At 48.2% G+C, this 288,358-nt stretch overlaps 2 protein-coding genes and 1 long non-coding RNA gene across 11 annotated transcripts; 1 reads left to right on the plus strand and 2 right to left on the minus strand.

Moving 5' to 3' along the window:
• Positions 1–37,814: 37,814 nt before the first annotated feature.
• On the minus strand, positions 37,815–146,407 carry KCNB1 (potassium voltage-gated channel subfamily B member 1). Its single transcript, XM_069548802.1, has 3 exons — positions 146,051–146,407; positions 144,094–144,825; positions 37,815–40,905 (listed from the first exon to the last, which is right to left on the minus strand). The coding sequence occupies exons 2-3, from the start codon at positions 144,658–144,660 to the stop codon at positions 38,896–38,898; spliced, it is 2,577 nt and encodes an 858-aa protein (XP_069404903.1). The 5' UTR covers positions 144,661–144,825; positions 146,051–146,407; the 3' UTR covers positions 37,815–38,895.
• LOC138417805 (uncharacterized) lies at positions 78,203–89,655 on the plus strand. Of its 6 annotated transcripts, XR_011248290.1 has the most exons (9): positions 78,203–78,373; positions 78,874–79,200; positions 80,036–80,196; positions 84,538–84,700; positions 85,083–85,240; positions 86,773–86,916; positions 87,082–87,370; positions 88,147–88,963; positions 89,392–89,655. It is a non-coding gene; the product is annotated as an uncharacterized lncRNA (long non-coding RNA). The 6 variants fall into 6 exon arrangements; XR_011248288.1 differs by lacking the exon at positions 78,203–78,373 and having other exon boundaries at positions 78,575–79,200; XR_011248291.1 differs by lacking the exon at positions 78,203–78,373 and having other exon boundaries at positions 78,575–79,200; positions 89,442–89,655.
• Positions 146,408–158,174: 11,767 nt separating the features above from the next.
• Positions 158,175–221,995, minus strand: PTGIS (prostaglandin I2 synthase). Of its 4 annotated transcripts, XM_069548805.1 has the most exons (12): positions 221,399–221,731; positions 219,520–220,779; positions 195,275–195,398; positions 193,217–193,395; positions 190,323–190,466; positions 184,897–185,048; positions 175,003–175,184; positions 166,585–166,753; positions 165,445–165,626; positions 164,104–164,255; positions 161,428–161,508; positions 158,175–161,129 (listed from the first exon to the last, which is right to left on the minus strand). In XM_069548805.1, the coding sequence occupies exons 2-12, from the start codon at positions 220,203–220,205 to the stop codon at positions 161,102–161,104; spliced, it is 2,079 nt and encodes a 692-aa protein (XP_069404906.1). In that variant the 5' UTR covers positions 220,206–220,779; positions 221,399–221,731; the 3' UTR covers positions 158,175–161,101. The 4 variants fall into 4 exon arrangements, with proteins under 4 accessions (XP_069404906.1, XP_069404908.1, XP_069404907.1 ...); XM_069548807.1 differs by lacking the exon at positions 158,175–161,129 and having other exon boundaries at positions 161,268–161,508; positions 220,676–220,779; positions 221,399–221,454; XM_069548806.1 differs by lacking the exons at positions 158,175–161,129; positions 219,520–220,779; positions 221,399–221,731 and adding an exon at positions 221,868–221,995 and having other exon boundaries at positions 161,268–161,508.
• Positions 221,996–288,358: the final 66,363 nt, after the last annotated feature.

Raw genomic sequence — 288,358 nt, forward strand, 5'->3', positions numbered from 1 at the left:
TCCTTACGCTGACACTGAAAATAGCTTTGTGTTTCCAGTGGGTGCCCGCTGAGTCACAGCCTTACTGCCATCTCTCTCTGGTTCAGGGGTTCCCAAACTTCTTCTCCTAAATACGCTCTTCTCAAGGTTGCCCTATTTTCCTTACCCATACCCCCCATTTTTTTTGACTCTCCATTTCATCTCTTTCTTTACTTAAATAAATTTATTTTAAAAGGAAGCTTATACTTACATGCGTGTGTTATTCAGTCGTGTCTGACACTAAGTGACTGTGTGGACTGTAGCCCGCTGGGCTCCTCTGTCCATGAGATTCTCCAGGCAAGAATACTAGAGTGGGTTGCCATTCCCTTTTCCAGGGGATCTTCCCGACTCAGGGGTGAATCTGGACCTCTTGCACTGCAGGCAGGCTCTTTACTCTGAGCCACCAGGGAGGCCCTATACTTACATACTGTGTATAAAGAGGAATTTTTTTTAAAAATTGCAACTAGAAATGAAAATAGATAATAATTGCAAACATTTATTAAGTACCTACAGTATCCCACGCACTGTCCCGGCCTTTTACACATACTAACTCATTGTATCCTGAGTTAGATGCAGTTATTACCCCCATTTTGCATGTGGGGGAACTGAGGCACAGAGAGGTTAAGTTACTTGCCCCAGGACACACAGCCAATGAATGGCAGAGCGGGGATTTGAAACCCATGAGCTACACCAGCTGCTCAGATTTTCTGCCCTAGCAGGACATCAGCTCCACGAGGGCAAGGGTTTTGGTCTTCTCCCCTGCTGTGTCCGCTGTGGCTAGAATAGCGTCTGTCACACCATAACGCTTAATCCATGTTTACCGAATAAATGAACAGGTGAACAATCAGCTGCCATAATTAGAAGGCAATCAGAAAAACAAACACAACGGAAAGCAAACAAGTCTGGCGAGGCACTGCTCTTCCAGGAGCCGAACGGGAAGCCTGCTGTCTCCTTGTCCAAACGAGACACTAGCATGTGTGTGAGAGGAAGTGAGGGGGCCATGCGTTCCAGTGGAGACGAGGTCCTTGCCTAGTCTCCATTAGAGGAATCACAAGGGACTTGAAAGGGAGCAGTTTTTCTCCCCTTGGGAGTCAATTGTTATTAATATGTCCTTTAACACCTTTGCTGAGCTAGAATTCACATTATGCCATTCACTCAAAGTGTATAATTCAGTCTTTGTCGTATATTCAGACAATCGTCTAACTTGATCTAATTGTAGAACCCTTTTCATCCCCACAGAAGCCTCATACCCATCATCAGTTACCCTTCATTCATCAGGCCCTCCAGCCCTAAGCAACCACGAGTCTACTTTCTATTTCCGTGGATTTGCCTGTTCTGGACATTTCATATAAATGGAATCATACAAATGGCCTTTCGTGGCCGGCTTCTTTCACATAGCAGAATGTTTTCAAAGTTCATCCATCTTCTAGTCAATTATTTCCTGCCCTGTCCTGCGTTTGTGTAAAACCATCTCTGACGAATCCCTTACTTCAGGTGCATAAAGAACTGTGGATGAGTCCTGGCCTCCTGCTCCTCCTCTAGCAAGGGTGCTGGCTTGGTTCTCCCAGCGTTTAGACCCAGGAGCTCCGAGGATGGAGTTGGGGGAGGGGTGTATCTTTCCACTGCCCTCTGGTCTGGGCAGGGACTGGCCCACATGTTCCTGCTACTCAACCCTCTTTCCTAAATCAGGACTCTGGGCACTCCTGGGAATCACTGTCTGCCCCCACCAGCTCTGGGAGTGTCAGTGAGTCACTGACAAGCATTTCAGCAGCACCTGTGTGTGTCCGTCTGGGGTGAGGAGCCAGGGTGATGGAGGGGAAAGAGATGCTGACCGGTCAGGCAGTTCACACTGAGGTCAGGTTCCCTAATAGCAGGCTTTCTCTGCCTCTGCCCCTACGCTTGTTTGGGCCACGGGAGGTCGTTTTATTTGGAAATTATCTTTTGTGTGTTTGTTGTTGTTCAGCCGCTCATTCGACCCCATGGACTGCAGCACGCCAGGCCTCCCTGGCCTTCATCATCTCCCAGAGTTTGCTCAAACTCATGTCCATCCAGTTGGTGATGCCATCCAGCCATTTCATCCTCTGTTGTCCCCTTCTCCTGCCCTCAGTCTTTCCCAGCATCAGGGTCCTTTCCAATTAGTTGGCTCTTTGTATCAGGTGACCAAAGTATTGAAGCTTCAGCTTTAGCATCAGTCCTTCCCATGAATATTCAGAGTTGATTTCCTTTGAAATTGACTCGTTTGATCCCCTTGCAGTCCAAGGGACTCTCAGGAGTCTTCTCCAGCACCACAGTTCGAAATCATCAATTCTTTGGCCCTCAGCCTTCTTTATAGTTCAACTCTCACATCCATACATGACTTCTGGAAAAACCAGAGCTTTGCCTATATGGACATTTGTTGGCAAAGTAATGTCTCTGCTTTTTAATATGCTGTGTAGGTTTGTCATAGCTTTTCTTCCAAGGAGCGTCTTTTAATTTCGTGGCTGCAGTGTTTAGCTGCTGTCTTCCTGAGCAGGCTCAGTGTCTGAGATGCCTGGGCTCCGTAGTATAAATGTTCTGGAGTCCTTCATAGATACTGCTGAAAAACCAACCCTTAAGTAGTGATACCTCTTTTAACTTTCTGGGATTCTGGGAGGTGGATGGTCTTTCTTCCTTTTATAGAAGGGGAAACTGAGGCTCAGGAAAGTCAGGTGACCTGTACAAGGCCTCATTGTTAGGAAAAGTTGGAGCTGGAGTTTGAACTGGATGCCAAAGCCTGTGCTCTTGACTGAACAAGAAGTTAGAGGCTGTGGTGGGGACACTGGGGGACAGGTGCTGTGAAAGGGGATGTTTCCCTTGGGCACACCTTTGGAGTAGGTGCCCATGTCACTGAACTAGCTTCGTTTTGCCCACACACAGCAGGCCACGATGCTGAGACATCTAAGCGTGCACGAAGCACAAAGACGACGCCAGCCTCAGATCTGCCTCCTGCAAGGCCAGGAGCTTTGGAGTATTTATGGGATAAAGAATAAAGTGGGAGGGGGCTCTGAGCATGGGGAGGGTGGGGAAGGGAGATTGGAAAAAGGTGCCATCATTGTTCTGTGCAGGTGCAGCCAAGCTCCGGGCCTCTGTATGCTGAAAGATGAAGCTGCTTAGCACCATCTGAGGGTGGAGTTTTTGACCCTCTAGAATCAAAGGGTCACCAAGGGAACACTCACACATGTCCAGTTGGAGGGTCGGTGGTCCCATCTTGTTCCGTCTTAAGAGGCTCAGCGTGAGCTAGACACAGCTGACTCCAAGTTCCTGGAAAACAATGGAGTCCAGCTTCTTATGTCTTAGGCTGCTTGCTGCTTGGAGGGCACGCAAAGCCTTGATCAGTGAAGGCAGATGAAATGGATTTGACTCATTACCCCTAGTTTCAGCAGGAGTTTGTACAGAGTCAGGGACTCTGCCAGAGGAGGGGGAAGTATCTCCATCCAACCAATACCAAAAAAATTAAGAATAAAATAAAAGGACTTCCCTTGTGGTCCAGTGGTTAAGACTCTGCACTTCCAGGGCAGGGGGCATGGTTTTGATTCCTGGTTGGGGAACTAAGATCCTACATGCCATGTGGCTATGCCAATAAGAGAAAAAAAGCTTAAAAAATCAGAAATGATTTGGAGATGAAGGTGGGAAGCCTGTAGTGTGATGTTCATGGAGCCTTGCCCTACACCTAAGCACTTTGAGTCAAGGCCCTTTGTGTGTGTGTGTGGCGGGGGGTGGGGGTGGGGGGTGGGTTGATGAGTGACAGAACTCAGTCAACTTTGGCAAAAATGGAAATTTATCTACACATGTAATTAAAATATTCAGGATAGATTTCCCTTCAGGTGTGGCTAGATCCAGGGCCTGCGAGGTTGGAGCTGTCTGATCGCTACCCTTTGGCCCTCCTCTCCTCTGTTCGGCTCTTTCCTTAGGCAGGCACCTTGGGGTGGGAGATGGATACCATCATCTCTTGGGTTTCTTCCTTCCAGTTTAGTATTGCCGAGTGGAAGAGAACTTCTCATTTCCAGTAGCCGTAGCTCCGGCTAAACTCCTGGCGTCACTTGCTTATGGACCTGGCTCGTCTTACATGCCCATCCCTGAACTGGTAGGGCAGTGGGCTCTGATTGGCTGGGACTGGCCAATAGGTGCATCCTAGGGCTAGAGAGGGATCAGTCCTAATTGAACCACATGGACCAAGGGGGAAAAGGATAGTTCCCCTAGGAAAACTCAGGATGCTGTTATAAGAAGCAGCAGGAAGGGGACTGGACAGGTCCAAGTCAATAGACTTCTTCCTCATGGGGAGTGGTGGAAGACACCATCCAGCTATCTGGCTTCACTGCCTACTAGCTATGTGAACTTGAGGTGACGCATCCCACCCCCGCTCTCCCCCTTAGTTTTTAAAAAATATATTTTGGCTGCGTGGGCATGTGGGATTTTAGTTCCTTGGCCAGGGATTGAACCCACGCCCCCTGCAGGGGAAGCTCAGAGTCTTAGTCACTGGACCACCGGGGAAGTCCCGGTTCCCCTTTTCTGAGCCCCAGTTTGCCCATCTTTTATAGCGATGATCTCCTCGAACTCACCCAGCTCTGAACTTCTGACCGAAAGATTTCATTTAGCCAGAAGCCCAGCATCCTAGCTTGACAGATCCAAGCTGCGGCTTAGGAATGCTTGGCCTTCGCACACCCTGAGGTTGAACTTGGAACCGGACATCCAGCCTCCTGTTCCTGCTCATGCCGGCAGGGTACAGCCTGTGTTAGTGGGAGGAGGCTTCTTTGTACATCCCCAGTGTTCTCCTTCTATAATTGGCTCCGAATGAAATGATCTCATCCCTGAACACTGAGGAAGATGGGTGGGGGTGGGGGTGGGGAAAAGAACTCCCTGGCAGCATCTGACACTGTTTGTAACTCAATCGTTTGTGAGAGAGAGAGAGAAAGAGAGAGAGAAAGCGAGTCCGCTGTCTTGAAGACGACATAAAAGTTTGGGGAAAAGAAAACAAAAAACAAAAATACAACAGTCTTGGTAATAGATGGAGGAAGGCTCCAGCTCTCTGGGCTTTGCGAGGCCTGAGGCAGTTCTTCATTCTGTCCAAACTATGTACCTTCTGACTGTGGCTCACGAGTCAACGTGATCACTTGTTCCATCTACCCCTGGCCCTTCAGGAGGTTGAGCATGGCCACGCAGTCAAGCCGGTTGTCATGTATGGATTCTTGATGGAATTTTGTGGCTGGCTGCAGCTCGTTTAAATGCCCATACATTAATTGTGAAAGATGAGCTCCCGATCAACTTTTAAAAAGCTTGTCATAGCACCATCTGTTTGGTGTTTGTCACTATTGCATTACATAAGAGGAAAGACATTTTTAAAGAATGCGGCTGGATTTAGTAATTGGATCGCCGGAGAGAAGCCAAGCTGGGGCGGATGGCACTGTGATCTGGGGTGCGACGGCCTCCCCAAATTCCAGGCGGTCTTGGCAGAGACCTGAGAGCAGCCCAGCTTGGGAGACAGGCCCTTGGTGTCTTCTCTTCCTGTCTCTCTCTTGCTTTTCCTGCCCCCATCTTTGTTCTTCCTCGCCCCTGCCAGTCTGATCAATTCTGTCAAGTATTAACGGTAACCAAAATATTTCACCTGTCTAAGCTCCAGTTTCCTCATCTGAAAGCGAGAATAGCTACTGTGAGGTTTAAATGCATTGATACACACAGTGCTTGGCACATGGTGAGTTCTTGTGAGGTATTACATGGAGCTGCGTCTGATACACTGGGGGGTTCTTTGGTGGCTCCATGGTAAAGAATCCGTCTGCAATGCAGGAGATGCAGGAGACACAGGTTCAATCCCTGGGTCGGGAAGATCCCCTGGAGGAGGGCATGGCAACCCTCTCCAGTATTCTTGCCTGGAGAATCCCATGGACAGAGAAGCCTGGTGGGCTTCAGTCCATAGGGTTGCAAAGGGTTGGACGCAACTGAAGTGACTGAGCGCGCACATACACTGATACATTGAGGGACCAGATGCCTGTCTGTTTTCCTTCCTTTCCCTCTGACTTCCTTTTTTTTAAAAAAATAAGTCAATTAATTTCTTTGTTTGGCTTCACTGGGTCTTCGTTGCTGCGCGCTTTCTCTGGCTACAGTGAGCGGGATCTACTCGCTGTTGTGCTGGGGCTTCTCATTGCAGTGGCCTCTCTTGTTGAAGAGCACGGGTTCTAGGGTACTTAGGCTTTGGTAGCAGGAGCACACTGGCTCCGAAATTGCAGCTCCGGGGCTCCTAGAGCACAGGCTCAGTAGTCGTGGCACACGGCCTGAGTTGTTCCGTGGGCAGCGTGTGGGATTTTCCTGGATCAGGGATTGAACCTGTGTCTCCTGCTTTGGCAGGCAGATTCTTTACCCCAAAACCACCAGGGAAGCCCTTCCTCTGCCTTCCATTTGATTCAGTAAGTATTGAGGAAGTGCCTACCTGAGAGGCCGGGCTGGCTTCACAGATGTGCAACTCGGGCGATTATTCAAAGGCCTGTGCTCCAAAGGGAGGGCCCCCCAGGGATTACTGCTCTGTCCTTGCTGTGTTTTTCCGAATCATTTCTGAACAAGAGATGCTGCACTATCACTTTGCACTGGTCCCCGCTGGTCCCACCTGGATGTCTAAACAACTCGTTTTATTGGGCTGCTCGATATTGAAAAGAAAGAACCCGGTCCGCATTTTAGCATTTGGAGAGTTCACATAAGAACGTGCTGTATTTTGGAAGATTGGAAACTCTTGCCACAGAGAGTCGATATGCCCACATGCCTCCAAAGATGGGCTGGTCATGGGCGGTGGTGCCCTCTGCAAAGGTCACGGGCTTCAGTTCGCCAATGTCCGCACCTCTTTTGGAGGCTTTGAACCGAGTCCCTTTGTTCATTTACAGAGCATCTGGGATGGTGGCTGGGGCCATGGGCTTTGCAGCCAAGTATGTTTTCAGCTTTGCTAGTCAACAGCCGTTGACCTTGGGCAAGCAGCTCTTTGCCTTAGCTTTCCGTCTGTAAAATGGAGATAATGAGAACAATAAATTCTCCCTTAGGGATGTGAAGCATAGACTAATTAACACATGGAAAGCTTCTAGAACATGTTGTATTAGTATCGCTGCTCTTTTACCTGCTGCAGAGGCTCAGACGTTGAGTCTGAGGGGTGCCCCCAGGAGCTGGAAGCTGCATGCCCAGCAGCTGGCTATGATGTCACTTTCCTCCTGCCAGCTTGAGCAGCCTTGTCAAGGCTCACTTTCTCTGTGCCTTCAGAGTCTAGTTTGTACTTGGAAGCTGCCCTCCGAAAGTTATAAGCATCATTTTGAGGGAAGGGCCTTCTGTTCCTTAAACAGACCAGTTCATCCCTGCCTCAGGGCCTTTGTAAATGCTGCAGTTTCTTTCTGGAATACTCTTTCCCTGTATATTTGCATGGCTCTCTGCTTATTCTGGTTTAGCTCAAGTGAGAAAGCCATTCCTCGACCACCCTAAGTAGTGTCTGCCCTGATCCCTCCACTCATTTGCATTCAGTTACATTATCTCCTTCCCAGAACTTGTTTGTTGTCTGTCTCCCAGACAACCTGGTCTGTCTTAGTCATTGCTGTATCCCCAGCACCTAGACCATTGCCTGGCACATGGCAGGAGCTCAGTAATAATTTGTGGAATGAATGAACCACTGAACTCATTAACTCTTCGTGGCCATCTGTAAAGCAGGGTTAGGAGGAGATGTGATAGCTCAAGGTCACATAGCCAAGGAGGCCAGGAAGGTAGGCGGGGACCAGGTGCCTTGCTTCTGATCCTCCTGCCCCCAGGTGGGAACAGGAGAGACAAGCGAAGCTTTGGGCGCACCCAGCTACCCAGAAGGGGTCAGGTACGGAGCAAGGCCACGGAACAGCCTCTAAGCTCGGTAAGAGTGAGCCAGCCCGGCAGCCAGGAGGCGGGACTGTTGATAAGAGCTGGAGACCATCGCCATGACAACTGGACAGCTTACAGCTTCCCGCAGCAACAGCAAGGACGCCAGGGATGCAGATTTGCATTTGGCTGGGGTGCAATGAGGGCAGTGAGGGGTGGGGACTCCAGACACCCAGTCTGGGGGAAGGAGGTTTCTTTTCTGAGAGTTGCCTAAAAACTGAAAGGACCAGGTGACACTATAGAGTGTGTGTGTGTGTGTGTGTGTGTGTGTGTGTGTGTAGGAGTGTGGACTGGGTGGAGCCAAGATGCTGGGTTTGAATCTCAGCTTTACCATTTCCACACGTCTTGTCTAAGTGATTTAACCGCTCAGTGCCTTGATTCCCTCCAGGTAAACTGGGGATAGACAATGGTACCTTACACATGGTTCCCAACCTTCTTGGTGCTGGGGACCGGTTTCATGGGGGTCAGCTTTTCCATGGACAGAGGTCAGGGAGGGGGATGGTTTTGGGATGATTCAAGTGTATTGCATTTATTGAGCACTTAATTTCCATTATTATTACATCAGCTCCACCTCATATCATCAGGCATTAGATGCTGGACACTGGGAACCCCAGCCTAACAGGGCTGCTGTGATGATTAAAGGAGATAATACGCTCACATCACTTAGCATGTATCTTACATTGCTACTAAGTTCTAGAACCCAACTTTCATCTGACTTTTGATTGCCTTTCTGCTGAGATAATGGGAAATTTGGTCTAAGTCATGCTCAGGGATCCCCTCTTTCTTGGCTTTTTTCATTCATTTAACTAATACTTATTGAGCACCTACTCTGTGTGAGGCAACGCTCTAAAGATGGGAAACGTGGCAGTGAACAAAGCAGACAAAAATCCTTGCCTTTGTAGAGCTGATATTTTAGTGGTGAGAGTGTTAGTTTCTCAGTCGTGTTCAGCTCTTTGTGATTCCGTGGACAGTGGCCTACCAGGCTCCTCTGTCCATGGAATTCTCCAGGCAAGAGTACTGGAGCGGGTAGCCATTCCTTTCTCTAGGGGATCTTCTCAACCAAGGGATCAAAACTAGGTCTCCTGCATTGCAGGTAGATTCTTTGCTGTCTGAGCCACCAGAGAATCCCTGACAATTTTAGCAGGGTAGACAGTCAATAGGATAGAAAGGAAAATACGTTATGTATGTGTGTGATCAGTTGATAAGCTGTGTCCTACTCTTTGTGATCCCATGGACTGCAGCCCGCCAGGCTCATCTCTCCATGGGGTTTTCCGGGCAAGAATACTGGAGTGGGTTGCCATTTCTTCCTCCAGGGAATCTTCCTGACCAAGGGGTTGAAGCTACATCTCTTGCACTGGCAGGCAGATTCTTTACCACTGAGCCACCTGGGGAGCCACATATTATGTCAGATGGTCTTAAATGTTAAGGAGAAAAATAAAGCAAGTTTTGAGGGGATATGGACTGTGGGTGAGGGTTTGCAATTTTAGACAATGGTAGGTTGTGGAGGTGTTAGAGCCCTCCTGACAAAGTCACCTTCGAGGATGTAGGAGGCAAGAGAGGGAGCTACATGGTTATATGGCAAGAACATCCCAGGTAGAGCAAACAGCAAGTGCAGAAGCCCTGGGGCAAGAAAGTCAGCACACGTGAAACCAAATCGTGCAGTTCCATGTTTGGCATGTTACGTGGCACCACTTAGTGCTGGATGGGTGGCTGTGAGCTTTCTCATGGATGGAGATGCGCTTACCCGTTTGTTCACACACAGGACTGCTGTGTTCAGCCAGAGGTGCTGTTCCTGCACAGCGCAGGGGATGCCATCTATGCAGATTACAATGGAATGGGACCCCTTGGGGTTGTGCCATGCAGTGGCCCTGTGCAGATTTTATGAGGAAATACACAAAGATATGTCTGTGAAAATGTCCATATGTGCATATGTCTGGATATTTGCACAGAAGTGATATGTAAATGTGTACATATGGATATGTCTATTTAAAATGTTAATATTTTGAATATCATGGATTTTTGTACTATCGATTTTTTAAAATATTATTGCTTTTTCAGTGTCCCTGAAATACATTTTTTTTTCTAATTACATTTTTCTAAATACAATTTTAAAAGATTTTTTTTTGATGTGGACCATGTTTTAAGTCTTTTTTGAATTTGTTACAATATTGTTTCTGTTTTATGTTTTGCCTTTTTGGTTGTGAGGCATGTGGAATCTTAGCTCCCCAACCAGGGATCGAACCCCCACCCCCTGCATTGGAAGGTGAAGCCCTAACCATTGGACAACCAGGGAAGCCCCTGTCCCCTTACATTTTACGCCGCAGCAAGAGCCTCACTTTCTTTACCTGAGTCCTGGTCCTGTTCTGTCTGCAGGATGTAAAATGAATTTGGGGGAGGACTTCCCTGGTGGCTCAGAGGGTAAAGCCTCTGTCTACAATGTGAGAGAGCTGGGTTTGATCCCTGGGTTGGGAAGATTCTCTGGAGAAGGAAATGGCAACCCACTCCAGTACTCTTGCCTTGAAAATCCCATGGGCAGAGGAGCTTGGGGCAGGCTACCGTCCATGGGGTCGCAAAGAGTCGGGCACGACGGGGGGCACGACTGAGCGACTTCACTTTCACTTTCCTGGCTGAGGTGAGGGAGGCATTTTCTTCCAGTTTTTTTCCAGCATCTGTGCTCATCAGCATGTGACCAGAATCTAAACTCAATCTGAGCACCTCTTATTTCTCTAAGACAAGATTTATGGAGTGCTGATATGTGCCAGGGAGTCATATACATTATTTCACTTTATCCTTACAACCAACCTCAGGGGTAGAAATTTTTTTGTTCAATTGCACATGTATTTATTTATGGCCTACTATGTGCCAGGATCACCATCTGGTATTCCTGCTGGCCCAGCATATATTCTTTATTTTTCTGGTAAGAGCACCCAGGTTTTTGGGAGGAGGCTAGCCTCTCCCCCTCACAGTCCAAATGGCTCAGCCCTGGTTTTCTGCACCCCTCCCCGTAGCTCCAGGAGTGTGTGGCCTGGGTGGCCCAATCAGCATTGTCCATCTCTCTGGCCATAAAGATTGGTGATGGGATGATCATGTGACCCAACTTGGTCCAATCAGAGTTAATACCAGGACTTCTGCTGCGCTGTTTGAAAAAAACTCTCTTTCAACCAAGATTTCTAGCTGTAAGAAATCTGATGTAATCTTGGAGCTCCTAGGGAGGGCCCACTACACGGAGAAAAAGAAAAAACTGTGCCCTTGGCATCCTTAGAGCCCCTGGATCCAACTGTACCTGAAGCTATTGCCCAAAGACTTTTCAGTTCTAAGAGTTTGCCATTGGTTTTTAAAATTAGTTTGAGAAGGCATCTGAAATCCTGTGTTGCCATCTTTATACATTATCTTCTTTAATTCAGGGATGAACTCAATGGGGAAGGGGCAAAAATTATAAAGGAACTGAGTTGCTGGAAAGTAAGCAGCTTGTTCAAGGTCATATAGCAGGTCAGTAGTTGAAGCTTGGATTCGAATCCGAATCTCTCTGCCTCCTGAGCCTTCCTTCCATTCCACATTGTCTGAGCTCTGGACTAGAGGAACTGTGGAGATGATAGACAAAAGACTCGAGTCCCATTTGTGCCACTGTTTTGCTCTGTGTCCTTGATCAGGTCACAACCTGAGCCTCAGTTTTCCCATCTGTAAAATGGGGAACATAGTGGTGCCTATACCATCTCTTTGTCATGAAGGTTGAACGAAATAACCCATGTAAGTAAAGTGTTTAGAACAGGGCTGGGCAGGTGAACAGGAGCAGTGAACATGAGCTATTATTATCATGGCTGCTTTTTGGAGCAAAAGAAGGGGGTCTGGGGGCTTCATCTTTGCCTATAGCCAGGATGCTCCCTGCCTCCCTGCTGGTCGCAGGTTCCCAGGAGACCTAGGGTGGCATCTTCATCCATCTCCTGCCAGATCTGACTCACTTACCCAGGAAGTAGGCACTTAAAGAGCCGCTTCCCCAGTTTCTCTTTTAATTTTCATTACATAAATTTCTCATTTCCTGGAATAGAGATCTTGAACGGCTGGGCTCATTTGGAAATCAAAGTCAGCAAAGACCTCATTTATATTAATGGGGATGCTAGCCTGGCTTGCAGCGAGGCTGAGACGAGGATGGATGGTAGTGACTCTGGCTGCGCTGCTCCAGGCTGAGCTGCTCCAGGCTGAGCTCTTGGACACTGCCTTGGAGGAGCAGATTCTTCTAGGTTCATCTGGGACTGTCTTCATTATGTGAGATGCTCCTGGATGCAAGCTTCCCTGATGGCTCAGACGGTGAAAAGTCTCCCTGCAATGCACGAGACCCAAATTTGATCCCTGGGTCAGGAAGATCCCCTGGAGAAGGAAATGGTAACCCACTCCAGTATTCTTGCCTGGAAATCCCATGGACAGAGGAACCTGGTGGTCTATAGTCCATGGGATCACAAGATTCGGACACGACTTAGTGACTAAACTACCACCATCACCTAGATGCCAGGACTGTGTTGGTCCCTGCCTTAAACGTCCCCATGGCTGCTCTGAGAGTGACCCTGCTTAACAAGGTGCTGTGTGATGGAGCCCTGTTGACCTCTCTCACATCCTACCTATCATTCTTAATCATCCCGCTCCAGCCAAGCTGGTCTCCTGAGAGTGTTCCTACCTCCGTGCCTTTGCACTTTCTGTGCTTTCTGTCTGAAAAGCTCTCCTAATAGCTCTCCTGGTGGCTAGCTGCTTCTGTCGATTAGATCTTGTCTCACAATCACCACCTCTGTGTGGTCTTCCCTGACTGCCCAGTCACCCTAGATCACCTCCTGCTTCGTTTTCTCCATAGCGCTGAGCAATACTTTGTATCTTCTTGTTTACTAATTTGCCTATTGATTTATTGGCCATCTCCTCTATGAGAATGTAAACCCCATGAGAACACAGACCACATCCATGTCATTGGCCTTTGTTTCCCTAGGACTTGGTGCAGAGAAGGGGTCAATGAATACTTATGGACTGAATACCTGGATTCATTTAGCAAACTTCTTTTGAGTGCCTTCCCTGTGCCAGGCTCTGTGCTGGTGCTTGGAACAGAGATAAGACAAGATCTTTGCCTGCATGGGGTTTGCAGTCTGGTGCAGAGAGGGCTGAGCCGCAGTAACTAACATTTATTGATTGTGACAAGCACATTACAAGAGACAACATGCTCGGTCCTCATCATCGCCCTGGAAACTAGCTGCTGGTGCAAGTTCATAAAGCACAGAGAGGCAAAATAAATTGCCCGAGGTCACACAACTAGAAAGGAAAGGAGCTAGGATTTGAACCCGGACTCCCTGGCTTTCACATTTGCTGGGTTAACGAGCTCAGTGAAGTCAGAGGAAGTTAGAGCCTGGTGTCATAAAGACTGTGATGGGGCAGGCTTGGGAGGCTGCAGGAGCCCAGAAAAAAATGTCCTATGCTGCCTTCGCTAGGAGATGCAGTGCCTTAGCTGTGTCTAGAATTTCTTTCTTTTTAACTTTATAGCTTAAGAAGTTTTAATATCTCTACACTGTCCACAGTTAAAATTTTAAGTAATGCATGTTATTCCTGTGAGAGGCAGTGCTGCTCATCATTGTTGTTGAGTTGTATTGGGCAGGTGTATGCTTGCAATTTTGATACTCTCCCGAATGTCACAAGGACTGACTCCCTGAACTTAGTGGAGGGATGAAGGACTTAAGAATTCAGGATCCAGAGCCGGGTTCAAATCCCAGCTCCTCCCCTTGGCTCCAAGGGCTCTCCCTGCATGAGGCAAGTGGGCATCTCCAAACTCACCAAGGCAGCTGGATAATCAATAGCTAGAAGGACCTGCCCCAACCCTTCCTCTTCCATGTCTCAATGGCAGGTGAGACCCAGGCTCCTCAGCTTCAAGAGGGACTGAGGAAGGAGAAATGGGGAGGTATTTTTTACCGGGTACGGAGCTGCGGTTTTGCAAGATAAAAACCTGCTGGAGATGGATGGTGGTGATGGCTGTACAACAATATGAATGTACTTGATATCACTGAGAATTGTATACTTCAAAATGGCTAGAGTTTATAAAGTTTATGTTACATGTGTTCTTTTTCACAATAAAAAAAATTAGAGCAAAAAGAAATTCCAGCTTCTCCCTTTCTCTTGGATCACTCACTCTGGGAGAAGCCCTCAGCCATATTGTAAGGATACTGAAAACACCTTATGGAGAGACTTGTGTGGTGAAGGACCTTCTGCGGTTGAGGCCTTCCGCCAAAGCCCCAACACCAACTTGTCAGGCGCCTGCGGGAGCTATCTTGGAAGTGGGTCCTCCAGCCTAGCCAGGCTTTCAGAGAACTACAGCCCTGGCCAACATCTTGACCACAGCCTCATCAGAGCATCTGCCCTGGAGCCACACAGCTAAGCAGTCCCCAAATCCCTGAGCCACAGAAATCGTGAGATAATAAGTGTTTACTGTTGTTCTAAGCTGCTAAGTGTTGGGGTAATTTGTTATACAGCAGTTGGTAACTAACCCAGTTCCTCATTTGTAAAATGAGGGTGATGATAGTTTCACGGAATTGTTGTTGATGATAATTTTATAATACTCATGATGATAATTTCATAGGTTGATTTTTAGAGTCATTGCTAAGAATTAATTAGCAAATAAATGCATGTGAAGTGCTCAGAACCGTGCCTGGCATACAGTAAATGCTCAATAAATCTTAACTAGCAGGATTTTATGTTCTCCGTGATTTCTGGCATTGTGAGGAGCTCAGCCTGAACAACAGATCTCCACTAAGGAACAGATATAGGCCCCAGGCTATGGGACAAATAACATTTATGGTAACAAAGAGAGCTGGCTATTATTGAGTACTTATGCATGCCAAGCCTAGGGCTAAGCATTTAACATCTTTTTGTTAAAGCTTTCCAGTAGTCTTTCAAAGTAAACACTGTTATTTTCCCATTTTATAGACTGAAAAAATAAGGATCCACAGAGGGAAAACTACTTGCCATACATAGGTCACACAGCAAAACAACAGTGTAGGCAGAATTTGAACTCAGATGCTTCAGTTCAGTTTAGTTCAGTTCAGTCGCTTAGTCGTGTCTGACTTTTTGCGACCCCAGGAATCACAGCACTCCAGGCCTCCCTGTCCATCACCAACTCCTGGAGTCTACCCAAACTCATGTCCATCGAGTCGGTGATGCCATCCAGCCATCTCATCCTCTGTCGTCCCCTTCTCCTCCTGCCCCCAATCCCTCCCAGGGTCAGGGTCTTTTCCAATGAGTCAACTCTTTGCATGAGGTGGCCAAAGTATGATGCTTCAGACTCCAGCGTTTCCCTTCTGAACCACTAGATCGAGCTGCAGCTTTAAATCCCCCCTCCTTCCACCTCCGCCCGACAAAGCCCATCTTTCCCCTTTAGCTATTTCCTGTTTATTAGCACAGGGTTAATTGCCAGCACATCTGACAAGTGAATAATTTGTTTCCTCAGCTCCCATCTGCTGAGAGTCAGACCCCCTTCCCCTTGGGAAACCAGAGAGTCGATTCCCTTAGAAGTTTTGTTTTTCCGATTCCAATATCCTCTCCCAGGCTCTCACCTTTTTAAAGAAAACTTACTGACTGCTCCAGGTCTTAGTTGTGGCATGTGGGAGCAAGTTTCCTGTCCAGGGATTGAACCCAGGTCCCCTGCACTGGGAGCATGGAATCTTAGCCACTGGACCCCCAGGGAAGTCCCCAGACTTTCACCTTTGCTACTGAGGTTGGGCAAAAAAGAACACACACACATTCAGGAAAAAGCACCTAAGTATCTGCCCAGCCTTCGCTCCCTATAGCGGCTCATCAGAGGCTGTTTAATTGGCCCTAAACCTTTGGAGCCCGGCACTTCCAGACATGCTGCCAGCTGGCTCTTCACAAACAGCTTGCCTAATATTTGCCTAATATGTGCATGTAGCCATCAGGAGGGGCATGTCCCCAGACAGGCGATGAGCTCAGGACATGGGCATCGCCACACCTGCTCCTCTCCCTGAGGATGGGGGAAACAGCTGTGTAGCCACTGACAGCAGAGCGTTTTCTGAGCTTGGGTCTTGTGTGTAGGCACAAGGGCAGACAAGGACCAAGCCAAGGCCAGTGGGGGCCCGGAGCGGGGGACAAGGAAGTTTGGCCCTGCAGTGGGGCCACGGCCATGATGGATCTGCCCTCCCTCGAGCCACTGCTTCTCAGATATTTCTGACCGTTAATTAATTTCGTTTTTGGCTGTGCTGGGTCTTCGCTGCTGCGTGTGGTCTTCCTCTAGTCGTGGTGAGAGTGGCTATTCTCTAGTTGCAGTGCTCAGGTTTCTCTTTGCAGTGGCTTCTCCTGTTTCGGAGCGCGGGATCTAGGGCATGCAGGCTCAGTAGCTGCTGCACTTGCCCTTCGTCGCCCCACGGCACGTGGGATCTTTCTGAACTAGGAGTTGAACCCATGCATTGAACCCATCTGCATTGCAAGGCAGATTCTTAACCACTGCACCACCACGGAAGCCCAAGAAGTATTTTCACATTGTGAACTGTCACACACACACACACACACACACACACACACACACACACCCCACCACCACCACCACCACCACCACACACAAGTAAAATGAAAGTTTCATGAATCTGAATTCATTTTATTGTGAGCAATGCATGCCGATCTATTATATCCTGTTATTATATTCTATTATAATCTGGTCTGGTCTATATTAGTATTTCATCAAAAAAGTGCTAGTTATGACCCATGAAATAGATTTCAAAGGCCCCTTAATGCAGGGATTTGTAAGCTGGGTCCATGAACTTTAATGGGACAATACTCGATAGTTTTATTTTCACTGACCTCTAGCTGAAATGTAGCACTTCCTTCAGTTATAGAGGCAGAAAATCTTAGTAATATAAGCAGTGTTTGTGACATTGTCACTAACAAACACTATATGACTTGCATCTCCATTATGCTGTTGCAGACGCCTTGAAGCAGCCCAGAAATGCTTTGTGTGTGTTAGTCGCTCAGTTGTGTCTGACTCTTTGTGACTCCATGGACTGTAGCCCACCAGGCTCCTCTGTCCATGGAATTCTCCTGGCAAGAATATTGGAGTGGGTGGGTTGCCATTCCCGTCTGCATCAGATCTTTCTGACCCAGGGGATTGAACCCTGGACTCCTGCATTACAGACAGATTCTTTACCATCTGAGGCACCAAGGAAGCCCAAGAAATGCTTTACTTCCTGGAAAGAAAAGAAATGCTTTACTTCCTTGAAATTATGGTAGTTACTAGACCTGATCTCAGGTGGCCTCTGCCTGGAATGGTTTGGAGTGGGGCTTGGGTTCCCAGCTGGAGATTGAGGCTGGGTCATGGCGGTGAGGGCTGCAGATCCTAGCCACTAGACCATGGCCAATGACAAGGGTCCTGGATCCTTGGCTTTGCAGAAAAGAACTTCCAGAAAGACAGAAAGTGCTGAAGCAAGCATTTATCAGGAGGAAAAGATACAGTGTGTGTGGATAGACTCAGAAGGAGAGTCCCTCATGGTAGTTTGAATTATTTATACGGGGCATTTCTTTTGGGCTTCCTTTGGCCAATCATTTTGATTTGCCTGGTTCACAGTGCACCTTTGGCATATATCGGGGTCCTCCCATGTGTGTGCATGCATCTCTTAGCCAAGATGGATTTTACCGAAAAGGCGTATGGGTAGAACATCCCTTGGCATCAACCTCCTTCTGACCTCCAAGGAGGCTTTCTGCACATGTGTGATCAGGGAGATCTCCTAACTTGGAGAATGAGAAATATGTGGTCAGAGCCGTGCCCAGCTGCCTTCCTTGATTGTACAGCTATTCTCTTGGAGTTTCAGTCCACAGGGAATGAATCTCCAATTGCTTTACCCCGGGGGAGTGGGAGGCGTCATCTACCTCCTGCCTCAAACCCACTGCTAGGTCGTGTTATTTAATTTGCTAAGAAGCCCATGTATTACTATACTATGTATTTTAAAATATTTTGATAATTCCGTGTCAACAGATTTCTTCTGTAAACCTATGTATTTTATTTTATGCACTTAAAATTATTATCTGAGGAGGGGTGTGTGGGCTTCACTGGACTGCCTGAGGGTCCACAAAAAGGTTAAGAATCCTGGCACCAGTGGAGCTCAGCTCCCAGTTTATGAAACAAACACTGCCCCAGCAAGCTGCAGGAGAGCAGAGCCCTGCAGTCTCTGTAATGTGCCCCCAGAGCCAACACTGAAGTCACATTAATGGCCAGTGTCTGCAGAGCACTTTAGCAGGTGCCCACCTTTATACTAGGTGCTTTATATGAATTATTTATTTTAATCTCTATACCAACCTTGTGAGATGGGTTCTATTTTTTTTGCCTCATGCCTCTCTCTTTCCCCAACTTTGTTTTTCTTCTTAGCTTCAGATACGCCATACATTTAAACTCCGTTGATTGGCAGCCTTCCCCTCTAGGATGTGCATCTCTTTAAGGTAGGAATTTGCTTTGCTCAAGGCTGAGTCAGAGAAGGCAATGGCACCCCACTCCAGTACTCTTGCCTGGAAAATCCCATGGATGGAGGACCCTGGTAGGCTGCAGTCCATGGGGTCGCTAAGAGTCAGACACGACTGAGTGACTTCATTTTGACTTTTCCCTATCATGCACTGGAGAAGGAAATGGCAACCCACTCCAGTGTTCTTGCCTGGAGAATCCCAGGGATGGGGGAGCCTGGTGGGCTGCTGTCTATGGGGTCACACAGAGTCGGACACAACTGAAGTGACTTAGCAGTAGCAGCAGCAGAGTCCCCCAAGGGCAGGGATGGGACCAAGATGAGGTGAAATTTCTCAAGTGAGGCACTCATTTCTCAAGAGATTTAAGGGTGTGTCCCAAACTTGGCAATCTAGGTAAAACATATTAAAAAATTAATGCCAAAAAGCTATGATGAACAAAATATCAACATTTCAGATAATGACAGAATCCAACTCTTCACTGGTACAATTCTGCCTCGGTCACCTCATCCTATTCTTGGCCCCGAGGGGTTTAATATATAACTGTTGCTTAAGGAAACAAGCCTTTTTCTATAGATGGAAACTCTGAGACAAAGCAGGTAGAGAACCCCCTGATGCCATATAACCACTAAGTGGAGGAGTCAGGATTTTGAACCCGGGCAGTCCAGCTGCCGCCTGCCGTGCTGCAGTCCATGGGGTCACAAAGAGTTGGGAACAACTGAACGACTGAATTGAGTCTGGCTCCAGACCAGACCTGTCACAAACCGCACAGTTTCATCTACTAAATTATTATGTTCGATTCTTTTACCAGGTAATTGTGGTACTGGAGAAGACTCTCGAGAGTCCCTTGGACTGCAAGGAGATCAAACCAGTCAGTCTTAAAGGAAATCAACCCTGAATATTCATTGGAAGGACTGATGCTGAGCTGAAGTTCCAATACTTTGGGGACCTGATACAAAAAGCGACTCACTGTAAAAGACCTTGATGCTGGAAAAGATTGAAGGCAGGAGGAGAAGGGGGCAACAGAGGATGAGAGCTGGATGGCATCACCAACTCAGTGGATATGAATTTGAGCAAACTCCAGGAGGTAGTGAAGGACACGGAAGCCTGGGGTGCTGCAGTTCATGGGGTCGCAAAGTGTCAGACACGACTGAACAACAGCCTCGTAAAGGGGCTTCCCAGGTGGCGCTAGTGGTAAAATAAAGAATCCACTTACCAACACAGGAGACTTCAGAGATGCAGGCATGATCCCTAGGTCGGAAAGATACCCTGGAGGAGGAAACGGCAACAATCTCCAGTATTCTTGACTGGGAAATCCCATGGACAGAGGAGCCTGGCGGGCTATAGTCCATAGGGTTACAAAGTGTCAGACATGACTTAAGCGACTTAGCGTGCACACAACCTAGTAAAATTGGACAGGCTTGGCTTAAAATCTTGGTTGTGCCTGTTCGTAGCTAGACGACCTTGGACAAGTCACCTTACTGTGTTTTGCTTCAGCCTCCTTGGCTGCCAAATGCAGATAATGATGTTTTCCTAGTAGTGTTTCATGAGGACTGGGGGAGATGGCACATGGAAAGGGGTCAGCAAAGCTCCTGGAACACAGGAGATCTTGGGTCACAGCACATTTCTTGCAGGCACCCGTGATCTATGTGTGTGTATGTGTGATTTCTTCGAGGCCCCCTTCACCTTTTCCAGTCCTGTGGCCACGGCTGAGTTTTCCAAATTTGCTGGCATATTGTGTGCAGCACTTTAACAGCATCATCTTTTAGGATTTTAAATAGCTCAACTGGAATTCCGTCACCACCACTTGCTTTGTTCTTAGTAATACTTCTTAAGGCCCACTTGATTTCACACTCCAGGATGTCCTGCTCTAGGTAAGTGACTGCACCATTGTGGACACTAGGGCCATTAAGACCTTTTTTGTACATGTCTGCTGTGTATTCTTGCCACCTCTTCTTAGTCTCTTCTGCTTCTGTTAGGTCCTTACCGTTTTTGTCCTTTATTGTGCACATCCTTTGTTCTTTTTTAAAATTTGGATCTTATACATATCTGTTGGATTTATACCTGTTTCAGTTTTTTGGTTGATACTGTAAATGGTATTGTGTTTTTTAAATTTCAGATTCTACTTGTTTATTGCTGGTTTGCAGGAAAGTGATTGACTTTTGCATACTGAACTTGTATTCTCTGACTTTGCTATGGTCATTTGTTAGTTCAGGAATTTTTTTATGTCAGTTCTTTTGGATTTTCTACTTAGATAATCATGTCATCTGTGAACGAAACCAGTTTCATGTCTTCCTTCCTAACATGTACACCTTTTACTTATTTATTCAAGTCTTATCTCTTTTTCTCCCCCTTAGCCTAGCTGAAGGTTTGTCAGTTTTATCTTTAAAAAAATAGTTCTTGATTTTAATGTTGCTTTTCTGGTCTTGATTTCATTTACTTCTTTTCTGATCATCTTCATTTTCTTCCTTTTGCTGACGCTGGGCTTAGTTTTGTCTTCTTTTTTCTGGTTTCTTGAGGTGTAAAGTTAGGTTGTTTTTTAAGACTTTTTTTTTTTTTTTGCTGATGTACAGGTTTATAGCTATAAACTTCCCTCTTAGAACTGTTTTTGCTGTATTCCGTAAGTTTTAGAATATTGCATTTCCATTATTGCTTCTTTCAAGATACTTTTCGATTTCCTCTTTGACTCAATGGTTGTTCAGGAAGGTGTTATTTCATTTTCACACAAAAATTTTCCATTTTTCTTGTTATTGGTTTCTAGTTTCATAGCACTGTGTTCAGAAAAGATATTTGCTAAGGTAGAAATTTTCTTATATGTGTTAAAACGTATTTTGTGACCTAATATAATCTATCTTTGGAGGAGGAAATGGCAACCCACTCCATTACTCTTGCCTGGAAAATCCTGCAGACAAAGGAGCCTGGCGGGCTACAGTCCATGGGGCCGCAAAGGGTCGGGTAAGACTGCATGACTGAGCGTGCATCCATGATCTATCCTGGACGTTGTTCTTGGTGAGTTTGGGGGTTTTGGGATGGAATGTTCTATATATGTCTGTGAGGGCCATTTGGTGTAAAGTATCGTTCAAGTCTAGCGTTTCTGCATCGATTTTCTATCTGGGTGACCTATCCATAGTTGAAAGCGGCACTTTAATCCACTCAAATCCCTACTTAGATTTCCCACTACGACTGTATTGCTATCTATTTCTCCCTTCAGCTCTGTTGGTATTTATTTAATACATGTTAGGTGCCTATATATTTACCACTGTCATAGCTCCCTGATGAGCTGACCCTTTTATCATTATATAAAGCCTTTGTCTCTTACAGTGTTTGTCTTAAAGTCTGTCTTGTCTTTTATAAGTACAGTTATCTTTGCTCTCTTTTGGTTTCATGTGCATGGGATATCTTTCCCATCCTTTCTTTTTTTATATTTTATTTTTATTTACTTGTGTATTTGGCTGCACTGGGTCTTAGTTGTGGTCGTGGAATCTTTTTTTAAGTTGCGGCCTATGAGATCTTTTACTTCCAGCATGTGAACTCTTAGTTTCAGTATGTGGGATCTAGTTCCCTGATCAGGGATTGACCCGGGCCCCTTGCATTGAGAGCACAGACTCTTAGGCTCTGGAGAATCTCATGGACAGAGGAGCCCAGCAGGCTACAGTCCATAAGGTGGCAAAGAGTCGGGCACGACTGAAGAGTCTTAGCACACACAAGCACACATATGTATACAGGTATATGTACGTATATACATTTCACTATATGTAAGTGAAGTCCTATTCTAAAAACAGAGAAGTCCTATTATACTTAAAAAAAAAAAACAAGCAAAGCTTTTTTAGTGGTTTCCCTGGAACTTGCAATATACATTTACAACTAATACAAATTCACTTTCAAATAACACTGTAAAACTTGGCACATAGTTTGAGTACCTTATAGTAACTAATCCAAATTTCTCCTTCCTGTCTCTTGTATCATTACTGTTATTCAATTCACATATATATATTGAAGTGTGTATATATATACATGTACCTGTATACACATGTGTGCTTGTGTGTGCTAAGTCTCTTCAGTTGTGTCCGACTCTTTGCCACCTTATGCACTGTAGCCTGCTGGGCTCCTCTGTCCATGAGATTCTCCAGGCAAGAGTACTGGAATGGGTTGTCATGCCCTTCTCCAGGAGATCTTCCCAACTCAGGGATCAAATCTGCCTCTCTTACGTCTCCTGTATTTTTATATGTGTGTACATATATAAGCATACTAATGGAATACATTATTGCTGTTGTTCAGTTGCTCAGTTGTGTCCAACTCTTTGTGACCGCATGGACTGCAGCATGCCAGGCTTCCTTGCCCTTTACTATTTCCCAGAGTTTGCTCAAACTAAAGTCCATTGAGTCAGTGATGCCATCCAACCATCTCATCCTCTGTTGTCCCCTTCTCCTGCCCTCAATCTTTCTCAGCATCAGTGTCTTTTTTCAATGAATTGGCTTTCGCATCAGGTGGCCAAAATATTGGAACTTCAGCTTCAGCATCAGCCCTTCCAGTGAATATTCAAGGTTGATTTCCTTTAGGATGGACTGGTTGGATCTCCTTGCAGTCCGAGGGACTCTCGAGAGTCTTCTCCAGCACCATAGTTCAAAAGCAGCAATTCTTTGCTTCTCAGTCTTTTTTATTGTCCAGTTCCGTATGTGACTACCGGAAAAACCAGAGCTTTGACTATACAGACCTCTGTCAACAAAGTTATGTCTCTACTTTTTAATACTCTGTCTAGGTTTGTCATAGCTTTTCTTCCAAGGAGCAAGTGTCTTTTAATTTCATGGCTGCAGTCACTGTCCGCAGTGATTTTGGAGCCCAAGAAAATTAAGTCTGTCACTGTTTTCATTGTTTCCCCATCTACTTGCCATGAAGTGATGGGGCCGGGTGACATGATCATAGTTTTTTGAATGTTGAGTTTTAAGCCAGCTTTTACACTCTCCTCTTTCATTTTCATCAAGAAGCTCTTTAATTCCATTTTGCTTTCTGTGTTAGGGTGGTGTCATCTGCGTATCTGAAGTTATTGATATTTCTCTCAGCAATTTTGATTCCAGCTTGTACTTTATCCATCCTGGCATTTCACGTGATGTACTCTACATAGAAGTTAAATAAGCAGGGTGACAGCATGCAGCCTTGATGTACTCCTTTCCCAATTTGGAACCAGTCCATTGTTCCATGTCCAGTTCTAACTGTTTCTTCTTGACCTGTATACAGGTTTCGCAGGAGGCAGATAAGGTGGTCTGGTACTCCCCCACTTTAGGAATTTTCCACTTTGTTGTGATCCACACAGTCAAAGGTTTTAGTACAGTCAGTGAAACAGAAGGAGAATTTTTTTTCTGAAATTCTCTAGCTTTCGCTATGATCCAACAGATGTTGGCAATTTGATCTTTGGTTCCTCTGCCTTTTCTAAATTCAATTTGTATGTCTGAAAGTTCTTGGTTCACATACTATTGAAGCCTAGCTTGAAGGATTTTGAGCATTACCTTGCTAGCATATGAAATGAGTTCAATTGTGCGGTAGTTTGAACATTCTTTGGCATTGCCCTTCTTTGGGATTGGAATGAAAACTGACCTTTTCCAGTTCTTGGGCCCCTGCTGAGTTTTCCAAACTCACTGGTATTTCAAGGGAAGCACTTTAACAGCATCATCTTTTAGATTTGAAATAGCTCAGCTGGAATTCCGACACCTCCATTAGCTTTGTTTGGTAATGCTGCCTAAGGCCCACTTACACTCTGAGATGTCTGGCTGTTAAGTGAGTGATCACATCATTGTGGTTACCTGGATCATTAAGATCTTTTTTTGTATAGTTCTGTGTATTCTTGCCACCTCTTCTTTTTTTTCTTTTAAATTAATTTCTTAATTTTAATGGAGGCTAATTACTTTACAATATTGTGGTGGTTTTTGCCATACATTGGCATGAATCAGCCACGGGTGTACATGTGTTCCCCCATCCTGAACCCTCCTCCCCATCCCTCTGGGCCACCTCTTCTTAATATCTTTTGCTTCTATTAGGTCCATACCATTTCTGTCTTGAGTGGGCCCATCTTTGTTATTTATTAGATCAATTAATAATAAGAAGTTAATATTATTTTCTGTTATATGCAGAGTACATCATGCAAAATGCCAGGCTGGATGAAGTGCAAGCTGGAATCAACATTGCTGGGAAAAACATCAAGAACCTCAGGTATGCAGATGACACTACCCTTATGGCAGAAAGTGAAAAAGAGAGTGAAAGATGGTGACTGCAGCCATGAAATTAAAAGACACTTGCTCCATGGAAAAAAAGCTATGACCAAGCTAGACAGTATATTAAAAAGCAGAGACATTACTTTGCCAACAAAGGTCTGTCTAGTCAAAGTTATGGTTTTTCCAGTAGTCATGTATGGATGTGAGAGTTGGACTATAACAAAGCTGAGCTCCAGAGAATTGATGCTTTTGAGCTGTGTTGTTGGAGAAGACTCTTGAGAGTCCCTTGGACTGCAAGGAGATCCAACCAATCCATCCTAAAGGAAATCAGTCCTGAATATTCATTGGAAGGACTGATGCTGAAGCTCTAATACTTTGGCCACCTGGTGCGAAGAATTGACTCATTTGAAAAAGACCCTGATTCTGGGAAAGATTGAAGGTGGGAGGTGAAGGGGACAATGGAGGATGAAATGGTTGGATGGCATCACCGACTCAATGGATGTGAGTTTGAGCAAGCTCTGGGAGTTGGTGATGGACAGGGAAGCCTCACTTGCTGCAGTCCATGGGGTCGCAAAGAGTCGGACACAACTGAGTGACTGAACTGAACTGAACTGATAATAAGAAAATTAAAGTTTTATTTTGTCTTCGCTTATATCTTTGATGATTGTTCCTTATACAAACAGATATCTTTCTGTTTTTCTTTTTTTGGGCACTTTGGGGCTTGTGGGATCTCAGTTTCCCCAATGGCAACAGGTATCTTTCTTTCTTTTTCTTTTCTTTTTTTTTCCACCCTGAGGTTTTCAGGATCTCAGCTCCCCGACCAGGGATTGAACCTGAACCACGGCAGTGAAAGCTGGAATCTTAACCACTTGGCCACCAGGGAACTCCCACATCGTTATGAAGTTCTGAGTTTATAAGTTCTATCTTTTTCCATCACTCTAAATAACTTTTAGAAAACATTTCATGCAAGACAGGGCTACAGGCAACAAATTCCTTCAGTTTTTGTTTGTCTGAGAAAAAAAATCACAATTTCTCCCCTCCTGAAGAATAATTTTGCATGGTCCAGAATTCTAGGCTGGTAGTGTTTGCTTTTTTTCAATACTTTAAATTTTGCATTCCAGTCTCTTCTTGCTGGTCAGATGTAATCCTTCTCTTTGTTCCTCCAGAGATGAGATGATTTTTTCCTTAGGCTTCTTTTAGGATTTTTTTTGGGGGGGGGCATGTTGCTAAGTTCAGTTTAACAGGCATTCTGAGGCAGAAAATGGGTGAAGGAATACATGGAATTTAAGGAATTTGTCTTGGAGTGTGGGGGGTAGTGGTGTCAGCTCCTCCAGCCGGGTTCAGAAGTTTTCCTGTTAATGACCATGGGGAGTAAAATGTCCCCAATGCACGTGGGGTACAGTGAGGGCTTGGGGGCATTTGGGTTCATCGGGATAATAGCAGAGCCTAATGCCATGTCTAGCATTTGCATCTAAACCAACATCACCCTGCAAAACAGCCGCCACCCTGGCAGGCACAGGTGAGACCTGAGACCTGAGAAAGGGACTTGCCCAAGGTCCCGTGGGAGGCGGGCCTCACCCTGCTGCGCCTCCTCTCAGCTGCACAAAGTCAACCCCCTTGGCTGAGGTTGAGATGCCCCAGGGCAGGGAAACTCCTACCACACGCACTTCCTGGTGAATATAGAGACTGGCAGGGGTTCAGCCTCTTCAGACTTTACTATCATGGACACTGGTGTTCATCTGCACCCACTGCAGCCCAGGACATCCTTCTGAGGGTCCAGAGGTGAAAGGCCCGGTGCAAGAAGTGAACCATGGCAATCTCGCCCTTCCCGCAGTGAGACAGCAGCTGCTAGATGTCCTGCCTGGGTGTAGGTTTTTGTTTGTTTGCATTTATCCTACTTGGTGTTCGCTGAGCTTTCTGGATCTGTGGTTTGGTGTCTGACATTACTTATACAGAAATTTTCAATCAATGTATTTTTTTTCTAATATGTCTTTTGTCCCTTTCTCCCATTACACACATGTCAAACCTTTTGTAGTTACCCCACCATCCTTGAATTTTGTTGTTCCTTGTTCTGTCCAACTCTCTGTCATCCCATGGACTGCAGCACGTCACACTTCCCTTTCCCTTCACTATTTCCTGGAGTTTGCTCAGACTCAAGCCCACTGAGTCTGTCCTCGTATATTCTCTTCTTTTCAGTCTTTGTTCTCTTTGCTTTTCTGCTTTTGAGTTTCTGCTCTGCTGGAGGGAAGGAATTTACGTTCCACTGGAAGGAGTAAACAATAAAATAAACAAATAAAATATAGTATGTCAGAAGATGGTAATCGACTATGGAGAATAATAAAGCAGAGAAGGGGATGGACTGGGAGATGTATGCTTGTGAGGGAGGTGGTGTGGGGTATTGCTGCTATAAATAGGAAGTGAGCCACATGACTCGCCTGGAGAAGATGTTCCTGGTGGGAGAGGGGGGCGGGGAGCCAGGGCAAAGGCCCTAGGGTGGAAGTGTGCTTGACGTCTTGGAAAGTTGGCTGGGGCCTAATGTCTGTGAGGTGGGTGGTGAAGGAGGAAGAAATAAGAAAGGAGATCAGAGGGTGGAAGGATCTGGGAGGGGGCTAGAAAGGAGCTGCATCACTGGGTGAGCCAGTGGTGGGCATGTTTGAGGGGCAGCAGGGAGGCCAGTGACGATGGAGCAGGACGCCATCCGGGGAGAGCAGACAGAGACGAACTCAGAGCAGCAGACAGAGACGAACTCAGAGTGGCAGGCAGCGACTGGGGGACGTATGGCCTTGTAGCCTATGCCAAGGACTTTGGATTCTATTCAAAACGTGATGGGGAGCCTTTGGAAGGTTTTGACAGCGAAGTGATGTGATCAGACTGACAGTTTGACAGGATCCCTCTGGCCACTGTGTTGAGAAGAGCCTGAAAGGGACCAAGGGCAGAGCCAGGGAGCCTGATCTGGAGGTTGCTGCAATCGTTAGGCCGCAGACAGTGATGAGGTGGCCTGGAGCTGTAGCAGCGGAGGGGTGAGAAGTGCAGATTCCTGATCTATTTTGAAGGCAGAGCCCACAGGAACCACTCTGCTGACAGGCCGTTCATTTCAGCACTGTTTGTTACAGCAAAAGTTTGGAAGCGTCCTCAATGCTCAGCTCTGGGAGACTAACAATTACTGTGCACAATAGAACAGGACACAGGCTTGCAAAAGAATGAGGAAGCTTTTTGTGTTTTCACACAGAATGACTTTCAAGATACTTTAAATGAAAAAAGCAAAGTGCAAATGTTACTGTTTGTGGGGGTGGGGTGGGGGGAACAAAACAAAACAAAGCACACACACCTGTACACACACACACTTGTACGTGTGTGTTTGTTAAGAATGTCGGTGGAAAGATACATAAAGACCTGGTAGCAGTAATTGCCTCTGGGGACAGGGAGCCTGGGGTCTAGAGGTGTGAGGGAAATTTCACTTTTCACGGTACCTTTTGGACTTTGAACTTGGTACCTCCTCCAGGGGTGCTCAACTGAGGGGATTTTGTCCCTCAGGAGACATCTGGCCATGTCTAGAGACATCTTTTGGCTGTCACAGCTGAGGAGAGGGTGTCCTTGGAATCTAGTGGGTGGAGGCCAGGGACGCTGCTAAGTATCCTGTGGTGTGCAGGGCAGCCCCCACCTCAAAGAATAATCCAGCCCCGGACGTCAGTAGGGCTGAGGCCGGGAAACCCTGACCTATGGAAGAAAACAAACATTGTTTTTTTTAAAGATAGTCTTTTATTCTGAGATTATATTTTTGGAGGAAGACATGAAATCTTTCGTTTCACTAGGAAATAGTGATAGTACACGGTCGTTACTTTTCAACATCTTTACTTGACAAAATAGAGTGCTGGCAAGGCTTTTGTACTTTCCCAAACTGAACAGGCAATTATATTGGCCTATGAAATTCTAAAGTTGGAAACTACTCTTTCCAGTAAATGAAATTTAGTGGCTTTAAAATATGTTCACAAATTCCTTGATATATCTCTATGTATGAGGTGCAATCCCTCTTTTCTTTTTTTGCCATTCCTCTTGAGTATGAGCTAACGAATAGAACTTGGTAGAAATGATGCTGTCTGATTTCTGCGACTAGGTCACAAAAGGCCTTGCACTTCCTCCTTGCTTTTTCTTTCTTGGATCACTTACTCTGGGGGAAGCCAGCTGTCCACACTGTCAAAACGTTGACGAAGTCCTATGGAGTGGTCCATGTGGTGAGGAAATGAGACCTCCTCCCAACAGCCAGCAGGGACCCAAGGCCTCCTGAACTACATCAGAATCAGATCTTCCAGCCTCAGTCAAGCCTCCAGATGACTGCAGCTGGTATCTTGTTTGAACCTCATGATATATACTGCCCCCACCCCAGCAAGAACTATCCAGCTAAAGACCCTCTTGAACTCCTAACCCAGAAAAACATTTGGGAGTGAGAATAATAAATGTCTGGGTGAGATAATAAACTTGGGGGTAATTTGTTACACAGCAGTAGATAACTAATATAGAAATCATCAAATCCTGTCAATCAAGGTGGAGATCACAGAAGGGCAACATGTGAGCCGGGGTGGCCTGCCTACACCTATTTTCATTCGGCTAATACAGGATCAAAGGTAAAAAATAGAATTAGTTGTTAACACTAAAAAGGTGAGATATTTCCCATAAAAATCAAGATTTCTCACTTCTCTGAAAAGGTCTGAAGATCTGGCATTGCTGGGCCTGCATTTCTATTTGGTGACAACCAGCTGCAGATGAATAGAGTACACCCTTTTATTTATTTTAAAAAATTATTTATTTATTTTTGCGGCACTGCATAACATGTGGGATCTTAGTTTCCCTGATCAGGGATTGAACTCGAGTCCCCTGCATTAGAAGCACAGAAAGTTTGAACCACTGGGCCTCCAGGGAAGTCCCAAGTTCACCCTTTTAGACAGGAAATGTGATTTTCCGTTTGCCACACTCACCACCATTCCCTTATGTCTCTTACCTGGGTCGCTTTACTCATTTATGTTACCTGCTTGACTCCTATGGGCATTTGAGCTTGTAACTTGTACTAGGAGAATTTTTATGAGGTATCAAGATCAGGAATACCCAGGCATGGTTGACAGGAGTGTCAAATGACCAGAACAGGAGTTCCATGGACACAGCATGGGTTGGGTTACCACTGCTTGCATATTGGGATGGCAAGTCAGCTAGATTCTCATGCTTCTTCTCTTTCGGATGAAGAGTAACAGTTAGCGCTGCTCCTCTAGGTCCCCAGGCTCTCCAATTCAGCCTCCCTTACGGATCTTCACATCCTCACGCCCCTGTCCCCTCCAGAAAATAAACCACCACGCCTATTTTCTCCATACCTTTTTATTGAATTCTGCAGACTCATTAAGGGACCATTTGCTTAGAAATTCTTAAACATTTGGACGTATTTTACAAGACAGGACAGCAGCTGGAGGTCACAATTTCATCTCATCACATGCATAAAAAGACACTGGGTTTTTTGTTGTTTGGTTTCCGTGTGTGTGTGTGTGTGTGTGTGTGTGTGTGTGTGTGTGTGTGTGTGATGCTTGTTTTTCACCTTTACAGGAAGGACTAGAGACAGCAACTGACCAGAGATGAACAGAACCCATGAACGTGACTCCAAGAAAAGAGTGGCTAAGGACATTGGTCGTTTATGGCTAATGTGATTGGCTTGGCCCCTGTTATGGGCGGGGCGATCAGAATGGCTTTGCTGGCAGAAAAGCCTCAACCTCACCCCATGGTTCCTGGGAGAGACAGAGGGTCATAGCTGGCAGGATCAGGAAGCATGCTACCATGGGGGGCACTGGGCTCAGAAAAAAAGGAAGACCCTTGGCTCTGAAAACTGGAGAACAGGTTGGCCTTGCTTTCCAGCTCAACTGCCATGGCTCAGGGAATGCAGTCCAGTTTCCAGATATCAGCTCCCACATTGCTGCCCCCAGCAAGTCCCAGCCCAGGGGAAGCCGTGACCTCGGACCCTTGGCTTAGCCTACTGGAAAACCACCTTGTGCTATGGGCTAGGGTGAGCTAAAGTAGGGTCTGAGGGTGAAAATGCAGGGCAGGAGAGCCAAAAAGAGACTGGGGCTGCCCTCATGGGCCCCTGGAAGTGTAGCTCTGAGAAGACCCTCAGGGCAGAAAATTTGACTGTCATCTTGGCCCCCAGTTGAGTCAAAGAACACATGGCAATGCTGGGGGTTACAGGCTTCAATGGGAGGGGTTCCCCATTTCTCCCTCTTTCCCAGAATGAACTCCACTCTCCACTCACCCATTTACTCATCCATTCATTCACTGGGAAGTCAATCATTTTCACATTTACTCACTCATTCAAAAAAAAAAAACACCAAAACAAAACCAAAACCTACAGGTTGGATGCCAAAGTCATATGTTAGGGGCTAACCCTGAGTTCCTTGACCTTGGATTGAAGCCAGGACAGCAAAGGGGCCATACAGCCTGACCCCTGCTGGTCTTCCTCATCCCCACCCCCAGGCACTCTGAGCTCAGATGTCAAGCTCATCGGAGAGAGACCCCCAAAGTCCTAGTGAAGACGAGGGGGCCTGAGCCACACTGAGAAGTCCAGATCCTGTGGGCATCTTCTCCCATGCTTCTTTCCTTGTTTTCCAAGCCTGGATGAGCTTAGGGAGGCAGGAAGTGGGTGGCAATCCATGCAGGACTCCGGAGGGCATCCCAGTGGGACAGAATTGGGAGTTCTCTTCATTTTCCAGAACGCTCATGTCATGGGAGCCAGCCACTTGCACTGCTTCTGCAGGACAGGGCCTCAAGGGGGGTCTTGGAAACTGGGCTTTTGTTTAATTTTGGTTTGGGAGGAAGGCAGTTGCTCAGACTATCCAGCCAAACCTCTGTCTCATCCTATGATGAAGCAACCTGAGACTTCCTGGATGTGGGGTCACCCTGAGGACGAAGTCCCTGCTCCTCCAGGCCCACCATCCACAATTAGGAGGAAATTTAAAACCTCTTTTGTCAAATGCTGTCCTTGGATGTGGACGTTCCACCTGCAGGCCGCCGTAGCCAAAGCCTCGTTTTGTAGTAAAACTAGATTGCAGCTGTCTCTCTCTTTTGGCCCTTCTGGACTTCCTTCATTGGGTGGGGACTTTCAAGGGTCTGGAATGGGATTTCTTGTTTTATTTGTTGAAAAAAAAAAAAAGCCCTTTGGGGATGATGCCGTTTGCCATTGCCTGGCCAGTCGGTTCCTTAGGCAGCTGGCGAGTGGGTAAAAGTTAACTGTGTCTCTTGTACAGAAAGCCTGAGGCCCACGAGGGTGCAGGACCTGGGCAGAAGGCTGAAGCACCGTGAGCAGGCCAGCCAGAGAAGGGGGGGTTCACTCCGTGGCTGGCCTGTGGGAGGGGAGCAGGAGCCTCATCCCAACACAGTGTGGTCCCTGTCAGGGCACTGGGGATGGACAGGCAACCAGCGGTGCCACAATAATCGTCCAAGACAGGGAGCAGAGAAGATCGGGGTGTCCTGCTGCCGCTTCCCTCCCTGATACCCTCTCAGAAAGCTCCACACTCTAGAATCTGAGCTTCTGCTAACTGCGCCCTCTGCCTTTGCCCCCGTGGCTTAAGCCTGTGCTCAGATGTTCAGACCACAGACACACACACACACGTGCGCACACAGGCATACACTGGAAGGGGGTGGGGAGGGGGTGGTAGAGAGAGACTTTCCCTGGATATTCAGTCCGGTATGCAGTTGGTATGCAGTACTAGGCGCCCTCAGCAACATCCATTTCGTACATCAAATAGCCTCTTTTAAAACACCTGTGATGTCAGAGATCTCATGACCCAACATGGCACCAAGTTCCATGGGGAGGCAGCCCTGCTTAGTAGAAGGACTTTCTTAATCTGAGCTGAAATTGACTGCCAGGTCCCTTTCATACAGGAGAAACTTGCAGAGCCATCCTGTGGTTAGGTGGTCCCTTCTTCAGGTGAATGGTCCCACTCCATCCCATCCCCCTCCAGCCTTTAGATATTTCCAGGATCCCCTCAAGAAGGAATGGAGAGTTAAGAGTTAGCAGCGAAGATGAGGGGCTACTTGACAAACAGACTCCCTTCCACATCCATTTCTTCAAGCTGGCATTTGGGGGAGTTCAGGAGAAATTCCAGGTTCAGACAATATCAGGGGCAGTGGATGGAAACCCCAGAGACACAACGTTTTCCTAGATGAACCACCCACAGACACCCACAGGCAAGGGTGTTTGCTTTTCTGACCATCAAGCCTAGCAAACTGCTGGGAGACAGTTTTGTTGTTGTTCTTGTGCAAAAGAATTTTTTCTTTTTCTTTTTTTTTAATCTTGTCTATTTTATTTGGCTTTGTTTCAAACCAGATTACTGGGAATTGGGGAGGTGGGAAAACTCTGATTAGAGCCTTAGCCCAGAATGTAGTTCAAATGGTAAAGAATCAGGGTTCGATCCCTGGGTCAGGAAGATCCTCTGGTGGAAGGAATGGCAATCCACTCCAGTAATCTTGCCTGGAGAATCTCATGGACAGAGTAGCCTGGCAGGCTACAGTTCTTTGGGTTGCAAAGAGTTGGACACGTCTGAGTGATGAACACACACACCAGAATGATACGTTCGTTGTTCTGTCGGCTTCCCCTTGGGGTTGATGACTCAGTGGGCGATGGTTCACTGCCATCTAGGGGGTCCTGACTTGGCTCAGATCTCTGACCTGGGCAGAGGCCAGAGCTCTGCCCAGCAAGGCAGGTGGGATATGACAGTCTACAGATGCCCGCTGGAGATGATCTGGGCTTTCTTTCTCTTCTCGCACGAACTGACGGATGGAGAATTATCTTCTGGTGAAGATGCTGCTTCACAAGATGTTGCCAGCCTACCCGAGGCCTGGAAACCGCCTGGTGGAATGAATTATCCGTACAGTCCAGACACTGCCTGATAGGTGGAAGCTGGAAAAACACTACCATCCTTGCCATGAATCTCTGGCTCTGTGGAGTCAGGTAGCTGGAGGGGGAAGGGGAGATGAGATGGCAGATTCTGGGGACAGTCCCTTCTCAGGATTTGGCTGCAAGCTTGTCTGGCCGAGGGTGGTGGTGAGGCTGTTGGACGCGGGTTGAAATGCAGAACTGATTAAAAGTGGATGATATCTGAGGCCCAGGATTTTCTCTGGGTTTTGAGAACCTGAAAGTGCTCTGATCTTCAGACCCAATCGATGTCACAGGCAGCAGGGTGCCAGATGCAGTGACAGGCCAGCCAGGAGGGGTTTCGGTGTCCTCTGAATCTCAGAAATGCCAGAGGGAGGCTTTCTTGCATGAGATTTTAGACTCCAAGATCTCTGGGAAGAAGAAAACTCAGTCCCTTTAAAACCCCAGAAGGGTGTGGGGGATGAGCTAAACCTGCCCACATCCCATCCTGCTCCCCCTGGTCTCACTCTTGTATCTGTGCTCTGGATTCTTGAGAACAATAAACAAGAACAGACAGAATGAGGAAAGTAACAGGTCAACAGATTCTAGGCCTTGTGTTAGAAAATGCCTGCATGAGGCAGTCAGAACCCCAAAGTCTTTCCCCACCTCCAGAAAATCAGAATAAAAAAGAAGAAGAAAAAAAAAAACAGTCCAAGGAACAATGGGAGGAAATGAAAGAGATCAGAAGACATCAGCTGCAATAATGACCAACAATAGAACTCCCAAGCTGTTACTGTGTATTACAAAAGAAGAAAGTAGACTCAATGGCCCAATTATAAATTTGCTAAAAATACATATATATATATATATTATATATATTTTATTTGAACAGAAAAATAGACTACTCTGAGATGCGTGGACATCCTATGATGTAGTCACGCATCAGATATTTCTAGAGCCAGAAAAATGGCAACAGAAAACGCAGAGGTAACTCTTATTTCTGGATGTAGCCAGCGCTGGTTTGGGTCGCCCGGGGTTGAGTAAAAGCATTTGGATGCTGTCATGTAAGCAGTGGGAGGTGAGGAAATTTCAGCTCAGGGCTGGAGGTTCTCCACTGTCCTGCTGGGGGAGTCACGGGAGGACTCTTTCAAGTCCTGCCAACTTCATGGTGGTAGAAAAAGTCCTTTCTCAAAGGATCATGTGCTAGAGGCTTTTCGCCTCCCTCGCAGAGGATTCAAAGTTACTTGACTGGAGGCTGAGGCTTGGGGTCATGTTACTTGAGACTAGTTAGTTGGCAGAGAAATGAGGAAAGGAGAGAGGGAGAGAGAGAGAGACCAGGCTTTAGTGAGCCTTGTCTGGTAAATTTTAAATTCCCCCCGTGCCCATGGACTACACACTCCAGCCAAGACTTGGAGCAAGACAGAAATATACAATAGTTACAAACATCAACAATACATTACAGTTTTACAGAAGAGAATACTGTTCTGTTTTTTTTTCTCGTTAGAAATGTGGGTCTTATTAGGAGAAAGGGCAAGGATGAGGCTTACAGATACCAAGACACGGTGGAGGAGAGGCTGGGTAATCAGTCTGAAAAAGTCTGTGTCACCAGCAATTCTCAGGGGCGAGCCAGGTGGGTTGAAAGGAAATGGCCTCCTCAGGATTTTGCTGTTTCACCAACGTCACATTCTTCCTTCTCGATCCCCGATGCCTTGAGAGAAAGGGGCTTTCTGGGAATGAATGTTCTTTCCTCTTTTTTCTCTCCCCATTGAGTGTGCTTAAGATAAAACTCCTAAAGAAGGCACTGAGAAATCTACTGCACGGAAGTCCTATTGTTTTCTTTACCCCAAGATAAAAAGGTGAGTAAATGGACTCCTCCAGAGCTTGCCCACCTCTCTCTGCTGGTCGGCGACGGCCCCCTGGGTGATCAGGGTGCACAGCTACCTGGTCCCTTGTTTTTGTTGTCCCATGTAGCCTGTGTCTTGAAACACACACTCAGCTGTGTCCGGACCTGGTCCCTAGCCCTTTTTGATAATGGTGGAAGTTTGCTGGGGTTCTTGATGAGTTTTACTGAATGTGCCGAAGGGGCCAGGCATCCGTCCACCTCCAGCCCCTAGATTCATTTCTTTGGGATGAAATAACATTTCTTGTTTGTTTATTTTTTTTTTCTCCCACTTTCATTGGTTCAGGAATGGGTGGGACCACCAGGTTAAAGCAGTATTTGCCTCCAAACCATTGCTTTTCTCTCCTCCATCAATACCAGTCTGTCAAGGTTAGCTTCTCAGTGGAGACTCTTAGGTAGATTTCCCAGTGCACGTACACAGTACATGTACAAGTATGGTGTACACATCTTTAAAAATCTGGGCATGTTTCTTTTTGGCGGGTGGGGGCCTGGGAAACCTTAAAATACTCTATTTTGAATCGGCACAGGGTAAAAACTATATTCCTACGATAACATCCACACGTAAAAGGAAAACCCAAAACAAAATGCAATACTTTCTAAGCATAGTATATGCTGAGTTTCAGTTATTCTGTTTCTATAAGAACTCTATAGGACTCTGGCTATTAAGCCTGAACAGGTAGGTTCTTCATGATACTTCTGAATTCATCCTTCAAAAGTGACTCAATAAAATGCTACTTTAAGTTCAGACAAAATACATGAGGAAGGAAAGGGATAGGTCCTGCATGACCACGCAAGGCAGATAGGGCCTTTGGTTACAAGGAGAGTTGCACCAATTGGTTATTAGTTTTTTTTAAAAAAAAAAGAAAAAAGAAATCATTTCTAATCTGTACACTTCTCGACTGCTTCAACCAGCAAATGAAATGCCTCGATTTGAAGAAGGGGTGATAAGTTCCTTCTCACTATATATGGCTATATTTAAACATGTTCACTTTCCTGATATGTAAAATAGACTATATTATTATTATTATTAATTTTTACAGATAGCATCAGCTCTAAAAATATCTGAATCGGAAATCACAACTATTTACTTTTATCAAAAAGCATTTGTTTGTTTTCCCTGAATTTTCACGTTTGTGCTGATGGCAGATGTGAATGGTGACAGAAACAAAGAGACGCGAGAGATGGCCCTGGGAAGACGGTCTTGCAGCCACTCCTCCACCGGCCCCCAGCCTGTACTGTGTGCTCAGCAAAGCACCTGGGGGGCCCTGCGCTTCCTCTTTCCGGTGAGCCACCAGCCCAGGATAACCTTGTACTCCCTGCCCCTTAAATCCCTTAGGATTTGATGCAAGAGTACTCTGGTACTTCCGGAGTCAAGACACTGTGTTAACGCAGCAGAAAACAGGACTGCGCCCTCTTGGAGGGATCTACAGTCCTTGGAGATGCTGAGAAGCAGTACGAACCGGGTGCGTATGCAGCAGAGGATACAACATTTTCAAGGGCAGTGGAATGACCCCGTGTCATCATACCTGCGACAGTCGGCCCAATCTCATGCCACTGTGCAGAGGGCAGACAGAACGATTCTGTGATGCTTGTGTACTGACAGGTGGATTGTGCCATTGTACTAACAGGCAGATCAGCAACAGATTCTATGAAGGACAGGCAAACCACATTTTGTTCCATCAGGAAGACGAATGCCTGGCACTATATTGAGGATCGGCAGGGCTACACTATTGTACTTGGGACACCATCCATCAACATTGTGTTAGGAGAACGACATTGCCCCATTGTACTGAAGACAAGGAGATCAATAACGTGTCATTTTCACTAACAGATGGGCCAACAGCATGGCATCGTGCTAACCAGTGGCTCCACCCAGTGTTCCTGAACTGGGGAATGGCCAGCACCACCACGCTGTCGAGCTAAAATCAGGCAGGTCAACGCCAGGTTATCAAACTAAGACAGGAAGACCAACACCGAGAGAGAGCGACCAGAACTGCTCACAATGCACACAAATACTTATTGCTTTTGTCTGTACTGGCTGCACTGATGGCTGCAGAAAGGAGAGCTGAGCTGTTAGTACAGACAGTGACACTGAAAACACACCCACACCTGGTGGACAAGAAAGAGAACAGACTACAACACCCAATGCCCAACCATCTACATCCTTATTCTGAGATGCTCGTGTTTCCTGTACACATGACTTAAGCACAGGACCCCACACAAGGGCCAAGTACCCTTTCTGATGCAAGAGGGTTAAGGGGAAGCTTGAGGGGGACAAGGAAGGAGCCCACAGACTTTGACAGCAATACCAGCACAGTATCACCCACTGTGGCCAGACATACGCCTGGAGCAAAAACTCAGCTGTAGTCCCAATGAAGTGGCCCACGGGAAATCATGCTCGTTTTAAAGTGCGAGATGTTGACACTGTCCCTGGTAAAACCTATTTTTTTTTTTTTGTAAAACATAAAGTGTTTTTTATTTTAACTTTTTTCTTAAAACTTAAATACCACAGGAAACAAAAAAGAAATTCTATTATAATAAGTACTTTCCCTGCCTCAGCAGGAAGGATTCAAAAGTCTGAACTGGGCATTTCGACTGGGGATTTTTTTTTTTTCCTTTTGTTTTTTTCAGATTAAAAAAAAAAAACCAGATTTTATTCTGTTCTTCAGTAACATACAGTCACTTTGAAGAAGCTATTCTTTTGCATATTTGACACTTGCATATCTTTTGAGTCTACCCTAGCGATGTACAGAAAGCATTTTCCTTCTCCACCCTAAAGCAATGCTCAGAGTTCATACTGTTGCCTGAGCACCCGCCTTCTGAACCCTTTCCAGATTGCCAGGGGGCAATTAGAATTGAGTACAAGTGGTGCAACTCACCCTGATGATATCTCAAAATAAAATCTCAGGTACTATGGAATACTGAAGTCAATGAAGACATTTGAGGAAGGGTTTTGCGCTGGGATCCTGGCTTACGGTGCAGCTTTCCCCAGGATATGAGCATGCCCGGTAGCCTTCTAACAGTGGGATCCATCCAGCAGGTGACGGACAGAAGTTCCTAGAGGTGGCCAGGCAACGCCCCAAAACAAAATGGTCAACCCACTCTTCAAACACCGGCCACCTGTTCCAGCATCCTTCTTCAGCAGAAGCCAGGAGGGATGAAGATGTTGCCCTCGGAGGCTGTGATGGAGAGCCATGAGAACAGAATGAGGAGTAGGTGGCCTCGGTGGCGTCTGGAACGTGGTAGTGGCGGCTGCGAGTTCTGTTCTTGTCATCTTCCAAAGAGGGCAGTAGAGTTGTTACAAGGAGGCGCCATACCCCATGGCTTGGCCGACTTTGCTTCTGATGGACCCGTTAACAGCTCTCAAGGTTTTAAGGGAGTGTCCTCTGGAGTCTCTCTTCTTTCTGGGGATTTTGCAGAGCCTTTCTGTTTCAGAGTTCATGCAGAAAACCTCCGCGGCAGGTAAGCTGAACAGCACCCCTCTTTGGACCCTGCCAGAAGTCTCTTCTCAGTGTAGGGGTGGTTCAGATGCTCTGATCCCGTGAGCTTCCGTGGGCTCCGCCCCCCGGCAACACGCGGACGTCCGGGGAGATGTGGTTCTCAAGTTTGCACTTTTCCGGACCACTGGGAGCTTTTCCAGTCAATGCTTCTGTAGAGTAAATACAGTTCTGCCTTAAGAACTTAGGGGAGGTGGGTAAGGGGGAGCTTTCAAAGTGGTTCTTCTCTGACCTCGTCCCGACACTGAACTTGGGACTCGTGTTCCCAGGGAGGCTTTTGGGAGGGCTGGAGTCCACACTGTAGAGGACTTGCCCTTCATCATCTGTGTCCGCGTCAATGTACTGGTGGATACCTGCTTCGAAGTTGAATGCTATTGCTGTGTGTTTCTCGGGCGACCGGGGGGGTGTCCGAGCACTTGCCGTGGTGTAGATGGAGGACTCTGGACTCAGCACAGGCCTGTCCAAGAGGGTGGCACACTCCAGTCCCGCCACAGCTGCTGCAGCACCCCCCCGGTTCCTAAGAGGGTCATGGTACATCCCCAGAATGGGGACTAATGGACTGGGATCACCCTCCATGAAGTTGACTTTAAGAGCTCGAAGCTTCAAGGGGTTGGTGGTCTTCATGGAACTCTTGGGGCTCTCAATGAAGAAAGTGGAGTGATGGCTGGCATCAGGGGTGGAGTTGGCCTCCACAAACCTACCACCAGTGGCACCCAGAGCTCCCCGCCAGCCAACCTCTGGAGCCATGCCACCTCCAGTTTTGCTGGGAAGTGATGCCAAAGGGCTGTGGGAGAATCTGGTGGCTTCAGGGAAGTCTGTGGCACAGCTAATGAAGCTATCAATGCTTGACATGCTTCGCATGTCAATGACCCCTTCTGTACGAGTAGGCAGAGGGGCCACGGGGCTGGGGATGCTCTCCATTTCAAGTTCTTCTTTTGGTTTGCTCTGGGTGGCTGACTCCTTAGTATTGAGAATGGGTTGAGATTGGGTCTTGGCCATCTTGTTGTACATGTCTTCCAACTGCTGGACGTTCAGGTGCTGAGGACTAGAAGATGATCTGGCTTTCTCAGGGGATCCCTGCTCCTTGGTTTCAAAGGATTTGCTTGAGCTGGTTTCAGACAGTGTCCTCTTGGTCCATTTCCATTTGCTGGGAGACAAGTGATTATCTTGCACTTTGTCTTTCTGACCCACATTCTCTCCATTTTTCTCAACCACAATGTCCATCATCTCGATGCTCCGGGGGAATGCATCCTTCATATTCATGGATACGATGCTGCCGTTCCTCTTGGCTCTCTCCAGAGCCTCTCTCCGCTTGATGGCTTTCTCCTGCCTCTTTTGCTCTTTGTAAAACTCGGAGAAGTTATTGACAATGATGGGGATGGGAAGAGCAATCACCAGGACCCCTGCGATGCAGCAGAGACCCCCCACAATTTTCCCCAGGAGAGTCTTGGGGTAGATGTCTCCATACCCAACGGTCGTCATGGTGATGGTGGCCCACCAGAAAGAGGCCGGGATGCTTTTGAACTTGGTGTCATCCTCATCCTTCTCGGCAAAGAAGACAAGGCTGGAGAAGATCATGATGCCCATGGCGAGGAAGAGGATGAGCAAGCCCAGCTCATTGTAGCTCCTCCGCAGGGTGAAGCCCAAGGACTGGAGGCCAGTGGAGTGACGTGCCAACTTAAGGATGCGGAGAATACGCATGATCCGAAAGATCTGGACCACGCGGCGGACGTTCTGGAACTGCAGCACGCTCTTGTTGGATTCAGTGAGGAAGATGGTGACGTAATATGGCAGAATGGCCAGTAAGTCAATGGCGTTGAGTGGGCCCTTGAAGAACTTCCACTTTTTTGGGGAGGAGAGGAACCTCAATAGGTACTCCATGGTGAACCATGCGATGCACACGGCCTCCACGTGGGCCAGCTGGGGGTTGTCTGTGGTCTGGCCGAACTCGTCAAGGCTCTGCAGCTCGGGCAGGGTGTTGAGAGACAGGGCAATGGTGGAGAGGACGATGAACATGATGGAAATTATGGCAAGGATCTGTGAGGAGAAGAGAGTGGGATTTAGTTAACAACCAGCAATGGGATGGTCATCCTAATACTCTGGCTCTGCAGGACATTCCTGAACTCTCAAGAGCATTTTCATATCTCGTGAATTAGCTAATGGCTGGATGTTTGAGATAAAAATATTTATTTAAATCCATTTATCAGATAGACTTGGAAGTGAAGTGAAGTCACTCAGTTGTGTCCGACTCTTTGTGACCCCATGGACTGTAGCCCACCAGGCTCCTCCATCCATGGGATTCTCCAGCCAAGAATACTAGAGTGGGTTGCCATTTCCTTCTCCAGGGAATCTTCCCGACCCAGGGATCAAACCCAGGTCTCCCGCATTGCAGGCAGATGCTTTAACCTCTGAGCCACCAGGGAAGCCCTAGACTTGGAAACTGATGTCCAGATAATTGAAATGGTTTAAAGCTAATCATCAAGCCCAAGGGTCAAGGGCAAGATAGTAAATATTTAAAACCTTGAAGCCCATGAATTCTTGGTTACCACCACTTAACTCTGCAGCTGTAGCACGAAAATTAATGAACATAGTTGTTTCAATAAAACTGGCAGTGGATTGAATTTAACCTGCAAGTTATAATTTGTTGTCTTGTGATCTATACCAGTGGTTCATAATATTATGGAGTGGGGTACCGCTTTCCTGACATGATACTAATGATAATAAGTTACCCTTTACTGAGTGTTCATTGTATGCTAGGCACTGTGCTAATCACTTTCCAAGAAGCTCCTAATTTCATTCCCTTTTTAAAAGAATATTTATTTAGTTGGCTGTTCCAGGCCTTTGTTGTGGCATGTAGGACCTAGTTCCCTGACCAGGGATCAAACCTGGATCCCCTGCTTTGGGACCACCAGGGAAGTCCCCTTATTTCACTCTTACAACAATCCCATTATCGTATTGTACCTCCAGAGAAGAGATGAGGAAACCTAGGCTTCCAAAGCTAGTCAGCTTCAGAGCCAGGGTATTTACCTGGGTTTGTCTGCCCCCAGTACATGAGCTCTTAAGGTTATGTTAGAAATGAGATAAAAACTACAGACCTTTTTGCTAAACACTCAAGATTTTGCAGGTGATTTTCAGGGAGGCATAGACATCCTGGTCTCATGTTAGTAATTCCAGAGTATGACTATGAGTTTTTGAGGCTAAGGATCACAGTTTAACTACTTTTGAGTTCCTGGAATCAAGAAGAGGATCTGGGGGCTTCCCTGGTGGCTCAGTGGTAGAGAGTCTGCCTGCCGATAGTGAAGACATGGGTTTGATCCTTGGTCCAGGAGGATCCCACATGATGCAGAGAAGCTGGGCTGGAGCGCTCTGGAGTCCAGGAACCCCAACTGATGAGCCCACTCGCTGCAACTGTTGAGGCTTGAGAGCTCTGGAGCCCATGCTCTGCAATAAGAGAAGCCTCTGCAATGAGAAGCCAGCATACCACAACTAGAGAGCAGGCTCTGCCCTCTGCAACCAGAGAAGAGTCTGCACAACAACCAAGACCCAGCACAGCCAAAAATAAAAGGAATAAATAATTTTTTTTTAAAAAAAGAGAAAAGGGTCTACTCTAGATATTTGGGCTCACTGGATGTTTATCGAAATTAATAGAACCTAGGCTAGACCACAGCTTAGGCAGAAATGCAAGCAGATGTAATACATTGCTCTAGGGTCTTTTTTTTTTTTCTTCAAAAATACAAATCCAATCACATCACTCTCCTGCTTAATAAATTTCCAGGCCTCTTCAGGAGAAAGTCGAAACTTCTAAACTTATCTATCAGCCCTCCTCACTTCTCCCCCAAACTGTCCTCTTCTCATAGGCTTGCCCCTCTCTTTCTTCTGCCTCTGCTGAAGAGCTGGGGGTGCGGGTGAGGGCTCCAAGCCTGTATTAGTCGATCCTGACTACCGCTGAATGACTCAGGGGTGGATAGAAAATCCAGGCTGGGCCGAACCAGTCCACCATGGGAGATTTGAGTTCAGGGATCCAGGTGAGGGTAGGTTACAGGGATGGTGAGCCTCTGAATTAAATGGTCGAGTACCACCTAGGCCTGAACGAGCTTCATGGTAAGCCAAAGCCCCAAGCAACTTATTCCCAAGTTGTAGGGGATCAGAAAAGACATTTTAAAAAAAGAATCAGGGAAAGCTGAACCTTTGAGAGAAGCCAGGGGTTAAAGGGAAGAGGCAGAGAAAAAGGGGCAGAGAGGACACAGAGGATTTGAAAAAGGGTGGAGAGGGCTGCAGTTAAGAGCTTGGGCTCTGCTGTCAGGCTGTTTCGGGTTCACGGCTCAGAGCTTCCACTTTCTTACCTTGAGCCAGGCATGTAACCTCTCTAAGCCTCAGTTTCTTCATCTGCAAAATGAGATGATAATAACAGTATCTACCTCAGAGTGCTGCTGTGAAACTATATGGGTTAGCACACACAGAGCACTCAGGACAGCTTCCAGCAACACCTAGTGAATGTCTAATAAATGCCAGCTGTCATTACAGGGGAAATAGCTCAGCACAGGCCACCCTGTCAGCCCAGACCACCCGGCATCTGAGCCACTGGCTAGGCTTTGCTTCTCACCCTTGACCTGAAACTGCCTGCCGTATCCTGAAAGGAAACACCAGTGCTGTTTGGGTGAGCATGAGTGGGTTCAGGCCCCTGCAGTGACTGCCATCAGGACGCGTGGTTGGCAAGTCCCTCTAGATTGAACTCTGACTCCTCTCTTTGGTCTCTCCTACCACAGGTACCACACTATTGTTGGTCAGTTCTGCAGGTTTGTGCCTCTTCCTCTCTGTCCAGTGAATTCCAATCTATCTTTTAAAATCCAGCCCACATGGCCTCTCCCTGCAGGGGTTGTCCCTAGAGGGGCCAACCACTCCATCCATGGGGGCCCCCTCATCATTTTGCCAAGGCTTGGGGGCACTTAGCACACACAGCCTATGACGGGTGTGTGTGTGTGTGTGTGTGTGTGTGTGCACACTACCGCCCAGAACCTGTGAGCTTTGGAGGGGACAGGGATGGGTTCTGAGATTCATCTCTACACCCCCAGCGCCTAGGACAGCTGGTTCCCATGGTGTTTCTTGGCTGGGGCTCAAGTTCTCGGAGCACCCATGGAAAGGTCAGGATCAGAGTCAGTTTTCAATTTGGTCTACTGTTTGTTAACCATCTTCGACGACTGAGGCGTGTTGAAAGGCGCTGGGGGTACCACAGGTAGCAGGAGGGCTCTAGCGTCTTTCCAGGCCAGCTCAGAAGATGAAAGGGCATGTCGTGCCACGCAGAACTTCCACAGCCTGTTATTCCACCACCTTCTTGTTTTGGGTTTTTGGTTTCTTTTGCTTTAGCTGCCTGGAGGAGGCCATGGCAACCCACTCCAGTATTCTTGCCTGGAGAATCTCATGGACAGAGGAGCCTGGCCGGCTACAGCCCATAGGGTTGCACAAAGCTGGACACGACTGAAGTGACTTAGCACTCATGCATAGCTGTCTGACATGTTCCGTATCGTAAAAAGAAAACTTTTGTGTTTTAATTTCTTGATTAGCACTCACTGAAAAAGTAAAATTATACATGCATAATTGAATCACTTTGCTGTATACTGGAATGACATTGTAAATCAGCTATATTTCAATAAAAATAAATTAAAAAAAATAAAATTCTGTAGTAACCTTCTAAAGTGACATATCTGACACATACAAAAGTAGACCTAATTTATGTACTTTTATGAACCGTATTCAAACCAACACCCAAAACACAGGGCAAGGAGCAATAACACTGACACTTCGGGTGTGTCCTTCTCCAAGCCTGAGATAATCAGAACTTTTATCCAAGTCCCTTTTCTGTATAGTTTTTAATACAAATGTATGTATCCCTAAACAAATTATTACTTTTTCATTGATTTTTTATTGGCGTCTAGCTGCTTTACAATGTTGGGTTAGTTTTTACTGTACTTCAAAATGAGTCAGTCACACATAAACACATATTCCCTCTGTTTTGGACTTCCTTCCCATTCAGGTCACCACAGAGCATTAAATAGAGCTCTCTGTGCTATCTGCTTGCTCGCTTAGTCGCTCCGTCATGTCTGACTCGTTGCAGCGCTTTGAACCAGGCTCCAGTCCATGGTATTTTTCAGGCAAGAATACTGGTGTGGGACCCAGGGATTGAACCCATATCTCTTACATCTCCTGCACTGGCAGGCAGGTTCTTTACCACTAGTGCTACCTGGGAAGCCACCACCAGTTGTACTACACTTCCCTTAAGAATAAAAAACAACAAACACTACTTACTTGGTTTTATTTTAGCCTTGTCCTAAGAAATAATCTGCAAAACTGCTGATTTTGCATAGCTAAGGATATACGTATTAAATATTAATTAAAATATATAGGTGATCATTGGAATAAGCATGTGGAACTCTCGCATTGAGGTTAGCAATGTGGACCTGGGGGAAGTCCTTGGCAGTCCCCTGGTTAGGTGTCCTCAGGCCCGGGGCTTGGGTTCAATCCCTGGTCGGGGAACTGAGATTCTGCAAGCCAGGCAGTGTGGTCAAAAAAAAAAAAAAACACGAAAAAGATGTGGGCCCTGGAGTTGGAATTCAGCTCTGCCATTTTTTGGTCAAGAGGCCTTGGACAGTGCAACTTTTCTTGCTTCAGTTTTCTTCTTTGTAAAATGAGGGTCTTCCAGTGGTTCTTAACTAGGTATGCCCCAGCCCCATCCTGGGAGACATTTGGCAAATTCTGCAGAAATTTTTGGTTGTCACGACTTGGAGGAGGAGTGTTACTGGCAGCTGGTGGGTGGAAACAAGGATGCTGTTAAATATCCTATAATGCACGGAACAGCCCCCGCCACAGAGAACGATCAGGTCCCAGATGTTAATAGTCCCGAGGTTGAGAAACTCTGGGATATACAGCAGTCAGCTTCTCAGAAGCCAGAGAATGAGGGAAAAGACTTGTTAACCCAGAGCTGGGCATAGAGGGTCCGACCTTCCAGGGTGGCCTGCCGGGGACCTTGGGCTGAGTCCTCCCTCCACGGGGAGGCACTGCTGTCTCTGACTTCTGGCCCCAAGGGCCGAGGGCGGCTGCAGGGGACGGAGCAGATTCCTGGAGAGTCTGCCGCTTTAAGAACTGAGAGGTCTGGTTTCCCCCAGAGGCTGGCAAGGGAAGCCTGCTCCAGTTTCTAACCCCCAGACAACTCCAGGGGAGGCCCACATAATTGATGTCGGCTGACAGTTGCATGAATTATGCACCCACCTATTGTACAGTCCTTGGCGCTGTTGTTCCAGGGCGGCTCCCCCTACTTTGTACCTAAGAATGTGCTCTTCGCTCCCCTCCTCTCAGCCTGAGATGCTTAGGGCAGAGGCTCACCCCATCCTGGAGAGGGGCTGAGGCTTGGGTTGGGAGGGTCAGAGCATGCCCCGCCTCCTGCCTTGGTGCACGCATGCATCAAGTATCCTGAGTGCTAACACAGTAAGACCCACTCTCCTCGGCTTGCCCACGAGACTGCTTTCTCTTCCAGACCTGCTGAAACCCTTAGGGTCAGGGTTAGACTTCCTGACTGGGGAGCTTTTCAATGTAAGTTGAACCCTCTGCGCCTCGGTTTCCTCATCTGTAAGAATGGGAGGGTGGCCACTGCAAGGTGGCAAAGAGAATGCAATGAATTCATTAGGCCTTTGGCTCAACTTTGATTGCTTTTATCATTTCACAGCATCTTCTTTATAAGCTGGTTGAACTTGGCTTTGAGCACTAGTGTTATTCCCCACTGGCTGTGTGGCCTTGGACAAGTCACTCCCCCTCTCTGAGACTCCATTTCTTTATCTCTAAAGTGGAGAAGAAAGTAATTAACCACCTACCACAAGCTCTGGTAATTGGCGATGGACAGGGAAGTCTGGAGAGTTGCAGTCTATGGGGTCGCATAGTCAGACATGACTGAGCAACTAAACTGAACTGAACCACAAAACAGTCACTTAATATATGTTTTATGTTATTAAATTATTATTTGGGTAATTTATTGTCCCCCCTTCTCCCAGCCTCTGGACTGGGGGCTTCTGAAAGTCCAGGACTAGGTATGTGGACCCCAGTGCCTGGCTAAGGCAACAAGCATCCTCTAAACAGTCTTAAACCCAGATGAACAGCGTTTGTTTGTTTGTTTTTTGTTGTTGTTGTTATTGTTGTTTGTTTTTATTTTTTTAAGCTGTTTTTTTTTTCCCTCAGTTCTCAGTCGTTCTTTTTGCTTTTAATTTTTTTCAAGCTGTGTGATTCTGTTTTATTTTTTGGCTGTACTGAATGACATGTAGGATCTTAGTTCCCTGACCAGGGATCAAACCTGTGTCCCCTGCATTGGAAGCATGGATTCTAAACCACTGGACCAGCAGGAAAGTTCCCCAATGGACAGTGCTGATCTGATCTCTGGGATGGGCCCCAGGGACTGGAGAGCAGCTTGTGCCCAGTCCTTCTGACCCCAGCTCAAACTCCTGACCAGGCCTCTGCATCTCCAGCCTTGCTTTCCTGGGATCTGAGCCCAATCAGGTTTGGGCAGGACTCCAGGAACCCAGGGAGCAGGGAGGCAGGAACCAGGACCAGAATTTGCAGACTGTCCCCAAATTCCCTCCCTGCGAAGAGATTCTGAATCCTGCAGCCCACCTGTCTGCACCAAATGTGGCAGGGAGCTTTGGTCCTCTGAGAGAAGAGATTAGCAGGTCAGAGCGCCCAGGGAGGGACTCAGAGGTGTTGGACCCAGGCCTCTGGCATCCTAAAAAGAATTTCTTTTTGCCTCTGGTGGTTGACCATGGGATGACTACCTTTGGCTCCAGCAATAAACAGGCTGTTTATTGTTTGCTTTGAACACTCCCCTGGTCTTCCATGAATATGGACAAAGCACAGAATGTCTGTGCAAAAAAGGGCCCAGGCTCCTCTCTGGGAAGATGAAGGGACTCAAGCAGAGGGGAGGGGACTAGCTGATGGTCACACAGCTCATTGGGGTCAAGTCTGTACAGTGACACAAGAAACTCTGAAGGGCTGAGGGCTGTACCGAGTGTTCAGGTCCTGCAAACTGTTTTCATATACCTCCACCTTCACGGGAGCATTATTTGTAAGAGGCAAAAAAGGAAATCAATCAAAATGTCCATCAGCTGATGGAGAAACAAACTGTGATCTCTCTATACAATGGAATACTGATACATGATAAAATATGGATAAGTCTTGAGAACATTATGCTGAGTAGAAGTCAGACACAAAAGGCCACATAGTGTATGATTCCATGTATATGAATTGCCCAGAAAAAGTGCATCTATAGAGACAGAAGGCAGGTTAGCTGTTGCTGGGGTAGGGACAAGGGGTAACAGTCAATGGGCATGAAGGATCTCATTGGGATGATGAACACATTCTAAAACTGATTGAGGATGATGGTTGTACAACTTGGCAAATTTACTGAAAAGTCATTGAATTGCTTACTGGAAAAGGGTGAATTCTGTGCTATGTAAAATAAGCCTCAAATAAGTTAAATAAAAGGCTGCTTTCCATAAAGACTGTCCCATTGCTTCTAATCCTCACGATCACATTGATGGGTTACAGGAGAGAAGCAGAAATCGGAGCGAGCCACAGCCCTGCTGTCAACCCTGCAACAGCTCCCTGTTAAGTTCCTATCTCTGGCATTTATTAGGCATGTATTTACCGAGCACTTACTAAGTGCTATGCTCTTTGCTGGAGATGCAGCGTGGATAAGAAAGACAATTTCCCTGGCCTTAAATAACTGGTAGGTAAAGGCAGGCCAAAAAACCCATAAACCAATAAAGGAGCAAAATGATGTCAGATAGTATTATGCGCTACATGTTACTGAGAAAAACTAACCAAGAAGCAGAGAAGCACTAGTGGCGTCCACATGAGGTTGGGTGGTCAGGGCAGGCCTTTCATGGGAGATGTCCTGGTTCTGAGACTTGAAGGTGAGGAGTGTGTCATTCAAAAATCTGAACATTCCAGGTAGGAGCACAGCATGTGCAAAGGCCCTGGGGTGGGAATGAGCTTGGCATACCAAGCAACAGAAAGTAGCGTGGGTGGGGCTGCATGAGCTAGGTGGAGGGTGGGAGCAGATGAGGTCAGAGAGGCAGGAGGCGCAATAGGAGATCTGGATTTTGTCTTAAGACCACCTTCCTTCTCTCTCCAGACCATTTTCTTCATTTCCCATTGCATATTCCATAATGAATCCCAGCAAAACCTCGTACAATTCTCAAGTCTCAAGCCGCTCTGCCATGGTTGCTCACACCTCCAGATACTTGCCTCTGCCTGGAGTACCCTTTCTCTCCCCTACTCTTTTTAAAAAATATTTAATTAGTTACATTTATTTATTTACTTGGCTGCTTCATGTCTTAGTTATGTCACGAGGGTTTAGTTTCTCCGAGGCATATGGGATCTTAGTTCCCCGACTAGGCATCGAACCTGTATCCACTGCATTGGAAGATGAATTCTTAACCACTGGACCAACATGGAAGTCCCTCTCCTCCACTTCTCCTGGCTGATTCTACTGCCCATTGAAACCCCAGTGAACCTTCTCTGACCCTGATGTGTAGGTTGAGAATATCTGCCCTCGGGACTCTCACAGCCCCTGAATTTCTCCTTTCACAGCATTGATCTTGCTGTGCTGGGATTTTCCCCTTTGTGTCCTGAAATAGAATGTCAGCTGCAAGAGGGCCCAGGCTTGTCTGGTACTGTTGTATTTCCAGTTACTGAAATGGTGCCGGGCACAGAGCAGGTGCTCGCTAAATAGTTAAGGAAATGAACAAGCAAATGAATGAAAAGGAGATTCAGAGAATGAAGTGACTTTTCTAGGGCCACACAGCTTGCAAAGATTAGATCTGGGACTCCCAGCTCAGGTCTGTGTTTCTCCCCAAGACATTTTCAAGGACGTAGGAGGTAGCAGTTTCCGGACCATCGAGCCTTGCTCTCCTATTATGGTGTTTCCGCTTCCCCAGCTTTAAAAGGGGATTTACAGATGGGGAGTTTTAATCAGAAGGGTCACTGGCGAAGATCCGATTAAGGGGATTGGGAGCAGGCTGATGGTTTTGACTGTCTTCTCTAGAGGTAGGGGCCTCTGGTGGGGGTCTGGTGGGAAAATGGAGTCAGGAGCCTGCAGGAGGCGCTCATGGGCACAAGAGACAGGAATGTGGGGATGGGAGAGGATGAGAGCCTGAGGCTGAGCCAGGCAACAGAGGGCTTCACCGTGAGAAGGCAACCAAGTCACAAAGGTGTAAGCAGGGTGCAGTGGCATTGCTGGGGGGTGTCCCAGGCATCATAAGCCAGAGGCCTTGGGGCTGAGAAATTTGTTTTTACTTATTTGCCCAAGTGTCCAAATTCGGAGGCTTCACATAAATCTCTAGATGTTCAGACTGCCCTTGGAACATCGGATGCTGAGCCTCCACACTCAGCCTGCCTTCCCTATGGCAGCCACTTGCTGGCGCTAAGGAGCAAGTGCCCCTTTAGACAGGGCACGTGCTCCCCAGGGTCCACAGGCCCCTCTACCTGTTTCATTATTTTGTCAGGTCTCTGCTAGGTGTTGGGTTTGCCATCCTGGTCTCACTGAAGACAGTGACACTTAGCTGACCTGCTACCATATACAAAGAACTTTCCAGACAAGACCTGCATCTAATTGCACAAACCAGGGACTTAGGGGTCACATTTGCCTCATCCAACTCTATCCTTTGCCTCCATATCCAAACCACCGTCAAGTGTTCATTTGGGCTCACAAACATCTTAGATCTGTTCCATTCTCCCCACCTGCTAAGCCATGACCTTGTCCCAAGTCAGCATCACCTCCCATTGGACCACTGCAAACAGACCTCTTTCTGGTGTCCCCAAAGCCACTCTGGCCCACTGTGGCAAAGACCACTAGATATCCTCAATAGCTATCTTTCCCTTCATTCACTGTAAGAGTTTTAGCAGGACAAAAGGCTACCCAGAATGAAGACTACATTTCCCAGCTTCCCCTGTAGTTAGAAACGGCCATATGACTAAGCTTGTCCTGTGGAATGTGAGCAAAAATGATGCTTGCCCTCTCTCCTCCTCCTTCTTGCTGGAGGGGAGGCAGATGTGATGGGCAGAGCTGGAGCAGCTATCTTGGATCTGAGATGGAAGCTAATTCCAGCCATAGAACGGCCCTTTACTGGAAAAGTTTGCTAACTCCTGCTAACATCCATCTTGTTGAAGCCACTGTGCTTTTGGGTCTCATAGTTACAGTCGCTTAGCCTGTACCCTGCCTAACTCTCCAGCCTCGGCTTGTTCCATGTTCCCCTTTGGTTTCTCATCTCAGACACATTACCCTTTCTTTGGTCTCTCGTAGTCTCCGTGATCCTTCTTACTATGAGGACTTTGCCCTCGCTGTTCCTTCTGCCTGGAATGTTTTTCCCTCCTCTCTGCCTGGTTAACTCCACATCCTCTTTCTTAGCTCAGGCACCACCTCCTCAGGGAAGCCATCCCAGACCAAGTCAAATCCCTCATCACCAGCTCTTATAGTACCACGTCCTTCTCATGATGCTGTCCAAGTGGCAATCTTACAATAACGTTCTCCTCTGTAGTATGTAAGCAACCGGAGGACAGGGCTTGCGTCTGATTTTTCTCAAACTTGAATCTTCAGAGTACACCATAGGTGCTCAATACATTATGAAATAAAGGATGTCATTTTCACCCCCCAAACAACCTGCAGGGTGTGCTGTGACCCCTCTCTCCATTTTACAGTTGGGAAAACTGAGGCTTAGAAAGACAGTATCCAAAGTGACAGGAAAGGGGCAGAGGCAGGTTAAACATTTACTAGACTTTGAAGCGTCCCCCCTTTTCTTTAGAAACCAAGGACCACTCCTACCATCTTATGCTACCATCATGCGGTCTGGGTTATGTTTTTAAATACATGCCCTCACTTAAACCATCTCCCCTAGATGACCTCTCTCTTCCCAACAAGCTCTGGGTTGAGTCTTCCTAACATGTCATCTAAGTTCCCACGAGCTTTGCCAAAGCAGGAATTCTAGAAGCTGGTGATGTTACAACGTCCTGCCCATCTGAGGACAATGCCTCAGATGGGGGAGGCAACTTGACTCGGATCCTGGTAGGAGGAGGAGGTGATGGGTAAAAATGCGGGGCAATGTCCTTCCTGCCTGAGTGATCGCCAAGTCCTGATATCTGCTGAGGGAGGAGGAGCTGAAGAAGGGACTGTCAGTCTTAACAGTGATGAATGGCATCAGTCTATCTCTGCTGCAGAGAGCAGTGTTTGGAATGAAAAAAAAAGGCGCGTACGAGATGTTAAACCAGGACAGTGTCCACAGGCTCTGCTGAGCCCCAAACCTGTCCCCTTGCTCGCTGAGTCTGGCAGGATTGGGGTGGGAAGGATCATGTCTGAGAGCTTGGCCGAGGTGGCTGGGTTGCTAGAAAAAGCTAAATATGTCAGTCTGGAAGCTGAGATTTTGGGTACTACTCTGGCTAATGTCAGAATGATGGTCCATAGTGGTCATTCTTGACAATAGCCAGGTTTGCTGGTTAATGGCCAATGTATTTTTTCTTTTACTCTTTTTTTTTTTTTTTTTTGGCTGTGCTGCATGGCTTGTGGCATCTCAGCTTCCCAACCAGGAACTGAATCTGGACCCTGGGCAGCGAAAGCATGGAGTCTTAACCACTAGACTGCCAGGGAGTTCCTCTAATACACATCTAGAAAGGGGCATTTGGGCGGCTTGTCAATAGCTCCTTTTCATGTAGCGTTTTAGTCTTTCTAGAGATTCACATTGAAGTAAAATGGATGTGTGGATGGTCGAGAGGCCTACTTTTAATTCTGGCTGGGCATTCTTAGGGCTTCCCGGGTGGCGCTGGTGCTAAAGAACCCGCCTGCCAATGCAGCACACTTAACAGACGCAGGTTCAATCCCTGGGTCGGGAAGATCCCCTGGAGAAGGGAATGGCAACCCTCTCCAGTATTCTTGCCTGGAGAATCCCGTGGACAGAGGAGCCTGGCGGGCTACGGTCCCTGGGGTTGCAAAGAGGCGGACAGGACTGAAGCGACTTAGCACAGGCATTCTCAAGTGAAGTGTCTTCACATTTCTGATCTGTCTCACACAATATCCACTGAGGATCTGTTGCTGCAGAAACGGAGGTCTCATGTGGAGAGGATGGAGCTACTGGGTTCCCAAGTCACTCAGAAGAGAGCTGTGCGGGATTGTTACTGGTTCATTGGTGGAAATGGCACAAGTCAGGAATAAACTTTGACGGAGAGTCATGAGACTGTGTGTGTGTGTGTGTGTGTGTGTGTGTGTGTGTGCGCTGCAGCATAATCTCGGGTATCCGAGTCCACCTGGTGGAGCTGAACTGCAGATTCTTTACTCTGTGCCCTGTGTGCTTAGTCGCTCCAGCCCGCCAGGCTCCTCTGTCCGTGGGATTCTCCAGGCCAGAATACTGGAGTGGGTTGCCCTGCCCTCCTCCAGGGGGTCTTCCCCACCCAGGGACCGAATCCTCTTCTCTTACGTCTACCTGCATTGGCAGACGGGTTCTTTACCACTAGCACCACCTGGGAAGTCCTCTCTATACTCTGGTGTTAACCAAACTATTCCTTGAAGACAAAGATAAGAGTGAAAATGAAAGTAGCTCAGTCGTGTCTGGCTCTTTGCAACCCCATGGGATTCTCCAGGCAAGAATACTGGAGTGGGTAGGCTTTCCCTTCTCCAGGGGATCTTCCCAACCCAGAGATAGAACCCAGGTCTCCCGCATTGCAGGTGGATTGTTTACCAGCTGAGCCACCAGGGAAGACCACAGACAAAGATGAATGGCTTACAAAGATCCTCGCAAAGAAACAACCGCTTGGAGATAGTATTAATAATGCAAGCTCAGGTGATCAGCAAGACAAACGCTAAACTGATGCTTCTCCTCCAGCTGTGAGTCTTTCAATAGTACTGTGAGGTTAAAAACAATGATGATCTTGGCAGGTCGTCATTGTCGAGGAGACTCTGTAATATGGATTTTCATCCACTTTCTTTACCAGTGAGCCTGGCTTCATTCATTCGTCGCATATAAGCAGAAAGTGGGGTAAGTGAGTTTAAAAACAGTGAATGAATGAACTAGGTCCAGTGAGATGGAGGTACTAGAATGTACTGGTTAAGAACTAGACCTGCATTTTAATCCCAGCTTCTTGATTTTTCCAGCTGTGAGGTCTTGGACAAGTTTCTTAACCTCTCGGAGCCTCACAATTTCTTCATCTCTGCAATGGGGATAAGCAGTTCCTACTTCACTGAAGATTCACTGAGATAATGACTGGCACACAGTAAGGGTTCAGTGAACGTTAGTGGCTCATTAAAAAAAAACAACTGAGAGGAAGACTTCAGCTCAATATAAGAGTATTCTTTTTTTCGCTACCCCATGTACATGCAGGATCTTAGTTCCCCAGCTTGGGACTGAACTTGGGGTCCCTGCAGTGGAAGCATAGTCTTAACCACTGGACCACCAGGGAAATCCCAACATAAAACTATTCTAAGGTGGGACTGTTACAGTTAGCTATTGCTGTTGTTCATTGGAGGGAGGCCAAAGAGTTTGTATCCCTCACACAGCTGTGAAAACTTACACAAGGAACTTCACCTCTCTGAGGCTCAGTTTCCCCATCTGTAAAAAGGGAATAATAATATCAACATGGTGAGGTTTTTAAGATTGACCTCATTCATTTGTTCAATGATGCCAGGTACCATTTTAACCTCTAGGGATATAGCAGTGAACAAACCGGGCAAAAATCCCAGCTTGTGCAGAGCTGATCATCTTGTAGAGGGAAGGGACATGCAGTGAACAGTAGCAAGCCAACAGGATAATTTTGGGTGGTGACAGTTGCTAGGGAAAAATGGAGCAGGTTATTGGGAAAGAAGATGCCCATGAGATGAGTTTACTGCAGCTGCAGGGGTCAGGGAGGGCCTCTGTGGGGAGGTGACATTGGAGCGGAGACTTGAATGATAAGGAGGAGGTGCCATGTGACCATCAGCAGGAAGAGCATTCCAGGCAGAGGGAACAGCGTGTGCAAAGGCCCTGAGGTGGGAATGTGTTGGCCAGTGTGGTTGAAGCAGGGTGAGTGAAAGGGAGAGGGAGAGGAGACTAGGTGAGAGAGGTCATGAAGGCAGATGGGAAAGGATCTCTGGGCCTCACACACTAAGGGCAGGACAGATCGTGATTAGCATTTAGTATTAGTAGCAGGAATTTTACTCTGACTCGCTTCTTCCTGCCCCACCAAGGATCTGCTTTGGAAAGGAGTCCCTCAGATATTCAGCCAAGGATCCTGTCAGGTCAGTTTGGCTAGAATCCCCCCTTTTACAAAAAACATCTATTTTTATTTATCTTTTAATTTATTTGGCTGTGCTGTGTCTTAGTTACAGCCGAGGGATCTTTTTTTTTTTTTTTAAAGTTGCAGCTGTGGGACCTAGTTCCCTGACCAGGGATTGAACTCAGTCCCCCTGCACTGGGAGTGTGGGGTCCTAGCCTCTGGACCACGAGGGAAGTCCGCAGAGTCCCCCTTTTCCGCTGGTATTTCCTCTTAGTGATCTTCCGTCCACTGAGCCCACCCTGCTTGTTGGCTATAACTCCCACTGGCTCTGGCCGTGCCCCGAGCTGACCCCCGTCTCTCTCCTTCTGTAAAACCCCATCCATTACAGTGGTCCCCACGCTGGTCTCAGGGGTCCCGAATAAAGTCGGCTTCCCCGTCTTAACAAGTGTCATTGATTTTTTTCTTTGACGCCTTCCTCCTCTGGATCCCAGCAGCCTCTCATTTTCCTGTCTTAAAGGGGTCAGCGGACCCCTCGGCATGTTCTCATTTGCTGCCCCTGGGCTGGAGCGCCCTTTCCCCCTCCCTCTCCCTCACACAGCTTTGCTTCCTGACTTCTTTCAGGACCCAGCTGAAATGTCACTTCCTCAAAAAAGCATTTTCAACTTTCCCCGGACTGAATTAAATGCCCTTCTGATGTGTGGCTCAACTCTTACTGTCCCTGTCATAGCAGCCTTTTTAAGGTTAGGCCTTGTCCTTCCCCTTCTTATAGCTGCCCCCTCCACCCCACCCCCCAGCGGCTTCCTATTGCATTCAAAATAAGGTCCTGTCTCTTGTGGGGCTTACAAGACCCTGCCTGATCTGATCCACGTGGGCCTCTCAGATTTCTTCTCCTCTGCTTTCTCCCACACGATCCCTCTCTCCTATCATACTGGCGTCCAGCTGCCCCTTAACATACCAGGATCATTCCTGCCTCAGGACCTTTGCACTTGCTATTTGCTCTCCCTCGAATGCCCTCGCTCCAGATTTCTCTGTGGCTGGCTCCTTCTTATTCCTCACATTTCTTCCTCAGAGAGGGTGCCGCTGACAACCTGATCCAGAGTAAACTCCTCCCTACTCACTCAGTCTCACCACACACTCTTTCACTTTGTTGGGGATGAGCCAAAGTCTGCAGTTATCTTGTTTATTCGTTTGCCCACTCATTTATTTTTCCTTGCCCACCCACCCAGATTAGCACTGTGAGGGCAGCAACTGTGTCTCTCTCGCCAGGCTGGATCTCTATTGCCCATCACAGAGCTTGGTAAGGAGTTTGTAACGCTCAAAAATATTGGTGCAATAAATGAACAAATGAATGGACAGATGAGTGGATGGTTGTTGGATGGATGGATGAGTGGGTGGGTTCAGAAACGGTGGCCCCAACTAGACCACCCAAAAGCAGCAAGTTTATTGAGTCATCACCCTGCGTGAGGCATTATGGGGAAACACAAGCTGGAATTAGCAGCTAAACATCTAATAACAATGATATAATAATAACAGCTAGTGTTTATTGATTACTCATGCTAGGTAGAGTGCCAACTGCTTTCCACCGGCAGTTCCATCTTATTAACTCCTTAAGTCAACCCTAAGATGAAAACACTCTCATTCTGATTTTGCAGTTGGGAAAAACCAAGGCACAGAGAGGGAAGCCCTCCTTATCAGGAGGACTCATCTGAACTTAAGGACTTGAGATGGATTCCAGCAGGTAGAGAAGGAAGGAGGAGGTGTTTCAGGTGGAGGTTACCGCAGGTACAAAGGTTTGGAGGTAGGGATTGAGAGTCAGTCCAGTCTGGCTGGGGCAGGTGTGTACAGAGAGGGAAGGCTGGAAGAGTGGAAGCGGCCACCTGTTGAACACCTACTGCATACCGTTTACTCACTCTAGGCTTTTACTCACAACCATCCCAGGAGGTAAGTTTTATCACTTCCACTTTTCAGAGGACCAATCTGAGGCTTGGAGCAGCTAAATAACGTGCCCAAATTCACACAGGAGAATTAGGATTGAACTTGAACCCAGCCTTGCCTAACTCTAGGGTGGGCATGCTGAGTCAAGGGTATAGTCAGGGGTTCAGGAAAGAGAAGACAAAGGCAAGTTATTAACCGAGCAGGTACTAAGAGCCAAGCCCAGCATATTATCTCTTCTAATTCTCACAAGTACCTAGGAGGTAGAAACTTTCGTTTTTTTTTTTTTTCTCTGCACTGCACAGACAGCTTGTGGGATTTTAGTTCCCCACCCAGGGATTGAATCCAGGCCCTTGGCAGTGAGAGCGCTGAGTCCTGACTACTGCACCTTCGGGGAGGTCCCATGTCATTTTTGATGTTTAAGACTTCAGCGTTTAGGGAGGAAATCAACCCTCCTCCACTCTTTTGATTGAGTGAAGGTGACTGTAGTCCTCAGTCCCAGGGAGGGTAGGAACGAGATCCAAGTTTACCAGCTGTTGTTGTTGTTCAGTTGCTCAGTCGCGTCCGTCTCTTTGTGACCCGGTGGACTGTAGCACACTAGGATTCCCTGTCCTTCACCATCTCTCAGAGCTTGTGCAAACTCATGTCCAGTTGAGGCGGTGATGCCGTCCAACCATCTCATCTTCTACCATCCTCTTCTTCTCCTGCCTTCAATCTTTCCCAGCATCAGGGTCTTTTCCAATGAGTCGACTCTTCCAGTGAGTGGCCAAAGTATTGGAGCTTCAGTTTCAGCATCAGTCCTTCCAATGAATATTCAGGGTTGATTTCCTTTAGGATTGACTGATTGGATCTCTTTGCTTGTCCAAGGGACTCTCAAGAGTCTTCTCCAACGCCACAGTTCATCTATTCCCCCTGGACACAATGATTGGTTTAGCAGTGTGGGCCTGTCTCAGACTGGCTAATCAAGTTTTGTTCTGGGATTGCTTCTGAAAATATTGGGAAACAATTTCATCAGAGACTGCTGAGTTGACAGGATATCTACCTATGGGGGCCAGAGAGTAATTTTTGGCCCTCTGGAAAGAATCTGCCCAAGAATACAGCCAGTGTAGAGGGAGTCCATGCTAAGAGACAAAGGCAGGTTTCTGATGACACTAGCTGAGCAGCTGGATACAGCCATTCCTGAAATCACTTCCTGGACTTTGAAATAATATGAATGCATCAGTGCCCTTTTTTTGATTTGGGTTTCTGATTCTTTCAAATAAACAGTGACCTGGCTAACAAAATTTTTCTCTTCATTTAACCTGCAAGAAAATTAAGATTCATGGAGGAAAAGTGACTCGCCCAGGGACACACAGCCAGAAAGTGACAGAGCCACACTGAGATACGACACAGAAGCTGTCTGGCATCCAGTAAGTCCTCAGTAAATGCCAGTTCCCTTCCCCCACAAACCACAGGGTGGTGGATGGAGGACTGGAAGAGACACACCATGCGGAGCTCCAAGCTGCTGTTCAGGTTCCAGATTCCATCTGGAAACCTCCAAACTGTGTTGGGGTCTGGTAGGAGTGGGAACCAAGGCTTAGGAGTTGGCAAATAAAATGAATCAGCTGCCAGGATGTCAGTGTTTCAACAAAACTCCTGAGATTTCCAGTCCCTCCAAAAAATGCCATCTGAGGGTCCTGGCTGCAACCCAGGGTTTCCAGGGAAGGGCCCAGGGTCCTAGCACTTAGAAACTTAACTCTTACTAGATGTGTACACAGGTGACGGTTTCAGCATTGTCAAGGATTCTGTGGCCGTTTGATTCTGTGGCTCTTTTCAGAGCTGCTTTTCTTTGGAGCGGGACAGATAATAAAGGGTTTAATCTGCAGGCTCTGACACTGGGCAGAAGTTGGGCTGTAATCCTGGCTCTTGCCAGCCGGGTGACCTCTGGGACACCTCTCTGAGCCTCAGTTTCCTGTTGTATGAAGGGGACAGGAATGGAGGAAGAAATCAGGCAAATTGGGCGAAACCTTTTAGTTCAGAGTTTAGAATCTCTTTAGCATCGGGGCCACATGAGTGAGTGCCATGTAGAGGCTGAGCCCTGGCATGGACAATCACACCTCTCTCTGAACCTCACTTTTCTCATCTGTAACGTGGGGTTCAGGATAGTCGCCACCACACGGGTGTTTGGGAGGCAGGGATGAAACCATGGGGGAAGCATGCACACCCCAGACTGCCACTTGGTACCGGTGAAGGGTGAGTGGCCATGCCAAGTACGAACTGAGACCACCCTCCAACTGGAGGGCTCCACCTGCCTATGGATGGGTAATTTGAGCCCACACAGTAATTATCTGCCAACATTTATTTCGCTATGAACCCAGCTTTCCAACTTCTAAAAAAAAAAAAAAATGACGCTCTGGCTCCTCTGGGCCCATGTTCCTCTGTGAACCCCAGGCTGGGGCTGAGCGCCAGCTCGTCCAAGCCTGAGCTTTTAAAGTCTTACAGGCGGCCCACGCAAGCTGTTTATGAGGCCTGCTTGGCCTCTGCAGGATCTCGGTCTGTGAGCCTAGGAATAAATCATTAGAAGTGTGGCCAGCAATGAGGGAAAGGATCAAGCAGTGCCAAGGAAGCAGTCACGGGCCCCTTAAGGACGCTGGGTCTGCAGCTGGGCCCATAGGGCACTCCGGATCAGGGGTGTGGGGCTGGAGTCCTCCCCGGTCTAGCCCCCCACCGCTCTGTGCTACGGCCTGCTCTTCCTGGTTGTGCTGTGCCTTCCTCAGTTGTTCAGTCGCTCAGGCGTGTCTGACTCTTTGTGACCCCGTGGACTGCAGCACGCCAGGCTTCCTTGTCCTTCATTATCTCCTGGAGTTTGCTCAAACTCATGTCCATTGAGTCGATGATGCCATCCAACCATCTCATCCTATGTTGCCCCCTTCTCCTCCTGCCCTTAGACCCATCTTTGCATTTTCTTCCATTTCCAGACCTCCCTGAAGCCCTCCCCACCACCATTCTCCACTCCTCATCCTGCCAATAGAACAAAGTAATGGGATTTAAAAAAAATAGGGAGGGGAGGAGTGACTACTTTAGTACGAGTGGCCAGGGAGGACCTCTCTGAGGGGCTGACATTTGGGGGCAGATCTGAGGGATGCAAAGGAGCCGGGCATGGGAAGACGTGCAGACAAGGTGTCCCAGGGAGAGATAACAGGAAGTGCAAAGGCCCTGAGGCAGGGAACAGATTTTAAGAGGAAGAGAAAGGCGAGCTATGCACCCAGAGCTGGGAGGAAGACAAGGGGTGTCGGAGATGAGGTCCTAGAGAGAAGTGAAGAAAGCCTTGAAGACTTGATAGGATGTTTAGATTCTGAGAACCACATAAGCCGCAGAGGGCTTCTCAGCAGACTAGTGGCACGGCGTCACGCAGGGCTTTAAGACCCTCCAGCTGCATTTGGTAAACGGCCTGTGGGGAGACTGACACGGGAGCAAGGATCTAAGTGACAGGACCTGGCAGGTGTCCGAGTGAGAGACAGCGGTGGCTGTTGAGAATCCAGAAAAGAGATTCAAGGCATATTTTGAAGGTGAAACGAACCAAACTGCCTACGGCTCAGATGCGTGAGGTGAGGGAAAGAAGAGTCAAGGAGGAATCTGGGTTCTGTCCTGAGCCACCAGCAGGCCGGTGGCAGCCACTTCTGAGATGGCGAGAACAGGGAGGAACACGCCGGTGAGGCCAGAGGAGGACCGGGGGCCGTGAAGACTGGCTGCGGGGCCTGCAGGGGACGCTGCAGGCAACGGGGAGCCATGGAGGGCTTTTGAGCAACAGCAGAATAGTCACTCAGTCATTCAGCCAACGTTTATGGGACAATGATCCACATTCAGGCTTCCCTGGTGGCTCAGACGGTAAAGAATCTGCCTGCAATGCAGGAGACTCGGGTCCGATCCCTGGGTCGGGAAGATCCCTTGCAGGAAGGAGTGGGCAACCCACTCCGGGATTCTTGCCTGGAGAATTCCACAGGCAGAGGGGCACATTTAACTCTCTTCCAGACAACGATGCTCCTCCCAACCAACAAAGGATTTCGGGGCACAAATCACCTTCCTGAGACCAGAGCAAGGATAAGGGAGGTCTCACCCGCTGACCCATGGCTTCCCTTCCCCTCCTCCATCCCCTGCTTTAGGAGCTGAAGTGCATTTAAAAACAATCTTCATTTCCTCACTGACTGTCTGTCCTGCCTTCTAAAAGCTCCAAGAATATAGCAACCACCTTTCTCACTTCTGTGTCCCCAGTGCCAAGACCTGTACCAGGCACACAGTAGGTGTTCCATGACTATTGAGGAACCACATTTTTTTTTAAAGCCATCTTTTTTTTTAAAAAAATTCATTTTTTGGCTGCATGGCATGTAGGATCTTACTTCTCTGACCAGGGATTGAACCCGTGCCCCCTGGAATGGAAGCGAGAATTCCTAACCATGGGATCACCAGGGAAGTTCCCCCACCCAGTCTGCCATCTCGAAGGACCAAATGAGAAACCATCAAGTGCTGGGTTCAGGTCTGGAACATAGGAGATGTTTAGCAAATGGCAATGAAGATGCTCGGAAAATACAGGCATGCTGTCTGCCAGCCCCTGCCCAGTGTCTGCTGGGTCAGACAGGATGGGCCTGAAAGGTGGGGACACAGAGGTAGCCTATGACCCACCCTCCTGGGCCCCTGTCTCGGTCCTGGACAGGACAGGTAGGCATGGTGTCTGCACTAATCCCCGCTAAGCAGCCGGACATGTAAGGATGTGTAATCCGAGCGTTCTAGCCTCCCGGCTTTAGCCTGACCTTGGCTGGGCTGACCCAAGTCAAGGTGGACACCCTGGCCCGACGAGGCCCCCCAGAGCTGCGACCCTGCACACAGCCAAGCAGAGGGTGACAGGCTCATCCAGGCCCCCCCCCCCATCCCCCCGGCCACCGCTCCACCCCTGCCATTGTGGGGAGTGAGGCTCTGCACCTCTCGCCCATGCCCGCATCTCTATCCCAGAGTCCTTCCTGATGTGGGAGGCACCGTACAAAGACATTGTGTCAGGGGGGAAAAAGAGGAATCCATTCATTCATCCAGCAAATGTTTTTTTTAGATTTTTTCTTTCTTTTTTTGATGTGGGCCATTTTTAAAGTCTTTATTGAATTTGATACAATATTGTTTCTGTTTTATGGTTTGATTTTTTTGGCTGAGAGGCATGGGGGAATCTTAGCTCCCCGACCAGGGACTGAACCCACACCCTCTGCACTGGCAGGCGAAGTCTCAACCACTGGACCACCAGGGAAGTCCCCTCAGCAAACATTTATGGAGCCAAAGCTATGTGCCTGGCCCTGTTTGAGATTCTCAGGACACAGCAGTGACCAACACAGACTTTGTCTTCAAGTCTCTGACAGTTGGGTGTGGGGAACAGATATTAAATGAGAAAACATAAATTAACAAGGTCGCTTCAGATACTACAAAGAAAACGGGTGAATGGAATAGAGAGTGACCGGGTGTGGGGAGGGTATTATTAGCTGTGGTGGTCAGGGAGGGCTTCCTGAAGGAGGTGACATCTGAACTGAGACCTGAAGGAGAAGGATACAGCTGTAGGAAGATCTAGGAGACAAGTGTCCAGTCAGAGAGAAGAGATTTTAACCCCCATAAGTTATATAAATTGGCAACATTACTTCTATTTATTCAGTACTTACTATGTGCCAGGCCCTGCTCTAAGCAATAAGTTGTTTAACGCTCAAAGTAACTCATTTTTGTCATCTCATTTTATGGATGAGAAAATTGAGCCACAGAGAAGTTAAGTACTTTGCCCAAGGTCACACAGCTAGCATATAGCAGAGCCAGGATGTGAACCCAGCTCTGCTCTGTCATCCAACTTAAGAGTTGTTCCCTATCCCCGGAGTACAGGGAGGATAAAAGTTAATTGCTGAGCACCTACCAAGCACCAGGCCCTTTGACCTCTGGCACCTGCCGGCCCTGCCTCTGAAGGCCACCCACTGGTTTCCTGCCATGTACATCTCTCTCCTCCTTCCCTGTTGTCACCTATCCACCTCCAGTTCTAGGAGTGGCCATACGACCTGGGCTGATGCAGTCAGCATATTCTGACCCTCCTAGACACAGTGATTGGCTGCGTGATGGACATGTGATAGAAAATGGGCCAATGAGAACAAACTCTGGGACTTTGGGTGCATCCTGGGACTGGAGAGGAGCAGCTTTCTTTCAAAGGGGAATGTCTAGCTGGGAGATGGGAGGCCAGGAAACCCAGAGAGCTTGCCTGAGAATGAAGCTTACCCAGGGGAAGGCAGAGACCAAAGATGGAGAGAGACTAAGTTGCAGTGACAAGTCCTCACAATATGGTTCGAGGGCCTGTTTATCTGGGCTAGAAGCCAGAGCTACTTCTGGATTTTCCAGTTGCTTGAGCCAATAAATCATCCCTCCCTTTCTTTTCGAGCATAAGCCAGTTTGAATTGGATTTCTGTCACTTGCAACTGAACTCAGAATATTTTTTTTCCTCCTAGAACGTCCTCCCTTCCCGTTTCCCCAGCTACTGATAGTTTTGTTCTTCCTATCACCAAGAAAATAACCATCACTGTTATCATCAATAAAATCGCTGCTTTCATTAACACTTCTATTACCACCGCCAGTAATAACACCATCATCACCACCACCAACGTAATCACTTCTGGGGCCATTATTGCTCCCATGATAGGTGCTAATGTTACTACTATTGCCTCTATTAATGTCACACTTTCCATCTATAAACCTCTCCCTAGTTTACAAAGCATTTTCCTTCTAAAAATATTTATTTATTCATTTATATGGCTGCATCGGATCTCAGTTGCAGTTCACAGGATCTTTGACCTTCCTCCCAGCATGTGAACTCTTAGTTGCTGCATGTGGGATCTAGTTCCCTGACCAGGGATCGAACCCAGACCCCCTGCACTGGGGAGCTTGGAGTCTTACCCACTGGCCCACCAGGGAAATCCCACAAAGCTCTTTCATAATCCATGGCAGGGGCAAGGGCACTGAGGTTTGCAAAGGTGATGGAGTCTGCCTCCTGCCATAGGACTGCTAGGCTTCCATTCATTCATTCCCTCACCTACTCATTCATTTATGGAAGAAACGCCGTTGACTGCGTTCTCTGTGAGGATGGGCTCCACTAGATGCCAGGGTGCAGCGGTGAGCACAGACGTGGTTCCTGCCCTCACCAAGCTGCCAGTCAGGGAGACATTTCAGCAAGCTTCCTCGCAGCCCACACAAGAAGCCTGGCCAGGATCTTCCATTCCTACTCAGGGTTCTGAGACTGCAGTGGAGGAGCCCGGTTTGCAGGCTGACTTGATGGACTGCTGTGGATTGTAGCTGTTATCTGAGCCGTCTTAGCCAACGGACCTAGCCTCTGAATATTTCTCCCCAACTGGACGGTGAATTCCTTGTGTGTGGGAGAGAGGGTTCTGAAATACAGAAGTGAGGTGGGGAAGGAGCCTGACTTTATTTCTCTGTCTGTACAGTGCCTAGAATGGGGCTAGGCACACAGTGGGGGCTCAATAAATGCTTATCAGTGGATTGTTTTTCAGAGGCAGACCTCAGCCTCCTTTCTTCCATCCTTTCATCTATCCACTCAATTTTCTACCCATTCATTCATCTACCGTCCATCAGTTCCTTCCTTTCACCTACTCTCCATCCTTACATTCAGCCAGCCAGCCAGCCACTTGCCAGTTTACATTTATGGGTCCACTCCTCTATCCATCCATCCATCCAGCTAGATACGGTCCATCTTCCTCCCTCTCACTGCCCTACTGCCTACCTGTTCATTCATCCACCCAGTTTTCCACCTGGCAGTTCTACTTTCCTCTTCTGTCTTCCTTATCTTCCCTCCCTCCCTTCATTCTTTCCACCTTCCACTCATTCTGCGTTTTAAAATTCATCCATCTTCTATCCACTTATGCAGCATCCAATATCCTTTAGTCTTCTACCATCCATCCATCCATCCATCCTTTCCTCTCTCATTCCCTATCTTCGTCTTTGTCTCCATCTTTCTTTTCATCAGTTATTCACGCATCTCTCGAGCATGTCAGGCCCTGTGGCAGCTGCCATGGGTAAGGTACTCACCACTCGATTCCCTCCTCAGAGAGATCACAGTTGAGCCGGATCAGTGGTTGCTCAGGACCAGGCTCCCTTACCCCGTCCCTACAGTCTGTCTCCTGAGCCCTCAGCCCTCCAAGGACCCCAGCTCTCATCTAACATTTTTTTTTTTTTGGTCTTGCCTGTGTTTGGAATCTTCCCTAGAGTTCCAGCCCACAGCCCAGGCAGAGATTATAAACACAGCTACTTTCTCCGGCTGTTCCTAGAGCTGTTAAGTCCTGCCTTCAGAGAATACAGCCCTGAATGGGGCCAAATTGCCACACAGCTCCATGCACCTGTGTGGAAAAACAGTCCAATGCTGCTTAAGCACCTACTGTGTACTGGGATGATGATGAGTGTAATGAAGAAGATGACCTCAAATTTCAGAGCCTGAAGGCCCCTCCTTGGTTCAATGCTTCCCTTTTACTCATTCTAAAGTAAGAGTCTAAGATCAGCCCAAAGAGGGGAGTGACTGACCAAGGTCTCCAGGCCAATTGGCTGCAGGGCAGGACTAAATCAGGGGTCTCCTGACCTGGTGCTCCATCCCTATCTGATTGGTCCCAGCCTCTGCCCACTTTCCTTGGGCAATTTAGGAAGATTCCAGCATCCAGGTTTTTGCTCTCGCTATGCCTCTTCTCAGCCTCCATCCCTAGAATGTTAACATTTTCCTGGCTCTTAGCAATTTGCGATGAGCTTGCAAGATTGAGCAAATAAAACCTGATTCTCTCAGCCACTTTTGAGGCACTCCGAATTCCGCCAGGGCTTCTTATCTTCCCTGACAACCCTCTCCCTCGCTTCTCTTAGAACCCTTCCTTCCAGTTTCCTAAGGAGTGCTCCATCACTCCCCCTCCCTCACAGCCAGCCAGGGGTTGCAAACGGGGTGGCCACCGAGACCCAGGCAGGAAGTGCAAACAGCTCCAGCCAGCCGGCTGGATGTAAAATTCCCAGAGTGGGAAGGGATGCTCAGGCCCCTCTCACCAGCTCCTGGAGGGAAAAGAGGTGGTCCAAAGGCAGCCTCATTTTCCGACTTCTTAAGAGAAGCAAACAAAAAAACAAGTCTAGTTTTTCCCCATGAAATCTTCCAAATTGTTAATGCTGGCAGCTAATTAAAATATGTAAATACAGTTCAATTCAAACAATACACATTAGCAGGCTAGATATGCTTCTTCCTTCACAACTTCATCTGGTAGCTGGTTCCTTCCTCCCCCACAAACTGCCACAAGAGAGCTTTGCTCCAAAAAGAGCTTACTGCTTTGAATACAAATGACATAATCATAACAGCAGCAACTACCACAAATTGGATAGTCAAACACTCAAATCACCCCTATGAGATACTGGTGTCATTTTGCAAATGAAGGGAAAAAAAAAAAAACAACGAGAGGCTCAGAGAGGTTAAGGAATTTGCCCAAGGTCACATAGCTAAATGACAACCTGGATTTGAGCCCAGGTCTGTGTGACTCCAAGACAGTAACCTAGCCTAGTGGTGGTGGCACTGTCCTCTGGGAGGCATTGGGAAAACTGCAGGTGGGCAGGCATTTCTGATTGTCACATGTGGGGTTGGTATTCAGTGGGTGGGAGCAAGGGACAGGAGAAGCCCTGTGATGCACAGTCTTGCGTTGAAGTCTCATCCCACCCCCAATGCCAATGCCAGTTTCTCTCTTCCCCCACACTGGCAGCTATTATTGTGTGCCAGCTGTATGCCAGGGATTGAGATCCAGCCACACAGTGAGGTAGGTCCTATTAGTAACACCACTTTATAGGTGGGAAAACTGCAGCTTGGAGGTGAGTGGGTGGTAACTTGACAAAGGTTATATGGAGTGGCACCAGGGCCAAGACTAGAGTGAAAAAATTTAAGGGTGCAAAACTGAAGTCTCCCAAAACTCAGAAATCAAGATACATAATATTTTAGGGCACTATTTTAGAAAATCATACTTAATGCAAAAAAAAAGCATGACGAACAAAATATCTATATCTTATATAAAGACAGGATCTGCCATGTTGAGCCATCTTGGAGTCTGAAAGAAAAGGAAAAATCAATAATATTGATTCTGGACTTTTGTACCTTGCCGGCCTCACCTGAGCCCCACCCCTGAGCAGCCTAGTCAGGGTTTGAACCCAAGGCAATATTAATGGTAACCTGTCTCTCTATCACTAGCCTCAGTAAGACAGGGAGTAGAGAGGCCAGTCTTCTACTCGCAACTCTCTGGGGCTTGATTGCAACTGGTTAAATTATAGGCCCCAGAAAGCCGAGATTTGTAAGCCGAAGACAGACAGGCCTTTAATTAGAGCCAGGCGGGTGGGTGGCTGGTTAATACTAAGTTCCGTAATAAGAGCTGTATTTTTGAATTCCCTGGCTTGATCACACACATTCTGGAGGCCTCATGGAAACCTGTTCATAGAAAATAGGGTAAACAGCTATTTCTACCCTGGGAGAAGGAAAAGGACTCTGCAGCGGGGTGACTGTAACAAGGGTGGGCTCTGAGAACAGTGGATCTGGGGTGAACTCCGGCTTTGCAGTGGACCTGTTGTGTGACCCTGGGTGAGTCACAGCCCTCTCTGAACTTCTGTTTCCTCATCAGCAACATGGGGATGAGAAAGGTCTATCCTGGAGGTGGTGAGGATGAGTAGAATAACGCACAGTAGGTCTGCATGCCTCATGGGTTTGGTTCCAAGGATAATTATATAAGATGAATCATGAATCATCATCCTTTACTCTTAAAAGATTCCTAGCTTTCAATCGGGAGGACTTAAAATCTGGACATTCTAAAGGCAAGAAGAGAAGTACTTTATTTCGGAAAAGATCGCCCTCTTGGAGACCAGGAGGTGCATGTCTAATTGTGGTGGGTGGCGGGGCTTGTTAGGGAAAGGTGAAAGGATGAAGGAGGAAATAAAAGAAATTTTCTTTTCCTGTCTCTTCCTTCTCAAGGGAGAGAAAGCCAGCTATGCATTGGCTGCTTGGGTAAGGAAGTCTGTTGAGTTAAGTCTTTGGCTCATAAGGACTTCCCCGGTGGTCCGGTGGCTATGACTCAGCACTCCCAATGCAGGGCTCGATCCCTGATGAGCTAGCTAGATCCCACCTGCCGCAACGAGAGATCCCACATGCTTCAATGAAGACTGAAAATCTCACATACCACAGCTAAGACCCAGCACAGCCAAAAAAAAAAATCAACAAAATTATTTTTTTAAAAAAAGGCTTTAGCTCATAGAAGCACTCACTATGGTTCTGGTTCTAAAAAACAACTGCAGGGATACCAGACCTCATGAGCTGCCATTTCTGCTTGTGAGCACACAGTGGAGCTGGTTAATGTCCACAGGGCTGGTCTGGAGCAGCTGAGAATTCACAGTGGAGTCAGCCAGGGGCTGCTGACTTCTTGGGAACAAGGCTGGTTCAGATCGGTCAGGAGGAAATTTCTGCTGATATTGTCTCCTTTACTTAGAAGGCTAATTGCCTAGGACGTGCACAGATTGGAAAAAAAAAAAGGCTACTGTCGGCAGCGTGCCAGGCCCCTGATAATGTAAATAAAGCGTAAACAAGCCATTAGGTTGAGAATAGAAGGACCAACAGATAACAGAGTGGCCTTCTGTTTGGACACTGGGTGTGAGCTGGAGGCTGTCTCCAGTGATTCTGCCCAGAAGGCCTGGAAAAGTGTGAGGCTGTCCCGAGGATAGGGGGGGACACTCGGGCACCCAGCGGGCAGAGGCTGGTATGCTGGGCGACCTGAACCGCACAAAACAGGGCTGCTTACGATTTCTCGAACCTAGACTCTGACTCCATTTTACATCTAAACACATCAAATATCTTCCACCAGTGCCAAGGTTTAACATATCCCGAATTTTCCAGAAATGCAACCACTGACTGAAACAGCTGTAGAACTGTACTTTCATCTGTTCAGAACTTTACTGAGAGTTACTCACCACATTGGAAAAACCACGTGACTGATGGCAGTGCCACTCATGGTATCTGGGCTGCCAACACACCTGTGGCTCTGTTTTCCACTCCGTCACACTTGCAGCGCTTCTATGTATAGGGTACGCACCTGACGCTTCATCGTGTTTTCTGGAGTCACTGTCGTGACCAGGCATTTGTATATTGAAATGCATAGAAGTTTCATATAAATTATTTTCCTTGTAATTCTTTCTGCTAAATTTAGGGCATTACGTGTATTGATTTGGCTGGGGGATGAATAGGCAAAGTCTATTATCTACCTCTTTTCTTTCTTTTGACTGTGCAGCGTGTGGGATCTTAGTTCCCCAACCAAAGATCAAACCCTTGGGAGTGCCCCCTGCAATGGAAATGCGGAGTCTTAACCACTGGACTGCCAGGGAAAAGTGAAGTTGCTCAGTCACTCAGTCATGTTCGACTCTTTGACCCCAGGTACTGTAGCCTGCCAGGCTCCTCAGTCCAGGGGATTTTCCAGGCAAGAATACTGGAATGGGTTGCCATTTCCTTCTCCAAGGGATCTTCCTGACCAAGTCAAGTATATTATCTATGACTTTCATTTAGTGGTGAGGCGTTCACAGAATATTTGTCATATAAAAGGGGCTTGGATTGGTTAGGGAGTGGAGAACCATTACCCTGAGTGATGTGTGTGTTTATACATCTTCCCTTCTCAGGGCTGCCTTCCATGACCCTCTCCTGCCTCCCTGATAAGGGCACGTCTCTCTGCTCATGCTTTCAGGGCCAGGCTGAGGAGGGGGCATGCACTGTACCACCTCAAGAGTGAACATCTTAAATTTTACACCCTGGGCGCCTCTCTCTCTTCCTGGCCACGCCAACGTGAGTTGGAATGTTTGCAGGATGAGGTGCAATGCGCATCTCCACCGCTCTGCGAGGAGCACTGTGCAGTGGAGCCCAGTCTACCGTGTTCATTGTGTCCATCGCCAAACCTGCAGCTCCTAGCACTGTGGTGCCTGATGCGCGGGGGTCGCCCGTTGAATGAATGAAGGCCTGGTATACTGCATATACACCTAAATAAAAATGCATACATTTTAACTAAAGGAGATCAACTCTGGGCCAGACACCAGGTCTGCAAGAGCAAGTAAGACCCAACCCTCCTTCCTGTCTAGTAGCAGAGGGGCAGACACAACTTATTGCAAAGCAGAGTGAGAGGGTCCAGGGGAGAAGGGGAGAGCCCACTGCCTGGGAGAAACCGAGTCCATCTGGGAGCAGGAGGGAAGACTTCCTACAGGAGGCACCACTTGAGGCCTGGGAGAGAACAGTTGCCAGGCCCCCCATCCCATCCAGTCTAACCCATTTTATGGCTGGGGAAACTGAGTCTGGTTCTAGGTCCAGCTCTGCCATGTGTGACCTCAGCAAGTCTTTCCCCATCTTTGGGCCTCACCCTCCCCATATGTACAATGAATGACCTTCAGAGTCAGCCTAATTTTGTGACTGGGAATAAAACTGGGAGCGTGGCCTGCCTCTCCTGCTCACTCCTTGACTTCTCTGGTTCAAACCCTGAGGCAGAGGTCAGTGGCTAAGACTCTGTACTTTCAATTCAGAGGGCCCAGGTTTGATCCCTGGTCAGGGAACTAGATCCCACAGGCAGCAACTAAGAGTTCTCATGCTGCAACTAAGACGCACCGCAGCCAAATAAATATTTCACCTCTCTTTGCCTTTCTGGGGAAAACTGAGCCCGAAATTTGCATGTGAAACAGAAAGCTGCCTCTCTCCTGGCTTTGAGTTAGATTGCAGAGGGACTTTCTGACAGTGGCACGTAGGGGAGTATGCAGAAGTGGCATGGATGGTGGGGTTGAGTGGCAGGCAACACAGGGGCCGAGAAGAGAGGCTTTAGAGAGAGGGCTGAGTTCCAGTGTTTGCGTTTCACCCTGGACCCAGGACAAATTCCTTTCCCTCTCCAAATCTGTTTCTCCATCTGTGAAATGGGCGCAGGGATCCTTCGTCACTTGTTGAGTGGTGAGGATCTGACGGGAGCGTGCCTGTGGAGGGCTGGTCCAGGGCTTGTTCGGTAAAGGGAGCTGGGGTAGCTCCCGGGTTTGTGGAGGCAGGAAGATGACTGGAGAATTCCAGAAGGCAACAGCATGTCTTCCTCTCCAGGGGATAAGAGGAAGGAAAAGGCTCTTTCAGCTGCCTTGTTTTCTCTTTCAGGAATTCTCCCCAACTTTTTTTTTTTTCTTTTAATGTTTATCTGGCCTCACTGGGTCTCAGTTGCGGCATGAGAGATCCAGTTCCCCGATAGGGGATGGAACCTGGGCCCCGGCATTGGGAGTGTGGAATCTTAGCCACTGGACCACCAGGGAAGGCCCTCTCCACCCACTTTCATGCCACAGAGGTCTCATCTCAAACCTTAGCCGGCCGCCCCCTGGGTGCTGAATACTTTGCCAGGAGAAGAGCTTAGAAGTTTGGCTCAGCCCTTCTTTGGGGCATGTTCCACATTTTTCGTTCATTCAGTCACCAGGTACTGAATAATTTCTGAGTTCTAGGCACTGTGCTGGGCTCTGGGGGGCACAGCCGTGAAGGAAGCAGGAAGTCATTTTTCAGGAGAGAGGTGCGAGTGTACTCAGTCGCTCAGTTGTGTCTGACTCTGTGAACCCACGGACCATAGCCCGCAGGCTCCTCTGTCCATGGGATTCTTCTGGCAAGAATACTGGAGTGGGTTGCCATTTTTATCCTCCAGGGGAACTTCCTGACCTGGGGATCGAACCCGCCTCTCCTGCATTGGCAGTCAGATTCTTCACCACTGAACTGTCTGGGAAGCCCTAGGAGAGAGGAGGAGCCAATAAACAGATACATAACAGCAGGGATGCGGTTGTGGGGAGAGAGATCTGTGAGGGAGAAGGCAGCTGGTCAGTAAAGGCCCCTGGGAGGTGGCTGTTGAGCTGAAGTCTGAGGATGAGCAAGATGGAAGAAGCAGAAAGTACAAAGGTCCTGAGGCAGGAAGGAGGTATATTTCGGGACCAGAGAGGAGACCAGGGTGAAAGAAGCGAGGAAAGGAAGGTCAGAGGTGATGACAGAAAGGCAGGCGGGAAGCAGATCGCGCGGGGTTTTGGAGGCTGGAGTGAGGTGCTTCCAGTTTCTTCTTAAAATCCCAGAGGAAAGGAAGATCTTCCCGGGTAGGAGAGCTGCCTTTCTCCCCGGAGTTCCAGGGCTCGCAGAGACCAGCCTCAATACTGCCTCCTCGATTCCACGCAGGCAGGCTTCCCTGCCTGGGTCACCCCTTGCTTTCCGCTCACCTGTCCAACTCCTCCTCAGCTCACCCTTCCTCAGGAAGCTCCCCACCCCCACCAGCTGCAGCCTGTGGGGACTCCTCCGGCCGACCACCCCTGAAATCCTCTGGGGACTCTTGCTGACGGAGCATCCCGGGTCCTCCCCACAGAGGCGGATTCAGGAGGTCTGCAGTAGGACTCAGGGATTGCCTTTGTTTTTTTTTTTTTTTTAAAAGGATTTATTTGGCTGTATCAGGTCTTAGTTGCAGCAGGTGGGATCAAACCCAGACCTTCTGCCTTGAGAGTGCGGAGTCTTGGCCACTGGACCAGCAGGGAAATCCCAGGAACTTGCATTTTCAGCAAACTCTTCCAGATGATTCCATTGCCAGGCCTTGGAGACACAGTGGCTGGCATTTTTGCAGAGCCATCTCAGGCAGTGGGTGTGTACATGGAGGGGAAGGGAAGGGGGCAGTCAGTGGAACCGGAAGACACTGTGTTTAAATCTCAGCTCTGCTACTCACCCAGCTGGGTGATCTCGGGCAAGCGCCAACACCTCTTTGAGCCTCAGTTTCTTCATCTATAAAATGGACATAGTCACACCTAACTCCAAGTGCTGAGATGAGATTTGTCCACATAATGTTTCTAGCCCAGGGCGCAGCCCACAATTGAAACCCAATCTGGCCCCTGCACCATAGCAGCTTCCCAAGGGCCTCAGTGAGTAACACCATCTGAGGTTTGCTGTGTACCAGGCAACGCTCTCTAGACGAGGCTTCGGCAGACTTTCTCTGTAAAGGGCCAGACATTGTGGGTCACACAATCTGTCACAATCACTGCACTCTGCACTTGGCACAAGTGAAAGTGTTAATCGCTCGTCGTGTCTGACTCTTTGCGACCCCGTGGACTGTAGCCCCCCCAGGCTCCTCCATCCATGGGATTTCCCAGGCAAGAACACTGGAGTGGGTTGCCATTTCCTTCTCCAGGGGATCCTTCCAACCCAGGGACCAAACCCAGGTAGGTCTCCTGCATTGCAGGCAGATTCTTTACCATCTGAGCCCCCAGGGAAGCAGCGTCTTTTGCATGAGGGCAGCCAGAAACAAATGAGCTGTGTTCCAATAAAACTTTATGGGACAGTACAGTTTGAATTTCATATAATTTTCATATTCTCTGAATTGAGATTTCTTCTTTGATATTTTTCAGTGAGTGAAACATGTAAGAACCACTTGTAGTTTGCAGGCCATACAAAAACAGGTGGTGGGCTAGACTTGGCCAGTAGGCCTTGGCTTGCTGACCCCTGCTCTGGACATTTTGTGTGTATCCATTCCTGGGATCGTTATGAAATAGGATGTTATTAACAACTGAATTTTCAGATCGGAAATGCAAGCTCAGAGAGGCTAAGATCCTTGTGCCAGGTCCACCTGACCTCAGTCGTGGGAGGTGGTGGTGAGATTTGGATTCAGGCAGAGCTGGGTTCAGAGCCCTCTCTCAACCACTGCACCTGCCCGCTTTGTGGGGGCCTCACACACCTCAGATGTATATACTGCATTTCAAGAACCAGTGACCTCTCCTTACTGAGAAAGAGAAGAAACATATTTGATATTGCATAAGTCACGTCTATTTGGGTCTCTACCACAGCAGCCAAATCTGTATTGTCCCAAAGTAATTCTTAGAATAGTTGGGGGGCTGCTGAGCAAGGTGGCTGATAACGGCCTTTCTAAGAGGAAATGTTTGAGCTAAGATCTGACTGTGAGAAAGAGCAGTAAGTACAAAGGCCCTGGGGTCAGAAAACCTTTCAGAGCTGAGATGATGCTTGCATGCTCAGTTCTGTTTGACTCTGCCACCCCATGGACTGTAGCCCGCCAGGCTCCTCTGTCTGTGGGATTTTCCAGGCAAGAATTCTGGAGTGGGTTGCCATTTCCTACTCCAGGGGATCTTTCCAACCCAGATATCGAACCCATGTCCCCAGCATTGGCAGGCAGATTCTTTACCTCTGTGCCACCTTGGAATTACTGTAGCTTCCGATTCACATCCCACCAGCAGACAGTGCTATGATCATCCATAGGGGTCTCTCTCCTGTGATAAGTGGTTTGATTTCTCATCTGAGAAATAAGAATAGTACTCTCTTCATAGGGCTTTTGTGAGGATTGATTAATGCACATAAGATTCTTAGGATGGTGCCTGATCCATAATGGGTGCTGAATACATGGCGGATCTGTTTCCTATCTTCTTTGAAAAGAGTTGGCCTCTGAACTGCTTGATCCTTGAGGTCAGAAGGGAGCATCACCAATGACTTAATGTGTAAGAACAGCTTTCTCATGTGGAAATTGTCTCTCTCTCACACCTTTCTTGTCTTTTTCTACGCCATCCACCTCACCCGTCCTTCCTTCCTTCCATCTACCCATCTATGTGCTTATCCACCATCCATCCATCATTTAGCCACTTGTCCATCTATAATTCATCTACCCACCCATCCACAAATCCACCCACCCATCTACTAGGTATCCATCCATCTATCTTCCTACGTATCCACCTATCTATCCAGCCAGCCAGCCAGCCAGCCAGCCAGCATGTATGGAGGGCTTGTGCCAGATTCTGGGGATGCAAAAACTAAATAAACTCAATCTATGCCCTTGAGGAGCCCAGAGTCCCTTAGGCACAGAAGTACCTAAGCTGCTCTGGAAAACATGACAGTGTAGTTTGAATTTCTGCCACCCCTGCCGCTTTCCTCACATGACCTCAAGATCGTGACTTCACCTCCTTCAGCCCTAACCTGCTCATCAGTAAAACAGAAGCAGTCATCTCTATCTCCAAAGATTAGATGAGACCAGCAAGATAAATTACTTTTTACAGAGCCTGGCACTTAATAGGCATTTAAAATATGGTACCTATTATTCTAAGTGGAAAGCCAGGAAGGTTTCTTGGCGGCTTCTGGGCTTGACATAAAGGGATGGAGAGAATATGTGAGAGCTGAGAGGGGAAGTAGGGTGGAGGGACTTCCCCGGAGGCCCAGGAGTTAAGACTCCACCTTCCAGTGCAGCGGGCACCGGTTCCATCCCTGGCTGGGGAACCAAGGTCCCACATGCTGTGGGGTGTGGCCAAAAATTAAAAAAAAGAAGAAGAAGAAGAAGAAGAAGAAGAAGAAAAGGAGGGGAAAGGAGATTTTAGGCAGAGGGTACAACAAGAGCAGAGACAGGGGGATCCAGGTCTCACAGATGGGCCAGGGGAACCGCAACGCTCTGGGTTCCCTCCATCAGTGATCCTGGGGCTGCAGGGTCCAGAGAACTGAGAACGCCAGAGAGGGGAGGGTAGGTGTGGGACAAGCTCTGCGGGCAAGGCCCTGCAGTCCAGGTGACCCACATAGCCACCGGCAGACAGAACTGGGTCATGGGAATTAATCTCTGCCGCAAGGCGGGCTCCCCTCCACATGCCATCTGGGCAGGCAGGGCCGGGCTGGGTGGCAGGAGGTTGGCTTTGACACTTAGATGTCCCACTGGTGTCTCCAACTTCATGAAGCCAAGCCAAGCCCCTACTTGCTCTGTACTGGCTCTCCCCTGTTGTGGCAGAGGGCATTCCCGTCTTCCCAGAGCCTCAGGCCACCAACCTGGGAGCCCTCCCTGACTGCTCTCTCCACCTTCAAAATGGACCCAGAGTCTGACCGCTTGTCCCCGCATCCCCCACCACCACCCTGCTCCACGTTCCTGAGTCCTGCAAGGACAACGTTAGTGGTCCCCTTATTGGTGTCCCCCCTCACCCCTGCAACCCATTCTCCACTCAGAAGCATCTTTTAAAAACACGATGATTCTGTGACTGCCCTGCTCAAAAGCCCCTAGGGTGCCCCGGTGCACTGGGAACAAAAGCTGATCAAAGGCCTCAAGGCCCTGCCTGATCTGGCTTTGGCTGCCTCTCCCATCTCACCCATCTCTTCCTCACCCTGGCCTCTTGGCCCTTCAGCCTCAGGGCCTTGGCACTTGCGGTCCACTATCCTGAGGTCTCCCTAGGTCTCTTTCCTCCTCCCCCTTCAGGTTTCAGCTCAGATGTTACCTCCACAGAGAAGCTTCCTGACCGTCTTGGTAAAGCAGCCTGCCCTGACCCTCACTTGTTATCCCAAGACCCTCTTCCAGGGATTTGAAAGCACTCGGTCATTTCTTTCTTGGCTTGTTGTCTCATGCACTAGAATGAGGGGCAGGGACTGGGTCTGCCTTGATCCCCCATGTGTCCCCAGCTCCCTGTACACAGGAGGTGCTCAGCAAATGTTTGTTGGATGAATAACTACACGAGGCCTTCCCCACTGGGGAAGTTGAGGAGATTTCTCAGAATCAGAATTGCAGGCTCATGGGAGGGTTTTTGAGACATCTGAGTGGTGAGTTTCCTAAAGGGCCTGCGAGCCAACATGCCCATTGTACAGGTGTGGAATCTGAGGCCCAGAGAGGGGAAGGAACTGGCCCTCAGGCGCACAACCCTGCTGGGGAAGAATTACGCCTGGGACCCAGGTTTCCCGCCTCTCAGCTGAGGGCCTGTTTTCTGTTGTGACCTCATAGTGGACCCCTCCCCTCCTCCCTTCTCTCCCTTCCTCTCCCCTCCCCTCCCACCCCCCACCCCTGCCTTTCCACAGCCTGCAGACCCTGCCAGACTGGCTGCCCCTCCTCACAGCCCTGCACAAGCCACTGCGTCTTCCTTTGCTCCCCTTGGGAATTTCCCCTAGACTTGCTGGCTTTTGGAAAGTCCAGAAAGAAGCAGAAAAACGACAGCCTTCTCCCCTCTGACATGGGGGTGGGGTACTAGAGAGGCAAGATAACTGGATTGGGGTTTGTGCTGCCTCTGGGGTCACAGCCAAGGGTAGCCCCAGCCCCAGAAGCCCCTGCCCAGACAGACCGAGTCCTGCCAGGCCGGAGTTCTCATTAGCAGTCAGAGGATTACCCCTCCACCTCCTGCAGATCTGGGGCTTCCCAGGTGGAGCTGGTGGTAAAGTACCCACCTGCCAATGCAGGAGACTTTAGAGATACAGATTTGATCCCTGGAGGAGGGTATGGCAATCCACTCCAATACTCTTGCCTGGAGAATCATACGGACATAGGAGCCCGGTAGGCTACAGTCCATGGGGTCACAAAGAGTCGGACATGACTGAAATGACTTAGCACGCATGCGTGCCTGCAGACCTAGATGGGGGAGGGTAGGCAGTACTCAGGCCTGGTCAGGCCAGGGTTTGCAGCTCTGCTTGGTCCGCTGCCATGAGACAGCCTCTTCTTTCTCTGAGACTCAGTTTTCCTGTGTGTAAGGTGGGGTGAAACTACTGCTACTGTAGAGAAGAAAACAGGAAGTCTTTTCTTGCTACCCACAAGAAAACATCAGCCACCACAGTTTGAGTGTCTACTGTATGAACTTTGTTGAGTATTTTAATTGTACTTTCAAGCCTTCTAGAAGGGCCGCCTGAGGAAGAGAGACATTTTCAAAACAAACCAGAGAGCATTCCTGCTCTGAAATAAAGGCTCCTCACACAACATGGATTCTTAGTGATGACATATTCTGGCATTTTTGTTTGTTTGTTGTTGATGTTCTTGGGTTTTCAGTGGTGGTTGTGACCCACTAAATTGATTTTATGACCCTCAGGTTGAAAAGTACTGTGTTAACTCAATTAAACCTTTCAAAACCCTATGAAAGAAGAATTATTAATACCTCATTTTATAGCCCAGGAGGGAGCTTGCCCGAGGAAGTGATGGGGCTTTGAGGCCAAGCCAGACCTCAATCCCTAGCCGCCACGCCCAGCTGCCCCTTTAAGAGCCGGGCCCCTTCCCGGGACCGGGCGTTGGAAACCTTCCCACAATGCCCGGCGGCTTCCCAGTCCTGGCCCCGGGCAGATCCTCTTTTGGTTTCCCTAAGCAAGATGTCAGGCTAGTAAAACAGATCCCAGAGTTTAATTAAAATAATGAGCTCTGCCAAAGGAAGGGCGCCAGGGCCAGCCAGCGTGGGGAAGATGAATTAGAGTTCTGTTCAGGGAAGCGGCGGGAGGGAGGGAGAGATGAAGCCGGCGGGAGAGGGGAAGGTGAGTGAGTACGAGAGAGACACGATGGTAGGAGAGAAGAGACAAGGAGGAAACAGGGAAGGGAGGAGTGGGAGAGACAGAGAATAAAAAGAGGGGGAAGGGGGACAGAGGAGCGGGACAGACGGACAGACACACCCGAGAAGGCAGTCATGGTTTGAGTCGGCGCTGCCCACTCTCTTGCCTCCTCTAACCCCTCCTCCCGGAGAACCCCAAGATCAGACTTGTCTGCGGGATCTGAACCCTCACCCCTCTGCTTTGGAACTTCCTATGGCTCCCCGGTACCTTGGGAATGAACTCAGACCCCAGAGCTGTGGCTCTCAAGGCCCTGCAGGGTCTGGCTCCTGCCCCCCTCCCCCTCTGGTCAGCATGTCTCTCCTCACTGCCCCACAGCCCGTGGCCCCCCTCCCCTTTCCCCACTGGGCTGCCTCCAGGGTCCACACACGGGCTCTGCTCTCCCCCCACCCTTCCTGCCCCAGATAACTCTAGACTTCTCCTCCAAGGTCTCTTTAAATACCACCTGGGTTCAAGGGCTGAACCCTTCCTGAGCTCACGGTTCAGAACAGGAGCCCGATGACACACATTCAATGAATGAAAGGAGATGAGATTTAAGGCCCTGGGTGGAAAAGCAATGCCTGACCTTCTGAGCACTCTCTGTGCCAGACCCTGCTCAGAATACTTTATGGGCATTTGTAGCATCTCGCTCCAGCCCTGAAAGGTGGGGGCCAGTACTGCCTTCAACCCTATGAGCAGTGAAACCAGGCTGCTCACAGCTTGTCTGGGGAGAGTGGGGCTGTGAAACCACCAGGCTTCTCCGTGGCTCCAAACCGGTGAGGAGATGGGAGCAAGCTGGGTAGGTGGGTGGGGACCGGGGGAGGGAGGTAATGGATCATTTGTGGCCTAAGAAGGTGAGCTGCTCAGAGAGAGATGGGCTGGCCATGCAAAGATGGATGAGAGTGTTTTAGGGGGGCCGAAGCAGTGGGATATTCTGGGCTCTGCCCACTTTAGCACCCATGAGTTCCCATCATTTAAAAAACCTGTGAGATTTCCCTGGTGGTTAACTTCCCTGGTTTTGGTGGTTAAGACTCTGTGCTTCCAATGCCAGGGGCATGGGTTTGACTCCTGGTGCAGAACCAAGATCCCACATGCCACGTAACACAGCCAAAAAATAAATAAAATAACAATAAAAATAATGAACAAAAGTGCTTGCCCCATGCCACGCAACACAGCCAAAAAATAAATAAAATAACAATAAAAATAATGAACAAAAGTGCTTGCCCCATGCCACGCAACACAGCCAAAAAATAAATAAAATAACAATAAAAATAATGAACAAAAGTGCTTGCCCCATGCCAGTTTGGCACTGGGAGAGGCCAGAACCCAGCTGACTGAAGACATAGCGGGTTCCAGCCCCGTGGCGGGTCACTGGGCTCCTTCCTCTCTGTGGGTGACCTTGGGGAAAGCTCTAGCGGACCCAAGGCGGGCGGCCACCAATCTTCCCAGAGGTCAGGGGAGGGCCATGCCTGTCTCTTGGAATGTGATGTCTTCGGTTGTCACTGAATGAATGTCAGTGAATGGCTTCATTCATTCATCAGCTCCCTCCTGCCTCACCTCACCATGGCTCAATTACCCGCTGAAGTCCTCTCTAACCTCTCCCCCTCACAGGTTCCACACCACCCACAATGGCCTGTTTGCCATTTCTGAATAAATTGAGCTCATTTCTGCACAAGGGCCTTTGGATTGCAGTCCCCTCTGCCTGAAATGTTCTCCGTCCATTTTGTGATGCTGTCCTTAATCAAGCTTCAGCTTCCAGGAAGGGGTTGAAGGTATGTAAAAAAGGAGCCATTCCTCCCAGACCTCATAATCCCTAAGGGTCTTCAACAAGTTTTCATGATGTAAGCATAAAGTTACTGCATTGTTGTTTATTAGTTTAGAAAGTTCTGAAACAACCTCAGTGTCCATCAACAATGCAAGTTAAATCAACAATGAGTCAGCCATGCAATGGAATACTATGCAGCTGTAAAGAAGGGGCAGGATGGCTCAATATGTGCAGAGAATAATCCCTGAGGAATAATGTTAGCAAACAGAGCAAGATGAGAACAATGTGTGTAGCCAGCCCCATTTCAATAAAGCAAAGAAAAAGGATCTGTGCACACGTGAATTAGGATGAGCTTGTATATGGTTAAATTGTTTTTGGAAGGAATCAGAAGAAATTAGTAATTGTGGCTGCCTCTGGGGAGGAGGGCTGGGGACAGGGGTGGGAGAAGGACTTTTCACTGTGTGCCTTTTTTTAACACTAACTTTCACATCAAGAAAATATATCACCTATTTAAAATACTGACGTCCCAATATTTTTAGAATTTTGACCTTAACTCTAAATGGGTAACATACCCAAACAGGGACACAAGTGATGATGATGAGAAAAGACTTCTTTCGCCAGACCTCACCACTCTTGCATCCCATTGCTGGCTCAGGGTACGAGAACAGCATGAATTTAAAATATAAATATGTAAGCACATAAAACAAATCCTGTGGTTTTCTTGTGAACCTCACACATACACTGTGTTGTAATTTTGTGCAGGTAGGTCAAAAGCAGGAATTTGTTCAATTTAATATTTTAAATGTTATGCAAATTTTGGGAGGTCTTCATTTGGGGGGTTTAAGAAAATAAATTCATATTCCAGGAATCTCAAAAAATAGAAGTCTTAAAGTCTTCGATACTTTGGCTACCTGGGGCGAAGAGCTAACTCATTGGAAAAGATCCTGATGCTAGGAAAGATTGAAGGCAGGAGGAGAAGGGGATGACAGAAGATGAGATGGTTGGATGGCATCACTGAGTCGATGGACATGAGTTTGAGTAAGCTCTGGGAGTTGGTAATGGACAAGGAAGCCTGGCGTGCTGCAGTCCATGGGGTTGCAAAGAGTCAGACACAACTGAGCGACTGAACTGGATTGAGGTTTCTCTTGGCCCAAAGGACCCAGTTCTAAGGGAGAGACCAGGGAAGCTTAGAGAAGAGGAACAGTAAGCCCACGATCCACATTTAGCCACTCCCAGGGGACAGTGACAAATTCACCAGGATGCAGCCGCGGGGCCTGGCTCCCCTCTGGGAACCTTGAGTGAGAGAGGGCATGAGGGAATACCAGGCTGGAAGGCTGGTCTGCCTATGAACTGAGGGGATCGTTGGGGTTTTTTTAGCTGACTTTCCAGAAACTGAGTTAGAAGCTCCACCCAGTTCTGTCCGACCCCACATGCAGCCCAGGCTGTTTAGCCACAACATTGAAGTAAAAGATGTATTTATTTTCACTTATAAATCTAAGAAAATGAAATAAATGAATCAATATAATAAAATAGAAACAGACTCACAGATACAGAGAATGGACTCAGGGCTAGCAGTGGGGAGAGAGGCAAGATCGAGTAGCAGATTAAGAGAGATAAATTACTAGGTATAAAATAAATAAGATACAAAGATTTAATATGCAGCACAGGGTAGCTCAGATGGTAAGGAATCTGCCTGCTATGCAGGAGACCTTGGTTCGATCCCTGGGTCAGAAAGATCCTCTGGAGAAGGTGATGGCAATCCACTCCAGTATTCTTGCCTGGAGAATCCCATGGATAGAGGAGCCTGGTGGGCTACAGTTCATGGGGTCGCAAAGAGACGGACACGACTGAGCGACTAACACACACACCAACGCTACAGGGAATATAGACAGTCTTTTCTGATAACTTTAAATGGAGTGTCATCTGTGAGAATATAGAACCACTAGGTTGTACACCTGAAACTAATATTGCAAATAAACTATACTTCAATAAAAAAGTGAGATGTGTTCATTTAGCATAGCTGTGGCCTGACCTGAACCAAGGTCAAAGTTCCCCAGCAGCCCGCAGGACAGCAGAAATGACCAAACATCACTACTGATAACGTGGTTGAGTTTAACCCCTTTGTGAACATGGCCCTTTATTGTCCTCGGAACTCATGCCCAGCCTGCATCTGACTTCGCACGGCCACCCCAGGAGGAAGTAGGGTTGGTTTCAAAATTCCCACTTCACAGATAGGCAAGCTGAGGTTCAGCATGGGGAAGGGGACTTGTCTAAGGTCACGCAGTGGTGGGGTGTCACCCATGGTAAGGTAAGGCTCTTCAGTCCAGAACTCTTTCTGAGACACCACCTGGGAGAAGCCAGGGAGGCCCTTGCCCAGTGCCTGGGTCCCCAGGGCATGGGTGGACAAGGCTGCCGTCTCCCCAGGTGGGCAGAGCCCAGCTGAGCCGGTCTGGATTGTGCTGCTGAGTCTGCTGATGGGGGAGCAGGTGGAGGCACCAGTGACAGGGAATCTCAGAAGAGCTAATGCATCAGCAAGACCTGTCACATCTACTTTCAAGGGGTTTGGGGGGAATTTCCCTGGCGGTCTAGTGGTTAAGATTCTGGGCTTCCACAGAAGGGGGCGTGGGTTCGATCCCTAGTCGGGGAACAAAGATCCCATGTCTCACAGTGTGGACCAAAAAATAAAAAGAGGTATCCTGAATGTACCCGCCTTCCCCTGCCCTCACTGATGCCCTGGGCCAGGCCACTATCCTCTTCTGCTTGGTCTGTGGCAGGTGCCTCCTCACTATCTTTCTGCTTCTGTCCTTGTGCCTAAAATTTTCCACATTCATTTGAGGGGTCCCAGAACCTAAGCTGGCTCATTTCTCTCTTCTTGGCTCAAAACCCTACTGTCTCCCAGTGCACTCAGAACAAAGGCTGACGTCCTTACGAGGCCTGCAAGGCCCTGCGTGGTGGGCCCTTCTTCCCTCTCTGGCCTGCCTCTCTCCGCTCCTCCCCTTGCTCACTCTGCTCCGCCACACTGGCCTTGTTGCTGCTCCTGGAGCACACCAGGCACTTCCAGCCTCAGGGCCTTTGCACTAGCTACTCCCTCTGCCTACAACACTCCACCCCCTGCTCCCCACCCCAACACTCGTCTCTTCACTTATTTCGCATCTCTGCTTAAATGTCACATCCCCAGAACGGCTTACCCTGACCTCCTTCAAATGCCACCAACTTTCCCTCAAAATCTGTGTGCTTCCTTATTACATCTGTGGATTTATTGTTGTTTAGTTGCTAAGTCATGGCCAACTCTTTTGTGACCCTATGGACTATAGCCCACTGGGTTCCTCTGCCCATGGGATTTTCCAGGCCGGAACACTGGAGTGGGTTGCCATTTCCTCCTCCAGAGAATCTTCCTGACCCAGAGATCAAACCTGTGTCTCCTGCATTGGCAGGTGGATTCTTTACCACTGAGCCTCCAGGGAAGTGCATCTGTGGACAGATATTATATATTCCATGGTGTCCTGTTTTTTGTTCCTCTCTCCCTTCTAGACTGTAAGCTTCATGAGCTCTGGGGCCTTGGCTCTTTTCCTTCATCACTGTAGGCTCGGAGACTAGCAAGAGGCTGGTGTACAGTAGACACTACAGAGAGATTTGTTGGAGAACAAACAAGGGAATCCAGACTTCTTAGTACTCCAACTGGACGAAGGAGCTCTGAAATGCCCTGTGGATTTTTCCTTCCAAGAAATGCAGATCTGAGTTCCCATTGGGGTTGCCAGTTTTTCTGCTGGCCACCTGCCCACATCACTGCAGTAACAATACCTGTTGTGTGTGTTTGATTGGAGGCAAAGCAAGCTAGTCAAGAAACACAATGAGAACTTTTTTGGGCTCAAGGTAATATTTGTATAGTAACATACTACTCCAAATGCATGGCTACTAAGGAACTAGGAAATGTTCCTTTGTAAACAACAAATGAAATATTTTTTAAAATAAAATATTATTTATTTCTTTAGTTGGCTGTACTGGGTCTTAGCTGTGATACTCGGGATCTTTGATCTTCATTGTGGCATGTGGACTCTAGTTCCCCAACCAGGGTTTGAACCCGGGGCCCCCTGCTTTGGAAAGTAGAGTCTTAACCACTAGACCCCCAGGGAAGTCCCAGCAAATGAGATCTTACGCAAAACTGGCTTTTCTTGGAATTGGCTCCCCTTTCCAAAAGACCATTATTAGGCAGAAAATGATCATTCATCATAACGATAGTTACGATTAACTGAGCAGCTATTATGGGGCAAAGCACTGTATGGAGTATAATAGGTACACTGTCTACTTCATTCTCACACTATCTGGGAATGGTATTTCTGCCTACCAGAAAAGGAAACGGAGACTCAGAGAAGTGAAGTCACTTGCCTGATGACCCACAGCCACTAACAGTGGAAGACAGCATCCAAAACCTGGTCTTGTCCCCTCCTATCCAAGAAGAGATCCTCTAAGCACACTGGTGTTAGCAGTTTGCTGCTCAGACAGCCATGCAGGTAAGCACAGGCCTGCTGCCCAGTGTCTGAAGAAAAAGGATTCTAGAAAATCCAGATGACAAGGGTGTCTAATCATGTGGTACCCTGAGTTCAGGGGGGTTACGCTTCACTGCTGACGTGTTCCCGGGAGAAGCTGGAGAGCTCTAGCTATTTTCCCTAAAAGCTCTGATGAAAGGTGTGTCTGGAGAGGTTTTTCTGGATTCCATTAAAGCAGGGGCTTAGGGACCTGGCGCAGGCACCTGTGTGTTGCCAGACCAACTCACTAGTGGGTCTCCCCATTCTTTTTTTTTTTCTTTTTAAAGATTTTTTTTTTTTTTTGCTATGGACCATTTTTAAAGTCTTTATTGAAGTTGTTACAACATCATTTCTGTTTTTTGGCCAGGAAGCATGTGGGATTTTAGTTCCCTGACCAGAGATGGGACCCACATGCTCTGCATTGGAAGGCTTAACCACTGGACTGCCAGGAAATTCCCTGGGTTTCCCTACTTGTGAGAGGATGTTGTGGGCCAAGACTGAGCAAGAAGGCCTGGATTTCCAAAGGCAAGACACTGATCTGGGCGAGTAGAACTGGCAGGGTGGGGTCCTGCTTTACGTTTGGCCCATGGGACAAAATGAAATTTGGCTGAAACCAACTTTGGCCAGGGGCTTTCCAGGTGGCTCAGTGGTAAATAATTTACCTGCTAATGCAGGAGACGCAGGTTTGATCTTTGAGTTGGGAAAATCCCCTGGAGAAGGAAATGGCAACCCACTCTAGTACTCTTGCCTGGAAAATCCCATGGACAGCAGAGCCTGGGGGGCTACATTCCAAGGGGTCACAAAGAGTCAGACACAACTGAGTGATTGAGCAGGTATGCCATGTTGGCCAACACGAGGCAGTTGGGGGGTCTTGTTCTAGGTTTGATTGTCCCATCACAACTTCCTCCAAAACCCCCTGACCTACTGACGTGCCATGAACTTGCTAGCCATGTGAGTCTTAAAACTTCACGTTCAGGGCCTTCCCTGGTGATCCAGTGGCAGGGGGGGTGGGTTTAATTCCTGGTCTGGAAACTAAGATCCCACACGCTGCACAGCACGGCCAAAACAAAACACTGCCATCACAATCTTTGCCTCTCATTTGTCACGAGGGGCGGCTGATGTTCCTTCCTCCTGAATTTGGGCTCTGCAATCGCTTGTTCAATAGAGTGTGGTTGAAATGATGTGCTGGCAGTTTCAGGACCCAAGCCGTGAGAAACGGCCACCTATCACTTCCAGTTTCTTGGTGTGATCACGCTTGGAGCCCAGTTACGTGCTGTGAGGAGATGCTCCATGCAGAGGAAGGACTCCTAGGCTGGGCTGTGTGAGGGAGCCCCGGCTGAGGTGTCACAGTGGGCATCGCGTGCCCTGTAGAAATGAACTAGCCCCACCCATCCCTGTACCCATTGCAGATTCATGAACAAGTCAATGATTTTGTTTCAAGCCACTAAGTCTTGGGGGTGGCTTGTTACACAGCAATAGGTAACCAGAACACCTCCCCAACACACTCCCCAACTTGGAAGGCATTTCCTACATCTTGCAGGAACCCTAAATCCAGATGTAGGATGTGAATAACAACGGAGAAGCCTGGCTATTTGAGGAAAGGAGGAAGTGAAGTCGCTCAGTCGTGTCCGACTCTTCGAGACCCCGTGGACTGTAGCCTGCCAGGCTCCTCCATCCATGGGATTCTCCAGACAAGCGTACTGGAGTGCATTGCCACTTCCTCCTCCGGGGGATCTTCCCGACCCAGGGATCGACCCCAAGTCTCCCACATTGCAGGCAGACTCTTTACTGTCTGAGCCATCAGGGAATCCTGATTCCTGGTTATTTGAAGGAAGGTCAATAAATCAGGCCAGAAAACTTCACCTGCTGACTTTTCCCCCGTCTCTCTCCAGCTCATCAACTAGAATAGCTAAGAATAGTCGTGGACTCTTCCTTTTTTGAGACAGAATCCTTTATTAACCAAACACACCCCCAGAGCCTCCATAGTCAGGGGTGAAGGTGGCAGAGGTGGAGAACAGCTGTTTTCCTTTAATTCCGCATTGCACATATTTTTCAAGGAACATGAAATTATCTGGGAGTTCTTGTCCTGTTTGGAATGTCTAAGGAGATAAGGCCATTGGATAGGAAAGCACCAGAAACCTCTCCTGCTCTTCCCTTTGGACGATCGTGTGGGACTGCCGTGGAGATGGAGCTGGGAAGAGGTAGGGGAATTTGGCCTGTAAAATCTTCATGAATGCCTCTTTCTCCAGGGCTTGGACTGGCTCCATGGAAGTGGGTTTGCTTGCTTTTCATGGAAGTAGATGTGCCATGTGGTTTTAAAAGTCTCTAAAACTCCATCTGCCAAACTGCTCCTCTCTTATTTTCAGCTCGCCAGGACTCCCCAAAGGGCCGAGATGACAGGATAAGGCCTAAGGAGTGCCAACAGCAGGATCCCAGCTGGGACAGTCAATGCCCGTGCTGGAAATGGCAGCATCCCAAAAGCTCTCATCAGGAACCTAGGGAAGGTTATTGGATACAAAGTGTGGACTGGACAAAGAATGTAACACTACTCAGCTATGAAAAAGGAATGAAGTGCTGATGCATGCGACGCTGCAGACAAACCTCTAAAACACTATGTTCAACAGAAGAAGCCAGACGCAAAAGGCCACATATTGTGTGAGTCTGTTTCTATGAAATGTCCAAAAGGGGCAGATCCAGAGAGACAGAAAGCAGATGTGTGGTTTCCTGGGCCTGTGGGTGGGAATGGGGAGTGAATGCAAGTAGGCGGGAAGTTTTTTCTTGGGGAAATGTTCTGAAATCGGGTCATAGCACAGCTCTGTACATTTACTAAAAACTATTGCATTGTACTCTTTAGAATGAAGGAATGTTATGGTATATACATTATTTCTCCAAGAAAGCCATTAAAAACAAAGAACCCAGAGAAGTCAGAGGGAGGAGCCGGGGTGTGGACTAGGGGCTGTTAAAGCTTTGAGGAGCCCAGGAGATAGGTGGGTATGTCCTAGTGAGAAAGGATAGAAGCTGGGATTTTCTTAGTCACCTAACTGGGAAACCACAGAGCAGAAGGCCTCTGACTTCCTACTAAAGAGAGATTATATTATGAAGGGAGTTCCCTGGTGGTTGAGGGGTAAAGAATCCGTCTGCCAATTTAGGAGATGTGGATTTGATCCCTGGGTCAGGAAGATCCGCTGGAGAAGGAAATGGCAACTCCTTGCAGTCCAGGCAAGCGTTCTTGCCTGGAAAATCTCATGGACAGAGGAACCTGCTGGGCTACAGTCCATGGGGTCACAAAAGAGTCAGACACGACCTAGTGACTAAACAACAGCAAAAGCTGAGAGTCATATGGTAACTGCTGACATTATTAAGTGCTTATTCTTTGCCAGGTGGTTGAGTGAAGCAGTTTACATGTATGAACTCTTTTGCTCTCCCAACAGCCCTACAGACTGATGCAGGAGACGATTCTCCATGGGTCACTCCATGTCTGCCTGTCTTCTGAGCAAGAGACAATGAGAGCCTTGTTCTGGACTCTCTTCTCAAGGCTGTCTAGCCAGCAGCCTTGGAAGATAGAAATAGTACAGTGAGAGTTGTTTCCCCATCAGTATAATAAAGATGAGGTCTCCTACCAGGGCAAAGGCTGAGCCGCTTTGCCAGCAGCTTTCTTATAAAATTGGGGGTTTCCTAAGACCAGGGATCCTCAGCTGTGACAAGTCCAGGTGGTGCAGCAGCCATGTGGGACACCTTGCAGGGCTCCCACGGAACCTGGGGGCAAAGAGGGCTGATGGGAACATGAAGTTCATGCTGCCTGCTGGGCTGTAATAGTCCTTTGTCTCCGACACAGCCAGCTGATGTCTCCTGCCAGTATCCACTCAACTGTGGCAGGCTCACTTGTTAGCTTGCAAGCCAAGTGAAAGCTCAGACCCTCCACAGTTCTTGACCATCGGTGTTCACATCACCCCCATTTTACAGATAAGGACTTTGAGACCCAGAGAAGGAAAGCTTGTCCAAGGTCACCCGGCTAGCAAGTGAATGGAGTTGGGACTGAAACCCAGACAGACTGGGAAAGGCAGGAGATCTGGACAGGGGATTGGTAAAGGTACCGCCCAGGAGAGACAGGAGCCGAAGTCTCTGAAGACGCTCAGGAGGTCGTGCCTCTCAGCCTCCCAACCCTACACGCCCCCAGATGCTGCCTGTCCCCACATCCGGCTGCCAGGGCTAAGCTGCCAATTTGGGACGGCCTCGATATATTTAACGGTGAGTCACGCTCTCCCCCAGCAATCAGCAGTGGCAGGCTCGGGGAGGATGCAGGGAGCATCTCTGGGAATCCATGCCCGAGGGTCGCCATGGCAACCCCACCAGACTCGCTTGCCAGCAGCTGGGACGCCAGTGCCTGAGTCAAGGCAGAAAATAGTCTCATAGGCCGAGTGCGGCCAAGGACAGGAGCTGGTCTGCCACATGCTATCACCAGTGGGTTAACCAGGGGTGGCTGCATGAGTCCTGAGGACTTGGTGATCAGAAGTCTCATGGGCACGCTGGGGAGCTCAGAGTCCCCCAGTGGAGGCCGGGTGTCCCTGGCCTGCTGGGATGAGGGTGCTAGACGGGCACTCTGGTGAGCCCCATCTCTTTCTGCCTGGTTCCTCTCCATTTGTCTGTCTTTCTCATACATACCCACCCTCATGAAGACCCCTCTCCATCTGAGGCTTCTAATCAAGCACCATTAAAACACCTCCAGACTGATGGCAACCTGGCGATGTTAACCACAGACCAACATCTTCCAGCATAATTCTGAAGACTTCAGACCCTAAGACAAAGCAGCCACACCCACACTCCCACAGCAAATATGGATATTCCGGTGAGCAGTTTGGAACCCATTCATTCATCCACTCATCCATTCGTTGTCTTCACTGTTCATTCTGAATTAAATTCAGGCTCCCACGGGCCCTGTATAGATGTGGACCTGGTTATTACTCCTCATCCCCTTCCCCTCGCCTCCTGTTCTACTCTGCCCCAGCCTACAGTCTTGCTGCTATGCCTCAGACACACCAGGCTCTTTCCTGTCTCAGGGCCTCTGCGTTTGCAGTTCTGACTTCCTGGAAAGTTCTTCCTCCAGATTAACCACAACCTGACTCCCTCACTCCCTTTAGGTCTTTGCACAAATCTCATCTCCTCAGAGAGATACTGTCAAGACCACCCTAGGAGAGAGCACCCAACCCAGCCTCAAGGATAAGGCCAAATATGTCTGTATCACTTATAACAGGGGTCCCCAACCTCTGGAATTGAATGCCTGATGATCTGAGGTGGAGCTTACGTAATAATAACAGAAATAAAGTGCATAATAAACGTAATGCACTTGAATCATCCCCAAACCATCTCCCCATTCCCCTCGTCCGTGGAAAAATTGTCTTTCACAAAACCAGCCCCTGGTGCCTAAAAGGTTGGAGACTGTTGACATATAACACACTGTGACTTAGCTTCTTCTGTTTGTAACAAGGAAAGGGAAATTGACAATTGGTGGCCTGTAAATTGGATCTGGCCCATAGATACATTTTGTTTGGTCTAAACAGTGTTTCCAAAACATTGAATTAGTTGCTAACATTCATAAAATTGAGGAGATTTCATTTTATAACCCCAATTTTCACCTTCTCTTGCAAAACTGGAGGATCAAGCTACATGTTCCTGCATCTCAGCAACTGGGGAGGTCTGAGAAGCATCCACTCCGTTACACTGAGCTTGAGAATTTCTGTCTGCTGGGCACCCCACTTGGTCACCTTCATTCATTTACCTGACCACATGCTGTCTCTGGGGAGTTTTATACTCTCAAGCCAGGTCTCTAGGCTGAGGTCACTAAGCTTGGTTTGGGAGGGAGGGAGTGGAACATAGACTTTTTTTTTGCTTTTATTAGATAGAATTGAGTTGATGGACTAATCTAGGGGTTCCAGGTGGGTAAGCAAAGGCATGAAAATGTAGGGCAAGTTCTAGGACTGCCAAGAAGTGGCCTGGAGTGGGAAGAGGCCAGCAAAGTCACTTGGGACAAGAACCTGGAGGGCCCTGAATGCCTTGTTAAGCCCTGCAGCTTCTCCTGAGGGTAGTGGGGAGCCACAGAAGATTGTGGAGCAAGGCAAGGGACACGGTCAGAGCCAGCAGGGGTGTGGGGAAGCAGGAGTGAGAATCACCCTTGGTATCAAGTCTGGCTCAGCGTTCTCTTGGGGCCAAACTCCAGTCTGGAGAGCATACAGGGGTGATTAGGGGGGTGTCTTCCAACAGCCCCTCCTGGCTGCTTTCTCTCCCTGTCTTATAATAACAGTGTTTTCAGTACAGACGTTCTGGGTTCCCTGCCGTGGCTCGCTCAGCCACCCTTCCAGAGAGAAAACAAAAAGCAGTGTTTTTCCGCATCTATTTTAGACTGCTGCCTACATCTCTGTTCTTTGTGAGGAACACACACTCCCAGAGGGCCCCTTTCTCAGTTGTGGCCAGCAAGCAGGTCTGGACCACCAGGCTGGGTTCCACTACAGGAAAGAGCCAGCAGATGTAGCAGAATCATGCCTGTTCGGCTGGGAGCTGCCTGGGGATAGTGGTGTCACCAAGTCCCCAAGATGCAGAAGAGAGGGGGAAGGAAGCTTGTTCTAGTCCACACACCTTTCCTGGATGGACCATCTTAAACTATTCTGAATGTCTAGGAAGAGCCCACTCTCCTTTTTCCTAAAGATGATCCCTGCAGTTTGGGAGTTTGTGTCCGTGCAGTATGGTTCATTTGTGCCCAGTATGGTTCATTTACTGATGGACTGCACCTGGATGTATCCAGCACACCCCTTTAACAGGTGGTAAAACTGAGGCCTGAAAAGGAAGCATGGTTTGCTCAAGATTATAGAATGGCTGGCCACAAGACCAGAATGTAAAATCTCAGAAGGCGTGCATTTTATTTGCCTTGGTCACAGGTCCATATCCATCACATAACATAGTATCTGGCAAATAATAGGCTCTTGATAAATATCTGTTGAATGAATAAATAACATCTCTGCTAGTGTGCTGTAGTCCATGTGGTCGCAAAGAGTTGGACACGGCATAGCAGCTGCACAGTAACACACAGCTGTCTTTAGCTTTTACAAATACTTCTTTCACACGTGTCCTCATTTTGACTGTCATAATTATCTCTCAAGCTAGGAATGGCATCTTTCCTTATTTTGCAGGGAAGGAAATGGAGGTTAGAGAGGTTTAGTCACCTACCCGAGATCGCACAACCTTGAAGAAGCAGACCTGAATCCCAAATGTCTTACTGTGGGATCCCTTTAGAATGTTCAAGTAGAGGAAGAAAGCTTGGTAACATCCAACTACGAGGTGAAAGCCTTGGCCCACAAGAGCAGCTCTGACCTGAATTCTGCTCCACAGTCTGCGGGGAGAGAGACCCAGAGAGCAGTTCCTCAAGCTGTTAAACGGAGGTGCCCTACGGGCCAGCAGTTCCACTCCTGGGTATAGATCCAAGAGAACCGAAAACCTCTTTCCACACGAAAGCATGTACACGAATGTTCATAGCAGCCTTAGTCATAAAAGCCAGGAGGCAGAAAAAACCCAAATGCCTAAACTGACGAAGGATGCGCCAAATGTGGCATATCCGTACGATGGGATATTATTCATCCATAAAAAGGAATGGAGCGCTGATACCTGCTACAACAGGGATGAGCCTTGAACACACGATGCTAAGTGAAAGGAGCCAGACGCAAAAGGCCACCGGTGTAGGATCCATTTATAGGGAGTGTCCAGAAGAGGCAATTCTAGATGGACAGAGAGCAGGTTACTGGTTGCCAGGGGCAGGGGGAACCCATGAATGGAGCGTGACTGCTCATGGGTATGGGGTTTCTTTGGGGGATGATGTAAATGTTCTAGAATTAGACTGAGGTGATGGCTGCGCAAACTCTGCAAATACACTAAAAACTACTGAGTCATACCTTTTAAAAAATATATAGGTTCACAGGGTTTTATTTTATTTATGTATTTTTTGGCCGCACTTTGAGGCATGTGGGATCTTAGTTCCCTGACCAAGGATTAAACCAATGCCCCTTGCAGTGGCAGCTCACATCTTAACCACTGGACTGCCAGGGAAACCCCTGAGCTATACTTTTTAAATGGGTAAATTTTATGCCATGAATTACATCCCAACCAAACCGTTAAAAAAAAAATTACCAAGAGAAGCATTTCCATGACAACAGAGTTTTAGTTAGAAAGGGAAACATACAAATAAGAAAATATCCCCAGTTCAGGCAGCCCTATGCTGTCTTTCTGGATGTCTCAAGAAGGCTTTCAAGACAGAATTCCAATCCCAAGCCCCAACGTTTCACCTGTGGGCTTGTTTCTTGATGCCTTGCTGAAGCCACCCACCTTGCTTAGTTTGAGAGAACCTCGCCACCCCGATTATCCCGGCAAAGAGATGGAAGCTCAGAGAAAGGGAATGACTTACCCAAGGTCACACAGGGTGTGATGCTTTCAGCTATAGCACAATACAAGCAACTAGCCAGGTGACTTGGGGCCACTTGCTGGGGAATGCCAGTCAAGTTCCACAAAATCCCAGCTCACTGCCCCCTTCACTGTCCAGGTGGGTGATTCAGCTAGAACACTCCTCACTACCTCTGATAGAATGATTCTCCACATTTCATCAGATTTCACTTGAACAAAGCCAGCTTTCCTCAGACCTCCACCCACCCAGGGATTTTAGGCTAAATCTGTGCTGTTTTTCTCGACTGTGTCCTTCCACTGCCTGGCAAGCTGCTCTGCACTGTGGCGGCCTCTGTAGCCACTTCTCAAATAACCCTGATGTCTAGGTTCAAGGAAGACAAGGTTGTTGTCTTGTGAAGCATTTGCATAATGTGATTTCACAGGCGTGCTTTCTTTGGAGCTGAATGAGATGCTTTTCAGGGGCCCTCCCTTTACTTTTGAAGTTCTAGGTTCAGCTGTGGGGTTTGCAGACCTCAGAAGACTTCCCCACCAAAGTGTACAGGCACAGCTTCAAACACACACCTTTTCATATCTCTATCCATATGCCCACCCATTTCCCCATTCATTATTTCAACAAAAATATATCGAGGGTCTCCTACGTGTCAGGCACTGTGTTAGTCACTGGGTATGGTGGAAAGAAAAGATAAAACAGGTTCTTTGTCCTCATGGAGCTCACAGACTAGTAGAGGAAGATAAGTCTTAACAGATGCACGAAATATTAACACAAACTGGATGAAAGCCACCAGAGGAAAGTTCAGAATAATAAGGGCAACCTAATTTCTACCAGGGAGCAAAGGAGATCTCTGTGAGGAAGTTGACATGTGAGATAAGGTCTAAAGCATGATTTATCAGTGAGAAATGCTCTTGGTTCATGAAATAGAAAATTCTGACTAAGAAAGGGTCAAACAAGCAGCAGATTTATAGCTTCACATAACAAAATGTCCCGAGACAGACTTACGCCATCACTGAGGTTCACAACAATATTATCAGAGATCCAAGTTCTCTACCATCTGCTCTACCAGCCTCAGAGGATTGGCTCTTTTCCCAGGCTCACTCACCTCATGGACCCAAAGTGGCTGCCATCATTTGACCATCATGTGAAGACATGACCACTACCAAGAACAGGAAAAAAGTCCTTCTCATCCTCCTATAATTTTCTGAAATAGATGACAACCCTTCCAGAAATGTCCCAGCTGATCTGATGGGTGGCATCACATCCACATCTAAGCCATCACTGGCAAAAGGAATGGGGCCACTGTAATGGTCTCAAACCAGCAGTTTTTACCCAAGGTGATTTTTTCCCCTCCACAGGACATTTTTGGTGCAATAATTGTGTGTGTGTGTGTGTGTGTGTGTGTGTGTGTGTGTGTGTGAGGGCATATCCGGGATGCTACTGGCATCTAGTAGGTAGAGGTATGTGATACTATTAAACATACTATAGTGTACAGGACAGTCCCCACTACAGAATTATCCAGATGTCAACAGTGCAGAAGTTGAAAAATCAGAGGCAAATCCTGGGGACTCATGGGGCGGCAGGTGGAAGAGGAGTGGGGAAATTGGTGAGGGAAGGTTTCCTGGAGGCTGTAAGAGCTCAGCTGAGTCTGAAAAGGCAGGACATTGTCCAAACCAATCCAGGTAATGAGTCTGAGGCTAGCATCTCACCAGTGTCTGAGCAGAAATGCAGATGACCCTTCCATTTTCCCTGCCTCTACCAGCAGGAGCTGAGCTCATGTGGGCAGGGATCTTGCCTATCCTCCTCAGCGCTCCATCCCCATTCCCAGTAAAGCCAGGGTCACAGAGGCTGTTCGACAGGTCACTGGTAATGAGGATGTGAACAGACGGAGGCAACAGTCTTTTGACTGTGGAATCTCTGGAAATTTCTGGGCATCACTCAGAGTGGACATCATGTCACACAGAGTACATGAGCATAGCAGGGGCAGTCCGTGAGCAGTAGCCAGACCCTCCGAAATGATCCAGCCCCATCGTGGTACAGATGGATGGGGAGACCCTGGCAGGGCGGAGCGTTCAAATGCACTCGGCAAGCTGGGGGCAGACGCAGGCCACGCGCCCCTCTGTGAGCCCAGGTTCAACACCAACAGGGACTCGCCCGGTAGAGCAGTGGCCAAGAATCTGCCTGCCAGTGTCTCCTCACAAAGCGGTTATCCTGGATTCACTGACCTCGCGACCCCAAAAGCGCGGATGATGCTGCTCCGCTCTGGTCGCGGAACTGGCCAGACAAAATGGCTGGCCCACGCACGTGTTTTGTTTGGCCCGCGCTGTTCTTAAAATTTTTACGATGTGCCATCTTTGCCAACAATAAAAGTAATTGGGAGAGTGAGCCTATAAACCAAGCTTCTCATTTAGATAATCGGGAGGTTTGGCAGTACTTTGTGCCCATTTTCTGGCACGGTTGCCATTTTCCGGAGCTCGACTGTGGCCTCAGTCGGGATACCAGCGCTCCATCCCAGCTCAGGGGCACCTCACTCGCCTGCAGCTCCAGAAAGGCGTTCTGAGATGAGTCCAGCCCCAGCAGAGGGAACCCATACGGGAGAGGGCGAGGCCGTCCGGGGACCCCCAGGCAGGCCACTCCCCACCCTCCCTCAGAAGGAAGCGCCTTAGTCACCATGGCAACAGGCTGCCAATTGCAACGTATCTTCCATTCGCAACGGAGAAATGAAAGGACCCCCCTCTTAGCGCCGGCAACATCAGCTCCCAGTACCCCCCAAATCTGAGAGCCAGAGGAGGAGTGTGATCTGTCCTCTCCAATCTGAGCCCCCAAACACCCCCATTTGTCCAACCAACCCAGAGATGGGGTGTTGGGAGGGGTTGATTAGATTCCACCTTATATAAAAAAACCAGAAAGTGTTTGATTAGAGATAGAGGAAGGCGTGGGTGTCTGAGACGGGGCTCTGTTTCTGGGCAAATGTACACGTTCCCTGCTGTCTCCCTCCCTCTCCCCTTCCTCCGGGCAGAAGCATTGCCTCTCCTGGCAGCTCAGCGCAGCCATCTTCCGCTCAGCCGCGACCTCAGCCCTTCGTCAGTATCCCGGAGCCCCCAGTGCATCCGGCGTGTTTCTAGACTGCTTACAGGATCAGAAGGAAATGAGGGAATGGAATGAGAGAACCATCCAGAAATAAGAAAATGCCTCACGCGATATTTCCCTTTGAAACGAAGAAGCTGAAACCCAGAACACTGGAAATCGGCAGCCGCATTGAGAAAAAAAGGAAAGGGAAGAGTGCCAGTTAGCGCCCAAATCCCCTCCTGGGACTGAAAACCATACATATTAATGGCCGTAACCATCTGGTATTAGTCATAATGCCTGATAAATTTTCCCGAGAGTAAAGAGCCGTGTTGATGGCAGCAAAAGGTGACAGTGCTGTTGGCTGTGTGACTGGTTGGCCCGCCAAGGTGATGACATAAATCAGAAGACCCAGGTCCAGTCTGGGAAGCGGGGTAGTGGCTTCTAGAACAGGTGGGCTGGGGGTCCTGGGACAGGGCTGATCTAGATGTAGCTTCAACAGGTGCAGGCTGGGAAGATAACGCTTCCAGAGATGGGACTTCCCTGGTGGTCTAGTGGTTAAGACCCTGCCCTTCCACTGCAGGGAACGTGGGCTTGATCCCCAGTCTGGGAATGAAGATCCCACATCTAATGCAGTGTGATAATATAAATAAATAAATTAAAGAAAAAAAAAGAGAGTTTCCAGAGGAGGTGAGTCCATGTGGTCAGGGAGAGGGGGAGTATCAGGGGAAGCGAGTCCCAGGGTGCAAATGCTCCGGCAGAGAGCAGAGATTCTGGCTGCCGCCAGTCCTGTTTCTTTGCAGTTGCGGTGTTTCTTCTTCCTCTGCCTTCTCCCTGCTCCTCTCTTCTCTTTTTTCTCTGTCTTTACACCTGCCAGCGCCAACTTCTCTATGAAACGCCAGAGGGACAGAGCGTGGGGCTCACGTGGATTCTAGGGACCTCTCCCCAGTGTTCTCACTACGTTATAACTAGAAGGAAGACCATGAATTTTTAATTTTTTTGGTTGTGCTGCATGGCTTGAGGGATCTTAGGTCACCGACCAGGGATCAGACCTAGGCCCTTGGCAGTGAAAAGCAAGGAGTCCTAACTGCCGAACCACCAGGGAAATCCCCGGAAGACGACGGACTTTTAGACTGCAGAAGGTGTTTTCATATGTAATCTTACTCTGTTCACCTTTGTATCAATGCAGCCATCAACTGTAACGTTTAGTAGTTTTCGGGGAGCAAGGCCAAAGTTCTCAGGGCCTGTGAAATGGGTAACATGGTCCTGCTTTCTGCCACGCCCCGCTGCTCCATCTGCCTCCCCTGCTCCCACGAGCCAGGGGATCTTAAGCAACAGCATTGCCTTGTGGAGTCTCAGCTTCATCCTGTGCAAAACGGACTTATAATAATAACAATGATGATGGTTCGGTGAAATAACAATAGGCAAAGCTCTGGGCACAAGGTGGTGCTGACAAGTGGTGTTTCCCTTTCCTTCCAGGAGGTTCTGGGGTCCTGGGAGTCAGAGGTGTGATTTATAGAAAAACCTCAGGGGACAAAGTCCCTGATAATCAGCACCCCGCCCCCATCTTTTTTTGTTGCTGTTGTTTAGTCGCTAAGTCATATCCAACTCTTTGCAGCCCCCACCTCCTCCCTATTAGAGCATTGAGCGGCCCTCTCTCTCCCTGTTTCCTGGGCTCTCTGGTTTGTCTTTTAGAGGAAACTCACAAGCCGCTTGATGAGAGAGATCAAATAATGTCTCCAGGTCCCAACGGAAAGCAAGCATCCATTTGGCTGGCTCTGGCAAGGAAAGGGGGGCCTTCTAGCTCAGCTCCGTGTCAGCCAGGGCTGGATGCCTGATATACAGAACCCAGTGCCAAGTGAAAATGCAGGGCCCCTTGTTCAGAAATTATTATGATTTTCCAGACAGTGACAGCAGAGCATAAACAAAGTGTGGGGCCCTTCCAAGCGTGGAGCCCAGCGCTACTGCAGGAGTTGGGAGCTCGAGACAGTGCCTGTGGTCGGTTTGGAGCTGCTGGCCTGAGGATGGGGGTGGCAGTGGGAGGGGGAGGTGTCCGCAGTGATGCTAACTCTGGTTCTACATCCCCACTCCACTTATGCCTAGCCACAGGCCTGGCACATCATAGGTACCCTGCAAACTTCTTTAAAAAAATTTCTTTTTATGTGGACTACATTTTTAAAAATCTGTATTTAATTTTTTACAGTATTGTTTCTGTTTTATTTTAATTTTTTTGGTCATGAGGCAAGTAAACTTTTAACTCCCCCGACCAGGGATCAAACCTGCAACCCCCACATTGGAAGGGGATGTCTTAACCACTGGACCACCAGGGGAGTGCCCTTGAGAGTTCTTCCTGACTCACAGATCACTCACTTATCCTCTTAGCACTGGGCCTACAATGTCAGGTGAGACCCCTCCTGGGGGTCTGTGCCCTGGACCCTCCCCCTCCTCCCTCTGCCCCAGATCCCTGGCTCCAAGTTATGCCGACCAGAAGCACCCCCACCCCTGCCCATCACACACAGTATAGGGCAGGAGTAAAAAAAAAAAATGAAAAAGCAGTTGAAATAATAAAAGCCAGATTTGTTAAGCATTTACAAGGTGCCAGTCTAAGCACTGGGTCTATCTCACCCTACTTTTTTAAAGCTTCACTTGAATGTGTTTTTTTTTTTAAATACATGTATGTATTTGGCTGCATCGGGTCTTCGTTGCGGCACTCGGAATCTTCCCTGCGTCATGGGGGGTCTTTTTGTTGCAGTGCATGGACTCTCCAGTTGTGGTGCTTCGGCTCCAGAGCTCGAGGGCTCAGCAGTTGCGTCGTGGCATGTGACATCTGAGTTCCCCGACCTGGGATCGAACCCGCATCCCCTGCACTGCTAGGTGGCTTCTTAACCACTGGACCTCCAGGGAAGTTGCGATCTCAGCCTGTGTTAATTCTCACACAGACCTTCTGAGGTGAGATCTCCATTTGGCAGAGGAGGAACCTGAGGCCCAGAAAGGTCAGGTCCCTTGGCCAAGGCCACGCAGTCGGGAAGTGGCGGACCTGGGCTCCAGTGAAGGCTGATGCTGGGCCCCAACAGGGCTGGGAGAAGAGGGTCACGTTGTGTCCTCCCAGCCACTGGGCAGGAGAGCTACAGACGCCCACGAGATGCCTTCTCTTGGGAGTGGAGAAGAGAGCAAGTGTGACAGAGAAGAGTGTGTGGCCCCCGAGAGAGCCCTGAGCTACAGGTCCTGAGAGCCAGGTTCAAATCTGGGTTCTCTCTAGAGGTCTCCCTGCGAGGTCACTTACCCTGATCTGCACCTCCTCTCAAGCTGCTGACCTCACCTCCTGCTCCCTCCCTTCCCTTCCACACCTGCACACTGGCCTCCCTACTAGTCCTAGAAACTACTAAATGCATTTCCACCCCAGGACATTTGTACTTGCTGCTTTCACTTCTGGAGTGCCCTCATGCTGCAATTCACATGGCTCCTTATTTTTTCTGGCTTAAAGTCAATGCCCATGAAGTGTGTGTTTGTGTGTGTGTTGCAGGGGTGGGGCAGTCCTCTCAGCATCAGGCTTCAGCCCTGCCCTAATCTGGAGAGCAGTTGAGTTGGCTGAGCCATGTAGATTTTGTCATTGAATTCACTCTTTCAAGTAATGTTCATGATTAGCCATCAGGGAAAGGCAAATCAGAAACACTGGGAAGGGACTTCCCTGGTGATCCCATGGCTAAAACTCCACACTCCCAATGCAGGGGGCTTGGGTTCAGTCCCTGGTCAGGGAACTAGATCTCACATTCTGCAGTTAAGGGTTTGCATGCTGCAACTAAGACCCAGAGCAGTCAAATAAAAAAAATTTTTTAAATTATATAAAAAAACCAATGGGAAATTCCACTTCATGCCCATTAGGATGGCTAGAATTAAAACACACACACACACACACACAAAACAGACAGTAAGACGTGTAGATCAAGATGGTGTACTCACTCACCTAGAGCCGGACATCCTGGAATGTGAAGTCAAGTAGGCCTTAGAAAGCATCACTACGAACAAAGCTAGCGGAGGTGATGGAAGTCCAGTTGAGCTCTTTCAAATCCTGAAAGATGATGCTGTGAAAGTGCTGCAATCAATATGCCAGCAAATTTGGAAAACTCAGCAGTGGCCACAGGACTGGAAAAGGTCCGTTTTCATTCCAATCCCAAAGAAAGGCAATGCCAAAGAATGCTCAAACTACCACACAATTGCATTCATCTCACATGCTAGTAAAGTAATGCTCAAAATTCTCCAAGCCAGGCTTCAGCAATACGTGAACCGTGAACTTCCAGATGTTCAAGCTGGTTTGAGAAAAGGCAGAGGAACCAGAGATCAAATTGCCAACATCCGCTAGATCATGGAAAAAGCAAGAGAGTTCCAGAGAAACATCTATTTCTGCTTTATTGACTATGCTAAAGCCTTTGACTGTGTGGATCACAATAAACTGTGGAAAATTCTGAAGGAGATGGGAATACCAGACCACCTGACCTGCCTCTTGAGAAACCTATATGCAGGTCAGGAAGCAACAGTTAGAAGTGGACCTGGAACAACAGACTGGTTCCAAATAGGAAAAGGAGTACGTCAAGGCTGTATACTGTCACCCTGCTTACTTAACTTCTATGCAGAGTACATCATGAGAAACGCTGGGCTGGAGGAAGCACAAGCTGGAATCAAGGTTGCCAGGAAAAACATCAATAACCTCAGATATGCAGATGACACCACCCTTATGGCAGAAAGTGAAGAAGAACTAAAGAGCCTCTTGATGAAAGTGAAAGAGGAGAGTGAAACAGTTGGCCTAAAGCTCAACATTCAGAAAACGAAGATCATGGCATCCGGTCCCATCACTTCATGGGAAATAGATGGGGAAACAGTGGACACAGTGGCTGACTTTATTTTTCTGGGCTCCAAAATCACTGCAGATGGTGACTGCAGCCATGAAATTAAAAGACACTTGCTCCTTGGAAGGAAAGTTTTGACCAACCTAGACAGCATATTAAAAAGCAGAGACATTACTTTGCCAACAAAGGTCCATCTAGTCAAGGCTATGGTTTTTCCAGTGGTCATGTATGGATGTGAGAGTTGGACTATAAAGAAAGCTGAGTGCTGAAGAATTGATGCTTTTGAACTGTGGTGTTGGAGAAGACTCTTGAGAATCCCTTGGACTGCAAGGAGATCCAACCAGTCCATTCTTAAGGTGATCAGTCCTGGGTGTTCATCGGAGGGACTGATATTGAAGCTGAAACTCCAATTCTTTGGCCACCTGATGAGAAGAGCTGACTCATTTGAAAATACCCTGATGCTGGGAAAGATTGAAAGCAAGCAGAGGAGGGGATGACAGAGGATGAGATGGTTGGATGACATCACCGACTCGATGGACATGGGATTGGGTGGACTCTGGGAGTTGGTGATGGACAGGGAGGCCTGGTGTGCTGCGGTTCATGGGGTCGCAAAGAGTCGGACATGACTGAGCGACTGAACTGAACTGATCTGAACAAGTGTAGAGGAACTGGAACTCTCAGATATTGCTGGTGGGGATGCAAGAAGGCACAGCCACTTTGGGAAACAGTCTGGCAGCTCCTCAGAAGGTTAAACATAGAGTTACCAAATGATCCGGCAATCCCACTCCTGAGCATATACCCAAGAGAAATGACAACCTATGTCCACGTAAGAACTTGTTTACAAATGTTCACAGCAGCATTATTTATCATAGCCATTATTTAGCCAAAGGAAGAAACAACCTGAATATCCATCAGCTGTTGAAGGATAAGCAAAATGCGGCATCTTCCATACAACGGAATGTTACTCAGCCATAGAAATGAATGAGCTACTGATATATGTTACGTGAAAGAACTTTGAGAACATTATGCACCTGAAAGAAGCCAGACACAGAAGGCTGCATGTTGCATGACCCCACTTGTGTGAAATGTCCAGAAGAAGCAAGCCACAGAGACAGGAAGTAGATCAGTGGTCACCGAGGACTGGAAGGGGGAAATAGAGAGTGATTTAGTGATTTAGTGAATAGCTGTTCCAGTGGTTAAGACTCCGTGCTCCCACTGCAGGGGGTTTGGGTTCGATCCCTGGTCAGGGAACTAAGATCCCACATGCTGTGTGGTTCGGCCAAAAAAATAAAATGATAGAGCATTTATGTGAGCAAGGTTCTCTTCTTATCAAACAAAACTATTTTTTAAATGCTTTAAAATTGATTATGGTGATGGCTCTGTATATACTAAAAATGATTGAATTGTACATTTTAAATGGGTGAATGGCACATCTCAATATCTCAACAGAGCTGTTATATGTATGTGGACGTGTATGCAGACAGATAGAGATATTTATGAGCTGAGTGAGCAAAACAAAGTGCCTGGCCTCTCAGGAAGCTAACAAGAGGAGACAAGGGAACAAGCAAAAGTGTCATTTGACTTGTGGAGATAAGAAAAATAAAGCAGGAAGGGAAGACAGGGATAGGTGGCAGGGGTGAGGCACTGAGGTTCAGGGAGACCACTCTGAGGAGGTGACTTTTGAACCTGAGTAAAGAGATGGAGGGAGTCACTGATATCTGGTGCGACAGCACCTGGAGAAACAGCAAGTGCAAAGGCACTGAGGCAGGAGCAATAATCCAGTGGGGCTGGGGACTTCCCTGGTGGCCCAGTGGCTAAGACTCCACACTCCCAATGCAGGAGGTCTGGGTTCAATTCCTGGTCAGGGAACTAGATCCCACATGCTGCAACTAAAGATCACATGCAGCTCCCCTCTCCCCTCACCAAAAAGAAGTTTAAAAAAAAATCCAGTGGGGCTGGAATGTAAGGAGTCAGGGGGAGGGTAGCAAGAAGTGACACCAGAGAATTGATGGGGGCTGGATCATGGAGGGGCTGGTAGGCCGTGCTGAGAATGGTAGCTTTATTCTGAGCGAGGTGGGAGCGTGAGGCAGTTGAGAGTAGAGGGGGGATGGGTTCTGACTCAGGTGTTTGGACGCCCTTTGGCTGGGGATGGAGAATGGACTCGGGGGTGGAAGTCGGCAGGAGGGAAGGACTCGGGGGTGGAAGTCGGCAGGAGGGAAGCTGGGAAACCAGGGAGGAGGCTACCATGACAGACCAAGGCGAGAGATGATGGGGGCCTGGCCTGGAGGCTGAAAGAGGAGGTGTGGGAAGTGCTCAGGGGCTGGTGTGGAGTGCACTGTCCCATCCCTGGACTTGCCTGCACCTCCCTACAGCCCTGACATTTGCAGGGACTTTTAGAGAGGGGGCTTCCTACCTAATGAACAGTCTGAATTCCTCGCACTGTCCAAGGTCAACACCAAATCCACAGACCCTACCCAGAACCCTGAAATCTCCTGTGAAAGCACAGACTCAGGATCCTTGCTGCGTCCCTCTCCTGTGACCAAGTGTCCCTGTCCCTGCCTGGGCCCTGGCTCAGCCTCCACTACCAATTTCCATGAGAAACCCAACTCCATCCAGGGCTGCCATTCTGGCAGACTTAAGTGTAGACTCAGTTTCTTTTTTCTTTTTTGCCAGACCACATGGCATGCAGGAGCCTGGTTTCCCCACCAGGGATGGAACATGCGCCCCTTGCATTCAAAACTGAGAGTCTTAATCGCTGGACTACCTGGGGAAGTCCCCAGGCTTAGTTTCTTCATCTATAAAGTGGTAATAATAATTGACCCCTTGAATGACTGTTGTCTGGGTTAAGTGAGCCAATGGATGTAAGAGCACTCGGAACAGTGCCTGGCACATGGTTGGCACTCAAAAAAAGCTATGAAAAGCCTAGACAGTGTATTAAAAAGCAGAGACATCACTTTGCCAACAAAGGTCCATATAGTCAAAGTTGTGGTTTTTCCAGTAGTCATGTAGGGATGTGAGAGTTGGACCATAAAGAAGGCTGAGCACGGAAGAACTGAGGCTTTCAAATTGTGATTCTGGAGATTCTTGGACAGCAAGAGATCAAACCAGTCAATCCTAAAGGAAACCTATCCTGAATATTCATTGGAAGGACTGATGCTGAAGCTGAAACTCCAATACTTTGGCCACCTGATGCAAAGAACCTACTCATTGGAAAAGACCCTGAAGCTGGGAAAGGTTGAAGGCAGGAGGAGAAGCGGGCAACAGAGGATGAGATGGTTGGATGGCATCACAAACTTAATGGACATGAGTTTGAGCAAACTCTGGGAGATAGTGAAGGACAGGGAAGCCTGGTGTGCTGCAGTCCATGGAGTTGCAAAGAGTTGGACACGACTGAGCGACTGAACAACAATGCCCTATTCCCACCAGCAATTCTTCTGTTTATCTCATGAAGCATAATTTCACTCCCTTCCTGGGAAGCATTGGCTGCACCCCTACTGCCTCCAGAAGCTCACTTATTTAAAGAGGTCTCCGCAACAGCACTGGGCTTCTGGGAGGAATTCTCTGCCAGCCGCTCAAAGAATGTGTTTTTCTGTATCTTGTTCAAGGAAATGGAAGCACAGAAAGATGAAGATACATGCCCTAGATCACAAAGCTTAGACGTGGCAGACCTGGCCATCTAATCCACAGCTGATGCTAAAACAAGTGCTTAAATAGAAGGTCAGCTTTACTGAGAGCCTATTATATTCCAGGCATTTTGTAGACATTGCCTATTTTCTAAATTACATTTTTACATAAATAATATTTTTTGAGAAGGTAATACATGTATATCATTTGAAAATCAAAACTGTACAAGAAGATATACATACAGCTAAAGGGGGGACTCCCTCTGTCCCCATTCCTTGTGGTTCAGCTGCCCTCCCTGGAACCAAGCACTGTTCCTAGTTTCTTATGGATCCTCCCACTGATGAGCTATGAATGGTGGACCCCCTAACTCAATATCCATCCTCCAGCTTACTGACAGAATCCCAACAAAGATCAGCCCTCAGTTCTGTGCAATGAAATGTAGGCAAAAGTCTCTGGGCAAAGCATCCCTTTCTACTTGCCCCCAAAGACAAAGCACCTAGAAAAGAAGACTTGTCTTTTTATTTTCCTTTTGCTCTTTGACCTTCGTTTTCCTTCCTGCCTGGAATGTGGACTCGATACCTGGAGGCAGTGCAGCCATTTTGAAACCACAAGGATCAAAGCCACACACTCTGAATGGGGAAGAAGGGAGAAGGAAGATGCTTGAATCCTTGGGAATTTGAGTTGGCACTGGTTTACCCAACTCTGGACTTTTGTTGTGTTTGTTCATTCATTGTTTGTTGAATGTTCTGTTCCTTGCAGCCGCATGCCTTTCCGGCTGATGTACCATTCACACATAGCATTTATATTTTCCCTGGTGGCTCAGACGGTAAAGCGTCTGCCTACAATGTGGGAGACCTGGGTTCAACCCCTGGGTTGGCAAGATCTCCTGGAGAAGGAAATGGCAACCCACTCGAGTATTCTTGCCTGGAAAATCCCATGGATGGAGAAACCTGGTAGGCCATAGTCTAAGGGGTCGCAAAGAGTCGGACGCCACTGAGCAACTTCACTTCACTTCGTATTCTTTTTTCCCCACGAAAAGGTAGCACTCTTTATACCTACTCTTCAGGATCTTACTTATTCACTTAATGATATGTCTTGGAAGTTGCTACAGATCAGTACACAAAAGGTCTCAAAGTTAATTAAATTATTGTGTCAAAGACTTTGTATTCATGTCCCATAAGTCCTTCAACCAGCCCCCTCTTAGGCCACATTTCTCAACCTTGCAAAGATTATCCAGGTGCATATATTTCCCACATGTGAGGGCATAGCTATGTACATGTGTGTGTTCCGTGTGTGTGTGTGTGTTTAGTCAGTCATGTCTGAGTCTTTGCAATCCCATGGACTGTAGCCTGCCAGGCTTCTCTGTTCGTGGGATTCTCCAGGCAAGAATATTGGAGTGGGTTGCCATGCCTTCCAGGAGATCCAGGAGTAGAAATGGCAGATGTCATTTTTTAATTTAAATATTTCTTTTTATTTACTTATTTGGCTGAGCTGGGTCTTAGTGGCAGCACTCAGGCTCTTTGTTTTGGCATACAGAATCTAGTTCCCTGGCCAGGGATGGAACCTGGGCCCCATGCATTAGGAGCATGGAGTCTTAATCACTGGACCACCAGGGACATCCCCAGATGCCTTTTAAGTGTTCCCAAATGTCAGATCATCCTGCAAAGAAATTTGGCCAATTTGCGTTCCACCAGCAATGTGCTAGAGCCCCTAGGCATTGCCTTAACCCTTTCAATGACAAAAAATTCTAATGCCCTTTTTACTGAGGCTCAGAGAATTGTACGTGGCCTACTCAAGGTCATGGCAGGTAACTGGTAGAACTAGGATTTGAACCAAGGTCCGTCTGAGGTCAAAGCTGTGCTTGTGAACACTTATATGACATTGCTTTCCAGGCAGGCTGGACTCCAGAGGCTCTCTTCAAAGAGGGGAGAATGACTATAACCTGGATACCGGTCTGTGCCTGAGAAGGGCCTTTGGGTGGAGCTGCTCAGATCTGCCGCTGCCTTGCTGTATGAACAAGTCTTACCCCCTCTCTGGGCCTCAGTTTCCCCATCTGTAAAATTAATAGCTTGGGGTTGTTGGTCTCTAAGACCTTTCCATGCTCAGCTTCTGGAAAATCCCCGACATCTGAGGGTCCCCCGGGAGCTGCTTTTTCAGCCCCCAAAATGGAAACGGTCTTCTGAGCAGTTTTTTCTCCATTCCTGACCGATCAGAGGTCAGTAGCATCCAGGGGCTTCTATTTCTATCTGTGGACTATAGTCACACTCCCTGAGGGAGGCTGGGCTGCGGAGCAGGGAACGGCCTGGCTGCCCTGTTTTCGCTACAGAGCACATCTTCCTCCAGCTCACTCTGACACCTAGATTCTCAGGGCAAGGATTCCAATTATGGTCTCATGTACTGAGAGCTTACCATAGGTGAGCTCTTGCCAAAGTGCTGTACAAACCTAATACGTATAAATTTGGAAGAAAGGGCATCTTCTTTTATTTGCTCATTTATTTATTTATTATTTGGCCATGCCCGGTCTTAGTCGCAGCCCATGGAATCTTCAGTGTGGGCACGCACGGTCTTTAGCTGCGGCGTGTGGGAATCTAGTTCCCTGACCAGGGATCAAACCCAGGCCCCTGCATTGGGAGCTTGGACTCTTAGCCACCAGACCATCAGAGAAGTCCCGAGAGTGCCTATTCTTACCCCATTTTACAGATAAGGAAACAGGCACAGAGAGGTTAAACAGCTTGCCTAAGATCGCCCAGCTGATAAACTTCCTTTGGTTCCAGGAAGTCTGGGCCAGAGTCCATGCCCTTCACACAGGGTTTCTCCACCAAGGCACCATGGGGCTGGATCTTTCTTGTTTAGAGAGCCGTGAACTGGAGGATGTTTAGCACCATCCCTGTCCTCTACCCACTAGATGCCAATAGCACCCATTGTCCTGGGTGGGATAACCAAAAGTGTTCCATGCATTGTCAAGTGTCCCCTGGGTGCCAAAACACCCCTCAGTGAGAACTGTTGCCTTAACCATAGCTCTGGAGGAATGGATCCCAGGTCCATCTAGGGGCTCTTACTCTCCTGAGCCTGCATTAGGCTCTCGGGAAACATTGCAAAGTCTGAGAGACCCTTGTTGAAGGTCCATACCCTGTACAGGAGATCAAAGTGTTGCAGGGCAGCTTTCTCTGAGATTGGTGATGGAAAAACTCAGTGGTGGGCCTCAGTGTGGTGGTGGAGTGGGTCTGGAGGTGTGCTGGGTGAGCTAGGGCAAGTGACAACCTGTCTGAGATGTTGTTTCAGTCAGAATCAGAGACAACTGCTTGCAGAGTCAATGTATGGTATCACAAAAATGGAAGCCAGGACTTCCCTGGTGGTCCACTGGTTAAGAATCTGCCAGTCAATGCAGGGGTCACAGGTTTGATTCCTGGTCTGGGAAGATTCCACATGGCCCGGGGCAGCTAAGCCTGTGAGCCCCAACTACTAAAGCTCGATAGCCCTAGAGCCCATGTTCTGCAATAAGAGAAGCTACCTCAGTGAGAAGCCTGCACACCGCAGCTAGAGAGTAGCCCCTGCTTGTCTTAACTAGAGAAAGCCCTCATGCAGCAATAAAGATTCAGCTCAGTCAAAAATAAATAAATTAATTACATTAAATTAAGAGAAAAATGAAAAAAACAGAAACTACCTCAATGGAGGGTCTACTTAAATAAATTATGGTTCATCCATGGCCTGGAAGATGATGTAGCCATTAAAAACAAATGAGGTAAATGTGTTTTTGCTGATGTGGAAAGAGCTCTAAGGTTTATTAATTTATTAATAGTTAAAAAGCAAGGTACAGAGCAGGATGTATGACATAATTCTATTGGTATTTAGGAAAAAATTGAATTTTTAACATGCCCTTATTGAAAACCTGCTCCTTGCCAGGCTCTGTTTTAAGCAGTGGGAATATAGCAGTGGACAAAACAGACAAAAATCCTTATTTCTGCAGTGCTTGTGAAATGTTTGAGTATGAAGATAACAAACACATGAAAAAGATTTTTAAAAGAAGTATAAGAAAAAAAATTTTTTTTTCCTGAGCCTGGAGATGTGGGGGTAAGATCGCTATCTTTCCATTTATACCCTTTGGTATCATTTGAATTAGTCTTCACTGGGTAGGTGAATTCATTTTAATGATCAGGTTTTAAGATTGGATCAAAAAATCAGAGGCAAAGCACAGTGCCTGGATACCTTTATTATGATCACATATTCAGTTACTGTTTCTTGAGCACCTACTGTGTGCAGCTGCTACACTGGGTGCTAAGAATACAGTGTTAAGCAGGAAAGATGAGAAACCAGCCCTCAAGGGGTGGATACTATAGTTGGGAGCACAGATCCACTGGAGAAGTAACTACCAGCATTATTCGTGATACAATGATGGTGTCCAGGAGATTACAGAGGCATTGGAACTTAACAGAGAGAGGGCTTACAGATCTGAGGAGTTGACCAGGGGTCAGGAGCCTAGGCTCAAGCCCTCTCTCCCCTGATAGGACTTCCCTCCTAGGCTGTTCACAGAGTGTGGCCCCATGTGGCTTTGGAACTAAGACAATTAAAACCCAGAACTTACAACCTACCAGGCACTTTGTGGGAAGGAGGACAATGGAGCGACAGAGGATGAGATGGTTGGATGGCATCACAGACTCAATGGACATGAGTCTGAGCAAACTCTGGGAGATAGGGGAGGACAGGGAAGCCTGGCGTGCTGCAGTTCATGGGGTCACAAAGAGTCAGACACAACTAACCCTATGAAGTAAATGGACTTAAAGTGTGGCTCAGATGGTAAAGAATCTGCCTGCAATGCAGGAGACCTGGGTTCGATCCCTGGGTTGGGAAGATCCCCTGCAGGAGGGTGTGGCTACCCACTCCAGTATTCTTGCCTGGAGAATCCCATGGACAGAGGAGCGTGACGGGCTGCAGTCCATGGGGTTGCAAACAGGTGGACACGACTGAGCGACTAACATTTTCACTTTCATGAAGTCAATAGGATTTGTATCCCCATGTTGTAGATAAGAAAGCAAAGGCACAGAGAGGATAAGTAACTTGCCCAAGGTCACACAGCTGGTAAGTGGCAGAACCAGAACTGAAACCTGGGCTTGTAAATACTTCCTTTCATGACTTTCTTCTCTTTTTCTTCCTCTTCCCTGTTCATCAGGGGCACTCCTCTGCCTCTTCACCCTCCTCCAGACCTGAGGATGGCTCTCTGGTCCCACCTCCAGCAGAACACACAAGGGCGAGGGAGCACCCCTCTGTAGCTCACTTGACCCCAAGGTGCACGTGGCACCTTGGCTTTGCCCTCGGAGCCCAGGGGCAGGAGGGAGCAGGATGGGCAGGAACCACCAGGAATTCACAGTGCCTCTGCCTGCCTGTCCTTTAGGATAAGGACCTGAGTTGGCTCTTAGAGCCCAAGGATGCAGACTAAATCTAGTTCCGGTCCCTACATGAGCCCTGCCCTGGGTCACAAACTAAGTTCTAATCCTGGTCACACTGAATCCTGATTCTGGCCACAGATTCCTTCATGACCCTGATCCCAGTCTAAGCCCTGACCCTGCTTACAACAGAGCTCTCAATTCGGTCGCAGTCTGAGCCCTGGTTCTGGTCACAGACCTAGTGTTACGCTAAGAACAATGATCCAGGTCACACACTGACCTCAGTCTCCGATTTAGCTCTGATCCTTGTCAAGAATTAGCCCTGACCTGCATCACCCTGAGTCCTGGTCCCAGTCACACTCTCAATCCTGATCTTGCTCATTACTTGAGCCCGGAAACTCGTCCCTGACAGATCCCGAATTCTGGCCACAGAGCTAACCCTGACTTGGCCCTAGGGTGAGCCGTGACCTTGGTCACAGGCAGAGAGCCCTGCTCCTGGGCACACGCTGAGCTTTACCTTGACCTCAGCTACAGAGCCCCATCCCCAGCTGCTGCAGTCTACCGTCCAGTGGTCTGGAGAGCTTCCAGAATGCCCTCGTCCCACAGTTCCCTGAGCTTGGACCAATCCATCCCTTCACCTGCATGAGCATCGTCCAGGCTGCCGCCTCTGGGAGGCAGGGGGGCAGCCTGGTGAGACATGGGGAGCCCTGAAGAAGCTAAGGAAGCCATGATTTAGATGGAGCTGGATTCTTGGGAGGCCCCTTTCCATCCAAAGGCTCTCAAACCCCTCCTTTTTCTCCCTGCCCATCTCCTCCCATAGTCATGCACAGTAATTACCCTGAAATAAAATCCATTGGCAGGATTCTGTCTTTAAGGAAGGGAGGTCAGACAGCCGCCCTGCAGCTGGGAGAGTTCTGTCATCAGGAGGAAGCTCCGCCAGTGGGAAAGGACAGGGCCCTCCTCTTTCTCCGCTGAGCTTGACCCACTCCCCAGAGCCTGGCTCTGTTCTGAGGGGCCGCGGAGCTCCCTGTGGGAGGAGGAGGGCTGCTGGCAGAAGGAATCTGTCTCCCCGGGCAGGCAGCAGCTGCCTGCCCCTCAGACGGCCGGCCTGGGAATCCAGCCGTCGTGTGTGAACAACGCGAGTGTAAAGACTGAAAAGGATCCCCCTCTTCCAAGGGCGGCAGGGCCGGGGCCGGGGCGGTACTCAGCACTCTGCGAGCACGACCCTGTGATCTCCCTGAAGCACGTTTCCTCTGTAAGGCCTCTGGGGTTCCCCGAAAACAGGGCCGAGGGATGGGGTGAGGGACACACGTTCATCACGACTTCCTCCCCCTGCCCAGAGTGCAGACAGTTTGAAATCGTGGAGACGAGCAGATGCTGTTTCCCACCCAGTTCCCTTCCCTCCTTTGGAGGGGAAAGGACTTTAGCTCCTGTGGGTGGCGGGGGCTAAGCCGGGGGGTAAATGGGGGCGGTGCGTGGAGAGATGGCGGGAAGCATGGTTGCTGAGGTGGGCTGGGGATGTTCCAGCCGGGCGTCCTTCAAGCCCTGTCACTAGCTGGGACAGCCTGTGAGCTGTGTCCTAGCTGGGGAGTCACGTGGAGGTGAGAAAACAGCCAGTCATCCTGTCAGCCATCTTGTCAGTTGGACACAGAGACAGGCAAATACAAGCCAGTCATTCAGCCATCTGAGCAGGCACACTGTCAGTCAGTCAGACAGACAGACAGACACTTTGTCATCATCTATTAGTCAGATACAACAGACACCCAGCAGACAGACAGACAAACAGGCTGTCAACCCTCTTGCCAGTCAGACATGGAGACAGGGAGACAGCCAGGCAGGCAGGCAGGCAGGCAGGCCAGGAGATGAAGAAATACATTTGGTCATACATCTAATTACAGCCAAACACCCTGGAAAACTGATAGCCCAACAGACTGTCAGCCAGTCAGAGAGACACGGAGGCAGGCAGATCATCAGGCGGTCACTAAGCCACTGGGGTCAGACACCCAGGCAGACAGACGGCCAGTCTGTCAGACGCTCACAAAGGTGTTTAAACAAGGAGACGGACAACCTGTTATGCAATCAGTTAGTGAGATACAACACTCAGTCGGTCAGTCATCCTTTTAGTCAGAGCTCTGCCAATGTTGTCAGACAGGGAGCCATTCAGTTTTGCAACCGCTCAGCCAGCCTGGAGACAGAAAAAGAGTCCGTCACCCGCTCAGTCAGCACAGGTGAGTCAGGCAGACACCTCGCTGGACAGAAAGACACAGTCAGACAACTGTTTATCCAGTCAGTTAACCGTCCAGTCAACCAGACACCCAGGCAGGAAGACAGGCAGACCAACAGTGACCTGGGCGTGTGACCGGTTTGTTAGATGAACAGGTCATCAGGAAGACAGGCAACCGCCAAGCGAATCACTCAGGCACTCCTCCTCTAGTCAGTGGTTTGGTCAACAATCCAGCCAGTCCGACCCAACCTGCCCCCGACCCCTGCCAGTGACCCAGCTGGTCATCATAATGATACAGGCTGGGCAGAGTAGTAACCGGACCCCGTGAAGGATGTCGGGAAACAGGTGGTCACGGAATAACCATCTGGGGGTCTGAACACCCCTTGCAGGACCCTGATACAAACACCTGCACAGTCAGGGAAGACTTCCCAGAAGAGGAGCGGGGAAGACCAGGCTCAACAGGCGGGAGCACAGCATTCCGGGTGGGCTAGCTGCCCATCCCTCAGCCAGGATTGGAGGCGATTTTCCAGCTTGTGTCTCCTCTTTCCTTAGCCTCAGTCCCCTAATTGTACTGGGCATGGGGTCCACACACGTTCCTCAGTGTCTCTATTTTCACCATGCCCTGTTCCATCCCTGGAGCCCTTTCTTCATATGAAGTAGCCAAGGGCCTGGGACCACCCTACAGCCTTCCTATTTTTTACAGGCTGCCGGGCTGGAGAAGGGCTGTAGTGTGTGTGTGTTTGGGGGTGGTGCGTGGAGTCCTTGGCTGGGCCCCCTCCTTTCTCACAGCTCTGCCAAGTTCTCCCTTTCCTCCCTCCTTCACCGGAGCTGGGGGTGGGGAGGCCCTCCCCACCTCCCAGGCCACTTCCCATTTTGGGAATTGGTCTGAGAACTATGCAAGGAGACAGAAATAATTCCTTTTTCGAGCCTGGCCAGGGCCAGAGCAGCCCAAACATTGGCCCCAAACCAGTGTTGGGGAGGGGCCCAGGAGGGGGCAACTGGGGGCGGGGCTGAGCCCTGGAGCCCAGGGAGACAAAGGCTGGGGAGTCCAGAAAAATTTCCTCGGCCAGCCCCAGGGCTGAGTATCAGGAGGCTGAGAGATTCAGAACCTCCCAATGGGGCACTGCCAGGCCAGAAAAGGTTGGGGGCAGGGTATGAGGAGCAGGATAAAGAAAGAGGAAGAGAGAAGTCACAAGGTCCCCGCTAGCAAATACAACTTGAAAAACAGACCGTTTCTGGAAGCCAACAAGGGTTTTCTGATATCTCTGGAGAACAAGCCCCATTCCACAGGGGCTACTCTATGGCTTAGCTGGTAAAGAATCCGCCTGCAATGCAGAAGGCACAGGAGACGTGGGTTCAGTCCTTGGGTTGGGAAGATCCCCTGGAGGAGGAAATGACAACCCACTCCAGTAGTCTTGCCTGGAAAATTCCATGGATAGAGAAGCCTGGCAGGCTACAGACCACAGGGTCACAAAGAGTTGGAGGCAACTGAAACAACTTAGCACATAACAGCACACAGACAGACCGGGTTTTTGGCAAAATGGGGACAGGCCCACTGAGTCCTCAAGCAAGAGATGGTGTCCAGGGAAGCATCTGGCACACAGGCGGTCCATAGGGAATGCAAGCGGCCTTTTTTCTAAATTTTTTATTTGGCTGAACTGGGTCTTAGTTGCAGCATGTGGGAGCTTCGATCTTCCTTGGGGCATGGGGGGGCTCTAGTTGCAGTAAGTGGGATCTAGGTCCCTGGCCAGAAATTGAACCCAGGCCCTCTCTATTGGGAGCTCAGAGTCTTAGCCACTGGACCACCAGGGAAGTCCCATGAGATGCAAGTGTCCTTCTGATGGGAATTCATATACAACCAGCTTAGTAACCCAGTTGCACCATCTCCTAGCATGTGTGACTCTGGGCAGGTCACTTTGAGTTGTTCAATGTCACATTTCACATCTGTATAGTGGGAGCAATGACAGAACCTACAGAATGAATACAAGGATTAAATGCCGTGATGAGGGTAGAAAGCCTAGCGTGGAGTAGGTATACAATGCGTTTTAATCCTTCTTTTCCTTCCTAAAGCATTATTATTATCTCAATGTGATCTAACAGCAACCCACCAAAGGCAGATCTCAGCTCATATTTTCTAGGTGACACCCACCTGGTACCTCTTTTCCCTGAGCCTGTTTCCCCTTGTGTAAACGATAGTGAAGGACAAGAAATGTCCCTGAGAATTCTTTCATCCTTGTCACCACTAGAGTCTCTGGTAATCTTCAGCCTCTTATCGCATCATTCCCAGCATGCATTTTTCCCTTCCCAGCCTCTTCTTGGTCAGCTAGAGATCCATTTGGTCCTCAAGAAGCTGACTCCACTCCTGCCCCAGGGATAAGCCAATCAGCATACTGCATCCTCTAACCACTGAGATTGCTCAGAGTGTGACATGTGACTTAAACTAGTCCAATGAGATTGACTTCTGAGACTTTTGCTGGAATGCTGGGAGTTCTCTTTTCTTCTGGATGACATTGTATGCAAATGTGAAGTCTAGAATTACCTTTAGGGCTCTCATGAGGGGAACCAGCCCAAAAGCAAAACTGACTCACAGAGAAGGGCAAAGCAGAATGAGCCATAGACACTAAAAAGACACGTGACTCCTCTTTCATCCCTGGATCAAAACTCGCTGAGACTTTTCTGTTACACCATCCAATAAATGCCCTTCATTGCATTTGCCAGTTTGACTTGCTTTTCTGTTTCTTGCCCCCAAATGCCTCCTTGCAGACATATTCCCTTTAGAAAGACTTTCTGCCATTTTTAATCCTCATTGTGACCTTTCTAAATAGGTTCTATCTTTTTTACATTTTAGAGATGAGGAAACAGGCTCAGAGAATGAAGTAACTTGTTCAAAATCACAGAGCCAGGAAGAGTGACCTCTGGGATTTGAGTCTGGAAAGGTCTGTGCTCCTTTATTCATGCTATTTGACCTCCCCTTTTCTCATCTATCTTTGAGCAACTGAAAGGGAGAAAAACAGTAACAACCACTATATTCCACCTAATAATTGTTCCAGGGAAGACAAATCTCACAATGTCAAAGCCTGGAAGATTCTTAGAGATCATTCAAGTCAACCTCCCTCAACCCTCCATTTTGTCGATGCAGAGAAGGGAAGGGGCACAGGAAGCAAGAAGCAGGTTGGGAACCAAGGCCTGGGAGAGTAAGTGGAGATTGTTCCTATGAGAACTGGGGTGTCAACTGCTGTTTCGTGTCTGCCTGGGGGGCTTCCTCCTGGTAAAAAATGCCCTCATCTCAAAAAAAAATTAGTTTTTAATTTTTGGCTGTGTCAAGCACATGGGATCTTTGTTTCCCAAACAGGGATCGAAACCTGGGTCCTCTGACTGGGAGGTGAAATCTTAACCACTGGACTCCCCACTCCCTCTTTGGAGGAACTATCCCTTGGCTCTGGAGCCGTGAGGCTCATTGAGCTGAGCTCACCAATCAGAACTGTGCATTCCCCTGGCAACAAGGATTGGCTCAGTTGGAGCACATGACCAAGCCAAGCCAATCAGAATGGACCCTGGGACTTTTGAGGAGATGGCAGGAAAGAGGTTCTCCAAGTCCCAAACTCCAGGCTGCCAGCCTGTGGCAGGCCACAGTATAATAATCTGGCTCATTTACACAGTTTTCTGTTTTAAACTTGCCTTCCATTCAGGGTAAGCAACTCAACCCCATTTGCTAGGACCATCCCAATTTTAAAACTGAAAATTTCCATGTCCAGAGAACTGCCTCGGTCCCAGGGGACAGGGAAGGTTGGTCACCCTCCTTCAGTTTATGGGTATCTGATCCTCATTTTCCATTCATGATAGAGTCCTTTGAAAATAAACTTATTTAAAAATTTTAAGTGAACCATTTATGGGAAAAATACTAAGAAAACAATAGCAGCTTTAGTAAAAGGAAAAGGCAAAAAAAAAAAAAATTGAAAACTGCATGTGAGTGCCTGATGGTGGTGAGAGACACGCATGACTGCAAGGCTCTGGGTCCTGGGTGCCTGGCCTGCTAGCTGTTTGACCCTGCACAAGTTGCTAAGCCTCTCTGAGATTCCATGTCCTCCCTAACTCACAAGGTGGTAGAAAGGACAGAGGCTGGGCTGGCGTGAGTAGACAGGCTCTGTTCATACTTTTAGAAGTGTGGGTTCCTTCCAGGAACAGCCAAGAGTGGCTCACAAGTTGGTGGAGGCCCATCACCCCCCTACTGTGCTTGGCTGATGGGACATGTCTGCAAATTAGCCACCAGTCAGCCAAGATGCCCTTTAGAGATGCTAATTGCCTGGTGCCCATGAGTCCCCACCCCTCCCTGGCACAGGCGGCGGGCTGTCGGTCTCTTGCCACTATTGTCTGAAAGAGCGTTTGATTTGTCTACACAGATCAGGGCCTGGCACGCCATTAGCATCTGGCTACGGTCCAGTGATGCTCTTGCATATAGCACACAGGTGCTGGTAGACATCTATTCCTGTGCGTGTCTCTGTGGACACGTGTGCACCCTCGTGCCTGCCTGCTGAGGCCCTCAAGTTTGGGAATGAATGAGTGGATGTGTGTGCTCGGTGACCCACTCCTACGTCTGCACAGAAAGAGCTGCAGACAAGGTACACACAGATCCGTGTACCTGACTGCACACACAGGCATGCTATGTGGGGCTGCTGTGAGGAGTAAGTGGTAGACACCAGTACGGCGCCCAGAACAGTGCCTGGCATGTGGTTAGTTCACCCTCAGTGAACGAGATCGCATCCTGATCATTTTCCTCCGAAATGCTTTTATTTATTGAAATATAATTTATGCATATAAAATGCACAAGTTTTAAGTGTTTCAGCACAATATCTTTTGATAAACGGATATACCTGCGTGACTACCATCCCAATTAAGGTACACATATTTCCATCACCCAGAAAGTTCCCTCGGGGCCAACTTCCAGTCAACATTCCCAGAGGCAACCACTGTTCTGATTTCTTTCAACAAATTTCATTTTGCCTGTTCCTGAAGCTCATATAGAGATGATGACTATTGACATATTCAGACACATTCAAGTAAGATGCCATCCAACCATCTTACTTGCACATACATGCATGGATGTACCATGTACAAGCAGAGCCTTCATTCACCATCCTTAGAGGACCCCTCCTCATGGAGAGACTATGAGGGTTACTATCTCCACAGCTGTTGTTCAGTTGCTCAGTTGTGTCCCACCCTTTGCAACCCCACAGACTGCAGCACACCAGGCTTCCCTGTCCTTTACTATCTCTCTGAATTTGCTTAAACTCATGTCCATTGAGTTGGTGATGCCACCCAACCATCTCATCCTCTGTCGTCCCCTTCTCCTCTTGCCCTCAACCTTTCCCAGCATCAGGGTCTTTTCCAGTGAGTTGGTTCTTTGCATCAGGTGGCCAAAGTATTATCTACATCTTGCCTCGAAAATCCCATGGACGGAGCAGCCTGGTAGGCTGCAGTCCATGGGGTCGCTAAGAATGGGACACGACTTCTCTTTCACTTTCACTTTTCACTTTCATGCATTGAAGAAGGAAATGGCCACCCACTCCAGTGTTCTTGCCTGGAGAACCCCAGGGACGGGGGAGCCTGGTGAGCTGCCGTCTGTGGGGTCGCACAGAGTCGGACACGACTGGAGCAACTTAGCAGCAGCAGCAGCATGCCCTGAAAAATAGTAGGCTCTTAATAAATGTTAGATGGCTACTACCAAGAACATTTGCATTCCCTATCTCAGTGATGTCCCAGCGCAACCCTCCTTTACAGATGAAGAGACTGAGGCTTGGAGAAGTCAGTGGCAAAAAAAAAAAAAAAATCCAGGTCTTCTGATTCAAAATTCACATTCTTTCTATTCTCCCAAGTAGGGCTATGCTATCCCACAAGGAAGGGACTTTGTTTCATTTATTGACAGACAGAAGAGCCTGGTGGGCTACAGTCTGCAAAGAGTTGGACATGACTAACGGCTAGCGACTAACACTACTACCACCAGTCCCAAAACCTAGAAGAGTGCCTGGCATATACTCAGCACATCGTAAATGTTTTTCCAATGAATGGGTGCATCAGGGAGCTGGGAGGAATCACCCAGCCCAATGCCCTCCTTTAGAGTTGGGGGATCAGGGACCCAGCAAGGGGGTGTGATTTGTCCAAGGTCAAACAGGGCCTTAGGACCATTGAATCTATCATTTTCTTCCTGCCTGGCTCACCCTCTCTACTTCCTGACCTGAACAGGCCAAAATCTTTCGGGAGCCCCTGAGACACCCTCAAGGGCCATGTTAATGGGACCTGGCACACAGCCTCTCCCAAATTCATTGCGCAGTCCAAGGTCGGTTCGGAGGCTGCCAAACCAAACCTTAGAAAACACCCAGGCCAAAGGGAAACGAGGCCCAGCTTGCCAGCGCTTTCTACTGGGGAGGGGAGGTGTTCCTGGCAGAGAGGGTGGGGAAGGAGGGCCAGGCCAGCCTTTCAAAGCCTGTTGCACACGAAGGCTTGAGCTGCAGCCCACTCTGGCTATTGTCCCCACCGAGTCAGCAGAAGACGCTAAAGCTTTCAGCCCCGCAGGACAATGGGGAGTGGTCTGGGGTCACCCTGAAGATGGAAGGGAGATAGGAGGAGGGCAGGAATGCTGGGGACGGGGTGGACTGCCCTAGATGGAGGATCGCTTTTAGTTGTCAGTCCCTAGTACTTGTGTGTGTTAGTTGCCCAGTCATGTCCGATTCTTTGTGACCCCGTGAACTATAGCCCACCAGGCTCTGCAAGAATATTGGGATGGGTTGGCATTCCCTCCTCCAGGGGATCTTCCCAACCCAGGGATCGAACTCAGGTCTCCTGCATTGCAGGCAGATGCTTTACCACTGTCTGAACCATGGGGACTTCCCGGATGCCTCGGTGGTAAAGAATCCGCCTGCCAGTGCAGGAGACCTGGGTTCAATCCCTAATCCTGGAAGCTCCCACATGCCGAGGAGCAGCTAAGCTCCTGCGTCATAACTAATGAGCCTGAGCTCCAGGAACTGCAACGACTGACATGCATGTGCCCGAGAGCCTGTGCTCTGCTCCAAGAGCAGCCGCCGCAACGAGAAGCCTGTGCACCGCGACGGGAGTAGCCCGTGCCCCCCACGACGAGAGAGAAGCCGGGGCAGCGGTGAAGACCCAGCACAGCCCACACTAAAGCTAAGTAAATAAATACAATTATCTTTAACAACGTCAACACAATCACTTCCCCTGATGACCATTAGGTGGGTGTCCCTAGAAGCAGACACTGAGAGCCTGAAGCCCAAGCTTCCCTGAGGAAGAACTTTAGGAGACAGTGAGTGAGGGAGGCCCGGAAAGGGATGTAGATGAGGTTCCTACAGCACCCAGCCTGTAGACTTACTGTGTTAACTCATCAAGCCCTAAACCTCCCTGATCAGGGCTTGACCCTTGGAAGAAAATGAGGAAAAGACTGGAGTGAGCTGAGGCTCAGTTTCCACCATCCTCCCTGCATGGCAGGCCAAGGAATCTAGTATTTGAAAAAATGAGAAATTAAAAACGAAACAGCACTTTGCATATCTGGGTCCACAGAGTACAAGTTAGAATTATCCTGTTTGTAGGATTCTAGAATCTGCGAGGCACTCAGGGTGGCACGTCGGAATCATTGCTATCAGATGCTCTGAGCTAATTTGCTCACTGGGGAGGCCTCACCCAAGGAGGTCGGTATGGGGGCCAGACTGGAGGAACAGGCAGTGTGAAAGAAGTTACAAGGTGAAGAAAGACAAAGCGGCCTGGCTGGGCCTCGGGGAAGGCCCCAGAACAGGCCATGGGAGGATGGTGGGATCTGATCCTGTGAGAAGGGGGCATGGTGGAGCAGGAGAGGTGAGGCAGAGGGTCCTGGGGAGGTGAGGGCCTGGCCTGCCCCCACCCCGGCTGCTAAGGCACCAGACCCTTCGGCACTGAGCCGGCCCACATCTCCCCTTCACTCATGCCAAGTTCAAACCCCCTTCCCTGGGAACAGCAGTCTACAGTGAGCAAAACACCCATTAGCTCAGAATTTTGAAGTGGGTAAGTTAAACTTCTGCATGCGTGCATGCATGCTAAGTTGCTTCAGTCATGTCCGACCCTCTGTGACCCCATGGACTGTATATGTAGCCTGCCAGGAATTCTGTCCATGGAATTTTCCAGGCAAGAATACTGGAGTGTGTTGCCATGCCCTCCTCCAAGGAATCTTCCTGACCCAGGGATCAAACCCATGTCTCTTATGTCTCCTGCACTGGCTGATGGGTTCTTTATCACTAGCACCACCTGGGAAGCCGGAGTCAAAGTCTATGCATGGGGAAACTGAGGCTTAGAGAGGTATGGTGACTTCATTCATTAGCAGTTCAGTTCAGTCGCTCAGTCGTGTCTGACTCTTTATGACCCCACGAACTACAGCACGCCAGGCCTCCCTGTCCATCACTAACTCCCGGAATCCACCCAAACCCATGTCCATCGAGTCGGTGATGCCATCTCATCCTCTGTCATCCCCTTCTCCTGCCTTCAATCTTTCCCAGCATCAGGGTCTTTTCAAATGAGTCAGCTCTTTGCATCAGGTGGCCAAAGTATTGGAGTTTCAGCTTCAACATCAGTCCTCCCAACGAACACCCAGGACTTATCTCCTTTAGGATGGACTGGTTGGATCTCCTTGCAGTCCATTACATGTGTTGATTAAATACCTGCTGGGTGTCTGGCCCTAGTTCAGGTGTTAGGGACACTTTAATAAACAAAACAGAAAGCCCTGCTCACATGGAGCATATATGCAAGTAGGCTGGGAGTTAGGTGGGCCAGAAGGGGACAGTTGCTATGGAAGAAAATGACAACAAAACAGGGAAGGCTGAAAGAGTGCAGGAGCAGAAGGTGCCATTTAGAAATGGATGGTGAGGCCTTCCCTGGCGGCCCAGCAGTTAGGAACTCTGTGCTTCCGCTGCAGGAGGCATGAGTTTGATCCCTGATTAGGAAACTAAGTTCCTGCATGCCAGTGCGCGGGGAAAAATTAAAAATGCATGCAGAGAGAACTCCAGCTTTGGAGTTAGGCAGGTTCAGTGTTTGAATCCCAGCTATGCCATGTACTCATGGCAGAGCTCTGGGCAAAGGACTTGGCCTCTCTGAGCTTCAGTTTCCCCACCTATAAAAAGGAAAGTGAAAGTGAAGTCGCTCAGTCATGTCCGACTCTTGGCGACCCCGTGGACTGTAGCCCACCAGGCTCCTCCGTTCATGGGATTCTCCAGGCAAGAATACTGGATTGGGTTGCCATTTCCTACTCTAGTATAAAAAAGAAGCTACTGGGAAAAGGGTGTGGCTCATCTGAGCTGAAGAAGAGGTTTTTATGGTGAGCCCCAAGGCAGAGACACTATGTTTTAAAAGTGTACTTCGAGGACCACCAGCATCAGAATCAACTGAGATCCTTGTTCAGAATGCAGATCCCAGACTGCCTCTAGAGACATTGATTCTGTAGTCTGGAGCCTGGACCTGGGAATCTGTATTCTGCTGGAGTTTGACAATCCCTGACCTAGGGTTTGGGTGGGCGGTTGAGGAGCCTGTGGCTGCCTCCCTGATGAAGATCCATGGATCCCCAGGGTAGAAATGCCCTTAAGGATCACACAGCCCAGCAACGTGTCCCCAGGGTGCAGACGAGGAACCTGAAGACCGGAGGGGCTGAGTGGCTTGCCTGGGGCCGCACAGCTAGCCTGCCCCAGAGCTGGGTCTGGGATGGCTGACAGATGGATGAAAAGGTAGCAGCTGGTTCAGATAGCAAGCAGTCAGACCTCAGATATCAGACGGTAGGGTCAGGGTGAGAGTTGAATTTCTTTCCAGGAATCTTATCCTGCTGAATTGGGAGATAGATGAGTGTTTCCTTCCATTTTGAGTGTGTTAAATGATCCTCCCTGGATGCCTGCTCACTTAATTTCTTAGGAAAAGGGAACCTGCCTTTGGACCACTCTGACCAGCCCAGGGCACCCTAGCTTCTCAGTGAGCCCCTACCTGCAGCCCAGTGGGGTTGCTGAACCTCTGTGCGTGCCAGTGTAGAACACACACCGCCAGTACCAGACACATTGAAATCTGATTTGTCAATCAGGATGCACACTGGAATCACCTAGGAGCTTGGCAAAATACCAGTCCCTGGGTCCTACCCCCAGAGAATCTGATTTAATTGGTCTGGGTCAGGGGTGCTGGCATTGGGATTTTTCAAAGATCTTCAGGTGATTCTCATAGGCAGCCAAGATGGGTTTAGCTGTTTAGGGAAAGACATCAAATCCTATTGATTCAAAGTGAGATGGTGCTGGCTTTTCCGATTCTCCTTTGAACCTTCAGACTCCCTCAAGGGGAAAGTCCGTGTTGGAAGCTACTAGGACTGTCACAACTCTCTAACACACAAACGTGGCCCCTTTGAATCCAAAGAAAGCAAGGGTCAGGCTCCAGCATCTGGCTAGAATATCACAACATGATTTATGGCGAATGGTGCCAATTCTTCATGATAACTCTCTTAAAATAATTTGATTGAATTAAAATAAATTAATGAACTTAAAGAAGAATATTAAGTAAATATTTTTTAATAAATACGTTTCGGGTATTTCCCCTGCATTCAGCGGTGGTTTCTGACCTAAGCGGGTCCCCTCAATGATGTCCTCCTCTGGCCACAGGGATTGGTTCAGAGATGAGCATGTGATCCAAGTGTGGCCAATTAGAGCCAACCTTGGGACTTGGCGGAAACAGCCAGGGAAGAGGAAGGGAGTCTCTCTCCTGGCATTGGTCTCAGAAGATGAGGTTCAGAGAAAATGTCAGCTCAGAGAGAGAGGAAGTGACCTGTTGGAGGCTCCAGGCACTTGTGATGGAGCTGGGATTTGAACCAAGTCCATCTGCCCCCAAAGGTAGCATTAACTTCCAACTGCACCATATTTCTGGTGAATCTTCTGGGATCTTTCATTTAGAAACCTCCCTCAGAACTTCTGTTTCCTGGGTTTAGAGTCTTCCAATGTGGCATTTGCTTTAGAAAAGCTCAATAGCACCCTATAAAAGATAACGCAAGTAAGCACCTTTTAAAAAAGCTGATAGAAGACTCTAAATATCAATCAGTACATTCTGAGCACCAGAGAAGATATCTGGCTCTTTGGAAAGAATCTGGTACCTTTGTTCCTTTCAGTTTTGGATGATAAGAGCCTTCTGGTTGGAGTTCCAGCCAGACATTTCAAATGATTTCACCCATTCCTCACTCAAAAGAGTTTGATATTTGCTTCCTGCCGATTGTGACTAACCTCCAAATTTTTCCATTCATCAATTCATTCAACACAATCCTACAGAGTGCTTACATGGAGGTAGGCACAGGGCTAGGTGTAGGAGAGACAGGGGAGCACAGCAAAGTCCTGCCATTGGGCGGTTCACAATCTGCATGTGCAAAGGAAGGCAGAGTAATCAGATAGTCACCAAAACGGATGTGAAATTACAGTGGGAACAAGGGCCATCCAAAAGAGGTGCACAGAACTTTGAAAACCATTACTGGGAGGTTTGACCCATTTGGAAGGCTTCCTGGAGGAGGTGACATTTGATCTGGGAGCTTCAGGATGAACAGGCAATAACTGGGTGAGGAAGAGTGGGGAAAGAATTCCAGGCAGAGGGCAAGCATGTGCAAAGGCCTGAGGCAGGAAGGAATTTAGTATGAGATTAATGTAGCTGGACACAGGGAGCCAGGAGACTGTGGCAGAGATGAAGTCAGAGAGGTGAGAGGCCTTGCACAACCCTAGGAGGACATTTAGCCTCCCCTTCCACCCTCTCCTCCAGCAGAGCAATTGGAAACCACCACCTTTCCCCTCCACCCACTTTACGTCACAAAGGTGGAAAACACCGACTGCTCGATGCTTTCTGGAATTTGAAAAATACAGCAAAACATCCACATAATTGGGGTTCTTTTTAAAACTTGGAGGGTGTTTGAGCTACTTAAGGAGAAAAGGGAGAAGAATCACAAGAGAAAGGCAAGAATTCCAAGAAGGAAAGGAATAAGCACATGAGGGAGAGCTGTGGAGAGAAGGAGAACAGAGCCGGTGCTGGCCCAGTGTCTGGGCTCTGCAGGTGATCGCCGGAGTCAGACGCTGCCCTGCCCCATCTTAGTTGCATCCTTGTGTGTATTACTCCGTCTCTCTAGGGCTCAGTTTTCACATCTGTAAAATGGGGATAACTGTTGTACCTTCGGGGCTTCCCCAGTGGTCCAGTGGCTGAGACTCCATGCTCCCAATGCAGGGAGCCCAGGTTCAATCTTGGTCAGGGAATGAGACCCCACAAGACACAACTGAAAGATCCCACGTGCTGCAGCTAAGGCCCAGTGCAGATAAAGAAATAAATATTTTAAAATGACAAAACACAGTCTCTTCCTCAGAGGGGGACATGAGGGCTGTCTGAGTTAACATCTGTATGGGTGCAGGAGTGCAGCTATGTGGATGTGGTCAGAGAAATAGGCGGGGTGGTGCCTCTGAGGTCCTCAGAGTCCCCAGGGAGGCCTGGACAGCTGGTGGGTGAGATGTGCTGAGCGGACACAGGGTCCACAGTGACAGGTTAGTATGAGACAGACTCAGGAGGGCAGCTAAGAAGTCTTCCTGGGAGATGAAAACTCCTCCTCCCTGGAGTGAGAATGCCTCACATCTGGGAGAAGGAACCAAGTTCTGCATTTTTCTGAGTGAAAGGGAAGGGACTCTGGGCACCTCCTCCAAGGAACCTCCAGTTCAGGGAGGATTATCTCTGAGTTGTGAACTTGGGAACCCACAAGCAGTGACCGAGGAGGGTCTAATGACAAATCCTTGAAAGAAATATCAGGGCCCATTGGACGGCTTGATGAATGACATCAAGTTTGGGAAGTCAGGGGGCTTCCCTGGCAGTCCAGTGGTTAGGACTCTGCACTTCCATTGCAGACAGTTTCGAGTTCAATCCCTGGTTGGGGAACTAAGATTCCTAAAAGCCATGCAGCATGGCTAAAAAATAGATAAATAAATAAAAAGTGTGGGGAAAATTTTTTTTTTTTTTAAAGGGCGGTGGGGGTAAAGAAGAATCAAAAGTTTGGGAAGTCAAGGGAAGGGTGTTCAAGTAGAGTTTTAAAGGATGAGTTAAGGAGGCCAAGAGGCCAGGGTGGGAGCAACTGGATTGTTCTAATCAGCACAGCATGTGCAAAGGCCCTGAGATGAGACCCGGGATGGTGTCTGGAAGATTTGAGAAAGGAGATAAGGAGCCATATGACATGTGTGCAAAATGAAGGTGGGGTGGCAGCTCTTACAAGCCCTTAGCGGCCAGATAAGGATTTTGGAAATTATCCTGAGGACAGCGACGAGCCACGGAGGGGTGGATGCCTCTTCCTGTCGCTGCTCCCCCTTATCCCCATCTAAAGACTGTCCAGGTGGAGTGGATGCTGCTGTAGGAGGGCTCTGCATGAGAGAGCGCTCATGATCTGAGAGCTTAGAAAACTCTCTAAGACTATATTAGGGACTTCCATGTGGTCCAGTGGCTAAGACTCCACGCTCCCAGTGCAAGGGGCCCGGGTTCAATCCCTGGTCAGGGAACTAGACCCCATGTGCTGCGGTGAAGACTGAAGATCCCACATGCCAAAGCTCAGACCTGGTGCAGCCAAAAAAATAAAATAAATATTTTAAAAAAGACTATATTAGAAGGGGCCATTCATCAGAAGTCATTCATTCACTTGTTCAACAAACATTTATTTATGAACTGCTAAGTACTAGGCACAGCTTTAGCACTGGGAAGATAGAAGTAAAACCTGACCAAGTTCCTGTCTAATGGGGCTTATAATCCAGCGGAATGAGACAGGCAAGAGCCAGATAAACATATAGCATTCTAGGTGGTGGAAAGGGCTACGAGAAAACACAAAGGAAGGTAAAGGAATGCACTGTGTGAAGGTGGGGAGAGGGGGCTCTGTAACCATTTTCTAGTGGATGCGACCCAGCAAACTGTCCCTGCAAGACCCCTCCCCACTCAGTGCCCCTTGAGTGTCCATTATTTGCACCATTGAAAGCAGAGTTTTGGGGCTTGCTTGGTGGCTCAGTGGTAAAGAATCTGCCTTTCAATGCAGGAGACATGGGTTTGAACCCTGGGTCGGGAAGATCCCCTGAAGAAGGAAACGGCATTCACACCATTCTTGCCTGGGAAATCTCATGGACAGAAGGAGCCTGGTGGGCTATGCTCCATGGGGTTGCAAAAGAGTCAGACATGATTTAGTGACTAAAACAACAAGAAGCAGAGTTTAAAGATGATTTTTTGGCACCTCTCCACCCCACAATCATTGAAGCTTCCCCTCCTGTTGGCACCAAGAATGCATTTGTGGTGACCACAGTGACTAGCAAACTCTTCCACGTCCCCCCGTATTGCTGCCAGCCACATGTGGGGAAGCCATGAGCCCTTGGCACTCTGTTCTCACCTTGCCTGACACCGTTTGTCTTTCTCTGAATAACAGGGTGGTATGATCATCCAGGTGCCCCCCAAGGGGTTGGCAGGACTGTGCCTCTGGCCCTGCTCCAGGCCCACGAGCAAGAAGAAGTGGAGCTGACAACTGGCTGAAGGGTCTTTGGCAAGGGTGGGGCAGGGGAGTCACTCTTGGGCTGCCTTCCTGAGGCACGTCACCTCTAATGGCACCACCTGAGTGGCTGGGCGTCAGAAATGGAAAGAGCTATAATAGAACCCTGCTGGCTAAATCAAGGTTTGGGGGCCTCCTGTGGCTTGCATTTCTTCAGGAACTCTGCCAGGAAGGTGAATAATGAGTGGTAATGTCACATACAAGGGATGAGACCCACAAATAACAAATTGGAAACAAGAGTTCCAACTCTAAACACCAGCGTTCCAAATGTGCCTGCCAGAATTCCAATCACGAGGGCCACTGAGGTGCCCTGCCCTTGAACCTCAGAATTCCAACTCCATTCATGAATTCCACTGGAAACATCAGGAATTCAACCTCACTGATCACTCTGGCTGTGTACTTCTTTGGGTACAGTGACAAATCTGAGGATTCTGACCTTGAACCACAGAGCAGTGACCTTGAATGGCGATGCTCCAAGAACGAACAATCAATCACAGCAGTGATCTTGAGTGACAGAATTCCAACCCTGAACACCAGAATTCCAATCCCAGGTACCCTAGTCTCCACCAAGAATTTCTGAAATCTCAAGATTTCCCACCTGAATTTGGAGAGCCAACATGACTCCACAAGGATTTAAAGTTGAACTCTACACAATAAACTCTCCCACAGGCCCACGGCCCCCAGAAACAAGTCAGCAGCTTGGATAATATGAAGAGGATGAAAACAAGAATATGAATAATCATTCAGTTCAGTCGCTCAGCTGTGTCCGACTCTTTGCGACCCCATGAACCTCAAAACGCCAGGCCTCCCTGTCCATCACCAACTCCCAGAGTCCACCCAAACCCATGTCCATCGAGTTGGTGATGCCATCCAACCATCTCATCCTCCGTCATCCCCTTCTCCTCCTGCCCTCAATCTTTCCCAGCATCAGGGTCTTTTCAAATGAGTCAGCTCTTCGCATCAGGCGGCCAAAGTATTGGAGTTTCAGCTTCAACATCAGTCCTTCCAATGAACACCCAGGACTGATCTCCTTTAGAATGGACTGGTTGGATCTCCTTGCAGTCCAAGGGATTCTCAAGAGTCTTCTCCAACACCACAGTTCAAAAGCATCAATTCTTCGGCCCTCAGCTTTCTTTATAGTCCAACTCTCACATCCATACATGACCAATGGAAAAACCATAGCCTTGACTAGACAGACCTTTGTTGGCAAAGTAATGTCTCTGCTTTTTAATATGCTGTCTAGGTTGGTCATAACTTTCCTTCCAAGGAGTAAGTGTCTTTTAATTTCATGGCTGCAATCACCATCTGCAGTGATTTTGGAGCCCCAAAAAATAAAGTCAGCCACTGTGTCCACTGTTTCCCCATCTATTTGCCATGAAGTGATGGGACCAGATGCCATGATCTTTGTTTTCTGAATGTTGAGCTTAAAGCCAACTTTTTCACTCTCCTCTTTCGCTTTCATCAAGAAGCTCTTTAGTTCTTCACTTTCTGCCATTAAGGGTGGTGTCATCTGCATATCTGAGGTTATTGATATTTCTTCTGGCAATCTTGATTCCAGCTTGTGCTTCCTCCAGCCCAGCATTTCTCATGATGTACTCTAGCTAACAATTATTTGTTGTATTTTGCTGAGTACTTCACACGCTATATATCATTCTATCCTCTGGACCAACCCAGGAATTTACTATTCCCATTTTACAGATGAGGAACCTGAGGCTCAGAGTCAAGTTGGCTTGCTGATTCAATATTCAGTGCTTTACTAATCACTTCAGCAGATTTTTCTTCCTGCTCTCTTTGGAGACTGGGGAGAGGGACCTAGGATCCTATTAGCTAGTCAGTTTAGGACAACCCATGGATTTCCCTGACATGTGTTGGCATTCACCAGGAATGGGCTGCCTCGAGTTTTGGAGCCAAGTTCCATCTGTGTGGGACAGTCATTCATTCAACAGACACTTGCCACCCTGTGTTGTCCTTGATGCCAGGAGTAAGGAGAGGGGAACTGTTGCTTCTGCCATTCAAACTCTATCCCGCTCACCCCACTCCCTTCCAGATGGGAGGGTCTCAGAGGCAAGAAGCGATCTCCCCTGCCATTTCTAGCCATTGAAGGTTCTACGCTGCAGGGGTTAAAAAGTGGAACCCCAAAGGCTGAATATGGCTCTCAGAGGCATTCTGTTTGGCTCACTCACATGTTTTTAATTTTTTAAAAATTCTTCAGTCACATTGAAAAATTGGGATATCTCAGTGAAAGCTCACGTTTCTGGCTGGGCCCAGAACCCAGGCTGGATGCAGAATCTAACCTAGACCTGAATCCAGCTGCCTCGTTAGAAGGGTGCGTCTGCCCCGGGTCACCGCGGTACCTACCACTTCCTCCTGCCTCCCTGACACTAAGGGTGAGTGTTGAAAACCACCTCTTTGGATTGGCCTATCCTCCCAGTCATGAGGCCAGCAAGAATCTACAGTTTTTATGCAGGGCGTACTGGCAGGTAGAAACCTGGAGGGAGGCAGAGGGCCTAGGGGACTTAGTTTGGGTTGCATTTGCTTGGGGCTTCGTGTAAGATGGGGAAAGCTCCATGCGTCCACATCAAAGGATGCAGGGGTGATGGACACTGGGGAGAAGGTTAGGGGAGTGTCTAAGCCCCCGTCCGCAACTCTGCAGTTACTCCTTGGCACAGTCACTGCATGAAGGGTTTGAGCACACAAAGGCCTGATTAAGGCAAGGTTTAGGGTAGCCCCTCCTCCCCCTCTTCCTCTTGAGAAAAGGAAGAGAGAAGGAAGATAAGCAACGTGAGTGGAGCATCCATGCCTGGCCAGCGCAGTGCTGTCCACTACAGCACACGGGAGTGCAGCTGTCTCTCCAGCAGTCCTGCTTGACAAGTTACCAGGCCTATTTTTCAGGTAAAGAAACTGGGAACCAGAGAAGAGCTGGATCTGTTTGCCCAGGGTCTCAGAGCTCCTATGTGGTGATGCTGGGGTCATGAACACAGGCCTCCAGAGTTCCAAGTCAAAGCTCTTTCCACTCATCCCACCAGGGTGATGGCATAGGAGACAAGGAAAAACACTGGTGAAGAGGAGGGGAAGGACGCCTGCCTCAAGTGGGCCTAATCTCAAATAAACCAGAGATTTTTATCATGGAAAGAGCGGAAATGTCACCAAGTCCAAACTGGTAGTTAAAGGTCAGGGAGAGTCTTTCTGAAGAGGTGCCATATAAGCCAAGATCTGCAGGAGAAGGGGCAGCTAGCATCGCAAGATACAGAGCCAGAGGCCCAGAGAGGTTAAGTGATTTGTTCAAGGTCACACAGCTAGCTTGTGCCTTCGCTCCCTCTCTCCTGTCCTTCAACAGACTCCCTCTGAAAAAGCCAGCCACTCGCCTGCATCAGACTCTGGGATGACTTTAGAACACAGGTCAGAAAGCTTTCCCTCTAATGCTGTTGTTTCCAAAAGTGGCTCTCGTTAATAGATAAATGAACATGATGATGTTCCAGTAAAACTTTATTTACAAAACTGGGCACCCCTCCTGCTTTAGAACACAGAAATGAGTAAGATAAAGTCCTAGACTTTGAGAATATCCTGCTGTAGCTGGAGCTATAAGACAGGATGAGAAGAAAATAGAACACAAGAGGGAGCATGCTAAATGGTGCAGGAGAGGTTGAAACAGAATTTGTAGAAGACGATCACTACTGTGGCTCAGAAAAGAGAGAAATCAAGTTCAGGGTCTCAGAAAGGGCCACCTGCGCCCCTCTTTGACCTTGGCCTGTTACTCTCTATCAAAACACCTTCTTTCCTTCCCAGCATACATGCTACACATTGTGATTATTCTTTCATTTAACTTTCTATTTGTTTAATGCCTATCTCCCTCCAGAGGCTATAAATTTCCTAATGGCTATGGGTTATTTTTGCCAGCTTACATTTATTCTCTCCTTTCTTAGCAACAGTATTTCAATTCTCCTTTGAAGAACTATCTATTTCCTATTCTCAGTCTCATTTTAGAGCCAGCCATTGTCACATGACCCAGACCTGGCTAAGTAATTGGCTTAGGGATGGGCCAGTGAGAATCAGCCCTGGGATTTTGCTGGAATCATTGGGAAGGAAACTCTCTTTTCCCCCAGAATGGAAACATACAGTTGCTGGATGCTATCTTTCCAGCCATGTTTGCACAGCCTGCTGAGAAGCCAGCATGGTTAAGAAGAAACTAACCATGGATTGGAGACCAATATTTGATGACATAGTTAAGCCCCTGGATCCAGCCCTACCTGAAGCCTTACCTAACACAGCTCTTTTCAATTATCTTTTTTTTTTTTTTTGCTTAAGTCCATTTGAACTTTAAGTCTATTTCAACAACCTCAGATAGGCAGATGATACCACTCTAATGGCAGAAAGTGAAGAGGAACTAAAGAGCCTCTTGATGAGGATGAAAAAAGAGAGTGAGAGTGGCTGGATCTGAGATGAGACTGAGAATGGGAAATAGGAAAAAGCTGGCTTGAAACTCAACGTCGAAAAACAAAGATCATGCCTGGAGTAGGAAACGGCAGCCCACTCCAGTATTCTCCCCTGAAAAATTCCATAGACAGAGGGGCCTGGTGGGCTACAGTCCATGGGATCTCAAACAGTGGGACATGACTGACTGGCTGAGCACACAAAAAATGATTAAAGTGTTCAAAAGTGGATAATATGGATTTATTTAAAGAGAGTGCTTAGAAAAAAAACCCCAAATAATGAGAATTTCTGCAAAACTATAAAATAACTAGAAACTAGAAATAAATAAATAATTAGAAATTTAAATTTAAAGATAAATAATAATGAAATAAAAATAAATAATTAAAACGTTTAAGTGCAAAGAAAAAAAAAGCCAGAAAATGGGTGTGAGAATTGGAGAAAAAAACTAAGATCATGGCATCTGGTCCAGTCTCTTCGTGACAAAAAGAATGGGGAAAAGTGGAAACAGTGACAGAATTTATTTTCTTGCAGATGGTGAATGCAGCCATGAAATTAAAAGATGCTTGCTCCTTAGAAGGAAAGCTATGACAAACTTAAACGGTGTATTAAAAAGCAGAGACATCAGTTTGCTGACAAAAGTCCATATAGTCAGAGCTATGATTTTTCCAGTAGTTATGTATGGACTTGAGAGTTGGACCATAAAGAAGGCTGAGCACCAAAGAATTGATGCTTTTGAATTGTGGTGCTGGAGAGGACTCTTGAGAGTCCCTTGGACTGCAAGGAGATCAAACCAGTCAATCCTAAAGGAAATCAATCCTGAATATTCACTGGAAGGACTGATGATGAAGCTGAAGCTCCAATACTTTGGCCACCTGATGCGAACAGCTGACTCATTTGAAAAGACCTGATGCTGGGAAAGACTGAAGGTAAAAGGAGAAGGGAGCGGCAGAGGATGAGATAGTTCAATAGCATCACGACTCAATGGACATGAACTTGAGCAAACTCGGAGATGGTGGAGGACAGAGGAAACTGGCGTGCCGCAGTCCATGGGGTCCCAGAGAGTCGGACCACCTGTCTTTCCTCTTCTCACATGCCCCTGGCAGGGCAATCATAGGTTGCCTCTTTGTTAAGTACAATTGGGTCTACAAAGACTCTAAGAATCAATGCTGGCCAAGGTCGAGGGCCCTAAGGATCACACAAGCCTTGGAAAGTCTCAGGGATGGCCCTAGGTAGCAATTAGAGAAATATAATGGTCTATTTTTAGAAGCTGTTTGATTCCAGGCCCATTACCTGGCGGATGGGAATGATGCGTGAAACTGGCCAGTGTAACATTATTCTCTCAAAGACAGTGTCTGCGTGCCAGGCCATGGTGGGCAATTACAGTGGAGACCAGCCCAGCTACAGAGCAAAAATGGAGCAGTCAAGATGCAAGAGAGCATCTCAAGTATCTAATTTAACCATGCCTCCCTGCTATGAATGGAAGCTCAGAAGTCCTTTCCCAGGAAGCGTGGGGGTGGTGGTGGGCAGGTCGACTAGGAAGATGGGAGGAGACTGGGGGTGGGGGGAGGGTTCGCCTGGGAGACCCTTGCCTGATAAGAGAGACCCCTCTGACCACCATACGATCATGCCAATTGGCTCATTCATTCACTCCACAAACATTTATGAACCCTTAACTGCAATACAAAAATAACAACAGCAGCAGCAGTTAACTCGTACTGAACACTTGCTGAGCGCCAGGGACGGCTTTCCTATAGAATTGTCATGATGATTCCAGAGGAACCCGAGTTACGGCTCAGGAAATCGAAGCCCGGAGAAACTGTCATTCCCCCAAGGGCCCACAGTTTGAATCGCTACTGAGCTGAGATGTGAGTGTAGGCAGTCGGGCTGCTGAGCCTGCTCTCTTACGCTTCCCTTTCTCTCTGTGGGCCTGGCATCCACAGAACAACTCACAAGCTAGTCTTCAGAGAGTTTTGTGCCAGGAAGGTATGAACATCAGTTTTCCGGAGCCTGGACAGGGGTGGAGGAGCAGGCAGCGCTGCCTGAAGCGGGTGTGGGTGGCGTGGGAGGGAGAAGCCGGCTCTTGAAGGGCAAGGAGAGAGGGAGGCTGTAGGCAGACAGGAGGAAGAATGGGGTGCAGGGCGGACAAGTTGGCTGGATGGAAGCGTGGAGCAGGACCCGGGCAGGCTGGAGTATTCGGGGAGCGTGAAAAGGTGGGTGTGATGTGGGCGGAGGGTACCACGGGGAACAGACAGGAGACCACGGTGGAGCGGTGAATTGAGGCCTTGAAGGTCAGGCTGAAGAGTCTGGACTTGACTCTGGGGGCAGTGAGAGCCACGGAAGGGTGAGCATGAGCAAATTATCATCTTTGAGAAAGACGGCTTGGCTTCCCAGCAGGGGATGGCCTCGAAGGGGACAGCTGGAGGCAGGGAGGCCAGTGTAGAAACTCAGACTCTGAAGAAAGGCCAGAGTCCCACAGCAACAGTGTGGTCCCTCTGATCTCACACCCCCAGCCCACGCCTGCCCCACTCCCCCCGCCATCCTGGCCGCTGGCTGTTTCTTGACTCGCCCAGGTGTGCTCCTGCCCCAAGGCCTCAGCACGCGCTGTTTTCTCCATTGGAAACACTCTTCGCCCCAAGTGCACCTGCCTCCCTCTCTCCCTCCCTTCAGGTTTCTGCCTCATTGGCACTTTCTTTTCTTTAATTGTTTATGTATTCATTCAGCTGTGCCGGGTCTTAGCTGTGGCAGGTGGGATGTTTCGTTGTGACCCACAGACTCTCTGGTTTGGTGGGTCGGCTCCATTGCTCTGTGGCATGTGCGACCTTAGTTCCCTGACCAGGGATGGAACCCGAGTCTCCTACATTACAAGGCAGATTCTTAACCACTGGACCACCAGGGAAGTATCTGTATTTGTTTTTTTGGAATGGTCTGTCTCTGTGCTGTCCTGTGCTTACTTGCTCAGTCGAGTCCGACTCTTTGCGACCCCATTGACTGTAGCCCACCAGGCTCCTCTGTCCATGGGGATTCTCCAGGAAAGAATACTGGAGTGGGTTGTCATGCCCTCCTCCAGGGGATCTTCCCAACCCAGGAATTGAACCGGGGTCTCCTGCATTGCAGGCAGATTCTTTACCATCTGAGCCACCAGGAAAGCCCAAGAACACTGGAGTGGGTAGCCTATCCCTTTTCCAGGGGATCTCCCCGACCCAGAAAAGATTCCACATGCCTTGGGGTAATTAAGTCCATGCACTCTGGAGCCCAGATGCCCCAATGACTGAGTCCGAGGGCGCTGCAATAAAAGATCCTCCACGATGTAACAAAGATTCTACATGCCCCAACTAAGATCTGAGGCAGCCTAATAAATTAATTAATTAAATCACCCAGAGACTGTTTCAATCATGGGGCCTGGGCACAGGTGTTTGTCGAAGCTCAGGTGACCCAAATGTTCAGATGGGGGTAAACATCCCTGCTCAGTGAAGAGCAGCACCCTATCTATTATTCCCACCCCCAGACTTGCAGAAGTGAGGAGCCTAGTGGGTTCATACAGCCAGGAAGCAGTGCGGGTGGAATTGAACCCAGGCCATTCCCATACCCGCAGGAATATGTCTCATGTGGTTATATTATGTCTTATGTGTTATTGATGTCATCAGGGAATTTTTTTTTTTTCAGGGAAATTTTTAAAGGAGAATGGGTGCTCCTGATACGAACATGTGAATTTCAGCTCCTCCTCCAATGTGGGAGCTGGGGTGTCCATCTGTCCCTGACCCCATCTTGTTGGGCCCACCTCTACCAGTGACACCAAAATCGAGAACACCCCCCCCCCCAAGAAGGTGGAGCTTGATCTATTTAAATTATCCATGAAAATAAAGCTTATTGCTAAGACCGTGTCTCCAATAGTTCTGGCCCATAGGCCTTTGGGGCCAAGCTCATAAAGGAGCAGAAGCCAGAAACGCTCCGAAGTCAGATGGGAGACCCTGGAGGCCTCTCACATCCAGAGCATTTCCATTCTCCAAGGTGAAGAGGCCGCGTGAAACTTCCTTCTCACTTCCTGATGGTCAGTTGCCTGGTACGGAGGCCAGATCACAGGCTCACAGACCTCCCATTCACTGTGTGACCCTGGGCCAGTGACTTCACCTCTCTGGGCCCCAGTTTCCAGAGTTGTGAGATGAGGATAATTACCCCTCCCTAATGGGGTGACTGTGGGAATTGGATACCACTGTGCATCCAACGCTCTTTGCACCGCGCCCAGCATTCAGCAAGCAGAGGGGTGGCCGCTGCCGCGGTTGCTGCTGTTTTTATTTTCTGCAGGAGATGGAGGTGAGGCTGACTGAGCCCAGTCAGCCCTGGAATGTCTTCTTTGAAGCTGATCCCAGCCACTTCCCTGGTGGTCCAGTGGTTAAGAATCCGCCTTCCAATGAAGGGGACGCGGTTCGATCTCTGGGAGAGGAACGAAGATCCCATACATCGCAGAGTAACTAAGCCCACGTGCTGCAAGCTGCTGAGTGAGTGTGTCACGACTAAAGACTTTGTGCACGGCAATGACAGCCCCACGTGCTGCACCCCATGCAACCAAACAAATACTTTAAAATAAGAAACATGATCCCAGATAGGAGTCTGAGTTTTCCCGCAAGTCTTTGGTTGCAGCCCCAGAACCAGATCCTAAGACAAGAATCTGAGTAAAGTGGTTTAGGTGGGAGGTGATCCCAGGACACACCACTGCCCCTACCAGAGGAGATCTGAGACAGAGAAGGGAAAGAGGCCAGAGTGTACTGTCAAGCAAGGAACCACTACGGGCACCTGGGGCTGAATTCTGCTGAGGACCTCTGGGGGCCACTGTGGACCATGCACCTCGGAATTATACCCCTAACCAGGGGGAGGCAGCTGCCCAGGTGTAAAGAACCTGCCTGCCAATGCAGGAGACATAAGAGACGTGAGTTTGAGCCCTATCCCTGGGTGAGGAAGATCCCCTGGAGAAGGGCATTTCAACCCACTCCTGTATTCTTGCCTGGAGAATCTCATGGACAGAGGAGCCTGGTGGGCTACAGTCCATGGGGTCACAGAGTCAGACACGACTGAAGCGACTCAGCATGCATGCAAGCATGTACCAAGGGGAGGGAGCTGAAGTATTTATACACCTTCTCCATCAGTTATCAGTTGAGGGCTGCTTCCTCCAGGTAGGGCAGAACTCCCTGTCTTTACTGGATTCCAATGGCCAGAGGAAGCTTCTAGGCAAAGAACTGCAGGTGTTGTAGCTTAGAGTGGGCTAGTGACCCTGCAAAAGTTAAGAGCTAAAAGGACGCGGTCGAGATATTGACCATATCTTCTCCATCATGATCGGGTCCCCTTTCTGCTCCAGCTGCCTGTGTGATGTTGAACCAAGTTATGTAACTTCACCTTTAGTTCAGTCCAGTCCAGCTCTTTGCGACCCCATGGACCAGAGCATGCCAGGACTTCCTGTCCATCACCAACTCTCAGAGTTTACTCAGACTCATTTCCATTGAGTCGGTGATGCCATCCAACCATCTCATCCTTATGATGTATCATTTTGTAAGAATAATGAATTTTTGGAAAGGATCTGATTTATCTTGCAGGACAGTTTGGAGGGTTAAATGAAACGACAAAAACAAAACAAAACATAAACATAAAAACATAAAACATTAAAAAAAATTTTTTTAATTCCAGACTAGGGAATAAGTAATAAAAATTAAGACAAACACAACTGGCATACAATAAAGTCATTAAGATGAAGGATATAGAACCCTAATTTGACATGGAAGGCATTAAACACATATTATACAATAAAGCCTGTTATAAAACAAAAAAACAACAAAAAAGGGAAGGGATATGTGTATACATATAGCTGATTCACTTTGTTGCACAGCAGAAAGTAACACAACATTGGAAAGCAATTATACTCTAATAAAAAAATAAAATATTGATTGAAAAAACATCACAACACAAAACCCCCTAAGAGTTACTGAGGGCTTTTTATGTGCCAAACTCTGTTTGAAAGGCTTTGTGTGCATTAATTCATTTAGTTCTGATGTCAATGCAATGAGACAATCTTGCTGTGGCTGCCACTTTATGTGAGAGAACTGGGGTGCAAGGAGGCAAGCGGTTTACCACACATCGCGTGGTGAGTAAGTAGAGGAGTCAAACCTTGAACCTGGGCGATCCAGTTCTAAAATCAGGGCTCCCATCCATGACGCTGTCAAGTATGAGAAGGACGCCCAGTGCTGGGGATGGAGCTGGTGCTTCGTGTGCGGCTTGTTCTCTTTCAGTTAATTAATCTTTGGCCAAACTGCTCATTTGTCCAGGACTTTTCCTTCCAAAGCATTTTGACAATCTCTAGCTTTTTAGAGCCTTTCAAAACCCCTGAGAGACCAGCTGCCAAGGTATGACCTGATCAGGGAATGGAAAGGAAAGGCCCGGCAACCTCAGTAAGGGTAACAGGGGAGCGGGGGCAGAAAGGCCTGAAAACAGCCCCTGATCTTGCCCAATTTGTTGTGTGACCCTGGCAAGTCCTTGAAGCATCCTTCGTGTTTCCCTTTATCAAATCAGGATGCTGGATTTATCAGGCTTCAGCACTTTCCATGCACTGGCATACTAAATCCTCCAGGCGCCCCTGGGAGGTGGCTTTACGTCCATTCTCATTTACAGAGGTGGAAACAGAAGCTATGAGAGGTGAAGAGATTGGTCCAAAATCCAGAGCTAGGCAATGTCGGGGCTGGGATTCAAATCCAGGTCTCTGTGACCCCACAGCGGGGATTCTGAATCTCTGGCATATTGTTTCCCAGGAATAAATGCAAACATCCAGGATGACTGACCCAGGGCCAGCAGGTGCCTCAGCCAGATGACTCACAGCATCGGCTTGGCCCCAAGGATTCTGAGTTGGTTTCCCTCACTTTTCTTCTTTTCTAACTGTATGTATTTATGCATCTGACTGTTCTAGGTCTTAGCTGTGGCATGCAGGCTCTGCAGTCTTTGCTGCAGCATGTGGGATCTGGTTCCCTGACCAGGGATGGAACCTGAGCCACACGTATTAAGAGCACGGAGTCTTAGCCACTGGACCACCAGAGAACTCCCTGCCTCATTTTTCTCGATGATAAAACGTGAATGCCCCCAGGATCAGATGAGGGAAGCAGAAACATCATCACACTAAAGCCGTGAAATCCCAAGGGGGCAGGCAGTGAGCCTACAATCAACAACACTGTAACAAGGGATGTGGCCAACCGAGGGAGTGGTTAAAATAGAGGAATCCAGTGATAACACAAATAATCACTATTGTCATTTATAGAATGTTTACCATATACCAGGCACTGGGCTAAGCTCTCTATCCAGGTTATCTTGTGAAGGCCCTAAGAGGTGAGCTCCATTATAATTCCCATTTTCGCCATTTTCTAGAGGAGGAAATTGAGACTCAGAGGAGGAAAGGAACTTGCCCAAGGTGTCATATTCCTGGTAATCAATGTCAAATGAACCATATCTGTAGGACCCCAGAGCTGATTCTTTTTTTAAGTTCTTATTTATTTATTTATTTTTGGCTATGCTGGGTCTTGTTTGCTGTGATGGCTTTTGTCTAGCTGTGGCGAGCAGAGGCTACTCTCTAGTTGTGTGTGGGATTCTCACTGGGGTGACTTTTCTTGTTGCAGAGCCTGGACCCTAGGGCACTTGGGCTCAGTAGTTGCAGTTCCCAGGCTCTGGAGCGCAGGCTCAGCAGACAGGGCTCATGGGCTCAGTTGCTCTGTGGTATGTGGGATCCTCCTGGATCAGGGGTCTAACCCATTCTGCACTGGCAGGCGGACTCCCCACCAATGAGCCACCAGGGAAGCCCCAGAGCTGATTCCTAATCAAATCTGTGGTGGGCAAACCACTGACCAGCATCTCTAAATGAAGGATACTTCCACTTTGGAATATAATAACAATGATTCATATTCATAAAGTACTTTCATTTGCAAATTACATTCGCCTTCTGAAATCCCAAGGGGTGGGCACTTATGCCATCACCATTTGGCAGAGGAGTTCACTGAAGCTCAGAGAGCTTGAATGATCTGCCCAAGATTCTGGGATGAAGAAGCACAGGCTCGGGAACCAGGCCAACCCGGGTTCAAACCCTCGCTCTGCTCTTTTCTTTCCTTCAACAAATATTAACTGAGCACCCTTAGTCGTGTGAGCTCCGGAAAGTGACTGCCCCTCTCAGAGCTTCCACTTCTTCTTTGTAAAATAATATTAACACCACTCATAGAATCCATTCCCCCCCCTTCATCTGAAAAGCCCAGACACTTGCTTTCCCAGGCTTCCCTGAGGATAAAGCATGAGCATGTGACCTGACCAATGGGATTTAAAAAGAAGTCTGCCAGGGGCCTGCTGGAAAAGGTTAGGCTGGGGAGAGGGGTGGGGAAACAACTGGCATAGAAAAGGGCATGCCCCTCTTCACCGGTTGGACATCATGTGTCTCTATTTGAGGGCTGGAACTGGGTAGCCATCTCATGATACCAGGCATCCAGCCTGAGGACCAAGCTACCTGCAGGAGCTGGAGGAGCAGAAGGACAGAAAGAATCTAGAATTCCGGGACTTCCTTGGTGGTCCAGTGGTGAAGAATCTGCTTTGCAGTGCGGGGGACTAGGGTTCCATCCCTGGTCCGGCAACTAAGATCCCACGTGCCACGGAACAGCTTAAACTGCGTGCTGCATGAAGCCCCAAGCGCTCTGGAACCCGCTTGACACAATTAGGGAGTCCAATGTGCCCCAATGAGAGATCCTGCATGACTGAACGAATATTACTCATGCTGCAACTAAGACTTGACACAGCCTAATTAATTAATTTAAAGTAAGAATCTAGAATCCTAATGGCATCAGGGAACCATTAGCCCAAAGCCAGCTACCTTGAAACTCCCTGTTAGGTGAGAAGATGCATCTTCCTCCTTATAGAAGCCACTTCCGGTTTCCTATTCCGTGACTTGTAGCCCAAGTGGGAAGACTACCTTGATTGAATTGTTGAAAGGATTTCAATGCTAGTGCATAGAAAGCATCACTAATCGGTGCCTGGCACAACAAACGGCAGCTCCTCTGGAAATTATCTCAGGCTTTAACCCTGAGACTCTTCCAGGCACCAAAGACCCTCCTGGCCTGGCAAATTAGCTCTCTGTCTCTCCTACTGAGAAAAGCTTGTAGTTTTCCCAGAAAGCAGAAACCCAGCGGTGGCCCAGAACCACAACTCCATCACTCGGATGAGACTGACCCCAGCTTCCAAACTAGAATCAATCACATTGCCTTTTGTCTAATGGATTTTGATTTTCACTCCCCTGATGGGGAAGGCAAGGGCTTGTGCTTTGGTCTGTCTCCATGTTGCCAGAACATCCATCAATTATTAACAGCAGCAGCTCAGCCACTCAGTGCTGCTATCAGAAGGAAAAGACTTGCTGCAACCCAGCCCAGCCAGCCATAGAGAAAGGACTCTGCTGCTTATTATTTATGAAAACAAGCCCTATGTAATGTTGGGTAGGCACTGTGCTCAATTCTGGCAAACATGATGACCCTTCAAGGTGGGCCTTTTATCTATGCTTTACAGGCTGGAGGCTACAGCTTGAAGAAGGGAAGAACTCACCAAAGGCCAGAAACTGGCGAGACGGTGAACCTGGCCTTAAAACCCAGGTCTGTCTTTGGTCCTACATATATAAGATTTGGCATTTCTGTATCTCACAATCACCCAGCCGTGGTCCTCCATTCGACTTCTTATCCTGTGAACTCTGAGAAATTTCTACAGGCCTTGCTGTTCTAACAACTGAAGCTTCCTAGTTGGGGAGCTGGGGGCGGGTGGGGAGGGCAAAGAACAAATCCCCCAAGGGGGCTAGAGGCACAGAGAACTGGGCTACAGGTGGGTTGACAGCAAGGAGTGACAGGTCCATGAGACACAGTGACTGACCACTCCATTCATTCATTCCACCTGGATTTATCTGGAGATGCTCTGTGCCAGGCACCATGATGGATACTGGGAATGGGGCAGTGAATACAACTCATGATACTCATATTCTTGTAGAGGAGGAACTGAGAAATACAAGGAAGCAGGTACAATTTCAGATAGTGCTCAAGCCCCGAGCAAGAAGGACACTGCAAGATGTCAGTGTAAGAAGAGAGAGGCTGTCTTAGATAGGGGTCAGGAAAGGTCTTTTAGAGGAGGGGACATCTGAGCGGGGACCAGCTCCTAAAAGGAAGGAGAAAGAGTGACCAGCCATGGGACAATATGGAGAAGAGAATTCCAGGTGGCAAGAACAAGTGCAAAGGTCCTGAGTTAGGACAAAGACGGATCTGTGTAGGGACGAGCAAGGAGGCCAGTGGGGCTGAAACTGAGTGAACCAGAGGAGAGAAGAGATGAGTTTAGAGAGGTCATGGAGCTGAATTCGTGGTGAAGGGTTTGGACTTTATTCTGTAATGGGAAAACTCTCTGGAGCATTTTGAGCAGATGAATAATGTGATCCAATTACATCTAGAAAAGCTGACTCTGGCTGCTGAATGGGGAATGGATTGCAGGAGGCAAAGGTGGAAGCAGGGGGACTGGGAAGGAGACTATGGCACTTAATCACTGTGGAAAGAAGAGCAATTCAAAATCACACTTGAGTGTGAATTTCTGGCTACTCCCATTTGCCTGCTGTGTGACCTTAGGCAAGTTACTTAATCTCTCTGATCTTCCCTCTCTTTGAAAGGTAGGATATAATAATAGGGAACTGGTACAAGGCTAAATGTGTTGTCCATATACAGTGGATATGTGATCAATGGCAGGATTTCTATGCTGAGGGCCAATGAGCCTGCCTGCCACACCATTTCAGCCTCAGCTGCAAATATCCTAGACCATCCATCTGCCAGGACTAGCCAGCAGCCCCAGCCCAGGATCACAGAGAGGTCATGAAACTCGTCCCTGTGATCGGATTAACCCAAGGGAGCGATGAAGCTGTTTATTCCCAACCAACACCTTTTACAAGCCTTAGCCACTGCCTAGCTGCCAGGCACCAACCCAAACAGAGCCCTTTGCCTACTTCTTCTGGGAAACGGGCCCTCCCCTGCTCTGCCCCTCACTCTCTTGTCTTAGGGACAGAACAGAGAGGAGGGAGTCATATCTGGGTCTAAACCAGGTGTGGAAGGGAGAAACCTGGTCAGGCCTGGAAATAGCAAAATAAGTCTGCTGATCCTAAGCTGGTTAAGGGTGAGTGACTATGTCTTAAGACAGAGGCTTTTTGGACACGAAACCTGGGGCAGGATTATGGCCAGAGGCAGCCTGCAAAGAGGAGACGGGCCTAGGAATCTCTGCGTCCTCTTTAGGGTGGACAGGAAAAAGAGAAAACCTCTCTCCGTGCTCCAACAAGCCACTCAGTCCTACATTCACACTCTTAAAGGCTTCTCCTTGGGCAGCCAGATCTGGAGAGAGGGCCTCCTCAGAACCCCCTCTAGACCTGGCCCTCCACATGGGCCTTCAGTGAGGGGCCAGTTGAGCCAGGGGCACCCACAATGAGAGGGCAGGACAGGCCTCTGGACAGTAGGCTGGCCAGGAGGCAGCCTGAGCTCACACCTCATGGCTGGTATGCAGATCTCCTTCCCTCTTTTTCTTTTTGCCATGAATACATTTACCTGTTCTTCCCCTGTCTTATTGGCCCTGCTCTCCAGGAACAAGTTATGTTCAACGTATCTTTCCCAGCTCGGTCCTCCTGGGTCCTGACCTTAACGCCCCTCTTTTCTGGCCCCCTCTGGGCCCCGAAGGGCCTCTTTTGTGGCACTCCACACAGTGTGTTGTCATTTCCTTGCAACCTCCAGCACCTTGGCCACGTGAAGATAGGCCCCCATCTCTCTGAGGCATCCCCGAGTCCCAGCCTAACACAGACAAGTTGCTCATCAGCAAATGACCTCCTGCCCTGCTCTAGCTCGCACCCCAAGCCTTCCTTCATCCCTTACAGCCCCCATTTTTTTTAACCTGGCAGCACATAGTTCTATCCATTGTGATGAGACCCATTCCTGCCTCTTTCTCCTGCTTTCTCTTTTTCACATTGCCTCATTTTTTCTCCCCTATTTCAAAATTTACATCTTCTTCCGATAGCCAAAGCATCTTTAGCAGCTGCATCAAGCATTCTGGGAATCAATTCACCAAATAAATGAAGATAGAGCAAACCAGGGGTGATCCTTCACCCACAGGCATCCATAACCAGCTGCATGCATCATGCACACACATACCCATCCCTCAGAGTCCCTTTGCCTCATTTTTCTCACTTATGTTAAAACTGCCTCACAGTATCTCAGTGTCCTCCAAGTAGGTCTGTAAGCTGCTTCATTCCCTCCTTGGAGCAAAGTGGGGTTATAAATATAGGGATAAGTATTAAAATTGCAGTGTGACTCTCCTCTAGCCTGGGTCTAGGCATCCACAAGGGAGCATTATGTAGAACAGACCTAACCCAACTCTACTCCATCTCGAGGCTTTATTGTCCCTCTGTGCCCCGTTATTTGCAGTGTCCATTCTTTTGATGTGGGTTTTCGTAAGTCTCCACAAAGCCTTTTCTCCAGCAAAGCTGGGGTATAAAGTATTGAACAATAAAAGGATGAGGTGGCCAGAGCCATACAGGAACGAACAGTCTGAAGGGGTTGTTGGTTCTCACCTCTGAGGTCTCAGCCACAGCCCTTTCTCTTTCCTGGTCTTCATATTTGTGGGAACTAAGCCACAGTCCCTCAACCATGGTCCTCGATCTGGACACACAGGCGGAACCAACCCCCCCTCCTCCCGCCCCAGCCCAGCACCGCCCGGATTTCACGCTCACCTTGGCGGCCACAGAGGAATTGGGCTTCTCCAGTAAGTCCCAGAGTTTCTTCCTCTTCTCCGCGCAGCACGTGTTATCGAACTCCTCGCCCTCCCGCTCGCGGAGAGTCTCTGCCTCGCGCTTGAGCTCCTCGTTCATCTGCTCTTTCTTCTGGTGGTAGCGGGCCTGGCAGCAGGACTCCAGGTAGATTTCGTCGATGCCCCAGTAGTCCAGCTCTTGGCTGAAGCTGAGTGCGCACATCTCCTCCATCATGTGCAGCCGCCCGGTGCGGTAAAAGTTGAGGATGGAGGTGAAGGCGCCCGGATGGCGGTCGAAGAAGTACTCGTTGTCGTCGAGGCTGTAGTCGTCGCACACCTCCAGCAGCGAGTCGTGCGTGTTGCAGTCGCGGAGCTTGCCCAGCCGCGTGCGGGGCAGGCGGTCCAGGGTGCGCCAGAGCACCTCGTGTGCCAGCCCACCAACGTTGAGGCGGACGCGCCTCGAGCACGCCTTGCTGCGCACGATCTCCATGGGCTCGGGTGGCAGCGAGCTAGTGGAGCGGGAGCCATGCTTCGTCATGCCCGCCGGCATCGCTGATCCGGCCGCCCCCGCCCCCCCTGCCCCCCCAGGCCGCTGTCACTGGACGGCGAGGCCAGCCGCCGCGGGGGAGGGGGCAGGGAGCGCTTTGGGCTGCTGGGGGTGCAGGGGGCCGCGCGGGCGCGCGTCACGGCCGTCTTCTCACCTCCATCCCGACGGCTGCGAGGCAGAAAGCGGACGCAGGTCAGCGGACGAGGAGCTGTGCGCGGCCCCTCCCCACCTCTCCACCCCGGCCCCTGCCGGCCTTGACCTTCCCCGCGCTTAAGCGGCTCAGGGCCGCAGCCGGGCTGGGCGCTGTCCCTCCCGCCGGTGCTGAAGTCCGCCCCACCCCGTGGCTGGAGGGAGGGGCCGCCCTCCGGAGCGGGGAGAGGGCCCCCAAGAGGCGCCGGGGGGACCCGGGAGGCCCCACCCCGGACCTTCCGCCGCCCTGGCTCTGTTCTGCCGCCTGGGGCGCTGTCCGCCCCGTCGAGTGCTGAAACTCGCTTTTCTGTGGGTCTCCCCGTCGAGGGCCGCACCTGGCCCCGCCATGCGGAGAGGAGGGCAGCTGAATGAAAAAACTTTTTTTCTTTTTTCAAAGAAATACTTATCTTTTCCTTCCCTTGCTCCGAGATAATTAGGATTTGAAGGCTGGGGCGGGGGGGAGGCGGCGGGGCGGTGACAGGGGGATTGCTTTTTCTAAACCTTTAAATATTTGGGGGAATTCTGGAGCGTTTCAGGTGCCCACCTGTCGGTCACAACAGACCGGATAGTCACGACAGCCCCACTGTCCTGGAGCGACCCCTCTCCCCAAGCCACACGGGAGCACCTCTTGAGGTCTCTCCGGAGACGAGGTGAACACTGAAGACGCAAAGCCAAGCTCTGCGCCGGGTCCTGTCCCTCCCTCCGCGCCCCCTGCCCCACGGGGAGGGCTGGCGCACAAAGTCGGAGGGACCCACCTGGCCCGTCCTCCCCTAGCTCCTTCCCCGCCCCCTTCTCCTTCTCCTCCACCTCCTCCTCCTGCTCGCTCCTTTCCTGCGATGGCTTTTTATAACTCCGGGTTCTGCGCCTTTCCCGGGGCTTGGAAGGGAAGGGGTGGGGGAGGTGGGAGGCGGGGAAAGGAGCTGAATTTTCTGGCCTTTTCAAAACGAGCCCTCCTCCCTCCGCGCACTGGTGATCTCAGGGTTCCTCTGAGCCCCTAGGCATGTGAAGCTCACGCCCTACCCCCTCACTCAAGAATGAGGATCGCGCGTCTCCCCCTAGCCCCGGCTCTTGCCCCCCCCCATCCCCCCCCCCCCACCTCCCAGCCTGAAACCGCGGAGCCTGGGTAGACCAACAGGCCGAACCGAGACAAGCGAGCCCCATCTCCTGGGACCCCTGCGTCCCCGCCGCGCGCCCCAACACTCACCCCCAGGGTGGCCGCCTCCCAGGGCCAGGGACCGCGCATTGCCGCGGTCGCCCGGGCGCCCCCGCCCGCGGGCAGCGGCGGACCCGGGGCCGGGCTGGGCCCGGCCTACACCGGCCGGGCAGGCGACGCGCCGAAGCTGCAAGGCGCTGCGGGGCCGGAGCGCACTCTCCGAGGCTGGGGGCGCGGGCGGGAGCTGGGCGCGCGGGCGTCAGGACTGAGGTCGGGCGGCGCCTCGCGATCCACCTCCTCCTCCTCTGCTCCCGCGGCAGCGGTGGCGGCTGCTTGGGCGAGATCAACAAGTCGGGGCTGAGCTTGGCTCCGCGCTCGCTGCGATTCTGTCCCGCACTTCTGAGTGCCCGGAGTCGGGCACCGAGGCGGGACGGCGCCACCTGCGGGTTGGAAGCGTGCGCGCCGCTTAACTCCTGCCTGCCCGGCCCGGCCGGTTGGTGAGGCTGGGGGCGGGTTACGAATTTGGGCAATGGATGTGCCCCTAACGACTGCCTGCCTCTCAATTCCACCTTCCTTCATCCAGTCATCAGTGTGGCTTGAGTGCCTACTCTATGCAAGGTCCTGAGATAAGCGTCTGACATAGAGCTGTAAACCAAACGCAAACATCCAGCCCTTGTGGAGCTGGTTGGAAGCATATCAAAACCAAGAAAGTCAAAGAATATGTCAGACCGTGATAAGCGCAGAGGAAAGGGAATGGGGGATGGGGGGTGAGGAGGGAGGGGAGATGGAGTGAGTGGGGAGAATTGCAATTTTAAATAGCCCTTGGTTTCATAAGCTTCCGTTCTAGACTCTAAACTCTAATTCTAGAAATGAATTCTAGATTCTAGTGGGGGAAGGTGAGCAATGAGTATATTAACAAATAAATATCCAGCGTGGCAGCTGGTGGTAACTGCTAAGAAGAGAAATAAAGCAAGGTGGTGGGAAGAGAGAGTGAGGGGTAAGCTAGCTTATAAACCTTGGTGATTCATTCATTCATGTTACTTTGGACAATTGGTTTTGAGAGCTTCTTGTGTGCCAGGTCCTATGCCAGGCTCAGAAAGGAATAGGTCCTTCCCTGGAGCTCCCTGTCCAGTGGGGGAGAATGGATGGATCGAATAATCTCCAGAAATGAATAAAAATGTTGAATAACTTACCTAGAGAAGTGAGCAAGGCCGCCCTAAGGATGCCACAGTTGGGCCCCCATGTTTACTCTTTTCTTTTGCTTAAAGATTTTTAAAATGTGGACTATTTAAAAAGTCTTTATTGAATTTGTTGCAGTATTGCTTCTGCTTTATGTTTTTTGGCCGTGAGGGATATGGAATCTTAGCTCCCAGGGCGCGGATGGAACCTGCACTCCCTGTACTGGAAGGCGAAGTCGTAACCAGTTGACTGCCAGGGAAATCCCCACTTGTCTGCTCTTTCAAATACATATCTCCTGCCTGGTAAGCAAATGGATGCTGCCGACACAGCAGTGAGCCCCTTGCGCTGGAGCAAAAACTGAACAAGCCACAGTGCCCTAAGGCACAGTCCCCCCCACCACCCAGACCCTTTCCTTCATTTCTAAAGTTAAGATTCATTTTCACATAGTTGCACATAATATTATTATATATTTTAATCGGTTCATTTCTCGTCATCTCCATTATCATGATCCGTGTCCCAGATGCCATCCTCTTGTAGAGGCCACAGATGCGGTTAAACATCCTCCAGTGCTCAGGTCAGAGCCCCACAATAAAGAATTCTGCAGCCCTGAATGTCAATAGTGTAAAGGTCGATAAACCTTAGATCAATTTAATAGAAGGCAAAGGTATTTCCCAGTCTGAAAATTTTATTCTCTCAGCCAGTAATTAGTGAGCACCTACTACGTTATGTGCCAGGTTAACAGGCTTCCCTGGTGGCTCGGTGGTAAGGAATCTGTCTGTCAATGCAGGAGGCGTGGGTTTGATCCCTGGGTAGGGAAGATCCCCTGGAGAAAGAAATGGCAACCCACTCCAGTATTCTTGCCTAGAAAATCCCATGGATGGAGAAGCCTGGCAGACTACACTTCAAGGGGTCACAAAGAGTCAGACACAACTTAATGACTAAACAGCAACTACTCTAAACACTGGAGATACAGTGAGACTAAATCAGGCAGGCTCTATACTCACAGGTTTTTATTCTAGTGGGGGATACAGTTAATGAACAAGTGAATGAATAAGCCAGATTATTTGAATAGTGAGAAATGCGGTGAAGAAAAAGAAGTGAGAGGAAGTGAGAGAGAGCATGACTGGAAGAGGCATCAGCAAATTTAGATAGGGTGATAAGGCAGGGAGGGCTTCCTGGAGGAGGTGATATATCTAAGGTGAGAACCTGAGGGCAGGGAGAAGACAACCATGTGAAGTTCTAGGGAAGGAGGCACAAGCAGGGGAAACAGAAAGAGCAAAAGTCCTAAAGTAGAAATGAATTTGGGAAAAGAGGTTAGAGAGGTGGATGGGATCAGGCCAGGCAGATCTCTGTTGGAATTTTATTCTCAAGGTTAAGGAATGAGTTTGGCTTTTTTCTTAAACGTAAGGGGAAGCCATGATAGAGTTTTAAGCAGAGAAGATCCATGTGCTGCTATATATTTTGTGGTGATTCTTCTAGCTGCTGTGTGCTTTACAGAATTTGGGGGACAAAAGGTAGCAGCAGGAAGACACATCATGAGGCTTCCACAATTGTCCAGGTCAAAGATAATGCAGTTTGGACTGAGATGGTGGCAGTGGGAATGGCCGGGCAATTTCACAGTCACAGGGCTCTGACAAGGGAGAGTCCTCTGCAAGCCCAAGGCTAGAAATTCCATGTCATTCAGATTCATCACTCCCGGTGGCCTGACTCCTGCAAAGTTCTTACTCTGGCTCCAGATTCAATAGCTGTGAAAAGAAGAGAGGTGAAAAGCAAAGGAGAAAAGCAAAGATATAAGCATCTGAATGCAGAGTTCCAAAGAATAGCAAGAAGAGATAAGAAAGCCTTCTTCAGCGATCAATGCAAACAAACAGAGGAAAACAACAGAATGGAAAACACTAGAGATCTCTTCAAGAAAATTAGAGATCCCAAGGGAACATTTCATGCAAAGATGGGCTCGATAAAGGACAGAAATGGTCTGGACCTAACAGAAGCAGAAGATATTAAGAAGAGGTGGCAAGAATACACAGAAGAACTGTTCAAAAAAGATCTTCACGACCCAGATAATCATGATGATGTGATCACTAATCTAGAGCCAGACATCCTGGAATGTGAATCAAGTGGGCCTTAGAAAGCATCACTACGAACAAAGCTAGTGGAGGTGATGGAAGTCCAGTTGAGCTGTTTCAAATCCTGAAAGATGATGCTGTGAAAGTGCTGCATTCAATATGCCAGCAAATTTGGAAAACTCAGCAGTGGCCACAGGACTGGCAAAGGTCAGTTTTCATTCCAATTCCAAAGAAAGGCAATGCCAAAGAATGCTCAAACTACCGCACCATTTCACTCATCTCACATGCTAGTAAAGTAATGCTCAAAATTCTCCAAGCCAGGCTTCAGCAATACGTGAACTGTGAACTTCCTGATGTTCAAGCTGGTTTTAGAAAAGGCAGAGGAACAAGAGATCAAATTGCCAACATCTGCTGGATCATGGAAAAAGCAAGAGAGTTCCAGAAAAACATCTATTTCTGCTTTATTGACTATGCCAAAGCCTTTGACTGTGTGGATCACAATCAACTGTGGAAAATTCTGAGAGAGATGGGAATTCCAGACCACCTGACCTGCCTCTTGAGAAATCTGTATGCAGGTCAGGAAGCAACAGTTAGAACTGGACATAGAACAACAGACTGGTTCCCAATAGGAAAAGGAGTACATCAAGGCTGTATATTGTCACCCTGCTTATTTAACTTATATGCAGAGTACATCATGAGAAATGCTGGAGTGGAAGAAACACAAGCTGGAATCAAGATTGCTGGGAGAAATATCAATAACCTCAGATATGCAGATGACACCACCCTTATGGCAGAAAGTGAAGAGGAGCTTTTTAAAAAGCCTCTTGATGAAAGTGAAAGAGGAGAGTGAAAAGGTTGGCTTAAAGCTCAACATTCAGAAAATGAAGATCATGGCATCCAGTCCCATCACTTCATGGGAAATAGATGGGGAAACAGTGTCAGACTGTTTTTTGGGGCTCCAAAATCACTGCAGATGGTGACTGCAGCCATTAAATTAAAAGCTGCTTACTCCTTGGAAGAAAAGTTATGACCAACCTAGATACTATATTCAAAAGCAGAGACATTTCTTTGCCGACTAAGGTCCGTCTAGTCAAGACTATGGTTTTCCTGCGGTCATGTATGGATGTGAGAGTTGGACTGTGAAGAAGGCTGAGCACCGAAGAATTGATGCATCTGAACTGTGGTGTTGGAGAAGACTCTTGAGAGTCCCTTGGACTGCAAGGAGATCCAACCAGTCCATTCTGAAGGAGATCAACCCTGGGATTTCTTTGGAAGGAATGATGCTAAAACTGAAGCTCCAGTACTTTGGCCACCTCATGCGAAGAGTTGACTCATTGGAAAAGACTCTGATGCTGGGAGGGATTGGGGGCAGGAAGAGAAGGGGATGACCCAGGATGAGATGGCTGGATGGCATCACGGACTCGATGGACATGAGTCTAAGTGAACTCTGGGATTTAGTGATGGACAGGGAGGCCTGGCGTGCTGCAATTCATGGGGTCGCAAAGAGTCAGACACGACTGAGCGATTGAACTGAACTGAACTGGCAGTGGATCTTAAAAGCACAGATAGTACAAACAGCTCTGTAGCTTTTTTTGCAAAAGTCATGTTGCTACTACTTGTTTATTCGTTTATTCAGTGCAAAGGATTAAGTGCAAACTTACTCAAGAAGGAAGTGTGGCTAGTGTCTCAGAGAGTGAGTTTTGGAGTCAGAACAACTGGTGACTGGTGTTATTTCTTGCAGAATGACCTTGGGCAAGTAGTTTAACCTCTCTGAGTCTTGATTTTTTTCTGTGTAAAATAAGGATGAAAATTATTATGAGGAATGTATAGAAAGCATGTACTCATCGCTAGCTCCCATCATCTGATAAATTATAGGTTACCCAAGGGCAGGAAGTGGTCTGTCTTGCACATCTCAACTATCAGAAAACTTAATTAACAGGATTTTAAAGAATAAGGATATTTGGTTATCTCACATAAAAATTCAGGAAGAGGGTGGGATGAACATTGATTAAACAGCTCATCATGTTATTAAGGACCTTGGCTTCTTCCATTTTTTTGCTCTGCCTTATTCAGCACATTGGCTTTTTGTCCCAAGCTTGTTGCCTCATAGTCACAAAATGGCTGCCACCACTGCAGGCATCAGCCTCCACAAAACCATATTCAAAAGCAGAAAGGAGATGGCCAATGTGGCAAAAAATATCTCTCCTTTTATGGTTTTATCCCTCAGCAGTCTCTACCAAGTTCCATTTCATGGGTCACTTCCATATCAATCACTGCCAAAGGAAATAAGATTCACACCAGAAGCCTAGGCCAATTACTGCCTTTACAAAACTGAAGTTTATTTAACAAGGAAGAAGTGGAGATTAAAGTTGGGTAGCCAGTCAACAGTGTCTGCCACACTATTCCCAGTGCCCAGAAAATGCTAAGGACAGAGTAAATGCTCAATACATATTTATTGAATGAACAAATAAATCCTCTTATAGGAAGGTATATAAACACCTATGAATAACGTACATCTCTGACTCCACGCATATTCAGTCCGATTGGTGAGGATGGGGGCAAGGTACATAGGCAATAAAACTGGCAAAGAATTCTCTTATGGCCCTTTTCTCTGACTCCAGGCCTTTCATGAGCAGTCTCCCCAAGATGATTCACAGTCTCAGATCAGCTGAACTCATGTTTGTACATATCTTTCTAAAAGAAATGGCTAGTATGTAAGCAGTGTGCATCTCCTTATAATGTACTTATAGGAACCAGTGCAAGTCCTCTGGGCAATCTGCTATGCTAAATAATGTGGGTTATGAGCTGGTTATCTGCAGTCTTTGGTTGTGTAGCCATCACAGGGTTTTTGGTTTGTTTTTAAGTCAACATCAGAGGAGTTTACATGAAAATTTGGATTTCTGGATTCTCTTGAAAAATTAGAGGAACTGATTAACATTGGCCTGCATTCCTGTGTAACATGGCAATTACAGCTGGCACAGAGGAGTGGCTGGCCTTGAATCACAGCTGTACCCTTTAGGCTGAATGTGCTCTCTACTTGGCTACAGTCCCTACCACTCCTTAATGTTCCTCACTCAAGTCACTTTTCTCATTTATGTTGCTTTCTTCATCTTAGTATAAATTTAAGCTCATGCTTGTTGTGCACAAAGGCCATGGAAGTCCAAAGAAGTTGTCTTGCTGCTCTCTGTTTCCCCAGGCTCTGCAGAGTGCCCAGCTTAGAAATTTTATTTTCTGAATGAAAAGACTATACATTGTTTGAAAGCCTTTGGTCTTCATTTCTTAGAATTTTCCATCATCAGGAGAAGAGAGACTATCTAGAAATAAAGCCAATGGAAGGGACTGTGGAGCCCAGAGACTGAGATACTGAGTCCTGTCAATGTCACAGAGCTCCTGGATCCAGCCATGCTTGAAGGCAGTGCCTCTGGATTTTCCACTTGTGGGAACTAGTAAATATCCCTTCTTACCTAAGCCAGACTGACTTGTGATTTACGTCATTCAGGTTCCAAAGAGCCCAGCTGATTCGATTCTCTCCACTAATCAGAAGTTTACCATTTCCTTATAATGTACTTGTAGGAACCAGTGCAAAAAGAGTAATAAAACTTAGAATGCTCCACAGAGAAGGAGACTTGCATTGAGAGTTCAAGTATAACCATCTCATTTTACAGGTCAACCAGTGAGTGGGCAGCTGAGTACCAGCACCAAGTCACAAACTACCTTCTGCTCAGACCCTCTTGGCAGACTGCCCGCTGAGAGGTGTTGAGAGCTTCCCTGAGGCTGTGTGAGGTCAAGTCAGCCTAATTCATCCATGTAAATACAAGTGAATCCCCCTCTAAGCTGGGCTGGCAAGAGACATGTCCGTTTGGAGTCAGATTTTTTTCTTGGACTACAAACTACCAGGCATCACTTATTTATAACCCCACTAAGTGTCTTACTCAGGTTTCTGGGCACTTCTGTGTACCGAGCAAACTAATTAATCCCCTCCCACCTCTGCCCATGGACCCTTGGGAAGGAATCATTGTTTTCTGAGAGTGGCTATGGGGGTACTCAAAGGCTCAAGGGAAATAACTGACATCTCTGAGTGGCTGTCACTCAGGACAACCGCTCTATGCTATGGCCTTGCCCAGATACAATTCCAGTAGCCCCAGGGATTTTTCTAGTAGCTTGGATTCTGGTCTTTTTGCCTGTTTTTCTTTTGACCCAATAATAATAATAAAATCAAATAATCATAATCATAATCATGAGTAAAATGGGGTTAATGATAGAATCTACCTCCCAGGGTTGCTGGGAGGGACTAATGAGATAAGGCACATGAAGTGCTTAGCACCATACATAGCACTAACAAGTTCATATCAAGACAACATTAGTAACAATACTAACAAGCACAATAACAGCAGCTAACATTAAGCAGTTAGCTGTTGGATGATCCTTGAGTGACCAGATGTTTGATTCTAGCGCCTGTTCTATGCTAGCTTGATTACCTTTATCAAGCCCTGAGTTTCTGGCCTAGGTTTCTGGAAAGTGGGTGTGCTTGGTTTTCTGATCAACCTAAACATTTTCCCATTCTTCTTTTCATCTTTTGTGTCCACCCATATACTCAGCCACCAAACTACCCAGATATACAGCCACCCATTTATTTACTTACTTACCCATCAATCCGGGCACTCACTTGCTCACTCATCCATCTTTCTTTCCATTCATCCATGTATTCTACCCAGTATCCATCTTTCCACCCACTCATTCACTCACCTACCATTCATCCATGTATCTACCCACCCATATAGCATCTTTCCATCCGTCATTCTACCCATTCATCCATCCAGTCATTCACCCCTCCATCCATATACCCAATCACTTAGCTACCTATTCACTCATTCACCTACCATCCACTCACCCATGCCTCTACCTACTCATTCATCCCTACCCAGTCACTCATCCAGCCCAGACATTAACACATCTACCCACCTAGTCACCCACGAATCTATGCACTTTCTCAGACATCCCCACCATCTACCACCTACCGTTTTGAAGTGTTTACTACAGGTAATGCTCTGTGCTAAGCCATGGCCTGATCTCTTGAACTCCCTCCCTGGGAGAAAATGTGGACGCCACCAGAGGGTCCTCACAGAGGGAGATTGGTAAACCTGCACGTAGTCCATGAGCTCCTTGCTGGCCTGGACTTTGCCAAAGCCACTGACTTCCATCCAGGGTCTGTGGCCAAACAATGATGAAATACAGGATGGACTGAGGCACGGCCTTCCAGCAGAGCAATTACAGGTAAACTGATACCTCTTCCCCACAGAAGAGCCTGGGAACTCCAAGATGCAACAGAAAAGGCACGAGTCAGCAAAAGGAGGAAATCAAAGCCACAGAGATCAAGAGCTAATTAACTGATTCTCCGAAGATAATGTTTCATTAAATCCAGCCCTCCTGGTCTTTGGGGACTGATCTCTCTTCTACCTCTTTCCCATCGCCCTTGTCCACGCTGACCTGATCTCTGTCTCCTTTCTCATCTGCCTTCCCTAGTTGTATACTTCCTTGACTCCAACCTCCCTGCTGTGACGAGGGTTGACCTTTAAAGGGATAAGTGTGACCAACTCACTCCCCTGCTTATAATCCTTTATGACTCCTCACTGTCTAGATAAAGGAAAAACTCTCCCAAGTTGAGAAAAAGGCTGTTCACTTACATATTAGCACATATTCCCCAAGCACCGACTAGGTGTTGAGCTTAGGTGGCATCCTGGGAATGCAGCAGTGGTGAAACCAACCTACCTTCCTGGAGCTCACATTTAAACAGGAGACATAAACAGAGAGATTTAAAAATAATCTAATATCGATACTCACTGTAAAGGAAGGAAGTAAAAGTGCGAGAGTACGAATAATTGGAACCCCTGGAGTAGGAAATGGCAACTCACTCCAGTATTCTTGCCTGGAAAATTCCATGGAGCCTGGTGGGATACAGTCCATGAAGTCTCAAAGAGTCGGACATGACTGAGCGACTGAGCATGCATGGAACATTATATCGTATTGTATACTATCTAATTTTTAAAGGTGGGCTGTGAAATATTTCCCTCTTGATTATCCTAGCATGTATCCAAGAATCACACGTGTCATGACAGTCTATCCTCATGTTCTGATTTTAATCACGTCATGTCATGCTGTCTAGTTGCTCAGTCATGTCCAGCTCTTTGTGACCCCATGGTTGCATGGCTCCTGGTCCACCAGGCTCCTCTGTCCATGGGATTCTCCAGGCAAAAATACTGGAGTGGGTTGCCATTCTTGCCCCAGGGAATCGTCCCGACCTAGAAATCAAACCTGGGTCCCTCACACTGCAGGCAGATACTTTACCATCTAAGCCATCAGGGAAGCCCCCAAATCAATACAATCTTCTGCCAGAACAAAATGGGTGATTGTCAGGATGGTGGTATCATTTCTGCTGAAAGGTTCGTTGTTGCTTTAAAACCCTCCTTCCTTTAGAAAACATCTGCTGCTGTGCTGTGCAGAAAATGGTGATCCTCCCCGTCCTCCTTCTTGGGCTGAGCCCCAGGAAGTTTGTGCTCAGAAGTAGAGTCCTTTCCACCTCCCACCATGCAGACAGTCCAAGCAATGATTATTTATTTACAACAGCTAACACAATCAGTGGTAACGATTTCATAGGCAGCCTCTAAGTGCAGGGAAGATGAAAAATTGACTAAATTGGAGAATAAAAATGCATAGGGAATCAAAAAAAAAAAAGAAGAAGAAGAATGGGAAAGTAAGGCAGTGACTTCAGCTCAAGAAATCCCTGAGAGAGTGATGATGCTGATGAGTCTTAAGCCAGAGTGATCATACAGCCATAAAGGAAAGGAGAGCAGGTGCAAAGGCCCAGGGCAGGCTAGAGGGCTGAAGGAGATAGAAGACGGCAGCTGTGGCTAGGGCGGAGTATGGGAAGGCAAGAATGGACTGAGGAGTGGGAGAGAAAAACAGAGGAGAGAAAGACCATGTAGGTGAGAGTTGTCTGGAGGTGTCTGGATTTTATTGCAATGGAGTTGATGGGTTTTAAACAAGGGAGTAACTGATCTGATATTTACCATCAGGGTGTAAAAAAGCCTCTCCTTCTCCCCACAACTTTCACTCCTTAACCCCTGGAAACTACTAACCTACTTTCTGCCATTATTGACTTACCGGTTCTGGACATTTCACATAAATGGAGTCATACAATGTGCACTTTTTGTGACTGGCTTCTCTTGCTAGGTATATGTTTTTTGAAGATTATCTATGTTGTACCATGGAACAGTACATCATTTCTTTTCATTGACAATTAGTGTTCCGTTGTATGAACATATCACATTGTGTTTATCCACTCCTCAGCTGGAGGACATTGGGGTTTTTTCCACTTTGGAGTTATTTAATATTGACTCTTGAGTGACTGTTTCATTCTGATATGGAAGCTACTTTTCTGTGTTAGGGGTATTCAAATGTCCATTCACAGATTGTTAATGGAAGTAAATGACAAATGCATTTCTTAGTGTTCTTACCTGGCAAAATAAAACTCTGGAGTCTTTCTGTTAACTTTTATGGAACAGAATCTGAAAGGTCAAAACCCTGGAGCTGCAGACTGCTGATAGTCAATGGCTCAGAGAAGCCAAGTGTTGTCCCTCTGGCCCTGCGTGTGGCTCAGAGCAGGATTGGTAAACAAGAGAGCATAGTGCAGCACTTCTCAAGCTGGGGTACAGTCCCCTCCTCAGGCACATGTCAGTCTCCCGGAGATAAAGACTACATTTCCCAGACTCCTATGCAGTAGGGAGTGTCATGCAACTAAACTGTGACCAATGAGATAGAAGCAGATCTTTCTCTTTGCTCCTCTCTCCTTCCTGCTGGCTGGAATGTGGACAAAATGGCAGGAGCTCAAGCAGACATCCTGGACCCTGAGGTAGAAAGCACTGGTTACAGATGATGCTGGAGGAACCAAAAGGAAGAGCCTGGTGTGGAGATGCCATACCACCTCTGATCTCCTGTATCTGTATAAGAGAGAAAGCAATGTCTGCTGTATTGAATATAAACGTCTTAATGTGTGAAGTAGTGCTGTGTAACTTTCCGATGTCTGTCACAGCCCAATCCAATCCCACCAAATGGGCCTCCGTGGCCCCCCACAGATGAGGAAACTGATACGACATTTGCCTCAGGACAGCATTTTTTCTCAAAGATTTGAGAGGGGGAAAAAAGCAATTTTCCCTTTTCAAGTTTTCCCAAAGCAAATTTAATTAATTTCTTCCTGGGAATTCCTTGGTGGTTCAGTGGTTAGGACTCTGCATTTCACTGCAAGGGGCATAGGTTCAATGCCTGGTCAGGGAACTAAGATCCCACATGCCTCGAGGTGTGGCCAAAAAAAAAAAAAAAAGAAGAAGAACTTCTCTCCCCTTCTTTTAAATATTAAAACAAATGCATATATTTCCATGAAGCATAGGGAACATGTGGCAAATTTGTAAGAGACTCTCTCTGCTTGATTTACTTTGGGTGGTAAGCCTCTTCCCCAAGGTCCTCTATGGACACCTGGTCCCTCCTCTGCCCTCAGGAGGATTGTTGATAGATTCTGAGCCTGGTCTCAGGAGGCAGGGAGCCTGTGATTGAATCCCGGGTCTACTACTTATTAATCGCGTGATCCTGGCCAGCCACTTCACTCTGTGACCCTCAGTTTCCTCCTCTAAAATGGAGACGGTCATGTCACTTGGCAGGAGGCTGGGGGGTGTGACTTGATTCTGTCCATGAAAGGCTGTGTCCCAGAGCCAGGCACTCAGGTGCTCCATTCCCTTCCCAGGCGCTAAGCTCGCCTCTCTGGACATAGTCGACTCTTTTTTTTTTTTTTCATAGTCGACTCTTAATCTGACTCAGTCAGAGGCAGTCCACAAACAAGAATGATTTGATATATTTCAGCACATTTCTGCTCGACAATATCATATAAAAATAGAATTCTTTATTAAAACAGCAAGGCGGAACAATCACTGCTACTCACAAAACACCGTCTTTAAAAACAACAACAAAAAAACATCCAGAAGAATGTCGCTGGGCCAGAAGATTCAACTCTCAGGGCTGGTTTCTCCACCTGGAGAACGGGCAGGTGGGATGTCCCCCGCTCACTGTGGGCGGGAAGCACCGGTGGGAGATGACCCAGGGTGGCCCTCGTGCTGGGCATGATGCACCCCTGTGGGGTGGGCACCTCGCTCCTCTTCCCGTCCCCTTTACCCCGTGACTGTCGAGGACCAAGTCTCAGGGTGCTGCTGGTGTGGTCGTAACGCCACTCAAACACCTGTCTGTTCTCTTTGTAACTCAGAAGAGACAGAGCTCAGGCTCTGAGCCTTGGTGACACCAGCACAGGGGACCCCTCCCCAGCAGATTTATCTTTCACAGTCACTTTCTATTTTTGGCAGCAAGTGATACATGTTGTTAGTTACCGGCAGTGGGAAAGAAGCTCCCTTTTTAAACAAATTTAAGTTTAAAAAATGGGACCATTTAAAGGAAATAAACTGGTAAACAACAATACAAAATACAGCAAAAAATAATAATCATGATGTGGTACAGAAACACTCCATTAGGTCAATGTCCGGGTATTTCTGACCTCGGTATTTTTAGAAGAAAGGGAAAAAAGAAAAAGATGAAAACAAAGGTGGGTTCAAAGCACTTTCTCTCAAGCTGTACTTGATCTCCGATACCAGCTGGGGCTGTCTGGTGGGAGAATTGTCTCTTCCTAATGATTGTGGCTCCAAGGAGGTGTCCCCTTTAAAGGGAACAGGCTCTTTTTTGAACATGGGTGAGATCTAGTCTCAGCGACAAAGCAGCCCTAATGTGGAAGGGGATAATCAGAGGGCTTTTCCCGAGCGCATCAGGGTAGAAGCCACGTGCCAGAGATCTTCCCGGAGCTATTTCTGCCGGCCTCCTTCCTTCCCTTCCTAGTCAGGATAAGGCAGCTGAGGATTGCCATGGAAACCGGCTCCTCCTCCCACAGGAGACTGCCAGCTCTGATTTCCTGCAGAGTTAAGAAGCAGGCGGCAGTGGGGGTCACCCAGGCGTGAAGATGGGTTTCCCTAGGGATATCCTGCCTCCTGCCAATCACAGACTGTCTGGGAATCCTGGGGCCGCCTGGAGGCTGGGGGCCAGGGAAGCCCCCAAGCCCTGGTGCCTCTTTGAGAAGAGACCCCAGAACATTCAGAGATTTCACGTTTTCTCTTATCCCTCCAGCTAAAGCTAAAGAAACCTAGTTATGTGTGTGTACATGTGTCTGCATCTCATGAGATGCATCCACCCATGGGTGCCTCTGGCTCTGTCTGCTGTCTGATGCCAAACAGAACTGCCCCTCCACTACCCCTCTGAGCTCAAGGAGCACAGAGCTGCCCATCTAGCATTTGCTGCTGGGAGAGTAAGTCTGTTTGTGAGATTCTATCAGCTTGTAAGCTGTGCAAGTCACTTCACCTTTCTGAAGCCCATTTCCTCATCTATAAAGAGCATGTAACCATCCTCTCTTCCCAGAGATGCCGTCAAAATAGAAGCTGGTCCTGTCACAGGCATTTAGAGGGTCTTCAATAAGCAGGACCTAATATTAACAAGAATACTTATCATCCTAATAACGGCTTCCAGGTAATTTTTCTCTTTGATCTGTTTTTTTTTCCTCCCTAAATGCAAAGGCAAGTTGTCGTCACTGATCTGTTTGATCGAAGGGTGGCACACCCAGGACAGGAAGGACCGGTGGTCTGAGAAACAACCCATCAGCAGGGTCCTACACCTCCTACAATACCACCTCCAAAAGTAGGAACAGGGTTCTCAAACCGGTACCTTTGGGGGACAGGAGGTACTGTGGATGGAAAAGCAGAAAGTAGAAATGCTGGTGAACCAGAGATGGGCACCGGATAAGGCAGACAGCTGCTACTCGGCTCTGGCTAACAGTGGCCCTCGGGAACACAGGCCCAGTGTGGACAGATCTTTCAAGCCTTCAAGAGAAGTTGGACATTTTCAATCAACTCTTCTAAAGATGACAAGGTAACATTACCGTATTTTCTATAAATGTGGGCCAAACAAAACAGGCCTGCAATCTAGATGGGGCCCAGAGCTGGAGCTCCTGAGCTAGAATGGAGGAAACCAAGGTCTCCTCTTGTTTGGCTCCACCAGCCCCAGGAGTTCTGGCTGCTTGCTTTCACAGGGGCCACCCAGTCTGGGCTGTGTCCTGCTAATTCCCTGCCTGAGTCCCAGCGCCGGGACAGCCCATCCCATGTGGAGCCCAGAACTCTCAATGCTGAGAAGCCTGCTCCTCAGAGCCCTGCATCCAGAGGCCGCCCCCAGCCCGTGGAAGCCCCAGCCTCGGGAAACCCTCCTGCGTTTTCTCAAGGATCGGTGTAAACGGAGAGATGGGGGAGGTGTCCAGTGAAGGGGACACCCAGGAAAGCGGATATGCTAAGAGACTCTTTGGCTTTAGGTAGTTTAATAACAGTTCAGGGAGAGAGTTTATATCAACAGATGTACTGCTAGGCCCTGAATGGCCTTTTTATGGCCAGCGTCTGCTTTCACTCGTTATGACCTGGACCACACCCAGGGCATTGGATGGCAATCCCTTAGGGGTTGGGGACAGAGCAGTTAGGAGGTCTCTTAGTGTGCCCTGTCTGCTGCAGCTTTAGGTGGCACAATATAAAGAATCCACTTGCCAGTGCTAGCGACCCAAGAGATGCATGTTCAATCCCTGGGTTGGGAAGATCCCCTGGAGCAGGAAATGGCAACCCACTTCAGTATTCTTGCCTGGAACATTTCCGTGGACAGAGGAGGCTGGCAAACTACAGTCCATGGGGCCACAAAGAATCAGACACGACTGAGCGACTGAGCACAGGCACCCGTAGCTTTAGCGGATTTCATAACGGTGGGAGGAGCTGGGAGCAGAGAGAGTCTCATGTTGGAACTTTGCCGCAGATAATCTGTGCAGCTTTTGGTGTCTTTTCTTCACTCTCCTTCTCCCCCGCCCCCCTCCACCACCCCCAGGCACAGTCTTCTGAAAAACAGCAGGGAAGGGGTAATGCTGGAACCATTGGATGTTCAAAGCCTGGCACCCGGGCTGAACGCAGGCACGGGAAGTTGGGTGATGGGGTAGGCTGGGCAAGTGGAGCTCACAGCCGGATGCGGTAGCGGACGGGCACATCGTGTTCTGGCTGCATCAGCCCGAAGCCGTACCTGCTGAGGTCAAACTCGGGGATGTCCACGTCCGGGGTGATCAGCTCCAGGTCAAACTGCGTCAGCACAAGGAACACGAATCTGGAGAGAGGCAGTGTCAGAGGCATGAAGAGGGAAAGAGGGGCATCCGTTCAAAGTCAGGCAGGAAAACAAGGGCTTCCTCCTGGTCTGACCCCAGCTCTAACTCTGGGAAAACTGGGAAAGGAGGGTGAGCAAGCAGAGCACAGAGGCCACACGCTTCTGAGTCCTGGCTGACAGGCTGTGGGCAGGCATGACATGCGTCAATTCCAACCAAAGCGTTTCAGAGCCAGTGCCTGCTCTCCAGCTCTCCTGGCTGCCTGGGCTTCATGTGGAGACGACGGGGTGGGAAGACGGGGAGAACCTGGCCCCTGAGTCCCTGCATGGAGGTGAAGAGCAACCCCCCAAACCCACAGCTGACACTGTATGAGTGGGAACCAAACCTGTACAAGCTTGGGGGTCGACTTGGGTGTCATTTGCCACAGCAGCAAAACTGAGCTTCTCCTGGTTAATACGGACACTGACCCTTCCTGATTCTTCCCACCATCCTCAGCCCAGGCCCCAGCAAACTCCTGGAACCCCGACTGTCTACCCTGGTCTGGGCTGCTGCTAAACCACAGCCGCCTTCATGAGATCAGAAGCGGGCACCCCTCCTCCGGACAGCTGTGGGGACGCTGGGAGAGCAGGACACACAGTAGGCACGGCCATCGCCTGGACGCTGTCCTGACAAGTACACGAACCGTGTGATGATGCTATCGGTGGGCCCATAAAAGGGGTGGCAGGCCAACCCCCTGCAGTGTTAACTGGCTCCACCAGCCGGATCATACCTCTGCCTGTGTTAGTTAAGCTCAGCCTGATCCTCTATTCCTCTGGGCCCTACCATCACCCCGCCCCCACTGCCACCCAGGTGCCCAATGCTGGCACAACACACGGCAGGGAAGACCCTTTCATCTGACTAGACGAGTGCAAAAGAGGGAAGATGAGGACAGAGCAAAGTCAGCGCTCTGGGCAGGGGAGCTGGGCGCAGACTCGGGCTCTGCCTCTTAAGGGCATGTGACTCCTGTCGGGTTTCTTCCCCACCCTGGGCCTCAGTTTCCCCGTCTGGTCAAGGAGGGTCAAAGGGGTGGGCTGTGTTCCTTCCAGCTCTGAAGCTGCAGGGTGGTAGAGGGGGAGTTTATACCAGTGTGTTGGGGGGTCTGTACCCACATGCAGATTTGGAGCCTGGCACCTTCACTCACCAGGTGCCTGACCGTGAGGAATGCTTTGACCTGTAGAGTCAGTTATCATGACGATGAACTGAGACAAAAATAACAGATTAGCTAACCTATTGGACTCTGTGTGCCAGACACTTTGCTAAGCATTTCGTATCCATTATGTCTTTCATGTGTAAAAACTTCCTGGAGTAGGAGCTACAGTCAGTTCTGCTGTAACATTTGTTTTGAACAATTCATCCATCAGGGTGCAAACAAAGTGTAACGCAAATTTCACGTTTGCCTGTGGTCACTTCATCTGCAAGGAACACTAAGAGAGAGAAAAACTGCACCCAGCTGAATGAAGCTGAGCAGGAATTCACAAAATGCACACACCTAAACTCTGTCCCCTAGCTACCTCAGTACACCAGGTGGGTGGTGAGTCACACCATTCCCATCAGGCGTCCAACCTCAGATAACCCCCCTCCCAGGCTTCAGTGTGACTCAACGCTCCATCCAATGCCCACTTCCATGGCAAACGTCAGGTCATCGCCAAAGTAAAGCACCGTATTTATTGTACCACTTAGGTGTTTCTATTTATTCCATTTAACATGTGTAAACCTGTGGTAGGGCCCTAAAGTAAATCCTAAAGAAAATCAACCCTGAATATTCATTGGAAGACTGATGCTGAAGCTGAAACTCTAATACTTTGGCCACCTGATGTGAAGAACTGACTCACTTGGAAAAGACCCTGATGCTGGGAAAGATTGAAGGCGGGAGGAGAAGGGGACGGCAGAGGATGAGATGGCTGGATGGCATTACCGACACGATGGACATGAGTCTGAGTAGGCTCCAGGAGTTGGTGATGGACAGGGAGGCCTGGCATGCTGCAGTCCACGGGGTTGCAAAGAGTCACACGACTGAGCGACTGAACAACAAAAATAAACCTGTGCTACCGTATTTTCCAGGGTGGGTTCTCTTTCTGCGACATTGATGAGGTTTCTGAGTGCTGGGCCCCGGCCCTATCTCCACCACAGCCCTGTGGTTTTTATTGTGTGGTTTCCCACAGCGCAGGGATTTTCAAGAATGCACTGGAAGTTTTAGAGTGGAACTAACTGTAAATGATCTCCATTTTACTGCTGCATAAACTGAGGCCAAAGGTTAATGGAATGTGCCCATTCACTAGCATAATGCCTGCACATGAAAGTCGTAATAGTAGTAATTACAATCATAACTTGTATTAAAAGCCTACAATGAGCCAGGCAGTGGCTGAAGTACCTAGAAAGGTCCCATTTACTCATCCTGACACCTTTGGGATGTAAGATGATCAGTACCCCTATTTTACAGTTGCAGAAACAGAGGCAGAGGTTACCCAGCTGAACAGAAGGACAGGCGATGTCATACCCCTGGTTTGTTATCTGAGGGCCAAAGCGCACGGGGCCCGTGGCTCCATGTGCCCGGTACTCACTGCTTGATGCTGTTGACGGCGTAACCCCTCCCCAGGCACTGATTATGCCCTGCTCCCCACGGCAGGCTGTAGTTCTTCAGTCGTTTCCCATCTTTGTAAAAGTCTTTCTTCTCTGATCCATCAGGGTTCAGGAATCGGTTGTATTTAAATACCTGAAACATGAAGAAGGTCCCTTTCTAACTCCATCCCCCAAACAGGGATGTATGGAGAAAAATGTCTGAAGATGTTTATCACAGTCTTGTTTATAATAAAGAAACAGTGGACACAATGTAAAGCTCAACTGACGGGGACTGGCTAAAAATGGTGGCAGCTAATGATAAGGCTGAGCTTAGTCTGTGTGTGCTGACATTGGAAAGAACTTTCAAGACTGGCTGTTGGGTGAAAAAACAAAGTGTCAGAATATAGTGTAATTCTGTGACTATACAAACACATACTTATTCACATGAATGTGAGCATGTTGTGTGTCTATAAAAAGACATAAATATCTAAAGGACACGCTCCCAACCACAGTTAGGGAACCCTGAGGAACTGCAGGGGAAGGGGAACGAAGACAGATTTTTATTTGTAAATATATATATGTCTATATTTCTGTCTTAAAGTATATATCATTTTAAACATAAAACAATTTAAAATAAGTGAAATTAAAATGATTTTTTGCAAAAGAGAATGCCAGTTTCCTCTGGTTACATTGTAGAGTGGTAACGTGAAGAGTGTATTTGAGCATGGGGCTTTTTGGACAGAGTAGGTGGAAGGATAGGTGACTGGACCAGTGGACAGATGGGAGAGTGAGTTGATGATTGCTGCATGGATGGATGGATGGATGGATGGTGGATGGATGGATGGATGGATGGATGGTGGATGGATGGATGGATGGATGGATGGTGGATGGATGCATGCATGGATGGATGGATGCATGCATGGATGGATGGATAGGTGGTGGGTGCATGCATGTATAGTACAGAACATGGCACACAGTAAACATCCCCAACTGTTAGAAATCATGAAAGTTTGCCACATTTCGAAATCTGGGGAGATGGAAAAGTGTTGAAAAGCTAACATTATAAGATGCTAAAAATAGGAAAAATTGCTCAGCTGGCTCTTGCAAGGTGCTTAGTGTGTACCAGGTGATGTGAAGATCTTTCTTAACATAATCACATGTAATCTTCCTGACAACCCCATGGCAGTAGATGCTATTATGAGGTCCATTTCGCAGGTGAGGAAATAGACACACAGAGGTGACAGTAATCTGGGCCAGGGTTCACGGCAAATAAAGAGCCCAACGGGCTGCCGCTGAACATGAATCCGCTCATTTCCTCCCACGACCCCTGGTGTGCCTTTTACCTCCGGGTCTGTGTAGATCTCCGGGTCCTTCTGGGGACTCAGGAAGGGAAAGAGAAGGAGGCGGTCCCCACGTCGCAGGCTGAATTCCCGCCCATCCGCCATGGGCAAGGCCAGGTCGGCCACGACTTCGCGGGTGATGAAGGGCGCGGCGGTGAGCCTGAGGCTCTCACTCAGCACGCTGTCTGCACGGGGCAGGTTCAAGGCAGGAACGGTCAGCGGCGTCCCCTCCACCACTGAAATGCCACCCCCTGGCCCTCATCTGACAGAGGCAGGTGCAGAGACAGAAAGGGTACATGGCTCTCCCGCCATCACAAAGCCAGGTCAAAACCGGCCGCGTGATGAGAGGCATTTGCCGCAGAGACCTCGGACATAAAGTTCTGGGTCTGATCCTAAAAAAAGCTGCGTGGGAAGGTGGGAGGCAGGCAGATATCAGAGAGGGATGGAGAGACAGCGGGGTTTGGCTATGTCTGCCTGCCCAACAGACGGCCTCCTTCTGGAAACAGTGCCCTATTTTCTTCCGGGGACCACCCCGCTACCGCCCTCAGGGGTTGGGCTGCACATTCCACACCCAACACCTGGGATTGCACTGCGACTGGCTAATCAGAGCAGCCCAACCCTCCGAACCTCATGATTGGCTCCGGATGGGCACATGACCTGAAAAGAGCCAATGAAAGCCATTCCTGGGACTTTGGCTAGGAACCGGGCAGGGACGCACACCCTCCCCAGGCAGGCAACCTGGCGCCACTGGTGGCCATCTTGCCAGCTCGAGACTGGAGCGGAAAATGGAGCTGAGGACGGAGAGAGACTGAGACCCGAGGGTGTCGTTAAACCACCTGGATCTACCTGGGCCTGGAGCTAGTCCCTCTAGACTTTTTAGTTACCTGCCCTCAATGAAATCTCTTTACTGCTTCAGCCCCTTTAAGTTAGGTTTTCTGCCATCTGCAACCAAAAGCCGCCCACTAGACCATGAGACTCAGGTAGTGAAGACCGGGGCATGGAGACACCAGGTCTGTGAAGATAGGAGGCCCAGGGCAGGGGCCTTAGGTCAGAGGAACTGATGGGAACCCATGATGGGGAGGAAGGGCTTGGGGGGTACCCATGATGCCCAGGTCTTTAGGGCTCTCTTGGAGGGTGTCTCACCCAGTACAGGCATGCTGTCCAGAACTTTCTGCGGGAGGCTGGTCATCTGTGAAATGGGCTGCTCTGCTCCCAAGAGGACAGTCTCTAGCTCTCCACGGACGGCGGCCAGGGCCTCAGGGTTCTTGAGGAGAAAGAGCAGGAGCCAGAAGGCGGCAGGACCCATGTTCCCCTGCAATAAGAAGCCCCAGAGGGCAAAGCTGGGGTGAGAGTTGATTGGTCTGTGCCATGAGCCCTGGCCCAGGTACAGGGGTTGGGAAGCCTGGGTTCCCACTCCATCCCCCGCATGACCCCCGTCTACCAGGACATGGCTCAAACATGCTCTGCGGTTTTGGCATAGCCCCGTGCCTACTTCAAGGCCGTTCTTGGTGTCCCGGACCTTGAGCAAAATGACCGCACTGAGGTCACACATGTAATCTCTGCAGCTAATCAGTGAACTATTCACAGTGATTTCAGTGAATCTCTGTAGCTAACCAGACCACCTTACCTGCCTCCTAAGAAATCTGTATGCAGGTCAGGAAGCAACAGTTAGAACTGGACATGGAACAACAGACTGGTTCCAAATTGAGAAGGGAGTACATCAAGGCTGTATATTGTCACCCTGCTTATTTAACTTATATGCACAGTACAGCATGAGAAATTTTGCACTGGATAAACACAAGGGGGAATCAAGATTGCCGGGAGAACTATCAATAACCTCAGATAGGCAGATTACACCACCCTTACGGCAGAAAGGGAAGAAGAACTAAAGCGCCTCTTGATGAAAGTGAAAGAAGGGAGTGAAAAAGTCGCTTAAAACTCAACTTTCAAAAAACTAAGATCATGGAATCCGGTCTTATCACTTCATGGCAAATAGGGAAACAATGGAAATAGTGACAGACTTTATTTTGGGGGGCTCCAAAATCACTGCAGATGGTGACTGCAGCCACGAAATTAAAAGATGCTTGCTCCCTGGAAGAAAAGCTATGACCAACGTAGACAGAATATCAAAAAGCAGAAACGTTACTTTGCTGACAAAAGTCCATCTAGTCCAAGCTATGGTTTTTCCAGTAGTCATGTATGGATGTGAGAGTTGGACTATAAAGAAAGCTAAGCACCAAAGAACGGATGCTTTTGAACTATGGTGTTGGAGAAGACTCTTGAGAGTCCCTTGGACTGCAAGGAGATCCCAGCAGTCCATCCTAAAGGAAATCAGTCCTGAATATTCACTGGAAGGACTGATGCTTAAGCTGAAACTCCAATACTTTGGCCATCTGATGTGAAGAAGGGACTTGCTGGAAAAGACCCTGATGCTGGGAAAGACTGAAGGCAGGAGAAGGGGACAACAGACGATGAGATGATTGGATGGCATCACTGACTTGATGGACATGAGTTTGAGCAAGGTCCGGGAGTTGGTGATGGACAGGGCAGCCTGGCTTGCTGCAGTCCATGGGGTCGCAAAGAGTTGGGCACAACTGAGCGACTGAACTGAAAGGAACTGAATCAGTGAAAATGTTGGTAATAAGAACACAATGTATCAATTAAGATTTCTGTTGGGACTTCCCTGGCAGGCCAGTGGTTAAGATTTCACCTTTCAATGCAGGGGGTATGGGTTTGATTCCTGGTCAGGAAGCTAAGATTCCACATGCCTTGCCAGCAAAAAACCCAAACATAAAACAGAAGCAATATTGTAATAAATTCAAGAAAAGATTTTAAAAACAAAGATTATTGTTAAATCTGAGGATGGATGCATCCTTAGCCCCAATTCCCCATGCTTCCGTACATCCATGCCTCTTACCATGTGACTCTGTACTTCCTCCCATTAAAGGGGTAGGATGTATTTCCTGGCCCCATGGATTTGGGCTCAGCCATGTGATGTGTTTTGGCCAACAGAATGAGATAGAACTGACTGAACACAGGCATTAAGAGACCTTGTGCATTTCCACTTGCCTGGCGAGCTACCTGATCCCAAGAGGAGGCCAAGAAACACAGAGCAGAGCTGCGCTATCCAGTTGAGCCCAGTATAGACCAGCTGACTCCTAGCAGCCCCAGACTGGTGAGTTAAATAAACACTCATCAGGGCATGCCACTGAGTTTTTGTGGTCAGTTGTCATGCAACAATAGGGAACTGGTACAATATCTGAATGTTTGCTTTCAAATATTTGAGTATCGTATGTGGACATAGCAACGCAGCAATAACCAATGGTGATTGTGAAAGCTATTTGTTTCCTGAACAAAAATTATGTAAAACTGCTCAGGAGTTAGGTAATTAGGAAAATGGATAAAAACATCTTGCTCCAAGACTGCATCCTTGGCTGAGTAACACTCAGGTATTCAGCATGTGGCTAAATATGTATGGGGTACCCTTAAATGAACTACAGACATGGCTGGAATACAAATTAACCTTGATTTGGAGGAAGATTTTCATCTACCATAAATGACTCTCCTATCCAATCTTCATAATGGAATATTAAGTAGTCATCAAACGTCATGTTTACCCAGCAATTCTATTACAGACACAACTGCACGTGGACAAAAGGACATTTGCACAAGGATATTTATCACAGTGCTGATGTAACAGCAAAAGACCAGGAGCAGCCTCAATATCTAGCAACAGGAGATCAGTGAGATCACGATGATCCATCCATAGGATGATGATACTGGAAGTGGTTAGAAAGGAACTGACTATGCATTCAAATGTGTGACTAGAGCCAAGACGCACCAAAGCAAGCTGCAGGGTGGGGCTCAGTGTGCTACCACTTGTGTGTATTTAAAGAGGGACATATACATATGAAGAGCACAGACCAGCTCTGGAAAGACTCTAGAACCTGGCAGCTGAGGCTGCCTCTGGGACAGAAGCTGGGAGGGGCATCAGTGACAGCGGGATGGATTTCCTTTCTCTTGAATTTCTTGTGAATCCAGAGGCACCAGGTTCCCTCGTCCAGCAGGCACCGGTATCACCCCACCTTTAACTGAAAAGGAAATCTAAGCACATCCAAGTCCTGCCCGCTGCCCAGCGTATAGTGGGGGCTCAATGATATTTGTTGAATAAATTATTTGTGTCCTTTTGGGCTGGGGACCTCCAAGGAAGCCTGGAAGTGGGCTGGCAGAGCCCTGGACCAGGACCAAGTCCAGGCAGAATTGTGCAAATCCCAGCTGCCCACTTCCTGTGACTCTGTACAAGCCCCTCCCCTCTGGGTTTCAGAACCTCCCTCTTGGTAAAATGGGAGTAAAAACACACTCACTCCTGGGGTAGCTACAAGCAGTATAAAGGATTCCCTTCTCAGGCTGAGCTCAGAAATGGTCTCTCCCTCTCACCGGCCCCTCCCTCAGGCTGAGAACCCATGGGGGCCCTGGACTCTCTCTGAGGTTTCCTCCAGCACCTCAGGTCCAGGTGAGACAAGCAAGGTCACTTGCTGTCCATCACTTGAACAGCCGGTGGAATACAGGTGATAAATAATTCAGCTCTGGGTTAACTCAGTGCCAAGGCCCTTTTATCTTGTCCAGATGGTCAGATGGGGGCCACCGCTCATTAATTACAACGCAGGACTGGGAAAGGAGGCTGCTCAGTCAACTCTGCTTTCAGGAGGAAGCTGTGGAGAGTCAGCGAGGTGACAAAGACTGCCTTCTACCCAGCTGCACAGAGGTGTGAGTGTGCGCGTGTCTGATCACACAACCTTGAGATCTTTAGACCACTACCCTGGACGTTGAGTGTTCTCCCCTGGCGCCTTGCCTCAGCTCACCCAGGAGGACACTTCTGGTCTCATCTCATTCCCGCCCACAGCAAAGTCCACCTCCCAGCAGCATCCAGAGAACAGCATCCGAGCTCTCTTCTACCTTTTCTGCGAACGTCACCTGGGAGCTGACCTCCAGGGGGCGCTACTGGGGGCCAGACCAGGTGCGTGGTGACTCACGTGCGCCACCTTGTGGCCTCCTCACCGCACTGTCCGTCAACAGGAGCGGGGTTGGCCTGCAGCCTTGCCTGCTCCGCATCGCTCCTCAGCCCATTTTCCTTTGGAGAACTGCCTCCACTTCACTCGAAATCTGTGTGGACTGTCTGGGGCTGAACAAACCCCCTCCAGACCTCAGTGTGGTCATAGGAGCCGGCCTGGTCCAGTCAGTCAGTCAGTGATGGACTCAGAGGGGAATGGTGATCTGGGCTGGACCAGTGGGTACCAGATTTAGAATCTGTGCTAGAATTCAAGAGAGAAGCCCTCTGGCCACTGGGAGGAGTGGCTGCCAGGAGCTGCTGGTGGCCTTTCCTGCCGCCCTCGGGGCAAGTCCATCTGAGGGGCAAGTCCATCTGAGGCTCAAGAGAGCCCAGAACTGAGGGGTGGGGGAGATCACAGATAGCATTTCATTTTCGGGGGGATTAAATTTTTTTTCCTAAGGGAATGAAAGAATATGTGCAAAGCTGGTCCTGGACTGGACCCTGGAAGAGAAAAGGGACATGGGTGGGAAAACTGGGGAGATCTGAACAAAGTACGGACTTTCAATGACTAGTCAGCAGTGCTGATGGCTTAGTTTCCCCACATGCGCTGTGGTTCTGTGAGAGGTTAACACTGGGGGCCGCTGGGTGAAGGGTATTTGGGAACTCTCTGTACTATCTTTGTGACTCTTCTATAACCAAAAATTATCTCAAAATCAAACTACCGAAGGGGGAAAACCCAGTTCTGTGCACAGCTATTATTCTTAACACCCTGACCTCCTCTTTGCAGATGGTGATATTGAAGTGACCTGTTCAAGGTCGCACAGCTGGGATTCCAGTCAGTCTGACCTGAAACACCGCTTTTGCTTCTCATCCTCTTGGTGCAGCACCTCCACGATGGTGATTTCCCGTCGGCCGAGCATCTGTAGACCTCCTCTCTGGTCTCCCTGCCGCCACTCCCCACCTACTACAGTCTGTTCTCAACAACGTAGCCAGAATAACCCCCCTAAAGCAGAAGGCAGGCCACATCCCTTCTCTGCTCAGAGCCTTTAAAGCGTTCCCATTTCAAGTCCTCCCCGTGGCCTGCAGGGCCCTCCCTGGTCTGGCATCTGCCACCTCCCTGCCCTGTCACCCTCGTCCCCGCCTCAGGGCCCTCGCACTCACTGGCTTCCCTCCCCATCCTACACATCTACATGGCTCATGTCTCCGCTGCCTTTGAGTTTCTGCTCAGATGCCGCCTTCCTGGTGAGGCTTTCCTTGACCACTCAAAAAAAGCAGCCCCTCTTCACTTCCTTTCTCTGCCTTATCCATAGAACTCATTATCTGCAATACATCTTACAAGGTTGTCCACTGTCTTCTCACCAGAATGTCAGCTCCTTAAGGGCAGGGATCTTGGTTCTGCTCACTGCTCTATCCCCACCGCCTAAAATGGTGTCTGGCACATGGGTGGCACACTAAATACTTCTTGAATTTTTTAAATGACTTTTTAATAATTGTATCTATCTATCCAGCTGTGTATTTATTTGGCTGCACCAGGTCCTCACTCCAGCATGCAGGATATTTAGCTCTGGCACGTGGGGTCTTTGAGTTTCAGTAAGAAACTCCTAGTTGCAGCACATGGGATCTAGTTTCCTGACAAGGGATTGAACTTGGGCCCCCAGCACTGAGAATACAGAGTTCAGCCACTGGACCACCAGGGAAGTCCCTTGAATATGGTTATTAAGCTCTGGTTATCAGCTAAGCACAGTTACAGGACTTTACCTGGATCACTTCCTTTCACCCTCCCCATAACGCCTTAAGGGAGGTCTTGCTGTCTCTGTTTTACAGAGGAGTAAAATGAGCTTCCCTGGTGGCTCAGACAGTCAAGTGTCTGCCTGCAGTGCAGGAGACCCGGGTCCAATCCCTGGGTCAGGAAGATCCCCTGGAGAAGGAAATGGCAACCTACTCCGGTACTCTTGCCTGGAAAATTCCATGGACGGAGAAGCCTGGTGGGCTACAGTCCATGGGGTCACAAAGAGTCGGACACGACTGAGCGACTTCACTTTCACTCTAAACCGAGGCACCAAGAAGTTAAGGATCTGACTTTCCAGGAAGCGGCAGAGATTCAGGATCCAAGTTCAGGGAGGTTGGTCACAGAGCCTGTGCCCCAAACTGCTGAGCTACTCAACCTCTTGGCCCTGCTCTTGAGTCTTGACTCAAGATCTCGAAGGGTCTTCTACTGGCCTGAATGGTGGACGCTGCCAACAACTCAACCCAAGAGGACATCCGGACCCCAACTCCTTCCCGGTTCTCCTGGTGCCGCCAAAGGCTGTTCCCCAGACTTGCTGCCACTCAAGCCCCCAGGCCAGCATCCAGTTCCGCTGACAGAGGCCATTTCCATAAGGGATTCTGGGGACAGTTTGGAGCTGCAAGTCACTGCCCATAAATATGTTATTAGACACTGATGGGGCCCCAGCTGCTGACTAAACCCACTCCATCCCTTGCCAGCCTCTGCCTGCAAGGACATTTTACCATTCTGAGAGAAAACTAAAAATAAGTCGTAAGTCGATGGGAGAGGAATTACCCAGAAACGTCAGCCTGTGCAACCGCCCGTCACTGCCACTGCGAGGTGGGGCCGAGAGAAGGAGGGGCTCTGGGCTGGGGTGAGGGCTGGGGCCAGGCCTGGAGTTGCAGTGCCCTCACTCGGCTCGCTCTCGTTGCCAGCAGCGTGCGGGCATCACCAGCTCCACTAGCGTGGCCTCCCCTTTGTTCCCAGAGTCTGTCTAGTGCCTCCTCATCTCCACGGCCACCACCATCTGCTCACCATGTCCCCGCTTCTCAGATCCTGTCCCTCCTCTGCTCAGAACCCTGCCAGGGCTTCCACTTCACCCAGAAAAAAAATCTCGAGTCTTTACTGAGTAGGGCCCAAGGGCCCTCCATGATCCCTGCCCTCAGTCCCACAGCCCACCCCCCGGCCCCCACTCTGCTTTGGCCACACTCAACTCCTCACTGCTACTCAAACACTTGGCATGAACCAACCCCAGGGCCTTTGCACATGCTGTTTCCCCTTCCTGAAATATTCTATCCCCATACCCTCCCAAAGTCCCCAAATCTAGCTCCTTCTTATCATCCAGGGTTCAGCCCAGTCGTCTCTTCCCCAGCGAGGCCACCCTGGCCAGAGTAGAGTAGACCCCCAGGACCTATCTAGTCATGACCTTGTTTTATATCCTTCATGTGAGCACCTAAAATCACCCTGCATGTTTTCTTGACGTTTCTCCCACCTCTACTCCTTGCTAAAATATGAGCAACACAGAGCAGTGTCTTTGAGGTCCATGCTAAGTTCTCGGTGGAACTTATATTTTTCTTGAGCAAGTAATTTATTTTCAGAATCCCCAATGCAAACATAATACATTGAATAATGAAGCAAAATTATCTAAGGTCATTGTAAATAGGATTCAACCAAGTTTGGTTTCAATCAAAATGGATTTTAGGTCTGTTTTCATTTTTTTTTTAATTAAAATTTTTTTATTGGAGTATAGTTGCTTTACAATGTTGTGTTAGTTTCTGGATGATAAGCAAAGTGAATTAGCTATATGTACATACATATATATATATATATATATATATATATATATATATATATATATATATAAGATATCCTTCCCATTTAGATCAACTCAGAGCACAGAATAGACCTCCTGGAACTTCTACATGAGTCTTCAAGACAACTGGTTTGCACACTTCAGTAATCTCAAGGTCATGAAAAACAATGAAAGGCACCAAACCTGTTCCATACTAAAGAAAACTAAGAAGGCATAATGACTAAATGCAGTCTGTGATCCTGGGTTCGGTGCTGGACCAAGATGAGATTATTAAAGCAACTGGCAAAACTGGAACACAGACTGTATATTAGATAATGGTCCTGATTCTGGGTTAACTGTCCTGAATCTGATCACTGGGCTGTGGAGATGGAGGAGAATACTCTTGCTTCTTAGGAGATGCACAATGAAGAAATTAGGGGCAAAGAATCATGATGCCTGCAACTAACTTGCAAATGATTCAATAAGATAATCAGAGTAGGGGAGAGAGAAAGTAAATGTGGTCAAATGTTTAAAACTGGGGAATCTAACATTGTGAATCAACTATACTCCAATAAAAATAAATAAAACTGAAGAATTAAGGTGAAGTATATATGAGTTCATGAAACTATTCATACAGCTTCTCTAAGTTTGCTATTTTTCCAAATTAAAAATTATATATTGAATGAAAGGTCCTGTTCATGAGACACTTTGACAGTTGAGAGAGTGAGGGAACGGGGGCAGATAGCTGGGTGTGTGTGCACAGGCCCACACCCACACTCACAGTGGCCCACACTCACATGTGTACAGGCACACACACAGGCCCATGCAAGCACATGCACACGGACTCGCAGGCACGTTGCCTTAGTGTGCCTCATAGTACACACGTGTGAGTGCACACACACACACACAAGCACTCACATGCACAGCCTCACATCCGCAGCCGCTGGCACCCACCTGCGTGGCCCAGAGCTGCAGCACCAGGGCGCGGGCCTGCATCTCCTCTGACACGCCCATCTCCTCCAGGTGCAGCAGGTAACTCTCCAGCCATCTGCTCCGTTGGGCCCGGCTGGCCAGCCTGGCTGGGGACAACAGCTTCCACAGGCGACCTTTGACCTTGCCCACCTGGTCCTTATCCCCTGCAGGGATGGAGCACAGGGGATTGGGGGGGGGCGGTTTACAGCTCCACCTCCAGCCCAGTGCCACCCTGCCCCGCCCTCCCCCCTGAGGCCAAGGGTCTTTGGGTGTCACCCCAGGGGGGTGGGTGGGGAGTGTCACCCCAGGGGGGTGGGTGGGGAGTTCCTGCAGGAGAAAGCTCCAGGGACCCCAGTCCTGAAATGCGGGCCTGGTTGAGAGGAGGTGCTCCGCCACCATTTGTTAAATGAATGGGTTTCTTCGCAGAGCGGGGGAGGGAACAGGAAACAAGGAGCCGTGTGCTTCCTTCCCGGGGTCTGATCCCAGAGAAAAGCCAGCCTACGTGTGTGTAGAGACCCCGAGGGCACAGCGTCGGCCAGGAGAAATGACCAAGCAGACCACCAAGAGGGGACAGATGGGTCTGAGCTTCAAACTCAACACCTGCAGGAAAGGGCAGGTCGAGTGCACGAGGGTGGAGGGCCAGGCAGGGCCCGATGGGAGGGTACCGGGGCTGCACTCAGCTCCACCCCCTCAGCCCCCAGCTCCACCGCCCAGCCTCTCGGCCTGACAGAGAAGGCACAGCCAGGGAGCCTGTGATTCCAGGAGAAGCTGAAACCCAAATGTTCACGTGGAATCCTCTCATGTGTTTTAAAGTCAGCATCTCAGTAAGTCATTTTTAATCACCGCGCGGGTCACAAAAACTTCTCTGAGGGTCCGCTTTGGCACCCGGATCACCAGTTCACAAACACTACTAAATAAACGATGGCGTGTTTACATTCCGGAAAACTGTGCAGCGGCCCACACAGGCAGGCCATCGAAGGCATAAAGTCAGTGCTTGCTATTCATATATTTTGTTAATGCTACCAGACGATGCTGCATTGACACGTGTGCAAATGTAAAATTTGTTCGTTTCTTTCCCCAAAATCACCCTTTGGAAAAGGAGTCACTCGGATTGCTATGAAATTCCAAAGTACTAGCAACTGTCTCACTGACTTTTTTGAGCCATAAAGCAGTGTTTCAGGAAGACCCATCTGCCCAGTGTCTCGAAATCAGGCCTCATGTGACCGAGCGTAAAATGGAGGCGAAACTTATTTGAGCATATTAATTAGGTTTTCACGTAATCTGCTCCACATGCTTTTCTTCCACCTCTAGACACTTTTTCAGGTGAAACACTTCTCAGTTTAAAGCAATGTGGCCACCTGTTCGTCTGAAATACATGATTTTCCTGTTATGTATATTTGCTACGTGTTATGTGTATTTCCGGGGCTTCCCTGGTGGCTTAGTGGTAAAGATGCCAAGGCAGGAGGCACAGGTTTTATCCCGGGTCCGGGAAGATCCCACAGGCTACGGAGCAGCTAAGCCCGTGCAAGCTGTGACTACTGAGCCCACACACCTAGAGCCTGTGCTCTGAAGCAGGAAAAGCCACCACCGTGAGAAGCCCTTGTTCCACAACTAGAGAGTAGCCCCCCGCCAACTGCTTGCTGCAACTAGAGAAAAACCCCTGTAGCAACGAAGACCTACAGCAGCTCTTTAAAAAAAAAGGGATCATAATAAAGTAAATAAATAAAACAAAAGATCCAGGAAAAAGTCTTTTAAAAAAATAAGCAAAAAAAAAAAAAACCCCACAACAACTATATTGGCAATTTGGTAAAATCAGCTTAACATTTTTAGAGCCCTTGGAATTGTACAGGACACACAAAATCTTACACAAGATTTCATTATGGCTACTCTATTAGGAAAAAGCAATGTCCACACCAGTGTGTTTACCATGCATTTGTGGGCAAAAGAGAAAAGAAAGAGTAACATCATGTCTGCTTGTATTCGCATGAAGGAATTCTGGAAGGATCCAGGAGAAACTAGTAGCACCAGCCGACTGTGGGTGGGCGGGGGGGGGGACAGGGTGGAAGGACGGGTGGGAGATGTCTCACTGTCACCATCTTATACTCTCAACGTTTAATCACGTGAACCAAAATCCGGCACCAAGCCCAGCCCTGTAAAGGATTTCCAGTGGAAGAGCATAGATTCATGGATGGATAGATTCCAAAAGTTCATTCTGTATTTCAATCAGATGATACAGGAGTGAAGAAAGAGGTTCTAGAAAACTGAGTTTGGTGACTCCACCTGGCAGCCCGCTGACTGAGATGACACAGGAGCCCGAGATGGAGTCTGAATAAGCCACTTCCTGAAAGGTGAGGTGAGAAGAGAGCGACATCTCTAAACGGTTAGTTTATACAACGCTTAACCATGGTTGCTCAACAACATCGATAAGGAGATTTTGTTTCATTTCCAGTCCTAATTATTTCCACGTTTAGGTTGACTAAAAAGACAAACCAAGCCAAACAAAAAACAAAAAGCCCTTCCTGCTGGGAAAACCAGGGCTTGCTGTATTTGGAGCTGAGTATAACCGGGGTGTACCGTATTTCACATGTATACCTGGAGAAGGGTCAAGACTAACTCTGTCCAGAAAGAAAGCCACAAGTCACATATGCTGACTGAGCACATAAAATGTGGCCACTCAGAATGGGGATGTCCCGTGAGTCAAAAGTACCTACCAGGTTTCAAGTCTTGGCGACAGACACAAAATGTAAAATTTCGCAGTAATTCTAAATTAATTACATGCTAAAATGCTAATAGTTTAGATATATTGGGTTGAAGAAAAATATTATTAAAGTTGATTTCACCTCTTTCTTTTTTAAATTTAATTTTGTGTATTTATTTTATTTTTATGGGATTTTTTTTCCCCTGGCTGCTCCCTGCGGCATGTGGAATCTTGGTTTCCCAACCAGGGATTGAACCTGTGTCCCCTGCAGTGGAAGCTTGGAGTCTTAACCACTGGAATGCTGTGGAATTCCTCTTTATCTTTTTTACAGCTTCCCTTGTAGCTCAGTAGGTAAAGAATCTGCCTGCAATGCAGGAGACCTGAGTTTGATCCCTAGGTTGGGAAGATCCCCTGGAGAAGGAAATGGCAACCCACTCCAGTATCCTTGCCTGGAAAATCTCATGGACAAAGGAGCCTGGTGGGCTGCAGTCCATGGGGTTGCAGAGTTGGGCATGACTGAGCGACTAACACTATTTTTTTTTAAACGTGTCTACTAGAAAATGTAAAGTTACATATGTGGCCGGCATTCTATTTCTACAGGACGGTGCTATTCTAGCAGCTGTTGTTGTTCAGTTGCTCAGTCTTGTCCAACTGCTCATGACCCCATGAACCATAGCAGTACAACACTCAATTGATAACAATGGTTACCTTGGAGATAGATGTAGAGGGAGTGAGGTCAAAACAGTATATGCCTTCTCTGCAATATTTTATTTTTTCACAAGAGGCAGGGGAGCCCACTTAAGAGCCCAAGCTCTGGAGCAGAGTGCCTGACCTTGAATAAGGCACCTCACCTCTGAACACCTCGGTCTCCTCACCTATAACCTCTGAACACCTCGGTCTCCTTGCCTATAAATTAGGGTAAGAGTACTCACCACATAGGGTTATACAGGGGTTGAATGCATTCACATATAAAGCCTGAAGAGTGATGCCTGGCCCAGGCCTAATAAACATTAGCTATACTATTAAACAAAGCTGAATGAATGTTAGTAAATTATTAGTCCAAGAGGAATGTATTCATGTATTATTTCCATAATTAAGAAATAATAAATGGTGAAATAAAGATCACCTAGTTTGCAGCCACAGCGACCCAGGTTGAGATCCCAGCTCTGCCCCTTCCTAGGAGGATAATCTTGGGTAAATCATTCTCTATTTCTGAGACTCAGTTCCCCATCTGAAAAACGGGGGCAACCTGGCTCAGAGGACCATTAGGAGGACTCAAAAAGATCACACACGGAGCACACTCCGTACTGGCAGGGGTTTGGCAAATTGCACTAGCTATATCCTGCCATTCTTATAAGGTATTATTTATCAGCCCCTATGTAATGACTCAAGGTTGTGAAGGCTCATATGATCGGTAGCTTGGTCGGAAGCAGGAGAAACAGGTTCAGTCCCAGACTTCCCATGCTGTGTGGGCTTGGCTTGAGGCCCTGTCCCTCTCTGAGCCTCAGTCGCATTTTTTTTTCCTCAAATATTTCTTTCTTCATTTGGCTGCAGCACTCGGGTCTTCACTCTTCACTGAGGCACGCCAGATCTTTAGCTGTGGCATGTGAACTAGTTGTGGCCTGTGGGATCTTGTTCCCTGACCAGGGCCCCCAGCATTGGGAGCTCAGAGTAGCCACTGGACCACCAGGGAAGTCCCTCAGTCTCCCCATTTGTAAAGCAAGAGGTCTAGGTTTGGAAACACCTCTGTCCCCTGGAGACCCAAGAGTACAGTTCAGAAAGGCCCCCAGTGGAGACATATTTTTAAAGTCTTGTGTTTCACTTTTAAAATGCATTTGATTTTTGCATTAGACCCTGTGATTCTTTAATATAAGAATGCTCCCCCAAAAAACAATATTCAAATAAAACACCCAATAATCCGGTGAAATGATTATTCCAAAAAGAAGCGATTTGCTTAGCTCAGGGCTCCATTTAACTCCCTACTGCCCCCCAATTCTCTCCTGTATGAGAAGCACCAAATTCGGTTATCTGAGGGTCCCCAAAAGCTCAATCTTCTTTTAAAATGTTTATATTTCTAAAACCAGAGGAGGAATAATGCATGAAAATAGTAAACAACAATAATAATAATAATAAAAGAAAAACCAAGTAATTCTAAGACAGTGGTCCCCAAACTTTTTGGCACCAGGGATCAGTTCAATTTTCCAGGGAAAACAGTCTTCCACAGATAACATGGCAATGAATATCTGTGGATTTGTAGACACATGGGAGCATCTCTGTGGATAACTCCAAGAAGCAGAAGTACAGGATCAAAGGTGTGTGTATTTTATGCTGATAGGTTCTACCAAATTGCTCTTCCAAAGTAGCTGCATAGCTTCACATGCCCCATAGCAAGCTCTGGGGGCCCTTCTGCACCCCAGCCTCCTGTCCTAAGTTGAGAAACCGTCCCCCACATTGCCACCTGCTGCCCATACTGAGAAATGCAGCCTTCCCATACCCAGCCCAGAGCTGCTCCGGGGATAAAAGGAAGGGTCCCTCTCTGCATCTACCCAGACTCCCCGGGAGTCTGGAATGGAAGACTTCTGTATACTTCTTCCATACTTCTGTATGGAAGAAACAGCAACAGAGAAACCACTCTTCCTGGAGAAGCAATCAGTGCCATCCGTGCACTTGATTTCGCAATCAAACAGATCAAGCTTCTATCTTGCTGCTCTGCCACCTACCAGCTCTGTGTCTATGAAAAATGACTTCACTTCTCTGAGCCTCAGTTTCTTTACCTGGAGAAAGTGTTTAATAATACCAACTTTCATCGGAAGGGCTGATGCTGAAGTGCCAATACTTTGGCCACCTGATGCGAAGAGCCAACTCATTGGAAAAGACCCTGATGCTGGCAAAGATTGAGGGCAGGAGGAGAAGGGGACGACAGAGGATGAGATGGTGGATGGCATCACCAACTCAATGAACGTGAGTCTGAGCAAACCCCAGGAGATGGTGAAGGATAGGGAAGCTTAGCATTCTACAGTCTGTGGGGTCGCAAAGAATTGGACACAACTTAGCGATTGCACGATGTCAGGATTCAATAAGATAAGGAGCTGTCTCAAAAAACACATTAAGAATCATGAACAAGCAACTCACAAAGAGGAACAGCAAATGGCTGGGAACACTAAAACATGTTTTCTCATCACAGGATGAAATGCCCATAAAGCCAGATGCCCTTTTTTTGCCCATCAGATTAGTAAGGATTTAAAGACTCATAACTGCATGCTCACAAGGTTGTGGGAAAATGCAAATTAAAACGACCAATTACCCACTTCTGCCCATTAGACTGGCAAACCATTGGAAAGACTGATAAAATCTGGTGAGGAATGAGCAGACGCCTTCCCTTTGGGTAGGCGTATGAATTGCTCCATGGTTTTGTAAAAGATACAGCAACAGCTAATAAAAATTTTAATGTGTATGCCCTTTAACCTGGCAAACCCACTTCCAGGAAACTGTTAGAGAAAAATAAAATCACCAGATTGTAGAAGAGATAACAAGTACAATGAAGTGCTATAACAGTCACACACACAAAAAGGAAACAATTATAAATATCCATTGGAGGGGGTGGCCATCTAAATAGTGACCTGAAAGAGCCAGAAGGATGTCTGGATTTTTTATGTTGATTTTCACATCCTTCTGCTTTGCTATGTAGTGTGTATATATATATATATATATAGTATGCTTGAGTTAATTTTATAGATTTTCTGGGGTTTTCTGAGTATAGTATCAGATCACTTGCAAATAGGGATAGTTTTATTTCTTCTTTATTATTATATCAGTAATTGATTTCCCTTATCTAATTGCATTGGCTAATGCCTCTAGAAGATGTTTGAATTAACAAGGGAGATTGTGCAGCTATATTGTTAGATTAGAAAATTAAGTTGTAGATAATAAATATAATCCCTTTTTGTAAATACGCACAGTAACACTTCAGATATATATATTTGTCTCCATTTTTTAAATAGAGTATTCCTACAAAACACAGAAGGGATGTATCAGCATGTTAACACTGGTTTCCATAGGAAGATGGGTTTGGAAGAGTATTATTTCTTTTCCCTGTCTACATGTATCACAAGAATGTGTTTCTTTTTGAAAACATATTTATGTGGCTGTGTCAGGTCTTCACTGTGGCATACGGGATGTTCAGTTTTTGTTGTGGCACGAGGGCTATTGCAGCATGTGAACTCTTGGTTGAGACATGTGGGGCCTAGTTCCCTGACCAGGGATCAAACCCCGTTCCCTTGCATTGGGAGCACAGAGGCTCAGCCCCTAGATCCACCAGGGAAGTTCCTGTGTTTCTTTCTTTTTTATATGTATAACTTTAAATGTTTACTTATCTTACTTTTGTTATATTGTTATTTCTGCCTTCACTGAGGCTTCGTTGCTTTGCACGGGCGTTCTCTAGCTGCGACGAGCGCTAGTCTTTGTTGTGGCGCTCGGGTGTCTCACTGCGGTGGCTTCTCTTGCTGTGGAGCAGAGGCTCTAGGCGAGCGGGCTTCAGCAGCTGCTGTCAGGGGCTCAGTGGGTCAGCGTGCGGGCTCTGGGGCGAGGGCTCAGTAGTCGTGGTACACAGGCTTATTTGCTCCAAGGCACATGGAATCTTCCCAGACCAGGCATTGAACCCTGTATCGCCTGCACTGGCAGGCAGATTCTTATCCACTGGGCCACCAGGGAAGTCCCCTATGTTTGTTTGTTTGTTTTAACTTAAATAATATGTGTTAAAGTTTGATTTTTCAAAATATTAATAAATAAAGGAAATGGAGTCATGCACTGTTGTAAGCATTGAATGACACAGTATTCAACCTGGTATCTGGCACAAAGAAACTGCTCAACAAATAATGTTTTTTTTCTTATTACCTCAGCCAGTCCTAACAGCCACCTTCTAGGAAGATCCTACTGTTCTCTCCATTTTACAGATGGGATTACTGAGGCACGGAGAAAACACATAAGAGCCAGTAAACCACTTCAAGCCACCTGAACCCAGAGTCTGTCTTAACCACTGCCTTTAACCGCCCCTCCAAAGAGAAGACCCAGAGCAAAAAGAAGTTAAGTAACTTGCCCTAAATCACCAGCAAGGAAGAAGCAAAGTATTGATTCAAATCCGGGTCTTGCTGCAAGTTTCTGAGACCAGGACACAGTGTTTCTCTGCCTTCCCATGGCTGAGTTGTCAGAAACTTGTCAAAAATGCACGTCCCAGTCTTCCTGAAGAAAGTGAAAGTGTTAGTCGCCCAGTCCTGTCTGACTCTTTGCAACCCCACGGACTGTAGCCCATCAGGCTCCTCTGCCCATGGAATTCTCCAGGCAAGAATATTGGAGTGGGTTGCCATGCCCTTCTCCAAGGGATCTTCCTGACCCAGGGATCGAACCTGGTCTCCTGCATTGCTTTGCCTACAAAGGTCTGTCTAGCCAAAGCTATGGTTTTTCCAGTAGTCATGTATGGATGTGAGAGTTGGACTGTGAAAAAAGCTGAGCGCCGAAGAACTGATGCTTTCGAACTGTGGTGTTGGAGCAGACTCTTGAGAGTCCCTTAGACTGCAAGGAGATCCAACCAGTCCATCCTAAAGGAAATCAGTCCTGAATATTCACTGGAAGGACTGATGCTGGAACTGAAGCGCCAATACTTTGGCCACCTGATGCTGACTCATTGGAAAAGACCCTGATGATGGGAAAGATTGAAGGCAGGAGGAGAAGGGGACAGAGGATGAGATGGCTGGGTGGCATCACCGACTTGATGGACATGAGTTTGAGCAAGCTCCGGGAGAGGGTGAAGGACAGGGAAGCCTGGCGTGCTGCAGTCCATGGGGTCACAAAGAGTCAGACACGACTGAGTGACTGAACAACTCCTACATTGCTGGCAAATTATTTCCCCTCTGAGCCACCAGGGAAGCTCATTCAAATCAAAAGAACTGGCATGGCGCTTGGAGACTTATTAACAAGGGCCCGAGAGGACTCTTCTCCCTGGGGAAGTCTGAGACACAGTGGCTGGGGGGGACTGAATCCCAGGGGTTCCTATGAGCCTGATGCCCTGAATGCAGCAGGAAGCTTTCTACCGATATTGATTCCCCTCTGTAGCCATGAAAACAAAGGCGGTGGGTTTTTGTAAACCCACGTGGGAAGTTCTAGACGAGGAGCTCAGTGAAAACTCTGTAGCACAACAATTGCTCCAGAGTGCTACACCGACGTTACAAAAGCACAGGGCTAAACGCTAAGAGAAATGAAGGCATTTGCACTCAGAAAGACACGGACAAGAACGCACACAACCGCCTAATTCACAGCCACACACTGGAAGCCACCCAGGTGCCCCTCACCAGGAACATGTAACAAATTGCGATTATTACTCCAATGAAATACTGCAGAGCAACGAAAAAGAAACCACAGACACGTACAACAATCTCCATGAATCTTACAGACATAAAGTTGAGTGAAAAAAGCCAGACATCCAAGTGCACATATTCCATGAATCTTTTTAGAGGAAAGAACAGGTAAAACTAGCGAGGCGGACGAAATCCATACAGTGGCTAACTCTAGGGGGTAGATATTGACTGAGACAGGGCATGGAAAGTTTAGATTTATCTCTCAGCTGTGCATTTAGGACTGTGTGCTTTCCTGTATATAAAATATACCTCAATTTAAAAAAAAAAGAATTGTGTCTGTGTTTAGAGAAAACTCTCCACGCTAGGAATAAAGGTCACCTCTGTGGAGGGGAAGGGAAGTGGTAGACCGGGATGAGGAGGAGGTGGAGGACTCTTTTATTATTCCCTCTAAGTTATTCTATTTGGCTTGAAGTTCTTATAACCAGCATAAAGTACTTATAAGAGTTTCTAAAGAAAACATGAAAAGAATTTTTAAAGCAAATTAAATCTTAAACCTGGAAAGGAAAGACACACACACAAAGGTCCCCAAGCCCCACTCCGGATGTGCTGTTTCAGAATTTCCAACAGGAACCCCAGCCCTAGTCCAGGCCCTGCCTCCCCACCAGTGCGCTCTTACATACCTCCCCCAGGATGGGGACCTCACCACCTCAAAAGGCATTAGAATGTTTTCCTTCTCGTGTCGTCTATGATCCTTCGGCTTGAGGGTGGACTCCCTCTCTGGGCCCCTCTGCCAGCCCCACAGCTCACCGAAGACCCCACGGTGCTTACCCGCTGACAGGGAGCCACGTGCCAGCTTGGGGAGCAGCAGGTCAAGCTGGCGGAAGGTGTGGAAGACGTCGGCTGAGTGGACGCGGTCCCGGGCCTGGCTCTCCTGGGTGTGCGGCGGTGCCTCGACGCCGTACTGGGTCAGGTAGCCGGCTCTGGGGGCGGCAAGCAGAGGGTCAGCAGGCCGTCTCTGAATGGTCCCAGCTGAGCTCTCAGGGCGGCCTACAAGCTCTTCTTCATTCGTACCCCTGGGGAGTACCAGGTTTTCCTACCCTGTGCCAGGGACAGTTCTGGGCCAGAGAGTCAGCAGAGAGGCAAACACACAAAACCCTCACGACAGAGGAGCGGAGGAGTCGTGGGCCAGCTGGGGCTCGGAGGGAGGCGCAACGCCAGAGAGGGAGGGAGGAGCACTCTTTCCGTTAAGCTGCAGGATGGGCAGAGGACGGGGTCCAGGGCGCAGGGAAGAGCCAACCTCTGCCGCCGGAAGGAGCACGGATGCGCTGCTGGAAGCGGGTAAGCAGAGCAGGTGGAAGGGCGAGATGGGGGCCCTGGGTCAGGAAAAGAGGCTCCTGCCCCTGGAGAGGAAGTCAGGGCAGGCTCCTTGGAGGAGGCAGGATCTGAGCTGGAACCTGCAGCATAAGTGGGCGACAGGGGTTCTGGCAGAGGGCACAGCCCAGGCGAAGGCCTGGGACCAAGGCAGCAGCCACGGCTGGGTCCGAGCACTGCCAGGTGCTGGGCTGGAGTGGCCTGGGAGTCACCAGAGCCCATCACACAGGGCTGGCCGTCAACGTGGGAAGGCTGGCCCTGACCTCAAGGGCAACCGGGGGGCGTCTGAGCAGGAGAGGGCCAGGGGCTGGTGGGGGAGCAGGGAGAGAGGATGAGACACAAGAGCAAGTGTAAGCCCTTGTGTGAGTATGTGCGTGCACACACACACACCGTACACACAACACACACACATTCATACTGCCCGCAGGCATGCTCCCAGAGGAAATGTCTCCACCACCCAAGTTTTCCCTTTCAAAGCTCCAGGAGCCCAGCCCCACCGGCCTCAGTCCTGGGAGGGAAACCACAGGTTTTCACCTTTTCCACGTGGTGAGAGGGGCCAGGACTTCTGAGAGAGACACTGAGAGGCCCTGACCAGCCTCCCGCAGCTCCTCCTAAGTCCCTGGATCGCCCAGGTCAGGGATTCTCCCGAGGAGAGGATAGAAGCAGGGATGAGGGGGGTGGGGCTGAGAGACGCCTGTCTAGTCCCCACTTAACCCCTCATTTACAGTGCAGATGTGCAATAACTCTTCAATGAATGTTCTATCAATGGATGGGTGGATGGATGGGATGGAGGTGGGGAGGACAGGTGGATGGATGAATGGATGGGTGAATGGGTGGATGGATGGATGGGAAAGAGGGAGGGAGACTGGGTGGATGGGAGGATGGGTGGATGGATGGATAGCTAGAACACAATCCCAAGAACACTGATCTTAGAAGAAAATACAGGGCCACCATGATTCTGAGCTCAGTTATCCGAGCTGTTCTCCTACCTTTTCCCTGCATCCCACTCCCCTCCCCTCCTCCCATCTTAGCCTCCACGTCCCCCAGAGATGGCAAGTTCAAGACCTGCCCATCCCACTGGACTAGGAGGAAGCAACCCTTCCTTCAGAGCGGCTGGAACGAGGTCCCTCCAGAGTCTACCTCCGGGCCCCACTGATACCGCTGCATCAGCCCGGAAGGAATTCCCTGCTCCTTCTCCTCCAAACGTGTAAGCCCTGGGTCCTCATCTCCAGACAAACGCCCTCAGTCCCCTTACGGCAGAAGTAGTAAAGGTGCAGCCCACAGCCTGGATTCAGTCTAGAAATGTGTTTGGTTTGGTTAATCGTGTTTTCCTAAAAACAAATTGAATGCATGTTTAAACATTTGGGGAAATTCACACAAAATCTTGGATGGCATCACCAGCTCAATGGACATGAGTTTGAGTCAACTCCGGGAGTTGGTGATGGGCAGGGAGGCCTGGCGTGCTGCAGTCCATGGGGTCGCAAAGAGTCGGACACGACTGAGCGACTGAACTGAACTGAACACAAAATCTGAATTTCCCCCTCCATCTCGTCTTGAGAAAGGGGAGAGTCTGGCCACTGGCAGCCTGCAGTCCTGCCTGGCAGCCCCGGGCAGGAGTGGAGACACTGCCACCCCTCTCAGATGGGAACGAGCTGGCAGAGTCACACGGTCCTCCCCGGCCCTGAGGTCTCTGTGACACGGCAGTTAAACGCCTGTCACCATTTGTCATACTACTTGTACTGGTGTTGGTTTTTTTTTTTTCTTAAAGCAGAAAACTAGTTCCTTAGATAAAATTTCTACCAAAAATAGGCAATGAAAAAAAAAAAACCCTCCAAAAAAGAAAAGAGAAAAAAAAAGAAAAGCAGGAAGAACCATGAGATTTCACACTGTGGACGTGACACCCTTTCTAAGGCTCCTTCGCTTTGAAATAAAACCTAACAGCTGAAGACAGGCAGGAAGTGATTACATGACCTGTAAATACATGTTTGGCCCGTAGGTGGCGCTAGGGGCCAGACAGAAAAAGCTGGAATAAGGCTGGGAATACGAGGTCTGTGTGCTCACTCCCTCACTCATGTCCGACTATTTGCCACCCCTTGGATGTAGCCCCCTAGGCTCCTCGGGCCATGGGATTTTTCAGGCAGGAATACTGGAGAGGATTACCAATTCCTCCTCCAGGGAATCTTCCCAACCCAGGGATCAAACCTGCGTCTCCTGCATTGGAAGATGGACTCTTTATCACTGAGCCACCTGGGAAGCCCCGGGGACATCATAGTAAATGAGTGGTCAGGAAAGGCCTCCCTGAGGAGATAACCCTTGAGACGAGACTTGAATGAAGGGAGGCGGGAGCCGTGCAGACATGTAGAGAACAGCATTCTTGGGCAAGGGAACTGAAACTGCAAAGGCCTTGAGGCGGGAGCGTGTCTGGCCTGCTCAGCAAGGAGGCTGGTGAGGTGACCCCAGAGGAATCAAAGTCCGAACTCTGGATGGGACTGAGAGGGGCTGGGGTGCACACAGGACGGGCAGGATCCCATGAGCTGGGCTCCGTGAAGACATGCCTCCCTGTCAGTGCACCTGTTGTCCAGCTCGCCCACTGCCCCAGGGGCTGCAGGTGGCTACGGAAAGGCGGGAGGCTGCTGCCAAGCCCGGAGGCAGAAGCTGCAGCCAGGGGTCAGGCCTTGAAAACACAGGAATCCACTTAAACCTGCCCCCGGCACTGAGCCTGCTCTTACCACGGTCCTAAACAAAAGACTCCCTCGGACTGCAAGGAGATCCAGCCAGTCCATCCTAAAGGAGATCAGTCCTGGGTGTTCACTGGAAGGACTGATGTTGAAGCTGAAACTCTAATACTTTGGCCACCTGATGCGAAGAGCTGACTCACTGGAAAAGACCCTGATGCTGGGAAAAATTGAGGACAGGAGGAGAAGGGGATGACAGAGGATGAGATGGTTGGATGGTATCACTGACTTAATGGACATGGGTTTGGGTAGACTCCGGCAGTTGGTGATGGACAGGGAGGCCTGGCATTCTTCGGTTCATGGGGTCACAAAGAGTCAGACACGACTGAGCAACTGAACTGAACTGAAACAGACCCAGCTGCCACCACACGGCCCCTACCTCCCCCAGAGCCTCAGCTTCTCCTCTGACTTCTCTGCCCTCACAAGCATACGGGATGGCAGGAACCAGGAGATCCAGGGGCTCCCCACTGTGATCTTGCTTTGGAGGGCCTCTCTGGACCTCAGTCTCCCCACCATATGATGACAGGGTGGACCAGACCAGCATCACCCAGACCAGTCACAGTGCTTGAAGGTGTCTGCACCAGTCCAGGGTGAAATGAGAAAAAGTGAACCCAGCAAGGGCTGTGCTTGAGGGTGTAGGCTCTGCAGCCAGCCCTCCCAGGGCCCCAGCTGTGAGATTCTGGGCAAATGACCTAGGCTCTCCAGGCCTTAGTTTTCTCATGCATCAAATGGGGTTTCTGAGGCACCTGCTTCATAGAGCTATTGTGCAGATTAAATGATTAGCACCCATTGAGCCTACATGTACACATGCGTCATAAACGTCCCAGGGTACTCATATGTGTCAGGAAACGCCTGTCCTTTATTCTGAAACTGTGTTGCTGTAATTTTTTCGAGCGGTTGAAATGTCTTGCTTTTATGAGGTGCTGGTCATTAATGGTGCCACCAAAAATTAATGCACTGTCCTTACTGACTCTCTTTTCCTCACTACCTGTGGCCATGTTCCTCCATCCATCCCATCAAGTCCCTCAGCAGGTCCCATCAACCTCATCCCCCAGAGTGAAGTGAAAGTGAAAGTCCCTCAGTCGTGTCCAACTCTGTAACCTCATGGACTATACAGTCCATGGAATTATCCAGGCCAAGATACCGGAGTGGGTAGCCTTTCCCTTCTCCAGGGGATCTTCCCGACCCAGGAATCGAACCAGGGTCTCCTGCATTGCAGGCAGATTCTTTACCAGCTGAGCCACAGGGGAAGCCCAAGAATACTGGAGTGGGTAGCCTATCCCTTCTCCAGAGGATCTTCTCAACCCAGGAATTGAACCAGGGTCTCCTGTATTGCAGGCAGATCCTTTACCTACTGCGCTATCAGGAAGCCCAAAGCTGCCCCCGTTCTCCCCACGGCCTAGTCCAGAGCGCCATCCTCTCACCTGGGCAGCTACAGCAGCCTTCTAACAGGTCCCCCAGCCTCTCTTTTGTTGTCACCCACCCAAACTATGATTCAGTCTCCATCTGGCAGACAAAGAGAGCTTTTAAAACTCTAAGTCCAGGACTTCACTGGTGGTCCAGTGGCCAAGAACCCGCCTTCCAATGCAGGGGACACAGGTTTGCTCCCTGGTTGGGGAACTAAGATCTGGGGAGCTAACATGCCATGGGGCTACTGAGCCTGCACATCACAGTGAAGATCCTGCATGAAGCAATGAAGACCCCACGTGCACAGCTAAGACCCAACACAGCCAGAGAAATAAATAAATATTCAGAAAAACTGTTCTAAGTCCAATAGTGTCACGTCCCCTGCTTACACCCCCAATGTCTCTCATCTTACTTAGAATAAATTCCATAGCTTTGAGGTTCTGTGAGACCTGGTTTCTGCCAACTTCATCCTCATTGTCCTGCCCCATCTCCTCAGCTCATTAGGCTCCAGTCACACTGGCCCTCTTTTCCAAGCATCTGGGTGACCAGCAAGGCCCCTTTCCTGGCCTGTGTCTCCTTTACGGCCCATAGGCTGAGGACCAGGCGACCACTCGGAGTCCCAGGTACAAAATGTCATCTTGCAGCCTTGGCTTTGGAGCATCCCAAACTGCTTCTGCACCCATAAAGTCCTCTTGGTCCCCTTGGCCACTATTCACGGCGGTCCAGAGTGACTGGGCTCACCTGAGCAGGAAGCTGTAGCAGAACTCGAGGAGCCCCATCTCATGCCAGCCACTGCCAGCGTCCATGGTGTCACCCAGCAGGACAGTGCGGAGGTTGGTATACATGGCATCCGTGAGCGCCTGCAGTTCTTTGTGGAGGAGAGTCCTGGGGCAAGGAGCAAAGGAGTGAGAGTGTAGCTTCCAAAAATATATCTATATGCACCCAAGCACCTCCTTCCCCAGACCTCAAGAGTCCCAGGGCTCCCGTCCTCTTTGGATGACCAGCTTAAACAGAATGATATTATTATTTCTATCACTGTCAACAACAGCAACAGTTCCTATTTATTGTGCCAAGCACAATGATCTCACTTCATCTTCTGACCACACGAGGGATAGCAGTTACTGTTACGATACCCACTTTATAGATGGAGAGACTGAGGGACAGAGAAGACAGTGACTTGCCCAGGGTCACTCAGACAGTAAGTGATAGAGCTGAGACTGAAACCCTGATCTGCCCGACTCCAGAGTCCGAATGCTCAACCATGATAGTCGTCCCTGCTTAGATAAGGAGCCCATAGACTTACAGAAGAGTTATAATTAAGAAACCAACCATTTCTCCTTGAGATCCAAAGTTAGGGAGATCTGTTTGGATAAAGTGTCCCCAACCAAGGACTGCTGATAAGTCATGACTCCGAGTGAAGGCTACATGCAGAGTAAGGGAATTTGGCTGGTGATCTGGTCTCGTTATGTATGTACCTAGGATTCTGCGGAGAGGACCAGTTCTGGGAGAACGTGTGGCTGACGCTAGAAGCCTCTCTGTACTGAGCCTCCACAACATTCAACATTGAGCCATGACTGAGCATATGATTAGAAGCTGGGAAAGATGAGGTCTTCTATCTAAGTTTAAGGCCCCTCTACAGTTTGCAAGAACCTAGACCACTGCGTCAAGCGAAGAGTCCACGGGGTGGTGCAGAGCCAGTGTTCAACAGCGCCACCTGGTGACAACAACGAGAACAGTACTAATGTCACAATCAGGCGCTCCAGCTCTCTGTCGCCTCCTGCTGTTTGGAAATAGGATAGATCCCTTTAGATAGAGCAAGCCCCTGGTTGTTGGTTTTTTTTTTCTCTTTTTTTGAGAATTCAAGATGGGAAAACTTCCAGGGGGGTTTTGTGAACTTCCAGATAATAAAAGCTTTTGGATGTTTCATTACTGGAAAAACAATAGACATCACCCCGTGAGACAATATGTTAAAGGGCTTAACACAGTGCTCAGCACCTGGCAGCTGGCTCAGCGATCAACACTGATCACCCTACTCCAAGCGTGAGTCCTCAGTGGGGACTGTGATCATTGACAGGTGCAGCAGCCATGCCCAGAGGACCTCATGCCAGCTTGTGAGAAAAGCCCAGAAGCTCTTGGGAGCAGACACTGGAGGAACCTGGGATCTTCCCTGGGTCAGGGGATAGCATGCAGTGAACTAACTGTGGACTCTTGTTGCTAAAGGGACCGTTGGAATAGCGGGATCCAGGACACTCAGGCTCAGGAATACTCCTAAAATCTGCTCCACAAAGCCAAGGTCAGACTGAGTACTGCCTCTCATCAATATTCACCTTATGATGCTGGCCTCTCCTCAGCTTTAGCGGTCCTGCAAAACCCAGACCCCTAGATGCTTTTCCTGACTCCAGGAGGTGACTCTTTCTAAAGATGACCGCCAGGCCGTATGCACTCTTGAGGCGCAGATGCAGTCTTTTCTCCTCAGTATCTCGTGGGGAGGAGAATGGGCTGTGGACACAGCAGACCCGGGTTCAAATCCCAGCGCTGCCACTTGCTAGTAGTTGACCTTGGGTATGTCATGTCACTTCTCTGCCCCTCAGTTTCCTCATCTGTAGAATACGGATTAAAAAAATAACTACCTCTAAGGCTGCTGCACAGATATGAACACGTGCCTATCAAAACATCTGGCATTTGGCAGATGTCTTCAAAGGGAAGCCACCAGACGTCCCCGGTGGCTCAGAGGGCAAAGCGTCTGCCTATAATGTGGGATATCTGGGTTTGATCCCTGGGTCGGGAAGATCCCCTGGAGAAGGAAATGGCAACCCACTCTGGTACTCTTGCCTGGACAATCCCATGGACAGAGGAGCCTGGTGGGCTACAGTCCCTGGGGTTGCAAATTGGTGTCATTCTGTGCTTGTGAATCTAAGACAATGTCCAGCATGTAAGTGAAGACAGCAGATGTGCTCACAGGTCCTTTTGTCGATGTGAACATCCTTTATGTTTTGGGACCTGCTGTGTGACCTCAGGCAAGTTGCTTCTCTTCTCTGAGCCCCCGTGTCCTCATCTATAAAATGGGGCCATAAGTTACCCTTCAGAATTGCTAGGAAGTCTCATGAGATCATATGATGCCCAGCACAGAGTATGGACTCAAAAACATTAATCACCCTACTACCTCCATTTGACAGATGCAGAAACAGAGGCTCAGAGAGGGTGGGTGACTTGCCCAAAGTCACAAAGATAAGCAGTGGGAAAGCTGGGATTTGAATCCATGTCTGGCTGACACCAACCCCAGTCTTCTACTAAAAATCAGCCCTGCCTCTTGAAAAGGAAAGAATTCTTCTTCATTTCAATTCCCTGCATTTTGTTTTTTGCCTTGTTTTTGTTTTCTCAAAACAAAACATCTTTTTTTTTTTGGTCACACCACAAGGCATGTGGGATCATCCCCAACCAGGGATTGAACCCATGTCCCCTGCATTCCGGCAAGGAGTCTTAACCACTGGACCGCTAGGGAAGTCCAGAACGAAATGTCTTTACTGGACACCTGTTGTGGAGACCGGTTCAGCCCATGCAGGACTTGAACCACACAGGTAGAAGCCGACTGCCCACCCTGGCCCACCCATCGGGTGCTGTCTGAGGCCACTCACGGTTTCATCTTGGACTTTTCATCACCGGGGTTATAATGTGGAAGCTGCACGTCGAAAATCCTCTCCATGAGGAAGACGGCGTAGGCGTGGAAGTCCAGCCTGCTGCGGGGCTCCCACACCACCGCGTCGTAGGAGTGGGGATCCAGGAGGACCGTGATGTACCTGCCGCCCACCAGCACCTGGGGAGCGGGCGGGGATGGAGCGAGGAGCATAGCCGTGTGCAACATCGGTTCCCAGGGACCGAGGGCTTCCCTGTGCCAGGCGCTGGCCCCACCAAGTACGTTACAGACAAGGTCCCCTCATCTACCCTCACAACCACCCTGGGAGGCAAGGACTATCATTTACCCACTTAAAGCTGACATGTGAGGCTTAGAGAGGGCACAAATTGTGCCCGAGATGACATAGCTGAGAAGGGGCAGAGCTGGGACTTGGATTCAGCAATTTTTTGCACTAGAGTTTATGCTCTTAACTACCTCACTTGTAAGCATCTGCCTTGGTTGTCTTAGTTGTTGTATTTCCAGAAGCCAGAAGATAGTCTGTCCACAGAAGGCAGCAGATGGACCTGTGTGCATCACAGGTGGAGGGACTGGATGGATGGAAGGATGGATGGAGGGATGGATGATGTTGGTAGATAAATGCTGGTGGATACATTATACGTTCGTGTGGGTGAATGTATGAATGGGTTAAGGACAGAAAGAGTGGTGGACAAATGGATGAACTGGGTGGATGAATACATGGATGGATGGATGGATGAAAGAATGGTGGTGGATAAATGGTAGTGGGTCCATTACAGGGGTGTGTGTGTGTGTGTGTGTGTGTGTGCGCGCACGCGCGCGCACGTGGATGGAAGGAAGGAAGGATATTGTTGGGTAAATGCTAGTGGATGTGAAAGCACTATCTACTTCTTGGGGGGCTGAACTCTGTATATAACACACTACTCAAGATGGGAAGGAAACTGGAGAACTGTGATCTTGTAGTCAACAAAGGTAAGGGTATTTCCCCTCAGAGGTCGGTGGAGGGTGTCACAGCTGTAACCACCCACTGTCTGGGCCCTGTTTTCAAAATGTGGTCCATGAGTCATGTTAATCGAATTCTTATAAAATGCAGGCCCAATACCCAAGAAAAAAAATGCTACTGGATGGATAGTTAGATGGGTGGATAAGTGGAAGGACAGATCACTGAATATACATTGGATGGAAAGATGGATGGATGGGTGGCTACAAGTTGGTTGCAAACTAAACGTATGAATGCATGTTGGGTAGACAGATGGAAGGGTGCTAAGTGGACATTGGATCAACAGATTGAAAGGAGAATGCTGGATAGATGAAAGTTAGAAGGATACATGGAAGTGGACGGATCAGGTGACTGTTGGGATGCTGAAGTGGTGGATGGAGAGAGATATAAATAGACGTGTATGAAGCGGACAGACACTGGATGTTGAAAGGATGGATAATTGAATGCTGGGTGGCGGCAGCAGATGAATGGCAGCGTGGGCAGGTAAGCAGAAGAATGGAAGCTGGTGGAAATTGAATCTGTGGATGGAGGGTGGAGGGATTCTGGGTCCATGAGTGGAAGAATACCAGATAAATCTGAGTAGGCAGATGGAGGATTGGATGACAAATACATGAATAGAGAGATAATGGATAGATGTTTAGAAAGGTGGATAGAAGTTTGATGGAAATGGAATATACGAATGAATACTAGATAGATACTAAGATGGAAGAAGGCTGCTTAGATACTGGGCAGAGAGGCAGGAGGATAAGATGTTGGATGGGTGGATATGTGATAGATGGAAGTTGAATGAATGGATAGAGGTCAGTTAGATGAATGTACATGCACTTGATAGATCTTGAATGCATAGCTGGGTGTTGGGAAGATGCTGGAGGGGTAATGAAGGGATGTGTGTTAGGTGAGTGTTGGATATACAGTTGGATAGGCATACAGAAGGTTGGCTGGACCACTGGACAGTTAGCATATGGATGGATATTGAAGAAATCAGTAAACAGCAGGTACACCTGGTCCAGTTGCTCATCCCCTTCCTTCCCAAGAGGCACTTACAGTAAAGATGTCACCATGCTTCTCCTTCATCCTAGTGAGGAAGCCGGCAGCATCTTTTCCAAACTCCAAGGCGTGGCCCAGCCAGGGGATACTGCCCAGGTCCAGGGGAGGCTCGCCAGGTCGCCTGCAGAAGTCATGGCACTTGTCACCATTGGATAAAGCCGAGAAGAAGATAAACAGTGCAGTGCTGAGACCTTGGGAAGCCTGGGGCGCCGCAGTCCATGGTGTCACGAAGAGTGGGACATGACCTAGTGGCTGAACAACAACAAGGCCTCCCTGAGGAGACATTTGATCAAAGACTTGAAGGCAGAGAGGGAGGGAGCCACATGGATGGCTAGAAGGAGAGCTCCCAGGCAGAGAGAGCAAGAGCAAAGGCCCTGAGGTTGGATCATGCCTGGTGTGTTCGAAGAACAGTGAGGGGGCCAGTGTGGCTGGATTGGCAGAAGCAAGAAATAGCGGAAGTTGAGCCAGGGTGGTAACAGAGGCCAGACCACATGGAGTCTTGCAGGCAACGCTGGGGTCTTTAGCTTTTTCTCTAAGTGACGTGGGAGCAGAGGAGGGACTGGATTGGGCTCAGGTTATTACAAGATTCCTTTTACTGCTGATTAGGGAATTGACCACACGGGGCTGAGAGTAGAAGCTGGGGAACCAGTTGATGTTGCAACATATCAGGGGGTCCAATCAAGGTGGTCATCTCCCTGCAGGTGTATAAGGATACAGAGCTCTCTGTTTGAGCCAGCAAGGACCAGGGTCCTGGTCATCTCACACTTCCTGTCATGTCCACCAAGAGAGGATGAGGTTGGAGAGCATGGCAACGAACAAAACGAATAACCCAATTTAAAAATACACAGAGGAATCTGCATAGACAGTTCTCCAAGGAAGATACACAAATGGCCAGTAAGCACATGAAAAATACGCCCTACATCATGAATCACTGCGGAAATGCAAATCAAAACAACATGCGGTACCACTTCAAATCCACTGAGATGGCCATCATTGTAAAAACAAAAAAAAGGAAAATAAGGGCTGGCAATAATGTGGAGAAATGGAATCCTCATATATTTCTGGTGGGAATGTACAATGTGCAGCTACTCCAGAAATGAAACTGGCAGTTTCTTGAAAGGAAGAGTGATTATACGATCCAGCAATAGATCCCAAAGAATTGAAAACACATGTTCATACATCAGTTCAGTTCAGTTCAGTTCAGTCGCTCAGTCATGTCCGACTCTTTGCGACCCCATGAATCGCAGCACGCCAGGCCTCCCTGTCCATCACCAAATCCCAGAGTTCACTCAAACTCACGTCCATCGAGTCAGTGATGCCATCCAGCCATCTCATCCTCTGTCGTCCCCTTCTCCTCCTGCCCCCAATCCTTCCCAGCATCAGAGTCTTTTCCAATGAGTCAACTCTTTGCATGAGGTGGCCAAAGTACTGGAGTTTCAGCCTTAGCATCATTCCTTCGAAAGAACACCCAGGACTGATCTCCTTTAGAAAGGACTGGTTGGACCTCCTTGCAGTCCAAGGGACTCTCAAGAGTCTTCTCCAACACCACAGTTCAAAAGCATCAATTCTTCGGTGCTCAGCCTTCTTCACAGCCCAACTCTCACATCCATACATGAATACTGGAAAAACCATAGCCTTGACTAGACAGACCTTTGTTGGTAAAGTAATGTCTCTGCTTTTCAATATGCTATCTAGGTTGGTCATAACTTTCCTTCCAAGGAGTAAGCATCTTTTAATTTCATGGCTGCAGTCACCATCTACAGTGATTTTAGAGCCCCCCCCAAAAGTAAAGTCTGACACTGTTTCCACTGTTTCCCCATCTAGTTCCCATGAAGTGATGGGACCAGATGCCATGATCTTCGTTTTCTGAATGTTGAGCTTTAAGCCAACTTTTTCATTCTCCCCTTTCACTTTCATCAAGAGGCTTTTTAGTTCCTCTTCATTTTCTGCCATAAGGGTGGTGTCATCTGCATATCTGAGGTTATTGATATTTCTCCCGACAATCTTGATTCCAGCTTGTGCTTTTTCCAGCCCAGACTTTCTCATGATGTACTCTGCATAGAAGTTAAACAAGCAGGGTGACAGTATACAGCCTTGACGTACTCCTTTTCCTATTTGGAAACAGTCTGTTGTTCCATGTCCACTTCTAACTGTTGCTTCCTGACCTGCATATAGTTTTCTCAAGAGGCAGGTTAGGTGGTCTGGTATTCCCATCTCTTTCAGAATTTTCCACAGTATATTGCGATCCACATAGTCTAAGGCTTTGGCATAGTCAATAAAGCAGAAATAGATGTTTTTCTGGAACTCTCTTGCTTTTTCCATGATCCAGGGGATGTTGGCAATTTGATCTCTGGTTCCTCTGCCTTTTCTAAAACCAGCTTGAACGTCTGGAAGTTCACGGTTCACGTATTGCTGAAGCCTGGCTTGGAGAATTTTGAGCATTACTTTACTAGCGTGTGAGATGAGTGCAATTGTGCGGTAGTTTGAGCATTCTTTTGCATTGCCTTTCTTTGGAATTGGAATGAAAACTGACCTTTTCCATCCTGTGGCCACTGCTGAGTTTTCCAAATTTGCTGGCATATTGAGTGCAGCACTTTCACAGCATCATCTTTCAGGATTTGAAAGAGCTCGACTGGACTTCCATCACCTCCACTAGCTTTGTTCGTAGTGATGCTTTCTAAGGCCCACTTGACTTCACATTCCAGGATGTCTGGCTCTAGGTGAGTGATCACACCATCGTGATTATCTTGGTCATGAAGATCTTTTTTGTACAGTTCTTCTGTGTATTCTTGCCACCTCTTCTTAATATCTTTTGCTTCTGTTAGGTCCAGACCATTTCTGTCCTTTATTGAGCCCATCTTTGCATGAAATGTTCCCTTGGGATCTCTAATTTTCTTGAAGAGATCTCTAGTGTTTCCCATTCTGTTGTCTTCCTCTATTTCTTTGCACTGATGATCACTAAGGAAGGCTTTCTTATCTCTTCTTGCTACTCTTTGGAACTCTGCATTCAGATGCTTATATTTTTCCTTTTCTCCTTTGATTTTTGCTTCTTTTCTTTTCACAGCTATTTGTAAGGCCTCCCCAGACAGCCATTTTGCTTTTTTTTGCATTTCTTTTCCATGGGGATGGTCTTGATCCCTGTCTCCTGTACAATGTCACAAACCCTCTGTCCATAGTTCATCAGGCACTCTATCTATTGGGTCTAGTCCCTTAAATCTATTTCTCACTTCCACTGTATAATCATAAGGGATTTGATTTAGGTCATACCTGAATGGTCTAGTGGTTTTCCCTACTTTCTTCAATTTCAGTCTGAATTTGGCAATAAGGAGTTCATGATCTGAGCCACAGTCAGCTCCCAGTCTTGTTTTTGCTGACTGTATAGAGCTTCTCCATCTTTGGCTGCAAAGAATATAATCAATCTGATTTCGGTGTTGACCATCTGGTGATGTCCATGTGTAGACATGGACACATGTCTTCTCTTGTGTTGTTGGAAGACGGTGTTTGCTATGACCAGTGCATTCTCTTGGCAAAACTCTATTAGCCTTTGCCCTGCTTCATTCAGTATTCCAAGGCCAAATTTGCCTGTTACTCCAGGTGTTTCTTGACTTCCTACTTTTGCATTCTAGTCCCCTATAATGAAAAGGACATCTTTTTTGGGTGTTAGTTTTAAAAGGTCTTGTAGGTCTTCATAGAACCATTCAACTTCAGCTTCTTCAGTTTTACTGGTTGGGGCATAGTATCATAGATTACTGTGATATTGAATGGTTTGCCTTGGAAATGAACAGAGATCATTCTGTCGTTTTTGAGATTGCATCCAAGTACTGCATTTCGGACTCTTTTGTTGACCATGAGGGCTGCTCCATTTCTTCTGAGGGATTCCTGCCCATAGTAGTAGATGTAATGGTCATCTGAGTTAAATTCACCCATTCCAGTCCTTGTTAGTTTGCTGATTCCTAGAATGTCGACGTTTACTCCTGCCATCTCCTGTTTGACCACTTCCAATTTGCCTTGATCCATGGACCTGACATTCCAGGTTCCTATGCAATATTGCTCTTTACAGAATCGGACTTTGCTTCTATTACCAGTCACATCCACAGCTGGGTATTGTTTTTGCTTTGGCTCCATCCCTTCATTCTTTCTGGAGTTATTTCTCCACTGATCTCCAGTAGCATATTGGGCACCTACTGACCTGGGGAGTTCCTCTTTCAGTATCCTATCATTTTGCCTTTTCATACTGTTCATGGGGTTCTCAAGGCACGAATACTGAAGTGGTTTGCCATTCCCTTCTCCAGTGGACCACATTCATACATCAAGACACACACTATTGTTCATAGTAACATTAATCATAATAGCCCCAAAGTGGAGCCAACCCAAATGCCCACTGACTGATGAATGGACAAACACAGCCTGGTGTATTCATGCTGTGGAAGATTATGCAGTCATGAAAAGGAGTGGAATCCGGATTCCTGCCACAATGTGGAATCACCTCACAATCACCATGCTGAGCAAAAGAAGCCAGACACAAAAGGCCACACAGTGTGTGAGTCTATTTATATGGAATGTCCAGAAAAGGCAAACCAATGGAGAGGGAAAGGAGATTTGTGGTCTCCAGGGTCTGAGGGGAGAAGGGAATGGAGAGGGACAGCTCATCAGGACCAGGTTTCTTTTTGGAGAAATGAAAACACTCTGGAGTTAGATAGCGGGGATGGCTACACCACCGGTGACGATACTAAAAACGATACTAAAAACACATAATTCATTATATGTTTTGAAAGACTGAATCTTATAGTAGATGAACTATATCTCATTAAAGAAAAAAAAGAAGGTGATATGATACAGTGAGAGGGCTAGTTCACAGATGGTGGTCAGGGAGGGTCTCTCCAAGGAGGTGCCATGTGACTAGAGACCTGAAGAAAGAGAGGGGTGAACTTTACAGGCAGAGGGGACAGCACGTGCAAAGGCCCTGGGGTAGGAGCACACAGGGTGAGGCTCTCAGGGTGGCAGGAACCCACGTGGCTGGAATGGAGGAGACTGTGGGGCTGAACGGCTGGAGACACCCTGTGCACCAGAAGGGCCGGTGGCCAAGGGGACAGTCCAGAGACCCTCTGGAGGGTTTGAAATAGGATTTAGGAAGTAATGTGATTATGCTTTTAAAAGGTTGCAAGGGGGAATTCCCTGACTGTCCAGTGGTTAGGACTCTGCACTTTCACTGCATAGGACACAGGTTCCATCCCTGGTCGGGGAACTAAGATACTAAGATGGTGCATGCCGCGCAACACACCCCCAGCCCCCCAAAAAGGCTGTAAGAGCGAGACGCAAGAGGAAGATGTGTCAGGAGACCAAGCCAGGCCTAGCCTCCGACTTTCCCACTCCCAGGACAGGGGGCTTTGGTGCCATGCCCAGCAGACCAGAGGGGACCACCTTCCCTTCATTCTTTTCCCCATCCCAGTCTACCTTCCTCCACCATGGCCTCTGGCCTCCTTGGTCTGACTGTCCCCCAACATAACCCGAACGAGGAGACAGGTGGTGTATGGCAAGACTAGCTAGACTGGAGGGTGGGAGTCTGGGCAGTTTGGAAGCCCCAGCAGGGGTGAGGGTGCAGGGCAGCAGGAAGCACCTCCCTACCCACCGCTTCCTCTCCCCACCCCCACCCTGCCCCTGAGCCCCTCACTGAGCAGACTCGCAAAGGTGCAGGCGGCTCTGGGACTTGAAGTGGGTACAGCAGAGGACCCTTCTGTTCGCCCCTCATCTCTCTGGGAGCCAGCTTCTCCTGAAGGCTCCGTTTCCAGGATGGCAGAGCACAGGTGGGAGGAGCCCAGTGTGCACCAGCCCCCGCCCACCTCAGGTCTGAGCCCAAGGACGGGACACAGGAGTGGAGACTTTTGCACCAGAGCAGGGGTTCAGAGGGGACAGGCCAGGTCAGGGGCCCGACTTGAGCACCTCCTGGCTTCCAACCAGCCCTGCTTCTTGCTGGCCACGAGACTTTGCTTCTCCCTGCCCGTTTCCTTGTCTGTAAAACTGGAGTGTTGACACTACTGACCACATCGGGCTGTGACAAAGATGAAGTGGGTTACAGAACAGTGCCTGGTGCCTGGCAACCGGGGAACAGCTGGAGCAGGTCTGAGAAGCAGGACCAACATGACTCTTGGGTGCATCGTCTATATGGCAGGTCCTATGCATTCCCCAAGGGGGCTTCCCTGGTGCCTCAGTGGTACAGAACCCACCTGCCAGTGAAGGAGACGCAGGTTCCATCTGTTAGGTAGGTAAAATAGGGAAAAGGAGTCCAAAATGGTGGTGGCTAAAAGACAAGGAAGGGAAAAGCCCATGAAAATAGAACAAAAGAAGGTCCGAGGACCTGAAGGAGGACCTCAGGTAAAACAAACAACACTCCTGGCTGGCCCAATTTACATAGGACAGGCCCAGGGAGAGAGAAACATATAAATAGAGGAGCCAAAGCCAGGTCTCTCTCTCTCTCCCCCATGCAGTGGGGCACTCTTCTCCTCGTGTCTTTGGATCGATGTGCCCTCACGCCTCGAAGATGGACCTTCCTGCTATCTTCTAAATAAAATAGAGCCGTAACACTGAGCTGTAACACTGATTTGTCTAAGAGCTATAACACGGTCTATCCAAGACCTGAGAGCTATGACACGCAGAGGGGGCTTTAATGTCCGTCACTCCAAATCTTTGTTGTGATGAGACAAAGAACCAAGGAACATACACTCGCGTGACATCTATGGTGCCGTGACTCGGATGTAACCTGGCTGAAACAACCTCTGCGTGGAAGAGGCCAAGCACAGCAGGAGCCCAACTCAGCAAAGCTCCTGCACTAGAAGCAGAAGGTGAGAGACCCAGCGCAGGGGAAGGCCCATCGTGCTGGAAACCGGGACAGCGGAAAGCCCACGCGGCCCAGTCTCAGATCCCAGAAGACCTCCGGTTAAGGTAAGAGGTCCTTGTTCCTATGGCTGGAGGGACATGCCTAACGAAATCTTAATTCCTTTACAATCTCTCGTTTCTTGTTCCCTTGAACCTCCCGCAAACAGGCAGGTGGCAGGGGGCACGATTGAGGGACTCTGGAGAGGCTTCTCCTCAGCATGTCCCAAAGGCGCTATCTGCCGAGCCCCAGTAGCTGTTACACAAGCCGGTGGGGGTTCTTCTGTCCTTTCTCTTCTCTGTGCCAAGGATCAGACCAGTGAAATTGTGAGCACCGGTCAGATATTTAGCAAATTTTCTAGCGGGCTATGAAGGGGATTCCTTGCCACGTTTTCCCCACTGCTTTTTCCTCCTGTCCTTCAGCGCTCTCCCGGGACTTGAGCCCGACCAAAACCCAGAATGGCTTCGGGTACCTAATAAAGCTCAGGTTCTGAGGTCTCATTGCAAAAATTCATTGAGAGAGAAAGCGATAAGAGGTGGACTTAAGATTCAGAGAAAAGCGCCCACTCTACAGGGTACTGGCCATGAAATGCGGCCTGGCTAGGTTTTGCGAGCGGGTGAATTCATATTCTAGTCAGTGGGAGGATCATCCCAACCACTGGGAAACCACCCACTCCTCCCTCTTTTGACCGTGCCTTGGAGTTGTCCTGCCACCTCTGGGTGTGTCTGCTGGCTTACAGATTGGGGATTAAGGTTTACTTGAATTTGACTTGTCATCTTGGACCCAATTGATTTTAACTGGTTTACATTATACCCTTGTGCAATGTCATTCTTTCAAAGGTTGTGCTCTGCCCCCTTCCCTCCTGTTTCATGCTCTTTTCCTGAGCCCCATCCAGACCCACAAGGTTGCCTCTACAATCCTCTGGAGAGACAACCAGAAAATACCTGGCCTTGGGAAGGAAATACTCTATAATATCCAACCCCCTAATCCTACTCAGTACTGGTTACACTGGAGATCTTGGGGACGCCCAACTCCAAGGAGGTCCCAGGAGGTCATCACGCCTTGACCTGCCTAGGGATCTGGTCCTCGAAAGGTTGTCATGCCTCAACCTGCTCGGGGATCTGCTAGTCCCAGGGGTCTCAGGAGGTCATCATGCCTCGACCTGCCCAGGGACCCAACTCTCCGGAGGCCGTCATGCCTCGACCTGCCTGGGGATTCAATCTCTAGGAGGCTGTCACACCTCAGCCTGCCTGGGGATCTGCATCCTGACCCAGGGATGCCTGGCTCTCAGGTTGCAACAGTTCTGGGTAGGATAAGCTTCAGAAAGACTCACCCCTAAGGAAGTCCACCCATGGAAACAGAAGGAAGCCTATTACTCATGGGACTGTGCCCAGTCTCAACAATAATTCAGGAGCCCAATGAGAACCCCATTGCCTTTCTGGAAAGGCTAAAAGAGGCACTCCAAAAGTTTACCAATCTGGACTTAGACTGTTACAAGGGACAGGTGATTTTAAAGGACAAATTCCTGTCCCCATGTGCATCAGATATCAGAATTAAGTTACAACAGCTACAAAAGCAGGACCCTGCTGCCTCTTTAGATGAGATGGTCCAGACAGCCACCAATACCTTTTATAACAGAACAGGAGAAGGAGGCCAAGGCCCAGGAAAAGAGAAAAAGAAAGAGACAAGGCATGCCCAGATGCTGGCCACCCTCCAGAGAAGCCCTATGGCAAACCCCGAGTCCTTGAAGGACAAGGCATGAGACAAATGCCTGATCTGTAGATAGGTGGGGCATTGAGCCAAAGAGTGTCCAAACCGTGACAAGTCTCCTAGAACGGCTTGCCACAAATGCCTTCAACTGGGACATTGGGTGGCACTCTGCCCTCAGGACGCAAGAGCCTCAAGGTCAAGCGCCAAGCCTACCCTCACGATGGTTCAAGAGGACTAAAGCGGCCCGCTCCAGCCAGCCCGCCTGTCACAGATAACCATCACGGGGCTGGAGCCAAGGGTGCGACTGGATGTGGCAGGTAGGGCCGAGAATTTCTTGGCTGACACAGGGGCTACCTACTCTGTCTTGATCTCCTACTCCGGACCCGTCTCCTCCCAAACCTGTACCATTTTGGGTGCTACAGGAAAAGCAACTACTAAAAGATTCACCCAAGCACTTCTTTGTTGCTGGGATGGACAAATATTTTCCCACCAGTGTCTGGTGGTCCCTGAGTGTCCTACTCTCTTACTGGGAAGAGATATACTCACTAAACTGGAGACCACCCTTGTGATGGGAAGTTTTTCAGCCCCTACAGCTCTACGGCTCCTGGTTACTACTGAAGAACCCATTACACCTTCAATAGAGAGGGACCAAAAACTATGGGAAGACAAAATTAACCCCCAGGTGTGGGACCAGGGGATTCCTGGACGAGCCCACCAAGCTGAACCTGTCATCATTGTCCTCCAAGATCCCACTTGGTTTCCTAACCGGAAACAATATCCCCTCAAAAGAGAGGCTCAGGAGGGACTACAGCCCCTAATAAATCAACTCCTTGCTTTTGGGCTATTGGTCCCCACCAGTTCGCCATGTAACACCCCAATCCTCTAAGTAAAGAGAAAAGACGGAACCTGGTGAATGGTTCAAGATCTCCAGATCATAAATGAAGCTATAGTCCCCCTCCATCCCACAGTACCCAATCCCTATGTAATCTTGGGAGAAATCCCACCCAGCGCCAAGTGGTTTACAGTCTTGGATCTCAAAGATACATTTTTTTGCATACCGCTGGCTAAAGAATTCCAATATCTTTTTGCCTTTGAGTGGGAGGTCCCAGGAGAAAAACGCCAGCAGATGACTTGGACAGTATCATGTCAGTATTACCTCTGAGCTGACTGTGGCTCAGATCATGAACTCCTTATTGCCAAATTCAGACTGAAATTGAAGAAAGTAGGGAAAACCACTAGACCATTCAGGTATGACCTAAATCAAATTCCTTATGGTTACACAGTGGAAGTGAGAAATAGATTTAAGGGACTAGATCCGATAGATAGAGTGCCTGATGAACTATGGACAGAGGGTTTGTGACATTGTACAGGAGACAGGGATCAAGACCATCCCCATGGAAAAGAAATGCAAAAAAAAAAAAAGCAAAATGGCTGTCTGGGGAGGCCTTACAAATAGCTGTGAAAAGAAAAGAAGCGAAAATCAAAGGAGAAAAGGAAAAATACAAGCATCTGAATGCAGAGTTCCAAAGAGTAGCAAGAAGAGATAAAAAAGCCTTCCTCAGTGATCAGTGCAAAGAAATAGAGGAAAACAACAGAATGGGAAACACTAGAGATCTCTTCAAGAAAATTAGAGATCCCAAGGGAACATTTCATGCAAAGATGGGCTCAATAAAGGACAGAAATGGTCTGGACCTAACAGAAGCAAAAGATATTAAGAAGAGGTGGCAAGAATACACAGAAGAACTGTACAGAAAAGATCTTCATGACCTGGATAATCACGATGGTGTGATCACTCACCTAGAGCCAGACATCCTGGAATGTGAAGTCAAGTGGGCCTTAGAAAGCATCACTACGAACAAAGCTAGTGGAGGTGATGGAAGTCCAGTCGAGCTCTTTCAAATCCTGAAAGATGATGCTGTGAAAGTGCTGCACTCAATATGCCAGCAAATTTGGAAAACTCAGCAGTGGCCACAGGACTGGAAAAGGTCAGTTTTCATTCCAATTCCAAAGAAAGGCAATGCCAAAGAATGCTCAAACTATCACACAATTGTACTCTTCTCACATGCTAGTAAAGTAACGCTCAAAATTCTCCAAGCCAGGCTTCAGCAATACGTGAACCATGAACTTCCAGATGTTCAAGCTGGTTTGAGAAAAGGCAGAGGAACCAGAGATCAAATTGCCAACATCCCCTGGATCATGGAAAAAGCAAGAGAGTTCCAGAAAAACATCTATTTCTGCTTTATTGACTATGCCAAAGCCTTTGACTGTGTGGATCACAATCAACTGTGGAAAATTCTGAAAGAGATGGGAATCCCAGACCACCTGACTTGCCTCTTGAGAAACCTATATGCAGGTCAGGAAGCAACAGTTAGAAGTGGACATGGAACAACAGACTGGTTCCAAATAGGAAAAGGAGTACGTCAAGGCTGTATACTGTCACCCTGCTTATAACTTATATGCAGAGTACATCTTGAGAAACGCTGGGCTGGAAGAAGCACAAGCTGGAATCAAGATTGCTGGGAGAAATATCAATAACCTCAGATATGCAGATGATACCACCCTTATGGCAGAAAATGAAGAGGAACTAAAAAGCCTCTTGATGAAAGTGAAAGGGGAGAATGAAAAGTTGGCTTAAAGCTCAACATTCAGAAAATGAAGATTATGGCATCTGGTCCCATCACTTCATGGGAAATAGATGGGGAAACAGTAGAAACAGTGCCAGACTTTATTTTGGGGGGCTCCAAAATCACTGTAGATGGTGACTGCAGCCATGAAATTAAAAGACGCTTGCTCCTTGGAAGAAAAGTTATGACCAACCTAGATAGCATATTCAAAAGCAGAGACATTACTTTGCCAACAAAGGTCCATCTAGTCAAGGCTATGGTTTTTCCAGTAGTCTTGTATGGATGTGAGAGTTGGACTGTGAAGAAAGCTGAGCGCCGAAGAATTGATGCTTTTGAACTGTGGTGTTGGAAACAATCTTGAGAGTCCCTTGGACTGCAAGGAGATCCAACCAGTCCATTCTGAAGGAGATCAGCCCTGGGATTTCTTTGGAAGGAATGATGCTAAAGCTGAAACTCCAGTACTTGGCCAGCTCATGTGAAGAGTTGACTCATTGGAAAAGACTCTGATGCTGGGAAGGATTGGGGGCAGGAGGAGAAGGGGACGACAGAGGATGAGATGGCTGGATGGCATCACTGACTCGATGGACGTGAGTCTGAGTGAGCTTCGGGAGTTGGTGATGGACAGGGAGGCCTGGCGTGCTGAGATTCATGGGGTCACAAAGAGTCAGACATGACTGAGTGACTGAATTGAACTGAACCTCAGGGATTCAGAGATAGCCCCCACCTGTTTGGACCAGCCCTTAGCTGGGATCTCCTAGATCTGGACCTGGGACATAATGGAAAAATATTACAATACATAGATGACCTACTAATCTGCTCTCCAGATGAGAAAAGTGCCCAACAACATGCAATTCAGGTTCTAAACTTCTTGGCAGAAAGGGGATATAAAGTCTCCGGTGCTAAGGCACAGATGGTCGAGACAAAGGTCACTTACCTGGGAGTTCAAATTACACACGGGTCCAGGAGGCTGTCCTCTGATCGGGTACAAGAAATCCTCCAGTTGCCCTCCCCCATGACTCGAAAACAATTGCGAGCTTTCCTGGGGCTAACTGGATATTGTAGAATCTGGATACCCAACTATGGTCTAATTGCCCAGCCCTTATATGAAAGCTTAAAGGGACGAGACGATTCAATCCCACTGATGTGGTGAACTCCTCAAAAAAAGGCAGAGGATACACTAAAACAGGCCTTAACTCAGGCACCTGCCTCGAGGTTGCCAGACCCAGAAAAAGCATCCCAACTTTACGTCCATGAAAGAGAGGGAATAGCCTTGGGAGTGTTAACTCAAAGGTTGGGATCTGAGCCCCAGCCTGTAGCTTACTTATCCAAGAGGCTCAATCCAACTACCCGAGGTTGGCCTCCCTGCCTTCGAAGTTTTGCAGCCATTGCAATCATGATAGAAGATGCTTTAAAACTTTCCTTTGGGGGGCAAACTAACTATTTTTACCAACCACCAAGTAAAACAACTCCTAAATGGGAGAGGCCATTTATGGATGTCTGATCAAAGAATCCTCAGATATCAAGTAATGCTGATGGAAAATCCAGGCCTCACTATATCCCCTTGTGAGGTTCTTAACCCAGCCACCCTCCTGCCTACCCCCGAGGGCTCTCTCCCCTTTCACTCTTATCTAGAAACCTTGGACCAATGGACAAAACCCCGAGAAGGATTGTCAGAAGATCCTCTGACCAACCCTGAGGAAATCTGGTACACTGATGGAAGCAGCTTTGTCTTGGATGGAGAAAGAAGAGCCGGGTATGCAGTAGTCTCCAATTTTGAGACCATAGAGGCTAAGCCTCTGCCACCAGGTACTTCAGCCCAGTTAGCTGAGCTCATAGCCCTGACTCGAGCTTTAGAGCTGGGAAAAGGAGAAAGAATAGCTATTTACACTGATTCCGGGTATGCCTTTCTGGTGCTACATGCACTTGCTGCTATTTGGAAAGAAAGGGGCCACTTGACCACCCGAGGGTCCCCAATCAAATATGGTGATCAGATTCTTAGATTCTTGGAGGCAGTCCATCTGCCCACCGAGGTTTAAGTCTCCCACCGCAAAGGACACCAAAAAGGGAGCACGGAAGTGGCACGAGGGAACCAAGCAGCTGATCAGGCAGCTAGGAGAGCAGCATTACAGAACCATGTCCTAATAGGGGTTGCTACCCTAGTTCCACAGACTAATTTGCCAGAAACTCCTTCATATACTGAAGGTGAGACTCTTAAAGCTAAGAACGAGGGCTTTCAAAAATATCATATGGGGTGGTTCCAAACAGAGGGGCTCCTTTTTCTGCCTGGGAACCTCCAATGGAGGTTGGTTAACTCCTTACATGCCAGTACTCATTTAGGAGAAAAGGCCCTCCAAAGACTACTAGAAAGGTCCTTCGGAGGAACAGGCTTCCAAACAACCATAAGACAGGTGGTCTCCTCTTCTCCCACTTGCCAATTAAACAACCTCCAAGGAGCTTGAAGACCTCAGCTGGCCCAGCCTATCCAATGACGTGGGGCCTACCCAGGAGAGGACGGGCAGATGGACTTCACCCAGATGCCAGTTTCTCAAGGGTATAAATAGCTATTAGTCATGATAGATACATTCACAGGATGGGCTGAAGGCTTTCCCACCTGGACTGAGAAGGCTGAGGAAGTGGTAAAAAAACTGCTCCATGAAATCATTCCAAGATTTGGTCTGCCCAGGTCATTACAAAGTGACAATGGGACATGATTTATTTCTAAGGTCACCCAAGGGGTCTCAAAAGCATTGGGCATTACTTATTATCTCCATTGTGCCTAGAGGCCTCAATCTTCAGGAAAAGTAGAAAGAGCCAATCAATTCTTAAAATCAGCGATAAAAAAAGATCACCCAGGAGACCTCCCTAGGATGGAAGGAGGCTTTACCAATAGCTCTCCTCCGCACCCACATTGCCCCTAAGGAACAGCTTGGTCTTGGTCCTTTTGAGATGCTATATGGGAGACCTTTCGTTTATGTCAATGACCTCTTCCTAGATCCAGAGGTTCAGACGCTCCAGTCTTACACCATGGCCATTGGGCAATTCCAACAGGATATACGCTTGTGGGGTATGAACCAGGACCCAGAAGATTCTAAGGAGTCACCACTATATGCTCCAGGGACTCAAGTCCTAATTAAAGTCTGGAAAGATGGGTCCCCAAAGGCTCAACTCCAGCCCACATGGAAGGGCCCCTACCCTGTAATACTTTTCTACCCCTACAGCAATCAAGGTACCAGGACATGACTCCTGGATTCACTACTCACGAGTCAAGCCGTGGAAAAAAAACAGAAGAGAACACTCAATACACCTGTGAGCCCCTGGGAGATCTCAGATACCTATTCAGGACTACCAATGAGTGCCATTCTAATGAACACCCCCAAAATCTGGTTTCTGGAGATAAGATTTCTCAGGATAGCTCTAAAGAGCCAACACAGCTTGACAGAGACTGTACTCCAAAACAGACAAGAGATAGATCTTCTGATCCCTAAACAAGGAGGGACTTGAGCCATCCTGGTGATGTGAATTTAAAATTGACTAATGCCCCTACTAGTCCTTGTTATGCTATATTGATGATGCTTATGATTATACCATGTACTGTCAACTGTCTAACCTGTTTTGTCTCTGCCCAGGTCAACAAGCTACAAAATGCAGTGCCATTTCAACAAAGATATAAAACTACAGCTGACCACGAAAAATATCACACACGCTTAGATGGGCACCGCTATAAGGACTCCGAGGCTTGAGATTAGCAAGAAGGGGAGGCCCAATACCCCTCGCCATCCCAGTTCAGCAGAAAGTAGCCAGAAAGACCTCAACACCCCTATTCCCAAAGAATTGGGCCTCCCATCTTTTGAGGGGGGAATGTTAGGTAGGTAAAATAGGGAAAAGGAGTCCAAAATGGTGGTGGCTAAAAGACAAGGAAGGGAAAAGCCCACGAAAATAGAACAAAAGAAGGTCCGAGGACCTGAAGGAGGACCTCAGGTAAAACAAACAACACTCCTGGCTGGCCCAATTTACATAGGACAGGCCCAGGGAGAGAGAAACATATAAATAGAGGAGCCAAAGCCAGGTCTCTCTCTCTCTCCCCTGCACTGGGGCGCTCTTCTCCTCATGTCTTTGGATTGATGTGCCCTCACGCCTCGAAGATGGACTTTCCTGCTATCTTCTAAATAAAATAGAGCTGTAACACTGAGCTGTAACACTGATTTGTCTAAGAGCTATAACATGGTCCATTCGAGACCTGAGAGCTATAACACGGTCTATCCAAGACCTGAGAGCTGTGACACGCCGAGGGGGCTTTAATGTCCATCACTCCAAATCCTTGTTGTGATGAGACAAAGAACCGAGGAACATACACCCCTGGGCTGGGAAGATTCCCCTGAAGAAGGAAATGGCAGCCCGCTCCAGAGTTCTTGCCTGGAAAATCCCACGAACAGAGGATCCTGGTGGGCTCCAGTCCATGTGGTCGCAAAACAGTCGGATGCACCTGAGTGGCTAAACAACAACAGCATGAATTTTCCAGAGGTTTCCTTGCTTGGTAATAACAGCTGATGCCTGATGCGGCCTGAGGCTCACTGGTATTGAGAGAGTCAGTTCCCAGACAGGTTGAAGCAGTGGGGCTACAATATGTAGATGATATTCTGCTCTGTGCTGAGACAGAGGAAGCTTGTTCACAAGCCTCAGAAGATTTCTTAAACTTTCTGGCAGGCTGCGGTTACCAGGCATCAAGAGAAAAGGCTCAGCGGTAGCTCAGATGGTTAAGCGTCTGTCTACAATGTGGGAGACCTGGGTTTGATCCCTGGGTCGGGAAGGAAATGGCAATCCACTCCAGTACTATTGCCTGGAAAATCCCATGGACAGAGGAGCCTGGTAGGCTACAGTCTATGGGGTCGCAAAGATTCGGACACGACTGAGCGACTTCACTTCACTTCACTTCACTTTTGTTAACAATCTGGGCCTAATTGTATCAGAAGGGACTAGGGCCATAGGCCCCGAGAGGATTAAACCTATACTAAATCATCCCCTACCTATGACTTTAAGACAATTGAGAGGATTTGGGGGAATCACAGGCTACTGTTGCATTGGATTCCAGGTTATGGGGAACCTGCCCGGCCTTTGTATGAACTTAGAGCTGAGACTCAGCAGGCCCAAACCAACAGACTGGTTTGGTCTCCAGATACTCAAAAGGCTTTTAAGGTTCTTCAGACTGCTCTCCTGCAAGCTCCCACTTTGAGCTTGCCCACAGGGTCAGAATTTAATTTGTTAGTCACTGAAAGAGAAGGTATGGCCTTGGGAGTTTTGATACAACTCTGAGAGGGCCTCACCTGCAACCTATTTCTTATCTAAGCAGAGAATTAGACGTAATTTCATGTGGGTGGCCACACTGCCCAGGAGTAATTGGGGCAATGGCTTTATTAACTCCTGAAACTTTAAAAATAATCCATGGACGAAATCTTACTGTATTGACTTCTCATGATGTGAGTGGAATCTTAAATTCTAAGGTTAATACTTGGATGAGAGATCAGTCATTGTTGTTAGAAGGACCAGTAACTAAGCTTAAAGTTTGTGGAAATTTAAATCCTGCCACTTTCCTTCCTGAGAAGGAAAATGAAACACCTGATCACAATTGTTCCCAATTCCTAACTTTGTGTTCCCAATTCCTTCCTTTAGCTCAGGAAGACCTAATGGACACCCTGTTAGACAATCCTGACATGGAAATATTTACAGATGCCAGTTCTTTTGTTTGGGAGGGGAAGAGTCAAGCAGGTTATGCCGTGGTGATGGCTGAACAGATTTTAGAAGCAAAATCTCTCCCCCAGGGAACCAGCGCTCAGCTAGCAGAGCTTGTGGCTCTGACCCAAGCTCTAGAGTTAAGCAAAGGGCAGCGTGTAAATATCTACACTGATTCTAAGTGTGCTTACTTGACTTTACATGCTCATGTTGCAACATGGAAAGAAAGAGTTCAAAATGGCAACAGGAGAACCTATTAAGCATTTCAGAGAGATCCAGAGACTTTTAACTGCTATATATTGTCCTAAAGAAGTAGCTGTTATGCATTGCAAAGGCACAGCAGGGATGCAAGTAAAGAAGCCAAAGGTAACCAGACTGTCAAGCCAGAAAAGCGGCACTTTACGAAACCCCTCACTGCAGACGCCTTTGATCTGGATAGGTGCTGTGAACAGGAAAAACCACAGTACGCTGAGGAAGAATTAGAAAGATATGAGAAGAGACGAACAAAGAAGCCTGATAAAGGATGGTTACAGTCTGAGGATGGACAATTAGTAATTCCTGAAATTGCTCAATGGAAAAGTTTTTCTAAAGCTTTAGAATTAACTAATCATGTAACTCAGCTTTCAGCTTTCCGACAGGCACTAACTGAACTCTGGGAGATGACTCCTGACCCAGTCTGAGTCAAGCAAGCCTCTATTTGAGCCAGAAACCGAGGTCCTGATAAAAACATTGGGGTCTGGGGGCCAATCTCTCAGGCCCCCTCTGGGAAGGCCCTTACCAGGTTATTCTTTCTTCTCCCACTGCTGTCAAAGTGCCAGGAATTGATTCATGGGTGCAGCACACTCGAGTTACGAGGTGGCACCCTGACCAGAACTAAGTGACATCATTTTATGTCTTTACTTTCTGTGCTGACTTTGTACTTTTCAGATGGGCCTGATAATCTATGTGAGCCTACTTCTGCTGACTCCAAAAGTCCTGAGTCTGCCATTTGACCCTCAAGACAATGCCTTCCTGTCCTGGGCTCATTCCTACGCTGCATTCCACAATCGGTCTAATTGCTGGATACTTTAATAAAACTTTATTACACAAAAGCTCTGAGCGATCAAGCCTTATCTCTGGCCCCGGACTGAATTCTTCTCCTCCAGAGGGCAAGGATCCTAGCGTCTTTTCGTGGTTCAGCAACAACCTTTCAGTATTCTTTGCAGAAGGAAGTTCTCCTATCAAGCCCATTTTACAGCAGACGAAACTGAGGCCCAGAAGGGGCTAAGCCACTTGCCCGAGGGCCCACCGTGGAGAGTCTATGTCTCTAATCCAGGCAGGCCTGACTACGGAGCCCACAGTCTTCATGCAACCCTGGCCCCAATTCACCCCAAGTGGCCACGTGGACCCCCTCTTTTCCGGTGAGGAGACTGAGACACAGAGAGGTTTCAGTGACCTGCCCAGATGCAGGAGGAGGTTTTCGCCCAAGACATCTTTCAGGGAGTGGGTGGGGCTTCCTCTCCATGCCTTTCACTCAGGCTGCTACCGGAGCTCCCCAGCGAGCCCGCTGTTATTGCTGGCATCACTCATCTTTCCCCAGAAAAGTCCCGAGGAGGCGCAGACAAAGGCAGGAAACTGGGGGCCCGGGCGTCTGACCCTTGAAGTGCCAGCGGCTCCTTCAGCCCACGGGCCTGGAATCCAACTTGGGCCCCAGTCACATTCCAGGGTGACTCAGCAGGAGGCCAGCAGGGCGGAGGAGGCTCTATTTTGGGGTCTGCGGTCTCTAGCCTCGCCCACTGACACTCTCACTGATTTGAGGCACCGCCAGGCCCTGGGGGACAGGGATGCTGGGCTTGACCCTCTCATCCACAGCTCCAGGCAATTCGGCTGATCACTGCCCGCCCTTCCTGGTTCAGATATGGAGGCAGCTCTTCTGATGCCTCCCGGGAGCCTTGATTCTCACCATGGGAGTTCCTCAAAACCTGCTCATTCTTTGCTCACAGACCCCACTGCCAACCCCACATCCTGTCCCATCTCTCTCTCCCTTGAAACTTTGAGAGAATCAGGGAGGAAGTCATGCCTGGATATCACCCACCTTTGGGCCCCTTGGCGTATCCCATCCTTTCTGTACAGAAGGTGGACACTTCTTGTAGACCTAGTACTGAGACCAGTGGGGATCCTGGAGTGGGTTGCCATTTCCTTCTCTGTCTGGGACATAGCAGGCACTTAATGCATACGTCTCAGATGAATGAGTCAAGCACACAGTTAGTGCTCAGTGAGCAGCACCTGCCTCCTGGACTTGAAAGAGGGTTCAGAGAGCTAGTGCAGGTCAGGCGCCTGACACACAGCCCATGTTCTGGACGGCCCAGAGCAGAAGCTGCTCGTTTAGCTGAGCAGTGTGGGTAGGTGGATTGCCGGACTTCTCTGCTCCGGAGTCTCAACTCCTTCAGGGCCTCGGGGAGGATTTCATGGGGGACCAGAGTTTTGCTGCCAAGTTGAGTTGGAACCTCCTGAGCTTCTATTTAAACTGCTTAACCCATTCCTTTCCCAGGATTCATTTGCAGGCTGCTGGCTGCTCACCAAGGGTTCCCCCTAACCCTCTTCCACTTTTCCCTCCCATTGCCTCCAGGGTATAGAAAAACCACATGGCTGTCTTGCTCTAGCTTGTTGTTTTCCCAGTTTTGCAATGGACACAGACTCACAGAATTGTTTCTCAGCATAACAAAAGAAAGAGACAGTAGAGCAAGCACAGCGATAAGTAGACAAATTGCACGTTGGAGAGGCAATAGGGAGTGGTGGGGACTGTGGCAAGGTTTAGAGAGGGTTCTGCTGCTGAGTGCCAGGCAATTGCCAGGAGATCTTCCAGGAGAGGCGGAAAGTCTGGAACTGTGTGTGTGGACGCCCCCAGTTTTCCCCCCTTGTACTGTGTGGTCCATACCAGACCCACTTGGGTCTGAATTCAGCCATGGACTACCATTTGGGGACCTCCAGTTACTGCACGTTGAAATGAGACAGAATTATTTGTGCCCAGTAATTCTATATCCTGGAAGGGCCCAGAGTGGCCCTTGTGCCTCTCAGAACCCTCATCTGATGCCACCATGACCTCTGATTCCCCGCCCGCCCCCCCCCCCACCACCGAAAAGGGTCTCCCACCCAGGAGACCTCTTCCAATCCTCCCTGCAGCAGCCACACAAGCACAAAGAGGAAGACCAATGCATTCAGCCTGCTGCAGTGGGATGGGGCATGGGAGACCAGCTGCGTGAGCGATCTCAGAGCACAGATGGAGAAACTGAGGCCTGGAATGTAGGAAGGATGTTTCTGATACTCACCAGGGAGAGCATTAGCCCCAGAGGGCCCAGGAGTTAGACTTCCAAGTCCCAACCCAAGACTTCCTAACTCCACACTCACACCAGGGAAAGCACTCATGGTAACTGAGCCAGGTTTGAAAAATCTTTACCTTGATGGCAGAAATTTGAATTTGGACTGGGAACTAGATACTAAGAATTATCTTTTGGGTCGGGTAGGGGGGCAGCTCCCCTCGTGGCTCAAAGGTAGAGAACCCGCCTGCCAATGCAAGAGACACAGGTTTGATCTCTGGGTCAGGAAGATCCCACATCCGACAACTACTCAGCTTGCTCTCTAGAGCCTGGGAGCTACAATTAGTGAAGCCCACGGCTGCTAGAGCCCGTGCTCAACAAGAGAAACCGCCGACATGAGAAGTCCGCGTACCACAGCGAGAGAGTGGCCCCTGCTCACCCAAACTAGAGAAAAGCCCACACAGGAATGAAGACCCAGCACAGCCAAAAAACTAATAAACTGAAAAAAAAAAAAAGAATTATCTTTTAGGGGACTCCCTGGCAGTCCAGTGGTTAGGACTCTGTTCTCACTGCCAAGGGCCCAGGTTTGATCCCTGGTGAGGGAACTAAAATCCCACAAGATGTGTGATGCATCTAAAAAAAAAAAAGACAGTAGAAATTTATTTTTAAAAAAAGAAAATTTGACATGTATGCTGAAATACTTAGTGTTGAGATATCATAATATCTGTAATTTTAAATATTATCAACTGTCAAATGAAGTGGTGGGTGCAAGGGTTTCCTATACAATTCTTTTTATTTTTTCTATATAGTTGAAATTTTTTATAATTAAAAATGTTTTGATTTTTTTTTTTAAAGGCCAAAGGTAAAGACAAGAGTAACTGACTGGACTGAAGATGAAGGTGAGGTGAAGTTGCTCAGTCGTGTCCAACTCTTTGCAACCCCACGGACTGTAGCCTACCAGGCTCTTCCGACCATGGGATTTTCCAGACTGACTGAAGTAGTGCTTTTTTTTTTTCCTTTGAGTGAGAAAAGCAACAATTTTGGAACCAGCTAGATGTACAGTATAACTTTCGTGCAGACGTAAGGAGGTCACTTAGCCTTCCTAAGTCCCAGCTGTCGGGTAGGGTAATGGACCTCCCTGGGGTGCTGAGCAGGCACGAGCAATGAGCTGTGGGAGAAGCATGGCCTTGAGCGTTTTGACTCAAACTTTGAATCACTGTCTACACAGCATCAGTCTCATGTCTCTCTTTTCCAGCACTTGATTATTTGTCCTTCTTTCCGTCTAGTCAAGGCTATGGTTTTTCCACTGGTCATGTATGGATGTGAGAGTTGGACTGTGAAGAAAGCTGAGCACCGAAGAATTGATGCTTTTGAACTGTGGTGTTAGAGAAGACTCTTGAGAGTCCCTTGGACTGCAAGGAGATCCAACCAGTCCATTCTAAAGGAGATCAGTCCTGGATGTTCTTTGGAAGGAATGATGCTAAAGCTGAAACTCCAGTACTTTGGCCACCTCATGCGAAGAGCTGACTCACTGGAAAAGACTCTGATGCTGGGAGGGATTGGGGGCAGGAAGAGAAGGGGACGACAGAGGATGAGATGGCTGGATGGCATCACTGACTCGATGGACATGAGCTTGGGTGAACTCTGGGAGTTGGTGATGGACAGGGAGGCCTGGCGTGCTGCAATTCATGAGGTCGCAAAGAGTCGGACATGACTGAGCAACTGAACTGAACTGAAGAATCTGATTGTAGCTGCTTCTCTTACTATCTTAACAACATGTGGTTTAAGACTTTTGGGCATTCAGATCACAAATAAAATGTGTGGGAAGAGTGAAAATTCATTTCTTCTGAAAATTAAAAATTCTTACAGCCTAGATTTTTAATCCAGGTGACTCAGTCTCAGTTTCCTCCTCTGTAAAACAGGGGTAACAAGAGTACCCCCTCGCTGAGCTGGAAGAAGAAAATGAGACTGGGGGTCTCAACTGGGGTCCCTGTGAGGTCTTCCAAGGGTCCAAGCAACTGCCCCCATGGTCTACATAATGCTCCCCACCAGCTGTCAGTGACCCTCATACCCACCATAGAGCTATATGTGAAAGTCACTCAGTCGTGTCCAACTCTTTTCGACCCCATGGACTATACAGCCCACCGAATTCTCCAGGCCAGAATACTGGAGTGTGTAGCCTTTCCCTCTCCAGGGGATCTGTACAACCCAAGGATCAAACCCAGGCCTCCTGCATTGCAGGCGGATTCTTTACCAGCTAAGCCACTAGGGAAGTCCATAGAGCTACATGGACAGATGTCAAAATGAAACTCCAGAGGGAAACAGCAGAGGTGCAGTCCAAAACCAACTTTTTACAGCATTTCCAAAAAGCCTGACAACTTAGGAAAAATAATTCATAATCCATGGGGAAACTTATCTGTGGTCTTTTTTTTCTTTTTCATTTTTCCAGGCAAATGATTGAATGTATGGTTTTAAGTTTCACCTGGAAAGATGTCTAGAGGTTGAAGAAAACTAGGGTGAAATCATTGTTTGGAAATTCAGCCAACACTGTTTAAAACTAAAAGGTTTCCAGAAAATTTCTGCAAGCTTCAGACACGCTGATTTAAACACACTTTCACTGCCCTGAGTTATCTATGGGCAACTGTCTGCGTGGATGAGGAAAGCTGGGAGGCTGAGAAGATATGGCAACCAAAGGCACCGAGGCACCCTGGATGAGATCCTGGCACAGAAAGAAGACATTAATGGAAAAACAGACGAAATTCAAATAAAGCCTGGAGTCTGGCTAATTTTAACAGGCCAGTGTTGGTTTTTTTAGCTTTAATGATTGTACCACGATAACGTAAGCCATTAACAATAGCTGGAATTTGGTGAAGGGTATCTGGGAACTTTTTGTACAACTTTCCTGTAATATAAAACCAATGTAAAATAAAAGGCGTACTTTTAAAAACATCTGGAAAGTTCCTCCCAAATTAATCAACAGGAGAGGTACCGAATTGTTGGGAGGGTAGTTAGAAGGGTTTCAGTCTTATCTATAATGGGATAAATGCTTAAGTCAAATGTAATTCCTTGTTCAGTTTAAATTAATCTTCTAAACACCTTTTAAAAAGAGACTTAACTGCCATCTCCTTGATTTAAATTTTACTTTTCTCCTAAATGGCAGATTGTCAAAGGAGCAGGAGAATCTTTAGGACTAGGAAGATGAGACATCTGTTTCTCCTTCTCTGCCAGGCTACCAGACCTCAGCAGAAGGGAGCCCCCTTTCCGGGAGTGCGGTTCTCAGGCAGAAGGAAACACCGAGACTACTCAGCCCCTTCCCCTGGGTCGGGGAAGCCTGTGGAAGGTGGTTCCAGGCCTGGTAAGAGGGCATCATTCAGAGCCTCTGCTTTCCTAGCCTCAACCCTGCCATCTGTGTAATGGGGTGAGGAACAAGGCTGCCCACACGATGCTAAGAGCAGGGCTGGGGGCTGATGAGGAGTTGGTGCAGGACGCAGTCACAGGGTGAAGGGCAGGAGAGAGCTTCTTCCCCCGGGAGTCACACGGAGCTTGCCCACGCACCCACTCTGCACCCCGGTTCTCACTGAAACCCCTTCTCAGGTACTGGCGCGGAGCTCTGGGCCAGGCCTGAGCTTCTTGCGGTCCAGCCCTGTTAGTGTGTGCAGTGGGTCATCAGCCCTCTGGGACCCCTGTCCCGGCACCTTCCCGCGCGCATCTCCCCAACGTTGGGCCTGGCGCCTTCCCCAGGGCGGGAGATGAGCGCAGAAGTCCCCCTGACCGGAACCTGGACCCCCACTCCAGGCTCGCCTGGGGGATGGTGGGGACGGCGGGAAGGTGACCCCCTCCTGCCCGGGGAACTGGAGCCGGGGTGGGGGACTCCAACACGGGCCTGAGTGGGCTGGGCGACCCCCTGGCTGCAGCCGGGAGGCGCGCGCCCGAGCGGAGACGCCCCTTTGTCTAGCCCGGGGCCGCGCGGGGTGTGGGGGGAGCCGGGACCCGGCCGGCTTGGGGGGCACTCACCGCGTGCGCCGGCGGGTCAGCAGCAGCAGCAGCAGCAGCGCGGCCAGGAGGCCGAAGACCACGGCCCAGGACATGGCAGGGGTAGCGTCCAGGCTGAGGCGGCGGAGCGCGGGAGGCTGGCTCGGGGGCCTCGGGGCCAAGGGGACCCAGTCCCGGGGGCGACCCCGCCCCCATCCCTCGCCCCGCCCACCCGCCGGGGCGGGGCCCGCGAGCGCTCCCGGGTCCCCAGGGCGGGTGGGATTGCTCCCGGGCTCAGCTCCAGGGGGCAGGCTCCCAACCGCTGGCCCGGGAGAGGGGGCTTGGCCGGACAAGCTGCGGAAAGTGCGGCTGCTGGGGAGGGGAGATGCGAGCTGGAAGGAAAGGCGGACGACGGGAGGGGTGATGTAGGAGAGAGGGGGGTGACTACAGAGAAGGAGGGATCCTGCGGGGGTTGGGGGGCTGTTGAGCAGGGATGGGGGACCCGAAGAAGAGGAAGGAAAGGAGTATGGGGGGCCGGAGGGGGGTGGCGGGGATAGAGAGGCAAGTGCTACGATGAGGGGTCCCATGGTGGGAGAGGAGAGACAGAAGCGGGAGGGGAGGGAAGGGGCCTTTCCTCCACTCTCCACCCAAGTATCCGCCACCACGGAAGACTCTCCCCCTGCCCTCCCCTCGCTCCCTCCCCCAACCCCAGAAGGGCTAGAGACCATTAATTAGTTTTCGATTCTGTTGGTCCAAGTGCAGTGGGGTTGGGCTGGATTATATCGCCCCTATATTGCCTTCAATAATACTTTGGGCCCCTGATTGCAAAGAACTGACTCACTGGAAAAGACCCTGATGCCGGGAAAGATTGAAGGCAGAAGGAAAAGGGGACCACAGAGAATGAGATGGTTGGATGGCATCACCGACTCAATGGACATGAGTTTGAGTAAGCTCCAGGAGTTGGTGATGGACAAGGAGGGCTGGCGTGCTACAGTCCATGGGGTTGCAAAGAGACCAGCTCGAGTGAGTGACTGAACTGAATTGAACTGAACTACAGTGGAGGGGACACAAGAGCTCAGGGTATCTGGCTCTGAGTCGCCCATTCTCAATTGTAATGGACAAATCAATGAGCCTGAGTCCGTCACCTGTTCCGGATCACAGTACACACTCAGAATACGGTGGCCATTGTTACCATCACCTGGTGCTTAGAGGGCTGGCTGGGCTTCCCAGGTGGCTCGGTGGTAAAGAATGCGCCTGCCAGTGCAGGAGACATGGGTTCGATCCCTGGGTCAGGAAGATCCCCTGGAGAAGGAAATGGTAACCCCCTCCAGCATTCTTGCCTGGGAAATCCCATGGACAGAAAAGCCTGGTGGGCTACAGTCCATGAGGTCGCAAGAGTCAGACAGGATGGAGCACACACTGAGTGCTGGTCTCTGGTGCCAGTGGCTCTGCAGGAGACCACCCCTGGGCGCTGGCGAGAACTGGGCTCCCAGCTGGAAGGCCTGGACCTACACCTGGGAAACCTTGGCTTCCCTGGTGGTTCAGATGGTAAAGAATCTGCCTGTAGTGCAGGCTAAGCTAAGCTAAGTCACTTCAGTCATGTCCGACTCTGTGCGACCCCATAGACGGCAGCCCACCAGGCTCCCCCGTCCCTGGGATTCTCCAGGCAAGAACACTGGAGTGGGTTGCCATTTCGGGTTTAATCCCTGGGTTGGGAAGATCCCCTAGAGAAGGGAATGGCAACTCACTCCAGTGTTCTTGCCTGGAAAATTCCATGAACAGAGGAGACTGGCAGGCTACAGTCCATGGGGTTACAGAGTCGGACACAACTGAGCTACTAGCACTAACCTTGGCCAGGGAGCTTCACCTCTTTTAAGCCACTTCCTTGTCTGGGAACAGAGAGGTCAGAGCTGCACTTTACCTTGGCAGGTTGCTGTGAAGAATCCATGAGAGCTTGTCAGCGAAGGGAACTGCAAACTAGGAGTGCTGCGCACATGGGGGTTTTCTGAGGCGGTGGGGCAGAGCGTGGAGGTAGGGCCCAGGAGGTCTGATCCTAATCCTGTGTCTGCCACTCGCTGCTTGGTGAATTAAGGCAGGTTTTGCTTCATCTTACTGATAGCCCTTGGAGGAGTTGCTACTCTCCCCGGGCCTCCTGGCTTCTGCCCTCATCTCTCTGCAATTCATTCTCAGAAGAGCTTTTGTAGAACCTCAGTCAGATCCTCTAGTGAAGCCTGCTCAGAACCTCCATGGCTCCACGTCGCTCAGCCCACAGGGTCCTGTAAGGACTTTGACCTGCCCCCAACCACTGTTACCTCCCTGCCCTCCTCTCTCCTAGCTCTGCTCCAGCCACGCCCACCTCCCGTGCCCTCACGAGTGTGCCAGACTCTCACCTCAGGGCCCTTGCACTCACTCCTCCCGCTGGCTGGAACACTCCTCTCAGATCTGTGCACAGCTGGCTCTTTCCACTGCACCCCTCACCCCTCCGTCTCTGCTCAGTTGTCATCTCTTCAGAGAAGCCCTCCCTGTCTGCCTGTCTGGTCTCAAGCAGCCCCATCAACCTTGTCTATTGCCTTGAACCGGTTTGTTTTTCTTGACAGTACTTAACATTTCCTGCTATCATATTAAAGATTCATTTATTTGCCTGTTTAATGTCGGCTGTCAAGGCAGTTGGATGACCCTCGTGTGGCCTCCAGCAGATTTAGAACATCAAGAGTTAAAAGGAGTTTCTTGAACCACTTGTTTATTTATCCAGCTTACCCGCCGGCGAAGCCAATAGTCCCAAAAAGGCCATGGAATGGGCCCTGGAGGGTTTTCTCCAAATTTGGGGAGCCCCACAGGGCGGCCTTCTGGCAACGGGGTTCACAGCTTATCCGGGCAAGTGCTAAACAGGGTGACCCCGGGTGGTCTGCGCCTCATCCTCGAGCCGAGGTGCCTCATGGGTGAAATGAGGCTGAGGTGAGGAGAAGATGACCTGATGCAGGTGGCACACCTGTCAGGGTGCCAGACCCCCAGTGAACGGCAGTGGGAGTCGGTTGCCATTAGCACTTATTCCAGCCCAGCCTCTCACCATACGAGATCAAGGTTTGGTCTCAGCTTCTGGTCTGAAAAATGGGAAGGGCAGTTCTTTCCTCATAAGACTATTGTAAGAGCTGAATTAAATGATGAGGGAACGAAATCCCTTAGCACAGGGCCTGGTACACAGCAGGTGCTCAATAAATGTTATCTCTGCAATCCCACACCCTTGAGTGCAAACCACCATCGCCTCAGCCCAAATGCCCCCCACCCATGAGATGTCCTTCTTCCCCTCTCAGTCCAGGGGAAGGAGGTCAAAGGCTCACATACCAAGGAGAGAAGAATGTTTGCGGGCTTCTCCCTCGCGAGTGGAATCTAGTAGAATCTGATTTTGTTCAGGAATCAAACAGGTGTTTAGGGAGATGGCCCCACCCCTGTTCCCATGGAGTGAACCAGCGACGGCCTGAGCCAGCCAGGAACATCCCTCTTAGATAGAGACTCGGTCAAGGCTGGCCATGTGGGCACCATCTGGACATTTGTTGGGGGCTTCTGGGAATTTTTTCCTCCTTATTTGCCTCCTTATCTTTGGCGGGGTGGGGGGCATTGTGTAAGGCATTAGTGAAGGGGGCATCTCCTGAGGGGGCAGGAAAATGACAGAACCCCAAACCAGAGCTGCCGAAGAACTGTCCCTGGAACCACTCACCTCCAAACTTCTTGTTTAATGAGATAACCAAACGCCTGTGTTGCTGAGGACACCATGAGTCAGATTTTCTCTTCCTTGCAGCCAAAACCTTCCCCAATTAAGATGACTTCAGTTATGGCTGTGCTGAGGACCACATGATCTCATTGGGAGTCCAAAGCGCCTTGGCCCCGGGGAGCATTCAAAAATGTCACTTCTCCTCGTTAGTTTTGCCTTTTTTTTTTTTTAACAGCTCAGTCTTTCTGTGCTTATCAGGCTAACAGAGGATCCAGCTCTCCAGTTATGGAGTATTACAGGAACAGGCAGGCTCTGAAAAGCAGTAGAAAAATCCCAAACTCTCCTGACCCATGAGGACTGACAGGGCCCTGCAGAGGGCAGGGCTGGTGTGGCCTCAGGAATAAAGAGGAGGGGCGACAGCCCTAAGGGTGACCCCTCAGCCCGTGAAGAACGGCTGGAGAACCAGGTTCAAACCCAAACATTGTCCACTCATTTGCTGTATGAAACCTAAGCAAGGACTTCCCTGGTTAAGAATCCACCTGCCAACTCAGGGGACACAGGTTTGATCCCTGATCTGGGAAGTTCCCACATGCAGCGGGGTTACCAAGCCCGTGAGCTACAACTGCTGAAGCCTGCATGCCCTAGTGCTCCGCAAGAGAAGCCACCACAGTGAGAAGCCTGCGCCCCGCAACTAGAGAGTAGACCCCACTTGCCACAATGTCATTGCTGTGTGTGGCAGTGAAGACTCCACACAGCCATACATAAATAAGGACACGACTGAGCTACTGAACTGAACTGAAAAAAAAAAAAAAACACCTAAGCAAGTCACTTCATCTCTCTGAGCCTCAACTACTTCATCTGTGCAATGGGCATGTTGCTGGTAGTGATGTTTGCAGGCAGACATCCAGTGGAAGGTGAAGCATCTCAGCCTTCATCTGAAAAGTGAAGCCCACGTGTCAGGTGGACCTCAGGAAATGATTCCTCCCCTCCAGCTCCACCAGAGGCTGCCACCCAGTGACAAGCATCCTGGACTTTCCCCTGTAGGCGTCTCGGTACGTCCAGATGTCTGCTGTCCACTAGAGTGGAGACATCTGGGCCAATCCCCGAGCCCGCCCGATCTCCACTCTCTTATCTGACTGCTGTCGGGTCATAAGGATAATGTCAAGCCCCGACTCCTTCAGAAAACGAGGGGGCTTCGCCTGGGAAAGGGCAGCCCTTCCTACCCCATGCCCCTGCTTCCTCTCTTCCAGGTTCATGTCTGCATCCTAAAGGTCACAAACCAAACAGTCAGCTACACACACAGGATGACCAACTCAGCCTGGCTTACCCAGACTTCCCTGGTTTTAGTTCTGAAAGTCCCACATCCCAGGAAATCCCTCGGTCCTGGACAAGCACGAGAGCTGGTCACACTATCAGCCCACATCTGTAGTGCGTGAGTGGGTGAGGCTGGCGGGAGATTGGTTCAGCGACTGACTGCCATCTTAGACCCTGAGGAGAGTCATCGCCAAGTCACACAGCTAATTAACTATCCCAGAACGGCCCTGTGGTAGATTGGAACTCGGTCTCTAATTCTGACACTTTCCCTGTATTGGAATTAAACACACACACTCTCTGCCACATGTCTGCAGTCCCTCCCATTATGGACAGAGAATATCCCCCTCACCCAGCCATGATGGGGTGCCAGTTCTGAGTAAAGATACAAGAGGAGGGGGACTTCCTTGGAGGTTCAGTGGTTAAAACTCTATGCTTGACTGCAGGGGCTGTGGGTTTGATTCCTAGTCGGAGAAGGCAATGGCACCCCACTCCAGTACTCCTGCCTGGAAAATCCCATGGACAGAGGAGCCTGGAAGGCTGCAGTCCATGGGGTCGCTTAGGGTCGGACATGACTGAGCGACTTTACTTTCACTTTTCACTTTCACGCATTGGAGAAGGAAATGGCAACCCACTCCAGTGTTCTTGCCTGGAGAATCCCAAGGACGGGGGAGCCTGGCGGGCTCCCTGGGGAGCCGTCTATGGGGTCACGCAGAGTCGGACATGACTGAAGTGACTTAGCAGCAGCAGCAGAGAATGAAGATCTCACATGCCACACCATGTGACTGATAAATAAATAAAATTAAGTTACTTTATATTAAAAAAAAAACCTTAAATGTGTACACCTTAAAAAAACCAAAACATACAAAGGAACCATGTATCTCCATGTGACCTTCTTGCTTTCTGCCATTGGCCACGATACATGGAACAAGACTGAACTTAGCCTGCAGCCTAAAGCAAGACTCCACAGCTGACCTGTAGAGCTGTGAGTGAGGAAAATGAAAATTTGCTATTAAAAGTCATGGAGGTTTTGAGGATTTTGTTAGGCAGCAAAAACTGACTGTTCTAGGCTTTATCTCTTATCATCTTGGAGTCCATTTGGTTAGATGTTCTTTGTACCAGTTTGACACAGAATAGGCTACTTTCCATACTTTTCATATTTGGTTTTCTCATCTGTACAAGGGGATAATGGCAAGGCCTCCCTCCCATGGTGGCTGAAAGGACTCAAGAAGGTCATGGATCTAGTTCATATAGTAGGCCCTTAATAAAAGGATTTTATTAGAGAAGTATAATTCTTTCAGCACTCACTTGCTGACCATATACTTACCAGCACTCTGTTAGCCTCTCTGTCAAGAATTTTAGAGGAAGAAATAGAGAAGGCCAACCTCCCCCATTTTTTCCATTTTCCAACAGAATTAGAGAAGGATTAGAGGCAGAGGGATGGAGGAAATGACCTCTTTTTTGACATCCAGGCCTTGGGGCTGAATTGTCTGTATGGTGGGGGCATGTCTGCGGATTAGGACACCTGAGGGTCTCTAATGAACAAGGATTTCAGCTGTAATAAGGCCAGCCTCCAGCGTCCTTCCCTGAGGAGAGCCAGGATTATGTAGGGAATGGAGTCGGCAGAAAGCCCAGAGGTGGGCAGTTGCGGGGGCGGTGGGGGGTGGCGATGGGGGAGGGTGCAGCTGCCCAGATGGAAGCAGAACTGAGCTGGGCAGGCTTCTGTTCCACTTTCCCAGGCAAATTCCACTTGCGCCTCGTCTGGGGCTGAGAGATGATGCTTGGGGGTTGTCCTGCCCGTGTTCCAGGCTATTTGCCAGGGGGAGGGGAGGGATGGGGCTGGGGGCTAGGGGAGATGGGGCTGCAGCAAGTGTGCGCTCCTTTGATGCCCCAGGAAAAGGGGCCAAGGCGGCCTCATGGCTCCCAACCAGCTGCCTTGGCACTTTGGAATGGAAAAAATGAGGCTGCCAGACTTCAGTCTCTTCAACTCCCTGCTGCCCTGCCTGAGCGCCAGCCTGACCCAGAAGATAAGGAGATAAAAGACCTGTGTTGGTCAGATTCACAGACGGACCTCAAGTGCTGGCCCTGCTGCCACCTGCAGCGCCCTGAGAGCCTTCAGACCTCTGCTTTCTCATGTTAAAAAGGGGACAAGTCAAAACTACTCTGTTTATGTCTCAGAGATGAAAGGGCCCAATAAGAGGATGGGAATAGGAAAATGGTTGCAGAAGGTAACATATTCCCCTCCTCCTTCTAGAAATTATACCAAAGTATCAAAGAGAATGAAAGAGAAAAACCCCACAAACTCCATTTTTAGGAAAACCATGTTCCCAGGTAGCTCAAATGGTAAAGAATATGCCTGCACTGTGGGAGACCCAAGTTCGATCCCTGGGTTGGGTAGATCCCCTGGAAAAGGGAATGCAACCCACTCCAGTATTCTTGCCCGGAGGATCCCATGGACAGAAGGCTACAGTTTATGGCTTGCAAAGGATTAGACACATCTGAGTGACTAACACACACAGGAGAGAGTTATAATTCATAGGCTTCATACTATGTGCGAAATTTCCAAAAGTGGCTTTGAAATAGGGCAGAAGTCATACAGGAGGTAGCGAGTGGGTTCAGAGATGGCAAATCTTAGAAAGTATCAGCAAAGATGTACTTTCTGGGGAGGAGTGTTTATCTTGAGATGAACAACTGGATTCTTTATTTATAAAACTGAAGGTAGAACCAGGGTGAGTAGCAGAAGCCCTGTTAGACCTGATTTGATTCTGAGAAACAGAGATGATGTAACAAAGAATTAGAGAAAGGAGACATATTTTTAAGGAACAGTGTGTCTCTTTGACAGAGATGAGAAAATCTTTTAGTTACAAAGTCCAAGAAAGTACCCTCCTTCTTCCCATAGAGACAGTCAGTAAGTACCTGACCCAGGAAGACCAAGCGCTTTCAATGATATGCTAAAAGAAAGACAAGTGTAAAAGCCTTGATACCATGATATTATAATAAACTATGCAGAAAAGAGCATAAAAATCTATCACAAATGAAAAATGTTATATCCAAATAATTTTGGCATGAATTAAAAAATTGAATGAGCAATTACCTCTGTGAAGGAAAATAATAAAACAGATATAATTGAACAACTCAGGAAGAAGCTGGCAGGCAAAAGGAGGTAATGAATGTGAGCTGGCAGAGCTCAAGAGAAAAACAGAAGGGAGAAAACTATGGAAATGAAGAAGACTTGGAAAGAGCATGAAGGAGGACAGATCTTGCAGAAAATACAATGAGGGACATGGATGACAGACGGGAGAAAAGGGGAAAATGAAAAAGAAGGGAAAATAGCGGAAGAAAGACTAGAAAGGAAATAATAGGTAAGGGGGAGCCAATGTATGCATAATCGGAAACTTCAGCAGAGAAACACAAAATAAATGAACGGGACAAATATGTAGATCCAAGTCAAGAAAGCTTGATATAAAAGAAGCCCCAGGCCTGCTCAGTGAACGGCAACACCATGTACCAGGGAAAACGACCCAGAATAGCTGACACTAAACCACAGGCTCGTAAAGTTATTTTACATTAAAGATAAAGAAAGAATCCTTTAGACAACTGGGCAAAAAAAACCCCCAGATGGTCTCATTTGCAGTATCAGGGAGCCAGAGTGTAGAACTCAATGCTGATACATCAAGTGATTATACTACAAGGCTATTTAACAACACAAAACTAAGCAGTAAAAAAGATCAACTGAAATTAGAAAATGGAGGGAAAGAAAAGGGAGGATGAGAAAATGTAATTTTATGAGAAGGAACTAATACACACTGTCTTAAAAAATAAAGGACTAACGATATAGGCATAAAGTTAAACAATAGACAAAAACAAAAACAGACAAAAACTTTCCTAAATATTAGAAGAACTATCTACAAGAAACAAAGCAAATTTTTAAAAAGCAGACATCATAGTGGAATACTTTTAACTACTTTCTTCCACTCCCCCCACAAAAAGAAACCCCAAATGGAAGGATTCTGACTAACTGTATCACTATAGCAATTAATGGACTTCTCTGGTAGTCCAGTGGTTAAAATTCTGTACTTTCAATGCAGGGGGCGAGGGTTCAATCCCTGGTTGGGGAACTAAGATCCTATATAGACCCTAAGGCTGGGACGGCAGGAGGGCAGGAGGAGAAGTGGGCAACAGATGGTTGGATGGCATCACCAACTCAATGGACATGAGTTTGAGCAAACCCCGGGAGATAGTGAAGGACAGGGAAGCCTGGCGTGCTGCAGACTATCAGGTCACTATGAGCCAGACACGACTTAGCCACAGAACCATAACAACATAGCAAGAAATATAAATGTGCTTAGTCGTGGAAAGAAAGGACATTTTCAGATTGAATCACAAAACAGAACCTGATTTTATGTTGTATAGAAGACAGTCTATATGTTTTATAGAAGACAGTCACAAAAATAAGTGTCTGAGAAAGAAGGAGAGGTAGAATATATCACACAAATGCAAACATGATGGAGAAAGAGACTGCAGTCTTCTGTGAGATGAAATTAGAGGAGGAAAGTAGTAAGCGAGATGAAGAAGAGCTCTGCCTAGTGCTAAGGGTTCAACTGTCATTAAAGATAGGAAGATGTGAGCAACTATATACCAAATAACCCCAAAGTTGGTCATTTAAGAACTTAAGGCACTTCTCTCCACCTTTGATAGATCAAGAAGACAGAAAATAAGGACATAGAAGCAAAAATAATGAACATATATCAGACTACAGCTTTGATATTGAAAGACAGCTTCAATAATTTTTTAAGTGAAATAGTACAAATGATACTCTCAGGTCACAATGCAATAAGGCTAGGAAAAAATAATACACTGATTTAAGAGGGTATATTCACCTTGAAAGCTGAGCTTTCAAGCTGAGCGCTGAAAGAAAGCTGAGCGCTGAAGAATTGATGCTTTTGAACTGTGGTGTTGGAGAAGACTTTTGAGAGTCCCTTGGACTGCAAGGAGATCCAACCAGTCCATCCTAAAGGAGATCAGTCCTGAATATTCATTGGAAGGAGCGATGCTGAAGCTGAAGCTCCAATACTCTGGCCACCTGATGCAAAAAAACTGACTCATTGGGAAAGACTCTGATGCTGGGAAAGATTGAAGGTGGGAGCTGAAGGGGACAACAGAGATGAGATGGTTGGATGGCATCACCGACTCAATGGACATGAGTTTGAGTAAACTCCAGGAGTTGGTGATGGACAGGGAGGTTTGGCGTGCTGCAGTCCATGGGGTCACAAAGAGTCAGACACGCCTGAGTAGTTGAACTGATTCACCTTGAAATGCTTTAACCTATCTCTTATCTGTTTAATGAAAGAGGAAATAAACCCAATATTGAAGAATTATCAAAATAATGATAATAGAAGTTCTATACATCAAAACCTGGGAGATTCATCTAAAGCAATATTTAGCCATAAATATCCTTATTAGCCTTGGCTCAGAGGGTAAAGAATCTGCCTGCAGTGCGGGAAAGTCAGGCTCAATCCCTGGGTCGGTAAGATCCCCTGGAGAAGGAAATGGTAACCCATCCCAGTATTCTTGCCTGGAGAATTCCATGGACAGAGGAGCCTGGCAGGCTACCATCCATGGCGCTGCAGAGTAGGACACGACTGAGTGACTAACAGTTTCATTTTATCACTAAAAAAAAGAAAAAGAAGAAACTGAATTAAGCATTTGACTCAAAAAGTTTTATGAAAAGGAATGACTGAACCAAACAAATGGAAGGAAAGCAAAAGTAACTAATATGAATAAAGCAGAAATCGTGGAGATGCAAAATAGAAAAAAAAAGGAAAATAACCAAAGCTGCTCTTTTGATGATGGCAGGGAATGGAGGCAACAACAATAAAACAGATAAACAGTTCACACAATCCGGGAAAAATGGACAGAGTGTAAGTATGTGGAGTAAGACATGATAAGGAGAGAATTAACCACAGGGGGGGAGAAAAGAGAAAATTAAAAGGGTCACAAGAGTCTATTTTGTTTACCTCTATATAATTAAATTTTAAAATATGGATGAAAAGGATAATTTGTCAGGAAAATATAATTTACTACTTGGCTTCAGAACAAACAGAAAACAGAGTTCCATAGACATGCTTCTCCAACTTTAATGGACACAGAAAGCACCTGAAGTTTGTTTTGTGTTTTGTTTTTTTTTTAATTCTCAGGGCTGCTGTTTTACTTTTTGGTCTGCAGGATTTTAGTTCCCTGACTAAAATTCTAACAGGGATTGAACCCGCGCCCCCTGCAGTGAAAGTGTGAAGTCTTAACTACTGGACCAACAGGGAGGTTCCTCACCCAAAGTTCTTATTCAAGTTCAGACTCTGGTTCTGGGATTTTGCCCGGGATCCTGAATTCTATACAGTCCTGAGATGCTCTTGCTGTATTTGGTAAGTGTCAAGGCCATAGAAGAGATAAAGGCTGACAAAAATCTGGCCACAAAAAAACCTATCTCATGAATTGTGCAGTCAAACTCTATGAAACTTTTAAAGACTAGATCATTCGGAAACGGAGCAGGACTCTACGGCCCTTGCCCCCTTCACCGCGTTCTCTGCCTATTTTTCGCCTGCGGAAAACTTGAGTCAAAGAACAAGTTTAATCAAGGAAATGTGACCATATAAACACAAAGGAAAACAGTGAAAGGAAACCAAATAATAATAATATAGTCATTAAGCACAGTCAAGGACCTTTAGTTCCTTCTCGAGGACGGTAGATAATATTCTGAGCCATATCCTGTGAGCTGTCATAGATACTGAAACCCCAGGCGGAGGAACTTAACCACACGACGACCAGACTGGACCCAGGACATGAGCTGCCGCAGTTCCAAGCCCTTGCTACAAAGAAATAGGAACAAATGGGCCCTGGAACTGAAGGTTAACTGGACCTAAAAGAAACAAGCTGCTGCTCAGACCACTGATGACCAATTTGAAGATGACGGTCAGAGATCTCTGTGCTGTTTCTGCATGTAGCCCCTCACCCCTCCACCATTTCTGTCTATAAAAGTTCTTGCTCCTCTGATTGCCAGTAGGGGAGAGTTGGAGTTTGGACAGACGCCCGCCACTCCCCTCCACCCCCAGCTGCCGGCATCTGATGTAAAGCAAACTTTCCTTTCCACCAATCTGGCTTGTTTACAGGCTTTTGAGTGGCGAGCAGTTGGACCCACCACACTCTTTCGATAACAATTCTAAGGTAGTCCAATTTTTTGAGAGCAAGGCAAAGAAAGAAAACTCTACAATTCTTTTTATGAAGCAGATATCATGTTGATACTTAAGCCTGACAAGAACTACACAGAGTAACAAATTTCACTTGTGAGTAATAATGCAAAAATTCTATTTTTTCAAGTTTTCCAGTGAAGTATAGTTGATTTACAGTGCCGTGCCAATCTCTGCTATACAGCAAAGTGCCTCAGTTATACACATATAGGCATTCTGTTTTTATATTCTTTTTATTAAGGTTTATCACAGGATATTGAATATAGCTCCCTGTAATGCAAAAATTCTAAATAAAATTTTAGTAAACAGAACCATAAGAAAGATACAAAAATAAAGAAAAAAGAAAAATACATCATGACCAAGTGGGTTTTATTCTAGGAATGCAAAGCTAGTTCAATGTTAGAAAACCTAGTAATGTAATTCATGAGGAGAAAGGTCATATAGTTCTTCTTAGGGCTAAAAGGGCATTTGGGAAAGCTCAACGTCCATTCTTTATAAAAAACTCACACACATATTCAATAAGAATTCATGGATACTCAGTAAAATAAAAATAGATATTTACCTCTTAACATGGTAAAATATATTGGAGTACATCATACTTAATTGGAAAGACCCTTGGGGCATTTTGACTAGAGGACCAAGACAAAAATGTCCATTTTCACTGCTGTAGTTGAACCCAGAACTGCATATTTAAGATAGTATTAGACGTACTAAAAACTCCAGGAGTTGGTGATGGACAGGGAGGCCTGGTGTGCTGCGATTCATGGGGTCGCAGAGAGTCGGACATGACTGAGCGACTGAAATGAACTGAACTGAACTGAATCAGTACAAATGGATGACATAAAATTGTCAGTGTTACACATAATAAAATGACTCTGTGTGTAGGAAACACAAGATAATTCCGGAAAGTGTTAAGATACAAAATTAACATGTATAAATCAGTAGCTTTCGTTTATTCCAGCAATCATCAGTTGGAAGATTTACTGAAAGGAAAGTTCCCATCTACAGTAACAAAATTAAGATTGAATGTTGTTGTTGTTCAGTCGTGTCTGACTCTCTGTGACTCCATGGACAACAGCTGCTCAAACTCATGTCCATTGAGTCAATGATGCCATCCAACCATCTCATGCCTCTGTTGGCCCCTTCTCTCTTTCGCCTTCAATCTTTTTCAGCATCGGGGTCTTTTCCAAAGAGTGAAGGGAAGTGAAAGTCACTCAGTCGTGTCCAACTCTCTGCAACCCCACAGACTGTACAGTCCATGGGATTCTCCAGGCCAGAAAACTGGAGTGGGTAGCCTATTCCTTCTCCAGGGGATCTTCCAGACCCAGGAATTGAACCGGTGTCTCCTGCATTGCAGGCGGATTCTTTACCAGCTGAGCTATCAGGGAAGTCCAAAGAGGTGGCCACAGTATTGGAGCTTCAGCTTCAGCACCAGACCTTCCAGTGAATATTCAGGGTCCATTTCCTTTTAATTGACTGGTTTGATCTCCTTGCTGTCCAAGGAACTCTCAAGAGTCTTCTCCAACACCACAATTCAAAAGCATCAGTTCTTCGGTGCTCAGCCTTCTTTATGGTCCAACTCTCACAACTGTACACGACTACTGGAGAAACCAAACCTAGGAATAAAACTAAACAAAAGGTGAGTAAGACCTACCCAAAGAAAACCTGAATTCACTATGGAATGACCCAAAACATACTTAACAAGTTGAAAGGTACACCATGATTTCAGATGGCAAGTTTCATCATGCAAACAATGTCTGTTATCCCTAAATTGATTTATAAATCCTTGTTATTATAATAAAAGTACCATCAGCCTTTTAAACAGAGAAGCTAATTTTAAAATTAATCCTATGAAAAATTAAGCAAAAATATCCAAGAAATCTCTGGATGAGAGGGGAACAACATTATCAGATGTTAAACCATGTCATAAAATCTCAGTAATTCAGACACTGTGGTACTGGGCTGTCTTGATAGATTAATGGAACAAAACTGAAAGCCCAGAAATATATCGAATCCTTTCAGGAATTTAGGATGTGATGAAGTTAACGTGGCACGTTGTTTTATCTTGGTTTTCTTTTTGTTGCTGTTGTTTTGTTTATTGCCACACTAAGCAGCATGTGGGATCTTAGTTGTATTTTCTAAAAATACTTGGAAACGATAGTAACAGATCAACTCTAGGGAACTGAGAAGTGGGAGCAGGGGCTTGGGGAATAGGAATCAAAGGGTGTAGGATGCCAATATTTTTTTCTGCTTAGCACTGGTTCCCCTTAAGTTTTGGTCCTCCCAAGAGAAAGTCTGATTGGCTAGTTTAGGTCATGTGCCCACCCACTGATCTGGATGGACAGTCAAACAAGGTGTGAAATGTTGAGTCCCCACAGGAGGACCAGAACGTGGGGTGGGAAGGTTGGAAGTTGGGCAGGGATGGCCACATGCCCGTTTCACAGATGAGGAAAGGGAAGCCCAGAGACAGAGAGGGATTGGCAAGGCCACGGAGCCCAGGGACAGTGGATTCTGGGATCCGATTGGAGGCCCCAGCTGCCTTTCCCCTCCTGGGGCTCCAGGCTGGCAGGGGAACAAGAGGGCCTTGTGACTCTGGCAGGGATGAATGGCTGGCTCTTGGGGACGTGCCCTGACCCAGATGAGGCCTCTGCGGCTCAGGAAACCACCTCACACTGAGCTGCATTCAGGAGCTGAGACCTCCTCTTTTGGCTCCTCTTACCGTAGACAGACCAGACCCACTTCACATGTGGCCCTGCCCTTCAACTCCAGCCCTAAGGTTTTTAGAAGAAGCCTAGGGGGAAAAGCCTATTTTTCCAATATGTAAAGCACTGCATGGACCAAATAAAACATGTCTGGGTTGGAGGCAGCCCAAAGATGGCTAATTTGTAAGTCCTGGAATGCTCCTTTCTGCGCACAAACGTTAAAGCCCTATATTCATAGATACTACTAGGCTTGTGCTAGGCTTGCAGACTTCCTCACTTTGAATTCAGGCATGCCAAGAAAAATCAAGTGCAGCAATTATGAGTGAGGGGTATTCTGGAGCCAGAGAATCTGGGTTCAGATCCCCAGCTCTGACACATACTGTGTGGCCTCAGGCAAGTCATTTAACCTCTCTGGGCCCCAGCTTCCCTTGGTGAGGTGTGGGGACACACGTAAACAGTGGCTTTGTTGTTGCTGTTGTCCAGTCACTAAGTTGTGTCCAACTCTTTGCGACTCCATGCAGCATGCCAGGCTTCCCTGTCCTTCAGTATCTCCTGGAGTTTGTTCAATTTCATGTCCATTGAGTCAGTGATGCCATCCAACCTTCTCATCCTCTGTTGCCCCCTTCTCCTTTTGCCTTCAATCTTTCCCAGCATCACATATAGTAAAGACTACAAAAGGCTCTGCTATTGTCCTTGGTCCTTGGTCCGATCTTGTCATGAGATTCATGTGGTTAAAAAAAAAGCAAAACCTTAAGCCAGGCTAATCATTTGAACTGTTTAGGGGAGACCACCTTCACTTGGGTGTTTCAGGGACAAGCATGGCTGTTCAGTTCCCTGTTGTCCCCTGTTCCTCTCCAAGTTGGCTTCTCATCCAAGAGAAATATTAGGTTCTGAAGTGCCATTTAGTGAGTGTCCCCCCTGCAGCAGCAGCAGCAGGTGTGTGAGCTCAAGGAGTGCTCATAACCAGCCCTGGGCGGGAGGAATTGCGACTCCTTGCACCAGTGTTGGGGAGCTTGCAGGCAATGCACATGTATGAGATTCCAGCATGTCAGACTCCAAAGCCTGGCTTTCCTCTGCTCCTATCAACTCTGTATCCCTTCCCAGTGTTGGGACAAGATTCAGTAGCTTCTCAGTTTTAAGTGGCCATGTCACTTGCTCCCTAAAGGAAAAGCTTTTTCTACCCTATCCACAAGATGTGTTCAGTATGACAGCCATTTGTCTACGTTTTTCATTGCAAATGATAGGAACTCAACTCAAACTGGCTTGAGACAAAAACAAACAAACAAACAAAACAGTAACTTATTAGCTCAAACAGGGAAATTCCAGGATTGCAACCCTGGCATTGGGGAGATGGGAGTAGGAGAAGGGCAGGATGAGGGGAACAGCTTCAGGTACAGCAGGAACCCCAAGGATGTCAGGATTCATTTCACTCCATCTTTCAGATCTCTTTCCTCTGTGTTGGCTTCACCGATAGACAGTCTGTTCCCGTGTTGCATCGTGATGGCTTTTAGCAGCGCTCACTTGCTGGGGGCTCAGCAACCACAATGGGAGAAGCGTCTCTTTGTCAATAATCTTAGTGAAAGTCTGAGGCTTATTCAGGTCGGCCTTATCTAAGTCAGATGCAAATCCCTTTACTAATCCCTGAAGCCATATGGGATGCTCACATGGGCCAGGCTGGATCTCCTGCCAGCTTCTGGAGGTGGAGTTGGAGACTGGAGTAGTTTCACTACAATGATGAGTAATTAGTGGCCTGCTTGGACTCAAGTCCTTTGAACTGTGAGTTTATCCCACATGTTCTGGCCTTGAGACGTGCTCTGAGTGATAGAAGGCTGGGAAGTGATGCTGTACCTGTTCCCAGCATTGGCCTCAAGAATCTCTGCAGTTTCTGCTCTTTCTTGGAACCCTGCATAACCACTGTGAGAATCAGCCTGGAGGATGAGAAACCACAGGGAAGAGAGTCCAGTCCCCCGCAGAGGCTGGCCTAGACCAACAGACAGCCACCTGACCTCCCCACATGTGGGCATGCCCAGCCAAGCTCAGCAGACTTGCTTAGCCGACCTGAAGCTGATCTCAGATGCATGAGACAAGCTGAGACCAAAACTGCTCCGTGCTTCCATTCGCTTGTGGGAAACGATAAATACTTTTTATTTATACATTTATTTTTGGCTGCCTCAAGTCTTGGCTGTGGCACACCATATCTTTGTGTCATGCAGAGTCTTTCTGTGGTAGCACTTGGACTCTCTAGTTGTGGCCCACGGGCTCAGTAGTCATGGTGCATGGGTTTAGTGGCTGTGCGGCATGTGGGATCTTAGCTACCCAACCAGGGATCGAACCCGCATCCCCTGCATTGCAAGGCAGATTCTTAACCACTGGACCACCAGGGAAGTCCCAATACTTATTATTTTAAGCCACTGAGATTCAGGACAATTTATGTACCAAAAACTGACAGATACAGGGGTCAGTCCACTGGAATAATGTGGACTGAGTGGAGGAGGGGTGCTTGCTAAGAGGAGACATGTGTTCTATTACCAGAAGGGCAGGAAGAATCTTGGGCAATCTATTATTTCTTACTCTACAATTATCATTCCCATTTTGCAAGTAAGGAAACTGAAGCTCAGAAAGTTTCTTCAACTGGTGAGTGAGAGAGAAATCAATTTGCCCTTCAGCCTGGTCCAAGTTTCCCAGAACAAGTACAAAAATTGAGTTATGAACCTGGATTCAGTGGAACATGGACACAAATGTGATCATGCATCTGAGATGAATCAATCATGACAGTTGAATACTGATTTTAGTTGAGTTTCCTGGCAGCCAAGGTAAAAAGGGAAATGTATTGAGTTGCTTCAGTCTCTTTACTTAATATTTAATGAAGAAGGAAGTGGGGGAGAAGGAGGAAAGAAAAAAAGGAAAAAGACCTATATTCAAGGTTGAAAAGAACTATATCTAAGGAAAGAAAAAACAAAACTATATCCAAGACTGTCTGAAGACAAATGTTTTTCTAGACTTGACTCCAAGATGGCAGTAAGGGCTTCTTACATAAGGAATCTAACAGGAGAAAAAAAAAAAAAAAGGTCTTTATGGTAGATGCTACTCATTTCATTCCCCATGAAATGTTAAAGGCAGCCTATGAACTCACAGGCTTTTCTGAGAGGAACTCAGATAATGAGATCCTTTCTCTTTCTTTTTCTTTCCTCTTTCCTCCCTCATGTCTTCCTTTCTTTCTTTCTAACAATATAGAAATTTATTTCTGTCTCTAGTGTAACAATTTAGAGATCACTGATCCAGGGATGCCTCAGCCATTCCTCCCATGCAGCTTCACCTTCTGGGTGCAGGGTGGCTGCTCTAGCACCTGCCATCACACATGTCCTCCAACCATCAGAAAATGGGAAGAAGCAAGAGTTTGCTTTTGAATAATTTTATTTACCTTCCTGGTAGGACTGGAACTGACAGAAGGCAAGGGAACAGAGGTAACGTGCATTTGTAAAGTTGAAAATTGAAAGGTTGCCAAGGTTCAAACCCTAACTCAGCCACTTACTAGCTGTGTTAGTTCCCTGTGACTGCCACAAATTACCACAGACTTGGTGATCTGCAACAACAGAAACTCATTCTCTCATGGTTCTGGAGGCCAGATGGTCAACATCAGTTTCATGGGATCAGAGCACCATGGCAAGATGTTGGCCGGGTAGAGCCCCCGCTGGGACATCTAGGGGAGAATCCTTCCTCCAGCTCCTGGTGGCCGCTGGCATTCCTTTGCCTGCCGCCACATCACTGTCACCTCTGCCTCTGTCTTCAAGTTGTTTCCTTGTCTGCAAGTCCATCTACGCTTCCTCAGCCTTGCTCTTATAACGACAAATGTGCTGGCCCTTACAGCCCTCCTGAACAGTCCAGAGTATTATTGATGAATATCATCTCAAAAACCTTAATTTGGGCTTCCCTGGTGGCTCAGGAGTAGAGAATCCACTGACAGTACAGGAGATGAGGGTTCGATCCCTGGCCTGGCAAGATCCCACATGCCGTGGAGCAACTAAGTCCCTGCACCGCAACTATTGAGCCCCCGTGCCGCAACTGCTGAAGCCCAGGCACCTAAAGCGCATGCTCTGAAACAAACAAGCTCTGAGGCCACGTGCGGGAACTAGAGAGGAGCCCCTGCTCGCCACAACTAGAGAAAGGCCCACGCAGCCACAAAGACCCAGCACAGCCCAAAATAAGTAAAGAAATATTTTTTAAAAGCCTTAATTTAACCACACCTGCAAAGACTTCACCATATTAGGGTAACCTTCACAGGGATTTATGACCTGATATCTTAGAAGTTCACCACCTAGCCCATTGCTCTAGTTGTGGGAGCCCAGGCAAGTGTCTTAAATTTCCTGTGTGTCATTTTTCTCACTGTAAAATGATAGGAGCCACCTCTGTAGGCTATTATGAGGATCAAATAAATTAATTACATACATCAATCACATAAAGATTGCTTCAAAGGGTGACCAGCACACGGTAGGTTTTAATATGATCAAGACATTTCTGCTACAATGCAACTCCTCGGAAGGACAGCTATCATCTTGGTCCTGTTCACCACTGTCTTCCTAGCACCCACCACATAGTAGGGACTTGCACACAGGAGGTCCTCAGTAAATATTTAATGCACGCATGCCACAGGCTGACTGCGTGGCTTTAGGGAAGTTGTTTTCCCTCTCTGAGGCTTGGTTTCCTCCTGCCTTCATGAAGAACAGTTATTGGGGAAAGTACATTCTCTATCTAGAAGGGCGTGTCCCTGTCAGGGGTAGAGGTTTGGGGGTGGAGGCAGGGGACAGCTGCAGCTGCTTTCTTTCTGAGTCACTAGATTTCTCAACTTAAGGTCAAGTGTTTAAATATTATGAGCAAGCCAATTGGAGATAAGGTGGGGAAACACTGATTTGGCCAAAGCTCTGGGTCTGGACTTTTCTGGAACTTTTCAGCAGCATGACTTGGAACTTAGCACCTGCCAGGAAAACGGGCTGCTGACTCACAACCAGGAGGGGCGTCCCAGATGCCTGATTTTCAAACCTGCTTTAACTGTCCCTGTTCACAGAGCTGATATCTACTCAAATCCTCATGGTCTGCGTGGAGAAACTGAGACCCAAAAAAGAATGAAGACCTTGTCCAGAGTTATGCTGCCCGACGCGGCTACGATCCTCAGCCCAGCACCTGTAGCAGCCAACCTGGCAAAAAGAGAGGAAACCCTGCAGGCAGGGCCTGTGGTGTGTGTAAATGCCTGGGGGTGAGAGGTGGGACACAGACTCGGAAACTCAGGCGGAGGAGAGAAAGGGGGCTACGTCACATACCCAGGACTTTGGACTCAATTCTGAGGAGAAAGGGAAACCACTGATGCTTTTAGGAAGAGGACCAGCTAGACCTGAGAGTCTCTTTCCAAGTGTGGTCCCCAGACCATCAGCATGAGAACAACAGTGGGGATGAGGAGAAGGCAGTCAAAACAGATTCCTGGGGAGGGATAAACTGGGAGGTTGGGATTGAGGTATACATGCTGTTATATGTAAAACAGATAACTAATAAGGACCTACTGCATAGCACAAGGAACTCAATACTCTGTAATGATCTGTATGTGAAAAGGATCTAGAAAGAGTGCATAGATGTATATGGATAACGGATTCATTTTACTGCACACCTGAAACTAACACAGCATTGGAAATCAACTATCAGTTCAGGTCAGTTCAGTCACTCAGTCGTGTCTGACTCTTTGCGACCCCATGAATCGCAACACGCCAGGCCTCCCTGTCCATCACCAACTCCCGGAGTTCACTCAGACTCACGTCCATCAAGTCCGTGATGCCATCCAGCCATCTCATCCTCGGTCGTCCCCTTCTCCTCCTGCCCCCAATCCCTTCCAGCATCAGAGTCTTGTCCAAAGAGTCAACTCTTCACATGAGCTGGTCAAAGTACTGGAGTTTCAGCTTTAGCATCATTCCTTCCAAAGAAATCCCAGGGCTGATCTCCTTCAGAATGGACTGGTTGGATTTCCTTGCAGTCCAAGGGACTCTCAAGAGTCTTCTCCAACACCACAGTCCAAAAGCATCAATTCTTCGGTGCTCAGCTTTCTTCACAGTCCAATCCTCACATCCATACATGACCAGTGGAAAAACCATAGCCTTGACTAGACAGACCTTTGTTGGCAAAGTAATGTCTCTGCCGTTCAATATGCTATCTAGGTTGGTCATAACTTTTCTTCCAAGGAGCAAGCGTCTTTTAATTTCATGGCTGCAGTCACCATCTGCAGTGATTTTGGAGCTCAAAAAAATAAAATCTGACGATGTTTCCACTGTTTCCCCATCTATTTCCCATGGGAAATGGGAAATAGACCGGATGGGACTGGATGCCATGATCTTCATTTTCTGAATGTTGAGCTTTACGCCTACTTTTTTACTTTCACTTTCATCAAGAGGCTTTTTAGTTCCTCTTCACTTTCTGCCATAAAGGTGGTGTCATCTGCATATCTGAGGTTATTGATATTTCTCCCGGCAATCTTGATTCCAGCTTGTGCTTCTTCCAGCCCAGAGTTTCTCATGATGTACTCTGCATAGAAGTTAAACAAGCAGGGTGACAGTATACAGCCTTGAAGCACTCCTTTTCCTATTTGGAACCAGTCTGTTGTTCCATGTCCACTTCTAACTGTTGCTTCCTGACCTGCATATAGGTTTCTCAAGAGGCAGGTCAGATGGTCTGGGATTCCCATTTCTTTCAGAATTTTCCACAGTTGATTGTGATCCACATAGTCAAAGGCTTTGGCATAGTCAATAAAGCAGAAATAGATGTTTTTCTGGAACTCTCTTGCTTTTTCCATGATCCAGGGGATGTTGGCAATTTGATCTCTGGTTCCTCTGCCTTTTCTAAAACCAGCTTGAACGTCTGGAAGTTCACGGTTCACGTATTGCTGAAGCCTGGCTTGGAGAATTTTGAGCATTACTTTACTAGCGTGTGAGATGAGTGCAATTGTGCGGTAGTTTGAGCATTCTTTTGCATTGCCTTTCTTTGGAATTGGAATGAAAACTGACCTTTTCCATCCTGTGGCCACTGCTGAGTTTTCCAAATTTGCTGGCATATTGAGTGCAGCACTTTCACAGCATCATCTTTCAGGATTTGAAAGAGCTCAAATGGAATTCAATCACCTCCACCAGCTTTGTTCGTAGTGATGCTTTCTAAGACCCACTTGACTTCACATTCCAGGATGTCTGGCTTTAGATGAGTGATCACACCATCGTGATTATCCAGGTCGTGAAGATCTTTTTTGAACAGTTCTTCTGTGTATTCTTGCCACCTCTTCTTAATATCTTCTGCTTCTGTTAGGTCCAGACCATTGTCCTTTATTGAGCCCATCTTTGCATGAAATGTTCCCTTGGGATCTCTAATTTTCTTGAAGAGATCTCTAGTCTTTCCCATTCTGTTGTTTTCCTCTTTTTTTTTTGCATTGATCGCTGAAGAAGGCTTTCTTATCTCTTCTCGCTATTCTTTGGAACTCTGCATTCAGATGCTTATATCCTTCCTTTTCTCCTTTGCTTTTCACCTCTCTTCTTTTCACAGCTATTTGTAAGGCCTCCCCAGACAGCCATTTTGCTTTTTTTCATTTCTTTTCCATGGGGATGGTCTTGATTCCTGTCTTCTGTACAATGTCATGAACCTCATTCCATAGTTCATCAGGCACTCTATCTGTCAGATCTAGGCCCTTAAATCTATTTCTCACTTCCACTGTATAATCATAAGGGATTTGATTTAGTCTAATGGTTTTCCCTACTTTCTTCAATTTCAGTCTGAATTTGGCAATAAGGAGTTCATGATCTGAGCCACAGTCAGCTCCTGGTCTTGTTTTTGTTGACAGTATAGAGCTTCTCCATCTTTGGCTGCAAATAATATAATCAATCTGATTTTGGTGTTGACCATCTGGTGATGTCCATGTGTAGAGTCTTCTCTTGTGTTGTTGGAAGAGGGTGTTTGTATGACCAGTGCATTTTCTTGGCAAGACTATTAGTCTTTGCCCTGCATCATTCCATATTCCAAGAAGCTGAAGTTAAACGGTTCTATGAAGACCTACAAGACCTTTTAGAACTAACACCCAAAAAGGATGTCCTTTTCATTATAGGGGACTGGAATGCAAAAGCAGGAAGTCAAGAAACACCTGGAGTAACAGGCAAAATTGGCCTTGGAAATCAACTATACTCCAATAAAAATTATTTTTAAAAAAACAGCAAAGAAATGTTAACCACTCATGGATGCTTCAGAATATAACAGGCAGTACAGTTTTAAATATACATGTTGGGGAAAGTACAGGAATTATAAATCAATGAAACTCCATTTTGTGTAAAATCGCACATCAGTGCAGCCATAATTAATAAATGCTCCTATGAGCCCCCCCCCCGGCAAAAAAATGCCCCACAGACTCCTGGGATCTAACATAGATGGGCTCTTCATCTCTTCTCTTCACCCTCCTCCGAGGTGATTCTGAGGCACACCCACTGTTCTAGTGAGTCCAGAGATGCTGGGTAACATTCTAGTTTAAAGGTCTGGGCTCAGCCAGACCTGATTGCAAATCCCAGCTCTGCCACTCACTCACTGTGTGACTTTAGGACACTTACTGAATCTCTCTGAGCCTCAGTTTCCCCGTCTCTAAAATGAAGACAATCTTAATCTTTGTCTCTCAGGGTTCTTCTAAAGACCAAGTAAGATAATGTATATAAAGGGCTCAACACAGGTTGAAAACCTAGAACCTTTATAGTGCTCAAAATCACTGGTGCTTAGGGACTCGCCATGGTGGTGATGTGAAGAAAGGGCTGGAAGGGAGCAGGCATGGAGGTCCATCTAGTCAAAGCTACAGTTTTTCCAGTAGTCATATGTGGATGTGAGAGCTAGACTATAAAGAAAGCTGAGTGCTGAAGAATTGATGCTTCTGAACTGTGGTGCTGGAGAAGACTCTTGAGAGTCCCTTGGACAGCAAGGAGATCCAACCAGTCCATCCTAAAGAAAGTCAGTCCTGAGTGTTCATTGGAAGGATTGGGGCTGAAGCTCCAATACTTTGGCCACCTGATGTGAAGAACTGACTCATTGGAAAAGACCCTGATGCTGGGAAAGACTGAAGGCAGGAGAAGGGGATGGCAGAGGATGAGATGGCTGGATGGCATCACTGGCTCAATGGACATGAGTTTGAGTAAGCTCCAGGAGTTGGTAATGGACAGGAAGGCCTGGCGTGCTGCAGTCCATGGGGTTGCAAAGAATCGGACACAACTTTGAGATTGAACTGAACAGAGCTGAAGCATGGAGGCAGGGAGACCAGTGAGGAGGCGGCCCTAGGATGCACTTGAGGTTGGAATGTGGAAATAGCACAGGCGGGGTTCTCCCTGCAGAGACCTTGCAGTGCCCTGACATTCTGCTAGGAGATAGGCTGGGCCGGGAGAGAGGAGGGGGAAGTAAACAGGAAGGAACAGCAGCTGCATCGGCAATCCTGACACCTGTGTGGGCTACTTCAAGAACTTCATCCTCGCCATAACCCTATGATGTGGGGATCACTTTATCCTCAGGGTTTCTCAGTCTCGGTACTATTGACATTGTGTGTGTGTTAGTTGACTGTATTCGACTCTTTGTGTCCCCATGGACTGTAGCCCGCCATGCGCCTCTGTCCATGGGATTTCCCAGGCGAGAATACTGGAGCAGGTTGCCATTCTCTTCTCCAGGGATCTTCTCAACCCAGGGACCAAATACAGGTCTCCTGCACTACGGGTAAATTCTTTACCATCTGAGCCAAGAGAAGCTCATGCCAGGTAATTCTTTGTTGTGTGGGACCAGGCTGCACCGTGGGATATTCTAGCAGCATCCCTGGCTAGATGACTGTAGTGCCCTCTGCTAGTGGTGACAACCGAAAATGTCTCCAGAATTTACCAAATGTTCCCAGAGGACAGAATCACCCCAGTTAAGTCCCAGTGTGTTATCCTGATTATACAGGTAAAAGAGCCCCAGAGCCAAGCCGTCTTGCCCACAGTCACACAGCTAACAAGCAGCAGGATTCAAATTCAGGTCTGGCTCAGAGCTCCGATGTTAACCTCTGCTGTGAAGGTCAACTCTTTGCAGTGGCAGATCCAGGCTGTCTCCATGGGAGGGTCTTGGGGGTGAAAGGTTGTTGAACCATGAAAGATGCCTCGTTAAGGCTATGGGGAGAACTTTAATCCAATTGTCCTGTGTCTCTTGAGTTAATTTGAGCAGATGTCTTTTGATAATATCCTTAGCTTTTTCAACCTTTCCTGAGGATTGGGGTCTCCAGGAACAGTGTAAGTGATATTCTATTCCTAGAGCTTTTGATACCCCCTGAGTTACAGCAGCTTTAAAGGTGGAGCCATTGTCACTCTGAAGGCTCCATGGCAGCCCAAACCTGGGGATAATTTCATGGATTAAAATCTTTATAACCTCCTTAGCCTGTTCACTACAACAGGGAAAAGCCTCAATCCATCCAGTAAACATATCCAACCAAAATTGTAAGCAAGAATACCCATTAGCTTTTGACATATGAGTAAAATCACTTTCCCAGTCCTCTCCAGGATGCTTTCCACTTTGTTGTAATCCAGATTTTGCTAGCTTCTCAGCTTTGGGTTATTTTCCTGACAAACCTCACATCTTTTGATGATGTTCTTTAAAGTTTTCGTTGCATTTTTACCTTCAAATGAATGAGAAGCCATCTGGTAAGTACTCTCTACACCTAAATGAAAACTCTGGTGTAAACCCTTAAGAATTTTCCATTGAGCATTCTCAGGAATTATTAATTGTCCATCCTCGGACCATAACCATCCGTTATCAGTAATCTTTGCTCCTCTTCTCTCATATTGTTGTAGCCCCGTGTTCCAGGAAGTAAACTCACTCAGAAGGACAATGCGGATAGTGAAGTGCAGTTTATACACCGGCGGGCCCAAGGCAGAGTCTCCTCTTAGCCAAGGACCCCAACCAAACTTACCCCAAGGTAAGTTTTTGTGAAAACCTTATATACCCTAAGTGTATGTGCCCAAACCCACCTCCCCAAATTCCCTGAAACTAGTCTGAAGAAAGGAAGAGAAAGATACAATCAAAGTTAACCCGTGATTCATATGCCTTAAGCCTAGGTAGTTAACAGTGGACAATTATCAATAGGCCTGTGGTCATACCCCAATAAGCATAACAGAATTTATGATTCTATTTGGTTACACAGATAATTAAGGTATTCTTTTACGCAATGGAGAGTATAGGTATGAGCCCTGGGGTTCTTTCATCCAGGGCGCCTTGTTTTCCAGTTGGTATGTCGTTTCCATAGATACTGGGCATAGAGCTCAAAGTTCACAGTCTGGCCCAAGATGGAGTCGTGCTTTCGAGATGGAGCCTGTTCTGTCCATTTCCCGCTCTTGACGCTCTTAACTCATAGTATGAGCATCACTCCTAGGGATATATTGCACCCTGGCTCTCTGACTGCCAATATGGGAGAATGACACCAACCTCTGGGTTACAAAGTTCATAACACATTGTAAAATGCAGGAACCACAAAGCAGAACTATCCAGACAACTATAACAATGGTAAATATAGTTTTCCACCAATCACTCTTCACCCAAGATAGGACCGAAGTCCAAAAAGAAAGATCGTCATCAGACATAGCTTTCACCTGACCTTTCATGTCACCTAGGGTGGCTGATATATTGCCAGATAAATCAGGAATATATACACAACATCCAACATTAATTATAGCACAGGTCCCTCCTTATGCTGAAACTATGGTTATTCTCAAGATGATACCAGCAAGTCTTTGTAGCAGCAGTTGATTGTAGAGCTTCACCTCTTTTTCTTCTTTAAGGTGATCTTGGTTTCACCCCTTGGCATCTTCTGGGTCTGCATGATATGCTCTCTTCACCCTCATGTGGTGGATCCAGGGAGTGACACCTGCAACTTTAACTGCCGTAGGAGTGGTTAGAACAACAGTACAGGGACCCTTCCAATGTGGGGCCAAAGGAGTCGTGTTTCCAGTCCTTGACCCATACCTGATCCCTGGGCACAAATTCGTGAATCTCTTCCCCAAGGGGGAACGGCACCCTTTCTTGTACAAACTTAGTTACCCAATTTACTACCTTACCTAGTTCCATCTGCTATGAAATCCCATCTCCCCTTACCTGAGGCAAATTTGTTGACACCTGTTTTATTATGGGAGGGGCCTCCCATACACAATTTCATATGGAGAATAGCCTTGGGACTGTGGGGTCATCCTGAGTCTAAGCAGAGCCATCGGAAGCAAGTCCACCCAGGAGCAGTCAGTCTCTGTGATCCACTTGGAGAGTCTCTAAGTGGCCGGTTGGTTCATTCCACCATCTCAGAAGAACTCTGGGCCTATATGCCATGTACAGTTTCTATTTGATATTTAAAGTTTTGCTTACTTGTTGTACTAGATCAGCTATGAAAGCCAGGCCATTGTCTGGTCCAATGCTGGTAGGAAATCCAAATCTGGGAACTATTTCCCTAAGCAGGCACCAGGCTACTTCGGATGCTCTTTCAGTCCAGGAAAAGCTTCTACACATCCCAAGAAGTACATACCATGATCAGCAGGTAATGGTAGTGTCGGTGAGGTTTCATTTCAGTGAAGTCCACTCCCAGGTGTTCAAAGGGCAGCGTGCCTTTCAGCTGAATCTCTGGAGGTTTTTGTCTATGTTGAGAGGCAGCATTAACCTGTGAGCAGGCAGCATGGCCTAGGTGGGTCGCTTGGTGTGTTTGGCTTACCAGAGTGTGTGCCAGCTCCTCTGATACCAATAATTTGCCACTTGGCAATTCCCACCATCCCTTTTCAATCTTGATGGCCCCTTCTGCTTTGGCTAATCTGACAGCCATTGTCCTTGTTTTACCAGGCTAGTGATATCAGTATATAGGACCCAACTATAAACTGGAACCTTGTGTCCTTCTTTAAAACAAACCCCAGATACCATACCTCCTCCTTGCAGATCTGTGCCTTCTTCTTCAACACCTGGTACCCTGCTTCCATCAGCAGCTGGAGCAGTGCTTTTGCCCCTTCCCATTTTTCCTTGGTCTCAGCAGCCAGCAGCAGGTCATCCACATATTGTAGGAGCCAACATCTATACTTTTCCGGGTGGAATGAGTCCAGGTCAGAAGCCAAGGCTCCCCCGAAGATGGTTGGGGAATTCTTAAGCCCTTGTTGGGGAGTCCAGGTGAACTGTTGTTTGGTGTCCCCGACTGGATCTTCCCATTCAAAGGCAAAGATGGACTGTGATGCTGAGGCGAGGTGTATGCAGAAGAAGACATCCTTGAGATCTAGGCAAGTATAAACTTTAGTCCTCGGCGGGAGGAGGCTAAGTAAGGTATAGCGGTTTGGAACAGTGGGGTGTAAAGTCACAGTAGCCTGGTTGACTAGCCTGAGATCCTGTACAGGCCTATAGTCCTGTCCTCCTTCCTTTTTGACTGGCAGGATTGGAGTATTCCAAGCCTACTTGGCACTCTACCAGACTGCCCGCTTGTTTCAATCTATTGATGTGGGGTAGTATGCCAGCCCAGGCCTCTATTTAGCCAGCCTGGTTGAGGGGCGGGGTGGGGGAGGTTGTCTTCCGCCTAGACTTCAGGGAATAATTGAGTTAGCTCTCTCTCATTCTTTTCCAGCCCACCTGGTTCTTCCTTCGGAGGCTCACGCAACCTTCACTTGTCTTGCGGGGGTATTGAGAGAGAGCAAATAAGTCATAGTGTCGATCTGGAAGGTGGGCCTCTCCTCCGGGGAGAAAGTCACTTGTGCTCCTAGTATGGAGAGCAAGTCTCTTCCCAACAGGGGTACTGGGCACTCAAGAATGTTTGGTCCCCACTTTTAAGGTTACCATGTGTTCTTGGGACCTAATATCTCTGAGCCCCAGCAGACCTATTTAATTTCCAAGTCAGCAAGCCCCACAACTGCGGGAGCTTCCTCTCCTTTCTTGCCTTAGGGCATTCATTCTTCCAGTGTCCAAAAGCTTGGCACTGGGCACACTGGTTTGGCCGTAATGGGGCCTGGGGCCTCCTCTGGGACCGGGGAAGGACTGTCCTGTCCCTGGGGCAGATGAGGTTTTCTGGAGGGCCCGAGATAGACTTTCCCAAGCAGCAGCTAGCATTGCAAATCTCTTGTCCTCTTTCGTTCCCTCAGGCTCTCTGGCAGAGCGCAGTCTCTGCTTAATTCCAATGTCTCCCTCCCCTTCCTATCAGTACTCACCGGGAGAGGCGGGTATAGCTTGGGTGGTTCAGCTGGAGCCGGATCCTGGAAGTGTTGGCCAGAGGCTTCTGTCACTGGGATCAGAGCCCGCCAAGGTGGCGGCTCTATGACCTCGGGGAGAGCTGGCGGAGGAGCAGCGGCTGCTGCAGGACTTCACTCGGCCCTGGATCGGGCAGTAAGGCGGCCTCCGGTCCTGGTGGAGCACTGGGCGGCCGGCACATCATTATCCACTATGGGGGAGGGGTCAGGTCGTCCCCGTCAAAATCCTGTAGAATTTCCCTTTTTATCATCAATTTTTGTGCCATTAATATTTTTCCCTTTCCCTTCTGGGTACAGAACCTTGTCCAGGTAGGAGGGTCTCAAGCTAAGCCTGGCCTTGAGTCAGTATATGGATATTGAGCCAGGTGTCCTGGCCCTCCTGTGACTACTGCATAGACTGCTTCCTCTATTTTTAAGTTCATGGTATTCTCTGGTGGCCATCCTACTCCACAGGGGGCCATTCGACCTCACAGAGTATGTGGAGGCAGTTAAGCTTCATCTTCACCCCATAGTCTCCTCCAAATCCCTTCTTTAAAATTTTAATCATGTACTCTAATACAGTTGCCTTAGATTCACTTCCCCTCATCTTGCTTACCTTCTGGGAACTTCTACTTGTCCTTTTCGTTCTGTCTACAAAGTTCTCAGTATCCTATGTACTTCTGATATTTCCACTCAATGAAACACTTAAATTGCCATTCCGCCTCCTTCCTAACTGGGGTGAGAAGAGCCTTACCTGCCAGATCCCAGAGGGAGAAGGGGGATCGGCGTGTCTTCACCTGCCGGTCAGCACAGCTGAACCAGAACACCACATGGTCCAAGACTGTTTCTCCCCTTAACTTTCAAAGTCCATTCTGCTTTGGTGGACTTGATCAGGTGCAGATGAAAACACAGATGGGTTAAATATCCCATGTCCTAGGCCATCTCTGAAAAAGCCAATTCGTACTCACTTATGTATTTCCCTCCTTCTAGCCTGACAATTCCGACGGGGTCAAGAATTTCACAGCAGATGGGACACATCCCGGGGGAGGGTAGAATACGAGTACACAAGGACCAACTTTCTTTTCCTAAAAATCCCCTGGCAATTGCTTGGTAATAATCTTCCCCAAGATGGCGTGGACACCACCTCCTAAATGACCTTCAAATTTCCTTTCTAAGCCCTAACACGCTTGGCGACCTGTGTACCAAGCAATTGCAGCCTGTCTATTCCAGGCTCCTGTGGGTCCCCGCTCCCTCTAGTCCATCCCAGGGGGGTGATCAGGCCCCCTCTTCCACCCTGCAGGCTGGGCTCCTCCCCACCTGAGTGCTCAGTTCCCCTACTGCTGTTCACTACCTGCCAAAGCAAAGAAACCAGGCGCTGAAAGGCTGAATTCTTCCACAGGGCAAGGCGCCTTCCCCTCTCTAGGAGATTTAAGCCACAAAGCCTAGGGGTGGCCTCAGATGAGACCTCTCTCCTCAAAGAGAGCAGTTTCCCCGCGAATGCACCAAATGCTGTAGCCATGTGTTCCGGGAAGCAAACTCACTCAGAACGACAATGCAGATAGTGGAGTGAAGTTTGTTACACCGGCGGGCCCAAGGCAGAGTCTCCTAATAGCCAAGAACACCAACCATTTTTTGTGAAAACCTTATATACGCTAGGTGTACGTGCTCAAACCCACCTCTCCACATTCCCTGAAACTAGTCTGAAGGAAGGAAGAGAAAGGTACAATCACAGTTAACCCGAGATTCATATGCCCTAAGCCTAGGTAGTTAATAGTGTGTTGTAGCCACGCGTTCCAGGAAGCAAACTCACTCTCAAGGACAATGCAGATAGTGGAGTGCAGTTTATTACACCGGCGGGCCCAAGGCAGAGTCTCCTCTTAGTCAAGGACCCAACCAGCATTTGTGAAAATCTTTATACCCCATGTGTACGTGTCTGAACCCACCACCCCTAATTCCTTGAGACTTACAGAAACAAAGGAAGGGTAAATGCAATCACAATAACCCCATCATTCATGTCTTATGTGTTCAGACAGTTAATAATCAATAAGCTCGTGGTTACACTCCAACCAGTTAATAATCGACAAGCCTGTGGCTACATTCCGATAGATACAGAAAAGATTTACAACCTGTCCGGAGGCAGCGGTGACTACAGTATGGTTTCTCTTAGGCGATGAGTAACCTGGAAGTGATCTTCAAGATTCCCCTGTCCAGAGCGGGGCTTACCCTTCTGTTGTAGTTTCCATAGGCACAAAGTCCAGAGTCCATTGGAAAAGGTGGCCGAGCATGATCAGCACAAACAGGCCTGAGATGGGGTCCAGGCCCTGTGAATTCCTTCTTCATTGCCCCCTCTTGATGCTCTTAGTTTCCGTAATGAGCATCATTCATCGAGAGATATATTATACGTTAGTCTTCTGGGCAACCACATGAGAGAACGCTGTCAACCTCTGGGTTACAAAATTCTTAAGGATTTGTAATAAGCAGGGCCCACAAAGCAGTATGATTAAGATTATTATACCAATAGTAAAAACAGTTTTCCACCAGTCTGACTTTACCCAGGACAGGACCGAATTCCAAAAGGGAACACTTAAATTTGACATGGCATCCACTTGATTTTGCATATCCTCCATGGCAGCAGATACATTCCCAGACAGGTCAGGGATGTATACACAACATTCGACTTTAATTATGGCACAAGTCCCGCCCTGGGCTGCTGTGAGTATGTCTAATGCCATCCTATTTTGCAATACTGCCTTCCTCATCTGAGATTGTTCTTCGTTCAAAGCTTCAATGGCTTTTTTAGTGTCTAAGAGGGCCCTTTGAGTGAAATTATTTAAGGCGTTGACCTTAACCATGATATCCACTGTCCCTAAAGAAGGTACAAACACGGCAGCGAGATAGTCATACCATCGGAACGTGGATCGTGTCCATCTTGCCTGCAGATAGGGCAGGTTTGCTGGAGGATGGTGTAGGCTGGGCCTAATTCTGCCAGGAGCAAAAACAAATCCTAGTGTGCAACGCCCTACCCAGCCGACTGGTAACCAGGGCCATATGTTAGACCCACAGACCCATTTGGTCCCGTTGGGGGCTACCCAGCGGATTCTGGGACTGTATCTCCAGTCAGAACCGGGCCACTGAGCAGACCGATTGAGGTGATAGGTTAAGTCCAAGATTTCTTGAAATTGTTCAGGGGACAAATAACCCACATGTTTTTTCTTTTGGGTCTACGGGGTGGTCTCCAAATCCAACTTTGTGTTTTTTTCATTCCCAGCAAATTGTAGTGGGAGCAATCAACTGTCCTTTCTCAGGAGTCACCCAAAATGTTCATCCCAGACCTGGTAGTATTGCTCAATGTACCGGAGTCTTGTCCCTCTTTTGTCATGGCACTGTTCACCTTTTTAATTTTCATACATGAGGTATAAGCCCTTGTTACCCCTGAAAGACTAGTGGTCATGTGAAATGTACGCTATATCCCAGGCCATTTGATGCCTCTTAGTCACACCAGGAGAGCAAAGAGAGATTATCATTGCTGAGAGAACGAAAGTTCCTTTCTGTTCTCCCAAGAAAGAGCACAGTGGTAGAAAGTCTCCATAATGAAGTGGCGATACCCACCAGGGGAGTCCGTCCATTGCTGACAGGGGCATAGCCCCGCATACCCAGCAATTGGAGGAGTTGTGGAACTTTGCATAAGAATGTGCCCATGAGATGAAGAGGTTGCCCTGTACCGGAACAGCGATCAGGCTCAGAATCGCATTGGTGAGGCCGAGTAGCAGGAGTCGCTTACCCAGCTCCATCCTATAGAGGGCTCGTCCGGGACCTCGTTTTCTTCTTCCTCTTCAGGATGATCCTGGTTTCCGGGGGTCGGTTGGGTCCTTCTGGGTGGTCCGCTCGGCGTCTTCTGGGTCAGCGTGCTATGCCTCCTTCGCTCTGGTGTGATGGATCCAAGGGGCGATTCCTGCAACTTTAATTGCGGCAGGGGTGGTTAAAACAACAGCATAAGGACCTTTCCATCAGGGGCTAGTGGGTCATGTTTCCAGTCATTCACCCATACCTGGTCCCCTGGTATAAACTCACGCACTCGCTCCCCCAGGGGGAACGGTATTCTTTCTCGCACAAACTTAGTTACTGGATTCATTACCTTACCTAGTTGTTCCATCTGCTGTGATATCCCGTCTCCTCTCACCTGAAGTATACCAGCTGTTACTCTGTCTTATTACGGGAGGAGGCCTCCCACATGCAGTGTCGTAGGGAGAGGAGCCATGGGGTCCGTGCAGTCATCCTGAGTTTGAGCGAGGCCGTGGGCAGCACATCTACACAGGAACAGTCGTTCTCTGTAATCCATTTAGAAAGCGTCTCCTTTAGGGTCCGGTTAGTTCATTCTACCATTCCGGAGCTCTGAGGCCGGTGGGCAGAGTGTGACTTCCGTTTATATTCATGGCTTTCCTTACTTGCGGTATCAGAGCTGATATGAAGGCTGGGCCGTTATCTGATCCTATGCTGGTGGGGAATCCAAATCGAGGAACTATTTCCCTAAGCAGGCTCCGAGCCACTTCTGATGCTCTTTCAGTTCAGGTGGGAAGGCCTCCACCCATCCCGAGAATGTACATACCAAGACCAACAGGTAACGAAAATGGCGATATGGTTCCATCTCAGTGAAGTCCACTTCCAGATGTTCTAAAGGAAGGGTGCCTTTTAATTGGATGCCTGGGGGTTCTGATGTGCACCCTGGAGCGGCGTTAATCTGAGAGCAGGTGTTGCAATTTTGGGATTCCGTTCTACACAGAGAGGCGAGGCGAGGAACCAGAAAATACCTTCGGATCGATTCCTCCAATTTGTCATGTCCTAGGTGAGTCGTACGATGAGCTTGGCTCACCAGAGAGGGGGCCGTCTCCTCGGGCACTAGTAGCTTACCACCTGGCAGCTCCCACCATCCTTTGTCTGTTTGGGTGGCTCCCTCTGCTTCAGCCAGTTGGGTTTGAGCCTCAGTGTATGTCGGGGAGTCTAGGGCCAGCTCGGGTAGCTCAGCTAGGACAAATGTTCTCATGGGGATTTCCGTGCATTCCTTTCTGTCCTCGGCTGCTCATCTGGGGGTCTCATCAGCCAGTCTATTTCCTCGAGCCTGTGGGATGTCTTCCTTCTGGTGCCCACGGCAGTGCACGACCGCTACCTCCGTGGGGCTCCAGACAGCATCTAGCAGAGTCAGAATCTCCTCCTTATTCTTAATGTCCTCTCCATTGGTGTTAGAAGGCCTCCCTTCCGGTGCAGCGCCCCATGTACGTGGAGCATAGGGAAAGCTTATCGGGAGTCGGTGTAGACGTTCACTCTCTTACCCTTTGACAATTGCAGTGCCCGGACTAAGGCCCATAACTCTGCTCGCTGGGCTGACCAGTGCTGTGGTAAGGAGCCGGCCTCGACAACAGTCCTCTCTGTGGCTACAGCCTAGCCTGACAGTCGCTGTCCTAGCTTTACCAGGCTGGTGCCATCAGTATACAGAGTCCAGTCAGGATTTGAAATCGGCCTGTCTCGGAGGTCTGGACGGCTAGCATAGACCTCCTCTAAGACTGCCTTGCAATCCAGGCAAGAGTACTGGAGTGTTCCCAAGGTCTGAGTCAAAACCCCCACGGCTGTTTTATCTTTCCCGGTCACATACGAGGTGAATGGTTTGGTGAGGTCCGGCAGTCCCAAGGCGGGGGTGGAGGTGATTGCTAGCCTTAGCTCCTCGAAGGCTTTCTGCTGTTTCTCAGTCCAGTTTACTGGATTTTCCTCAGGCCCTGTCAGGAGCTCAAATAGGGGCTGGGCTATTTGAGAATTCCTTGGAATGCAAATTCTGCAGAATCCAGTGGCCCCTAGGACCTCCCTGACTTGCCGTCGAGTCTTAGGCGTGGGGGGCCTCAGAATTACTTCTTTTCTAGATTGGTCTAGCAACCTTGTGCCTCCCCTTAAGACAAACCATAAATACCTTACCTCCTCCTTGCAGAGTTGCGCCTTTTCCTTGGCACTCGGTATCCCGCCTCTGCCAGCAAGTGGAGGAGCGCTGGGGTCCCTTCACAGCATTCCTCCCAGGTCTCAGTGGCTAACAACAGGTCATACACATATTGTAGGAGCCAACATCCATACCTTTCAGGCTGGAAAGGTTCCAGGTCCGAGGCCAAGGCTTCTCCAAAGATGGTTGGTGTGTTTTTGAATCCTTGTGAGAGGTGTGTCCAAGTGAGCTGCTCCTTATTGCCTCTGATTGGGTCCTCCCATTCAAAGGCAAAGATGGGTTGTGATGCAGGTGCTAGGCGTATATGGAAAAAGGCATCTTTGAGGTCCAAGCAAGTATAGATCCTTGTCTTAGGTGGGAGGAGGCTAAGTAAGGCATAGGGGTCTGGGACAGACAGGTGCAGAGTTACAGTGGCCTGATTGACCAAGCTGAGATCCTGTACGGGCCTATAGCCTTGTCCTCCTTCCTCCTTTACCGGTGAGATTGGTGTGTTCCAGGCTGACTGACATTCCGCCAGGATGCCTGCCTGTTTAGGCCTGCTGATGGGAGGCAGAATCCCAGTTCGGGCGCCTACGGGCATTGGGTATTGACGCTTTCTCCCTGGGGTGGCACCAGGTGTGAGTTCTGTTATTACAGGGGCTTGGTGGTTGGCCGGTCCAGGGGCATTATCTTCAGCCCAGACCTCAGGGAACTGCTGAGTTAACCTTCTCTCCAACTCTGTTGCCTGGTCTTGTTTATCTCCAGGGGGCTCATGTAGCCTCCATTCGTCTTGAGGGGACATAGAGAGGGAGAGTAAGTAGGTTGTTGTGCCCACCCGAAAAGCGGGCCTCGCTTCAGGAGAGAAAGTCACTTGTGCTCCCAGCTTGGAGACTAAGTCTCTCCCCAGCAGGGGTACTGGGCACTCGGGGATAGAGAGGAACTCATGAGTCACTTGGTGACCCCCCATTTGACATTTCCTGGGTTGGCAAAACGGCGTAACTATTTCTACTCCTGAAACCACAGTTAGGGCGGTGGTCCTTTCAGACAGTGGCACACGGGTTTAGTTACCACGGACAATTCTGCCCCGGTGTCCGCCATAAAGTCAATGTCTTGGTCCCCAATTTTTAAAGTTACCATGGACTCTCGGGGACCTGAAGTCTTCGAGCCCCAGCATCCCTCTTCAGTCTCTATGTTAATGAGTTCTGCAACCGGGAGGGATTTATTCTCCCTCGTTGAAGGTCAGGAACGGGGGCGGTAAGGAGATACCCCTCGTCCAAGGTAAGGAGCAATGGCTGTGCTTTGCTGGAGCAGCCATGAAGAGATACCCCACGCCCAAGGTAAGAGAAACCCAAGTAAGATGGTAGGTGTGGCAAGAGGGCATCAGAGGACAGACACACTGAAACCATACTCACAGAAAACTAGTCAATCTAATCACACTAGGACCACAGCTTGTCCAACTCAATGAAACCAAGCCATGCCTGTGGGGCAACCCAAGACAGGCGGGTCATGGTGGAGAGGTCTGACAGAGTGTGGTCCACTGGAGAAGGGAATGGCAAGCCACTTCAGTATTCTTGCCTTCAGAACCCCATGAACAGTATGAAAAGGAAAAATGATAGGATACCAAAAAAGGAACTCCCCAGGTCATTAGGTGCCCGATATGTTACTGGAGATCAGTGGAGAAATAACTCCAGAAGAAATGAAAGGATGGAGCCAAAGAAAAAACAATACCCAGTTTTGGATGTGACTGGTGATAGAAGCAAGATCCGATGCTGTAAAGAGCAATATTGCATAGGAACCTGGAACGTCAGGTCCATGAATCAAGGCAAATTGGAAGTGGTCAAACAGGAGATGGCAAGGGTGAACGTCAACATTCTAGGTATCAGCGAACTGAAATGGACTGGAATGGGTGAATTTAACTCAGATGACCATTATATCTACCACTGCGGGCAGCAATCCCTCAGAAGAAATGGAGTAGCCATCATGGTCAACCAAAGAGTCCGAAATGCAGTACTTGGATGCAGTCTCAAAAACGACAGAATGATCTCTGTTCGTCTCCAAGGCAAACCATTCAATATCACAGTTATCCAAGTCTATGCCCCAACCAGTAATCCTGAAGAAACTGAAGTTGAACAGTTTTATGAAGACCTACAAGACCTTTCAGAACTAACACCCCAAAAAGATGTCTTTTCCATTATAGGGGACTGGAATGCAAAAGTAGGAAGTCAAGAAACACCTGGAGTAACAGGTAAATTTGGCCTTGGAATGTGGAATGAAGCAGGGCAAAGACTAATAAAGTTTTGCCAAGAAAGTGCACTGGTCATAGCAAACACCCTCTTCCAACAACACAAGAGAAGACTCTACACATGGACATCACCAGATGGTCAACACCAAAATCAGATTGATTAAATTCTATCTAGCCAAAGATGGAGAAGCTCTATACTGTCAACAAAAACAAGACCAGGAGCTGACTGTGGCTCAGATCATGAACTCCTTATTGCCAAATTCAGACTGAAATTGAAAGTAGAGAAAACCGCTAGACCATTCAGGTGTGACCTAAATCAAATCCCTTATGATTATACAGTGGAAGTGAGAAATAGAATTAAGGGCCTAGATCTGATAGATAGAGTGCCTGATGAACTATGGAATGAGGTTCATGACATTGTACAGAAGACAGGAATCAAGACCATCCCCATGGAAAAGAAATGCAAAAAAGCAAAATGGCTGTCTGGGGAGGCCTTACAAATAGCTGTGAAAAGAAGAGAGGTGAAAAGCAAAGGAGAAAAGGAAGGATATGAGCATCTGAATGCAGAGTTCCAAAGAATAGCAAGAAGAGATAAGAAAGCCTTCTTCAGCAATCAATGCAAAGAAATAGAGGAAAACAACAGAATGGGAAAGACTAGAGATCTCTTCAAGAAAATTAGAGATCCCAAGGGAACATTTCATGCAAAGATGGGCTCAATAAAGAACAGAAATGGTCTGGACCTAACAGAAGCAGAAGATATTAAGAAGAGGTGGCAAGAATACACAGAAGAACTGTTCAAAAAAGATCTTCACGACCCAGTAATCATGATGATGTGATCACTCATCTAGAGCCAGACATCTTGGAATGTGAAGTCAAGTGAGCCTTAGAAAGCATCACTATGAACAAAGCTAGTGGAGGTGATGGAAGTCCAGTTGAGCTCTTTCAAATCCTGATAGATGATGCTGTGAAAGTGCTGCATTCAATATGCCATCAAATTTGGAAAACTCAGCAGTGGCCACAGGACTGGAAAAGGTCAGTTTTCATTCCAATCCCAAAGAAAGGCAATGCAAAAGAATGCTCAAACTACTGCACAATTGCACTCATCTCACATGCTAGTAAAGTAATGCTCAAAATTCTCCAAGCCAGGCTTCAGCAATACATGAACCGTGAACTTCCAGGTGTTCAAGCTGGTTTTAGAAAATGCAGAGGAACCAGAGATCAAATTGCCAATATCCCCTGGATCATGGAAAAAGCAAGAGAGTTCCAGAAAAACATCTATTTCTGCTTTATTGACTATGCCAAAGCCTTTGACTGTGTGGATCACAATCAACTGTGGAAAATTCTGAAAGAGATGGGAATACCAGACCACCTAACCTGCCTCTTGAGAATTCTGTATGCAGGTCAGGAAGCAACAGTTAGAAGTGGACATGGAAAAACACACTGGTTCCAAATAGGAAAAGGAGTACATCAAGGCTGCATATTGTCACCCTGCTTATTTAACTTCTATGCAGAGTACATCATGAGAAACACTGGACTGGAAGAAACACAAGCTGGAATCAAGATTGCTGGGAGAAATACCAATAACGTCAGATATGCAGATGACACCACCCTTATGGCAGAAAGTGAAGAGGAGCTAAAAAGCTTCTTGATGAAAGTGAAGGAGGAGAGCGAAAAAGTTGACTTAAAGTTCAACATTCAGTAAACGAAGATCATGGCATCCGGTCCCATCACTTCATGGCAAATAGATGGGGAAACAGTGGAAACAGTGTCAGGCTTTATTTTGGGGGGCTCCAAAATCACTGCAGATGGTGATTGCAGCCATGAAATTAAAAGGCGCTTACTCCTTGGAAGAAAAGTTATGACCAACCTAGATAGTATATTCTAAAGCAGAGACATTACTTTGCCGACTAAGATCCGTCTCATCAAGCTATGGTTTTTCCAGTGGTCATGTATGGATGTGAGAGTTGGACTGTGAACAAGGCTGAGAGCCGAAGAACTGATGCTTTTGAACTGTGGTGTTGGAAACAATCTTGAGAGTCCCTTGGACTGCAAGGAGATCCAACCAGTCCATTCTGAAGGAGATCAGCCCTGGGATTTCTTTGGAAGGAATGATGCTAAAGCTGAAACTCCAGTACATTGGCCACCTCATGCGAAGAGCTGACTCATTGGAAAAGACTCTGACGCTGGGAAGGATTGGGAGCAGGAGGAGAAGGGGACAACAGAGGATGAGATGGCTGGATGGCATCACGGACTCGATGGATGTGAGTCCGAGTGAACTCCGGGAGAAGTGATGAATAGGGAGGCCTGGCGTGCTGCGATTCATGGCGTCGCAGAGTCAGACACGACTGAGCGACTAACTGAACTGAACTGAACTTCTTCTGGGCACTCATTCTTCCAATGACCGAACCCACGGCTTCGGGCTCATTGATTTGGCTGTAGTTGAGCCCCTGGCCTCCGTCGGGACCGGTTGGAGGGCTGTCCTGACCTCGAAGCTGGGGACGGGTAGAGGGGTCCTTCTTTGCTTCGGCGGTGGAAAAGTCTTCGGAAGACTTTCCAAGGGCAGCAGCCAACATTGCAAACCTCTCGTCTGTTCTCCTCTGCTCGTCTTTATACATTTTCTCCTACTTCTTTTCTATTTCCGTGTCCCTGTTCCAGAACACCTTATCTGCTCTTTCAATCAGCCGAGAACTAGACACGGATAGAACTCCCTCGGTCTTTGGAAGCATTAGTTTTATGTCAGGACATGCTTGCGAGATAAATGCTGAATTGATAACAATCTGGGAGCCAGTAGCTTCTGGATCTGTGGGTGTATAGAGTCTTTAGACCTCACAAAGTCTCTCATAAAATTCGGAAGGTGACTCATTCCCCTTCTGAACTACTCTGGCCGAAATAGTTTAGACATGTCCACTGGCCTCTGGGCTCCCCTTTTAAGTCTTTGTATAATCTCCGACTATTATCTGTCTAATTGGATTTTTCCTTCCTCTGTATTATAGTCCCGATTAGGTCTGTCAGTGGGGAAGCCTTGCTCTATCCACCTCTGTGCATTAGCAGTGCCCTCAGGAACCATCTCCTATAGCCATTTCCTTGCCTCGGTGTTGATACTATAACTCTCTTCTGTACTGAAGAGAGATGCTAGTAATTGCATTATATCGGCCCAGGTTGGTCAATGAGTGCGGAAAATAGTCTCCACTAGTCTAGCCATGCCCTGTGGTTCCACCGAGTAAGAGGGGTGTGTTTTCGCCAGTTCAGTATATCGGTTGATGAAAAGGGCTAATAGTAATAGGTTACAGGAGCCTGCTGATAGTCACTGCCCTCCCGTATCACTGGGGGTTGCTGAGCTTCTCTGAGGGGCATCTGCAAGGGTATTCTTTCCTCTGGCTCTTTCGCGGAGCGGAGCCTTTGTTTAATCCCAGGAGTTCTTCCCCCTTGTCTGGGAGTACTTACTGGGAGTGGAGGGTAGAGTTTAGGGAACGTAGGGGCAGCACTCGGGCTGGTAGTAGAGTCCAGTGGGCTCATTGTCTCTCCAGCTGAGGCTGGAGCCTGCCGGGTCTGGCGGGGGCAGGGCGGCTCTACAACCTGTGGAGCTGTCAGGACCGTTGAGGAGTCTGGGAGGCTTACCGGTCTCCGGCTGGTTCCTCCGGTTGGGCCTCTGGTGGCCGCGGTGCTACTAGCTGGCAGAACCATCATCCAATACAAGGTGGGGGAAGCTCATCTCCTTCAGGGTCCTGTAAAGTTTCCTCCTCATCCTTGGTTACCTTTGGGGCCATCAAGATCTTTCCTTCCCCACCATGAGCATAAAAACGGGCCCATTTTGGGGGGAGGGTCTTGGGCTATTCCCAGCCAAGAGTCTATGTATGGGAACTGGTTGGGGTGTCCATAACTATAGCATAGACTGCCTTTATGATTTAAGCTCACAGTTCCCTCTGGTGGCCAGTCAACTCCCACTGAAGGCCATTCGACTTCACAAAAGGTACGCAGCTGGCCAGGCATCATTTTCCTCCCATAGTCTCCATCGAATCCTTAAAATTCTTAATCATGTTCTCCAATACAGTGGCCTTAGAGCCGCTTCCTCCCATTTCCTTATCTCTGGATTCCCACGTCCCAGGGCCTTCCCCAGAAACCAATCTATCTTTTCACTGATAGGGGAGATGATGGGTCACAGAGCAGATGGGTACCTCCTGGGGAGGGCAGAATACCAGCGGCAGAAATCCATAGCCTCTTTCTAAAACCCTGTTTTAGAAAGCTCGGCACGTTCCCTAAGACGGCATGGACACACCTCCTAAATGGCTTTCTCAAACCTTAAGTTCCCTTTCTTTATCCCTGTCACGGCGGTCGACCTGAGTGCCGAACAGCTATTGCCGCCAACCTAAACCAGTTTCCTGTGCGTCTCTCTTCTGGTTCCTTGCAGAGGGGTGATCAGGCCCCCTCTTCCACCCTGCAGGCTGGGCTCCTCCCCACCTGAGCGCTCAATTCCCCTGCTGCCGTTCACTACCTGCCAAAGTGAAGAAACCAGGCGTTGAAAGGCCGAATTCTTCCAAGGAGCAAGGCGCCTTCCTCCCTCTAGGAGATTCGAGCCACAAAGCCTCGGGGTGGCCTCAGAGACCTGTGCCTCAAAGCGAGGAGATTCCCAGCCAATGCACCAAATGTTACAGCCACGTGTTCCGGGAAGCAAACTCACTCTCAAGGACAATGCAGATAGTTCAGTGCAGTTTATTACACCGGTGGGCCCAAGGTAGAGTCTCCTAATAGTCAAGGACCACAACCAGTTTTTGTGAAAACCTTATATACCCAAAGTGTACGTGCCCAAACCCACCTCCCCAAACTCCCTGAAACTAGTCTGAAGGAAGGAAGAGAAAGATACAATCACAGTTAACCCGTGATTCATATGCCTTAAGCCTAGGTAGTTAACAGTGTGTTGTAGCCACGCGTTCCAGGAAGCAAACTCACTCAAAGACAATGCAGATAGTGGAGTGCAGTTTATTACACTGGCGGGCCCAAGGCAGAGTCTCCTCTTAGTCAAGGACCCGACCAGCATTTGTGAAAATCTTTATACCCCATGTGTACGTGTCTGAACCCACCACCCCTAATTCCTTGAGACTTACAGAAACAAAGGAAGGGTAAATACAATCACAATAACCCCATCACTCATATCTTATGTGTTCAGACAGTTAATAATCAATAAGCTCGTGGTTACACTCCAACCAGTTAATAATCGACAAGCCTGTGGCTACATTCCGATAGATACAGAAAAGATTTACGACCTGTCCGGAGGCAGCGGTGACTACAGTATGGTTTCTCTTAGGCGATGAGTAACCTGGAAGTGATCTTCAAGATTCCCCTGTCCAGAGCGGGGCTTATCCTTCTGTTGTAGTTTCCATAGGCACAAAGTCCAGAGTCCATTGGAAAAGGTGGCCGAGCATGATCAGCACAAACAGGCCTGAGATGGGGTCCAGGCCCTGTGAATTCCTTCTTCATTGCCCCCTCTTGATGCTCTTAGTTTCCGTAATGAGCATCATTCATCGAGAGATTCATTATGCTTCTTCTGGGCAACCACATGAGAGAACGCTGTCAACCTCTGGGTTACAAAATTCTTAAGGAATTGTAATAAGCAGGGCCCACAAAGCAGTATGATTAAGATTATTATACCAATAGTAAAAACAGTTTTCCACCAGTCTGACTTTACCCAGGACAGGACCGAATTCCAAAAGGGAACACTTAAATTCGACATGGCATCCACTTGATTTTGCATATCCTCCATGGCAGCAGATACATTCCCAGACAGGTCAGGGATGTATACACAACATTCGACTTTAATTATGGCACAAGTCCCGCCCTGGGCTGCTGTGAGTATGTCTAATGCCATCCTATTTTGCAATACTGCCTTCCTCATCTGAGATTGTTCTTCGTTCAAAGCTTCAATGGCTTTTTTAGTGTCTAAGAGGGCCCTTTGAGTGAAATTATTTAAGGCGTTGACCTTAACCATGATATCCACTGTCCCTAAAGAAGGTACAAACACGGCAGCGAGATAGTCATACCATCGGAACGTGGATCGTGTCCATCTTGCCTGCAGATAGGGCAGGTTTGCTGGAGGATGGTGTAGGTTAGGCCTAATTCTGCCAGGAGCAAAAACAAATCCTAGTGTGCAACGCCCTACCCAGCCGACTGGTAACCAGGGCCATATGTTAGACCCACAGATCCATTTGGTCCCGTTGGGGGCTACCCAGCGGATTTCAAGACCATATTTCCAATCAGAACCGGGCCACTGAGTAGACTGACTGGGGTGATAGGTTACGTCCAAGATTTGTTTACATTGTTGCTGGGACAAATAACCCATGTATTTTAAATGTTTTGGGTCTAGGGGGCGACCTGCAAATCCAATTTTGTGTTCTTTTTGTTCCCAGCAAATTGTAGCTGGAGCAGCCACCTGTCCTTTCTCAGAAGTCATCCAGAAATGTTCATCCCAGACCTGGTAGTATTCTGCAAGGTACCGAGCGAACTTTTTCTCTTTTGCAGAGGTGTTGTTCTTATCTGAGTGTTTTATATATGAGTTATAAGCACTACGTAATGCTGCATAACTAGCGTCGACGTCAAATGTAACCCTATGTCCCGGGTCCGTTGATGGCTCTTTCTTACACCAGGAGAGCAAAGAAACATCATGATTTTTGAGGCTAACGAAACTTTTTTTCATTTGTTCCAAGAAGGAGCACAGTGGTACAAGGTCTCCTTTCTGAAGTGGCGATACCCACCAGGGGAGTCCGTCCATTGCTGACAGGGGCATAGCCCCGCATACCCAGCAATTGGAGGAGTTGTGGAACTTTGCATAAGAATGTGCCCATGAGATGAAGAGGTTGCCCTGTACCGGAACAGCGATCAGGCTCAGAATCGCATTGGTGAGGCCGAGTAGCAGGAGTCGCTTACCCAGCTCCATCCTATAGAGGGCTCGTCCGGGACCTCGTTTTCTTCTTCCTCTTCAGGATGATCCTGGTTTCCGGGGGTCGGTTGGGTCCTTCTGGGTGGTCCGCTCGGCGTCTTCTGGGTCAGCGTGCTATGCCTCCTTCGCTCTGGTGTGATGGATCCAAGGGGCGATTCCTGCAACTTTAATTGCGGCAGGGGTGGTTAAAACAACAGCATAAGGACCTTTCCATCAGGGGCTAGTGGGTCATGTTTCCAGTCATTCACCCATACCTGGTCCCCTGGTATAAACTCACGCACTCGCTCCCCCAGGGGGAACGGTATTCTTTCTTGCACAAACTTAGTTACTGGATTCATTACCTTACCTAGTTGTTCCATCTGCTGTGATATCCCGTCTCCTCTCACCTGAAGTATACCAGCTGTTACTCTGTCTTATTACGGGAGGAGGCCTCCCACATGCAGTGTCGTAGGGAGAGGAGCCATGGGGTCCGTGCAGTCATCCTGAGTTTGAGCGAGGCCGTGGGCAGCACATCTACACAGGAACAGTCGTTCTCTGTAATCCATTTAGAAAGCGTCTCCTTTAGGGTCCGGTTAGTTCATTCTACCATTCCGGAGCTCTGAGGCCGGTGGGCAGAGTGTGACTTCCGTTTATATTCATGGCTTTCCTTACTTGCGGTATCAGAGCTGATATGAAGGCTGGGCCGTTATCTGATCCTATGCTGGTGGGGAATCCAAATCGAGGAACTATTTCCCTAAGCAGGCTCCGAGCCACTTCTGATGCTCTTTCAGTTCAGGTGGGAAGGCCTCCACCCATCCCGAGAATGTACATACCAAGACCAACAGGTAACGAAAATGGCGATATGGTTCCATCTCAGTGAAGTCCACTTCCAGATGTTCTAAAGGAAGGGTGCCTTTTAATTGGATGCCTGGGGGTTCTGATGTGCACCCTGGAGCGGCGTTAATCTGAGAGCAGGTGTTGCAATTTTGGGATTCCGTTCTACACAGAGAGGCGAGGCGAGGAACCAGAAAATACCTTCGGATCGATTCCTCCAATTTGTCATGTCCTAGGTGAGTCGTACGATGAGCTTGGCTCACCAGAGAGGGGGCCGTCTCCTCGGGCACTAGTAGCTTACCACCTGGCAGCTCCCACCATCCTTTGTCTGTTTGGGTGGCTCCCTCTGCTTCAGCCAGTTGGGTTTGAGCCTCAGTGTATGTCGGGGAGTCTAGGGCCAGCTCGGGTAGCTCAGCTAGGACAAATGTTCTCATGGGGATTTCCGTGCATTCCTTTCTGTCCTCGGCTGCTCATCTGGGGGTCTCATCAGCCAGTCTATTTCCTCGAGCCTGTGGGATGTCTTCCTTCTGGTGCCCACGGCAGTGCACGACCGCTACCTCCGTGGGGCTCCAGACAGCATCTAGCAGAGTCAGAATCTCCTCCTTATTCTTAATGTCCTCTCCATTGGTGTTAGAAGGCCTCCCTTCCGGTGCAGCGCCCCATGTACGTGGAGCATAGGGAAAGCTTATCGGGAGTCGGTGTAGACGTTCACTCTCTTACCCTTTGACAATTGCAGTGCCCGGACTAAGGCCCATAACTCTGCTCGCTGGGCTGACCAGTGCTGTGGTAAGGAGCCGGCCTCGACAACAGTCCTCTCTGTGGCTACAGCCTAGCCTGACAGTCGCTGTCCTAGCTTTACCAGGCTGGTGCCATCAGTATACAGAGTCCAGTCAGGATTTGAAATCGGCCTGTCTCGGAGGTCTGGACGGCTAGCATAGACCTCCTCTAAGACTGCCTTGCAATCCAGGCAAGAGTACTGGAGTGTTCCCAAGGTCTGAGTCAAAACCCCCACGGCTGTTTTATCTTTCCCGGTCACATACGAGGTGAATGGTTTGGTGAGGTCCGGCAGTCCCAAGGCGGGGGTGGAGGTGATTGCTAGCCTTAGCTCCTCGAAGGCTTTCTGCTGTTTCTCAGTCCAGTTTACTGGATTTTCCTCAGGCCCTGTCAGGAGCTCAAATAGGGGCTGGGCTATTTGAGAATTCCTTGGAATGCAAATTCTGCAGAATCCAGTGGCCCCTAGGACCTCCCTGACTTGCCGTCGAGTCTTAGGCGTGGGGGGCCTCAGAATTACTTCTTTTCTAGATTGGTCTAGCAACCTTGTGCCTCCCCTTAAGACAAACCATAAATACCTTACCTCCTCCTTGCAGAGTTGCGCCTTTTCCTTGGCACTCGGTATCCCGCCTCTGCCAGCAAGTGGAGGAGCGCTGGGGTCCCTTCACAGCATTCCTCCCAGGTCTCAGTGGCTAACAACAGGTCATACACATATTGTAGGAGCCAACATCCATACCTTTCAGGCTGGAAAGGTTCCAGGTCCGAGGCCAAGGCTTCTCCAAAGATGGTTGGTGTGTTTTTGAATCCTTGTGAGAGGTGTGTCCAAGTGAGCTGCTCCTTATTGCCTCTGATTGGGTCCTCCCATTCAAAGGCAAAGATGGGTTGTGATGCAGGTGCTAGGCGTATATGGAAAAAGGCATCTTTGAGGTCCAAGCAAGTATAGATCCTTGTCTTAGGTGGGAGGAGGCTAAGTAAGGCATAGGGGTCTGGGACAGACAGGTGCAGAGTTACAGTGGCCTGATTGACCAAGCTGAGATCCTGTACGGGCCTATAGCCTTGTCCTCCTTCCTCCTTTACCGGTGAGATTGGTGTGTTCCAGGCTGACTGACATTCCGCCAGGATGCCTGCCTGTTTAGGCCTGCTGATGGGAGGCAGAATCCCAGTTCGGGCGCCTACGGGCATTGGGTATTGACGCTTTCTCCCTGGGGTGGCACCAGGTGTGAGTTCTGTTATTACAGGGGCTTGGTGGTTGGCCGGTCCAGGGGCATTATCTTCAGCCCAGACCTCAGGGAACTGCTGAGTTAACCTTCTCTCCAACTCTGTTGCCTGGTCTTGTTTATCTCCAGGGGGCTCATGTAGCCTCCATTCGTCTTGAGGGGACATAGAGAGGGAGAGTAAGTAGGTTGTTGTGCCCACCCGAAAAGCGGGCCTCGCTTCAGGAGAGAAAGTCACTTGTGCTCCCAGCTTGGAGACTAAGTCTCTCCCCAGCAGGGGTACTGGGCACTCGGGGATAGAGAGGAACTCATGAGTCACTTGGTGACCCCCCATTTGACATTTCCTGGGTTGGCAAAACGGCGTAACTATTTCTACTCCTGAAACCACAGTTAGGGCGGTGGTCCTTTCAGACAGTGGCACACGGGTTTAGTTACCACGGACAATTCTGCCCCGGTGTCCGCCATAAAGTCAATGTCTTGGTCCCCAATTTTTAAAGTTACCATGGACTCTCGGGGACCTGAAGTCTTCGAGCCCCAGCATCCCTCTTCAGTCTCTATGTTAATGAGTTCTGCAACCGGGAGGGATTTATTCTCCCTCGTTGAAGGTCAGGAACGGGGGCGGTAAGGAGATACCCCTCGTCCAAGGTAAGGAGCAATGGCTGTGCTTTGCTGGAGCAGCCATGAAGAGATACCCCACGCCCAAGGTAAGAGAAACCCAAGTAAGATGGTAGGTGTGGCAAGAGGGCATCAGAGGACAGACACACTGAAACCATACTCACAGAAAACTAGTCAATCTAATCACACTAGGACCACAGCTTGTCCAACTCAATGAAACCAAGCCATGCCTGTGGGGCAACCCAAGACAGGCGGGTCATGGTGGAGAGGTCTGACAGAGTGTGGTCCACTGGAGAAGGGAATGGCAAGCCACTTCAGTATTCTTGCCTTCAGAACCCCATGAACAGTATGAAAAGGAAAAATGATAGGATACCAAAAAAGGAACTCCCCAGGTCATTAGGTGCCCGATATGTTACTGGAGATCAGTGGAGAAATAACTCCAGAAGAAATGAAAGGATGGAGCCAAAGAAAAAACAATACCCAGTTTTGGATGTGACTGGTGATAGAAGCAAGATCCGATGCTGTAAAGAGCAATATTGCATAGGAACCTGGAACGTCAGGTCCATGAATCAAGGCAAATTGGAAGTGGTCAAACAGGAGATGGCAAGGGTGAACGTCAACATTCTAGGTATCAGCGAACTGAAATGGACTGGAATGGGTGAATTTAACTCAGATGACCATTATATCTACCACTGCGGGCAGCAATCCCTCAGAAGAAATGGAGTAGCCATCATGGTCAACCAAAGAGTCCGAAATGCAGTACTTGGATGCAGTCTCAAAAACGACAGAATGATCTCTGTTCGTCTCCAAGGCAAACCATTCAATATCACAGTTATCCAAGTCTATGCCCCAACCAGTAATCCTGAAGAAACTGAAGTTGAACAGTTTTATGAAGACCTACAAGACCTTTCAGAACTAACACCCCAAAAAGATGTCTTTTCCATTATAGGGGACTGGAATGCAAAAGTAGGAAGTCAAGAAACACCTGGAGTAACAGGTAAATTTGGCCTTGGAATGTGGAATGAAGCAGGGCAAAGACTAATAAAGTTTTGCCAAGAAAGTGCACTGGTCATAGCAAACACCCTCTTCCAACAACACAAGAGAAGACTCTACACATGGACATCACCAGATGGTCAACACCAAAATCAGATTGATTAAATTCTATCTAGCCAAAGATGGAGAAGCTCTATACTGTCAACAAAAACAAGACCAGGAGCTGACTGTGGCTCAGATCATGAACTCCTTATTGCCAAATTCAGACTGAAATTGAAAGTAGAGAAAACCGCTAGACCATTCAGGTGTGACCTAAATCAAATCCCTTATGATTATACAGTGGAAGTGAGAAATAGAATTAAGGGCCTAGATCTGATAGATAGAGTGCCTGATGAACTATGGAATGAGGTTCATGACATTGTACAGAAGACAGGAATCAAGACCATCCCCATGGAAAAGAAATGCAAAAAAGCAAAATGGCTGTCTGGGGAGGCCTTACAAATAGCTGTGAAAAGAAGAGAGGTGAAAAGCAAAGGAGAAAAGGAAGGATATGAGCATCTGAATGCAGAGTTCCAAAGAATAGCAAGAAGAGATAAGAAAGCCTTCTTCAGCAATCAATGCAAAGAAATAGAGGAAAACAACAGAATGGGAAAGACTAGAGATCTCTTCAAGAAAATTAGAGATCCCAAGGGAACATTTCATGCAAAGATGGGCTCAATAAAGAACAGAAATGGTCTGGACCTAACAGAAGCAGAAGATATTAAGAAGAGGTGGCAAGAATACACAGAAGAACTGTTCAAAAAAGATCTTCACGACCCAGTAATCATGATGATGTGATCACTCATCTAGAGCCAGACATCTTGGAATGTGAAGTCAAGTGAGCCTTAGAAAGCATCACTATGAACAAAGCTAGTGGAGGTGATGGAAGTCCAGTTGAGCTCTTTCAAATCCTGATAGATGATGCTGTGAAAGTGCTGCATTCAATATGCCATCAAATTTGGAAAACTCAGCAGTGGCCACAGGACTGGAAAAGGTCAGTTTTCATTCCAATCCCAAAGAAAGGCAATGCAAAAGAATGCTCAAACTACTGCACAATTGCACTCATCTCACATGCTAGTAAAGTAATGCTCAAAATTCTCCAAGCCAGGCTTCAGCAATACATGAACCGTGAACTTCCAGGTGTTCAAGCTGGTTTTAGAAAATGCAGAGGAACCAGAGATCAAATTGCCAATATCCCCTGGATCATGGAAAAAGCAAGAGAGTTCCAGAAAAACATCTATTTCTGCTTTATTGACTATGCCAAAGCCTTTGACTGTGTGGATCACAATCAACTGTGGAAAATTCTGAAAGAGATGGGAATACCAGACCACCTAACCTGCCTCTTGAGAATTCTGTATGCAGGTCAGGAAGCAACAGTTAGAAGTGGACATGGAAAAACACACTGGTTCCAAATAGGAAAAGGAGTACATCAAGGCTGCATATTGTCACCCTGCTTATTTAACTTCTATGCAGAGTACATCATGAGAAACACTGGACTGGAAGAAACACAAGCTGGAATCAAGATTGCTGGGAGAAATACCAATAACGTCAGATATGCAGATGACACCACCCTTATGGCAGAAAGTGAAGAGGAGCTAAAAAGCTTCTTGATGAAAGTGAAGGAGGAGAGCGAAAAAGTTGACTTAAAGTTCAACATTCAGTAAACGAAGATCATGGCATCCGGTCCCATCACTTCATGGCAAATAGATGGGGAAACAGTGGAAACAGTGTCAGGCTTTATTTTGGGGGGCTCCAAAATCACTGCAGATGGTGATTGCAGCCATGAAATTAAAAGGCGCTTACTCCTTGGAAGAAAAGTTATGACCAACCTAGATAGTATATTCTAAAGCAGAGACATTACTTTGCCGACTAAGATCCGTCTCATCAAGCTATGGTTTTTCCAGTGGTCATGTATGGATGTGAGAGTTGGACTGTGAACAAGGCTGAGAGCCGAAGAACTGATGCTTTTGAACTGTGGTGTTGGAAACAATCTTGAGAGTCCCTTGGACTGCAAGGAGATCCAACCAGTCCATTCTGAAGGAGATCAGCCCTGGGATTTCTTTGGAAGGAATGATGCTAAAGCTGAAACTCCAGTACATTGGCCACCTCATGCGAAGAGCTGACTCATTGGAAAAGACTCTGACGCTGGGAAGGATTGGGAGCAGGAGGAGAAGGGGACAACAGAGGATGAGATGGCTGGATGGCATCACGGACTCGATGGATGTGAGTCCGAGTGAACTCCGGGAGAAGTGATGAATAGGGAGGCCTGGCGTGCTGCGATTCATGGCGTCGCAGAGTCAGACACGACTGAGCGACTAACTGAACTGAACTGAACTTCTTCTGGGCACTCATTCTTCCAATGACCGAACCCACGGCTTCGGGCTCATTGATTTGGCTGTAGTTGAGCCCCTGGCCTCCGTCGGGACCGGTTGGAGGGCTGTCCTGACCTCGAAGCTGGGGACGGGTAGAGGGGTCCTTCTTTGCTTCGGCGGTGGAAAAGTCTTCGGAAGACTTTCCAAGGGCAGCAGCCAACATTGCAAACCTCTCGTCTGTTCTCCTCTGCTCGTCTTTATACATTTTCTCCTACTTCTTTTCTATTTCCGTGTCCCTGTTCCAGAACACCTTATCTGCTCTTTCAATCAGCCGAGAACTAGACACGGATAGAACTCCCTCGGTCTTTGGAAGCATTAGTTTTATGTCAGGACATGCTTGCGAGATAAATGCTGAATTGATAACAATCTGGGAGCCAGTAGCTTCTGGATCTGTGGGTGTATAGAGTCTTTAGACCTCACAAAGTCTCTCATAAAATTCGGAAGGTGACTCATTCCCCTTCTGAACTACTCTGGCCGAAATAGTTTAGACATGTCCACTGGCCTCTGGGCTCCCCTTTTAAGTCTTTGTATAATCTCCGACTATTATCTGTCTAATTGGATTTTTCCTTCCTCTGTATTATAGTCCCGATTAGGTCTGTCAGTGGGGAAGCCTTGCTCTATCCACCTCTGTGCATTAGCAGTGCCCTCAGGAACCATCTCCTATAGCCATTTCCTTGCCTCGGTGTTGATACTATAACTCTCTTCTGTACTGAAGAGAGATGCTAGTAATTGCATTATATCGGCCCAGGTTGGTCAATGAGTGCGGAAAATAGTCTCCACTAGTCTAGCCATGCCCTGTGGTTCCACCGAGTAAGAGGGGTGTGTTTTCGCCAGTTCAGTATATCGGTTGATGAAAAGGGCTAATAGTAATAGGTTACAGGAGCCTGCTGATAGTCACTGCCCTCCCGTATCACTGGGGGTTGCTGAGCTTCTCTGAGGGGCATCTGCAAGGGTATTCTTTCCTCTGGCTCTTTCGCGGAGCGGAGCCTTTGTTTAATCCCAGGAGTTCTTCCCCCTTGTCTGGGAGTACTTACTGGGAGTGGAGGGTAGAGTTTAGGGAACGTAGGGGCAGCACTCGGGCTGGTAGTAGAGTCCAGTGGGCTCATTGTCTCTCCAGCTGAGGCTGGAGCCTGCCGGGTCTGGCGGGGGCAGGGCGGCTCTACAACCTGTGGAGCTGTCAGGACCGTTGAGGAGTCTGGGAGGCTTACCGGTCTCCGGCTGGTTCCTCCGGTTGGGCCTCTGGTGGCCGCGGTGCTACTAGCTGGCAGAACCATCATCCAATACAAGGTGGGGGAAGCTCATCTCCTTCAGGGTCCTGTAAAGTTTCCTCCTCATCCTTGGTTACCTTTGGGGCCATCAAGATCTTTCCTTCCCCACCATGAGCATAAAAACGGGCCCATTTTGGGGGGAGGGTCTTGGGCTATTCCCAGCCAAGAGTCTATGTATGGGAACTGGTTGGGGTGTCCATAACTATAGCATAGACTGCCTTTATGATTTAAGCTCACAGTTCCCTCTGGTGGCCAGTCAACTCCCACTGAAGGCCATTCGACTTCACAAAAGGTACGCAGCTGGCCAGGCATCATTTTCCTCCCATAGTCTCCATCGAATCCTTAAAATTCTTAATCATGTTCTCCAATACAGTGGCCTTAGAGCCGCTTCCTCCCATTTCCTTATCTCTGGATTCCCACGTCCCAGGGCCTTCCCCAGAAACCAATCTATCTTTTCACTGATAGGGGAGATGATGGGTCACAGAGCAGATGGGTACCTCCTGGGGAGGGCAGAATACCAGCGGCAGAAATCCATAGCCTCTTTCTAAAACCCTGTTTTAGAAAGCTCGGCACGTTCCCTAAGACGGCATGGACACACCTCCTAAATGGCTTTCTCAAACCTTAAGTTCCCTTTCTTTATCCCTGTCACGGCGGTCGACCTGAGTGCCGAACAGCTATTGCCGCCAACCTAAACCAGTTTCCTGTGCGTCTCTCTTCTGGTTCCTTGCAGAGGGGTGATCAGGCCCCCTCTTCCACCCTGCAGGCTGGGCTCCTCCCCACCTGAGCGCTCAATTCCCCTGCTGCCGTTCACTACCTGCCAAAGTGAAGAAACCAGGCGTTGAAAGGCCGAATTCTTCCAAGGAGCAAGGCGCCTTCCTCCCTCTAGGAGATTCGAGCCACAAAGCCTCGGGGTGGCCTCAGAGACCTGTGCCTCAAAGCGAGGAGATTCCCAGCCAATGCACCAAATGTTACAGCCACGTGTTCCGGGAAGCAAACTCACTCTCAAGGACAATGCAGATAGTTCAGTGCAGTTTATTACACCGGTGGGCCCAAGGTAGAGTCTCCTAATAGTCAAGGACCACAACCAGTTTTTGTGAAAACCTTATATACCCAAAGTGTACGTGCCCAAACCCACCTCCCCAAACTCCCTGAAACTAGTCTGAAGGAAGGAAGAGAAAGATACAATCACAGTTAACCCGTGATTCATATGCCTTAAGCCTAGGTAGTTAACAGTGTGTTGTAGCCACGCGTTCCAGGAAGCAAACTCACTCAAAGACAATGCAGATAGTGGAGTGCAGTTTATTACACTGGCGGGCCCAAGGCAGAGTCTCCTCTTAGTCAAGGACCCGACCAGCATTTGTGAAAATCTTTATACCCCATGTGTACGTGTCTGAACCCACCACCCCTAATTCCTTGAGACTTACAGAAACAAAGGAAGGGTAAATACAATCACAATAACCCCATCACTCATATCTTATGTGTTCAGACAGTTAATAATCAATAAGCTCGTGGTTACACTCCAACCAGTTAATAATCGACAAGCCTGTGGCTACATTCCGATAGATACAGAAAAGATTTACGACCTGTCCGGAGGCAGCGGTGACTACAGTATGGTTTCTCTTAGGCGATGAGTAACCTGGAAGTGATCTTCAAGATTCCCCTGTCCAGAGCGGGGCTTATCCTTCTGTTGTAGTTTCCATAGGCACAAAGTCCAGAGTCCATTGGAAAAGGTGGCCGAGCATGATCAGCACAAACAGGCCTGAGATGGGGTCCAGGCCCTGTGAATTCCTTCTTCATTGCCCCCTCTTGATGCTCTTAGTTTCCGTAATGAGCATCATTCATCGAGAGATTCATTATGCTTCTTCTGGGCAACCACATGAGAGAACGCTGTCAACCTCTGGGTTACAAAATTCTTAAGGAATTGTAATAAGCAGGGCCCACAAAGCAGTATGATTAAGATTATTATACCAATAGTAAAAACAGTTTTCCACCAGTCTGACTTTACCCAGGACAGGACCGAATTCCAAAAGGGAACACTTAAATTCGACATGGCATCCACTTGATTTTGCATATCCTCCATGGCAGCAGATACATTCCCAGACAGGTCAGGGATGTATACACAACATTCGACTTTAATTATGGCACAAGTCCCGCCCTGGGCTGCTGTGAGTATGTCTAATGCCATCCTATTTTGCAATACTGCCTTCCTCATCTGAGATTGTTCTTCGTTCAAAGCTTCAATGGCTTTTTTAGTGTCTAAGAGGGCCCTTTGAGTGAAATTATTTAAGGCGTTGACCTTAACCATGATATCCACTGTCCCTAAAGAAGGTACAAACACGGCAGCGAGATAGTCATACCATCGGAACGTGGATCGTGTCCATCTTGCCTGCAGATAGGGCAGGTTTGCTGGAGGATGGTGTAGGTTAGGCCTAATTCTGCCAGGAGCAAAAACAAATCCTAGTGTGCAACGCCCTACCCAGCCGACTGGTAACCAGGGCCATATGTTAGACCCACAGATCCATTTGGTCCCGTTGGGGGCTACCCAGCGGATTTCAAGACCATATTTCCAATCAGAACCGGGCCACTGAGTAGACTGACTGGGGTGATAGGTTACGTCCAAGATTTGTTTACATTGTTGCTGGGACAAATAACCCATGTATTTTAAATGTTTTGGGTCTAGGGGGCGACCTGCAAATCCAATTTTGTGTTCTTTTTGTTCCCAGCAAATTGTAGCTGGAGCAGCCACCTGTCCTTTCTCAGAAGTCATCCAGAAATGTTCATCCCAGACCTGGTAGTATTCTGCAAGGTACCGAGCGAACTTTTTCTCTTTTGCAGAGGTGTTGTTCTTATCTGAGTGTTTTATATATGAGTTATAAGCACTACGTAATGCTGCATAACTAGCGTCGACGTCAAATGTAACCCTATGTCCCGGGTCCGTTGATGGCTCTTTCTTACACCAGGAGAGCAAAGAAACATCATGATTTTTGAGGCTAACGAAACTTTTTTTCATTTGTTCCAAGAAGGAGCACAGTGGTACAAGGTCTCCTTTCTGAAGTGGCGATACCCACCAGGGGAGTCCGTCCATTGCTGACAGGGGCATAGCCCCGCATACCCAGCAATTGGAGGAGTTGTGGAACTTTGCATAAGAATGTGCCCATGAGATGAAGAGGTTGCCCTGTACCGGAACAGCGATCAGGCTCAGAATCGCATTGGTGAGGCCGAGTAGCAGGAGTCGCTTACCCAGCTCCATCCTATAGAGGGCTCGTCCGGGACCTCGTTTTCTTCTTCCTCTTCAGGATGATCCTGGTTTCCGGGGGTCGGTTGGGTCCTTCTGGGTGGTCCGCTCGGCGTCTTCTGGGTCAGCGTGCTATGCCTCCTTCGCTCTGGTGTGATGGATCCAAGGGGCGATTCCTGCAACTTTAATTGCGGCAGGGGTGGTTAAAACAACAGCATAAGGACCTTTCCATCAGGGGCTAGTGGGTCATGTTTCCAGTCATTCACCCATACCTGGTCCCCTGGTATAAACTCACGCACTCGCTCCCCCAGGGGGAACGGTATTCTTTCTTGCACAAACTTAGTTACTGGATTCATTACCTTACCTAGTTGTTCCATCTGCTGTGATATCCCGTCTCCTCTCACCTGAAGTATACCAGCTGTTACTCTGTCTTATTACGGGAGGAGGCCTCCCACATGCAGTGTCGTAGGGAGAGGAGCCATGGGGTCCGTGCAGTCATCCTGAGTTTGAGCGAGGCCGTGGGCAGCACATCTACACAGGAACAGTCGTTCTCTGTAATCCATTTAGAAAGCGTCTCCTTTAGGGTCCGGTTAGTTCATTCTACCATTCCGGAGCTCTGAGGCCGGTGGGCAGAGTGTGACTTCCGTTTATATTCATGGCTTTCCTTACTTGCGGTATCAGAGCTGATATGAAGGCTGGGCCGTTATCTGATCCTATGCTGGTGGGGAATCCAAATCGAGGAACTATTTCCCTAAGCAGGCTCCGAGCCACTTCTGATGCTCTTTCAGTTCAGGTGGGAAGGCCTCCACCCATCCCGAGAATGTACATACCAAGACCAACAGGTAACGAAAATGGCGATATGGTTCCATCTCAGTGAAGTCCACTTCCAGATGTTCTAAAGGAAGGGTGCCTTTTAATTGGATGCCTGGGGGTTCTGATGTGCACCCTGGAGCGGCGTTAATCTGAGAGCAGGTGTTGCAATTTTGGGATTCCGTTCTACACAGAGAGGCGAGGCGAGGAACCAGAAAATACCTTCGGATCGATTCCTCCAATTTGTCATGTCCTAGGTGAGTCGTACGATGAGCTTGGCTCACCAGAGAGGGGGCCGTCTCCTCGGGCACTAGTAGCTTACCACCTGGCAGCTCCCACCATCCTTTGTCTGTTTGGGTGGCTCCCTCTGCTTCAGCCAGTTGGGTTTGAGCCTCAGTGTATGTCGGGGAGTCTAGGGCCAGCTCGGGTAGCTCAGCTAGGACAAATGTTCTCATGGGGATTTCCGTGCATTCCTTTCTGTCCTCGGCTGCTCATCTGGGGGTCTCATCAGCCAGTCTATTTCCTCGAGCCTGTGGGATGTCTTCCTTCTGGTGCCCACGGCAGTGCACGACCGCTACCTCCGTGGGGCTCCAGACAGCATCTAGCAGAGTCAGAATCTCCTCCTTATTCTTAATGTCCTCTCCATTGGTGTTAGAAGGCCTCCCTTCCGGTGCAGCGCCCCATGTACGTGGAGCATAGGGAAAGCTTATCGGGAGTCGGTGTAGACGTTCACTCTCTTACCCTTTGACAATTGCAGTGCCCGGACTAAGGCCCATAACTCTGCTCGCTGGGCTGACCAGTGCTGTGGTAAGGAGCCGGCCTCGACAACAGTCCTCTCTGTGGCTACAGCCTAGCCTGACAGTCGCTGTCCTAGCTTTACCAGGCTGGTGCCATCAGTATACAGAGTCCAGTCAGGATTTGAAATCGGCCTGTCTCGGAGGTCTGGACGGCTAGCATAGACCTCCTCTAAGACTGCCTTGCAATCCAGGCAAGAGTACTGGAGTGTTCCCAAGGTCTGAGTCAAAACCCCCACGGCTGTTTTATCTTTCCCGGTCACATACGAGGTGAATGGTTTGGTGAGGTCCGGCAGTCCCAAGGCGGGGGTGGAGGTGATTGCTAGCCTTAGCTCCTCGAAGGCTTTCTGCTGTTTCTCAGTCCAGTTTACTGGATTTTCCTCAGGCCCTGTCAGGAGCTCAAATAGGGGCTGGGCTATTTGAGAATTCCTTGGAATGCAAATTCTGCAGAATCCAGTGGCCCCTAGGACCTCCCTGACTTGCCGTCGAGTCTTAGGCGTGGGGGGCCTCAGAATTACTTCTTTTCTAGATTGGTCTAGCAACCTTGTGCCTCCCCTTAAGACAAACCATAAATACCTTACCTCCTCCTTGCAGAGTTGCGCCTTTTCCTTGGCACTCGGTATCCCGCCTCTGCCAGCAAGTGGAGGAGCGCTGGGGTCCCTTCACAGCATTCCTCCCAGGTCTCAGTGGCTAACAACAGGTCATACACATATTGTAGGAGCCAACATCCATACCTTTCAGGCTGGAAAGGTTCCAGGTCCGAGGCCAAGGCTTCTCCAAAGATGGTTGGTGTGTTTTTGAATCCTTGTGAGAGGTGTGTCCAAGTGAGCTGCTCCTTATTGCCTCTGATTGGGTCCTCCCATTCAAAGGCAAAGATGGGTTGTGATGCAGGTGCTAGGCGTATATGGAAAAAGGCATCTTTGAGGTCCAAGCAAGTATAGATCCTTGTCTTAGGTGGGAGGAGGCTAAGTAAGGCATAGGGGTCTGGGACAGACAGGTGCAGAGTTACAGTGGCCTGATTGACCAAGCTGAGATCCTGTACGGGCCTATAGCCTTGTCCTCCTTCCTCCTTTACCGGTGAGATTGGTGTGTTCCAGGCTGACTGACATTCCGCCAGGATGCCTGCCTGTTTAGGCCTGCTGATGGGAGGCAGAATCCCAGTTCGGGCGCCTACGGGCATTGGGTATTGACGCTTTCTCCCTGGGGTGGCACCAGGTGTGAGTTCTGTTATTACAGGGGCTTGGTGGTTGGCCGGTCCAGGGGCATTATCTTCAGCCCAGACCTCAGGGAACTGCTGAGTTAACCTTCTCTCCAACTCTGTTGCCTGGTCTTGTTTATCTCCAGGGGGCTCATGTAGCCTCCATTCGTCTTGAGGGGACATAGAGAGGGAGAGTAAGTAGGTTGTTGTGCCCACCCAAAAAGCGGGCCTCGCTTCAGGAGAGAAAGTCACTTGTGCTCCCAGCTTGGAGACTAAGTCTCTCCCCAGCAGGGGTACTGGGCACTCGGGGATAGAGAGGAACTCATGAGTCACTTGGTGACCCCCCATTTGACATTTCCTGGGTTGGCAAAACGGCGTAACTATTTCTACTCTTGAAACCACAGTTAGGGCGGCGGTCCTTCCAGACAGTGGCACACGGGTTTAGTTACCACGGACAATTCTGCCCCGGTGTCCGCCATAAAGTCAATGTCTTGGTCCCCAATTTTTAAAGTTACCATGGACTCTCGGGGACCTGAAGTCTTCGAGCCCCAGCATCCCTCTTCAGTCTCTATGTTAATGAGTTCTGCAACCGGGAGGGATTTATTCTCCCTCCTTCCTTCTGGGTACTCATTCTTCCAATGACCAAACCCACGGCTTCGGGCGCATTGATTTGGCTGTAATGGAGCCCGTGGCCTCCGTTGGGACCGGTTGGAGGGCTGTCCTGACCTCGAAGCTGGGGACGGGTAGAGGTGTCCTTCTTTGCTTCGGCGGTGGAAAAGTCTTCGGAAGACTTTCCAAGCGCAGCAGCCAACATTGCAAACCTCTCGTCTGTTCTCCTCTGCTCGTCTTTATACATTTTCTCATATGTCTTTTCTATTTAAGTGTCCCTATTCTGAAACCTTATCTGGTCTTTCAATCAGCCAAGAACTAGACATGGATAGAACTCCCTCGGTCTTTTGAAGCGTTAGTTTTATGTCAGAACATGCTTGCGAGATAAATGCTGAATTGATAACAATCTGGGAACCCGTAGCTTCTGGATCTGGGGGTGTATAGAGTCTGTAGTCCTCACAAAGTCTCTCATAAAATTCGGAAGGTGACTCGTTTCCCTTCTGAACTACTCTGGCCAGTTTAGACATGTCTATTGGCCTCCAGGCTCCCCCTTTAAGCCCATGTGTAATCGCTCTCCGGTGTGTGTCTAATTGGACTTTTCTTTCCTCTGTATTGTAGTCCCAATTAGGTCTGTCAATGTGGAAGGCTTGCTTTATCCATTTCTCTGGGTTGGCAGTGCCCTCAGGAACCATCTCCTGTAGCCATTTCCTTGCCTCGGTGTTGATACTATAACTCTCTTCTGTACTGAAGAGAGATGCTAGTAATTGCATTATATCGTCCCAGGTTGGTCGATGAGTGCGGAAAATAGTCTCCACTAGTCTAGCCATGCCCTGGGGTTCCACCGAGTAAGAGGGGGTGTGTTTTTGCCAGTTCAGTATATCGGTTGATGAAAAGGGCTGATAGTAATAGGTTACAGGAGCCTGCTGATAGTCACTGCCCTCCCGTATCACTGGGGGTTGCTGAGCTTCTCTGAGGGGCATCTGCAAGGGTATTCTTTCCTCTGGCACTTTGGCAGAGTGGAACCTTTTTTTAATCCCAGGGGTTCCTCCGCCTTGTCCGGGAGTACTTACCGCGAGTGGAGGGTAGAGTTTAGGGAACATAGGGGCAGCATTCCGGCTGGTAGTAGAGTCCAGTGGGCTCATTGTCTCTCCAGCTGAGGCTGGAGCCTGCTGGGTCTGGCGGGGGCAGGGCGGCTCTACAACCTGTGGAGCTGTCAGGACCGTTGAGGAGTCAGGAAGGCTTACCAATCTCGGGCTGGTTCCTCTGGTTGGGCCTCCAGTGGCCGCGGTGCTACTAGCTGGCAGAACCATCATCTAATACAAGGTGGAGGAAGCTCATCTTCTTCAGGGTCCTGTAAAATTTCCTCCTCATCCTTGGTTACCTTTGGGGCCATCAAGATCTTTCCTTCCCCACCATGAGCATAAAAACGGGCCCATTTTGGGGGGAGGGTCTTGGGCTATTCCCAGCCAAGAGTCTATGTATGGGAACTGGTTGGGGTGTCCAGGCTTTCCCATAACTATAGCATAGACTGCCTTTATGATTTAAGCTCACAGTTCCCTCTGGTGGCCAGTCAACTCCCACTGAAGGCCATTCGACTTCACAAAAGGTACGCAGCTGGCCAGGCATCATTTTCCTCCCATAGCCTCCATCGAATCCTTAAAATTCTTAATCATGTTCTCCAATACAGTGGCCTTAGAGCCGCTTCCTCCCATTTCCTTATCTCTGGATTCCCACGTCCCAGGGCCTTCCCCAGAAACCAATCTATCTTTTCACTGATAGGGGAGATGATGGGTCACAGAGCAGATGGGTACCTCCTGGGGAGGGCAGAATACCAGCGGCAGAAATCCATAGCCTCTTTCTAAAACCCTGTTTTAGAAAGCTCGGAACATTTCCTAAGATGGCGTGGACACACCTCCTAACTGGCTTTCTCAAACCTTGAGTTCCCTTTCTTTATCCCTGTCACGGCCATCGACCTGAGTGCCGAGCAGCTATTGTCGCCCACCTAAACCAGTTTCCTATGCGTCTCTCTTCTGGTCCCTTACAGGGGGGTGATCAGGCCCCCTCTTCCACCCTGCAGGCTGGGCTCCTCCCCACCTGAGCGCTCAGTTCCCTGCTGCTGTTCACTACCTGCCAAAGCAAAGAAACCAGGCGTTGAAAGGCTGAATTCTTCCGGAGGGGCAAGGCGCCTTCCCCCCTCTAGGAGATTCGAGCCACAAAGCCTCAGGGTGGCCTCAGATGAGACCTGGCCCTCAAAGCGAGGAGATTCCCAGCCAATGCACCAAATGTTACAGCCACGTGTTCCGGGAAGCAAACTCACTCTCAAGGACAATGCAGATAGTTCAGTGCAGTTTATTACACTGGGGGGCCCAAGGCAGAGAAACCTACTAGCCCAGGACCGCAACCAGTTTTTGTGAAAACCTTATATATCCTAAGTGTACGTGCCCAAACCCACCTCTCCAAATTCCCTGAAACTAGTCTGAAAAAAGGAAGAGAAAGATACAATCACAGTTAACCCATGATTCATATGCCTTAAGCCTAGGTAGTTAAAAGTGTGTTGTAGCCACGCGTTCCAGGAAGCAAACTCACTCTCAAGGACAATGCAGATAGTGGAGTGCAGTTTATTACACCAGCGGGCCCAAGGCAGAGTCTCCTCTTAGTCAAGGACCCGACCAGCATTTGTGAAAATCTTTTATACCCCATGTGTACGTGTCTGAACCCACCACCCCTAATTCCTTGAGACTTACATAAACAAAGGAAGGGTAAATACAATCACAATAACCCCATCATTCATGTCTTATGTGTTCAGACAGTTAATAATTAGTAAGCTCGTGGTTACAGTCCAACCAGTTAATAATCAATAAGCCTGTAGTTACATTCTGATAGATACAGAAAAGTTTTATGAAGGTGGTCCTAAGATTGCGTCAGAATAGGACAGGGAAACCACTTTCTCCCCCACAAATTCATCAAAAGAACATTTAAATGCTGAGTAAATTCCACAAACAACTCTGAATCTGGCAGAGGATATCAGGCACCCTTAAAAGCAGCCCATTGTCTTCAAAAGGAGTTAGGAAAAAACCTAAAAGACAAAAAAAGAGACCAAAGAGGGAGGGACGGAGCTCCGTCCCGGGAAGGGAGTCTTAAAAACATGAGGAGACACTGTCACTACCAAGTCTGTGGCGAGCCTTGGAAACACAGGGCAACATAGCTGGGAGGGAAAATAAATAAATAATTAAACCCACAGATTATGAGCCCAACGTAACTCCCCCAGCAGAGAAGCAGCGCAGACTCCTGTACCGGCCACTAGCAAGCAGGGGCTGGGCAGGGAGGCATGGGCTGCATTGCTTAGAGTAAGGACCGGGCCTGAATGCCCGAGGGCTACCTGAGCGATCTAACTTGGCCTAGCAAACCAGACTGCGGGTTAGCTACCACACCCAAAGCCCTAACCTAAGACACCGCCAGACCCGCGCACAGAACAAAGGACTGAACAGAGCTAGCCGGCTGCAGACCATCCCCCTCCGGGGACAGGCAGCCAGAGCTGGCTCTCTGGGCCTTAGCAAACTGCAAGCAGGCTTCTTTGCTAACTAAGACTTTTGGCATTCTGGACATCCACTTGCGAAGGTGCGCCGTTGTACACCCAGAAAACCGAGCAGCAGGGATGTGGGAGGCAATAAGTCACAGCAACCGCGCTCACCAAACACCTCGTCACCTGAGCTGCTCGGACCTGGGAAGAGCACAAAACGCAGGCCCAACCGATGTAGGCCTCTAAGGTCTACCCGAGTGCCTGAACCTGAGCGGCTTAGACCTGGGAAGTGCATGCAGCCCAGGGCCAGCATCGGATGGTTACCAGCGGAGCAACCTAGAGCCTGAGCAGTGTGGGCAGGGAGGGCACACGCACCGTGAGTGGGGGCAGGCCCAGTGTGGCTAAGACACTGCGAGCGCACACCAGTGTTGGTTGCAGTGTCCCTCCCTCCCCACAGCGCGACTGAGCAAGTGAGCCTAAAAGAGTGTCCACCACCACCCCCTGTGTTAGAGCGGAAATCAGACACTGAAGAGACCAGCAAACAGAAGAAGCTAAAACAGAGGGAACCGCCTTGGAAGTGACAGGTGCAATAGATTAAAACCCTGTCATTAGTACCGACTACACAGGAAGGGGCCTATAGATCTTGAGAAGTATAAGCCGGACCAAGCCATGAAATTAAAAGACATTTACTCCTTGGAAGAAAAGTTATGAGCAACCTAGACAGCATATTGAAAAGCAGAGACATTACTTTGCCAACAAAGGTATGTCTAGTCAAGGCTATGGTTTTTCCAGTGGTCATGTATGGATGTGAGAGTTGGACTGTGAAGAAGGCTGAGTGCCAAAGAATTGATGCTTTTGAACTGTGGTGTTGGAGAAGACTCTTGAGAGTCCCTTGGACTGCAAGGAGATCCAACCAGTCCATTCTGAAGGAGATCAGCCCTGGGATTTCTTTGGAAGGAATGATGCTAAAGCTGAAACTCCAGTACTTTGGCCACCTCATGAAAAGAGTTGACTCATTGGAAAAGACTCTGATGCTGGGAGGGATTGGGGGCAGGAGGAGAAGGGGACGACAGAGGATGAGATGGCTGGATGGCATCACCAACTAGATGGATGTGAGTCTGAGTGAACTCCGGGAGATGGTGATGAACAGGGAGGGCTCGCGTGCTGGGATTCATGGGGTTGCCAAGAGTCGGACACGACTGAGTGACTGAACTGAACTGAAGGAACTATCCAAAAATGAACTGACCCCACACTGCCCACAACACCACCAGAGAAAGTCCTAGATATATTTTTACTATTTTTATGATCATTCTCTTTTTTTAATTTTTTTTAAATTTTAAGTCCTCTATTACTCCTTTAATTTTCATTTTTATAACCTACTATTACTTTGTAAAAAAAAGACTATTTTTAAAGCAAACTTCATATATATATATGTATTATTTTTTTAATAATTTTTGTGACTTTGTTTTTTTTCTTCTTTTCTTTAATATTGTATTTTTGAAAATCCAACTTCTACTCTAGATTTTTAATCTTTGCTTTTTGGTATTTGTTATCAATTTTGTACATTTAAGAACCCAATCTTCAGTACCCATTTTTACTTGGGAGTGAGATTACTGGCTTGACTGCTCTCTCCCCCTTTGAACTCTCCTTTTTCTCTACCAGGTTGCCTCTGTCTCCTCCCTCCCCCATCTCTTCTCTACCCAACTCTGTGAATCTTTGTGTGTTCCAGATGGTGGAGAACACTTAGGGAACTGATTACTGGTGTTCCAGATGGTGGAGAACACTTAGGGAACTGATTACTGGCTGGATCTGTCTCTCTCCTTTTCATCCCCCACTTTTATCCTCCTGGCCACCTCTGTCTCCTTCCTCCCTCTTCTCTTCTCTGTATAACTCTGTGAACATCTCTGAGCAGTCCAGACTGTGGAGAGCACATAAGAAAGTGATTACTGGCTTGTTTGCTCTCTCCTCTTTTGATTCCACCTCATCTCATTCGGGTCACTTCTAACTCCCTCCTCCCTCTTCTCTTCTCCATGTAACTCTGTGAACCTCTCTGGGTGTCCCTCACTGTGGAGAAACTTTTCATCTTTAACCTAGATGTTTTATCAATGGTGCTGTATAGATGGAGAAGTCTTGAGACTACTGTAAAAATAAGACTGAAAACCAGAAGCAGGAGGCTTAAGTCCAAATCTTGAGAACACCAGAGCACTGACTCCAGGGAACATTAATCGACAGGAACTCATCAAACGCCTCCATACCTCCACTGAAACCAAGCACCACCCAAGGGCCAACAAGTTCCAGAGCAAGACATACCACACAAATTCTCCAGCAACACAGGAACACAGCCCTGAGCTTCAATATACAGGCTGCCCAAAGTTACTCCAAACCCACTGACATCTCATAACACATTACTGGACATTTAATTGCACTCCAGAGAGAAGAAATCCACCTCCACCCACCAGAACACCAACACAAGCTTCCCTAACCAAGAAACCTTGACAAGCCACCCATACAACCCCACCCACAGTGAGGAAACTCCACAATAAAGAGAACTCCACAAACTGCCAGAATACAGAAAGGCCACCTCAAACTCAGCAATATAAACAAGATGAAGAGACTGAGGAATACCCAGCAGGTAAAGGAACAGGATAAATGCCCACCAAACCAAATAAAAGAGGAAAAGATAGGGAATCTGCCTGATAAAGAATTCCAAATGATAGTGAAAATGATCCAAAACTTTGTAATCAAAATGGAGTCACAGATAAACAGCCTGGAGACAAGGATTGAGAAGATGCAAGAAAGGTTTAACAAGGACCTAGAAGAAATAAAAAAGAGTCAATATATGATGAATAGTGCAATAAATGAGATCAAAAACACTCTAGAGGCAACAAATAGTAGAATAACGGGGGCAGAAGATAGGATTAGTGAAGTAGAAGATAGAACAGTAGAAATAAATGAAGCAGAGAGGAAAAAAGAAAAACGAATTAAAAGAAATGAGGACAATCTCAGAGAACTCCAGGACAATATGAAATGCCCCAACACTCAAATCATAGGAGTCCCAGAAGAAGAAGACAAAAAGAAAGACCATGAGAAAATACTTGAGGAGATAATAGTTGAAAACTTCCCTAAAATGGGGAAGGAAATAGTCACCCAAGTCCAAGAAACCCAGAGAGTCCCAAACAGGATAAACCCAAGGCAAAACACCCCGAGACACATATTAATCAAATTAGCAAAGATCAAACACAAAGAACAAATATTAAAAGCAGCAAGGGAAAAACAACAAATAACACACAAGGGGTTTCTAAGGATAACAGCTGATCTTTCAATAGAAACTCTTCAGGCCAGGAGGGAATAGCAAGACATACTTAGAGTGATGAAAGAAAATAACCTACAGCCCACATTACTGTACCCAGCAAGGATCTCATTCAAATATGAAGCAGAAATCAAAAGCTTTACAGACAAGCAAAAGCTGAGAGAATTGAGCACCACCAAATCAGCTCTCCAACAAATGCTAAAGGATATCCTCTAAACAGGAAACACAAAAAGGGTGTATAAACTCAAACCCAAAACAGTACAGTAAATGGCAACAGGATCATACTTATCAATAATTACCTTAAATGTAAATGGGTTGAATGCCCCAACCAAAAGATAAAGACTGGCTGAATGGATAAAAAAAACAAGACCCCTATATATGTTGTCTACAAGAGACCCACCTCAAAACAGGGGACACATACAGACTGAAAGTGAAGGGTTGGAAAAAGATATTTCATGCAAACAGAGACCAAAAGAAAGCAGGAGTAGCAATATTCATATCAGATGAAATAGACTTTAAAACAAAGGTTGTGAAAAGAGACAAAGAAGGACACTATATAATGATCAAAGGATTAATCCAAGAAGATATAACAATTATAAATATATATGCACCCAACATAGGAGCACCCCAATATGTAAGACAAATGCTAACAAGTATGAAAGGGGAAATTAACAATAACACAATAATAGTGGGAGACTTTAATACCCCACTCACACCTATGGATAGATCAACTAAACAGAAAATTAACAAAGAAACACAAACTTTAAATGATACAATAGACCAGTTAGACCTAATTGATATCTATAGGACATTTCACCCCAAAACAATGAATTTCAACTTTTTCTCAAGCGTACACAGAACCTTCTCCAGGATAGATCCATCCTGGGCCATAAATCTAGCCTTGGTAAATTCAAAAAAAATGAAATCATTCTAAGCATCTTTTCTGACCACAATGCGGTAAGATTAGATCTCAATTACAGGAGAAAAACTATTAAAAATTCCAACATATGGAGGCTGAACAACACGCTGCTGAATAACCAACAAATCACAGAAGAAACCAAAAAGAAATCAAAATATGCATAGAAACGAGTGAAAATGAAAACACAACAACCCAAAACCTGTGGGACACTGTAAAAGCAGTGCTAAGGGAAAAGTTCATAGCAATACAGGCATACCTCAAGAAATAAGAAAAAAGTCAAATAAATAACCTAACTCTACACCTAAAGCAATAGAAAAGGAAGAAATGCAGAACCCCAGGGTTAGTAGAAGGAAAGAAATCTTAAAAATTAGGGCAGAAATAAATGCAAAATAAACAAAAGAGACCATAGCAAAAATCAACAAAGCCAAAAGCTGGTTCTTCGAAAGAATAAATAAAGTTGACAAACCATTAGCTGCCGAGGTCCAGCCTCAGCAGGGTCCAGGGATATCCTCAGGATGGACGACGTCGGCAAATGAAGAAAGATAGAGAAAGAGATAAGGAAAGAATGACACGGGGTGACCAAGCTCCAGTGAGCAAGGCCCGTTTTACTTTATTTTCCTCGGGGCTTTTATACCCTGAGTTGTACATACAGCAAGGTGAAAAATGCAGAGTCAACTCAACATTCCATCAGTAACAACCTTGATCGATATCAGGCTCCTTCCTGTAAGAGTCTTATTTTCTGTAAATCATCTTCTGTTCCGGAGGCCTGTTGATATTCCATGACCTCTTTTTGATAAAGGTTAGTCAGTCAGAATAATAATTTTCCTTTAAAGTGTTTCTTCTTAAATTCTTAGCCTGTGTCACCTTTAAAGTACAGAGTTACATTTTTATGGAGCAAAGATTCAGTGGGTTACAGCAAAGAAAGAACTTATTAACTCAATGTCCAATGTTGCTAATGCTAAAGCTACTGCTTGTTATTTCTATATCTTAACTATATGCACTCCCAGGAACACAGTGGATAAGGGATGTGAGAACTTGGCAGCAAGTATTGGCTCAACAATGTTGCAAGAGTCTGGATAAACCTGCCAAGCAAGCTAGAATGCTAACAGAGGGTTTGAAACACTCCTTTCATGCCCAGGAGATTTATTAACTAAAGCCCTAAGTTAACTCTTACCAGAGAAAGGTGGTCGGGAGACAGCCCCCTGCTAATGTCAGAAGAGCTGGTGAAAGACGTAAAATAGTAAGACAGACAGATTCTGGTTTGGGGGTAGATGTTCGAGCAGGTCCAAGGCGTCCGTCGAGTCCTGAGGCCTTGCTTATCAGGACTCTTCCACATGACCTTGTCATGGGTGGGATGGCCCAGGGAGTCCCTCGAGTCCTGCATGACCTTGTCATGGGTGGCATCTCCCGTGCTGGCTCCTGGCAATTAGCCAGACTCATCAAGAAACAAAGGGAGAAAAATCAAATCAATAAAATTAGAAATGAAAATGGAGAGATCACAACAGACAACACAGAAATACAAAGGATCATAAGAGATTATCAGCAATTATATGCCAATAAAATGGACAATGTGGAAAAAAATGGATAAATTCTTAGAAAAGTACAAGTTTCCAAAACTTAAAAAAACTTAGAAAATCTTAACAGACCCATCACAAGCATGGAAATTGAAACTCTAATCAGAAATCTTCCAGCAAGCAAAAGCCCAGGTCCAGACAGCTTCACAGCTGAATTCTACCAAAATTTTAGAGAAGAGCTAACACCTATCCTACTCAAACTCTTCCAGAAAATTGCAGAGGAAGGTAAACTTCCAAAATCATTCTATGAGGCCACCATCACCCTAATACCAAAACCTGACAAAGACACCACAAAAAAAGAAAACTACAGGCCAATATCACTGATGAACATAGATGCAAAAATCCTTAACAAAACTCTAGCATTCAGAATCCAACAACACATTAACAAGATCATACACCATGACCAAGTGGGTTTTATCCCAGGGATGCAAGGATTCTTCAATATCCGCAAATCAATCAATGACTCTTTGCGACCCCATGGACTGTAGCCTACCA

Source organism: Ovis canadensis, chromosome 13, assembly GCF_042477335.2.
Source record: "Ovis canadensis isolate MfBH-ARS-UI-01 breed Bighorn chromosome 13, ARS-UI_OviCan_v2, whole genome shotgun sequence".
Lineage (NCBI taxonomy): Eukaryota > Metazoa > Chordata > Mammalia > Artiodactyla > Bovidae > Ovis > Ovis canadensis.

Excerpts from the sequence above, each read along its gene's own strand:
- KCNB1 (XM_069548802.1), bottom strand. The coding sequence starts at position 144,660 with ATGCCGGCGGGCATGACGAAGCATGGCTCCCGCTCCACTAGCTCGCTG. Across the intron at positions 40,906-144,093 it reads ATTCCTCTGTGGCCGCCAAG|ATCCTTGCCATAATTTCCAT; the intron begins GTGAGCGTGAAA and ends TTCTCCTCACAG.
- PTGIS (XM_069548805.1), bottom strand. The coding sequence starts at position 220,205 with ATGGTCTCTAGCCCTTCTGGGGTTGGGGGAGGGAGCGAGGGGAGGGCA. Across the intron at positions 166,754-175,002 it reads TGCAGCTCTGGGCCACGCAG|GGGAACATGGGTCCTGCCGC; the intron begins GTGGGTGCCAGC and ends TTCTTATTGCAG. Across the intron at positions 161,130-161,427 it reads CCCGAGTTTGACCTCAGCAG|CTCCTCCCACCGTTATGAAA; the intron begins GTACGGCTTCGG and ends CTCTGCTCCCAG.